Source organism: Tetrahymena thermophila (assembly GCF_000189635.1).
Source record: "Tetrahymena thermophila SB210 genomic scaffold scf_8254284, whole genome shotgun sequence".
Lineage (NCBI taxonomy): Eukaryota > Ciliophora > Oligohymenophorea > Hymenostomatida > Tetrahymenidae > Tetrahymena > Tetrahymena thermophila.
This window is the reverse complement of record NW_002476121.1, coordinates 1-256,773: the sequence shown is the minus strand read 5'-3', so window position 1 is coordinate 256,773 and position 256,773 is coordinate 1. Positions and strand designations below refer to the sequence as shown.

General features: G+C 22.9%; 73 protein-coding genes across 73 annotated transcripts; 41 read left to right on the top strand and 32 right to left on the bottom strand. All coding sequences in view use genetic code 6, as the record gives it.

Annotated features, from left to right (window-relative positions):
* Nucleotides 1–637: 637 nt before the first annotated feature.
* Nucleotides 638–4,044, bottom strand: TTHERM_00766530 (serine/threonine protein phosphatase 2A regulatory subunit A, putative; the record flags this gene model as incomplete). Its single annotated transcript, XM_001025413.3, has 13 exons — nucleotides 638–727; nucleotides 778–921; nucleotides 999–1,140; nucleotides 1,200–1,273; nucleotides 1,324–1,598; nucleotides 1,653–1,776; nucleotides 1,839–1,922; nucleotides 1,979–2,071; nucleotides 2,134–2,274; nucleotides 2,338–2,404; nucleotides 2,915–3,096; nucleotides 3,444–3,595; nucleotides 3,873–4,044. The coding sequence occupies 13 exons, from the start codon at nucleotides 4,042–4,044 to the stop codon at nucleotides 638–640; spliced, it is 1,740 nt and encodes a 579-aa protein (XP_001025413.2).
* An 889-nt stretch (nucleotides 4,045–4,933) lies between these two features.
* Nucleotides 4,934–6,010, top strand: TTHERM_00766520 (transmembrane protein; the record flags this gene model as incomplete). Its single annotated transcript, XM_001025412.3, has 6 exons — nucleotides 4,934–5,235; nucleotides 5,290–5,367; nucleotides 5,439–5,526; nucleotides 5,646–5,659; nucleotides 5,752–5,868; nucleotides 5,932–6,010. 6 exons carry the CDS (start codon nucleotides 4,934–4,936, stop codon nucleotides 6,008–6,010), a joined length of 678 nt encoding a protein of 225 aa, XP_001025412.2.
* A 167-nt stretch (nucleotides 6,011–6,177) lies between these two features.
* On the top strand, nucleotides 6,178–7,671 carry TTHERM_00766510 (hypothetical protein; the record flags this gene model as incomplete). The annotated part of the gene is made up of 3 exons (XM_001025411.2): nucleotides 6,178–6,983; nucleotides 7,076–7,171; nucleotides 7,233–7,671. Exons 1-3 carry the CDS (start codon nucleotides 6,298–6,300, stop codon nucleotides 7,669–7,671), a joined length of 1,221 nt encoding a protein of 406 aa, XP_001025411.2. The 5' UTR covers nucleotides 6,178–6,297.
* Nucleotides 7,672–8,446: 775 nt separating this feature from the next.
* TTHERM_00766500 (ribosome-recycling factor) lies at nucleotides 8,447–9,606 on the top strand (the record flags this gene model as incomplete). The annotated part of the gene is made up of 4 exons (XM_001025410.2): nucleotides 8,447–8,737; nucleotides 8,940–9,116; nucleotides 9,210–9,386; nucleotides 9,469–9,606. The coding sequence occupies 4 exons, from the start codon at nucleotides 8,447–8,449 to the stop codon at nucleotides 9,604–9,606; spliced, it is 783 nt and encodes a 260-aa protein (XP_001025410.2).
* An 846-nt stretch (nucleotides 9,607–10,452) lies between these two features.
* Nucleotides 10,453–12,516, top strand: TTHERM_00766490 (MORN motif protein; the record flags this gene model as incomplete). Its single annotated transcript, XM_001025409.3, has 6 exons — nucleotides 10,453–10,994; nucleotides 11,334–11,380; nucleotides 11,659–11,954; nucleotides 12,041–12,111; nucleotides 12,173–12,238; nucleotides 12,339–12,516. The coding sequence occupies 6 exons, from the start codon at nucleotides 10,453–10,455 to the stop codon at nucleotides 12,514–12,516; spliced, it is 1,200 nt and encodes a 399-aa protein (XP_001025409.1).
* Nucleotides 12,517–14,073: 1,557 nt separating this feature from the next.
* Nucleotides 14,074–16,301, top strand: TTHERM_00766470 (WASH complex WAHD domain protein; the record flags this gene model as incomplete). The annotated part of the gene is made up of 6 exons (XM_001025407.2): nucleotides 14,074–14,487; nucleotides 14,614–14,712; nucleotides 14,770–14,859; nucleotides 14,957–15,599; nucleotides 15,679–15,818; nucleotides 16,158–16,301. The coding sequence occupies 6 exons, from the start codon at nucleotides 14,074–14,076 to the stop codon at nucleotides 16,299–16,301; spliced, it is 1,530 nt and encodes a 509-aa protein (XP_001025407.2).
* Nucleotides 16,302–17,125: 824 nt separating this feature from the next.
* TTHERM_00766460 (tesmin TSO1-like CXC domain protein) lies at nucleotides 17,126–19,881 on the top strand (the record flags this gene model as incomplete). The annotated part of the gene is made up of 7 exons (XM_001025406.3): nucleotides 17,126–17,309; nucleotides 17,447–17,724; nucleotides 17,843–17,971; nucleotides 18,421–18,515; nucleotides 18,621–18,706; nucleotides 18,774–19,186; nucleotides 19,285–19,881. The coding sequence occupies exons 1-7, from the start codon at nucleotides 17,267–17,269 to the stop codon at nucleotides 19,879–19,881; spliced, it is 1,641 nt and encodes a 546-aa protein (XP_001025406.2). The 5' UTR covers nucleotides 17,126–17,266.
* Nucleotides 19,882–21,654: 1,773 nt separating this feature from the next.
* TTHERM_00766450 (SPRY domain protein) lies at nucleotides 21,655–23,332 on the top strand (the record flags this gene model as incomplete). The annotated part of the gene is made up of 4 exons (XM_001025405.3): nucleotides 21,655–21,815; nucleotides 22,008–22,527; nucleotides 22,829–23,213; nucleotides 23,313–23,332. The coding sequence occupies 4 exons, from the start codon at nucleotides 21,655–21,657 to the stop codon at nucleotides 23,330–23,332; spliced, it is 1,086 nt and encodes a 361-aa protein (XP_001025405.2).
* Nucleotides 23,333–24,274: 942 nt separating this feature from the next.
* Nucleotides 24,275–29,887, bottom strand: TTHERM_00766440 (PHD-finger protein; the record flags this gene model as incomplete). The annotated part of the gene is made up of 14 exons (XM_001025404.2): nucleotides 24,275–24,373; nucleotides 24,429–24,533; nucleotides 24,595–25,613; nucleotides 25,690–26,008; nucleotides 26,067–26,240; nucleotides 26,294–26,851; nucleotides 26,907–27,326; nucleotides 27,379–27,474; nucleotides 27,533–27,772; nucleotides 27,828–27,965; nucleotides 28,036–28,135; nucleotides 28,442–28,636; nucleotides 29,210–29,444; nucleotides 29,563–29,887. 14 exons carry the CDS (start codon nucleotides 29,885–29,887, stop codon nucleotides 24,275–24,277), a joined length of 4,023 nt encoding a protein of 1,340 aa, XP_001025404.2.
* Nucleotides 29,888–31,206: 1,319 nt separating this feature from the next.
* Nucleotides 31,207–32,629, top strand: TTHERM_00766430 (Ran GTPase-activating protein; the record flags this gene model as incomplete). The annotated part of the gene is made up of 3 exons (XM_001025403.3): nucleotides 31,207–31,419; nucleotides 31,657–32,355; nucleotides 32,468–32,629. The coding sequence occupies 3 exons, from the start codon at nucleotides 31,207–31,209 to the stop codon at nucleotides 32,627–32,629; spliced, it is 1,074 nt and encodes a 357-aa protein (XP_001025403.1).
* A 1,410-nt stretch (nucleotides 32,630–34,039) lies between these two features.
* On the top strand, nucleotides 34,040–34,417 carry TTHERM_000766429 (transmembrane protein, putative; the record flags this gene model as incomplete). Its single annotated transcript, XM_012800407.1, has 1 exon — nucleotides 34,040–34,417. The coding sequence occupies one exon, from the start codon at nucleotides 34,040–34,042 to the stop codon at nucleotides 34,415–34,417; it is 378 nt and encodes a 125-aa protein (XP_012655861.1).
* A 1,041-nt stretch (nucleotides 34,418–35,458) lies between these two features.
* Nucleotides 35,459–36,536, top strand: TTHERM_00766410 (inosine-uridine preferring nucleoside hydrolase; the record flags this gene model as incomplete). The annotated part of the gene is made up of 3 exons (XM_001025401.1): nucleotides 35,459–35,564; nucleotides 35,624–36,031; nucleotides 36,088–36,536. The coding sequence occupies 3 exons, from the start codon at nucleotides 35,459–35,461 to the stop codon at nucleotides 36,534–36,536; spliced, it is 963 nt and encodes a 320-aa protein (XP_001025401.1).
* A 591-nt stretch (nucleotides 36,537–37,127) lies between these two features.
* On the bottom strand, nucleotides 37,128–37,712 carry TTHERM_00766400 (PfpI family intracellular protease; the record flags this gene model as incomplete). Its single annotated transcript, XM_001025400.3, has 1 exon — nucleotides 37,128–37,712. The coding sequence occupies one exon, from the start codon at nucleotides 37,710–37,712 to the stop codon at nucleotides 37,128–37,130; it is 585 nt and encodes a 194-aa protein (XP_001025400.1).
* Nucleotides 37,713–38,222: 510 nt separating this feature from the next.
* On the bottom strand, nucleotides 38,223–40,748 carry TTHERM_000765400 (kinase domain protein; the record flags this gene model as incomplete). Its single annotated transcript, XM_012800406.1, has 1 exon — nucleotides 38,223–40,748. One exon carries the CDS (start codon nucleotides 40,746–40,748, stop codon nucleotides 38,223–38,225), a length of 2,526 nt encoding a protein of 841 aa, XP_012655860.1.
* A 772-nt stretch (nucleotides 40,749–41,520) lies between these two features.
* Nucleotides 41,521–44,645, bottom strand: TTHERM_00765390 (kinase domain protein; the record flags this gene model as incomplete). The annotated part of the gene is made up of 2 exons (XM_001025398.2): nucleotides 41,521–43,309; nucleotides 43,876–44,645. 2 exons carry the CDS (start codon nucleotides 44,643–44,645, stop codon nucleotides 41,521–41,523), a joined length of 2,559 nt encoding a protein of 852 aa, XP_001025398.2.
* Nucleotides 44,646–45,614: 969 nt separating this feature from the next.
* TTHERM_00765380 (hypothetical protein) lies at nucleotides 45,615–47,103 on the top strand (the record flags this gene model as incomplete). The annotated part of the gene is made up of 3 exons (XM_001025397.2): nucleotides 45,615–46,009; nucleotides 46,061–46,769; nucleotides 47,074–47,103. The coding sequence occupies 3 exons, from the start codon at nucleotides 45,615–45,617 to the stop codon at nucleotides 47,101–47,103; spliced, it is 1,134 nt and encodes a 377-aa protein (XP_001025397.2).
* Nucleotides 47,104–47,859: 756 nt separating this feature from the next.
* TTHERM_00765370 (hypothetical protein) lies at nucleotides 47,860–50,421 on the bottom strand (the record flags this gene model as incomplete). Its single annotated transcript, XM_001025396.2, has 1 exon — nucleotides 47,860–50,421. The coding sequence occupies one exon, from the start codon at nucleotides 50,419–50,421 to the stop codon at nucleotides 47,860–47,862; it is 2,562 nt and encodes an 853-aa protein (XP_001025396.2).
* Nucleotides 50,422–50,909: 488 nt separating this feature from the next.
* Nucleotides 50,910–53,867, bottom strand: TTHERM_00765360 (hypothetical protein; the record flags this gene model as incomplete). Its single annotated transcript, XM_001025395.1, has 2 exons — nucleotides 50,910–53,616; nucleotides 53,668–53,867. The coding sequence occupies 2 exons, from the start codon at nucleotides 53,865–53,867 to the stop codon at nucleotides 50,910–50,912; spliced, it is 2,907 nt and encodes a 968-aa protein (XP_001025395.1).
* A 645-nt stretch (nucleotides 53,868–54,512) lies between these two features.
* TTHERM_00765350 (hypothetical protein) lies at nucleotides 54,513–58,083 on the bottom strand (the record flags this gene model as incomplete). The annotated part of the gene is made up of 2 exons (XM_001025394.2): nucleotides 57,365–58,083; nucleotides 54,513–57,312 (listed from the first exon to the last, which is right to left on the bottom strand). The coding sequence occupies exons 1-2, from the start codon at nucleotides 57,994–57,996 to the stop codon at nucleotides 54,513–54,515; spliced, it is 3,432 nt and encodes a 1,143-aa protein (XP_001025394.2). The 5' UTR covers nucleotides 57,997–58,083.
* An 833-nt stretch (nucleotides 58,084–58,916) lies between these two features.
* On the bottom strand, nucleotides 58,917–59,915 carry TTHERM_000765349 (tetratricopeptide repeat protein; the record flags this gene model as incomplete). Its single annotated transcript, XM_012800405.1, has 1 exon — nucleotides 58,917–59,915. The coding sequence occupies one exon, from the start codon at nucleotides 59,913–59,915 to the stop codon at nucleotides 58,917–58,919; it is 999 nt and encodes a 332-aa protein (XP_012655859.1).
* An 807-nt stretch (nucleotides 59,916–60,722) lies between these two features.
* Nucleotides 60,723–61,925, bottom strand: TTHERM_00765330 (transmembrane protein, putative; the record flags this gene model as incomplete). Its single annotated transcript, XM_001025392.3, has 6 exons — nucleotides 60,723–60,787; nucleotides 61,040–61,199; nucleotides 61,317–61,411; nucleotides 61,537–61,574; nucleotides 61,804–61,825; nucleotides 61,913–61,925. The coding sequence occupies 6 exons, from the start codon at nucleotides 61,923–61,925 to the stop codon at nucleotides 60,723–60,725; spliced, it is 393 nt and encodes a 130-aa protein (XP_001025392.2).
* Nucleotides 61,926–62,531: 606 nt separating this feature from the next.
* Nucleotides 62,532–64,028, top strand: TTHERM_00765320 (hypothetical protein; the record flags this gene model as incomplete). The annotated part of the gene is made up of 9 exons (XM_001025391.2): nucleotides 62,532–62,620; nucleotides 62,679–62,728; nucleotides 62,805–62,935; nucleotides 62,997–63,052; nucleotides 63,121–63,187; nucleotides 63,250–63,397; nucleotides 63,464–63,629; nucleotides 63,673–63,822; nucleotides 63,878–64,028. The coding sequence occupies 9 exons, from the start codon at nucleotides 62,532–62,534 to the stop codon at nucleotides 64,026–64,028; spliced, it is 1,008 nt and encodes a 335-aa protein (XP_001025391.2).
* A 622-nt stretch (nucleotides 64,029–64,650) lies between these two features.
* Nucleotides 64,651–66,266, bottom strand: TTHERM_00765310 (hypothetical protein; the record flags this gene model as incomplete). Its single annotated transcript, XM_001025390.3, has 6 exons — nucleotides 66,082–66,266; nucleotides 65,755–65,965; nucleotides 65,564–65,668; nucleotides 65,420–65,505; nucleotides 65,154–65,346; nucleotides 64,651–65,091 (listed from the first exon to the last, which is right to left on the bottom strand). Exons 1-6 carry the CDS (start codon nucleotides 66,129–66,131, stop codon nucleotides 64,651–64,653), a joined length of 1,086 nt encoding a protein of 361 aa, XP_001025390.2. The 5' UTR covers nucleotides 66,132–66,266.
* A 1,069-nt stretch (nucleotides 66,267–67,335) lies between these two features.
* Nucleotides 67,336–68,969, bottom strand: TTHERM_00765300 (40S ribosomal protein S14; the record flags this gene model as incomplete). The annotated part of the gene is made up of 3 exons (XM_001025389.3): nucleotides 67,336–67,571; nucleotides 68,234–68,450; nucleotides 68,967–68,969. The coding sequence occupies 3 exons, from the start codon at nucleotides 68,967–68,969 to the stop codon at nucleotides 67,336–67,338; spliced, it is 456 nt and encodes a 151-aa protein (XP_001025389.2).
* Nucleotides 68,970–70,651: 1,682 nt separating this feature from the next.
* TTHERM_00765290 (hypothetical protein) lies at nucleotides 70,652–73,137 on the top strand (the record flags this gene model as incomplete). The annotated part of the gene is made up of 5 exons (XM_001025388.1): nucleotides 70,652–70,697; nucleotides 70,782–71,002; nucleotides 71,088–71,165; nucleotides 71,248–71,317; nucleotides 71,885–73,137. The coding sequence occupies 5 exons, from the start codon at nucleotides 70,652–70,654 to the stop codon at nucleotides 73,135–73,137; spliced, it is 1,668 nt and encodes a 555-aa protein (XP_001025388.1).
* Nucleotides 73,138–74,816: 1,679 nt separating this feature from the next.
* Nucleotides 74,817–76,937, top strand: TTHERM_00765280 (branched-chain-amino-acid aminotransferase; the record flags this gene model as incomplete). Its single annotated transcript, XM_001025387.3, has 10 exons — nucleotides 74,817–74,864; nucleotides 74,999–75,079; nucleotides 75,182–75,311; nucleotides 75,506–75,696; nucleotides 75,800–75,919; nucleotides 76,053–76,294; nucleotides 76,358–76,484; nucleotides 76,532–76,618; nucleotides 76,685–76,837; nucleotides 76,896–76,937. 10 exons carry the CDS (start codon nucleotides 74,817–74,819, stop codon nucleotides 76,935–76,937), a joined length of 1,221 nt encoding a protein of 406 aa, XP_001025387.1.
* A 576-nt stretch (nucleotides 76,938–77,513) lies between these two features.
* On the bottom strand, nucleotides 77,514–77,888 carry TTHERM_00765270 (transmembrane protein, putative; the record flags this gene model as incomplete). The annotated part of the gene is made up of 1 exon (XM_001025386.1): nucleotides 77,514–77,888. One exon carries the CDS (start codon nucleotides 77,886–77,888, stop codon nucleotides 77,514–77,516), a length of 375 nt encoding a protein of 124 aa, XP_001025386.1.
* Nucleotides 77,889–78,072: 184 nt separating this feature from the next.
* TTHERM_00765260 (transmembrane protein, putative) lies at nucleotides 78,073–79,790 on the top strand (the record flags this gene model as incomplete). Its single annotated transcript, XM_001025385.2, has 3 exons — nucleotides 78,073–78,280; nucleotides 78,766–78,991; nucleotides 79,373–79,790. 3 exons carry the CDS (start codon nucleotides 78,073–78,075, stop codon nucleotides 79,788–79,790), a joined length of 852 nt encoding a protein of 283 aa, XP_001025385.2.
* Nucleotides 79,791–80,588: 798 nt separating this feature from the next.
* TTHERM_00765250 (hypothetical protein) lies at nucleotides 80,589–82,402 on the bottom strand (the record flags this gene model as incomplete). The annotated part of the gene is made up of 2 exons (XM_001025384.3): nucleotides 80,778–82,402; nucleotides 80,589–80,613 (listed from the first exon to the last, which is right to left on the bottom strand). The coding sequence occupies exons 1-2, from the start codon at nucleotides 82,232–82,234 to the stop codon at nucleotides 80,589–80,591; spliced, it is 1,482 nt and encodes a 493-aa protein (XP_001025384.2). The 5' UTR covers nucleotides 82,235–82,402.
* A 527-nt stretch (nucleotides 82,403–82,929) lies between these two features.
* TTHERM_000765249 (transmembrane protein, putative) lies at nucleotides 82,930–92,409 on the bottom strand (the record flags this gene model as incomplete). Its single annotated transcript, XM_012800404.1, has 12 exons — nucleotides 82,930–83,051; nucleotides 83,101–83,226; nucleotides 83,282–83,821; nucleotides 83,874–84,261; nucleotides 84,319–84,503; nucleotides 84,561–85,115; nucleotides 85,166–85,297; nucleotides 85,363–87,046; nucleotides 87,118–88,462; nucleotides 88,518–89,578; nucleotides 89,677–89,913; nucleotides 89,965–92,409. 12 exons carry the CDS (start codon nucleotides 92,407–92,409, stop codon nucleotides 82,930–82,932), a joined length of 8,820 nt encoding a protein of 2,939 aa, XP_012655858.1.
* Nucleotides 92,410–94,268: 1,859 nt separating this feature from the next.
* Nucleotides 94,269–104,122, top strand: TTHERM_00765210 (transmembrane protein, putative; the record flags this gene model as incomplete). The annotated part of the gene is made up of 12 exons (XM_001025380.2): nucleotides 94,269–95,926; nucleotides 96,082–96,131; nucleotides 96,316–96,641; nucleotides 96,691–96,939; nucleotides 96,995–98,100; nucleotides 98,155–99,478; nucleotides 99,541–99,615; nucleotides 99,673–101,386; nucleotides 101,445–101,579; nucleotides 101,631–102,185; nucleotides 102,312–102,872; nucleotides 102,927–104,122. 12 exons carry the CDS (start codon nucleotides 94,269–94,271, stop codon nucleotides 104,120–104,122), a joined length of 8,949 nt encoding a protein of 2,982 aa, XP_001025380.2.
* A 560-nt stretch (nucleotides 104,123–104,682) lies between these two features.
* Nucleotides 104,683–110,438, bottom strand: TTHERM_00765200 (ATPase, histidine kinase-, DNA gyrase B). Its single transcript, XM_001025379.2, has 2 exons — nucleotides 105,581–110,438; nucleotides 104,683–105,407 (listed from the first exon to the last, which is right to left on the bottom strand). Exons 1-2 carry the CDS (start codon nucleotides 110,325–110,327, stop codon nucleotides 104,947–104,949), a joined length of 5,208 nt encoding a protein of 1,735 aa, XP_001025379.2. The 5' UTR covers nucleotides 110,328–110,438; the 3' UTR covers nucleotides 104,683–104,946.
* Nucleotides 110,439–112,687: 2,249 nt separating this feature from the next.
* On the top strand, nucleotides 112,688–114,571 carry TTHERM_00765180 (hypothetical protein; the record flags this gene model as incomplete). The annotated part of the gene is made up of 1 exon (XM_001025377.2): nucleotides 112,688–114,571. The coding sequence occupies one exon, from the start codon at nucleotides 112,688–112,690 to the stop codon at nucleotides 114,569–114,571; it is 1,884 nt and encodes a 627-aa protein (XP_001025377.2).
* A 1,802-nt stretch (nucleotides 114,572–116,373) lies between these two features.
* Nucleotides 116,374–118,260, top strand: TTHERM_00765170 (starch-binding domain protein; the record flags this gene model as incomplete). Its single annotated transcript, XM_001025376.1, has 1 exon — nucleotides 116,374–118,260. The coding sequence occupies one exon, from the start codon at nucleotides 116,374–116,376 to the stop codon at nucleotides 118,258–118,260; it is 1,887 nt and encodes a 628-aa protein (XP_001025376.1).
* A 620-nt stretch (nucleotides 118,261–118,880) lies between these two features.
* On the bottom strand, nucleotides 118,881–128,072 carry TTHERM_00765150 (transmembrane protein, putative; the record flags this gene model as incomplete). Its single annotated transcript, XM_001025375.2, has 16 exons — nucleotides 118,881–118,948; nucleotides 119,011–119,181; nucleotides 119,225–121,313; nucleotides 121,404–122,384; nucleotides 122,455–122,604; nucleotides 122,659–123,250; nucleotides 123,308–124,728; nucleotides 124,784–125,290; nucleotides 125,349–125,899; nucleotides 125,963–126,161; nucleotides 126,231–126,410; nucleotides 126,460–126,764; nucleotides 126,820–127,173; nucleotides 127,253–127,414; nucleotides 127,467–127,877; nucleotides 127,928–128,072. The coding sequence occupies 16 exons, from the start codon at nucleotides 128,070–128,072 to the stop codon at nucleotides 118,881–118,883; spliced, it is 8,286 nt and encodes a 2,761-aa protein (XP_001025375.2).
* An 846-nt stretch (nucleotides 128,073–128,918) lies between these two features.
* TTHERM_00765140 (hypothetical protein) lies at nucleotides 128,919–131,629 on the bottom strand (the record flags this gene model as incomplete). The annotated part of the gene is made up of 3 exons (XM_001025374.4): nucleotides 128,919–130,157; nucleotides 130,215–131,090; nucleotides 131,141–131,629. 3 exons carry the CDS (start codon nucleotides 131,627–131,629, stop codon nucleotides 128,919–128,921), a joined length of 2,604 nt encoding a protein of 867 aa, XP_001025374.4.
* Nucleotides 131,630–132,620: 991 nt separating this feature from the next.
* On the top strand, nucleotides 132,621–137,615 carry TTHERM_00765130 (alpha/beta hydrolase family protein; the record flags this gene model as incomplete). Its single annotated transcript, XM_001025373.2, has 3 exons — nucleotides 132,621–132,702; nucleotides 132,898–133,275; nucleotides 133,510–137,615. 3 exons carry the CDS (start codon nucleotides 132,621–132,623, stop codon nucleotides 137,613–137,615), a joined length of 4,566 nt encoding a protein of 1,521 aa, XP_001025373.2.
* A 465-nt stretch (nucleotides 137,616–138,080) lies between these two features.
* On the top strand, nucleotides 138,081–140,186 carry TTHERM_00765120 (hypothetical protein; the record flags this gene model as incomplete). Its single annotated transcript, XM_001025372.3, has 1 exon — nucleotides 138,081–140,186. One exon carries the CDS (start codon nucleotides 138,081–138,083, stop codon nucleotides 140,184–140,186), a length of 2,106 nt encoding a protein of 701 aa, XP_001025372.1.
* A 1,543-nt stretch (nucleotides 140,187–141,729) lies between these two features.
* Nucleotides 141,730–143,168, top strand: TTHERM_00765110 (fatty acid desaturase; the record flags this gene model as incomplete). Its single annotated transcript, XM_001025371.1, has 2 exons — nucleotides 141,730–142,278; nucleotides 142,635–143,168. 2 exons carry the CDS (start codon nucleotides 141,730–141,732, stop codon nucleotides 143,166–143,168), a joined length of 1,083 nt encoding a protein of 360 aa, XP_001025371.1.
* Nucleotides 143,169–143,421: 253 nt separating this feature from the next.
* Nucleotides 143,422–146,911, bottom strand: TTHERM_00765100 (hypothetical protein; the record flags this gene model as incomplete). The annotated part of the gene is made up of 4 exons (XM_001025370.2): nucleotides 146,638–146,911; nucleotides 146,099–146,541; nucleotides 145,810–146,037; nucleotides 143,422–145,755 (listed from the first exon to the last, which is right to left on the bottom strand). The coding sequence occupies exons 1-4, from the start codon at nucleotides 146,840–146,842 to the stop codon at nucleotides 143,422–143,424; spliced, it is 3,210 nt and encodes a 1,069-aa protein (XP_001025370.2). The 5' UTR covers nucleotides 146,843–146,911.
* A 1,051-nt stretch (nucleotides 146,912–147,962) lies between these two features.
* On the top strand, nucleotides 147,963–149,499 carry TTHERM_00765090 (hypothetical protein; the record flags this gene model as incomplete). Its single annotated transcript, XM_001025369.2, has 7 exons — nucleotides 147,963–148,015; nucleotides 148,082–148,200; nucleotides 148,278–148,351; nucleotides 148,413–148,525; nucleotides 148,623–148,709; nucleotides 148,772–148,882; nucleotides 148,941–149,499. 7 exons carry the CDS (start codon nucleotides 147,963–147,965, stop codon nucleotides 149,497–149,499), a joined length of 1,116 nt encoding a protein of 371 aa, XP_001025369.2.
* An 831-nt stretch (nucleotides 149,500–150,330) lies between these two features.
* Nucleotides 150,331–152,775, top strand: TTHERM_000764090 (cyclic nucleotide-binding domain protein; the record flags this gene model as incomplete). The annotated part of the gene is made up of 5 exons (XM_012800403.1): nucleotides 150,331–150,462; nucleotides 150,526–150,718; nucleotides 150,933–151,393; nucleotides 151,461–151,619; nucleotides 151,942–152,775. The coding sequence occupies 5 exons, from the start codon at nucleotides 150,331–150,333 to the stop codon at nucleotides 152,773–152,775; spliced, it is 1,779 nt and encodes a 592-aa protein (XP_012655857.1).
* Nucleotides 152,776–154,979: 2,204 nt separating this feature from the next.
* Nucleotides 154,980–158,596, bottom strand: TTHERM_00764080 (hypothetical protein; the record flags this gene model as incomplete). Its single annotated transcript, XM_001025367.2, has 2 exons — nucleotides 154,980–157,987; nucleotides 158,047–158,596. The coding sequence occupies 2 exons, from the start codon at nucleotides 158,594–158,596 to the stop codon at nucleotides 154,980–154,982; spliced, it is 3,558 nt and encodes a 1,185-aa protein (XP_001025367.2).
* Nucleotides 158,597–159,376: 780 nt separating this feature from the next.
* Nucleotides 159,377–162,738, bottom strand: TTHERM_000763080 (hypothetical protein; the record flags this gene model as incomplete). The annotated part of the gene is made up of 2 exons (XM_012800402.1): nucleotides 160,747–162,738; nucleotides 159,377–160,624 (listed from the first exon to the last, which is right to left on the bottom strand). Exons 1-2 carry the CDS (start codon nucleotides 162,571–162,573, stop codon nucleotides 159,377–159,379), a joined length of 3,075 nt encoding a protein of 1,024 aa, XP_012655856.1. The 5' UTR covers nucleotides 162,574–162,738.
* Nucleotides 162,739–163,006: 268 nt separating this feature from the next.
* On the bottom strand, nucleotides 163,007–163,935 carry TTHERM_00763070 (hypothetical protein; the record flags this gene model as incomplete). The annotated part of the gene is made up of 3 exons (XM_001025365.1): nucleotides 163,007–163,128; nucleotides 163,176–163,227; nucleotides 163,903–163,935. The coding sequence occupies 3 exons, from the start codon at nucleotides 163,933–163,935 to the stop codon at nucleotides 163,007–163,009; spliced, it is 207 nt and encodes a 68-aa protein (XP_001025365.1).
* Nucleotides 163,936–164,120: 185 nt separating this feature from the next.
* On the top strand, nucleotides 164,121–168,610 carry TTHERM_00763060 (hypothetical protein; the record flags this gene model as incomplete). The annotated part of the gene is made up of 9 exons (XM_001025364.2): nucleotides 164,121–165,968; nucleotides 166,033–166,240; nucleotides 166,305–166,475; nucleotides 166,529–166,629; nucleotides 166,688–166,977; nucleotides 167,032–167,155; nucleotides 167,205–167,294; nucleotides 167,348–167,536; nucleotides 167,591–168,610. The coding sequence occupies 9 exons, from the start codon at nucleotides 164,121–164,123 to the stop codon at nucleotides 168,608–168,610; spliced, it is 4,041 nt and encodes a 1,346-aa protein (XP_001025364.2).
* A 341-nt stretch (nucleotides 168,611–168,951) lies between these two features.
* TTHERM_000763059 (hypothetical protein) lies at nucleotides 168,952–169,755 on the bottom strand (the record flags this gene model as incomplete). Its single annotated transcript, XM_012800401.1, has 1 exon — nucleotides 168,952–169,755. The coding sequence occupies exon 1, from the start codon at nucleotides 169,735–169,737 to the stop codon at nucleotides 168,952–168,954; it is 786 nt and encodes a 261-aa protein (XP_012655855.1). The 5' UTR covers nucleotides 169,738–169,755.
* A 333-nt stretch (nucleotides 169,756–170,088) lies between these two features.
* TTHERM_00763050 (hypothetical protein) lies at nucleotides 170,089–170,298 on the bottom strand (the record flags this gene model as incomplete). Its single annotated transcript, XM_001025363.3, has 1 exon — nucleotides 170,089–170,298. The coding sequence occupies one exon, from the start codon at nucleotides 170,296–170,298 to the stop codon at nucleotides 170,089–170,091; it is 210 nt and encodes a 69-aa protein (XP_001025363.3).
* A 337-nt stretch (nucleotides 170,299–170,635) lies between these two features.
* TTHERM_00763040 (MutS domain V protein) lies at nucleotides 170,636–174,239 on the top strand. Its single transcript, XM_001025362.2, has 7 exons — nucleotides 170,636–171,432; nucleotides 171,530–172,120; nucleotides 172,176–172,299; nucleotides 172,363–172,622; nucleotides 172,678–173,016; nucleotides 173,166–173,379; nucleotides 173,428–174,239. Exons 1-7 carry the CDS (start codon nucleotides 170,662–170,664, stop codon nucleotides 174,108–174,110), a joined length of 2,982 nt encoding a protein of 993 aa, XP_001025362.2. The 5' UTR covers nucleotides 170,636–170,661; the 3' UTR covers nucleotides 174,111–174,239.
* Nucleotides 174,240–174,316: 77 nt separating this feature from the next.
* TTHERM_000763039 (MutS domain V family protein) lies at nucleotides 174,317–176,075 on the top strand (the record flags this gene model as incomplete). The annotated part of the gene is made up of 3 exons (XM_012800400.1): nucleotides 174,317–174,959; nucleotides 175,039–175,529; nucleotides 175,578–176,075. The coding sequence occupies 3 exons, from the start codon at nucleotides 174,317–174,319 to the stop codon at nucleotides 176,073–176,075; spliced, it is 1,632 nt and encodes a 543-aa protein (XP_012655854.1).
* A 327-nt stretch (nucleotides 176,076–176,402) lies between these two features.
* TTHERM_00763030 (RING zinc finger protein, putative) lies at nucleotides 176,403–177,803 on the bottom strand (the record flags this gene model as incomplete). Its single annotated transcript, XM_001025361.3, has 8 exons — nucleotides 176,403–176,470; nucleotides 176,527–176,678; nucleotides 176,735–176,826; nucleotides 176,890–176,994; nucleotides 177,050–177,400; nucleotides 177,481–177,559; nucleotides 177,610–177,713; nucleotides 177,777–177,803. The coding sequence occupies 8 exons, from the start codon at nucleotides 177,801–177,803 to the stop codon at nucleotides 176,403–176,405; spliced, it is 978 nt and encodes a 325-aa protein (XP_001025361.3).
* Nucleotides 177,804–178,264: 461 nt separating this feature from the next.
* On the bottom strand, nucleotides 178,265–179,327 carry TTHERM_00763020 (oxidoreductase NAD-binding domain protein). Its single transcript, XM_001025360.2, has 2 exons — nucleotides 179,238–179,327; nucleotides 178,265–179,173 (listed from the first exon to the last, which is right to left on the bottom strand). Exon 2 carries the CDS (start codon nucleotides 179,086–179,088, stop codon nucleotides 178,435–178,437), a length of 654 nt encoding a protein of 217 aa, XP_001025360.2. The 5' UTR covers nucleotides 179,089–179,173; nucleotides 179,238–179,327; the 3' UTR covers nucleotides 178,265–178,434.
* Nucleotides 179,328–179,949: 622 nt separating this feature from the next.
* TTHERM_00763010 (hypothetical protein) lies at nucleotides 179,950–181,864 on the top strand (the record flags this gene model as incomplete). Its single annotated transcript, XM_001025359.2, has 2 exons — nucleotides 179,950–181,323; nucleotides 181,736–181,864. The coding sequence occupies 2 exons, from the start codon at nucleotides 179,950–179,952 to the stop codon at nucleotides 181,862–181,864; spliced, it is 1,503 nt and encodes a 500-aa protein (XP_001025359.2).
* A 654-nt stretch (nucleotides 181,865–182,518) lies between these two features.
* Nucleotides 182,519–183,271, top strand: TTHERM_000763009 (hypothetical protein; the record flags this gene model as incomplete). The annotated part of the gene is made up of 1 exon (XM_012800399.1): nucleotides 182,519–183,271. One exon carries the CDS (start codon nucleotides 182,519–182,521, stop codon nucleotides 183,269–183,271), a length of 753 nt encoding a protein of 250 aa, XP_012655853.1.
* Nucleotides 183,272–187,119: 3,848 nt separating this feature from the next.
* Nucleotides 187,120–187,966, top strand: TTHERM_00763000 (transmembrane protein, putative; the record flags this gene model as incomplete). The annotated part of the gene is made up of 2 exons (XM_001025358.3): nucleotides 187,120–187,805; nucleotides 187,870–187,966. 2 exons carry the CDS (start codon nucleotides 187,120–187,122, stop codon nucleotides 187,964–187,966), a joined length of 783 nt encoding a protein of 260 aa, XP_001025358.3.
* Nucleotides 187,967–188,274: 308 nt separating this feature from the next.
* TTHERM_000762999 (hypothetical protein) lies at nucleotides 188,275–188,553 on the bottom strand (the record flags this gene model as incomplete). Its single annotated transcript, XM_012800398.1, has 2 exons — nucleotides 188,275–188,387; nucleotides 188,442–188,553. 2 exons carry the CDS (start codon nucleotides 188,551–188,553, stop codon nucleotides 188,275–188,277), a joined length of 225 nt encoding a protein of 74 aa, XP_012655852.1.
* A 1,840-nt stretch (nucleotides 188,554–190,393) lies between these two features.
* TTHERM_00762990 (PhoD-like phosphatase) lies at nucleotides 190,394–191,914 on the top strand (the record flags this gene model as incomplete). The annotated part of the gene is made up of 1 exon (XM_001025357.1): nucleotides 190,394–191,914. One exon carries the CDS (start codon nucleotides 190,394–190,396, stop codon nucleotides 191,912–191,914), a length of 1,521 nt encoding a protein of 506 aa, XP_001025357.1.
* Nucleotides 191,915–192,613: 699 nt separating this feature from the next.
* Nucleotides 192,614–193,254, top strand: TTHERM_000762989 (hypothetical protein; the record flags this gene model as incomplete). The annotated part of the gene is made up of 2 exons (XM_012800397.1): nucleotides 192,614–193,031; nucleotides 193,184–193,254. 2 exons carry the CDS (start codon nucleotides 192,614–192,616, stop codon nucleotides 193,252–193,254), a joined length of 489 nt encoding a protein of 162 aa, XP_012655851.1.
* A 2,164-nt stretch (nucleotides 193,255–195,418) lies between these two features.
* TTHERM_00762980 (transmembrane protein, putative) lies at nucleotides 195,419–196,826 on the top strand (the record flags this gene model as incomplete). The annotated part of the gene is made up of 6 exons (XM_001025356.2): nucleotides 195,419–195,537; nucleotides 195,683–195,704; nucleotides 195,773–195,878; nucleotides 196,119–196,505; nucleotides 196,566–196,725; nucleotides 196,805–196,826. 6 exons carry the CDS (start codon nucleotides 195,419–195,421, stop codon nucleotides 196,824–196,826), a joined length of 816 nt encoding a protein of 271 aa, XP_001025356.2.
* A 1,201-nt stretch (nucleotides 196,827–198,027) lies between these two features.
* On the bottom strand, nucleotides 198,028–198,192 carry TTHERM_00762970 (hypothetical protein; the record flags this gene model as incomplete). The annotated part of the gene is made up of 1 exon (XM_001025355.1): nucleotides 198,028–198,192. The coding sequence occupies one exon, from the start codon at nucleotides 198,190–198,192 to the stop codon at nucleotides 198,028–198,030; it is 165 nt and encodes a 54-aa protein (XP_001025355.1).
* A 458-nt stretch (nucleotides 198,193–198,650) lies between these two features.
* Nucleotides 198,651–200,338, top strand: TTHERM_00762960 (transmembrane protein, putative; the record flags this gene model as incomplete). Its single annotated transcript, XM_001025354.2, has 4 exons — nucleotides 198,651–198,676; nucleotides 198,790–200,114; nucleotides 200,203–200,208; nucleotides 200,265–200,338. The coding sequence occupies 4 exons, from the start codon at nucleotides 198,651–198,653 to the stop codon at nucleotides 200,336–200,338; spliced, it is 1,431 nt and encodes a 476-aa protein (XP_001025354.2).
* A 3,159-nt stretch (nucleotides 200,339–203,497) lies between these two features.
* Nucleotides 203,498–205,163, top strand: TTHERM_00762940 (MORN motif protein; the record flags this gene model as incomplete). Its single annotated transcript, XM_001025352.2, has 3 exons — nucleotides 203,498–204,516; nucleotides 204,596–204,735; nucleotides 205,084–205,163. The coding sequence occupies 3 exons, from the start codon at nucleotides 203,498–203,500 to the stop codon at nucleotides 205,161–205,163; spliced, it is 1,239 nt and encodes a 412-aa protein (XP_001025352.2).
* Nucleotides 205,164–205,837: 674 nt separating this feature from the next.
* TTHERM_00762930 (outer row dynein assembly-like protein) lies at nucleotides 205,838–208,303 on the top strand (the record flags this gene model as incomplete). The annotated part of the gene is made up of 12 exons (XM_001025351.3): nucleotides 205,838–205,953; nucleotides 206,137–206,228; nucleotides 206,645–206,756; nucleotides 206,849–206,971; nucleotides 207,065–207,104; nucleotides 207,158–207,268; nucleotides 207,322–207,462; nucleotides 207,515–207,630; nucleotides 207,679–207,745; nucleotides 207,813–207,924; nucleotides 207,982–208,167; nucleotides 208,239–208,303. The coding sequence occupies 12 exons, from the start codon at nucleotides 205,838–205,840 to the stop codon at nucleotides 208,301–208,303; spliced, it is 1,281 nt and encodes a 426-aa protein (XP_001025351.2).
* A 903-nt stretch (nucleotides 208,304–209,206) lies between these two features.
* TTHERM_00762920 (hypothetical protein) lies at nucleotides 209,207–211,925 on the top strand (the record flags this gene model as incomplete). Its single annotated transcript, XM_001025350.2, has 3 exons — nucleotides 209,207–209,530; nucleotides 209,675–209,987; nucleotides 210,058–211,925. The coding sequence occupies 3 exons, from the start codon at nucleotides 209,207–209,209 to the stop codon at nucleotides 211,923–211,925; spliced, it is 2,505 nt and encodes an 834-aa protein (XP_001025350.2).
* Nucleotides 211,926–213,531: 1,606 nt separating this feature from the next.
* On the top strand, nucleotides 213,532–217,542 carry TTHERM_00762910 (hypothetical protein; the record flags this gene model as incomplete). Its single annotated transcript, XM_001025349.2, has 1 exon — nucleotides 213,532–217,542. The coding sequence occupies one exon, from the start codon at nucleotides 213,532–213,534 to the stop codon at nucleotides 217,540–217,542; it is 4,011 nt and encodes a 1,336-aa protein (XP_001025349.2).
* Nucleotides 217,543–218,900: 1,358 nt separating this feature from the next.
* On the top strand, nucleotides 218,901–222,726 carry TTHERM_00762900 (AAA family ATPase; the record flags this gene model as incomplete). Its single annotated transcript, XM_001025348.3, has 3 exons — nucleotides 218,901–221,132; nucleotides 221,195–221,641; nucleotides 221,713–222,726. 3 exons carry the CDS (start codon nucleotides 218,901–218,903, stop codon nucleotides 222,724–222,726), a joined length of 3,693 nt encoding a protein of 1,230 aa, XP_001025348.2.
* A 919-nt stretch (nucleotides 222,727–223,645) lies between these two features.
* On the top strand, nucleotides 223,646–224,038 carry TTHERM_00762890 (40S ribosomal protein S17; the record flags this gene model as incomplete). The annotated part of the gene is made up of 1 exon (XM_001025347.3): nucleotides 223,646–224,038. The coding sequence occupies one exon, from the start codon at nucleotides 223,646–223,648 to the stop codon at nucleotides 224,036–224,038; it is 393 nt and encodes a 130-aa protein (XP_001025347.1).
* A 19-nt stretch (nucleotides 224,039–224,057) lies between these two features.
* On the top strand, nucleotides 224,058–224,759 carry TTHERM_000762881 (transmembrane protein, putative; the record flags this gene model as incomplete). Its single annotated transcript, XM_012800396.1, has 1 exon — nucleotides 224,058–224,759. One exon carries the CDS (start codon nucleotides 224,058–224,060, stop codon nucleotides 224,757–224,759), a length of 702 nt encoding a protein of 233 aa, XP_012655850.1.
* An 815-nt stretch (nucleotides 224,760–225,574) lies between these two features.
* Nucleotides 225,575–226,135, top strand: TTHERM_00762880 (hypothetical protein; the record flags this gene model as incomplete). The annotated part of the gene is made up of 1 exon (XM_001025346.1): nucleotides 225,575–226,135. The coding sequence occupies one exon, from the start codon at nucleotides 225,575–225,577 to the stop codon at nucleotides 226,133–226,135; it is 561 nt and encodes a 186-aa protein (XP_001025346.1).
* A 146-nt stretch (nucleotides 226,136–226,281) lies between these two features.
* TTHERM_00762870 (hypothetical protein) lies at nucleotides 226,282–228,996 on the bottom strand (the record flags this gene model as incomplete). The annotated part of the gene is made up of 1 exon (XM_001025345.2): nucleotides 226,282–228,996. One exon carries the CDS (start codon nucleotides 228,994–228,996, stop codon nucleotides 226,282–226,284), a length of 2,715 nt encoding a protein of 904 aa, XP_001025345.2.
* Nucleotides 228,997–229,669: 673 nt separating this feature from the next.
* Nucleotides 229,670–239,517, bottom strand: TTHERM_00762860 (inositol-triphosphate type 1 protein; the record flags this gene model as incomplete). Its single annotated transcript, XM_001025344.3, has 14 exons — nucleotides 229,670–229,953; nucleotides 230,013–231,260; nucleotides 231,467–232,200; nucleotides 232,253–233,316; nucleotides 233,376–233,960; nucleotides 234,011–235,681; nucleotides 235,731–235,811; nucleotides 235,906–236,058; nucleotides 236,113–236,175; nucleotides 236,369–236,881; nucleotides 236,940–237,341; nucleotides 237,400–238,248; nucleotides 238,306–238,375; nucleotides 238,454–239,517. The coding sequence occupies 14 exons, from the start codon at nucleotides 239,515–239,517 to the stop codon at nucleotides 229,670–229,672; spliced, it is 8,781 nt and encodes a 2,926-aa protein (XP_001025344.2).
* A 1,597-nt stretch (nucleotides 239,518–241,114) lies between these two features.
* Nucleotides 241,115–251,503, bottom strand: TTHERM_00762850 (inositol-triphosphate type 1 protein; the record flags this gene model as incomplete). The annotated part of the gene is made up of 20 exons (XM_001025343.2): nucleotides 241,115–241,443; nucleotides 241,611–242,007; nucleotides 242,058–242,216; nucleotides 242,278–242,566; nucleotides 242,629–242,975; nucleotides 243,031–243,419; nucleotides 243,473–244,013; nucleotides 244,072–244,512; nucleotides 244,564–244,947; nucleotides 245,002–245,146; nucleotides 245,209–245,252; nucleotides 245,343–245,924; nucleotides 245,990–246,649; nucleotides 246,705–247,331; nucleotides 247,392–247,949; nucleotides 248,002–248,223; nucleotides 248,274–248,606; nucleotides 248,667–248,876; nucleotides 248,931–249,482; nucleotides 249,620–251,503. 20 exons carry the CDS (start codon nucleotides 251,501–251,503, stop codon nucleotides 241,115–241,117), a joined length of 9,093 nt encoding a protein of 3,030 aa, XP_001025343.2.
* Nucleotides 251,504–252,521: 1,018 nt separating this feature from the next.
* TTHERM_000762849 (endo-1,4-beta-xylanase xylA, putative) lies at nucleotides 252,522–256,136 on the bottom strand (the record flags this gene model as incomplete). Its single annotated transcript, XM_012800395.1, has 1 exon — nucleotides 252,522–256,136. A coding segment is annotated over one exon (3,615 nt), but the record flags the coding sequence as incomplete, so codon positions are not given.
* Between the last annotated feature and the right edge of the window lie 637 nt (nucleotides 256,137–256,773).

Below are 256,773 nucleotides of genomic sequence, written 5' to 3'. Positions count from 1 at the left end.
CCCAACCCCAACCCCAACCCCAACCCCCAACCCCAACAAATTAAAATTTTAAATTAAAAAATGATACTTTAACTAAACAGAAAAAAATAAATTTTAAATTATTTGATTAATACTTAAAATATTAGATAAAAGATTATTTTAATTAGATAATTAAGTATTTATAATTCTTTCTTAATTAAATTAATATTTATTCCTATTGTAGAAGCAAAAGATGTTGAAAAAAGCTGATTAAAAATTGGATTAACCTTTTAAACTATTTATTTTAAAAATTAAATAAAATTTAAATATGATTGATTGCTTATTTTTTTTGTCTTTACTACTTAGTTAAATAATATTAAAAAGAATAATTAAAAAAGCAATTTGAATGTTTAGGCAGTTAATTATCAAAAGCATTTTAATTTGAAAGCTCTTTTTTTCATACATAATAAATTGTAGCACTTAATACATATACAGACATAGAAAATATAAAATTATTTAAAAAATTTCATTTACAATAATCTTCATAATTTACAGATCTAATAATTTATAACAACACTTTTCTTTTTCTTATTTTTAAATGAAAGAAAGAAAGAGAGAGAGGAAAGTATTAACCAAAAAAAAGTAATATATGCTTGTTTCAGAAACTTGCTTAAAGACATCACATAGAGTCTATTGCTTATTTTGCATAGAATTTAACATCTGAATCACTGTCTTCACATAAAGTATTTAAAACAGTTTTCAATTATTCCTAGTTGTATAAAAAATAATTAATTTTGATTCTTTTATTTAAAAATGTACTTTTTCTTTAACAAAAGGTAATATGGCTTTAAATGCTTTGGAGACGTTAAATCTAATATTTGCAACAGGATCTTTGCTCAAGGTTGTTAAAAGTGGAACAATAGTCTTACTTAAATATTCAGGGGAGAGAGTTTTAGCTATTTACTATTATTTAATTTTAGATGACGTTAATATATATAAAATCGAGCTATTTAATTTATATTAATTAAAGAATTAATTACTATTATCAAAAACAAAACAGTCTCACGATGAAGATAGTTTGGAGAATTAACTATATTTAAAATTTTAGACATAATATTCTTTTCAGCCCATGAAGATCCCAAATATTAAACTAAAACTTTGACACACTATACAGCTGCCTCTCTTTTTTATAAATTAAATTATAAGAATATGATCAAAAAATTGAATTAATCTTAATATACCTAACTCCAAAAACTTTATCTGATAACCATTCCATTAAAATCTTTAAAATTTTATCATTCAAAAATTCTTATCCCTTATTTAAAAATAATATTATTAAAACATTTTCAAAATAATATTTTTTACTATTTCTTTGGCGAAGAAGGAAATAATTTCAATTGAAGAAGACCTTATTCTCCAGTTTTTATCTTGAGCCAACTCTGTTAAAGCAGGAACAATTTATTAGGAAAGACTTTCAATACCTAACACGCTAGTAATTTGGTTTAAGGATTTGAAGAGACTGATTCTTACATCACTGTCAGTATCAGAAAGCAACTGAACAAATACTGGAAGAATTAATTCAGTAGTATTTTTCTTTCCAAGGAATTGGCTCAAACCCATGAAGCTTGAAGATAATGAAGCTATTCATAAATATTTTTATAAAATATATATTATTGAATACATTTAAGAATTACTTCTGACATAATTTTAAGGATCGCTAGAGAGCTTTTTTACTATTGGGATAAGGTCCCTAATTATTTCATCTTATTCCATATTAAAACCAGCGACATCTAACTTGGAAGCTGCAATTGCTCTAAGCTATTATTTAAATTTTAATTAACAATTAGATTTTACTGTCGCATGTTTTCATATAATTTTACTTCAGGTTCAGCATCATCCAAAAAACCTAGATATATTTTTGTGAAATTTTTTTTGAATTCAGACTTTCCGATAGCTTTGCTGACCTATAAAAATTGTTATATATTTAAAAAAAGAAAACACTTTCAAAAAGAAATTTTACATCAGCCAATTTTTCACAAAAATAATACTTAATTCTCCAAGAAACATCAGTTGAGAGAGCTTACAAAAATTGTAAAAGTTAACTATAGTATTTCTAATAATTTAAATATGAAAATATTTTTTATTTTTTTGCATTCAATAAAAAAGTGAGTGTACTTTGTCTGTATCTTTAATAATGAATGCAACAACTGCATCAACTATGTAAAGACGTACTAAGTCTTATTCATCCTTGATTAAGGTGTTTATTATCTAAATTACAACTTATTCATTTTTACCAGCACCAGATTTAACAAAATCCTAGTTTATTTTACAATAAAATAATTTTTTAGTTGAATATTGATATTTAAAAAATAATTTTACCTTTAAATTTATAGAAGCTTATTTTCTAACATATGGGACATCATCCTAAGCGAATTTTAAATAGTAACTATTTTATAATAAAGATTATATATTTATTTACTTACAAAAACTCTCTCACTATTTATATATGTTAAATTTCTTTTTATTATTTAAACAGTTTTGGCAGCAAAAAAAATAATTAATGTTAGTTAATAAACAGGAGAAGAAATTAATTTAAAAAAAAAAACGAAAAATAAATTAGTATTGAAAATTTTATTGCATTTTTATTTTAATTTTTGATAAATAAATAAATCAATTAATCAATCTAATCAAGCACTCGCTTTAATTTTCAATACCAATTATTATTTGATTGATTAATAGATAGTTTATTCGTTTAATGTAGACGAAACAATAATAAATTAAAATTAGTATTCATTGATTCATTAGTTCATTCATTAACTCAATTAAATAAATAAACCCTACTTTATGAAATGCTCTCTTACACTAAAATTCATTTTTTTAAATCTTAAATCTGCAAAATATTAAATTACTGCATAGTTTAACAAAATATTTTTAGAAATATGATCAATTAAATTACTTATTCATTTCTTATTAGAATTAAGGTGATGATTTTTCATAAAACGAAGGAATTATTGCACTCAATGGCCCTTTGGTTAGGTAATAGCCTGACTCGTTTAGTCTTTTTGATAAATTTATGAGCATTTCTTCGTTTTTCTTAACGTCTATTAGCTAAATTAACTTTTTCAAGGACTAGGCTGCCTATAAATAATATTTTAATTATATTTTAAAGTATTCATAACCCTTCTAAAATATTTTTGTGTTTCAAAAATTTTCATTAAATCAAATCAAGCTAGTTTAAAAATTCTTAAATAAATAAATTTAAAATAATTCTGCAATAGCTAGCGCTAACATGCAAGCTAATATCTCATCAGCTTCAGTTGGGTATAGCGATTAATAAAATTGATGACTTTTATAACTTTAAATTACATTATTAGTACTACTTAACTTTGTACATCATAAATTATTAATTGATTAATAAATGAATGCTGATTGCGCTAAACAAAATAAAGAGGAGTTAGTTAAATTTCAAGAAGCAAATTTAATACCTTATCACGAACACTCGATTCATCAGCTTTGCATAAAGCTTCCATAGGTGAAAATAAAATTACAGCATGTTAATTACCTCCAATAAAATCTAAAAAATTAGAAAGACTCTCAACAAGAGCTGCTAATATTTCATCTTCATCGTCCATTAATTCTAAAGTTTTATTGAAGCAATATAAAAAAGCGATAACTAAAAAATAAAGTTCTCAAGTAATTAGATCTTGTATGTAAAAAAATGCTTTTAAACTAAAAAAATTTAAAACTAAAATGTTTCAAGAATTTTTGATGAAAACTCAAAAAACATTAAACGATTGCACTTCCTTATGTGGATAAAATTCTTCAAATAAAGCTTTTAGTAAGTATGTTAAGAAATAGATAAATTTGTTTTAAAATCATGGGTTTTAGGGAAAGTTATATTTTCAATTTTCTACCATTCAAGAAAGGAATCAACTCTAGACGAGTGCGCTCTGGTCCTAATGCGTTTGCTATAACGTGAAGATTTTAAACTGAATTTAATCTTTTCCTTATGTCTTCGTTCTTCAAATCATCTATAAGCTGATTGAAGGCTAAACCTGTCTTGTTTTCCACTACTTTCTTTGACATTTATTTTAATTTATTTTAATTATCTTTCTTATTTTATCAGTTTAATTTGCTTGCTGCTGCTTCTTTATCTTGACTTAATCTATCTTGCAATTAAAAATTGACAGTGAATTGTATTTTATTTTTTATTTTTCAAAGAATTATTTAGATTTTTAATTATTATCATCATTCTCTCTATGCATTTTTTAATAACTATCAATTTACCATTTCATTCATAGTTAATGCCTATTCATCTTATTTTTTTAATTAGTTTAATGGATTATTAAATTAACTCACTCATTGGTTTAACTCATAAAACCCATTTTCAGAAATCAATCTTTCAAAACCATCTTTAATAATTTCAGTTTTTACAAATCGCTTAACAAAACTTATTTATTGTGTGTGCTTGAAAAAATGTAAAAATGAATTATACTTATTCATCCATCCATAATAAAACAGTTTTAAAATATATAAAGATGTATATTTAAAAATAAATTTATTTAATTACACTTTTACATCCAATAATAAATTCAAAAAAATTTTATTTGATTTTTAAAATTTTCTAAATAAAATAAGACTATTATTTAAATTCAGTATTTAAACAGCTTTAAATTTATAGCAATACGCTAAAATCGAATAAGATTTATAACAATATTTGAAATTTTAAAATCATTTTTTGTTAATTTGTTCTTTAAAAATACAAAATGTCATTTGAATATTTTAAGATGTGGTAAATTTAAATAAACTAATAAACAAAAGACTAATTTATTCTAAAATGTTGAAAGAAGTAAGTACTTTGGATAGAATTTCTCTAATAATACAATCTTAAAATTTTTTAAATTATTTATTATTTATTTTTATAGAATAGAATTTTTTTTTAAGTTATTGAAAATATAAAAGATTTTTTAAATAAATGTATGAAGTAAATTCAGATAAATTTTAAACAAATTTATATGATAATATCTAATAGAAATTTAGAATAAATACAAGTATGCAAAAAGTTATTGATTAAAAGCAATTCAATCCTGTTTATTAGGATGAAAACTCTAACAATCATCAAGAAGAGAGTGCAGTTTAAATAGAAAATTTAAATATTAGCATGAATGAGGATAAAATTAGTCCAGAAAACGATAGATTCCCATATTGTATTGTTTGGACTGCATTACCTTTTATAACATGGATCATTCCTATTATTGGACACACAGGAATAGCACTGTATTTTTATCTATAAAAGTTTTATTAAATTTATTACAATAATAAAACATTTAGATCTAATGGAGTGATTCATGATTTCGCAGGCCCTTACTATATATCAGTTGATAACTTTGCATTTGGAAAACCATTAAAGTAAGATTAAAAATGGCAAAAATTAGTGTCTAAAAAATTAACAATATTATAAAAAATAAAAAAAATAATAGGTATGTGAAGATAAAGCATGACAATATTACTAAAGAAAAATATGATAACGCGATTATTAAGGCAGATAACAAATTTTGCTAAATGATGGTAACATATTAAATAGAATTTGTTAATATTTAAAATACTCCAGCTTTAAAAATTATTCATACTTACATATAAACATGCAAATATATATTATATTTAATTAAATATTTTTTATAAATTAGCATAATCTCTTTTGGTATTGATTTTATTTGAAAATTCTAGCTTTAGCTTTATGAATTAATTATAAATTGCACCATGTTTTTCTTAAATTAATAATTGTTTAATTAGTAACAACTGCCATAGTCATGTTGCAGATGCATTGAATAATATGGGTTACTTAGGTAAAACTAATTGGAATATGGTCTCTGTTTGGTTTATTTGTCTTTGGTCTAGTTAATATGTTAGGTTTGTTCTTAATTTATATTTTTTTTTTCCTTATTTCTTTTTTAAATAATTATTTAAAAATAGTTGGTGGAAACTTATCCAAACTTACCTTCCTTTAACAATCATTCTCCTCGTTGCTTCCCTTTTAGGATTCTTCAGCTGAATTCAAACATTATTGTTATTATTAAATATAAATTGAATGTATTGTTTATACTACCATTTGTTTTGGTTATGGTTATTGTTTAATAATAAATGTGTAATAAATAATAAAGATAAGATTTACTTGAATTAATATCTACTTTCAATTAAAAAACTTAAATTTTATAATCAACTCTATTTATTTTTTAGAATATTGATTGCTTCATAAAAGCAAACTATCAAACAGTTAGTTTAAAATAAAATAATTACAAAGGTATTAATTAGAAAATAAGTAGTAGAATTGTGGTGTCAATGATTTAAAATAAAGAGATCCCCCAATAAAAATCATTGGAAATGGAAAGCTAATCTAGCCGATTAGGATTTTAGCAAGATAATTAAAAATAATAAAATCAAAATATTGAAATGCATGAACTTAAGCATAAATAAAAACTAATGAAAAAGCTTAAAAAAATGAACGATGAAGAAAAGTTGTAGTATTTTGAAGATGATAATAAGGAAGTATTTCAGCTTATTGATTAGATGCATTTAGCTAATTTAGACTAGATTGTATTTGAGTCAACAACTAACTTTAGAGAATTTATGAAGAATCTACAAAATCATAGTCTTAAACTTAAAGATAGGACTGAGTAAATAAGATAATATATAGAAGAGTTACACTTAGATTATGAAAAGGTTGAAGATGATCCTACCAGCAAACCTAAAATAGAAAAAGAGTATCAAACATCCCAGATAATAGAAGTAGCTGGAGAATTACCTAAGCTTATAAAAAAAGTTGTTAAAAATTCTGATATGAATCTATCTAAAATTAAATAGCTTCTATAAACATAAAATAAATTAGTTGACTCCTTATAAAACAGTATTAGAGAAATAGTCTCTAAAATTAATCCTTATGAGCTAGGTATTTTAAATGTTAAAGGTAAACAACCTTTAGAAGAGCTATTTGAGCTTCTTTTTGAAATACTATATAGTGAGCCAAAGTAAATGAATTTTTTAATTATTTTAACAAAGGCATTTGAAATTTATAAATATTTATTAAAAAGATGAAGTAAAAATATACTTTTAAAAAAAGAGAAAAGTTTTAATGGAAGGAATTCAAATACACAGCACTTCTAAGTGAAGATGGGTCAGCTGATTTTCTTTATCGCTTAGCCAATTTTGACATGAAGTATATTGAAACTTTTTTAAAATAAATAAATATATAATTAATTAATTATTTCCTTTAATAGATAGCTAAACCAAGCATAATTGGATAATATTAAAAAAAATAAAGATAGTAATGAATTAAGAAGTTATCTTGAAGACCCAAAAATAGGAGAGCTATTGATAGAAATAGCTGATTGGCTGGAGTTTATATATCATGGTCACTTTTTAGTTAATGAATTACATGAAATAGAGGAGCTTTATTTAGAAGCAAAATAAACTGTAGAGGAGCAAGAAAGAAAATAAAGAAACTAAATTGCAATTGAATAACTTAAGTAGCAAAGAATATAAGAAATATAAACTCAATAGCAATTTACTGATTTTATATCAAATATGGTTATTTAAATTTAATAAAATTATTAAAAAACTTAAGAAAAGCTTAGAATTCATTAAAAAAATTAATAAGATATAATTAATGCTATTTCTAATTAAAATTAATAAAAGTAAGCATCTAAACACATTTGAAAAACTATCAAATAATAATAAAATTTAATATTGAGATATTTATTAATGCATTACATCCTCAAAAAATATATTAGTATTTACTGTTTATATCAGATAAAATAAATTCTACTCAAAAATAAAAAAATTTAAAACTTCAATATTTGATTTGTTGATTTTAGATACTTACTTATTTTTCTACTCTTTTTTAATTAAAATTTCATATAGAAACTATGTATTTTAGTTTACTTATTTATCTATTATTTAAAATAATTTATGCTATTTCTTTAAAATTCTTGCTCTAAAACATTAAGAATGTAAATGAGTATTTTATATTAGATATTAATATTAAATTTTAACCATTATTTAATTCAACTAAAAAAATAAAAAATATGGAAAAATTTTTTTAATTAAATAAAAATTATAATTTATTTTATCAATTTAATAATTTAATGAAATTGCTAATTTTAAAAAATTAAATTTTGATTAATGAAGACTTTTATACATTTTATTTTTTGCAAAGAAAGTTGATTAATTCATAATAACTATTAAAAAATGGTATTTTATCTTAATTATTGATTAGCTTAATTCTTAAAAATAAAAAGATCTACTTATAGAATACTTCTATAATAAATTTATAATAAAATGTACTTACTATGAATAGAAAATTTTAATTATACTTTAAATAGACCTTATTTAAAATAAAAATTTATCTATTAAATATATCCTTTTCAAATCAGTCATTTAATAATTTAATAAATATTTAATAAAATAAAAATTCTTTTAAGCAAAGTTAGAAATGAACAAACTAGTAGAAGCAAGTAAAGGAATGCTAAAAAGTAGAGCTCTTGCATTCTTTAAAAATGGCTTGATAAATTAAAGAAGACAGAACTTTTTTGTTTTGTAGAAGATTAACAAACAATAAAACTTTTTAAGCATAGCTCAATTTGATTTTTCTACAAAAGTTGGCAAGAAAAAATAAGAAAAGATTGAAAAGCAAAAAGAAAAGGAAACTAGAGAAACTCCTTAAGGCACTATTGATTTAACTCCTGTTGAAGAAACCATGAAGGCATAATTAGATCATACTAAAGTATGAACAACTTCATATTTTTTTAAGAATTTGTTATTATAAAATAAAATTTTAATTTAATGCTATTAGCAGACATACTTATTATAAATATTTTAACTCAAAGAAAATTTGCCGTTTTTATTGTTAGATACATAAATAGCTTATTTATTAATCTATTATTATATATTTTTCAATTAAGTTTATTAAATATATTATAAATAAGGCTGAATTAGCTAAACTTAAAACTGGTAGACTGACTCCAGATATGTTCGAAAAGTTATCTGTTGTTGCTTATGGCGAAAAAACTCCTTTAACTGAGCTATGTTAAATAGTATCTAAGGCTGTTACTACAGTTTAATTAAATATCTATGATGATGCCTTAGTAGGTGCTATTCACAAAGTAAGTTAAATATTTCTTACTTTGAATAAATAATGAATGAATTAATATAGTTATAAATACTTGTTTATTAACTTTAAAATAATATTAATCAAGATTTTAGAAAATTCTGATTTGAATCTCTAATTGAAGAGAGAAGGCAAAATAATAACCTGCACAATGGTAGGAGGAAATACCAAGGAAATTAAAGATGCAACTATTAAAGCTGCTAAGAGTGTTGTTGATAAAGCTAAAAATTTACTCAGAAAACACCGTTAAACTGGTCAGGATATGGTAAGTTATTGAAAATATATTATTTAAATGGGATTTTGTATTAAAAATTAAAAATTTTTTAACTAAATAAATAAATAAATAGATCAAGGGATATAAGAAATTCGAAAGCGAGGATTTCATTAAAGAAGCTGAAAAAGAAGTTGATAATATTCACAATAAATTCGTTGCTGAATTAGATAATTTATTGAAAATCAAAGAAAAAGAAATTATTTCTTCTTGATTTGTACAAATTAACAAAAACATTTATTTAATTTATTAATAAGAAATCTTTAAAAAAATTAGATTAAAATTATTACACTAAATTTGTTTTAGATAGTATTTATTTTAATAAATTATTAAATAAATTCAATTTTATAATAATAAGATTGTATAAAATTAATTAGTTATTTCAAATTTTTATCAAATCAATGGATAAGAAGTAAAGTTTATTAATTATTTTAAACTTTTTTTTTAGAAAAAATAAATAAATAAATAAAATTTATCTGCTGCTTTGAATATGAATTGCATAATTATGTTGCAAATATGTTTACAGTTTGACTTCAAAAATAAATTTTTAATAGAAATATTTGTTTGGTTTTTTATGCTACTTAGAGAGAGCTAGCTTTCTGTCTATTTTCATATTTTAGAGTCTTAAAAAGTTGCGTTAAAAATAACAAAGAACCCTTGTCTGTTCGAAGCTAATTATGAAATAGGTATTTAAGCTACTAATTCTTTAAGTTTGTATAATTTTGTAATTTATTTGTCATTTTTTAATTCAAACAAAAAACTGAAAAATAAAAATAGAAATGTTAAGGCTAACAATTTATAATCGATAACAGGAATTATTTGAAAAATAGTAAGGGTTTATTTGTTAGTTAGTTTGTTTGTTTGTTTGTTTGCTTTCTCAGTGTTTATTTAATTTTAATCATCAAACAGAAAAAAATTGGATAAGAAAATAAAGAAAACTATATAAAAAAATTTAAGAAATTAAAAAGAAAAATAAGAAAATAACTTAGAAGTTAGCAATTAAAATCAAATAATAAACAACAGCAAACTTTTTTAAAGAAAATTATTTAAAAGCAAAATTATGGGAAATTGTTGCAGTGGAGGACCAGGTGGATAGAACGCTGAAGAAGTAGATTTAAACCGCAATTAGCCAGCTACCCCTGCTGAAAAGATATTTGAAGAAAACGAAGGTGGTGATGATACAACTGCCCTACCAGAAAACAAAAATAAAAATCATGTTGTCCATAATGCAAATTCTAGTTAAACTGAAATTAAATAAAAGCCTAGCTCTGATGCTCAATTAGATGCTAAATCTGAAAAGGAAAATTTTGATGATAACACCTAGCAATAATAAACATCGAATGCACATTAGTGGGATTTAAAAAATGTTACTGATAAGGAATAAGTTAAGCTGATTGAACTTCACTCTCCTAGCTAAGCAACTGCAAGACGTATATAAGAAGTTCCTTAATACGAAAACTCTTCAACAAAAAAAACTTACGAAAGATAAGGACCATTTATTTACGATAAAGATTAGGATGAAGATAAGAATTTGCCATTCCTAGGTCCATTTGAATTTGAAAATGCAGCTGTTTACATTGGGTAATGGAAGAATGGATAAAGGTAAATCAATAAATTAGTAAATAATAAATGAATGAAAGAAAGAAACTTTATTATTAAATTGACAAAGAATTTTTAGAGTTATGATATATTTTTTAACTAGAGAATAATTAGTGTTTGATATTTAAATTACTATTTACAAACAAAGTCAAAAAAATAATAAACCTCTAATTAACTAATAATAGATAGTTATATTGATTTGTTAAAAATAATAATTATGATATTAATACCAAATCTCAAGCTTGAAAATCAAATAGGAATTTTTATTTTTAATTTATAGGATCATTTCATTTTTTCTTTTGAAATAAAATTATTTTTATTAATTCTTATTTATTAAAATAGACACGGAAGAGGTAAGTAATATTGGAACGACGGTTCATTCTATGAAGGTAAAATTATTTATCTATCTTTCTTTCTTTATCATCGATTTTATCCATAAATCCTTTATCAACATCATAACTTGAAATTATTCCATTTCATCAAAAATTTTAAAAAATGTTCATAATTTTTTATTTAAATTAAAAAAAGCGTTAAAATAACTATGTTAAATTTAATATTAATTTTGTTATTTTTGATAAATATTTTTAAACTAAAATCATTTATTTTCCTACTCTATTTTTATTAAGTTTTCTTAAATGGTACATTAACTATATTTCTTAATTTAAAGGCTATTGGAGAGATAATATGGCTAATGGAAAAGGAAGACTTATTCATGCAGATGGTGACGTCTACGAAGGAGAATGGAAAGATGATAAAGCTCATGGAAAAGGTTTTTACAACCATACTGATGGTGCCCGTTATGATGGTTCATGGTATGAAGATAAACAACATGGATATGGTGTTGAAACATGGCCAGATGGAGCTAAATATGCTGGTGAATATGAAATGGGTAAGAAGCACGGAAAGGGTAAATTTAACTGGGCTGATGGTTCAACATATGAAGGCTAATTCTGGAACAATAATGTAATTTTTTAATTTAGATTGTATATTTAGTTTTTGAGTTGTTAATTTATTTATTTATTTATTATATTTGAAATAATAATTACTAGATTCATGGACATGGTACTTATGAATGGGCTGATGGAAGAAAATTCGTAGGCGAATGGAAAAATAATAAAATGTAATAAATTATACTTGACTTAGTTTAGTTTGGTTTGTTAAAAATATTTTACATAATAAAGGGATGGTAACGGAGAATTTTAATGGGCAGATGGAAGAAAATATACAGGCTAATACTTAGAAGATAAGTAATGAATATTTTTATATTTTATTCAATTATCTAATTTGATTTGATTTGACTTGACTTATATTTAGTATAAAAACTGATTGATATTTTTTAAATAACAGGAAACATGGCTATGGTGTTTTTGAATGGCCAGATGGTAGAAAATATTAAGGAAATTGGGAAAATGGTAAATAACATGGTAAAGGTATTTATATTGGATCTAATGGATAAGAAAGAGAAGGTGAATGGTAAGAAGGAAAAAGAGTTAAATGGATCAAAAAATAAGGAGATGAATAGTGAAATATTCAATTATATATTAATGAAGTAAGTTTGCTAAATTGCCCTAGTAGAGTTTAAATAAAGTTTAATTACTGCAATTATATCTCACTCAATTTGGCTTAAATCTATTAATTGATTAATTAATTTAGCATTTACTTTCTTAGTTAATTATAATAACTAATTATATAAATAAATAAATACATAAATTAAGATAATAACTAATTCAAAATATATAGTAAGTAATTAAAAGATAGTTTTACGGCTTGATTAAGAATAATTTTCTACAAACAGATAAATCAAATATAATCAATCAATCAATCATTCCCAATAATATATTAATTTTACATAAAATATACTTTCCTTTATAGTAAAAATATTGTATGTTCTATACTATCAAAATAAATCAACTTTTTTAAAAGCTTTTACTGTTAATTACTTTAATTATTTATTTATTTATTTATTTTTATTTTCAAATGATATATTTATTAAGTTATTTTATAATGTCTTTTTAAGTGATAAATAATAAAAAAATTACTAAAATTAGACTTGAAACATATTATTTACAAATTTAATATTTAAATTGAAAATTATAAAAAACATAAAATATTAATATATATTTTAAATTAGCTTAAAAACATATTTACAGTTTGATTAAGAGTAAGCTTAGATTAATTTTATATCAAGATATTTTATAAAAGATTAAATAAATATAATTAATAAAATTAAATTAAAATCTTTATAATATTTGAATTTATTTGAAGAAAAGTAAATCTATTTTTAATTATACTAATCAAAACTAAAAAAAATACTTAATCTACATCATCACCCTTATAATAATCATTAGCTAACCATTTAAATATTATAGATGAATAATTAAATCAAGATTTTGATCAGCTAAGGAAAGACTTTAACACTTTGAATAGAAAATCCAACAAGCAAACAAGCAAAGGATTAAATTAAAATATTTTTTTAGCTTTCAGAAAAATATGAAAGAGGTCATCTTCTAATAATACTTTTTTTAGCTTGTTAAATTATTTTGGTTTTTTTATATTTTATGATTTATTTTGTGCCTTTTATTAAAGTAATATTAAAATTTACTTTTTGCTATAAAATAATTTTATTCAAAATTCAAGCAAAATTTAATTATTCAAGTTAATTTAATTTAATTTAAATTATATTTTATTTATTTCGATTAATATTTTAAACTTATTATTTTGCTTTCTTCCTTTACAATTTATCTTTAGAAATACTAAGACATGTTCTTTTAGAAATGTAAAAGAAATATTACAAAATTAAATAGATTTATAATAACAATAAGATTATTTCATTGTTTGGATGAGCTTTTTTGATGTATGATCATCTTGAAAGTAAAATTTTGATGATTAGGGAGGTAATTATTTGCTTGCTTATTTGATAGATGATTTTGATAAATCTAAAATTTTAAGAAAAAAACAAGAATTCATTAATCAATTAATTAATTGAGACAATAAAACATTAATAGAAATAAATATCAAAAGATACATATTTTGCTTATTAGTAATTTAGAAAGTAAAATTACCTCAAGTTAATATTCTAAAAATGGTATCTGTTGGAAATAGTATTTAGCATAATAAAATAACAATGTCTAATACAGACATGAGTTAATACGAAGGTTTAGAAAAGACTCTTTCGAATCTTTCTATGTTAGACGAGACTCTTAGTTATGTTATTTAGAGATTTGATAATCAACAAAATTAGTATAAAAACAAGATCTAATAATATTTAGACAGAATTCATATCTGCCAAAAAAAGATTGCAGCTTTATAAGAATAGAAGAAAGCTATTACTTTTGTTAGTCCTTCGTCTTTTGTACAAAAGTACAAGTTTACTCATGAAAATAAAAAATCAATATTATAAGATTATAAACAAAAGCATAATATCTCTAAATTTGAGACCTAATTCGGATATTAGCTAAAAAATGATCCTGAATAAGTAGGACCTATCATTGACAATGTAATTGAATTTTATTTTTGATGACTGACTAAATATTTGAAATGAATATTTTATTTTTTAAAACCGAATTGATTTTCATTTTGTTTGTCTGTCTTAAGTATTTATGTAGCCAATTTTTTATAATAGAGTAGACCAGATGATCTTTATTAAATATTGAACATTTCATACGGAAAATTCAAGTCTAGAGAAAAAAATCCAGTAGAAAACAGAAAACTTCCTTTAAAGGTAGAATTAAATTAAAGTTAATAAAAAAAGATTCTTAATTTAATTTAACTTAAACAGGAAAAATTCTTCGGAGTAGGAACTTATCCTAAGAAAATTAAGTGCGCTGAAAGTTTGTTGGTTTTGAACACAAATATCAATCCTTATAGAGTATTAACTATATTTTAATACAAATTGAAAAATTGCCTTAAAATAATATGATTTCTGTTTAATTCTTATCAATAAACATTTGTATAAATATATATAGAAATACTAGCAAATAGATAACCTCATTATTGACGAAAGTAAGTAGTAGCAGCGTGTCAAGCCTGATGACACTAATCAAATTAATTTACAAGTAGCTCCTGTAGGTATCAGCAATTAACTAACTGCATATTAAAGATCAGAGCTTACTTATGTTCCTGAAACTAAAAAAGTTGATAATGCTGTTTCCATTCCTTTAGATTTCGGATTGGATGGAGTTGCAGAAGATTTTGATATTGATTATGGAGGTTAAGATTTGATTTAACCATCAGCTTGGTTGATATAAAACCCCACACTTCCTGATCCATATGCAAATGCTCAACCAAGCAGCTAATCTTAAAATTAAAATAACCAATAATAATCATAATAAAATAATTATCAACAGGCTCCTAATCAAAATAATTAATAAAATCAGTAATATTAACAATATCAAAATAATAATGTTCCTCCTGCTCCTCAAATGAATGTACCATAAGCTCCTTCAATGAATATTCCACAGGCTCCTTCAGTAAATATACCACCTGCTCCTACTATGAGTATCCCACAAGCACCATCTGTTGGTATTCCACCACCCCCACCTATGGGATAAATGCCTGCAGTACCTTAGCAGGAACCTTAATAGGCTACTACTTCATCAGGTGGTAGAGGTAATTTAAAAAATAAATATTTTTATTGCTTATACTTGAGTTTTCTATTTAAAAAAACTATTTTTAATTTATATTTAAGGTGCACTCCTGGATGAAATTAGAAATCCTAAAATTAGGCTAAGAAAGACCGTTACAGTTGTGAAAGGAGGATTAAACCCTGGTAAAGGTAAATCAGATGATCCAGGAAGCATCAAACTTACAAGCACAGGAGCTAACCCAGTAAATATTTAAATTCAATAAATATTTCAATCTAAAAAAACCTAAATAAATGCATACAACTTTATTTATTTAATTTTATTTTATTTTAACAATTAAAAATTAATTATTTTTATAGATGAGTTTTTCAAATTTTATAAAAAAGTTTTAAAAAATATTTAACTTTAATATTTCTTTTAATTATTTTAACAAAAACCTGAATATCAACTAATATATTCAATATGGTTTTCAGATTTTTTAAAGTAAGAATTTAATTTTACTGACCATAGGCTTTACTATTCAGTTAAAATCTTGAAAGCTAATATTAATATTTATTTATTATAATAAAATCAATTAAATTAGTTGGACATATTAAAGCAAAAAGTTTTAGAGAGACATAAAAGCTTAAATCCTCCAAATGCTAGAAGAAAGGGTAATAGAAATAGAGTTGGATAAAATTCAGATGAATCTGGAGAAGAAAATTCAGAAAATTCCGATCAAGAATGAAAAATTACAAATCTATTAAAAAAAGCATTTAAAATCATAATAAAGTTATTAATTCTTATCAGTAATAAATTTAAATTGAATTAAAATAATAAATTAATTTTTTCAAATTGAATATAATAATTTAAGTTTTAAAATAATTAATTCACTCACAGTAAAACTTCAGAGAAAAGCTGCTTTCTCATATTTTAAAATTAAAAAAATTAAAATTAACTTTTTGAAAACTTATTTTAGTTAATTCGACTATGCCTTTTTATTTACAAATAAGACAAATAAATAGAATTTTAATCTAAATTTATATTAAAAAGTTAGTTATCGTTTTATAATTCATCATTTTAAATTTATTAATTTTTAAATAAAAAATAAAATAAAAAAAGATATTTCATTTTTCAAAACTTAGATAAAATTGTACAAAATCTTATTTTTGAATTCTCTATGTCGTCTGTGTTGTCTTCTGACCTATTTTTTGTTTGCATTTTAAAAAATTATATTTAAAAAAAGTTAATAATTAGCGGAAAAAGAATAATAGATTTTAAGGAGGGGAGAAAAATTTAGAAAAATTAAAAATTTTATTCATGATAAAAAACATCACCAAAAATTATGCATCACATATTGTTATTGAGTTTGAAATTTACTTTTTAAAATTGAGATTGACTGCTAAGCAACAGAAAAAAACTTATTATTTGAGATAATTGATTAGTCATGAAAAGAAGCTAAAAGACATACAAAAAATTAGTTTATTCATACAATTTTACATTTTAATTAATTTTTACTAACCTGATTGATTCATTTAAAAATAATCATAATCAATCATACATATATACATTCATAAATACATAAATACATACTTAAACACTCACACATACACAGTTTTATCCTTTTTGATAATACACTCCTTTATAAAAAGTAATTTAAAAGGAAAAATAAAAGAAGAATAACTAACATATTGGCACTATTTTCAATAATATATGCAAAGTTCATAAGGTAGAAATTTTATAAGCAAAAATCCAAGTATAAAATTTAATTATTATTAGTTATACCATTTTGTAAATGAGCAACCTTTTTTGATTGAACAAAAGATATTTTTACTAACTTATCCTATTTGGTATGATCCATTTCTTATAAATTATACTTTTATAAATAAATAGTAGGAGAAGATTTTTTATAGCAATTGTAGTTAGATAATCTGCCATAGCAGTTGCTTGAAAAATAAAGGGTTTAAAATTAATAATAGTAGTATTAGCAGAATAGCGGTTCTTTAGTTAATAGCAATTTTAGCTCCCAATAATAAAAACCTGGTTATACATCGAAAAAGTGTAATTGTAAACAGTCTTAATGCATCAAATTGTATTGTGAATGTTATGCTGCTGGAGTTTATTGTAATGGATGCCATTGTGTTAGCTGCAAGAATAATGATTAATCAGAAGTAAAATAAATTCATTTTGCCATTTTTACAAATAGATGATAGTCTAACTTATAAAATTTTTTAAAATCAAAATAAATGAGAATATTTGATTAAAATTAATTTTGAATAATCTCAAAAGGGATGGCGTAATTAAGCAATATAAAATACTCTCGTAAAGAATCCTACAGCCTTTCTACCTAAAATTAGTTAAAAGCAAGAGACCGCATCAAAAGTTGTTGATCCTTTAAATTTAGGCAAACATAACAAAGTAAAAAGAATTCATAATTATTAAAATTCATTTCATTTATATAAGAAATACTAAACATTTTAAATAGAAGGAATAAAATCTTTTCAATAAAATAATAAAACATGCTTTTATAAGTTTTATTTTTATTTAAGTGAATCAAATATGATTAATTTAAGTTGATTTAGGTTTATTGCAGAAGTATTAAAAATAGATTTTTTAGTCAATAACACAATTTATGACATGCATATTGAAGATATTTTTTATCAAATCATTCAACTTTTTAAAATTTTAACAAATTTCCGCAAGATTACAAATCCTAAATTTTTTTGAATTCTTAATTTGTTTTCTTTAACAATTAAATTTAAATTTTATTTAACCTATATTCAAACAAACAAGACAAGGAGTCAATGATGTCTTCATTTATACTTTTCAACTTTATATTTTAATTTACTCTTTTCGAAAATATTTAGGGTTGTGCATGCAAACGTAGTGGCTGTATGAAAAAGTATTGTGAGTGTTTTTAAGCTGGAGTACCTTGCTCTGAAAATTGCAAATGCACTGACTGGTATGATTTATTTAAGAATAAACACTCTTTTAAATATTTTTTTTGTTAAATTTATTTATTTAAAAGATTTTTTAAACAGTTTCATTAATTATTTTAAAAATAAAGCTAAAATACAGGATTTGTTTCTCATGGAAATTTGCTAAGATAATTTAGAGATGATGATTCCTACAATTCTTAAAATTAGATTTTACGTAAAAAAATATTATTTTAAGATAAATGCAAAATAAAATTTTATGAATTTATTTTATTAAAATGTAGATAAATTTTTATTAGCCCATAATGAAGAACATCTAACCAGTATTTTAGGTGAGAATAATGGAGGAGGAGAATTAGGATTCTATAAAAAGGGAATACCAATAAAAACTGAATTTATTGAGGAATCTTGCATGAAATTACTATAAATATTACACTTACCAGATGAAGATATTTTTAGGCGTAGGGATTAATTAATATTGGAAAAATTCAATAAAAATCTTAATCATTCCAATTTAAAAGAAGAGTCTTAAATGGAAAACATCACTTCTTTGAAAAAAGAAGATAGAATTCTCAAAACTCCTCCATAAAAATCTAAGAGACCAGAAGGGACTATGGGAGAAGAAGAGGGATAAAAGAGTGGAGACCACTATAATAAAGATACAAGCTGCGATATTGATTTAGCATGTTAAGATGAAGTATTTATTTAATTTATTTTCAAAAAGATTTAAATATTGAGAATTATTTTTTTATTTTGTAATTACAAATTTAATTGAATTATTTTTATTTTTTAAAGAATATGGATGAAGAAGAAGATATAGTATAGAACAAATAAAATCATCTTCATAAAGAAGATGAGGGTGATAATAGTTTAGTTAAAGTTCAAAATGAGACATTGCTCAAGGATAGTGAACTTTCATCAATAAATAAGGATAATAATGAATCATAGACAGAGTCAACAGCTGTAACGTCGTCTATAAATAAATCAAAAAGCTTCTCTTAAAAATCCGATTCTAATAACATTTAAAATCTAAATTAAGACAGATAAAAAGAAGGAGATAAGATTAATAGTGAGGAGCAAGAAGGTTAAATGAAAATAGAAGAAGAAAAGAAAGAAATGATTGAAGAAGAAGAATAAAAATAGAAAGACAATCTTAATAACGACAAAAACTCAGAAAAGGAAAAATTGTAAATAGAATCAGAAGAATAATACGAACAAGAACTTTTGAAACAAAAAAATGGAATTTCCAATTAAGAAAGCAGTGGAAATGAAATGGAAATCGAATGCCATTCTTCAGCTTTAAAAAGAAAATAGGAGCTCTATGAGATCAGAAGGTCTTTTATTCTGGAAACTTTTATCGATTTACTTAGACATGTTGAATAAACTATTTGAAATGTAGTTTTTGTAGCAAATTTACAATAATAAAAATCAAATAAAACAAAAAAAAGAATTATCAAAGAAATTAAACAAACAAATAAACTAAGAGAAAGACAGACAAACATACAAAAAAACCAACCAACTAACAAACAAACTAAACTAACTAACTATTACTCTCATACACAAAATGATAATGATTTGTAAATATTACTAAAATAAAAACAAGTAATCCTTTAACTTAACAATTACCTTTTAATAAATAATTTGTTATAATAAATAGTTCGTACGAATTTAATAGAAATTCTAATAACAAAAAAAGAGAAAAATATTCTATTAAATTCTAAAAAGCAATCCCTAAAATATTCTAATAAAATGAACATTTTTTAATGTTTCATATTATGGGTAGTTTTTCTGTTTACGTAATTTATGAAAATCATTTTTATTGATTGATTCATGATTATGATTTAACTATACTCCCCATATTTAATGAATGAATGAATGAATGAATGAATGAATGACTTGATTGATACACATTATATTCAGTCAGATAAATAGATAACAAATCAAGGCTGCATGCCATTCAATTCAACTAGATAGGTAGATAGATAAATAGAAAAATGAAATATTACAAATATTATCAATAAAATAAATCAAATATGCTTTGGAGTAGGGAAGGAACTTTCTTTCATTTTATATTGAATAACTATAGTTAGATTAAATTAATTTATTTTTTATCTCAATTTGGGATTATATTGTAAAATATTAGCTTTAAGATAAATATCACTCACAATCTATAATCTTGTTCATTTGAATATGTATATACAATATTTTTTATTTTATCTGTTCATATGTAAATAAAATCCTATATAAAATAATTAAATATTAAATTCCTTTTTTTTTTTACTTTTCATTATAAATTAGAATATTTCAATAAAATATTGTTAACCAATATTCTTAGATCTATTTATTGACTAATATAAATAATTTGTATTATTTTTAATCAAGCTAAAATTCTTTTCAACATATTTAAAATTTATTTTTTTTTTGCTGAAAAGAATTTTTGGTAAGGGTAGATAAAAATAACATCTAGTTAATATCAGTTTGATTAGATCAATTTATTTTTGATATTATCTGCTTTGAAGATAATGGTGCTACAAACTAATAGTTAATTTAAATTAAAGTAGAAGAAGGTGAGATATTGGTATAGACACTTTTTAATTTAGCTATTTTAGAATTTTACAAATTTATGATATGATTGCTTTCAATTATTATCTTTTTTAGAAATTTGAAGAATCATTATTAAAATAGACGCTGCTAAAAAGAAATCATCAATTTCTGATAAAGAAACACTATTTTACATGCATTTATTGATAGACTATGACATAAATAACAATTGAATTTTTTGCGAATGTACTATAAATTATTTTAATTTGTGAGAATAATAAATAGCAATGGATAAAGTTCTCACAATCAATCATATAGAAAAGTCAAATTTCTAAAATATTTGCTGGCATATCTAGATAGTTCCTTCATTGTTTCTATATTATTTTCAAAATTGAAGGCTTATTAAAAAAAACTTTTAGTTTAAAATTAAAATAATATTTATTAATTAATTAGAAAGTTCAACAAAATTTACAAGAACGCCATTTAAAAAGCAATTAGAAGTTCAAAAATAATAGTTAATTAAATAACAAAAATTAATACTTTTGATATTAATAAAATTTCTTTACTCAAAAAAGTAATAAACAACATAATAAATATATAAAATACATATAAATAGCAGCTGTCATGTCTAACGAAATTGGTTACGATCGCGAAAGATTTGTATAAGTAGATGACTAATTTGAATGTTTGATTTGCTCTACAATTGTGCGTGATCCAAAAGAATGTAATGGATGTGGTCATCTTTATTGTAAAAAATGTATAGAAGACTGGCAATAAAAAAGCAAGTAAATTTCATCAATAATTTTTAAAAATTAAAAGAAAAACACAATTTGGTATTAAAAAATAAACCAAATTTTATCATTAATCAAATTTTTTCAATAGACAAAAGATTCAAAAGTCTCTCGGGGAAAAAATCATTTTAATTTTTTATTAAAACCCTTTATTTATTTTTTAAAAATATTTAAAAAAATTAATAGAGATTGTCCAAACAGATGTTCTATGGCCTAGCACTCAATTACACCTATTTCAAGAGCTTTATAAAGAATGTATAATAATTTAGAAATAAGATGTAAAAATTAAAAATGTAACAAAATTGTTAAACTCTGCGATTTAGAAAAGCATGAATAAGATTGCTGTAGTCCTAATTGTATAAATTTTGATAATTGCTAAAAAAAAGTAAATAATTCTTTTAGCCCTAAATAAATCTGCAGCTTGGAATGCGAATTGCATTAAGAAATTCTCAAAGCAGTAAAATAAACTGAAGTCTTATAGCTCATTTAAGACTACACAAAAAAAATATCATCTAATTCATCCTCTGTACAAGTTTTACCCTCATAAATAATCTAAGTTAATGCACCCATTCCTGGTTAAATAAATTCTATTATGTGGAGATGGGACCCACAGTGTGCAGGTACAGGAATAAGAATTACAAATAATGGTACAAACTGTTTCCTTACAGAATCTGCTTACATGTTCAGAACAGTCTTGTCTGATACAGTAAAAAAAAATTAATTTAAAAAATGATTCCTTTTATAATAATTAGTTAAAAATGAGTATATAAAAATTGAGATAAATACTTTTAAAGAAATTTTTTTATTCTAAAGAATTTTTAGATTGAAAAAGAATTAATAATTCTAAAGATTAATTTCTAAGAAAAGTTTAATTAATAACCTAAAGAATTAACAAATTAATTTATTTATTCTATCTAGATTATTAAAAAAGCTTAATGATTTGAAATTGCAAATTTTTTTGGAATTTACTTTCAAATAATTAATAATTATTTTTATATTATAAATAGCCAATGACTACAGGTACTTACTATTGGGAAATTCATGCTGATGATAAGACTGAAAATGAACTTAAAATAGGTGTTAGCAGCAAAAAAGATTTTAACTACAATAGTGCTTTTTGTGATTTCGACTATGGTTGGGCTTATTATGGACTAGGACAATTAAGACATGGATCTAATGCATCTGGTCCTTAATATGGAAAAAGATTTAAAAAGGAAGGTGTCCTTGGTATTTATTTGAATATGAATAAAGGTACTCTCAGCTTTGCTCTTAACGGAGAATTCTTTGGAGTTGCTTATACAAATGATGCCTTAAAAAAAGGTCCTATTTATGCTGCAGTATCTCTTCTCCATCAAGCAGGTTGCACTATAAAATCAGGAATTCAAACTCCAAGTAATTACTTAATTTATTAATTAATCTTTTTAATTTCAATAATATTTTTTTCAATGAAATATAAAATCTTAAACATTTTTTTTTTTATCAAATAATTAGAGTATTTCTTAAACTGTTGATTAGTCATTCAGTCAGTCTTTTTTTTAAAATTAACTTGTTATCAAAACAATTTTAGTTATAATATATTACTTGTCTCGTTTTAAATTTTATATCTTTATAAAGCGTAATTAATTCTCTTAATACTAACTTATAATATCTTCTTCATATACAAACGCTTAAACCAACTATTCTGTTTTATTTATAAATCCAAAAAATAAATTTATATTTTGTCATTTATTTTTTCTATTAATTAACTATAAATTCTCTAAGTGAGTTAAAACATTTATTCATATGAGATGATATTTAGTTATTTTTCAAATTTTGTAACATACTTTTAAATTTTTAATAAAACTTTTAATGGTTTTGTAATAATATGGTTAGCTTATTTGAAACTTTTTAAAAATATTTATACTTAAAATGTAAAGGTTTAAAGTAGCCTATAGATTATTTTTTTAATTTTAAAAAACTTAAAGCTGATAAAATTGAAATAACCATGTATTCTTTCTTCTTTTTAAATTTTTTTTTAAATGAATGAATCTATTATGAATATTATATTTTAACATAGTCATTTTGAGAATACTTAAAAAAACATTTTCTTTTGATTGTATTTTTAATATTTTTAAGTATGTATTAAGGCTAATTTAATCTATAAAAATATAATACAAATTTTTATTTAAAGGAAGATTTAAGATAAAGAACAGCAGCAAAAGAATAAATACTCTTTGAACTTGTTACAATAGATATAATTAACTTATAAACAAATTTTAAATGTATTTTTTAGTTTATTAATTTTATTTATTTTTAATATTTATTGAAAAACCTAATTTTATTAGTTTTTAATAAGGGTTATAAACAAATTATTTATTTATTGATTAATCTTATTTATGGTAGTAAAATATTTTAGCTTTAATTTCTATTTTTTTCAAAGCCAAAGAAGATCAAAATTAAATTTTTATTTCTTTTCAATTTTTTTAATTTCTTTTGACTGAGCTCCTTGTTTATCTTTATTTTAGGAGCTTTTATTAGCATTCAAGACAACTCCAATCTCCATCAGGAAGACTCTATTTATTAAAATAACAATTAATTTTAATAATTCATTGTATGGTATTTGTTTACCTTAAGCCCAATACATTTGAGGTGGAATACTGAAGGACATGTATCGCACATAAGCACTTCACCATGTTAGCCACATACTTTGCATTATTCATCCCAATCTTAATTCTTTATTTTTAATTTTAATAAATAAAATAGAAAATTATATACTTACTTTATTTTAGCTTACATTTTTCATTTGTTATTTTTTAGAATTTAATTTTGTTGAATTTTTATTTTTGTTAAAAGAAAATTCTTCTTCTTCTTCATTATCTGGCTCATCATTAGACTCTAAATGCTTTTGTTTTTTATCATTTTTCTCATCTTTTTATTTATAGAACTAAAACTCTTCCTCTTCATCGGAATCTTATATCTTTTATGCATTTTTGTTTAGTTTTGCTTTTCCTTTCTTTAAAATTTTTGGCTTCACTGCTTGTTCATCTTCCTCATCTTATTCTTAATTATCTTCCTCATTCTCATTTTTTTTGTTCTACTTCTTTAAATCTTTTGACTTTGTAAGTTTACGTTTAGCTTATTTTTTTGATGATTTTTTATTATCCTCTTATTCTTCATCATCTTCATCACCGTTTTCGTCTTTATCTTCTTCTGATTAGCGGCTTTCTTCTAATTATTCCTCTTCTTCAATTTTACTTGCATCATACTCCTCTTCTTCATCTTCCTATTATTCTTCATTTTCTTCCTCTTCATCATATTCATCAGTATCTTTGTTCTTACTAAATCTACTATTTTTTTTAACCTTAGTAGACTTTTGTCTATATTCTTCTTCTTAATCTTCATTATCTTAATCTTCTTTTTAACGGCTCTCTTCTTATTCTTCCTCTTCAAAATCTTCTAAATCATAATTAGGCTCAGATAAGTCTTTACGGTACTTTTATCTGTCACTTCTTCTTAAACTATTATCAGTATATTTATAGCTATCAAAATCATTATAATTTATATTTTTCTTTTTTTGATTTGCTGAAGCTGCTAAACCTGAGCTCTTTTTATCATCGGCTACATAAAACGATGGTAATTAGTTATTCTGCTCTTAAAGAAGTTTTTCTTGATATTATTCTTTCTTTCTTTGTAAAAATCTTTAAACTATTGAGCAAAACAAGTAACTTGAGAGATAAGCACTCATTATGTTAATCATTGGCATATTTTACCAATTTTTCTTGCATTTTTCACTATATATTCCCCAAATTCTCACTAAATATACAAAATAAATTAAAGTTTTATAAAATCATTTTTAATTAAGTATTTTGAATGAGAAAAAATTGATTACTTGGTAACTTTTTGCTTCTCATTTGTGGGTGACTTTCGAAGAATTCAAGTGTAAATAGAGCTTTATCAGATTGATTTTGATTTGAATTTTTACCATTTTTGTTTTTTTATAAACCTTAGAATGACTCATCGTCACTGTCAACAGATTAGTTGTCTTCTTCGTTATCTTCTTATTCCATTTTTTAAGACTCTTCTTCATTTTCTAATATTTTTGCATTTTCTTTTATAAACATATGATCTACTGCAGAGAAACCCTCATTTAACTACTCGAGTAAAGCAAATATCTCTTATGGATCTGAAACATTTTTTACTCTTTCTCTCTTAATTATAAAAATTATTTGCTATATTAAAACATTTATTTTTAATTAAAAGTTTTACAAAAGATTCTCTATTATTTTTGTTTGCCCATCTACACCTTCTTTTTTCTAAGTAATCTGTAAAATTCTTTTCGGTTTCTAAAATAATCATGCCTATATCTTTATAATTACTTTTAGCTCTTTAAAATACTGATAGATCTTTATCATTTTACTGAGATCCTTTGGCCTTCTTTTTCTATTATGAAAATTTTTTTAATATAAAAATAAATGCAAATTAATAAATTATACTGTAGAAGTCTAAGCTGTTTTTGAAATTATAGCTTGAGGATCATAGTTGGATAAGTATTAAATTATTTATTCTTTAGTTTCTTCTACTTCAGCTTCATCTTCCATATTTTTTTAAGCTTCCCCATTTTATTCAGCACTTTTTTATTCTGCATCCTCTGGTTTTTTAATTTCTTCGATTTCCATATCCTTCTTCTCTTCTTAAGGATTTTCTCCATTTTAAGTAATAGTTAAACCTTCTTTTGCATTAAATTGCAAGGTAGTTTGAATACCTCCTGTCTGTTAGCCTTCTACTTTTTGTGATGTTCCATTTGTGTTAGCCTAGTTAGCTTAATTATTAGGTTTCTTTTCAAAATCTTCAAATTTATATTAGAGATATCCATTTTTGACAAGATACATAAGATTATCATATAAATTCTTCTCTCTAATTCCTTTTTTATTTAAACTTTTTATTAAATTAGTTATATCTTCTTTAGTATTGTAGTAGCACCAAGTTCTGTCATCATCTATAATACTCTCTTTGTATCTTAAATAGATAGTTTTTCTATCATTATGGAAAAACTATTTTTAGAAATTTGTAAATATAAATTAACACTAAAAGTAGTGAATTAATTACCCAGAATTCAGATTTATTGTGGTCATAACCAAGTAATTGTGCTGTATTTATGTAATGAGGTAAATCGTAAGTAAGCTATTAGCATTTATTCTTCTTTTTTATTAAAGCCTATTCTAATTTGCTTGCTTAATTTTTAATTTTTTATAATTCCTTCTTTTCCTTTTCTAATTCTTTTGATTTTTTAAGAGATTCAGCTCTTGAAAGTGTCTCAAGGATTGCTGCTGATTATTCTTTTTAAACTTATTCTAAAGCTTTTACTTTAGCATCTAGAGCTTAAAACTCGAGCTCGTCTTTCTTGATTTCTACTTGCAAGTCATTTCTTTCTTTTGTCATTTCATGAACTTACTCTTATTTAAATCCTATAACACCATCATGAAAGCTGTCACTGTCATCAACACATGCTATGAGCAGAGCCATAAACTAACATAAAAAATTATCCTGTTTGTTTAAATTCTTATTTTAAAAAATATACTTTAATCCTATGCTTAGTGTCTAAATCATAAAAACTTGAAAAGTCTTTATTTTTCATAATTTCAAGTATTTCATTTATATTTTAATCATCCTTAAACTATTATAAAATATAATAAGTATAAAATAAATCTTTTTAAATTTAAAGATAAATATACATTGATTGAGTATTGTTAGAAGTATGATAAATGCCTAATAAATTCTGGCCATATGACTTGCATAACAGTATCAAGTTAATCTATTTCTTTTGCTACTCTTGTGATGATAAAAAAAGGTTGATCACTCAACTCTTTATGATTATCTATTTTGTGAGTATAATAAATGTCAAGTACAGGAAACCTAACTAAATTCCTGAAAATGTGATTAAGTAAGGCATGAGATTCTTCTCCCTTATGGTCCTTTAATCAAATTATTATATTTTAATTGCAAGAAACTATAAAAATAAAATTTTACCATAGCTATATATAACTATTCTTTAGTAAATTTCATATTTTCTAAATGCTCTGAAAATGAATTAAGGAAATTCCAAATCATTAAAATATCGTTCATGTACTCTTAAGGAATAATTTTTGATTATTATGGGCGAGGTCTCTATAAAATAATTTTTTAAAAACAAATGAAAATGTAATGTAATTCGCTTTAAATTCAAGTAAATAAATACCTTTGCTAAATTTTAATTATCTTAGAACTTTTCTCCATAAATAGTAAGAAGTGTATCTTCGATAGGGAATTTTATTTTTTTATTTTCAACTAATTAAGGGCTTTATTAAAAAGTTTTTTAAATTATTTTTATTAAATAAAGATGTGTTTTTGAAAGAATAATATATTCTATTAATTTAAAATCAACTTTGTTCTTTTATTTTTAAATAAAAATATTTTTTAGATTAAGAATTCTCTTTGGCATATTCTTATTTTATTTAATCTGAATATTTAATTGAATAAATGCTCTGCTTTACAAAATAAATTTTAAGCTTATTTATTAGAATTTTTGAAGAGAAAAATATTTTACTAAATTAATCAAATTTGAATTAAATATAATTTTAGAAAGTTTTTTGATAAATTTTTACTATTTTGCTTAAAATTCTTCAATGAACTTGAGTGTTTCTTCTTTCTTGCTATCCTTTGGCTTTTCTAACTTCTTTTTTGCCTCAGCTAATATAGATTCTAGTTTTAATTATCTCTCTTTTTCTTTCTCTTTCTCCTTTTGCTTTTTTTTCTTCTCTTTTTCTCTCTCTACTGCCCTCTTTTATTTTTGTTTATCCCTATATTTTTATTTAAATCTTTAAATATACGCAAAAAACAAAAAATTTTCATATTTATTAAAAACAATCTAATATCTTTTATCTTCCCCTTTCTTCCCTTCCATTAATCAATCTCATATTTATTATCTATCTAATTTAACCTTATAGCAAATCTGTCTCTTTGTTAAACTTATTTTAATTATTCTTTCTTTTTCCAGTCTGATCTTCATATACTACTAAACAAGTTTACAATTTTATTGCACGAGTTTAAAATTAATCCATGCATGCATGCTACATTTAAATCCAACATCTTTTATAATACTGAAGGTTACTCTTATAGTATAGTAGAATATTTGAGTAAATGAATAATTTATTTAATATTTGTTAAAAATAAAAGTCTCAACGTCTAAGACTGCTCTAGTTATTTATATAGCTTGGTTTAATTTTATTGGCATTTCAAAACCTCTCTAATAACCTTATCTCGACTTTATCTGGATAGCTAGCAAGAAGGAAAGCTAAGATAGCAGTAAAAAAATACTCGAATTGTTAAATAAATATGCATAGTATGTTAATTTGATGAATAAATAAATTTACTTGCACTGATCACAAATATACTTCTTATCTTTATCGAGGTCTTTTTTCATTCCTATGCATTCGTAGTGAAAGAGTCTTGCACAATCTTTGCATGGCTTAAAGCTAGAAGTAGAGCCACCCTTCTTACAAACTTTGCATCTATTTGTGTTCTTTTTCTTCTGCTTAGAATTAGACCCATTACCATTACCTGATTCCTTTCTCTAAGGAACAGCATTATTGTTTTTAGTAGGGTTACCTTTTAAGTTTATATTTATAAATATGTTATTTTCCTCCTCAAAAGGCTTGAACGTGTTAATAACTTTGGCAAGCTCTCAACATATCTGATTTAAATAATTTTAATATAAATTTTTTACTAACAGAAATAATTTGGACATCATCATCATCGCTTTCGGGTTTATTAGAAATATTTTAAGGAGCACTATTCTATAAATCTGCTGTTTAGTAACCTTCCTTACGCTTCAAAACAATATGATCGCTGCTGCTACTATCATCATTATTGTCTTTGATTTTCACAATTTATTAATTTTGAGTAGACTAGCCGTTTACATTATTTCCCTATTTATTAATTTGTTCAGTTACTTTTGGTCCTTCGCTTAAATCCTTTTTCATCATTTTCTTGAGAGAAGGTTCATGCGTGTCAACTTTTTTACTGTCTTTACTTGTTTATTCTGTTTACATATTCACACTTCTTTCTATTATTCTTATATCACTTTGTTTGAGTTTCAAAAATCAAAAGAATTTATTAAGATTTTTTAATTTATTTAATTAAATAGTATTTTTTGGCTTTAATTTATTTCTTAGCTGGGCTTGCTTAAATAGTTGATTTATTAAAATGTATAATTACAATTTTCATGGCTTTCTTTAACAAATTTAAGCGCGCCCTTGTTAAAAAAATTAATTTTTACATTTGAGTCTTTCAAACAAGATGTTTGTTAAACGTTTTAAAATGTTTTAAAAATATAATTTAAATCATTTTCTTTTATACTTAATTATGTTTACAATTGACCTTAAAATAATTATATTATGATAAGTTTTTGCGCTACTTCCACTTCCAATCAATACTTTAAAAATATTAAATTTTACGCGCAAATTTAATACACTTTTAACAAGATTGAAATTTAAGTAAATAAATTTAAACATCAATTAAAACAGACTAATATAAATTAATAACAAATTACTGTTTTTCAAAATAAATATTTTAATTTTAAAATTTTTCTCCAAAAAACCAAAAAATTATTTTCAAATAAAATTTTTTTTTTTAAATAACTAAAAATTATTTTGTTTTATCAAATTTAATTTTATTTTTAACATAAATTAATAAATTTGTTAACTTTAAATAAATCTTGCTTCTTTTTCGTTTAATTAATTAAGATAAAAAAACAATTTCTGAATCTGGGTTTCAATCATTAATCTTAATGTTTTAACTTATATCTAAAATAAATAACAATTTAATTGAACTATTAAAAAATTAAATTTTGAAAAAAATATTATTTAAAATGTAATAGAAATTATTTAAAAAATATTTTAAGAATGCAAGAGAGTTTTTTATAAATAAATTTATTGCAAAAATAACTTTTGCATAATCATTTTTTCTTTTATTACATAAATTAAATATCAATTTTTATTTAAAAATGCATGATAAGGAAGAAGCTAAAAAAGATAAATTAAAACTTGACAAATTTAATGATTTATTGAATTAATAAATTTAATTTATTATTGTAGACGATATCTATCATGTTAATTTATTTTCGATTTATCTCTTTATTTTTTAACATGCTGGTGCTACTAATTTCCTTTTAAATATCTTGATTTTTAAACTAAATTTAGAAAAACTGAATTAGTTAGCTCTTTAATTTATGTAAAACTTTAGTTGATTTTTGCTTGAAATTTTTCGCGTACTAAGTCACCAAGATTAATAAATTATTAATTTAAAAGAAAAAATCTAAAAATTAGTAAATAAATAAATAGCATCACCAATAATAAATTAAATTTAAGAAATGGAAGGCAATATTAGCAAGTACGTCGTTAGAGTTCGCCCTGATAAGGAAAAAAAGATTGAAGAATTAAGCAATCTTGATAAGGAAGAAGTTGAAACTTTAGAAAAGAATATTGAAAACAATATTGAACACATCGTTTTAACTGGTAATTCTTACTCTAAAAAGTTCTGTGAACAAATTGGTGAATTATTCAAGAAGTCAACAAAATTAACTGTAAATATAATATTATTTAAAGATATTTTATTATTCACTTATAAAATATTAAGAATTTCCACACAAAAATCTTCAAAATATATCTAAAATGATAAATATAAATTTTATTTTTAGGAATTTTTCTAATTTTGATGCTTAGTATCAAAAATTCCGCCAAACCATATACAAATTCATTTCACTTCATAAAAAATAAATAAATAGAATTATTAATAAATTTATTTTTAAAATTTAAATTAGAGAGTTGATGTTCACGACACTTTTGTTTCCAGACTTAAAACTGAATTACCTGAAGCTATTGGATTTTTAGGAAATGGTTTAATTGGTAAGAATATTATCGAGTTAGATATTTCTGATAATGCTGTCAATCCATTTGGTGCTATTGCTTTAAGTCCTTTCTTAGAATAAGCTACTAGCCTTAAGGTCTTTTTGATTAACAATGCTGGTTTAGGTATTGATGGTGTTAAGACTATATCTGCTGCTCTCGCCAAGGGTACTCCTAATCTAGAAAAGTTTGCTATTACTCGTAATAGAGCTGAAAATCCAGGAGCTATTGCTATTGCTGAAGCTTTACCTAAGCTTACTAAATTAAAAGAATTAATTGTATTTTAAGATGTTATTAAAAAAGACGGTATGTTAGCATTACTTAAGTCACTTGCAACAAACTGCCCAGACCTTGAATTATTAGATATTAGAGATAACTTCCTTAAAGAAGAAACTATCTAAGAAATGGCCAATCTCATTAAGGTTTGCAAGAAGCTCAGAGCCCTCAACATTTCTGATTGCAATATTGAAGAAGATGAAAATGATATTATTATTTAAGCTCTTGAAGAATCTGAAGTTAAGCTTGAAAAACTTGGATACAACTATGCTGAATTAAATTCTAACTAAGCTAAAAAATTAATTGATATTCTATTTTCAAGAAACAGTGAATTAAAGGTAAATTATATATATTATCACACATTCATTACATAAATACACACATTATAATTTTATATTTGAAAAACCTAAATTAATAAAAATAAATTAATTTTAATTTTAAAATAAATAGAGATTAGATATTAAGGGTAATGACTTTAACTCTGCAACTCAAAAATACTACAAGGAAAAGTTTGGTGATAAATCAGGTCTTAGCAACTTCGAAAGTGATGATGAAGAAGAAGAAGACCCTGCTGCACAATTAGTTAAGGATTTTGCCAACCTTCATATTTGAGGACCTTATTAATTTATCTTAATTAAAAACTAATAAATAAATTTTAAAACTTTTTTAACTTAATATCTTATATACACCCTTCCCTTTTAGTTACAATTATTTGTTTACATTTTTATGCTTTTTAATTAGCAAATAAACTAAATTTACACTATAATAAAAATAATTTTAAAATAATTCTTTATCATAATAATTTAAATTCTCTAAAATTTGTTGATTTTTTTTTTGATGAATAATTCCAAAAATCAAGATATTATTTATTTAAATAAAATAAACTGAAAAAGATGCATAATAGATTATGATTTTTGAACATCTTCATATTCAAGAATATCATTAATTTAAGTTATATTTACTCTGTATTAATTGATGTATTTTATAATTTTTTTCGTTTTCTTTTATTTACTTTACATTTTTACATCCATTTCAATTATCAAATAATCAAAATTAGCTTTTTTTATAAAATAATTTTATAAAATTCATAAAATAATACAAAAAATTAATTTAATCTTCAAATTGACTAAATTATTTTGTTATTTTAGATTACAGAATAACAAATTATAAAATTTAATTCTTATTTTACAATAAAGATAAACTGTAAAATAATATTTCAATCACTTAATCACTTGAAATATGAATAATATTTTTAATATATTTTATTTATTTATTATCTTTGCCCAAAGTACATTATTAAACAATAATAAGGAGTATTTAGAAAAATTAAATATTAAATAAATATTGTTTATATTATGTAAAAGAATTAAATATTCTATTAATTTTATTGGTGTTTACAGCTTTTAGAATATTTAGCTTAATTTAGATATTAAAAAACAGAATTTAATAATTAAAAAGTATTTTTTTAGATTAATTTAGTTAAAGAATTGATAAATAGTGATTGAAAAGTTGAAATGAAAGCAGATAATAGTATCATGTATAAAACAGATTTCAAGTAAAATAGGTTTGATAGTTTAAGTGCTTATCTCAACAAATAGAGCTTATACCAAATTATTACTTTAATTGGCTAAGGTTATTTTGGATAAATATTTAAAGCAATTAATAAAGAAAATTAAAATGAAGTAGCCTTAAAAATAATAGAAGATGATGGAAATAAATGGGGCAAGTAGATTATAGAAAATGAAAAGAGAGTCTTTAAGTTAATATAAAATGCAGAAAACATAGTGAAGTGTTTTAAAATATAGGAAATAGGGATTAACAAAATAAATTACATAATTTTTGAGTTAGAGTTATGTTAATATGATTTACTCTACTTAATAAATTAACAGAAAATACTTTAGTAACCTTTTTCAGAAGAATATAAATTAAACATTTTAAAATCTATTATTAATGCTTTATGTAGTTTATAAAGTATGAAAATTATCCATTGTGATCTCAAAGCTTCTAATATACTGATTAGCAATGACTAAATTAAATTAGCAGATTTTGGATTATCTATATTAAATAATAGTACTTATTCTGACTTTTATTGCGGATAACCCACATTATGCTCTCCTGAAAAGAGTAGCTATTTTTCTTTTGAAGCAGATTTGTTTTCTCTTGGAATAATAATATTAATGGTGGATAATCCAATCACGTTTAACTATGAATCTAATTAAAACTTAAATAAATATTGGCTTGATTTAAGAAAAGGAATTATTCCAGATGAATTAAATTTAGAAAGAAAATCATTTTATTTTAAAGTTTCCTAAAAATTAATATCAACATGTCCTCAAGAAAGAAGAATAGCATTTGAAGAGTTAAAATTTATAATAAGTTAAAACAAAGAGAAAATAATGACATTAGAATTTTATTAAAACTTTTAATGTTAATACAGTTAACTAAAATATATTTAACAAAGTGAAAAAAAGGATTATTTAATCTAACAAAATGAAACAAATTATTAGGAAAATTATACATTTATTTGTAGCTTAAAATGGACAATTTAAAAATAAAACATTTCAAATATTTTTATTGACATAAAAGAAAATGAAAATATAGTTTTATCAGATTTTTTAAATATAAAAAAATAGGTTTTGCAATAAAATTTAATTTCTTTAATCATTAATTTGCATTATCAAAATTTAGATGATGATTCTCTTTAAATAATTATTGATATCATAAATAGTTAACTCTTATTAAAAAAATTTGAGTTTTTTAATGAAGGGAATAGCAAATTTAGTTCAAATAAAATAAAAGATTTTTTTAATTCTATATAAAAGTTAGAAAGTTTAGAAAATCTAAGCATATATTTACCTCAAAATCTAAAAATTGATTAAAATAATTTTTTATTATTGTGCAACATAATACAAAGCTTAAAAATTTTGAAGTGCTTAAAGCTTGACTTCTTGTATAATTAAAATGGAGATACCTAGTTTTTAGTTAATTTAGGAAAATCTATTTCAACACTTAAATGCATCAATTAAATTTATTTGAGTTTTACCAATAATAATAATTTTAGGACAGACGCTTTAAAGTCTTTTTAAACTTTTCTTCTAAATATAAATGAATAAATAGAAAGATTTGTATTTAGCCACAATTAAACTTGGATTTACTCTATCAGTGATATATCTTGAGTATTTATTATTTTAAGAGAAATTAATATAATTGTTAAATTATGTTTATCTTTTTATGATATACAATCAAATATTTTTTATAAAATAAAATTATTATTGTTTTTAATTTTGAAAAAGTGTAAAAGTAGTATATTTATACTGATTTAATATTAATCTGTTTAATTGAAATATAATATCTATGATTTAAAGTAATTTGTTGAATTTTATTTTGATATTTAGGGATTGTTTTTGATATCTTTTTATTAAGTTTGTAAAAATAAGTAAAATGTAAGGATAAGATAAAAAATTAGTTTGGTTAGATTGCGATCCTGGAGCTGATGATGCTATGGCTATATTTTTGGCAGCATACAGTGATAAAATATAACTATTAGGTATTTAAAATATAATGCTAGCAACCATTTATACAAAATCATATAAAAATTCAAAATAGGTATTTCAACTGTACATGGAAACAGCTCAATAGAAAAAGTGACTAACAATGCATTGAAAGTTCTAAAAATGGGTGGAATTTAAGGAATTCCAGTTTATAGAGGATTAGAATAAGCTATAGTTAGAAGAGATAAAATTAATATTCAATTCCACGGAGAGAGCGGAATTGATGGATGTGTTTTGCCTGATACTGAATAGGAGGCAATTGAAGATGACGTATTTCATAAAATTTATCATACACTTAAGAATCAGTCATAGAAAGTGCATTTTGTAGCAACTGGTGCTTACTCTAATTTAGCTATACTGCTAACAATATATCCTGATATTAAAAATTATATTGAGTAAATATCTTTAATGGGAGGTTCTGTTTTCCTTGGTAACCAAACTCCTGCTGCAGAGTTTAATATTAGTATATTTTATTACTTTTCTATTTTTTAATGTTTACTTTTGAAATATAATATAAAGTGTCTGACCCAGAAGCTGCTTAAATTGTTTTTTAGTCAGGATTGAGAGTAACCTTGGTGCCAATTGATTTGACTCATAAAGTAGGAGTAACTTAAGAAATAATTCAGAAAATAGAGTTATATAAATCTGAGTTTGGCAAAAATGTTATTGGATTTCTGACCTACTATATGGGAAGATATAAATAAAGATATGGGTGGGACTATGCACCTTTGCATGATCCTGTATCTGTTTTTTATATTATAAATCCTGATGCCTTTTCTACAAAGTTTAGAAATGTAGAAATTGACACTGTAAGCCCACTTTGTTTAGGAAGAACTGTTGTAGATGAATACAGTGTAACTGGAAGATAACCAAATTGCTATGTAGCATGTGAAATAAACAAAGAACTTTTTTGGTAAGAAATGTTATCTGCTTTGGATTAAGCGAATAAAAATTCACCCATGAAATGATTTAAAAATTCAAACTTTTTTGGTCTTATAATCTTATATATCCTCTAAATCTTAAAAAAGATTGTTGTCATTTTCTTAGTATGTTTGCTTATAGATAAATAATAAAAAAAAATTTGTTTTTTTAAGTTATAATTTAATTTATAAATAACCTTTTTAAAATATTTCATAATTTATTGTTTCAAAAAAATTACTAAAAAAAATAAATTTAATTCAAAGAACAAATTGCAGTTATGTGAAAACTTGTTATCAGTCATCGTCAAACATTGTAGAGATTTAAATTTACTTTATTTACTTATCAAATAATATATTATTGCATAGATTTTTGATGCAATATTTTATTAATTTATCTGATATCTTTTGATTTCATCATTTTATCTTAAATAATATTAAAATTGACGAAATTAATTAATAATTAATTAAGTAAATAAGTAAGATAAGATAAGTAGAATAGATACAAAGAAAGTAAATGAAGCTAAGTATTTTTTAATAGATTATAGCTTACTCAAATAAAATATAAAACAACCATTTTATATGTATATGAATAAAAAGACTTTTGAGTATTTAAGTTTACAATTTTTGATATTATTAAACTCAACTATGAGTAATTTTTACACCAAGTAAAGCAGCAAAAGCCTTGATTGATTCTTGGTGTCCAGGCCAAGCAGGTGTAGAAACAATGTTGTGATCAGTAACAGCCTAATCTGCAGCAACATTTTAATATTTACCTCCTGCAAGTTCAACTTCAGTTTGGCAAGCATAGTATGCAGTTACATTGTGGCCAGTTAAAGAACCTTTAAGAGCTGTTAAAATTTAAATACCATGACATATAGATAAGATTGGTTTTTTGGTATCAACAAAATGCTAGGTGATTTGAAGAACTTTTTAATTTAATCTTAAATATTCAGGAGCTCTTCCACCAGGTAAAACTAATCCATGGTAATTTTCAGGTTTTACTTCATCAAAAGTGTAATTTAAGGCGAAATTATGTCCTGGCTTTTCAGTATAAGTTTAATCTCCTTCAAAGTCGTGGATTGCAGTTTTTACTTTATCTCCAGACTTTTTATCAGGGCAAACAACGTGGACCTAAAAACCTAATAAAAGAAGAGATTAGAATGGAACCATGATTTCGTAATCTTCTACAAAATCGCCAGCTAAAATCAAAATATTTTTTGTCATTCTAAGATTATTTTTATGAATTTTTTTTTTATTAATTATATTTTTTATTAAATTTTTACAGATTTTAGATATATCGAGTAGCATTTAAATAAATAACAAACTTTAATGATCATCAAATTTATTTAAGATTTTAAAGATAGCAAAACGAATATTTTTTCACAAGTTATTCAGGGAGGAGAGTTATTCTTAAATTTATATGTAAATGATATGGTTTAATTTATTAAAAATGAGTGATTATCTAAAATTTATTTTAATTTAATTAGTGAAATAAAAGAAACAAAATTAAAACACAGAAAAGTTTTGATTTTACATTTATACGATAAATATCTTACATTATTAATTTACTTAAAGTGAGAAGATAAATAGGTGAATTTATTTAAGTTACTTTCAAAATAGGAATGTAAATAAATATAAATAATATTCATAGTATAAAATCTAAATCTAACTAATTGGTTAATTTTGAAAATAAAATAAAACAGGAATTAATTAAATAAATTTGATTGAAATTATTCATCTATATTAATCAAAGCTATCTATATCTAGATCTTCATTTTGAAATGATTGCTCACTATCATATTCTATACTTTCTTAGTTTTCTAGGAAATAATTTATTTTTTCATAGGCTGTACGAACTTTATTAACTCTCATTACTTCTTATCTTTAGTTAGCAGAAGAACTGTTGAGACATTTTTAGTAGAAATCTTTCATATTTTGATGGACTACTTTGATTCTTTGATTTTCTAAAGTACCTTAAAACTTTCTCTTACTGGATTCATCTGCATATTTCATCCAGAATTCAATGTGGTATGCAAAGAGACGAGCATATTTTTTTAAAATAAATCCGAGAGCAATAAAATCAAAATTATTTAATTTATGGAGGTTATCTTAAATTTATATAACCCAATCCTAGAAATTCTTTTCAAATAAATATGAGTCAAGTAATTCAGGATGATTGTAAGAAACTTCATAAAGTATTTTTATTTTCAAGTGATCATTTATATTATTTAATTTCGAAAGAAACAACTTAAAGAGTTGTTGATTTATAATAAAAATAGAATTAAGCTTCTCTTTTGTATGTTTATTTTAGTTTTTATTAAAGTTTCTTATTCCAATAAAAAGACACAAAATATCCAATCCTTAAAGTTGCTAAAAATATTAAAATGTATTTCTCATTTTTTGCATTTTGATATTGTATCCTTATATTTTTTATTATTTAGAGTTTGTCAATTAAGTATTATTCTATTTTTCTTTCTTTAATTAGTTATTATTTTAACTTTTTAACTCTGAGCTTTGATCTTTTACAAGTTTACTGATTTATACATCTTGAACTTCTTGTGTTAAATACTCTTAATTCAAATAATTGTTCAAAAACTAAGCATCGTCTTGTTCTTCCTCTTTTTACTCTAAAGTAGTTTCTTTATCGGTTTTACTATTAGCTTCACTTTTAATTTTTTTTTATTATTACTTTTATACATTCCCTTGATTATCTAAATTCTTCGACTCTTCCTCTTCATCATCTGAGCTCTTAATAGGATCCTACTACTATCTTTAACTTACCTCTCTTTTCTATTACTCGATGGCAAGCTTAAGGAAGTAAGCCCTGTAAAGGTCTTCTATTTCTTTTTAGAATGAAGTACTAATAACTTTGAGAGAATAAATAATAGTCACAATTTCTTGTGCTTAATATTTTTCATAGTTTTTCATTACAATTTGAAATAAGTTTTAACAAATGTACAACACCTAATTTTTTCTATACTAAGGTCTAAATTTGGATGTTTTTTACAGACAATATAAAATGTAGGGAATACGGGCATGGTTAAAATAACCTGTTTGCAGCATTTTCTCAATTTTAGTCTCGTAATCAAATATTAAATTAGGCATTTCTCTTTTTATTTTACGTTCGAAAGCTACTTCAGAATTTTTGTTGTACTCTAACTTTATAATAGAATAAATAACACTTGTCATTTCGATTTCAGTTAGGTATTCAAAGTTACTAGTAAGAATAGCCTCAGAAAGGTCTAAGCAAACCTTTCCACGCCCTTAATTTACTCTAACTAAGCAAAAGAATAACTTGCAAAGAATTCCTATCTCCTCTCTGCTTACATTTCTTTTATTATTGTAGTTATTAGATTCTTTTATGTTGAGTAATTGGCGTATTATCAGTGATATGTTTCCTATATCAAGAGCCTTTGAATTATCTAATTAGCCTATTTTGAGCAAATTAAATCTACTTTCAGCCATATAATCTGAAATAGGTAAAAATATCATAGTAATGTCATACAAGGACTTATAATATATTCCTTCTTAAGAAGTTTTATTCAAAAACTACTGGATGAAAGGAATAACAATTTCTTAGTTTATCTATAAAATTTCTGCTGTCTTTACTATAAATTTGAATAATTAAGGGCTTTCTGAAACGATATCGATGCAGTTAGGTAGTGAAAAAAAATAAGACATAAAACTTTTAATGACATAGATTTCATCAATTAAAGGACCGTTCTCCTACTTGTTTAGAATTTTTTAAAATACTTCTGGCTACTCACAGAGGAAAGATAATAATATGTTATAGAAGAAAACTTCCAAGACCATAGCCTATTCATAGCTATTTAATTAATTCTCTTTGGCTCTATTTTAGTTATCTAGAATTATATATGCAATTTTAATAGCATTTTGAATTTTGAGGTGCGAGAAACTTTGTAAATCCTCTCTATTCTTAACCTTCTATCTAAATTGTGAATTATTTTTTTTTGACTAGAAATTATAGTCAACTTCAAAATTGAGCATATTATGTCCTCTATAGAGATTATTTAAATCTTCAATACTCTACTTAACTAATGGTGAAATTCCTTTACGATAATTATGCTATTTATTTTTCTGCTGTTCTTATAATAGCTTCATTTTATGTATTTCTTCTTCGAATGAGTAGAAATTGAAAGGACTACGAGTCCTAACAAAATAACTTGGCACCATCAGCATATTTCTTACATCTTTTTAAATAAAGTTGCAGTGTACTGCCCTAAATAATTGTCTTATCATTTATGCCTTAACCTTTTTTTCTTATTTAACAAATAGAAACTTCTATTTGATTTTTTAAAAATATTACTATAGCTATGCTTGTTGTGAATTTTAAAGTATTTTTTAAAGCCTTGACTTATTTAATAACAATAAATTTAATTTATTTGGTTTGAAAATGAATATCTTTCAATAACTTTTACCAATTTAATAAGAACTAATAAAATAAAACCTTAATCAATATTTTTAATAAAGTTTTTTATAATATAAACAAAAAAAAAAATCACTTATCAAATCAAATCTTATATATCTAAAAAAGAATTTTCTAAAAAATCTTTCCTAAAAAATTTTCAACAGCTATATTAATTATTTAAAATACATTTTATATTATAAAAGAAGTAAACAATTAAATCATATAAATTGAAACAAAGAAATCACCTAAAAAATATTTTTAATTTAAACTTCATCAAAATAATTAAATTATCGTACTTATAATCAAAAAAACGATTTTTAAGGCTCAGATAAATAGAATAAAACCTATTTCATTAAAATAATATATCTAACATTGTATATATTTAATCAATCAAATTTAAAATTAATATTTTAGTATATAAAAATTATATTTAAAGTTATAAAAATATATAGAATATAAAAGTTTTTAAAACAAGAGTATCTTTGTGATTAATTATATTGTTAACATTGATTAAATTTTAGATAATAAATAGATTATATGAAAATTAATTAATTAATTCCTTTATCTTTATTTGTTTCAATTAGCAAAATCTTTAATATTTTATCATACTTTATACATTTTATACCTTAAGGCCGCTGACTTTTTTTACATTTATTTTTATTATTAGGTACATATTTATAATTAGCAGTTTTAGAAACGAGTTGGCGAGGGATCTTATTGGTAAGTAGGAATTTATGGTACACTTTATCTAGCTCTATTTAATCTATACTATCCTTAATCTTATTTTATGGTATTTTCTAGAAAATTAATATGCTCAAGAACTTAATTTAATGGTAACCTGTTATCTGGATTATATTATGTCATTTATTTAATAAGCATTGAAATGTTATAATTATCAAAATATCCATATTGTTAAAGGTCTAAACTACCTTATCTTGTGGGATCATATAGACCAAATTTTTCAACAATATAAGAATCTACTTTTAGACCTGTAAGAAATTCTGATATAATAACACCAAGACTCCAAATGTCACTGTTTTTGCAAAATTGCATGTCATTATACTGCTCTGGGGCAGAATATCCTGTCTCGAAGCCTCTACTCTTGATCAACTATGAGGGTCCTATCATTTTATCACATACTACAAAATCAGTCAGGAAAGGGTTTTTTTATAAATCGAGAAGAATGTTTTAAGGCTTTATTTCACCGTGAGCAATATTTAAATTGTGAATGTCTGTTATAGTTAAAATTAATTTTTTAACTATAGACAATCTCTCTAAAAATGTCAGGTTATGCCTAAGCTGAATTGTTATTAAATTATATTTCTTTTGCTTTTAAATCAGCCAAAGTTCAGACTCATATTCGTTTTCTTTTACAGGGTTAATGTAATAGCCTTCAATTTAAATTACTAAAATATTTTTGTTTTAGACACATTAATAAAATTTATTTAAGGACTCCAGCATTTCCCAAACATCGGTATTTTTAGTTTTATAATACATTTTTGCAATACAACAATTTCTTTCTTTTGTTTCACACCCTCTTACTTCACTGCGTTATCCTCTGCCAATAGAATTTTGAATTTTAATAGACTTTTTGTCAAACCATTTTAAGCTTATTTACTTTTGAGCTTTCTGAACTAAATCATTGTATTTTAGATTTTCTTATTTTTTGATTTATGTTGATCTCATAAAGTAGCTAGCTGAATAATTATCTTATATCATAGGTTAAGTGGCTTAAGTTGGAAATTGCTACTGCACATATTCATTTTATATATATTGCTGGATAGTAGGATATTATGGAGAATACGGAATAGATTCATCTATGGCTATTTAGAGTTATTGATCAAAACCATTTTATTATAAGGATCTAGCTGACTAAGAAGTCTAATTATTTTATCTATTTAGCTATAATTTAGTTGGAGAAGTAAGATTAAAATTTTGATGCATTTTGTAATCCTAATGAAGAAACTTTGATTTTTGAGTATGGTTTTAATCTTTATTTTATTCAGCTGGTAATGTTTAATTTGTTTATTTAATTTAATTTTTATCAATCATTGTCTATGTTCGATAATTTTCTTAATAAGTGTCTTATAGAACTCTTTGTGGGATCGAGCCACTCTAATCAAAGAGTATATTCTAGTTTGAATCATCTTCATCTCTTTTAAATGTGTCATTAGAACTGCTGCTTGTAAAATCTTCTCTAAGACTGTTGTTTTCTGGTATTGTGGCTAAGTTATTCCTATCTTCAGGAAAAATGGAGCATCTAATATTTTGTTCATCTATATTATCTTGGTCCAATATTTAATTCATGATTTCTTCTAGAGCTATAAAATCTTTTCTTTCTTCTCTTGGTGCTAACATTAAACTGATAAATTCTTTTATGTTTCTTCCATATCTAATTAAATACAATAAAATATTAGAATCTTATTTTTCTATATAAAAAATAATTAATTTATGTTTAAAGAATTATTTAAAGTGATTAATTTAAATTAATTTCATTTATTTTTTTTTAAAAACTTAGTCTTTAAATAGAATAATCTTAAATCAGCAAATAGATTAAATTATTTGGTCTCCTAAGAAACACAAAAATATTTACAAAATATGTTATGGTCAAATGATATTTATAAAATCTACATTTAAAATTTTGTTTTTTGATTTAATCTACTTATTTATAAATCTTCTAGCTATTCATGTATGTGATCAGATAATTTTTGGTTTGAAGAGTTTATCTTAAAAGTTATATTTATCAAATTATGTTTTAGCAAAAAAGATTGAAAAGCTTTTTTGTTGTTTATAACTAACTCTTGTCAAATTGTAAAAAATAATTTTGAAAAAAACAAATCTTTAATTAGTCTTAAGTATCAATGAATACTTGATGCCTTGCTTAAGTAAAAATATTAAAATTGAATCACTTTATGTAAGTTAAAAATTAAAATGTATTATAAAGAATATTGGACTTACATCTCTCCCACTTTCTATATTGCAAAGTCTTTAGATTACTTGAAATTAAATACACCTTCGTAGATCTCTAGCTAAGCCAATTGTAAAAAAACAATGCCTAAACTAAATACATCCATTTTGTAGTAATTTGATTTCAGTTCTGGCATACCATTAGAAAGGCACTCCAATGATTTTTCATCAGGGAATTTCATTTGAAATAGTTCAGTTTAATCTATTTATCTTATCTCGGAGTCTTCTTATCCTATCAAATTTTTAGAATAATAAAAGTCTCCTAGCTAAAATGATGAATTCTAATTTAAAAAATAAATAGATTCTAGCTCAATTCTTCTATGAGCTATATTGTTGCGCTAAAGATCAGCAAAAGTTTTAATTAATGATTTCATTTGAGCTTTTAATTCTTAAGGAGTGAAGTATTGATTCTCTTTTGCAATCTTCTTAAATTCAATAACCTCTCTTAAGTTCTAGCTTACATACGATAAAAGTATAATAAACTTTTCTTATTTTTGCTTAGTTAAATCATCTATGCTTTATTATTTAACAACTCCCTTGACTTTTATTATATTTTGGTTAACGCCTTGAGCTTATTAGTTCATATAGATCTCATTATTTATTCTTTATTCTGAAATTTTATCTCTTACAGTATATATTTTCAGCAAATACCTATCTTGCCTCTTTTCTTTATGGTATGCAATATAATATTCTGCTTCTTCTCTTTTTAACTTCAAGTATGGAACTGGCTAAATGTTAAAACGATCAAGATTGAAGCTCATTTCTAAAACCTAGCTCTGAGAATATAACTTTGTCTAATTTTTTGAAAGTGTTAATAAATATTCTTAAGTTATTTTTGATTTATTTATTAATGAAATTTAATAAAATATAGATACTGTATAAATCAATCAAAATTATGATATTCTTTCTCTTTTTTTTTAAAAAAAATTCATGGATTCATCTCACAAAAAATTAATTCAACAAAATTTTTTCAATTGTTTAACATCATTGAATTTCATTCTGCCAAATAACATTTTCTTTTTGTAAAAATAAGTATAAGACTTTACATATCAATGATGTGTTTTATTTTTCCATGGCAATTCTATTTAATCCCAAAAATATTCCAATGTTTCTTTGTTACTTTTTTTATATCTAAAAAATTAAAACTTTTCATAGAAAAATGAATGTTAGAAAATAAAAGAAATTTTACAAAACATTCTTTTTTTAATCTTTTTTTATAAATTCTTACATCATATCTATTTTAAATGGTAACTTACATCAAATTCTAATACAATATACATGATATTATTAAAATATTTATTCAAGTTAATTTATTTAAAATATAATTATTACAGTTATTTCTATTCGATTATTTTATAGCTTTATCATTCATTTTTGTAGTATTTTATCTCTTTTTTTTAATATTTTTTGATGATTTACTTCAATCTTATAAACTATCTTTAAATTCCATTACATAATTGGCATAATTCCACCAATCACTTTATTTTAAATTGCATACTGATTTATTAGTTTTATTTATTAATAATTTTTCAAATAGGGTTGAGATACATATATCAATCACTTCTTTAAATTTGATTTTGATTTTAAAATATTTTGATATTTTTATTTGAAATGTTATGAAAAAACTTAATAAATGTAATTTAATTTCAAATTAAAATATATTTTTATATATCTCTATATATTTACCTAATTTTAATTTTAAAGAATATATCTTAGGAATTTTATATTAAATGAGTGCATAAAAAAATTGTTAGTATTACATTAGATTTTAGGTTATTCCTCAGCCTGTAAAAAAAGGATAAAAGCTTGAATTATATTTTGGATAGTTTAACAAGATACCAGACCATATAGTGCATGAATAAGATAACAGTAAAATAATTGTAGAAGGGTAGAAAAGAGTTTATATAAACAAAAAAAATGAATAAATTGTTCTAGATGAAGGGTTTTAACCATTAGAAATTCTTTAAAGTATTTAGAATGTTAGAAAAATAAAAATGGAATTCGATAAATACTGTGATACTTAATCAGCAGAATTTCTTAATTTGATTCAAAAAATAATAAATTAAATAATGCTTACTTAAGATTTTATGATTCATTTTATTTGGATTGAACATAATGATGACAGGTCAATGTTAAAAATTATAAATTTATTTAAACAGTTCAAATAAATGAAAAGATTAAAATTTAAAGTAAATATCGACTACCAAAATATAGCAAAAAGTATCGCTGAAGTTAGTAATTAGGTTTAGCATTTAAGCTTGGAATTTTTAGAATCAGTATTTAGAAAAGAAGATAAAGAAACAGAGTACTTATTTGCATAAACAATATCTTCTTTAACAAATTTACAAAGATTTTGTTTATATTGCGAAGGAGAAGTTAGTTTCAAAATTCTATTGAATATTTTATCATTACTGGCTTGGAATGAAAATAATACATAAAATAATGGAAATGCTGAAAATTAAATTTAAGAAAAATAAAAATGCATAATTTAGTTTAAGTTAAAGTAATTCTCATTCAATTTAAAATGTTTAGACTTTATACCTCTTGATACAGATTTAAATTAGTTCTTACCATAACTATTTAATTCTAATCCAGCAATTAAATTTAGAATAAAATTTCCTAGATATGTAGAATAGCATACAAAAGAAAATGCTTCTAAGATAAGCAATCTTGTTCAATATTTTTCAGATATATTTAAAAACTATACAAATATTATAGAATTTGCTTTTAGCACTGGTGGAAACTCTAACTATTCAGATTAAAATAGCTTAGATGCTTAATTGTCAGCAATAATTAATAAAAGTACAGTTTAATCAAGCTAAATTATAAATACATAAAGCTCTAACACTGCTAGAGAAATGAATTAAGACATACCAAAAATAAATGTAATGAATAACCTTAATTTTCTACTTAAATAAAAAACGTTGAAAAAATTAACTTTAAAATTAGATTAAGAAACTAATTTAGTTGATTTAGCAAGCATATTACAAAAGAATATAAACAACTTAATTTCATTAAATATTAGAATAAGAAATAATTGTTACACTAAGCAATAGTTAAATAAATTTACAGATGTCATAAATTAGTTAATTTATTTAAGATTTCTCTGTTTAGATATTTAATATGAAGAGTATATCTTTTTCAAGCTGAATCCTATTTAGCTAAATAGATTACTAATATATAAGTAAGGTAGTATGGTTTAAAGATGTTCTAAATTGACAATGTAATAAATTTTTTAAAATGATCCTATCAAACTCTTTAATTTTTACTTCAAATTTAAAAACATAATACACTGTATTGGAAGGGTTTCAGGCTTTGAATATTGTAAAGATTCTTTCAAGGTATATTAAGACGAAAACTATAATAACCATATTTCTAAAACAGAAGATGTTTGCTTACAAATATTCAAAAAGTCATGTTTTGAGAAAAAACGATTAGTCAGAATAATAATTCCTCTGTTATATAAAGTTTAATTATCTAAAGAATAAATTAGTGAAATTATAAAAAATTTTTACAAAATTTGAAAATATTTTTTAAATAATTACTGAAAATTTAAGGGATCATAGACTAGTTAAATAAAATTGCTTTTCTTTAACTTTCTTTAAAATTTTTTGTGATGTATTTTGGAAATAAAATAAAAATAATTTTTACATTTTTTTTTATCAATTATACAAAAATAGCAGTAAAAAATTTATTTTTTCATATTTTTAATTTAGGTAAAATATTAAATAAATTAAATTTTATATCATCGTGTTGATTATTTCTTTTTCAAATAGCTATTTAAATTATATTAATTTATTGTTTACAAATTGATAAATATAATCTTTGTTGATTATCATAATATAAAGCACTAATATTTGAATAAATATTAATATAAAATATATTTACATAAATACAATTTAACTAATTTAATAGAAAGTATTTTTTTACATATTTCTAAGCAAAATTAATTTATAAATTTTTTAATGTAAAAAGTCACAAAGTTGAATCGTTGTATATTTTTTCTAGGTGAATAGCAAGATTTTAAACATCACCCATAGAGTATTTCATTTCTAAAAGTACTCTTTTTATTGATTTTATCCAGAAATAGTAATGTTTCTAGGTGAAGTTGTAATGCTTTAACCCATACTATAAATCTTATAAGGAGAAAGCATCTAATTTGGAGCACACTTCTACAAGAATTTGATAAAAAAGATTCATGTCTAAGTATTTTTGATGTTCTGAAGCTGGAATTTTAAGATATTTTAAAAGAATGATATTCATAGTATGCATTTTATTAACGATTTCATCAGCTTTTGTGATTACACTATTAAAATTGGTGTATATCTAAAGATTTCTTTTTAATGTAATAAACTTGTGCTCTATAATCTTTTTTATTATTTATGGAATATCTTTGCTAAGTGAAACACTTGATTTGATTAAATGCTCCATCATTATTATATTATTATATGAGGAAGGCAATCCACTTTGATTTAAATATTCTATAAACTTTAAAGCATTTCCACTACCCAATAAATTATCTGTTAATTGAACAAAGAATTATTCAAGTGCGTCTTTTGTATTAAATTAAAATTAACTTACTAAAGCTTAAGGGATAAAATTTTTTAAGTGCTAAATAATTTCTGCTTATTCAGGTAAATTATACAAATCCCTAAAATTATCAAATCTAAACGACTCCAATCTCTAAAGTAAAATTAGTTTTGATTCCCAAGGAATATATTCTTCCTTCGATAGCTCTAAAAAAACAAAATGCTTAATTATAAAGAGGTCAACAAAGGTTACTCTTTAAAAATTAAGCGTTCCTCTATTCCTCAATAATTATTACCTGTATTTCAATAAAAGACTTGAAGTGATGTTTTGGTTATCTTAAAAAATAGCCTAAGCAAAGTTAAAAATATCTTCAAGCTACGAAGAAGTAAATTTAATAGAGTAGTGTTTTTACAAGTTATCTGCTATATTTGATAATATTACTTTAAGTCTTCTTATTCCTCCTATTTCCAAAAGTAAATTATGAACGATTAAATGCTTTTCACACATTTCTTTCCAAATTAAGCGAAATTTAGCTACCTCTTTATGAAATTCTACTTTTTCCAACTCTTCTGCAAAAAAATTTTCTAAGGGTTTAACTAATCCTTAGGAAATGCTGATCTTTTTAAAAATACGAGGATCAATTTTTCCAATATCTTTAACTATAGGCTACTACTGAGAAAAAGAACTTTTATTTACATTTTTACTGTTATCACCAAACACAAGCTTTTCTAAACAAAATCTAAAAAACTTAATGAAAAGTTTAGAAAGATCATTTAATTTTAAAGCAATAAGGTTCTCAAATATCATTTAAAGTTCATTATCCTATTCAACCATTGTGATAAATCTAGTTTGTGTATCTCCGAGTTTACTGACCAAATATGAGAATTTTTCAACACCATTCATTTATGAAAAATTTATTTAAGTTGACTATTAAGATGACTATTTATCTTTTCCTTTTAAACCTTTTATTTTCTTTTGGCTAGAATTAGATTGGTTATTTTATGAAACTTGAGATTGAGAAACACCATCTTCTTGGCCATCAACATATTTGCTGAATGGTGAATTTTATACTCTTTTGGCATACGAAACATCTCCCATAGGTGTAGGTGTAAGTGTTAATGAGTCTTAGAGAATTTATTATTAATAATCATTTGAATTTTAGCTTATACCTCCAGCACTATTTCTATGATTAATATTATTTATCGCTATCCTAGGGATATTTAATTACTTTGGAGGTGAGGTGGCTTACTATTTATCATATAGTTATTATTGATGATAATAGTTATCAAACTAAGAGATATCATTAATATTTTCCCCATAATTTAATGATGAAATATCACTCTATAAATGATTTTAACTTTCTACATTAAGCTTAGAATCAGATTACTATTACTTTGTAATAAATAAACTTTGGTTACTTTAAGAATTTGGAACTGTTTGCTAATGTTTACCTCTTTACCCATTTAAATACTATTATTGTTACATATTCAAGATGTTTGGTTAACTAAAATTTTTTGTCAGTACTGGATAATTTTCTTATGTTTACAAAGTTTACGCAATTTATCCAAGCCCGTTTCCTTATCTAATTGGTGGAAGCGAGATAGGAGAATTTTACTTCAAGTAATAATTGTTATTTATTGCATTTAATTTATTTGGAGAATTGCTTAAGCTACCTCTTAGTAGCAGCCTTGAATCTAAATTGCTTGAATTATCTGAATTAGAATCAAAATACCCATTTAGATTGACTTACTTAGCAGGTCCATGAATAGAAGATTTTAGTTAAGATAAATTCTCTGCATTCTATCTGAATTTATATAACTCTTATTTGAGCTTAATCTTGTCTAAAAAAGATTTCTTAGGGTATATTATGTTCTTTTAATTATACCAATCTTCTTTATACTTGCTTTCACCTAAATGCTATTTTGGATAGTACTGCTTTCGCTTATTTATTGTTTCTTTCCATAATCTGTCTTAATAATATTTTTGTACTTCTATTTAAGAAAACATTATTCCTTAAACCTTAGAAAAATTCAAGTTATTTATAATTTTGCTTAATTATAATTTATGAGTAATAATATTTAGTTATTTATTTGTCTGAATAAGTGATTGATTGATTAATTGATTAATTGATTGATAGATTGATAGATTGACTGATTTCTTTTGTATGAGTTAATGAAAATTAATAAATCAAAAATATAAAAAGTAACAAAAAGTTTCTTTTTTGATTTCTATTCATGATTCACAAATTTGATCTTCGAACATAAACTACTTTTTTTATCAGAAATCTAAACAAATTAATTAAATATGTTGTTTTGCAAAATTTTATTAAAGATATTATAAAAGCAATTTAACGCAATCAACTTAAACTAATGAAAAATGTGTTTGTAAATTATATTTTTAAATACAGAATAAATTTTATTTTATTAGATAAGAAATTTACAACAAAATTATAATTTTAAGAGCTCAAATAAAAATAAAACTTCAAAAAAGAGGTTTCAAAATAATTTAAAATCATTAAAGTATTTCATCATATAAGATGTTAATAAATTTATATCAGCCAAGTATTTTGATGAATCTGAGCTACCTGCTGTGATATAAGTTTAAATAAGCACTCTTTTTAATGCCTTTAACTAAAACTATATTAAATGAAGATCAACTTTTAAAATTTCTTGGGCATAGACAGAGTCTGCTAAGTGATAGGTACAAATATCTTCAAAAACTGAAGATAAAAGCAGAAAGAAATAATCTAAGTCTTCGTATTTTTTAGATGTTTGATCATCTATTTTATTAATTTTATTATTTTATTAAATCCATTTTTACATCTCAATTTATATGTTATCAATATTGTAAATCAGATAGCTCTATGAGCACTCAAACCCTAAATATCTCTTTATTTTTTAAAATTTTAAATCAAAATCTAACTTAGTTAGTAATGGTAATATTTTTTCTTTGATTAATATTCCCTTAATTAGACTTTCAATTATTGGTATTGTTTCATTATTTATATTTACTTAATTTATTTCAAGGAATCTCTTAAAAGACGTAGCATTTTCTCCCTCTAATATTAACCTTAATAAATCTATCAAAAAGCTCTTCTAACTATTTTAATTTTTTTAGTTATATCCTATTCTGCTCCAATGTTATTCATTCATATTTTGTTATATTTTTGTAGCTAATTCAATAAACGAAACAGATTCACCCAACCCATGCATATCTCCAAAATATTTATATCTTAACTTTTCAAATTCATCAATAATCAGCATCTTAACTCTCCAAGGGATGTCTCTTTCAAATAAAATTTCTCTAAAAATTTAGTATTTAACACTAAAAAAATACTAGCTTGTATACATAGATTTATTAGCTACTCCTCCAAAAGTATTAATATAATCTTTAAAAACTCTTATATTCTCATCTACTGCTACAGAATTCACAGTCAGTAGATTCAATGAAAAATCAATTATTGAGCTTAATTTTGTTTGAAGTTAAAGATTATACGTTTTGTCTAACTTTTTTATGATAGCTTCAACGATATATTCTATCCTCCTTTTACCTCCTAGTTCTTGAAAAAGATTTATTTATTTTTAGCTTAGCTGCATCTGCATATTTCTGAACTTTTAGCTAAATTCTTCAAAAAACTAAAAATTCAAATTATTTTCCAAAAAAAATTGTTGTAAGAAAATAAGAATTTATTCACTCAAACTTAACGATAATTTTATCTAGTTAAAAGACGTTATTTTTACAGATTAGTTATTTATACAATAAGTTACAAGCTTTCCTAATTTATCACAAAATTTTTCAATAGTCATACCTTAATTACAAATAATCATTAGTTCTTAGCAATCAGGGTTTTTTTCTATACATAGCTTGATAAATCTAGGTATAGCTTTTTCAGCTATTTTTTATATTTCCTGCCTCAATAGAATTTATTTCTAAACTTTCCTGTCATCTTAATTATATGCAGCAATTAGCTCCATCGAAGATATTTAGTTAGGTTATTTATTTTTATTTTCTTATTTTAGTAGAGGTGAACTATTATCTAATTCGTTTAACGATTATGGAGTTAAATCTTAATCAACTTATACCTTTTTTAGATTAGAGAAAAAATTTTACTAAATACAATTTGAAAATTGCCCATGTTCTTATGAATTTAATCTTTTCCTGATTTTAAAAATGGGTGAATTGTGGTCTGAATTATTATCATTCTTATTTAAAACTTAAGGACTAAAGTCATTTTAGCTTTTCTATTCTTCTTATTATAAATTTATTTTAAAAGTTTACTACATTGGAAAAATGTTTGAATCCAGCTTCCCTAAAAGATTAATATTTCCAAGTTTTGATTTTCTCTTTTAAGTATAATTATAATTAAATGGCGTTGTTTCATAATCTGATTTATCTAACTAGCTATTTTCGTTTTGTTTTTCCGGGCTCTCTACTTTTTTATTTGATCTAAGCTATGACATTGATTTCCTAATACTTCTATTGGTAGATAACTAGAGTTAAATATAAGATTACTGTTTTTATATCTCATTCTAGTTTAAGTTTTAAGTCAATCCTTATATAACACTAGAAATTCCAATCATCTTATTTTATGGTTAATTAAGTAAAATTGATGAATTTAAAGAATATTTAGCGGTATCTTTAGTATTAGAATTATTTACTCTATCAGTCACCTAATACAACTAAATCTTACTGTGTTTAATATTTTAAAAGTCTTATATAGAAGGGCTTAAGTGTCTTGAGGAATTCTAGCTTCTTTTGATATATCCTTAAAAATTTGATTCGATTAATGAGCTATTTTTATGCCTCTCTCTAATAAATTTGAAACCTAAATCTTATTAGTTATCACACCTTTAATTTTTTTTAGAGAGTGGAGATTTCTACTATTCTTCTGTATTCTAACTTTCAGATTTTAATTTGGGTAAATCTATATCTTACTTTACTAAACTTTTATCTATCTTAACAGGTGAATTATTACCTAAGTTATAAATGCTTCTACAATTACTGTTTTCTTGTTGATAATTTTTAGTATTCTCTGCTTTATATTTTTTATCAATCATTTCAGTTTTGTTATTGCTATGAAATTCTTCCATACTTCCTTTTTTTGAGTAGAACTACTAAGTATGTTCTTATTAAATAGAGCGCATTTACTAAAGAGGAGATTATTACCTTTTCAAACTTTGGATCATTTATTTTTAAGGCGAGCTGTTTTTAAAAGTAAAGTTAATTTTATATAAAATTTTAATAATATATTACTAATAACGTTCATCATTGTTTTAATGTAATGATTTTTAGTTTGAAAAGCTTTTGAATCTCTTTAATTTTTAAATGTCTTTCAAATCTAGTTGAGAGGAACTGCTAATCATTTAGTTTATGTAAGGCCTTTAGTCATATGTATCAATTTAACTATTATTCTATAAGTCTAAATATCTAGATTTTTGTTGAATGGTATTCATATTTATAAATTTTTAGATTTTATCTTTAATTTATAATAATTTATTATTTATTGTGATTTTTAATGATAGTATGTACAATCAGATTTAATTATATGACAAATTACTAAGTAATAGTATTAAATAAACAAGTAGCAATAATATTATTTTTTATTTTTTTAATTATTTATGTTTGCTTTATAATTTATAAAAATACAAATATATTAAGATGTTAAATCTAAAAAAATATTTTATAAAATAAATGAAAACTTTCAATAAAATTAATCCTATGTGTAAAAAAGCAATATTTGTGCAATGATTTTAATACCACAAATTTTTGGACTAAATCTTCAATTTATATCCACACATTTACATCATAAAATCGATTTCAATTTATTTACTGAGTTATCAATTTACTATATATTATATGGTTGTGCAAAATTAAAAGTATAAAAAAATTTTTTGGATTAGAATAATTTGATTTACCAAAAAAACAATCATGGACATCGGGGTAAAGAGCTAATGAATGAGATTCTATAGTATATATGAATATAAAGATAGAAAATTAAATAAAATTAAGTTTAGAAAATAGAATTCATCTTATGATAAGTATTAAATAGATTGTAAAAAATTAAAAATAAATATTAATAAGATTCTATTATTAAAATATCATATAAATACTTTATTTTAGATAATTTCAATAAGAATTTATTCTATACTACTAATAACTGCATTTTTAATGTTGTATTTTTATAATATTCTTTTTAAGTATTTAATCCAGAAATTTAAAGAATCCTCTTTTACGTTATGCTCTGAGAACGCAAAACCCATGTCATAATTTGAAAAGGCACCTTCAGTACATAAAACAGTATGTAGTAGATATTAGAAATATTTAAAATTAGATTTAATGGATTTTATTTATTCATCAGTATACTACTTATTTTAAGCGAATTGCTTATCACTGTAGACTTATAACTCGTTTACTATTTCAATTAAATTATCATAAACGTTATCAAAAATATCTGATAAATTTAGCGAGCGTTTTAATTTTTATAATTTATACTTGATATCTTTACGTTAACATAGAGGTATTATTTTCATTGCATTAATTATATAATTAATTTGATTTTCTAATAGGAAGAAAGTTTCAGTGTTCAAGTTAATGTTTTAGCTAACACATAAGCTTTTTAACTATTAGGTAGAACTATTTTCAACAAAGATGTGTTCACAAAATTAATTAAAAAATAACTAAAAATCTCTTTTTATATTTCCTTAAGAAGAATTATTAAGAATTAAATGTAAGTGATTCTCAGGTATTAAATTTAGAATGTTTTTTACGTGTTCCGAGTAGCTTAGTACTATGTCATTTCCAAAAAAGCATCTAAAAGTACCATATCTCAAGGTCTCAATCTACTCTAATATCTTCATAATAGAGTGACTTGAAACAAACTCTTCTTCAATAAGTGTATTAAAAATATTTATTTTTATATCAAAAAAACTAACTGGATTGAACTTCCACTACCCAGGTAATTCTTTATCTTTAGTTGAAGAGTGATTATTTTTTCTTGCTTTGATCCCAGTCAATTAGTATAATTTAGAAGAAGATAATTTTTCATTTTATTTGTTTTCTGTATTTTCTTTCAACTAGTTAGACATATTTTAATTTTATTGTATCTCAATTTTTATATTTTCTTATTGGGTAGATAAATCATTCTCATTTTCATGTTGAATTGATAATTAATTTACAAAATTAGGAAAAATTATATGCTTATTTATAATTTTATCAATGCCCATTTTATCTCCTTCAAGTAAACAATATGAAACAGATTTAATGTCTGAAAAGTAGCCTATAATTTGCTAGTTATTGTAAAATTTCTATATATTTTTAATGATTTTTTCTATTATATTATTTAAATTCTAAGTACCTTTAATCTCACTTATAAAATCTTTATAGCAAAAATATTTCCTGAAATTATAAGAAACCAATCTTTTTACATACTAAATCCTTTTTTTCAATATATCATTTTATTCAAGTAAAGAAGTTACTCTCTCAACAAAAGTTTAGCAAAACTTTTAAGGGTATTAAAAAGAAAGTTTAGGCCAATTTACACTGTGGTTAATTGATTAAATACTTAGCTGGTTAAAAGAAAACTAATTAGGGGTTTCAATTTCTTTAAAATTAACAAAAGAAGGATTAGAATGATCAATTTGGTGATAAAAAAAATCTTGTTGTAATTCTTCTAAGCAAAGAGAAACAAACTTCACGATAGTATCTGTTTACTGATTATGTGGAATTTCTGCTGCATTTTCAAAAGAATGCTTATGATAATCTTCAGAAAAAAGCTAATCTTTGATTATTTTCAGGCATTAGGTTTTTATAGATTCAAAATCTTTAAAGCTTATTGAAGTTAAAGTTATAGATTAAGACTATTATCCAGGAGATTTAATTTCATTAAAAAATTCATTATTACTGATTTTTAATTATAAATTATCAGCATTTCCTTAATTTTAATTGTAAGTTAAATTAGTGCTTTCTGATAAGTTTGCAATATTAACCAAACTTGGAGATTGCTTATTAGTACTACCTTAATTTACTTAAACTTATTTTTCATTATGTAAAGAATGATCAGAGCTATTTTAATCATTTTTAATGTTTTAATTATCGGACAAATAATTTTCATTTATATTATTACTATTTGATAACTATTAAAAGTGGTATTGAGCATTATTCTAACTTTTTTAATCTGCCTAAAATTAATCAAAAGTGAATTTATCTGAATCTATTTCTAATTTTTCAAGATTTGTCATTTTAGGAGTTCCATACTGCTATTAAAAACTCATTCTATAAAATTAAGAATTTTAGTTTTGCTTATTGAAATTTTATTTGCTATTTTAAGGTGTAGTTGGGTTAGATAATGATACTTTACTACTTTATAAATTTGACTTTCTTCTGTTACTTAAATATTCATCTCCCTATTAAAAGCTCTTTTCATATTTATTAAATATAGCATTGTAAGTATCTTATTTTTATTGACTTTAACTAAAAATAGATTAAAATTTTGAATTATTAGGAGAAGCTCGATTTTCATAATTATTAACACTTCCTTATATAAATTGCTTCTATTCTAGCTATTAATAAATATTATCTTTAATATGTAAACTATATTTGTTAGTGTTATTAGTAGGAGTTGAGTTTGCTGTTTCGCCTTAGTTACTAAAATAAGAAAGAAATGAAGATCTATGGTTTCGATAAGAGATGGATTTATTACTATTTTAAAAACTATTTGAATTATTTTAATTTTAAATATTATAGCCTTTCTAAGTTGCTGATGGTGAGTTAGAATTATTATTTACTAATGAAGGTAGTTAAATATTATTTTAATATCTAGGTTTTGAATCTAAGCTTGAATGCCTTACTTATGTTTATTTTGTTGTCTAATCTGGCTCTACTGCTTTAAAGAATGAATACCTGTTGATTTTTCATAAAATTAAAAAATAACAAATCCATTAAAATAACTTACTGATTAGATTTATTAGACGAAGGTGATACCAAGTTATCCAAGTTTTGCTATGCTGAGCTTTTAATTTCTACAACAGATTTTCTTTTTAAATAATTTTAAGTGCTTTGGTCTTTGCTATGAGTAAAATTATTTTTGAGTGATCTAGATAAATCAAAATCTAAGTTCGTACTTTTTTTAATAATCTAAGTAGTAAATGTGTTTTATAAATTACTCATTTACTACTCCACAATTTATGATATCTTTTTGCTCTAATTAAATTCTCCTGTTGAATAATTTTAACTTAGCTTATTTGGGTTTTAGCCAACTGAAGCTTATTTCTATCTAAAGTCTTTCATTTAATTTCCACTTAATTCATCCTATTAAATTTTAAAAAACTATTGGCCTATTATTTTTGAAGGCGAATCAAAATTTTGTTTTTATTTTCCTTTTAATTCATTGCTAATGTCTATAATATCTTCTTAAATTTAAAGTTTTAATCTATCAGGCTCCTTTTAATAAATGATTTTAGCAGGCATATTTTTATTTTTTTAGCTATAAGGCATATATTTGAATGTTTAAATTTTTGTGTCATGTTAAAAGCCAGGTTCCTCTTTTGAGTCACTTACATTCTAACGCATATCTTCTTATTTCATTTCTGATATTTAATTTTTTAAAGATTAATTGACACAAATATACTTCTTTTTTTTTAAATAAGCTTGAATTTAATAATAAATTTTTTTTAAGTTAAATCAATCAAAATAAAAAGTTGAAAAAATATTATACATACAGATAGTTGCATACTATCCATAAAAAATTAGACAAAATCAAATATATTTAATTTTATTATGTTAATGTTGATATAGAAAGTAAATTGAAATTTAATATTTACTGTTAATTTAAAATATTTTGATCTAAATAAATAACTCATACTTTCATTGCAGTATTTAATGACAAAGATAATATTATAATTGTATAAAAATAGGTGAAAAGATAAACTCAAAGATACAACTTCATTTGATTTATATAATATGTGGGATAAATTATTGATACACTGAATATTATTATTTATTTTTTAATCATATCAATCAATTTTTATAATCTCAAAAAATGAATTTTGATTAAAAATTCTATAATGAGGGAATATTGATTTAGGAACATAAATTATTTAACACACACTGAATAATATCATATTCTTTTTAATGATATCAATCCATTTTTAATTATTTAAAAAATATGTTTTCATATAAAATAAATTTAATAATGAATATATTTTAGGAACTTAAATTACTTAACTAAAAATGTTATAACTAACTACATTAAAATATTAATCATATACAATCATTTTACATTTTAAGTTTATTTTCTTTAATTATTATTAATTATACTGTTATTATAGTTGATAGATAGGTATTATTATTTTAAGAATTCTTTATTGATCAATAATTTAATTTTTTTTATGATAATTTCTTATTATTTTTATTACATTTTTGAATGTAACTCATTTAATATATTTACATTCTTTAGATCCATCTAAATTTTATACTTTTTAAGGATTGAGATACAAATTATTTTTTCACTCTAAATCCATCCAGTCTTCTTCTTCTCCTTCTTATTAGCCTTCCATATCATTTGCATCCTTAGCCTAGTTGAAATCTTATTTATCTAACTCATCCTTAAGTTCTTAAGTAGCAGTAAAAATTTCTTCGTCTTCTTATAAATCTTTTTTAGCTAAGAGAGACTCAGTATATTCAAGAGCTGTATAGTAATTCTAAGTCTTGTAATGGCAATATGCTAACATATAATATGCTTCGTAGTTACTATCGTTAGATAATACAAGTGTTTCTAAAATTGGAATAGGAAGAGAAAATTCACTGACTTCAACACATAATTTAGCAGCGTTTAGCTTAAAACTGTCATCATAACTATCATCGTCTTCTTTCATATTAGCTAAACCATCTATAACTATTTTTATTGATTTTTTTGCTTCTTCTTCATTTTCTTTATTGAGATAATAATTAGTTTATTAAAGGTGAGCATCAAGTGCAGTAGGATCTGCTTCCATAGCTTTTTAGATGCATTCAACAACTTTAGGCTCACTTTCTGCTAAATGAAGGAAATCAGTTTAAAAGACTTCAGCAAGCCCAGAAAATGCTTCACTCAAATCTCTTTTAACATCCTTGTTTTCATGATTTAGAGTTCCATTCATTACACCTTCTTGTATGAGCTTAATACCTTACTCATATAACTTAATACTTTCTTCGCCATCCATTAACTCAGCTAATTACAAATATTTCTTATAATCACCTCCATGAGCTCCAGTTTAATTAAATCTACGCTCAATAGCCTTTTTCAAAACTTCAATTGATTGCTCGAATTTGCCTTAAGTCTTCAAGCACTCAGCATACTAAGAAACAGCTTCTTCTTACTCAGGATCTTTTTAAATACATAGCTAATAGTAGTATTCTGCATCTGCATAATTAACTTTAACAAAATTTTCTTCAGCTAGCTCAAATAACTTTTATGGAGGGAAGCTCTCAACATCAAAAAACTATACACCTTTAGACTCTTCCATTTCTATTTTTAATCTGTCTGATTTATTTAAATTAGTAGCTATAAAATTATATCGATAATTGTATTTTCTTTATTAAAGAATAAGGAGTTATTGAAAATTTTCTGATAATGTTTAAATATATATTCTATTGAGTGACAAAATTTTAGATATAAATTAATTTTTTAATGATTGATCAAAATATCTTCTTCTTTTTGAATTACTTCTATTCCACTTATTGGTTTGAATTTTTGTGCTTATATTTTATTCTTTTTAGATTTTGATTAAATTTACCTTTTTGTTTCTACTTTTTGATATATGTTCCTTTTTACCATATTCTATTTTCAATATGTTATTTATAATATCCTATAATTCTTTATAATAATAACAATCAATCTCTACTTTTTTAAACTGATAATAAATACTAAAATAAATTTACATTTAACAATTTTATTAAAAAATTTATAAGATTCTCTTTTAAAGTTTTAATTTAAAAAAAAGAAATCATTTTTACTTATTTCATTTATTTAGTTCATATTATTTAATTCAATTAATCTACAATTAATTTAAATTTCATACTATTAAAGCTATAAAAAAAAATTAAAATTCAAAGTAAATAAAGAAGATTCGATTTATCAATTAGATAGATGAGTGATTTTAGAAAATCTTTTAAAAGATACACACATATAACTCGTACTTAAAATTAGAACTTAAAAATAAGTGTTTATCCTTTTTAATTTTCAACTTCTTATCAATCTTTTAGGCAACTCAAAGCATGTATTAACAAAATTATAGAATTGCATTTGAAAGATAGATAGGTAAATAATTAGATCAGTCAGAGAAATAGAAGTAATCGTAACAGTTGTTATCGTACATTCTCATGGTGATGCAACCAGCTAAAATAAAAAAAATTATTTAATATTTTAATTAAAAATAGTTTTTTATATATTTCAAAGATATTTATATTTGAGTTTCATTTAAATTATTTAATATTTCAGAATTAATCTTTAAAGATATCTGAAATTTTAACCTCAAATTATATTTTAAGTCATAATCATTTTTGACATTTAAAATAATTTATGAAAAATTTAATGACAATAATTTAAAACTAAATATAAAATGCCTTTTATATTAAATAAATCTCTTACATGTGTAGGAAATTAAGACAGGGAACCAGAAAGTTCTAATATTTCTTCTGTACCAGACTTGCTTGAAGAATCTTTCAAGAACGTAGGTTCTGAAACCACCGAGCATAAAGTGGAAGTTAATGAATTAGTTAGAAGGAGATCTAGAGTGTTAAATGAAACCCTAATTGTTTTATCAAAAATAATTTTACCATTAAGCTTAATTGCTAAATTTAATTTTGTAATTATTTTTTATTCGTATGCTACTTTGCAACAATATTTTATTTAAATAATTATTTACTCTTTCGTAAGACATCTTATCGTGATAATATCTGACGGAACTATTGACAGATCCATAGATTAAGTTACCTTGCTTATCAGCAATATGTCTGAGACCTAAATTCAATTTAAAAATAACTTTAATATCAGAAATTCAATCAAATCTATATTATTTATTTATGCATCCTTAAAAAGTTGGATACACAAAATATTTTTAATTAATATAATATTGAAATAATTACCTCCTCTGAAAACTCTCATTTCATCGGAATGGAAATCCCTATGATATTTTAGAAAAAAAACAACATTAACAAAAGAAAAATATTCAGTTTTTGTATTCTTTTTGTTTGAGAAAGTCTTTCTTATATTTGCCATTTATTAATTTTCTAAAAATATTTTGAAATTAATTCTGCAATAATTATGAATTAATCATCAAATTATCATTAAGAAATAAGCTATGGATAGTATGTTGCTTAAAATATTTGCACTAATTTTGAATTATTTTTTACTTGACGTGAGTAAGACCAGCACCTTTTCATATTTTTATAAAATAATTTTACTTATTTGAAACTTAATTTCAATTTTTAAAAACTAAATTTTAATGTAATAATTGTATACCAGTGACGTTCATTTCTAATCCTTTTTTGCGTATCTAAATTTTCTTTTTCTTAGCTCTTTTATTTTTATTTTTTTATTATTTTCTTCTTTTCCTTTATTTCAAGATTTCTTTAAAAATCTCTCTCTTTCTTTTTTTCTTTTTCTTCATTCTTTATTAAAACAAGAAATATATATGAATGAATCCCTTCAAAATGTAAAGATTTCTTTTCATTTATTTATAATTGAATTTTTAATTAATTGAGTTCAAAGAAATTAAATATTTTAAAGTATAGTTGACATTTATAACACTAAGCTTTTGCACTTAAATAAACAAATATAAATATGGGATGGGCTTTATATTTTTTGAGCACAGATATATTTTAGTTAAAATAAATGAAATATTTTAGATTTCTTAAAATTAATTTTTATAAAAATAATTATTATTTAAATATATTTTACACAGCTGTTTTCATATTAAATTATTTTAAATTGTTGAGTAATTCAAAAACATTTATTTGTTCATTTTGATAGTTTTATAAGATATTTATTGAATGATCAAAAATTAACAAAATTTTTAATTTTACTTTCTTAAGTATAATTTATAATTTGATTGATTAATATAGTTGTTTAATTTGACTAAATGAATTAAAGTAATATCAGCAATAATTAGAGAAGAATAACATTTAGTTCTCACTTACCATAAGTTAAAAACGATGCAAATCTAAGCGAGTATGTTAGAACGAATTAAAATAGTTTTTATTATCTCTATTTTCTATAACTTCAAAAGACCTGAGGAAAAATTTACAGAATTAGAAGAAAAGTTTATTTAAGTCATAAGTAATAATTGAATTCAACAACATTATATCTTTAATTTTATTTCGAGTTAAATGTCAAAAAAATACTATATAAATAGAGGAAAAATTCGCAAAGATGAAAAAAGAAAAAAAAGAACAAAAGGATTTAATGATATAGGGAAGATTTTAAATATTTTTAAAAAGTAAAGACTTTTTAAGGTTGATAGTTTCAATATATGACTACTGTACTGTAAAAAAAATTAATATCATAAAATGGAATTGAAATTAATTTAAGATTTTCTTATTGATAGGATTTGAATAAAATAGAAAAAAAACATAGTATTTTAGAGGAGGAAGCAAAAGATAGGTATTAATTTATTTTGACATGTATCACTCTAATTTAGATTTTCAACAAAATCTTCTAAAAAATTAAAGGATTAACGCTCCACCTTAACTGTTAGCTTCAGAAATATAAAGAATTACAGCAAAAGCAAAAGAATGTGTAAAAATATTGATTGTCTAAATTATTTTTACTTTAACTAATATTTTAAATTTATATTTAAGAGCATAGCATACAGTCTTGTCATACTTCATTGGGGAAATCTTAGGGATCGCAATAAAGATTAAAATTTTTTTGATAGTATGATATATATTCTAGAGAGAATTATGGAAGAGTTTTTTGATAGACATGATTATAAGAAAGTTAAAGAAGGTAATTAATGAGATTTATAATAAAATTGATAGCATTAATTTAAGTTTTTTTATATTTTTAAATTAGAAATTAATAGATTATTTAGGACGAATACTTTTAACATGCAAAAAAGAAGACATATTGTAGATGAATATATTAAAAAATTTCCTTAAATGAATGATGCAGGAGATCTAAAAAAAGAAAACCCTGAAAAAATAATATAAAAGGTTGAATAAAGATTTAATGTTCCAAAGTAAGAAAATTACATTTATTGAAAAGTCCAACCATTTTTAAAGTTTAAATATAAAGTTATAAATGAATGCTGAAAAGTCAGAAATCAAGCCAATGTTTATTAAAAATACTCCTTGTGGTTCATATAATGCTAGATCACCATTAGTAGCTCTACTGTATCCATCAACAAAAGAAAAAATGCATATATATGATAAGTAAAATTTTAATAATTTTAATATTAAAATCCAAAAACAACTCTTTATAATCCAGAGATAGAAAGAAGAGATAAAGTTCAATAGGAGGTAGTAGAATTTTAAATGAGAATGAGGTTTCTTTCATGATAAGACATGACAGATATAAATAATAAAATTTATAAAAAGCTTAAAGGGGAAACTCGTTGTTATCAATGTCATTTTTATGAAATATTATAATTTTTTGAGATTTTTTTCTGCGAAATAATTGATTGATAAACTATTTAATAATCTTAACCTAAATTATTTACTAAATGTCTTTATATTTTACATAACTTAATGTATATTTTTATTTATTTCAAAATCATTATGATTGATTCAAAAAAAAATATTATCAAAATATTAATCAATATCTAAAATTAATTTTTGTATTTTAAATTTTTACTTTTTTTTTCTTATAAAAAAAATAATTAAATAATTAATTTTTAATGTTAAAATTGTTTTATGATCATTCAATTTTAAAAATATCTCTTTCTTAGAGATAATCGTTTAAATTAATTGATAAATAACAATTATTTATTTTTACAAGATAAAAATACAAATTTTATTTTTAACTTACACACTATTATACTGTAATAAAAAATTAAAAAATAACATCAAAACAGTAAGCTTTTATAACTAAATTTAGCTAGACATACAATATTGTAGGCATAGCAGTAATATGCTTTTTTATTTTGAGTTTTTAATTTTTTCATAGCTTAAAGTATTTATGTGGTTTATTTTTAAAAAATTCTGTGCATAAATTAAGAACCCTAATATTGTTGGATTTCCTTCTTTATTTTGGAAAGTTATTCATGGTTCTTAATGTTTTATATAATCTTTATTATCATTTAACTCAATATCGGTTCTTGAATTGCGATATATTTTATCAGGAGATTTCATTTCTGATTAATTATGAATTTTTTATTATGATATTTCATGAGCTGATAATCCAGACTAAGTAGGCTGTGTTGCTGAAGGGAACATTTATTTAGGATCCCTTTTCCTCTTTTAACATGTTCCGAGTTTCGATTTTAACACATTATAAGAATATACAAATACTTTAAAATATCCATATTTTTCAGCTTCTTCCCATTCATCATTATATTTTAAAATTTTTTATTGAGAACTCTATTATTATATTTATTTTCTTTTTTCAGGTGTATCTTGATAACTTGAATCGTCAGAATCAATAGCAAAATTGTTTTAAGTTTTCTTTTTTTTTGATTTTACTGAACCTCTTTCTGTATCTATCTGTTAAAGTAATTATTTTTTAAAAAATAATTACTATAATATTGTTAAATTAATAGAATTACTTAAGAATTTGTGCAATTAATATCTATATAACAACTATCTTTTAATAGATCCTAAGCTATTGAATCTTATTACTTATTGCTATCATTATTTTACATTTAGGATTACTTATTTTATATTTAAGCTTCTAGTTAGTTTACATTTTACTTTTATATTTAAGTTTGGCACTCACTTTTGCATTCCAGCAAATATTTCCTAATATATATTAAAATAGTTTTAAAGACAGAGCTAAATCCAAACAAAAAGAAGACTTAATTCAATATTTTACATTGCTTCTTCATATTGTTTCGCCTTATAGTATATACTGCTTACTAAATAAAGAATTTCGACATTCTTAGGATGCTTTTATACAATCTAATAGATAAACAATTAAAATGATAGAAATATTTAAAAAAAATAATATTCTAATTACAATTTAAGTCAATTCAAGACATAGCTGTATGTTTTGTTTATAATTATTTTTTAATAAGAACTCTAAGCTTTGAATTATTATTATTTATTAAATGCTTTACTTTTCCTAAAATAAAAAAATAATTTATTGTAAATAATTAAGAAAAAAATAAAAAATTTGGATTTCTAATATATAAATAATATTAAATGTACCTCTTCATTAAATCTATAGAATTACTTTTAGATTTTTTTAAATAATATGTAAACTCTTTGATTAAGATCTTAATAACTTGTAGTATTTTTAATCCTATTAAGCTTCAACAATTCCTAGTTTGCCCACTCAAAAATATCCTCCCATTCTAAATCTTGAAAAGCAATATAAATTTAATCATGCTCTTAGTATTGGTTATCGCTTTAAAAATACCTAGTTTATTTAAACCAAATAATAATGGTAAATTTTTTAGATTATGTTAGATGGATTGTTGTTTTTGAGAAATTTCAGTAATGATATATGCCAAAATTAAATTAAACTATTTCTACTTATCTAAAAGCTCATTGATGCTATCAAGAAACTGCTCCTAACTATTCATAAATATTTGTTAGCTTTTAAGTATATCAACCTTTAATTATTCTATGCTACTGTATGAAATTTTTATTGATATTGCTGATACCTATCTATTTTTAAAGTTAAAAGTAACAATTTATTTTTTAGATACTGAGAGTGTATCAATAATTAAATATTATTATTTAGAAAATATAGATTATGTTTTATACAAATTATAAGTTTTTTAGTATACTAAAACATAATTAATTGAATATTTAATAATTGCTGACTAAAATAAAAAATCGTTATATAACAAAATATTAGCAAGCACAAACTAAACATATAAAATTTATAGTGATTCAACGAATAATATTTATTCTTATTTTAAAAGATAGAATATAATTCTATATTTTTATTTTAGAAAACTTTTTACTTTTTAAAATTATTTGATTATATTTTAAATGCATGTTAATTAAAGACTAAAGTTATTTCATATAGATAATGCTTGCGTTATCAAAATGTTTCAGATTATTTTTAATTTATTTGCTAAAATTTTTAGCCAAAAGTTTTATTTTGAAAAATTTAATCAAAATTATTTTAAATTTTACCTTAGTTTATTTGAAAATTAAATTATTTTTTAACTGAAAAATAATAGACATAAAATTGAAATTATGTAATATTTTAAAATAGTTTGGTTATTTGATAAAAATTATATAATATATCATGATTAATACTAAAAATAAATTATTTTATTATTTATTATATTCAGCTTCAACAAAAAACAACCATTTTATTTCAAATTATATTTATTTGTTAATATTATTAAAAGTTACATTTAAAGAATATCTAAAAATAAAAAAGATAAATTAACACTCAAGCGAAACACCAATTTAAATTTGTTCAGTTCTAAAATTAAAAATCTTAGTATATTTTTTTTAACTTTTGAACACTTTCTTTACTCTTAAATATTTTTATTTGAAATAATGAAAATATTAAATAGATTTTTTTGCTTGCTTGTTTGATTGTTTTTTTTGTGTGAATATGTATGCATTCATATTTGAATGTAGAAGCACATATATTTTAAATTGAAATGATGAGAAACGATTTTTATAAATTTAGAAGTGGATTTAAATAATATATAAGCAGAATAAAATACTTAAATATATTAAAATTATTACAAATAGCTATAAGTATTATTTCAGCAATATTTAAAAAAGATATTGATTTATATAATATGAAAATTAGGTTGATCACAATCTTCTACCTCTACGACCACCTTCTCTTCTGGTAGAATCGGTAGGGATGGGGGTAACATCTTCGATTCTGCCAATTTTCATACCAGAACGGGCCAAAGCTCTTAAAGCAGATTGGGCACCGGGACCAGGTTGCTTGGTTTCAACACCACCCTTAGCTCTTAACTTAATGTGTAAAGCGTTGATCTTTAATTCCTTGCATCTGTTAACGACATCGATAGCAGCTTGCATAGCTATTTTATAAATAAAATATTAATTAATTACAGATAAAACTTTGGTTACAATAAAATTATCATCTCATCCATTAAATATATTATCAAGCTGTTATAAAATTTGAAGCCATAATTTATAATAATTGAATTAGGCTTTAAAATAACTTACAAAAAAATAGTTGAGTAAGTAGAAGTTTTTATTTTGATCTATAATATTTTTGCATTTTTCTCATTTTATTGTATCAAGTATTGTTACAGCACCTTTCATGCTCTGAGTATTTATTATATTTTCCTTATTATTTATTGCTTTTAAATTTAATTTAAACAAACTACTTTATAGGCTCTATTATGAAGTAAAACTTATCTTCATTCTTGAATCTTGTAATTGAAATATTTACTTATAATACTAAATAATCTATTTATGTATATTTTCTCTAATTCATATTTATTTGCTAGAACAATATTTAACCTAAATCTAATTTAAAGCTAGGACTTTTATCATGTTACTGATAATTCCAATTTACAAAAGCATTTTGCTTATTAATAAAATTTGCTTGCAAAGTTATACCAATCTTTAGGATTTATATATTTATAACATATTTGCTTAATAATTGATATTATTATTTAATGGAGGATAGTCTATAGTTTGATTTATGTTTTTGCTATAAAAAGCGAATAATTACCAGCGTAAGGAGAGGATTCTTCTCTGTCAGCCTTGACCTTCATACCACCAGTAACTCTAACGAGGGTTTCTCTGCCGGAAAGATCGGTAACGTGGATGAAAGTATCGTTCCAGGTAGCCATGATGTGGCAAACACCGAAAACGTTTTCGTTAGCACCAACGTTGGGGGGACCATAGGAGATAACTTCCTTTTGAACGGGGGCAGTCTTCTTGGGAGCCTAAGATTTTAAATTAAAATATTTTAGTAAGCTTGAAAGTATAAAATTTTGCTTTAAAATATTATTATCTCATCTTTATTTTAGATCCTTATAAGCTAAATTAACATCATTCGTAGCAATCAAAGCTCAATATAAACTAAGATTTGCATAATAGATTCAACCAAATCAACAAGTTAAATTCATCCAAATTATTTATTTTATTTTTGTAATATTTCATTATTATTTATACTGGATATATCCTATTCTTTTGCTGTTTTGGTCACAATTCCCATTATCGTTCATCTTACTTTACTTTCGATGAAAATTTAGTTAGAGCTTCCTACAATTAAAATCATCATGATAAACTAACTAGGAAAAAAAAAATTGCGTAGCATGAAGATAATTATATGAAGTGGTTTTTTTTTGAAAAATGAAAAAATGATTCTTGATTTGCTTTGGATGAAGCCGTAATTGAGCTATAAGAACCTTCAATAAGATTAGATTATGTTAAGGTAAATGTTATAAGTTTAAAATTACCATTTTTCTTTATTCTTCTTTATATTGTTGTATATATGTAATTTATTAGTCTTTTTTACCTTTTTTTAATTATCTTTTAATATCTTTGACTCGCCTTTGATATTTAGTCCTCAGCAATTTTCACCCAACCCAAATAAATTAACCATTCTGTCTTTTAATGTTAATATGCTTTTTCTTTCGCATTTTTCCCCTAGTTCCATTTAATTTTAATTATGTATGCCTTTTTTTTCTATCATTTTTAACAAATTATTTCTTCTTCTCTCTTTCATTATTCATCATTTAATAGATTTACGCTTTCATTTATTTTGAATTAATAATAATTTATTGATTATCAGGAAAAAACTTAGAAAATAATTAGAATTTTATTTATTTATTTATTATCTAAAAATCATTGAATTATTTCTATTCGAATATTTCTAAATTTAATTATATTTTAAAAATTATAAAATTAATTTCCAAATTTAAAATTATATTTAAAAAATTAATATTATTTTTTACTTAAACATTTAATTTTTTGTTCTTTAATCATCTAAAACAGAATCATAAAAATAAATATATGTATTAAAGTTGAACTTAATTATTTTAAATCTGAAAAAGTAAATATTTTGTTATTTAAGATTTTAACACAAAAAATAAATTATTTCTTTATCTAATTGATTATTTCATTTACTCTTAAATTAATTAAAAGCTTATTTTCAAAAAACCATTTAAAAACCAATAAATTTATTTTTTTTAATTAAATCTTAATTTTTTCTTTTTTTTGACTTTGAAAAAATTAATTTCTTTATCAAGTAATAATTATTTTTTTTAATTAAAAAAAATAAATTTGTAATTCAATTATTTTTTATAAATTAAATATGATTTAAAATATAAATGGTTTATTACTCAAAACAGTAGTTTATTTTTAAATCATTATTAGAATTCAAATTGTTATTAGATTTAATTGTTTTATTAAAATGTTTGCAAAATATGAATTTACTTGGTTTGCTATGAATAAAATTTATTTTAAAAATTATTAAAGCTTTATAAGTTTTGCTTTTCATTAAATATGTAAATAAAAATTTTTGTAAAAAATCTATTAAAAACATTTTGTGGTTGGGTTTTAGGAAAGTGTAAATATTAGTTATACGATTTATCAATAGCAGTGAATGAAATCAAAATTATAAAAATTGAAAAAAGCGGATTATAATTAGTGAATTGGTAAAAATAATAGTTAATATGATTTATCTAATCTTCCTTTACTTTAATCCTAAGATTTATAGCCAAGAATAATTAAATGATCTAAATCATTAATAATCGTTCATTTTATTAGATTATTAAACTTTTTTATCAAACACTAACTAAATAAGAATATTTAATTTGTATCAATCACCAACTAAAGGTTTAGTTAGTTATAAGCAATTAATAAAAATAAATACCTATTTTTAATAATTTATAACAGAATAATATTAAAGGATAGATAGATAATTTTTTAGTAGATACAAGCCTAAACAAAATAGAATAATCTAAAATAGAATATTGCGCTTCATTCTAACATAATTTGATATATAGAAGGTTTTTACTTTTTAGCAAAATAATACAATATCTGTATTCACAGAAGAAAAGATTAATAAAAACCTATATTTCTTAAATTACATCTTGCATTTGATTGATAAAATTATAATACTAAGTATAACTCCAAAAACATGAAAAGCTAAGCAATTTATAGCTCACATAAATAATCTCCGATTAGTAAAATTCTAATTAATTGAAAAAAAAGCACTATATTTATTTGAATACCTATTAAACAATCCATAATTAATGTTTTTATAAAAGGAATGAGTTCTCAAAATTAGCATGAAAATGTAGGACCTAGAAATAATGTAGTAAATTAAGGAATAAATGGCAATAAAACATTCTATCAATAAAATCTGCTAAGAAATAGCAGTGCAACATAAAATATAATTGAAAATACTACTAATTACAGCTTTTCAAAATTAAATACAAGAAATATCAGTCCAAACCCAGCATCTGAAAATTAGGCTATGAGATCAAAAGTAAATTTATTTTTATTAGAGAATATATAAAAATAATAATAGAATTTCTAATGATAAAAGTTAAAGTTATAAATATAATTAAAAGTAAAGTTTTGGATCTGATATAAAACTCCAATAAATTTAGTTTAACTATGCCTCTCCTAGTTAAGATCAACTTAAAGAAGTACTTCATAATAATTAATTTATTTAATTCTCAACTAAATCTTGCTTGAATTTTAATATTATATTTTATATCTAATTTTCAGGCAAAAGAAAAAGAATCTAGGGCTAAATCAGCAGGAAGAAATAACATTCGTGCTCGTTATATTAGTCAAAGTAATATAAATATTTTTCTTTATTTTTATATCATAAAAACAATAATTTTACTAATTTAAGTGTGAATAACATTAAAAACAATTATGAAAAATAAAAAATTTTTAATTAAAGATACTTAAAAAATATTTCAATAATCAGCAACTTTAATAACATATTAGTACTATTCAAGCTCCTAGTATTAATAGGCAAAATGTTTACTTCTCAATTATTAAAAATTTAGAATATCTTTATAAAAAGAAATTACTGTAATAAGAATATAAAGAAATACAAAAAAAATAATTATATTGTAGATTTTCAAATTATTAAAAATTAAAGAGCTGTATAAGCAAAATATTATGATTCAATTTCAAGGCACATATCTTTATTAATTAAAAAAGAAACAAAATTCAAATAAACATTTTAAATTTAAAATATCTTAAAACTATCAAAACGATTTATCATTTTACATACATTTATTATTTATGTTCAGAATTTGTTTTATATGAACCATTTAAATACTTAAAATACTAAATATTATGTATGCATCAATAATATATAAAATTGACTTAAATTTTATTTCATGAATAGATTAGAGATAAAACGGTGTAGGAAATATAAATACAAATATAATGAATACATAAATGCTTATGAATTAGTTATAATCATCTACTAAAAATGTGAATGAGGATGAATCAAACAATATGAAAAAATCTCAGCAATACAGGATAAAATAAGGTGTAAATTCTTCGACTAAAAATATGATAGATATTTTGGGAAGGACTTAAATGCCTCAACAAGCAAGCACAAAAAATAATATTAATTTATCTGAAATAGATGAAGCAAACCATACTCAAAGTGGAATATTTCTAAAAAAATCTAGAAATAATAGTAATGGAGGAAGTAACTTACCATTTAGAGGGAAAATAAATGCTTCTTAAGGTAGTGGAGGAAGTGGAGCTATTTTAGAAAATATATAGAGATCATCTCAAAGCTAACACTACAACCTTAATGGAAGTCTACATGGTAATAATTAATCCCTATCAGGAATAGCTTCAGGGAATATATCAAATAATATAAGCTATGTAGCAAATATGAACCAATCTTCAAAAAATGCTGAAAATTAGAGTTTTGTAGATATGAATATTGATAATATAAATTTAAATAATTTAACTGAGTCTTAGATAAGATAGACTCGAATCAACAATTTAAAAAATTATATATAAAATAGTTACAGTAGTAACACTAATGATAGTAGTAATCACAATCCAAGTTAATAAAATAATAGCGGAGAAATAAAGAAAACATCTACTGGAACAAAAAGCCCAAATAATTAGGTAAATAATACAAACTAAGGTTAACGGTCTTCTTCCTAAAAAAATCCATAAATAAATAAAAACTAAACTAATTATGGAGGATATTTTTAAAATAGCTAATAACAAGAAAAAGTACAACCTTTAAAAGCCTTACACAATTTTACAGATTCTGATGTTTAGCTTTCCTCTTAAAAAAATACCTAAGAACTTTCATCTGGGAGAGCTTAAAACGATAAAGATATAACTTCCTCTACTACTTAAGGCTAAAAGAAAACCAATAGCATGACTAAATAAGATTCTAATTTAGATGAGTAATAATTAGGTATTAATGATTACCTGAAAAATATCAATAGTAGCTTAAACTATTTAAAAAATATTGGTCAAACATACTCAACTAACACTAGTTCGCTATTTACTCAAAATATTTCAGAAAAAGATGCAAATATAGAAGAAATGCACTTTTATGCAGTTGAGTTTTAATAAAATTGTAAAAAATGGCTTTCTCATATTGAAGACTAAAAAATTTGATCATTCAAATAATGACAACATTAATTTAACTTTTAAAAAATATATTCAATCTGAATCTTAAACTTTATCTAATCACTAAAGTACATAATTGGCAAATAATGACTTAGTTATTCGAGCAAATTATTAAATTTTAATTTCTGTAAAGTTGTAAAATCTGATGAAATATTACTATCAATATTTGGATTTAATTTTTTTTAGTAATAAAACTTGAATATTGTTGCAAAAATGCTTATGACTTAGTTATTTAAACAAATTATTAAATTTAAATCTCTGTAAAGTCATAAAGTCTGATGAAATATAATTATCAATATTTGGATTTAGACTTTTTAAATAATAAAACTACAATATTATTAAAAAAATGCTTATTAGGTACAATAACTCAGTAGTTAAATAACGTAATTAGCAAGTCTTTTCTCAAAAATAACTTTTTATAATGTTTATTTATAATGTAAATATATTAATTTGAAAAAAAAATGATAGAACAAATTTTCCATTATATTACTATTAAAATAATTCTATCATCATTTTTCTATTCTTTTTGTTGTTTTGGTATTTATATCTAGAAATTGGATGTTTAGTAAATTAAATATAAATTAAATTTAACAAATATTGAAAGACTGTTAGAATTTGTAAAAATATTAATTCATACTTATCATTTAAAGAGATTAATCTAAAATAACTCAGAAGACATACTTGATATTTACTTTATGTAAACTTTCATTTCATTTCTTAATTCAATAGAAATATATAAGTATCATAATTATATCTAGTCTAATTTTAAAAACCAAAACCCCCAAATAAAGTAAAAATTTATTTGCGAATTTTTAATTTAAGAGAAAAATGACGAACTATTACTTAAGGTTAACCTAAAATAATATACCAAATAAATATCTAATTAAATTAAGGTAAAATTTGAAAGGCTATTAAATTTAAATTGCTGTAAACCAAAATCATGGAAGAAAAATTTTTTATATGCGGTAATTAATAGATTTAACTCCTTGAAAAATGTTTTTCTATGTGGTTACTCATATGAATTGATAATGTAGATTAATTTAATGTTTAAAAATATTTTGAAAATATTATATTCAATATCATAGTGATATTAAAAGTAATAATACATGCTGTCTAATGTAGAAAGCAAATAGTTCTAGCCCAAATAAAATTTTAGTTCGAAAATCTAAAAGGTGGTCTCCAGAACAATTCAAGTTGCAAAAATATATTGCTATAAAATTTATATATTTTTTATGGTTAATAATTAATATCAATCAATAACTTTATTTTAAAGTTGTGTGTTCGCATTTAAGTAAATTCTCTACAAATTTCTTAAAACTAAAATTAGAGTTGTAAGATTAAAATAGTAATTATTTAGGATCTTAAGAATTTGTAAGAAAAATATGGATTTTTTTGAAAATTCATTCATCATAATCAAGTAAAAGAAAAAAATCTGCAAACTAATTTTTATCATTTTACGCTTTAGTTGATGCTAAATTTTAATTACATCTGGATCAAACATGCGAATTATTTTTACTTCTGATTTATTTTATTAATCAAATTTAATATACTCCAAATTCACATTAAATCTATAAGATACACCTAGCAAAGTCAAATTGAATTATTAATTAATAAAATAAAAAAAACAAAAAAAAAACATACATTATTAATTTAAGTAAAAAGTAGAAATGCATCTCTTAAAATCTTTCGTTCCCAAAAACTGCTCCTAGGCTATGGTAAATAACTTATTAGTTATTTTAGATAGATTGAAACTTGATAAATGCAAACTACCTTTATGAATTTGCAAATCAAAATCCCTTCTAAACTAAATTAAGCACCCTTTTAATTTATATTTAAAAAAAACAATTAGTCAATTAGCAACTTAGCAAAGAGAGCCTTCTCAACCTCTTACTATGCAAACATGGACTTATCATCTAAGCAAACTTTCTACGTAATTAATTATCTTGATTTTTATAAAAATTAGCTTTTTATTTTAATTTTTCATTTTTTTATTGCTTGACTTATAAAATTCTCATTTTTTAAATTAACATAGAGAAAAGATCTCACTATTGAATTAACCAAGAATCCTATTCCTATGCCTGAATTTGATGCTGAAAAGCTTAGATTCGGTGCTCATGGAACTGACCATATGCTTAGCGTAGATTTTGACTCAAAGAAAGGAGGTAAATATAATTTTAGGATGTTTTTTTGAAAAAATAATAGCTGATAGATTAATAGAATAATAGAAAAAATCTATTTTGAGAAATATAAAATCTAAATATCTAGTATGATACCACATATCATACCAGCAATTATAAATCTTAAATTAAATTAAAAAGCATAGTCCTTAATATAATTATTATTGTATATTGTATAGGTTGGGGTAAACCTTATATCCACCCTTTTAGAAACTTAGAAATGCATCCTTTCAACTCTGCAATTCACTACGCCATGTAATGCTTCGAAGGTGCTAAGGCTTTCAAAGGTACTGATGGTAAGATTCGTATGTTCAGAGTTAGAAATAACATGTATCGTTTGAAGAATTCTTGCAAGTCTCTTGCCCTACCTGTATTAATTTATTTATTAACTTATTTTTTATTTTTAATTTTGACTTACCAAATCTTTAATTCCTTATATTTATTTACTCAAATTTATATCAATATTTTAAAAGGATTTCGATGGTGAAGAACTTTACAAATGTATTGAAGAATACGTTAAGATTGATGAAAAGTGGATTCCTCCTATTAGAGGCTTCTCTTTATATATTCGTCCAACTGTTATTGCATGGGAAGTAAATATTTTTAGAATATTGAGCAAGCAGCCTAAAGAATTTAAACATTCATTATACAAATGTTTTTATTCTTATTGCTATTATTTTTCAAAATTCTGTGAAAGGAAATTTAAACTATTTTAAAATTTAAAAGGATAAATTAGGTGTTAGACCTGCTGATAAGGCTAAATTATTTGTTGTTTTCTCACCTGTTGGTCCTTATTATCCCTCTGGTTTCAAGCCTATTAAGCTTTTCACTGAAACCAAGAGAATCAGAGCTGCTCCAGGTGGTACTGGTAACATGAAAGTAGGTGGTAACTATGCTCCTACTATTCCTATTTCTTAAAATGCTGAATAAAAAGGATTTTAATAAGTACTTTGGTTATGGCAAGATAGGTAAATTAAATTTGAAAGCACATAATCAAGTATATTTTACTGAATATCTCTAATAAAATTTAGCATTCTTGAAGTTGGAACTTCAAACATTTTCTTCTTCTGGGTTAATGAATAAGGAGAAAAGGAACTTGTTACACCATATTTAGACGAAGGTACCATTTTACCTGGTGTCATGAGAGACTCTATTTTGGTAAATATTAAATTAAGTAAAATAATATAAAATTAATATTTTTTTAGTCTTTAACCAGAAAATGGAAGGAATTCAAGGTTACTGAAAGAAGAATTACTATTGATGAAGTAGTTAAGGCAGCTAAAGAAGGAAGAGTAATAATATCAATTATTTAATTTAGAAAAAAATATAAGCTTAATATTTAAAAAATTAAAATTTAGCTTATTGAAGCCTTTGGTGCAGGTACTGCAGTTATAGTTTGTCCAATTGAAGAATTTAATTATTAAGGCGTTACTTATAAAGTTCCAATAAATCCTAAGAAATAAGCTGGTGACCTTACTTATAAAATAAGCGAAACAATTTAAAATATTCAAGTAATTAGTTAAAATAAATTAGCAATATTTATTAATAAGCAATAAATTAAAAATATAGTACGGTGATACTCCTCATGAATGGGCTCCTATTGTTAACTGATTTTGATAAGTTAGAAATTTCTTAAATAAAATCTTGTTGATATATTTTTCTATAAAGTTAAAGTTAATTCATAATATTATTAATAAATATTGCATATTTTTGTTTAATTTCTCATTTTAATTTTCTTCTCATTCAAAATCATAATTTTATTTTCAAGAACCATTCAAAAATGTCTTTTTAGAAGTTATTTTTTAAATAAACATTCTCATGAAATAGATTGTATTATTAATTTTAAAATACAAGGATTGGATATTCATAGACTAATAAAATGATGCTTTTATTTTTTAACAAAATAATTTCACATTTTTATTAGAAATATTATTAAAATACATAAATAAAAATTTCAATTTAATATTATTTCATAATAAGTTAGTAATCAGAAAGAATTACTTCTAATATAAAAATATTAGATTCTGTAAAAATTTATTAATGAGATTCTGAACTAATATGTTAATTGTTTTTATTTACTATAACTTCAATCCTATCAATTTATTAATTTATAAATCTAATTTTTATTTTTTGATCCTTTAAGAAAATTTGAAAAAATTTAATTTTGAATTTCTTTGATATAATTAATCAATATTTTTATAATAATTTCCAAATTAAAAACAAATAAATTAAAAGAGACTCACAATTACTTGGGATAGATCCTATTTCTAAAGCTGAAAAGATAGATTCTTAAAGTATTTCGATTAAGTATTAGAAGTTGTGTTGCTAAGCGCTAAGAGGTGTGTCTACTGAATCTTGAATGCTAAATTGAGAGGTTAAAACGAACTTGGTCCTGATTCTTATTTGCTTTGAACGTTGATCTATGGATGTGAAGAAGATTCCTAAATGAAGAGAAAAAATGTTGAGCAAGGCAAAATATTTGACGAATCTTTGAGTATTACTCACTCTTAAAACACAATTAAATAGTATTTTGAGAGAGAAAGGAAAGGTTTCGCCATCCATTTCCCCTCTATAAAAGTTTTTAATAAGGAACCTTAACGGATCTTTAACGAAAAACAAAAATTCAAAATATTATTATTGTAAAAGAGTTGTATGAGAATATTTCTTTGACTAATCATTTATGAGCTAAGTAAAATGTTAATATCTGATTTTAATCTTCTTTGATCTATGAGAGAGACCTTGAAGAATGTAAAACCGTCTAAAAAACTAAAAGAAACTAAACTAATAAAAGAACCGATTATTTGAATTCTATCTAACAAACTTCTATTTGAAAGAGAGAAATAAGAAAATATCTAGATGCATAGAAAAGGATCAGGTTCCTTTTTTTGAATTAGTCCGTCTCTAAAATATACCTAAAAATCAGAGCACAGATAAATGGAACGAAGGATATTCAGGTATATAATTACAAAAAAAATTCTCAAAAATATTTATAATATAATAAGTTTTTCATCAAATAAGTCATTTATAAATAGATTTTTCCTCTCCTTTCCCAATCAAGTTTTTGAATGCTCATCTATTAAATAAATGCTTATTAGTATGTTATGTATTATATATTTTTTAGAATTCATTTGTATATAGTTTCTTTTTTTCTCCAACACGTCATAAGCTTGTTTTTAAATATTCTCCAAAGTTTTTAATCCAACATATAAAAATGTCAGAGTTTAGTGTACCCCTTCAAGTTTTTAAAAATTCCAAAAAGGGAGAATATTTAAAATTACAGCTTATAAATATAATTTTCAAAGAAATTTTTAAGATAATGAAATGATGATGATATTTTTAGATATACATAACAGCGATAATTTACAAAATTCAATATTATAATTTTTCTAATTGAGACTTATGAAAATATGAAATAAAATTTTAAAATTAAAATAAAAAGATAAAGGAAAAACAAAAACAAATCAAAAAGAAAAAAAAATAAGAAAAATCAAGAAAAATGAAGAGAAAGAAGAGAAAAAGAAAGATAAATAAGTAGGCAGAGGCACATATGAGAATAGAGATACAAATAGAAAAAACCCATAAAATTAATAAGATTAAGTAATGCTTAATGAACTAAAGCTTGACAAATTGCCTCACTTCAATTAGTTCCCTGAATCTGAATATCAGTAACGAATAATTACTTTTTTAATTATCTTTAATTAAATTAATTTTCTTAACTAGCAATAAGTTAATTAATTAATTAACAATTAAATTTACTACCATCTTAAAAATTTATGAATAACTAACATAAAACAATCATAAATTTAGATATTTAATAATATTCATAAAATTTTTTAAATAATAAAAAAATTCTATTATAAATATTAAATTATTTTTGAAATCAGCACTAAAATAGATCTTATAAATAGTTTTTTATTAAATAAAATTTTTATAATTTTATTAATCTTATTACTATTTTATTTCATATGAATTAATAAGAAATATCAGTTTGCTATTTTTTTTTTATTTCTAACTGAAAAAATATTAATTTTATTATTAAAAAAAAGATTCCTATCCCGGCCAATCGACTCCGCAAATAAAAATTTTACAATTATAAAGAAATTTAAAAAGATAGAATTGTAAGATTAACTTCAAGGAACTTAAAAACACCTTGCTATGTCAAAATGTCAATGCCGTTCCATCTGTGCATATAATTCTTATCTCTAGTTATATGTTTAAATTTTAGGTTTAAAATTATATCCAGGAATATACGTATCAAATTATACAATTTTTACAATTGTTCGTAAAATACGATGCTAAAATTGTAAGAATTTAGGCTGCAAAGCCTTGTTTTGTCAAAATGTTATTATTGCCGTTAAATATTTATTCCCGCTCTCTTCCCTTCTCTTTCCAACTCTTTCCAATTTTGCTCTTAGAAAAAGATTGAGATTATTTAAATTGATTTTCCGATTTCCAGCTTATTGATATAAAAACTAAAAGAAAAAAATAGATTAAAATATACATATAAATATAAAATAAAATAAAAATCTTAAAAATTATATTAACTAAATAAAATAAATTAACTAATATTAAAAAAATAAAAAATCCTCAATAAAAAACAATTTAAAAACACAATAAAAACTAACAAAATAAAAAGGAAAAGTACAAATAAATACAAAAAATAAATAATATACAATTTTAATGTAATGAGGTATACTATGCTTTTTTTTTTGATCCTCTTAAAAAAAATATTTAGAATTTTTAGTTATTATTAACCGTTTAGATAAAATATTATAAAATTTGTTTTTTGTTAATTAAAACTATTTAGCACACTGGTAATTTTACAAAAAAATTTGCCTAAAATTATTTCAAATAAATTAAAACTAAAGACATTTAAAAACTCTAAAATTGTAATAGAATTAAAAGATTATTTTTTATTTTTAAAAATAAAATATTAAATATTGAAATAAAACAAAATATTAATTAAAAAAATAATTTATTATTAAAATATAGATACAGAAATGGTATAATTACATATTATTTTTAAATACTAATAGTGTATTTTTTCATAATTTAATTTAATATTAGATTTTCGTGAATTTTTAAAAGAATCCTCATTTTTAAATTTGGATATTTATTTTTTAGTTTTTATTTACTAAAAAAAATAAGAAAATGAGTGGGATTTAGTATAATTTGATTTCTTGCAAGAATAATGAAGTATTTATAGAGAGTATTTATTAATTTTACTATCATACAATTTTTTTAAAGCTGTTAACTTAATCCTCAAAATCTTTGATTAATAGTGAATCTAATTTATAAATAAATAAAGAAAAAGGAATTAATTAATGTATTTTCAGTTTACATTATCAATTTAAAAGAATGAAAGAAAGAAAGAAAAAAACAATTAATTTGATTGGATTTTTAAAAAGAAAATAAAAATAAACCAAAATTCAAAATGCATATTTTATTTACGGAGATGTTTTAAATTACAAAGGAGTTGATTGCATTCCTGGTCCTCTAAAAACAGATATTTAAGGACTTTAAATATGCTGAGGAATAGGTTACTATGAAATTATTCTGTGCTAAGGAGTACTCATAGTCATGTTGATGTTTTTATAAATAAAATTATTTTATTAGTTAGGGATTGTTTGTATTATATTTTAATATCCATTCGAGTATGGAGTAGAGTTTATTTGAACCTGCTATAAATTTCTATTAATTTATTACTATGCAGGTGGAGTATATATTGGTGCATTATTAAACTAATTAAAAGTTTAAAATCTATTGTATTAGTGAATAGAATTATTTTGATTTTATTGGAAAGCTAAGTATTAAGTAAAGTTTTAAATTTGTTAAGGATTATTTACAATATTTTACTGTACTTAAATTTACTAAGTATTTTACTATTGGTTATTATATTCTTTATTTAAATTTTTTTCATTATTGGGAGTATTATTACTTAACTCTTAATCAAATTATATATTTTTATTTTTTGTACATATTGGTGATAGGATCTCATTAAAATTATTTTTTTTTTCATGTATTAATATTTTGCTTGGTGAGATGAAGGATTTAACTTTTTTTTACTCGTTTTAAGAAGATTATACATGTGTGGATTTAGACATTAAATGAGGAATGTACTGAGAGCTAGAAGTTAAGTCTCCTTAAGATGAAACAAGCTTAGAAGTAGGTGTTTCAGTAGATTCTTCTTCATTAAACGCTTATTATTATGTTAGAGGAGGTTAATTGAGTAGCTGTAAAAATATCATATTATTTTTTAAACTTGGTAATTAGTTGTTTAACTTAGAACTTACTGGCTCTATAATCTAAAGTTATTCATTCATACATTCACTTTCGACATTTCCCTATTAACTTATTGAAGAAATAGACTCATACAGAATTTATTGTTCTTGATTATTTAAAGCTATGAATTATTTATCTCCCTGTTTATATTTTTTTTAAGAATCATTAACTTGCAAAGTATTTGCTGATAAATTATTTGGAGACGCGCTAAAATCTATGTTACAGGGCTTTATTGTGTACAAAAGTTACCCTATAGAATAATCAGTCAAAGCTGGGTGAAATATCAAAGATGAATATTCATTTAACTGCAAGTAAGTTACTCCTACAAGAGAATCTCGTTTGAATAACTCGCTTTCTTATTCATTAAAATTACTTTCAGTAGAATAGTCATTTAAATATTCATGTATTTCTACTCTGATAGGATTATCAGAAAAATCATACTCGTGAAAGATAAAGCCTTCTTCATTATAAAAAGAGACAGTTGTATTATTCCTTATTTGAGTTGAAGTTATAAGATTTTGCTTTGACTATTTCTAAATGTATAAGTAAACTTTGTTTATATCTTATAGTACCTAGGGATCATTATTTAACTAAATATGGAAGTTGTTAATGTAATACTCTGACATTTGAATAGATTCAACTTAATAAAATTATAATTCCTTCTTTGAGTAATATTTTAAAATTTTTAATCTAACTATTTAGCTTATATTTATTAATATTGTATAAAATGATATCCTAAACGACTTCTTATTTTTTTTGGTTTATTAAAAATTAAATAAAAGATTGAATTATGGCAATTATTTACAAAACTATATTAATTAGTTTTTGATGCGATATTTAATTTATTGACCAACTTAATTAATTGGATTGCTTTAAAATTGTATGTATAATCAATCATTTTAATTTTATTTTTGAGTCAAAAATTTTGTTTTAAAAATTGTCCACAAATATATTATCACTAAAATCTATGTTTTTATGATAGTATTGTAAATAGCACTTTACATATTGTGCTATATTCAGTTAATTTTATACTTCATAATTTAAAAGACTAAAATATTATTAAATTTTTAAGCTTAATGAATCAAGAAAGCTAAAATAGTATTTCAGGTTTTTAATTTTACAAAAAGCTATTTTTGGGAAAAATTTGATCAAAATAAATTTAATAATTAACATTTGCATTTAATAATTATTTATTTAGATAAATATTATGGTTTTAATCAATTTAGTATTATTCAAAACAATTAAGAAAGGTTTAAAAAATTTTAAAATATAATTATATTACAAAAAAATACAAATAAATATTTATCAATAGTTAGTTATATCATTCCTCAGGTTTACCTTTGGGAGTTTTTTACTTGTATGGATTTCTCTTATTCTTTAATTCTGATTCTAAAGTTTCTGTAGGTCTAGATATTAGATTATGCATGCCACTTTCTATTGTATCTATACATAAACAATACTCATTTATTTTTTTATTTTAATAATAACTTACCTTAAGGTTATCTTAAAATGTAACTATCATTAGAAAAAATAGATTCTTTTCTAGAAGTACTATTTTGAATTTCAAAAACTGTTCCAAATTTGCTTTTAATATTGCTTGGCCTCGGTTATAAGGAGTCTAAATTTAAAAATTTAAGATTAATATGAAGTAAAATAGCTTCTAATTTATTTACTTATTTTTGTCTTACTGCTTATGTTTTTAACTAAGTTTATGGAAAATTTTTTCTAAGTTATTGAGCTTTACTTGTCTAAAATTACTAAAGCTTCATTAATTTAGTCTATTTTCTTTGATTGATACATTTAATAGATAAATAACTTTAGATAAGCTTATTTCCAAAGATATTAAACTCTTTGTTTAATCATTTGATTGTGCATTTATTAAGAGTTGTTTGTCTATTTGTTTTATTGACTTATCACTCCTAAGAATATTCTGTAACAGTTTGAAAGCTAAGGGATAAGTGATATCGTTATTATTAAATATATTAGATAGCCTATATTCACATAATAAGGAACATATAGAATAACTTAAAAGGCAAAGGTCTGTGTACTACTGCTATTATTGTCAAGTGCTAAATTTAATACTGAAATAAATATAAGTACTACTGTACTTTACTCCTCCACTCTTTAATATTTTTTCATCATAAAAGGTTTTATTTTAGATAATGCAATGTAGTAGACTATCAGGACACCCATTATAAGAAGACATCTTGTATCTTAAATTATTAATTAGTGAATAAAAAATGTTTATTAAAAAAAATTTTTTACTTGAAGATATAATTTCTAGATTTTAATAGAAAATTATAATCAACTGAACAGCAAATCTTATAAACTCCCAATAAAAGCCTACTTTACTATAATCTTGATAAATATAGCCATATCTCTATCTTACAGTAGCATAGTCTAAATTATTTTTATTGCTTGAGATCTTTTTTAAGATTATTCCAGGAACAATTATTATGTAAAATATCAAGCTAGGTATTAGTAGATAGTATAAAAATTTTATATGTGTTTCAGTATAACACTCATATGTATAATCTAATTATATATATTTTTAACCATCAAAATTCACACATGAAATTCCTTAAATTAAAGTATAAACTACACTTGGTTTCAAAAACCAGAAAACAAAGACTATTATGCTGATTATTTTAGACTTTAATATAAATATGTTAATTTTTTAATAAAAATACAGTTTTAAATTTAAATTTACTTTTGAAAATTAAAAGCCTCTTAAAAATGGATTAATAAATAAGTAGATAACTATCAATGATGCAATGTATATAAATGGCGATATCGAAATGGAGATCAGTTTGATGAAAAGTGGTTTCAAAGTATCTGTTTAAAGATTTGCTAAAAAGCAGGATGTTGAAAATACGTAAGAAGAAGAGGGAGAACCTATTTAATTTTAAAAATTCCATAAAAAATTAATTAGTAAAAAATAAATAAATATACCAAATAAATCAGGAACGATTGTAATTGATACAGGAAGTTGAAGAGTTTGAGTTGACATTATTTTTAACATTTATATAAAGTTCGTTAGTGATTTTATGCTCATATTTATTTAAATTTGCTTATAACATGAATTGCTTACACTTGCTAATTTCATTCTTCTCAAATAATAAGATTAAGATATTTTTTCACCTGAAGCCATCATTGTAAAAATATTTATCACACAATAAATTATAAGACCTAAGCAAATTAAAAAAGCTATTCCAAGTGATTTAGTTAGAGATTAACCTGAACACAGATCACACTTATTTTATCCTGTATACTGATATTGTCCTCCCCAAATTGTTCCTTCTTCATCACAAAATTGACACAAAGGCCCAGTATGTCCTATGCTACAATAATTTGTTGTTTAATTACCTTCGCAATTGTTTGATTAAGTACAAGGGTATATAATATCTGAAGAATTAGAGCTCTTCCAATAGCCTTTACTCAAAGTCATTTAATTTTCCTAGCAAAACTAAGCTTCTTATGGGCATCTAATACATTTTTGAGCTTAATCTGTAAAATAAATGAATAAATGAATTATTTACAAAATAATTTAATTTTACTTATTTCTGGCTTTTATATTGAATAAGTGCCAAAAGGGCATGGTGTACATTCATAAAAATCATTTGACTATTCAATTATTTCGCCAATTAAACAATCCCTAAATTCTACCTAAACTTGTGCATAATATGGGTCTAAAGTTATTTAGTTAAATAATAGTAATTAAATAAATGAAAATAAAAAAAAGGTAGGTTAATACTTGAAATCTATATATTGCTACTATATGTTACTATTCCACTGACATAAACTAGCATAGTTTAATTAGAAAGAGGGTTTGCTACTAATTAGATACCATTAATTTAAAAAGTTTTATTTTAGGTTATAAATTCTGAATATTTAGTGATATATGAACCTAACACTCTCATTTTTGAATCATCTTATGAAATTAAATTGATGTTGATTTTTTGTATTTCATTACATAAATCTTAGGTATACATTGTATTTAAACAGTTTTAGTAATCATAAGCTACTATATTACCTTCTTCATCTAGTAACTAAAATGATAAATTTAAAAAGCCACCACTTTATATATTTGCAAGAGCAAAATGACTATTTTGATTAGTATTTCTTTTAGAACTATAGGCTTTAGTAGTTAAAACTCTAGAACTTGTTGAATTAATAAAAATTACATTTACAGATTGTGGATAAGATCCCCAATTTTAACTATGAATATAAGCCTTATTTTGAATAAATTGTACTTGACTGTTTAAGAGTGAAGAGTAAAAGATTTGTGGTTTGTATATCAAGTATCGAATAGCTCCTCCTATAAAAGCTATGTTGCTTGTAAAAGTAGTTTATTACATTTAAATTTCTGAATCCATCAGGTATATTGCACCTCCACTGAATCCAGCATAGTTACTTGTAAAGTTCGATTAATTTATTTATATATTAGAATTTTAGCAGTTTGAAATGGAGATCGCCCCTCCATTATACCCGCTATTATTTTTAAAAGTTGAGGAGTTTATTAGAATCTAACTACTACTTTAGATTTACAAAACAGTTCCAGTGCAAGATTTACAGCTTGAATTTTAGAATGTAGTATTTTATACATTTAGTAAGCTTCCTTAATAACATATTAAACTATCCAAATCACTAAAATAATTTGAGAATTTAGAGTTCGTTATATAAAATGTGTCTTATGTATCAATATAAGTAAGCTGAGTACTTGAACCATAGTTTTGATTTTTTATAAATTATACATTATAAAGTTGATCTACTGACAATCCCTAAAAAGTACATTCGAGATTTTGTATCAACTAAAACATCACACTCCTTATTTAGCTTTTAATACTGTTAAAAGTAGTATTTAATAATTGTAGCTATTTAACTTTATCAAAAATAAATATTTAATTAGTAAGTGCACTTGAGTTGTTTGAATTATCGGTAAGTATAGTAACATTTTGTAAAGTGAGATTGTTAATTTATAAGCTAGTTATTTACTAAAAACTAATCAAAGTTGAATCGATATGCATTTAGACATTACTAATCATTAAATTTTAAATATTTAAGTTTGTAGTAGAGCTAAAGTTTAAAAAAGTTGTACTATTAGAAATTGTAATATTTTAGATTATGATGTTTTACAAAAGAGCATTTTCAACTTATGTTATTAAAATACTAGCCTGTGATGGTGTATTAGGCTATTCTTAAGATATTGTGACATTATAAAGCTTTATCTCATTTGTTTATGGATTGAGTGTTATTGTAGTTGATTATTTACTAATAGTAATAAAAGTATTTTTTATATTCATAGTATAAAGACTATTTTTAGAAAATGAATCATTATAAAGCATTAGTAGAGAATCTGTTTAATCACCTTAATAAACAACTAATGCTTTTAATTGCTTCATAATATCACTATAGTAGAGGAATTCTGCACCTTAAATCTAAAATATTTAAAAAATTAATATATTAAATTTATATGTCATTTTTAAATAAATAAAAGAAAATTTATTACAACTACGTTAGGTTAGCTTTAAATATTTCCTGTATCCTAAAAGTAGTTTTATAGTTAAAGAAGCTAATTTTCTACTTAGAAGCCTATTGAGGGATCATTAATAAATAAAGAGCATTATTATTAGTTTGTAACACTAACTTAGTTTTGATTTATATCCAAATTAAAATTGTAGTTCCAAATATCTCCTGATGCTAAAAGCAATAATTTAATACCATATTAAGTGCTTGATTTAGATATTTAAATGTTTAATATTTTTGGGTATGTTAAAGTGAGTTTTATAAGTAATTTCATTTTATATGTTGTTTGATTCTAATAAACAACAGATAGAAAATTGTTTTAGGGTAGAAAGACTATTTCTGGAAAATTTGGATCATTAATAAATTGTCTGATACTTTATATATATGCTTAATCCTATATAGAAATCAAAAGCGTGTGATTATCTCTTCTATAATAGTTAATAGACCATGGTAGCATTACTCTAGTAAAATTACCTTAAATGTCAAGTTATACAGATTGCGGATTTGGGAATGTTGGAATATAATAAATATAATTTATTTAAACATTACTTTGCTAATATTATACAATCATTTAATAAATATCTATTTTTCTGTCTGCCTTATAAATAACATAAAATTTTAAATAACCAAAATCCATCCAGAAATAATCAATTTTTTTTGTAAAATCTAAAGAAACCGTTTTAGTTGTGTTTAAACCAGGGTTTGTTGATTGATAAGGATAAAAATCTATTTTATAGATTGATCCTAGCACTATAAATTAAAAATCTAAATCATAGTTAAAAGTATAGTAACCCCATGAATCTGGAAATTAGTTTAATAATTTATTAGTATTATAGTTGTAAAGGAAGAAGCCATTAGCTTGTGTACTATATAAAAGCTCTTGCTTTTATGTTACAAACGAATATTTTTAAATCAAAGCATTATTTTGAATAGTATAATTTAATGATAAATTAATTATATCTAGCTTAAGTATTTAAAATTAAAATGTTTGAATATAAATATATCCTCCAAATATTCCTAGAATATCGCTTCCGTTCATTTTATAAGGATTTATTCCTTATATTTAACTTAGATCATCATTAAGTTTTACTAATTAATCATAATACAAAATAAAAACGGTTGCATTATAGTAGTATATCTGTCTATAGTTTTGAAGTTGAGTTATAATAGAGATTTAGTTTGATTATTAATTATACTTTCTCATAGTATTGCTACCATCAACGTAATATATGTTATTTTTCGAGTCTGTATAGTAATCTATCCATTTTAGGATGTAAAAGCTCTAAGTTTAAAATGTACTTGTTATCATATTTTGAATAGAGAATGGCCTATTAAAAATTAATAAAAAAATAAAAATTGGTGAATAATTGATAAAACGTTTACTCAAAATTGTAGAATTGACACAGAAAGAAAACATTCAACTCTTGTATAAATTTACTGTATTTATATTATACGATTGCATCATAGAAATAACCTACTTCTTGTTTTGTATAATAGTTAAAAAAAACTGATATAAAATTGTCTAATTTCCCAATAATCAGCAAATAGTCATCATCATCAATTATCACCGAGCTTATTTATCCTTTGTTTAGATCCGATACTCCATATATTGAATATAGTAATTATCCAGATATTGCTTAATAGACATATATTGAATCACTTTAATAAGAGGAATAAAGGAATAATTAGTCTAATTTTTCAGAGAAGCATGCATCAAGGCAAGGTTAAAAAGAGCAATCTATTTATTAGATCTGGTTAAACTTTGTTCTGCTCACAATAGAATGAGCATTTGAAAGAAACACAAAAACATAATTATTTGAGTACATAATGTTTTAAGGGTTATTTACATTCTAGGTAAATATTACTTATGCAATTATTTAAAATGTCTTAATGGTTCTAACTTACAAAGCGTTTGAATTTAATAAAATGAAAACGTTTCCGTAGGTCTCGTCAATCCAAAAATTTATAGCACCTGGATCTATTTATAAGAAGTTTACTGTTTTTTGAAGATAATTAAAGTAAAACATCATTCCATCAGATAATAGAGCATAAACCAGATTTTATTACTTGTATAGTAATAAATTTACAATTTATATTTATGAGTTAGTAGAAATGTGCTTTTTAATATCATTAAATTATATTATTTAGATAGTGTTGCTATATTGCCATAAAATTAAGTTTAAATCTCTTGGATCACTTGAAAAACTGATTAGAATATCATTATTAATATCTAAAAATGCATAGTTAACTGAGTAAAGATGCCCATTTAGAAACTAAACGTAAGTATTAGTTTACATGGAATATTTATATAGATTTGTAGACTATTCTTATGAATATGTGACTAGGAAATTGTTTTAAGTATCTTCAAGGGCTTGATAAGTATTTAGTTAGTGAGGATAATTAATGTAATTAACATTCTAGTTATAATAATCGATAACAATCATCTGTTAAATTTATTTATGAAAGATAAGTTAATAAATAACAAAAATCAAATAAAAATAATATTAAATGTTAAATCAATCTATTTAAGTCAATAAATTACCTAATTTTTCTAAAATATATATGACTTTCTTAAATATTGGTTATGAATAATTTAAGTAGTATTAGCCTATCCATATGCATATTACTAAATTGAGCAGGAATATTGAGTAAAGTATATGTCTCCGCTGGTGAATGAAACAAAGAGGGTATTATCATTTGAAATATAAATAGCATTAATTTCATTTTTAAATGGATAAACAAAACATGGCCTCAAATAAGTGTAATCCATACCTATAACCTTTTAGTTTTAAAAATTTAAATTATTAAAATTAATGTTTATAAATTTTACTTGGTTGTCAATAAATTAAGATTCAGAGTTTTAAAACATAACAAACCCTTGATTTGATGCTAAAATTTATTTTTATTCTAAAAGTTAATAATTTGATCTTGGTAGTGGGATTTGTTGTAGTAGAACAACATAATAATTATAGAAATCATATCCAAATTTCCAGAGAACCATTTAGCCATTTTAGTTAATTGTAATTAACTAATCAGTTTACCAAGAATAACAAAATGTATGAAGCCAATAGTTTGTATTTCCAACGCTATACAGATTAATTCTCCACAATGAGGGAAAGTAAAATGCCCATATTAAATCCTATTCTACATTTACAAAGACTCTTTAATTTTGTTAATGGAATTACAAATCTACTGCTATTCTTGGTAAGTTAATTAAATTAATTTATGAAAAATATTAATCTGTTTTTCTCAGTCTTAATATATATTAACCACTTTGTTATCTGGCTAATTCAATCAAGTACAGGTTATTATTATCGTACCCTAATTCGATTTTAATTAGATAATCTTAAATAAATTGATAATTACTGTTAATTATATTAGTTTCGCTTTATGAAAAATCATAAATTCTTATTTCATTAGTATTACAAAAGTAGAGATATTTCAAGCCAAACATCTTAAATTGTTAAATAATATCATTCTTATTTTACATAATATATGTTTATCTAACAGATGCTTAAATCCTGTTGTAATTCCAAGATATTATGACAGAATTGGAATATTAGCATATAAATATTCCAGTTTAAAACAATTATGCATTGACTATGCTTGTAGAACAGGTTTAATACTGCTAACACCAAGAAGGAAATACGAAGAATAGAGGTTTTATTTTAAATATATTATACATAAAAATATCCCAAACTGCAAATGACCCATCTTGACTAAAACTTAGATATACATTTAATGTTGAATCATACCAAACACCATTTACCCCTTTGCTATGTTGCTAGTAAGAGGGACTTACTTATTATTCTATTCCACTATATGGATCTAAGGTAGATTAAGCTTATGGGATAATGATCTTTAACTATTTTGCTACTAAAAGAAAACTAAACCCAGATTAGGTATTGTTTAATTTAAAAAGCTCTACATCATTAATATAATTAAAGCTACTTAGCTAAATTGAGTTTATTAACTATAATGAGTATTAGCTATTACTTTGGTTTATTGAATATATGCCATTAGCTTAAAGTACCAAATAAAAATAACCTTTAATTGCTTTAGTTATAATAGGATTAATTGAAACTGATAACAAATTCTAAGTTGTTATTTACTAACCAAATTAAAATTTTACTAGCATTAGTTGAGAAGAGCTTCTTATAATTATTATTGAGTACGAATTCATATTATTAGAACTAGATTAAATTAATTGATTGTAATCTAATATTTCAAGGATAGGAGATGAAAATCCTAATTAGAAGGAATTTACTTTATTATTCGCATTTATGTATACTTAATTTTTACTATCATATTAAGTAGAAAATGAAAATATTTATTAGTTTTGCTAAATTATAGAGAGACATAGACTTGATATTTCATAGTTTTGATTTGAAAGAATAGTTTGATAAGTTTAATTCTAAATATTCCATTATATAATCATTCCATCTGGGGCATATGATATGATATTTCCCTAACTATCTAGTATGAAACCTAGAATAGAATTGATGTGAACTCTCTAAAATGTAATTAGGCACTATTAGGAACTGCAATTATTGCTTAATTACTGTTGGTATTATAAGACCGCGAATTGCTAGTTTCTATAGTAGAACATAATTAAGTAATTATCATCTATGTAGTAAGTAGAAGAGTCCACAAAAAATCCATTCAAAAGAGTGTAAGAATTAATTTAGATTCCTGAATTTAATTCAAATGCAGTAATTGATGTTCTACTAAAAGAGTATATAATGTCTTGATTTTAAGAATTTGTTGAAATATGAAAAAAGATAATTGGTCCTCCATTTTAGCTTAAGTATCCTAAATGAGAAAGAACTGTACTTGTTATTAAATCATAAGAGAATAAGCTTAAAGTATTTGAGTTGTTTGTATTATCTTCAGAGCCGCTGACTATCACATAGTTTTTGTAAATTTATGCAATTTTATTATATTTATAGACCACACCATTTGGCGATTATAAGCTATGACAAGCCTACGTTTGAATACATACTCTGTGAGTTTCATCTTAAGCTTATCCATTGTTACAAATAGGAATACATAAGCTTAGATTAAAGTCGTAGTAAGTTCCAAAAAGGCATTTAGACTGGCAAATATTACTTGAAGGATTTAATATAAAATCAGCTTAACACTAAACGCAATTTAAATTTAAAGCATCGCATTATTAGCAATAGCTGATATTGCACCCACTTTAAGTAAAAATAAATTTTATGCATAATGAAATTGTGATTAAACAAGTTAGTTATTTACTTACCCTTTAAATCATATTTACTATTTGTTTTAGTATATTTTTTTATTTACTTTTAATCAAATTAGATAAGATGGTTTTTACTAATTAAATTTACAACGATATTACTCTGAAATTAAAAGTATACCAATTAACAAAATAGGAATGTGTTGCTTCATTTAAATAAATAAAAAAAGTAAAATGTATTGAATAATTTATTAGATTGAAGATTAAATTTACACAATATATAGTCTTATGAATGAAAGAAATAACTTGGAAGTATAAAAATTTATTTTGATTTAATATATGTAGACTGTAAGTAATTTAATATATATAGCAAGAAGAAAGATCAAAATTTAAACGTTTGAAAATAAAAGTTAATTAACAGCAGAATCAATTTTTTACCTGTTTTAAATAAAAAAAACTCTATGAAACCAGCTAGAAATAAAGGTAAAGAAATTTTATTTTTACATCAACTTTTTAAAATAAATTAATTTAAATACATAATTAGCCAAATACCTAATTTAAAATTGCATATTTTTTTTTAATTAAAAGATTTGTTCATATTATTTTTCTCCTCCCATCAAGGAAATAAATTTTATTGTTATTTTTTGAATTTGATCTATATTATACATTAAATTATATAAATCTGAATTTTTAGTTTACACAAATTATAAAGGCCAAAGCTTGAGAAATAGAAGGGAAAAAGTTTGTTTAATAGATATTTAAGAAAGAAATATAAAAGTGACTCAATGTCTATTGTTTAATTATTCAAATTTTTTTATCTGTATGATTGATAAATATACTATTTTCATAAGCATGAAAACAAAAGCAAATAAGTACTTTTATATTTGAATGTATAATTTAGAATTTGAATGTTCTAAAATCACAACTTTTATCAATAATTTTTTAATATTACGTTTGTAAAAATAATATTTACTATTTTTTATTTCCATTCAATTTAAATCTCTTCAATTTATTATAATATTGTATCATGATTAAAAAACTAATAAATTCCTTATCATTTAATTCTTTAATAATTATTTGAATTATTATTGGTTGAGATAAATAAATTAAGAAAGTGCTCATACAATATTAAAATCTAAATTAATAGATATTTGAATAGGTTTTTTTAAACGGAATTGAAAAAAGGATTTGATCTCCTCTAATTCTTATATATCAATCTCCTTCCAAAAATTTAAATTTTAGATTATTTCATTAATAAATTAGTAACTTGAAAATTAACTTTCGTAATTAAAATCCTATTCATAAAAATTAATATTTCTATAACAATTAGTTTTATCTAAGGTATCTAACTTTTATTTTGAAGTCTTTAAAAGCTATAAAGAAATAGTAAAAAAAGTTTTTTATTTAGGACACTTAATTTATCATTCATAATGCTTTCTTTATTCATACATTACTTTTATGAATTATTTGAAAATTTAATACAGGTATTCTTAGATTTATTTCAATTACAATCAATTTTATAATTAATAAGATTGTAAAGAAGAGTTCTTAATTAAATAATAGGTATATTTGCAATCAATTTTGTTATTTCTTCATCATCAATCCAGAGTTTATATTTTTAAAATTGCTTCAGTAAATTTTATTCTTTTAAATGACAAAAATTTATTTATTTATTTATTTTTAAAATTAGAATAAATTTTATGAGTAATATTTTTATTATTTTTATTGTTACTAAGTTCAAAATAATATTAAAATATATTTTTCTTTTAAAATTTAATTTTTAAAACTTAAAAGATGAGCTTGCTAATTATGTTTTAAAATTTTTGCAGTATAATATGCAAATAATTTAAATGTTATTGATTTAAATACTAACAGTTGGAGATAGAAAAGTTGATTAATTAATAAATAATTAAAAAATATTATAAAAACCTATGAAAAGATTAGAGTAAAACAAATATAAGCTAATATTTTTTGTATTATTGCTGTAGAATATCATAATTACCAGACAATAAAGTAGTGCATGTGGTCCTTATTGCTCTTAATGTAATTTTGATTCATGTACTTAATGTTAAGTTAACTTTTAACTTGACTTACAGTCAAATTCTTGCATTTCAAGTTGTTCTACTTTCAATCAATACTACTACATTGATTAAAATGAATGCTTACCTATGTGTCCTTACGGTTATTAAGAAAGCGTAGCTAGTTATACTTGCTCTAAAAATGTGAAGTGTCCTCAATTTAGCAATTTAGGAAATTAATTTAATTCAATAATAGATACTACTATTGTAAATAGCTCCACTCAAGTTATTTCATAGAAATCTTCAGATTAGAGCTAATTTTATTTTAGCTTGTTTAACTCAACTAGCTTTTTAATAATAGGAAATATTCTCTCCTTTAATTAGCAATTTTAGAAGACTTTCTTTGACTCAATCCTAAACCAATTAATTATTTCTTCTGTTTCTCAAATATCTTTTTGGGATATCAATAACTGGAAACAAGTGAATTCTATAGATTTGGCTTCACATTTAAGTAATTCTCAATACATTTCTTACTTAGATAATCAAATAGCAATCATATAAGATACAACTTATATTAATTTTGTGATTGTGGATTTAAGCAAAAAAAATACTGATTTATAATTTTCAGACTTGAATCTGTAAAGAAAAGTAGATATAGTTAGAGTATTTAATAATACAGTTACATATTAAATACCTGGCAAAAATGGTTTTTAAATTATCGATTTTCAGTTCAGTTCCAATTAATTACAGCAGTACTCTATATGTAGTTCATATTTACCATAAAGCATTCCTTTAGGAATACAATATAATAATTAGAATAGAATATTTTTTGCTTATTCCTAAGGTAATATAGGAACATGGGATTCTGTAAAAGGATGCAGATTAATTAAAATTGATCCGACTATTTAAGCTTTTCAGTTAGTATTTGCAAACATAGACTAAGCGAAACAGAATGTTAATTTGATAAGTTTAAACTAAAATTCAGTAGCTTTTATATCTATTAGTCTGACCTAAGATAATAGTTTATAGTCAATAATTTATTCTTTACAATCTAATCCTGTTTCTGTTTAAACCTTTTAGTAGACAATTTATGTTTTAGAGTAATCTGGCTTATAAAGCGCTTTAAATATTTAATAAAGTTAATTAGCTTTAAGTTGTAGCTAATTGATTCCTAAACATAACTTTCAAAAATTTATTAAGACGATGGTTCTTTCAAATATCTTTTATATTGTCTACAAAGATTCAATTGTTTCTTATAAGTTCAATAATGATAATGGATCTAATCAGTGCACCTTAAAATTCTAAAATTAACTGAGTTAATTTAAACCCTAGTAATCTTAAAGCGGTGTTTAAATAAATGGTGTTATAATTGATAATAATTACTTGGATTAAATTTTAACTTATGGCTAAGATGGATCAATACGAATTTATTAAAAACTGTTGATAAATCAGAGATATTAATTATAGCTATTTAAGGTTTATTATCATCCTAGCTGTAATATAAACGCTAACGGAGGAAATGCAGCTTATCAATGCTAATAAATATTAAATGCATCTTATAACTAAAATTAGTACATTTTCATCTATTTAAATAGTTAAAATGCTTATTATGTTAGTACATGGGTGAGAGGAATAAATAAACTCACTTATCTAGCTGATTACTCCCTTAAAAATATATATTAGAATATTAAAAATATTCAAATTATGAATAATATGTTTTTAATAGGGAATAAATAATAAATTTAGGTAATAAATTTCTAAAGTGGATAAGTTTAGGTAAATTTTTAATAGAACTATTATTTTGCATCGTTTGATAACATTTATTCTTAAAATTAATTGATAGTCATATTTTCTCAAAATGTTTAAGTAATTCCTTTCAATTCATAAAACCCAACATTTACATTAAATTTATACGATTTGTTTCAATAATCTCCAAATAGATATACTTATTTTACTAAAGCTATTTACTATCCTCAAACTCACAAACTAGCATTTACTTTTGCTATTGGAATAGTTATAATAACTTTTAATGGCAATTCTCCATCAAGTTTATATGTTGATGCTTCTTTAGTTAGTGATTTCTGTTACCATTATTAGGCACAATAAATCTTTTTATAGTAACTAGAATATAAAAAAGCTTTGGTATATAATGAAAATGATTCAGCATACGCTTTAGAATAAGTGCTTTTCGCAGGTAACATATAAGGATTAACTTGTGGTATGAGTAGCACCAACTATTTCTACTATTTTATTCTTGTGCCTCTAGTTCCAAGTTTGAAAAATACTGTAAAATTCTTTTATTAAATAATAGTTTTTAAAAATAATTATTTAATAGGTGTATGTATTTTAGATGCCTAATATGGAAGTGGTGTTTTAGCAATCTTATCAAGATTAAGTAACAGGAGTATATCTAAGTGAATCTGAGCTTATTTTATATATTAGCTTTTCAAATGGCAATATAGAGGCTGGAAAAATATTTTTAGACTACTTTATAAATACACCTTCTATTTAAAATTTAAATGCCTTATATTATTCATCCTCAAAATATTATATAGCATCTTCAGGAATCAATTCAAACTAAGCAGTAAATAATTTGCATTTTATACTAATTTAAAAAAAAATTTATATATTAAAAATAGTAATTATCTAAACTCAGTTCTCTAAACCTTCAAGTTTAAAAATAAGTTACTATTCAAAGCGTAAGTAATATTTAATTTAGTGCTTTTAGTGAAGTATCAGATATTATGGCTATCTCCTCATAGAAAAATATCTATATCTGGTTTGTAAATTCAGGAAATGCTCCATAGTAGCTTTAATAGCTTCATCAAGCAAATGTCTATTATTTATCTATAGATGGAACTAATTAAGTTCTAGTAAGTGCATCAGTTGACTTTTAGTTATTTGTTTGGAATTTAAAGACCTATTAAAAGATGATATAAATAGATTATCACAAAAATGATTCATAAGGTTCTTCAAATTTTAGTATAAATAACATTTTAATAGATGAAATAAATAAATTACTCTTTAGTTATAACTCAAATAGAATTTTATATATTCAAAATTACCTTAATTAAAATCTAATCAGAGTCAATTTAAACTAATATATGGTTATAGCTAGCTTTTTCGTATTAAATCAGTCCTAAAACGTTATTGTCATATCTTAAGACTCTGATTTTTCTATGAGTATATATAATTATCAGTAAGATTAATCTGGAAACATTTCATTTAATGAAAACAAAATTATTCCAATCAATCATTCATAGTTACCAATTTAGCTAAGAATTATAAATAACAAAATAATTTCTTTTGAAGCAAATAAATTAATTGTTACCGATTTGTTAAGGTTTGAAGTATTGTATGAAATTGATGTTGTAAATCCTTAGATTAATGATTTTATTGTCTCACTTAAATAAAATAATTTAATTATTTGGAGTGATTGTTCATCATTTTGCAGTCCAAAAGTTCAAATATATAACTTTTCTAATGGTGCTTATATAATGGATACTCCATATTATAATGATATTGAGTAAGGTTTAGTACTAAAAGTTATTTTAGATGAAGACACAAATACTCTAATAATAGTAAAATATCCAGCTTCTGTTATAGTTCAATTTTTTAATCTTCAAAGTTAATAAGCATCAGGTATTATCTATGCAACAAATATACCTCTAACTCTCCCAATTGAAAATGTTTACTTAATTAAAGAGACAAACTGTTTAGTACTTGTCGCAGGATAGCAACTCTAGTAATTACTATTTAATATGACTTTTAATTTTTAATTTTTTTTTTTTTTAAATAGTGCTTATGAAATAGAATAAAGGATTGGAGATTAAAAGCAATTTATTCCTCTTCTTCGTAATTAATAAATAGCTTAATATACAGATGCTAATTTTAACTCTAATTTTATGATCACTGATGCTTTTAGTGAGGTATGGAAGTACAATAATTAAACAAATTAACTATTTAGTATAACAAAAACATTAAAAAATACTTTTAATACTTAAGTAAAATTATTATCGTCTAATAATTAATATTTATATGCCATACTTTATGACTGTATCATTCAACTTGACTTTTGGTTAAATGAACTTAATACAGTATTTAATGAGATTGATTAATATATTATTACCAATAATTATATATTCACTTCAAATATGAATGGAGCCTTATCATAATATACATTGACAAATTTAACCTTAACTAGCCACACTATAAATCTAGATAGTAGAGTACAATTTATGATATAAATTTAAACTACATCTGAAATATTAGCTGTATCACAAACTAATATAATATACCGTATCAATATAAACACTGGAGTAAGTAGCTAATGGATAAACTCAAATGTCTAGATCTTAAATATTCTTTATGATAGTGCTAAATAAATTGTTATAATAGTAAGAAAAGATGGAAATGTTTCATTTTTCGATTCAGTGACATGGAATAACAGTTAATCTAAAAACATAAATATAAACAGTGGGTAAGTCTTGCCTTAAACTCTAAGTAATATTTTATAAACTATAATAGATAGTTAGCTCGGGCTAGTCCTAATAATCAATAGTATATCAAACTCTATTAATCAAATTTAAATTTTTAGTTATTAATTTAGCTCAGGCAATAATCCAACTTTAACAGGAGTCTCTAATATAGGAAGCTTCTCCAGCTGCTCTAAACTTCCATTTATGAATATAAAAATAACATAAGACAGTTATTTAATATTTTCAGGATATTAAATAAATTGGATATCCAGAACAAATAATAATTTTTAATAGACTAAGTTAATTAGAAACTCTGATTATTTCACTGACTTGTTAGATTTAATTTAAGTTAATAGCCCTGTTTTATAAAACAGCATGTTTACCATAGAGCCTAATGCTTTAAAGCTATTTTATTTTGTTAACAATACAAATTTAAATTTGATTTATTAACGTTATTGCTCTTTTCCTCAGCTCTTAAGCTATAATTTTAGCTAATCATAAATGATTTAATAAATTAGTATTCAGATTATAGGATCTTGTGGCGAAGAATTATTTAATGACCAAATTTATATAAGTGATCCTAAACTTGAATTAAGCACTATTTAATCTTGCTATTTTGATTCAAACACACAATATCAATATTAAGTAACATAATTTTTTCTACAATAACCAAAATTTTTACATCTATATATTATTATAAATAAAAGTTTAACAATGTATTAGATCAAATTTAATTTACTCTAAATTAACTAAATATGAATCCAAGTCTTTTAATTCTTGAGGTAAACATTTAAAATTAATGAAGATAATAAATATACTTAATTTTTTTTTATAAAAAGTAAATGTAACAAACAGATTTTGGGACAAACTCAATAGGAAATAATATGACTTATTTGCTAAGATTTAGAAATTAAAATAAATAAAATTAAATACTTAATATTTATGATAATTATTTTAGCAGCTATCCATATAGTGAATTATAAATCTATGGGTTTATAATAAATTTAAGCAACGTTCAAGGTAATATCTTATTTAGCTCTTAAATATAGGAGATAGTTATGCAAAATATAACTATTCAGTTTGGAAACAATATTACTAATTCGCCTAATGTTACATTTAACTTTGCTAATATGAATTCAGTTGTGTTACAGGATTGGGTGATATAAGGTCAATAAGTTCAAAGAAATAAACCTTTTTTACAGTTCTATAATATCAGCTAAGGACTTTTTATTGATAACTTTTTAGTGAAAGATCTTTAAATTAGTGGTTAAATTCCAACTTTAATGATCATTTAAAATGTCACTTAAGTCTAAATAAATAACTTGTAATTTTAAAATGTTAGTTTTTAATTGAATTCTAATTTACAACCATTTATTATAAGCATTTAAAACGTTATCAACTTTTAATTGAATAACAGTCAATTTGTATAGTTTTAATTGAATTAAGACTAAATTTTAATTTTTTAGTGTATGGGAATAAGAAGTATTTCATTTTCAAATATTTTTTTGTTGAGCTTAATAAAAACAAGTCTTGCTAATTTCTCTAACCACTTCTATGAAGGTGCCTAAGAGTTGTTAGTAAACGATAGTGAGGTTTTAATGTCTAATATCACAGCTTAAGATATTTCAAACTTATCCTAAAGCTTTATTTATATTAATAATACATATAACTCTACTTTGCTAAACAGTTCATTTACTAATATTCAAGGAAAATAATGTTAAGGGACAGTAGTTTAAATATATAAAGGAAATACGCATTTAATCTAAAAAGCATTATTTATGCAAAACTAAGGTAGAAACGGAGGTTCAGTTGCTATTTTTGATAGCCTTTAAGGATTTTTAGAGATAAATCAAAGTATTTTTACATAAAACTCAGCCAGTTATTCAGGAGGAGCTATTTACACTTCTAACAGTGTAGTTTTTATATTAGGAAGCTAAATTGTTAATAATAAAGCTATGATAGGTGGAGGATTGCGATATGAAGTCATAAAGCCTAATATTGATTTGCCAATAAGTTTAAGACTATTATAACATGGTAGCAACTAAATTAAATCAATAATTCAAGATAATACAGCAGAAGTATATGGAAAAAATATAGGATCTTATTTATATTCTTTGAATATTTTGGAGTAAAATTTAACTTCTTTAAATCTTTAGCAGTTTTAGACCAAGTATCAATCATGGGCTCAAAAACTTAGTAGCAGTGCTATGAATGTATATTTATAAAGTAATTTTAGAAGTGGAGATGTATTACCACTTTATGCACAAATTTTAGATGAAGAAGGTAATCCTGTTTTTATAGATTCATTAAAAGTAACAAATAATATCTATGATGCCTCTCTTATATAAGAAATAAAAAGTTTTTCAGTTAAAGCCGCTTCATTTTAAGATAACTAACTGAAAGTTTTTGGATAATATACTACAGATTTTACCACCTATAATATGACCATTAAAGCCTTTTAAATCAACACTAAAGTTGTATCTAATCCTTTATCTTAAAATATTCTACTAATATAATATAGTACTTCTTATGCTTCTAAAGAACTCATACCTGGTAATAAATCTTTTAATATTTATAAAAAACAAAATTATTTAACTATTTTTATATTTAGGAGAATAAATGTACTCAGTGATTATTATTAATTTTAGAGATTGCATATTAGGTGAAGTTTATTAATAATTAGACGAAGTTTTCAGTTGTTTTCCTTGTCCCAGCGGATAATATTCTTTACAAATCCCTAATAAATGTAAAATAAAAAAATATAATCAAAAAATAAAATTTTTTTTTTAAATTAAAGAATAATAAACATGTAACTAATGCCCAAATAGTGCATTGAATTGCTAATTGAATTAAATAAACCTTAGATAGGGTTTTTGGAGATCAGATAATTAATCTGATAATATTTTGGAGTGTTCAAGAAAATAAGAAAACTGTGTCCCAGATGATTTACACCAGTATTGCGTTTAAGGGAATTATGGACCTTTATGTGAACAATGTGATGTTTATGGAGAAATTTGGGAGGAGTCATATCAATCTGATGGAAATCTTAGTTGTAATAGCTGTAAAAAGCTTTTTAAGGGATTTTATTTCACCAGAGTTATTATTTAACTACTAGCAATATTTATTTTCTTAGGGATTTCAGTAGCCGCTTCTTTATATGACAGTAAAAGTATTGTGCTAGCATACTATTTAAGAAAGCTTAAAGTTATTTGTATTTCGAAATCATGTTATTTGAATTCTGCTTCTTACGGTTTAAAAAATTTAACAAGTTTCCTTTAGACTGTTGCAGTTATTTATGAAATAGTGTTTTAACAATTTCCATTAGGAACTAAGTCTGTCTCTCAAGTAGTTGGTAAATTTCAAATAATAAAAATATAAAATCATCATAATTTTTTCAGCATTTTAAGCTTACCATATTAATAAGAAAAAACAAAAAATTTATTCAAATTTTTTCAATTAATTTCTTTTATAAATATAGGAATGCCATTAACTGATCTATACTATTCACTTGATTGCTCTCTTTCAACTAAAAGTGCTTTCCCCATTATCTATATTAGAATTTTATGGAGTTTTGGAATTTGCTTGATTTATTTTTTTAGTATTTCTTTCTCACTTTTTATATACGGGTTAAGCAGAAAATAATCTAAAAGAATATTATTTTATCACGGAGCCATATACACATATTTCTTCCTATAAAGTAATTTCACATATACACTATTTAGTATGATGTCTTGTAGATATATAGGAGATAGCTACTATATTTTGGCAGATATATCTTATGAATGCTTTACACCAACTCACCTTAAGTTCATGAAAATTATTGGTATACCTGGTATTATAATTTGGAATATTATAATACCAGCATTCTTTTATCAAAAAATGAAGAAATGTATCTAATAGCCTGACTCAGCAGTAAGCAGAGAAACATATGGAATCTTATATAATCATTATAAACATAAATATTTCTACTGGGAACTTGTGAAGTTTTATAAAAAATTATTATTAAACGCAATTTTAGTTTTCTACATCCAGCCTATAGGTAAATTTTTTAATTCATATTTACAAATGTAAATTTATTTTTTAACTTTAAAAGTTAACAAATTTGTTTTCTCACTTTTGCTTCAAATTCTTTTCTTGATTTTACTTAGAAAAGTCAAGCCTCATTTCTTGAATTCTCATTATGTTATTGATCATCTATAAGAATTGATCCTATCTGCTAAATTGGTTATTTTTATATATATTTAAAATCAAACAGAGTTATCAAGCTAAGAGACACTTCTCTATTATGAAATAGGAATAAGTTCAACATTTTAAATTTTCTTTTTATTATAGATTCTTAAAGAAATACTGAAAAAAAGATATTTTTAAATTTATTATATGATAAAGAGGGCTCTTTTCTAAAAAATACCAACTTTAAAAAATATTTTTAAAGATACAAAATTTGAGAACAAAAATAATGTTAGGCATTTATTTTTATGGAAAAGACTTAGAATTATGGTAAAAGATGTTCTAAAATAAGAGAAATAAGAGGAATAACCATAAGATAATTCATTTGAAAGAAAACAAAAATAAAACAGACTATTTTAATCTTACAGATCTAAATTGTAGGAGATTGGTAGATAGATAAAAGAAAGTAATGCAAATTTACGTTAATCATCTAATGATGTAATTTTAAATAGTCCTACTCTTCAGTAAGAATAGTAAAGTAGTGAAGTTAATATGCTTTTAAAGTCAAGGATATCAATTAATAAGCAAAGAAAAAATAGAAGATCAATGTCAGTATCTTTGATAAATAGTAATGGATTTTCTTAGTTTGAGAATGATTAGGTAAAGCTACTTATGGTTAAATAGCCACCTGAAGCTAATATAAATTTAATTCAAGATAGATAAAGTGCGATAACAATCTAGGATAAAATAAATACACCAAGATTATTGAAGTAGAGTAGTAATCTTGACAGTGAGGGCAATGCCAATGCATAGTTTGCACTATAAAAATAATTTAAAGATAATAGACTTTAACATTTGGACTCGCATCGTCAATCTCTTATGAAATGTGAAAGCGAAGTTAATGAGTTAGAAGTATTTTTCCCATTATCTCCACCATTTAAAATTGCTAATACTAATTCAAATATTTTCAAAAACTGTATTGAATAATCTAATAATTATCCTCAACTAACACAATAATATGAAATATGTCATAGTGAAAATCAAAGCCCTGGAATACCATACACTTTAGAAGATATTGGTAAATCTGATAGAGGAATTGAGCATTTTAAAGATAATGAATGATAATAATTTTTAATGAAATAATATATCTTTCTTTAAACTCATAGATTGCGAATAATCACTTTTACTAATTTTATATATATTTTTTTTTTACATATTTATGTAGTTGAAATTTTTTTAATCTAAATAAAAATATTATGAATAAAAAGCATTTTAAAACAAAATATAAATAAGTAATTCATAATTTAAATTAACTTTTGCTTTTCTTGATTGATAATTATTATATACTCATACATATAAAAAAAACTTTTAATTCATATTTACTCGTTCCTCTTAAATTCATCAAAAATTAAAACTAAGAGTGGGATAAATTGTGCATCAATTATAACACTAACACTAACCATGATTACTCATCATTTTTTAAAATTATATTAATCGATATATTTCTAGAAATTAATTATGTTTTGTTAAATTTTTATTTATTATTAATGAATTCTTATTTACTAAAATAGCAAAACATTTTTTTATATTTTAATACAAATCATAAACTTATTGGATTTTATATTCATTTAATTGATTTTGATTTAAATTTTATATAAAAATTTATTACTTTATGAACTCTAATTAGTATATTGCATCAATACTTAAGGATAATGTTAAAAATTTACAATATTTTTAAAAATAATATAAAAAATTAAAATTTAATTAAAATATAAACTCCTATTCATTTGTAAAATTATATTAGTTTTTATTTTATATTTCTTGAAAATTATTTTTTATTTTTATTTCAAAATTGCTATTGATCATCAATAATTAAATATCTAGTTATATTTTTGAATAATAAATATTTTTATTTGAATTAATTTCAACTTTATCTTTATATTAGTTCATTAGTTAGGTAGTTATAGAATTCTTAGGGTTTGTAAAAATTTATCTTTTTAGATTGGCTTAGCAATCAAAGCATTTGCTCCTGCTAATATAACCTCTTGTTATTCTCTTTCATAAGCAGTCACTGTTATAATAATTGATTTTTTTAAAGAATTGGCTGTTTCAAACTCTCTTATGTGTTTGATACACTCTAAACCATCCATTATTGGCATTTCAATATCCATAAATATGTAATCGTAAAAGATTCCATTAATTGCATTTTCTTAATATTTTTATAATGCGTCTCTTCCATTATAGGCTTCTTCAATGTTAAGATTTTAAACATTTCTAAAGAATATCTTTAACGAAATGATATTGTAAATAGTATCATCTACTACAAGCACATGCTTACTTTCTAAAATCATCTCTAAAGTCTACTAAATGCTTTATTCAGTATGTAAGTGAGGAAGTATGTTGCTGTCTATTTTGTATAATTATAAAAATGTTTAAAAAAATTTTATTATCATTTTAAAGAGGATTTTCTCAAATAATAGTTTAATGATTTGAAAAATGTTTACCTCTTATCTTTAAGCAAAAAATAATAAATAAAAGATAAAAATATTTTTAAATTTTAATATAAACTTAAATAATTACTGCTTAGTTCTTAATCAGAAAGGTTGTTGTCTTAATCTTCTTATAACAAAACAGTATGAGATATATTCTTATTTTCGATAACGTGATCGAATGTAAAATTTTAAGTGGTAGATTCTTTTAGTTTGGATATTGTTTGAAAGTTATATTTAACAGTTAATATTTTATCTACATTTTCTGATAAAGGTTCACTGAATTCTCCATCCTAGCTATTTTAAAATTAGCTTTTATCATCTTAAACTATTTGCTATTTACTTCTTTCTTTTTACTAAATTGTAAAGCTAGATCCTAAACCTTAATTGATTTAAGCAAGTTTTTAATTAAAATCTGATTAACCAAAAGTTAGAAATGCTTTTCTTTGAATATTTGTAAACTTTGACTATTTGCTTTCTAGATCATCTACTTAGTTTTTGGGGATTTCTAAACCTATTTCATTTTCTTAAATTTCTTTATTAGCAAGACTCTATTCATTTAATACATCTACAAAATCTTCATCGGGAGCGTTATATGAAATACGTTCATTTAAGTAATTCATTTTACCTTATTTTATATTAGAGTTATGTAAGTTCTGTTAGTTTTCTTGATCACTAGAGCTACTACTATTTACTCTATCTTCTATGGAATCATTTCCAAAATTTCCTTCTTAATCATTCTAGTTATTTTCTATACCATCACTTTTTACACTTTTGCCAAATATCATAGTATAACGTTGATTAATATTAGAGTAGTTGCTATTGGATTCTTTCAAATTTATTCTACTCTTTTGTTAAGCTTCTTATTTAACTCCTAATGAAGCAATAGAAAATTAGTTTAAGCTCTGTACTCCTAGTTAATTCTTTTAAGACTTGGTATTTTTACTAGTAGTAGATAAATTCATATTTACTACAAGGCTATTTTGCTTCTGTATATTTAAACTCTTATGGTTTATATTGTTATTAATTTCTTAGTTAACGCTATTTCCTGTTGGAGAACTATTAGGATTATTATTTTGAATATTACTAACAGTAGTTTTGTATTCTTTCAATATCTCTTTTTATGTACTTTATGGTGAAATTATTTAAATATTCAGATTTTACTTTTAGTTTAGATTTGTAGAGTGAGTTTTATTATTCACTTTTACCTTATTAATATCATTAATTCCTTATATTTCTTCTGTGCTCATATCGAGTATATGTTCATCATTTGAGATTGTATTCAAAGTTTTTTAAATCATATTTTAATTTTCTAAAGTTGTTTTAGTGTGGAGATTGCTAAAATTATATGTTGGACTTTTTGATAATCCTGTGTTTGAAGATTTTCCATTTTTTAATAATTATTAAGAATTTAAAATTATTTAATTACTGCCAACACTCTCTGGTAACAAATTTAATTTTTTTGAGTCTTATTTAATAAGAGGTGATATCTTAGTTTATACTGACTCTTCTTTTATTTCCAAGTTATTTAGTTGAATTTTCTAAAAGCCTGTATTAGCACTTAGTGATTGTGTGTTAATTGATAAAGCAAAATTGCTTTGTTTTTGTTAAGGACTTGCAGATTAAAATTTACTCTTTGTGTTTCCTAAAACAGCTAATTGTTATTAGCTTCTATAAAATTACTGTATTGTAAATGAAAATTTAGTTCCAATATTTTCTTCAGATTATATTTCTAAATGTGTGTGTTGGCAACCTATTTATTTTATAAGTGAATAACACATAGTTAATCCGAGACCTGAGCTATTTTGTATGTTAAATATTTCTTTTTTAAAAAGCATCCTCTTTAATTTCTATAGCTTTTAATGAGACATCCCAATTCCAGAATCTACAACAGTAAATCTAATATGCTTTTCTTTTTTAAATAGTTTTTTCTTATCAGCAAGTTTATCTATCAGATTATTATTAGATTGTATAATCTCTTGGTTTTTACAGTTTTTGAAAAGTAAATTACTCTAGAGAGACCTAGTATCTAGTTGTTTATTCTTATTACTTGAGGGAGAGTTAGAATATCTCCCAGTTGAAATTTAGTTATTTTAAAACATGTGCATAGAACCTAAATTTATATTATTTTCATCTGAAGGCGTATCGATTATCAGTTCTATTTTTCCTTTAAATGTGAACTTAAGTGAATTGCTTATCAAGTTAACAAGAATTTGTAATAATCTTCTTTAGTCGTGAAGGAGTTTAGATTCACTTAAGTCTATCTTAGAAGTGATTTTGAATTCTATCTTTTTGCTTTACATTTAATCTTAAAATAAATTGTTTAATGTGTTAATTATATAGCTGAGCTTGAAGTAATCTATGTTTAAATTAAATTAATTTTCCCCTTTTATAATCTCACTATAATCAATCATATCATTTATCATGTATAATAATAATTGACAATTATTAATAGCCATTGAAACCTGTTTTTAAATTTCTTCACTCAAGTATTATTTATTTTTCAAAATCAAAGAATTTAATTCAATTTGGTCTCTATTTTATAAAGCAATCTAGTCACAGTTCAAATCTTATTTGTTTTCTAAGCAATTAACTTCATTTTTATTCTTAGCTAAATTTACTTTTTTGTTTTTCAATAATTAGTTATTTTTTTAGATCATTTCTTCCTTTTCTTTTTCTTCTTATAAAATAAATTTTATGCTCTCTAAAGGAGCCAAGATACAATTTAATGGAGTTTTTAAATTATGACTTATGGTATCAATCATAGTATCTTTATACTGCTCTATCTATAACAGTCTTTCTCTCATTAGCCTTTCATTTATGTTATTCATTATAACCATAATTGATTCTTCTCCTTCCCACTTGCACTCAACAAGTTTAATATCATAGTTTTTATCTTCTACTTATGGCTAAGTACTCTGCTGTTATTATTGAGGTATGCTTGGTATATCAGAAATATTATTATTACGTCTTTGATTTGAAGAAAAAGCAATATTACTACTTCTTTTAAAATAACAATTAAGATATTCCCAAACTTTGTTGATTTTGCTATTTGGAATATAATTATACATGTTTAGACTATCATTATTTAAATTATTTTAGTTGATTATTGTTTAATAAATATTTTAATAATTTTATATAGGGCATTGACCTTATTAGATATTAGATTAATTTAAAATTGCTGAATCATTATGAATATGAATACTTTCATTTCCATAGTTTATTCCTGTTTAATTTCCCAGTCTATTTATGCTATTCCATTAATTTACATGATGGGTAGTTAAATTTGGTTGATTTGGATTCCCTCCTCTTTCAGATATTGCTATCGCCCTGCTATTGTAATCTATTTCAGAACCATTTTGTAATCCGTTATTACTATAGTTGTGGTTTACTGCAGCTGGATTTTATTTAATTTGAAGAGTATTCTAGAATTCTCGACCAGTATTATTGACAAACTCTGACCTTTAAAATATTTATTAATTTTTTTGAGTTTCTAATTCTTCAGCAAAATTGGCTTGAATTTCATTTGTATTATCTGCTGGAGACTTTCTATTCGACATATTTCCTTTATTAATTATATTGTGTTGCAAATTATAGATATTCCTTTACGCTGACACATAACTTGGTTATCCATTATTGATAATGCTAGAATTTGGATTTAATTAATTTAATTTTATAGGATTATTACCATACAACTTAGAAAGTAGTGTATCTTATAATGTTTCAGTATTTAATTTTTTGCTATTTCTCTTTTAATCATTCTAAGAATATGCGTTATTGCAATTATTTTTATTAGTTATAGGTATCTAGATATTTGTAAGTTCTTTTAAAATGTCTTCAAAATTATTTCCATGAAAGTCTTGTAATACGAGTTTATTAGCAAAAGCTATTTTTAAAGGATTTGCTTATATAAATTACTACTCTTATTGAGACTAAAGTCCATTTATATCCCTATTTATCGAAGGTTAATTATAAACAGAGCCTTATGGTATTGTATCATCATATCTATTAATTAGTGGAGGATTTGTTTATAAGTGCTCAGTTATATTATTGTCTTCATTTTCTTATGTCTAAAGTTAAAAATTATTTTATTTTATTTTCATTTGATTTAATTCTTCTACATTCATATTCTTAATTTATATAGCCATTTTATCTGGCTGAGTAGATTTCCTCACAGGTGATCTTGAAGGGTCTGTTCCTTTATTAGCTATTATATTAATTGCCAAGTTTTATAATTCTTGCTATTTGTGAGTACTTATTGCTTTCATCCTCCCACTTTAAGAGCTTTCCTTCCTCTTTTAAAAATTAAATTAATTTTATATTTGCTAGTTTTCTTGCTTGTTAGAGTTAACAGCAGTTGAGATTCCATTTATATTCAAGCTTTCTTTATCAACTGATGATTTTTTAATATTGATTTTTATTTCTTTTTTAATATTTGTTTCATCCTAAATCTAATCTTAAATAATATTATTTGGGATTTGATTGCCTTGAGAGTCTTAGTTATTACTGTTAGAATTGTTAGATTTTTGCTGTTATTGTTGAGAATTTCTTTAAACTATAAATATTTACATAGGTAGTATATCATTAATTAGAGATTTTAAAGATTAAAAGTCTTCTATGACTCGATACATTTAAAAAGAATCTTCTTTTTTAGAGATTTCAAGTTAATAAAATAAAATAACTATGAAAATAAAATAACAAATTCCATTAATTATTGCCAATTAATTGATGCCTAGTATAAACCAGTTGATAGCTATTATAAACAAAAAATGAAAAACCCTAAAGAACCACTTAATTTCTATTTGAATATATACAATTTGGTAGAGGCTAAATAACATTGAATAAAAAGCTGCTTATCTGCTGTATTCAAACTAGTACGTATTTTTTAGAGCATTTTAAGATTTAGCCTTTATTATAATATATTCTTCATATTTAACATCTATTTGCAGTATTATTATATACATTAACATTGAAATAAGAACATGACTTATTCTAAATACAGTAGGAATCTAATGCTTAAGTTTATAGCCTGCTATCCATAATGTTATAAGTAGAAATAAACAAACAATGCATAGTATGAACACATACACATCACTTAATATAACAATTTCCCCAACAATAAAGGAAGCTAGTATTAAAATCTTAAACGTCATAGCGGTGTTAAATAAATTTTATGAGTATCTTTCAAAGAGCAGATGGTAGAATTCTCTTAAATCCCCTTACTTGAATTCAAGAGAAAATCGCTATAATTATTTTCTATACTTTTAATTTTGCTATTCCTAATCGGATATACATTCCTTCATACCTTGAATATCAAAAAATTTAATTTTTTTGTACCCTTTTCGCTTATGATATGAAGTTAAATCCTAATATTTTATTATCTTTCAATCGCAACTATTTTTGTTGGTTCTGAAATGGTATCAAAATTAAAGGTAAAATCACAGTTTAGAGCTACGTTTTTACTTCTGAATGGTTAATACCTATTTAAGCTTCTCTGTTTTAATAATCTTAAATTATTTATCTAAGACGGATGTCTTTTGTGGTAAATAGAGTAGCAATAATTGATATTTTTATAAGCCTATTTTAGAAAAATAGCTAATACTAACTTAACAATATTTAATAACAAGTATAGTTTATCTTTATATTATATAAATAGATATTGCACTAAAAGTATAAATTAAAATGAAGTAGTCAAAACCAAATTACAAATATTGTTGCAATTAAAATTATTATAGGATAATATTTAAAATAAATTGATTTTCAAAGGCGTCTAAAATTGGAAAATATTTCTATCCAATTATTTTTTTATTTGCTTTTCAACTTTTTTTTTCTTTTTTCTTTTTAATCTTGTTTCTTTTTTACTAACTCTCACAAAAACTATGCGCAAATGCAAAAACTTTTAGTCAATTAATCAATCAATCTATCTATCTAAACAAATGCAAATTATTTTTTAATTTAAGTTTTTCATTTAGGTTAATGTAAATCAAAAAGAAATTAATTAATTAATAATATTCATATCAATTTTTTAATAATCTCTTCCATTAATTCCCAGATTGATAACAAAAATAAGATAATTTTTTAATTTAAAGGTAAAAATATTAATTTATTAAAATCTATCAAACTCCTTTTGATTAAATTAATGTTAATAGTATTTTTCTTTAGGATATTTTTAATGAGCAATTTCCCTAAAATATCTAAATTCATGCTATTACTTAATAAATTATGAGGAAATATTATGAACAGTGGTAACTTTATAGGCTTATAGAAATCTAAATAATTACAAAATATATTAATCTCTTAATAAAATCTATCTATCATTTTTTTGCTATTTTTAGACAATATAAATTATCCAATCATATTTTTTATTACTTTTTAGTGTTTATCTACATTTTTGTATTTTATTTTAAATAATTAATTAAAAAACTAAAAATTTTATTTTTTTAAAAATAACTATTTTATTTTTTTAAGTAAGCAGATCTTTTGTAGTAGCTCATTAAAATATTTTTAAAAGAATTATTTACTTTTATTGCTACTTAAAATTTTATTTATTTTGTTCAAACAAAAAATTTATGAGAAGAAAGTTGACATTATTGTATCATTTTGTTTTATCTATTATAGTTCAAAGTTTTTCAGTGAACTTGTAAGTGATCTTATATTACAATAACTTGTTAAAACATTACCGAAGCAATTTACAAATATTTTATACTGATAAAATCGATAATTAATTACTTCTTAAATAATTTAAACAAATTTAAATAAAAAATTTATTATATTTTCTGTAAAGAATAGTCAAACAAATATATTAAAATTTTTTAAATTAATTTTTTTTAAAAGCAATTAAAAAAATGTAAAAGTCTTAAAATTGAAATCTAAGAATATTTGGTATTTTTAAAGTTGTACCTGATAGTATTTTTTATCATTTATTTAAAAAAATAATTTCTTTTTGTGTATTTTGTAATGAAATAACTTTTTGTAATTAGGAGAACAGATAAGACTACCATTTATAATGATTTTAGCATATCTTTGAATTTTACATAATAGAATATTGAAGTACGACCAAATAAGAATTTTTAATTAACATTAAATATAAAATTCAAATCATTTTCTTATAAATATCAATTAATAAACTTAAATCAAGTAGTTAATAAATTTATAAAAACAGAGAAGTTAGCTATCATACTAAAAATAAAGATATACTATGTATTACGATTATTAACAAAAACTAACTTATACGGAATAATAAAGAAGGAAAATAAAAGAGTACTTCGATAAGCATGAATTCTAAAATCTAAGGTAGTACAATAAAGTTTCAGATTACGATCTGCCAGTTTTTCCAAAAACAGTAATCCGCTAAATTCTTTCATCGATGAGAAATGAAGATGGATATTAATGCTATATGCTTATGGGGTTTATGAATAAATTTATATAAGAAAAAATAAATAAACTAAGCGAACTTAAATATTTAGATGAATAAAAATATGAAAAAGACAGATTTTGCGAGTTATCATATGGTACATATATTAATGCGATCAAATAAATGAAGTGGTTTCATGATAATGATTTTGATTTCAAAACAACCATGTATATTAGGGATTAAAAAGGTAATATAGTCCATAAAATGCCTAAAAAGTTATATTAATTTAAATCAAAATACTACCAAGGAGATCAAGAATTAAAAAATAATTCTTTTAGATACTACGAGAGTTTATTTTATGATGACGCATTAGGATATAAACATTTTCAAGAAATTAGAAATAATAGATTAGCATAAGAAAATTTGAAATTATAAGAAGGATTTGATAATGGAAAAAGTATATTAGAAGATGAATTTGAGAGAGAAGAAAGATTATATGAATTTGATTACCCTCATCACAATGAAACTGAATCTAATATCAAAGAAACACAAAAAGCTGAAATGATTTTTTAAGAAAAATTATTTCATGTTTACAGAATCTTATTTGGTAATCCAAGTTAATATACATTAAATCAAAGAAAAAAGCATTTTGTTTTGATGGTAACATATTTCCTTTATGACCCAAACGATAAGCTCCTGAATGAAAAGATGGTACCATATTATTGTATTTTCTCAGAACATTTAGAATATTAAACAATAATTGAACCTTTGGATAGCAGAAATTATTTAACCTACAGGGACCTAAATGAGTATCCTATATAGGCAACTTACAACAAGATGATATTTCAATTGGAAGAATTCCTGAAAAAAAATCCTGGCTTTGAAAATTCTTTTAATTTTTAATAAAACTACTCCATGCTTCTGTTTAAGACAAGGGCATATGATAAATGTATTGATTTTATAGTAAAGACAGGTATGCCAAAATTACCTAGTTCTATTTATTATAGTTTTAATAGTTAAAGTGAACATGATTGTTTAAGCTTTTCATTAAAAGAATTTTGGTATCCTTTATTTTAGAGAATAAATTGTGATCAATTAGAATATATGTCATATTAAGTTGCAAGAGCGGCCTTTGATAGAAATGAAGTACTTTAATTAAGATTTTATAATACATTGTACAATTTAGTCCACAATACTAATTAATCTGCAGAAATTGTTCATAAAGTTGGTAATGTAAGGTATACTCCAGACAGAGAAGAATTCATTTAGCATAATTGGAAAGCTATTGGAATCAATCCTAAATGCTCTTCAGCTCATAATAGTCTAGCTAAATTTTACATTGAAAAAAATAAACCTGAGTTATATTTATAGGTCATGGAATCTTTCTGCGAATTTAAGTCTAATGAATTACTATTATTAGAAGGTATTGAAAAATTTTTTAGTTAATTTTCTCTTTAACAACTATCTAAATGTGTGGCACTGTATAGGTAGTCTTCATATTTAACAATCCATAGAGGCATTAATAAACTTTTTGTTAATTTAAAATAAAAATTCAATCAGTAGTAACTCATAGGAGCATAGTAAAAACTTGATTTCTTTAAATGCAGATTTAAGTTAGAGACTACTTATTTGCAATATATATTATTATGTTTGGCATATAAGAAATAAATTTGCTAATTACTTATTTACAAGCAAGACTTTTAGCATTTTGATTTATCAATTGAATGAGAAAAAAGGTAATTAGTTAATGAATAAATTAATTATCTAGATTAATCAGTACTTTATTTTAAAATTGTAATCTAATTAATTGTCTAGATTAATTAGAACTTTATTTTATAATTATAATAAATTAAATTTATTGAAAAATATTTATAAAATGAATATTGATTGATATACTTATTGGTAATGTATCTTATGTAATTTAAACTATGTTTGTAACAAAAATGATGAATAGTGATTTTTTTTAATATTAATTAAATATTCAAATTAAAATTTTTTTTTGTTCAATCATTCAATTATTTTAGGCAAGTAATCCATTTTGAATAAACATATAGTTTGTTTAATAAATATTGTTTCAAGATTTTTTTTTTTTCCAGAATATATTATGATTACTTATTTGATATAAACAGTCATAAATTGAAGTATACCAATATGATGATACGTAATGCACATAAGCCTTCTTGAAGATTTTAATTTTTAAATCTAATAATATATAAAAATAGTGAATAATATTTCAATTTTCAAATAGAGTGTTATATAAAATAGCTGAAGATGTTTATAATATTTAATATAATTATTTTAATTAAATGAAAAAATTTATTTTTCTATATTATTCTTTATCAAAAAAGAATTTATTTTATTAAAAATTTTATGTTGGTTATAGATAAAAAATAGATTAGAACAAAGAAAAAAGTCTATTTCTTACTCATATTTATGAATTTTGCTAAATTCTGTAATAAGCATATTTATAAGCTTAATATAATTTTAATAGAAGTAATTCTTAGTGCTTGATTGATTGAAACGATGCTTTATTACTTTTATTAAGGAATATTTTAATTACTTTATTTGGATATGGCCTAGCATTCAAACTATACTAATAATATCTACCATTAATAATTTTACAAAATCATAACTTAAAAATTAAAGAATCTTACTTAAATTTAAATGAAAAATCACTTAAAATTGCCTATTTTTTTTATGATAATATTGGATATTTTTTCTATTTGATTAATTTTAGGAATAGATAGCTAGTTAAAAGATGAGATATCTTAAATAGTCTTTATAAAATTTAAATGCCTTCTATTTAACAATTATTATGCTTTTTCATATAAATAACTTACCTAAAACGAATATTTATTAAATTTGTTAACCCCTAATTTTGAATTATTTTTTCTTTTAGCATTATATATTTTTTACTGAAAATAGTAAATGAGGTTTGAAAAATATTAAACTAAAATTTAGTGTTGTTTTTGTTTTCATATTTTAAATAACTTACAACAAAAAAAATTATATAAATAAGTATAAACTTCAAAAGCAAGCAAAAAAAAATTTATAGAAATTGAAATTACATTATTTTACTTATAATTTTTTGGATTTATGGTGAAACTTTTATCTAAAAATATTGAAAAATCAATCTCCTATTTTTATATGGTCCATATAAAAAAATGATGAATAATACTTTTGATATTTTTTTAAAATTCATTTAAACAGTAAAAATTGTTCAAAAGAATCACCATAATTTAAATTGGAATAGTAAAATTAATAATTATGTAAAGGTATATAATAATTACTATATTAAATTACATTGAATATCACCGAATATTTATTATGAATAATTCCAAAAATTTTATAAGCTGAATTTGTCATAAACAATAATTTGAATAAAAATTAATCAAAATTAAATTTCTTATTATTATTAAAAATCGATTAAAAACAAATTAAATTTAAAGAAAAACTTTACTTTTTAGCAAACAGAAAAGCTAAAACAATATATTATCTTATTTTTTATATTAAGCAAAACCTTTTGCTGAATGAGTAACCAAAATATTAATAAAATTCATTTACATAATGATATTGCAGCTAACCATTAACAATAGCATCTTTATGGAGCTAGAGCTGATCCAATTTAAAGATTATCGTCTACTAATTAGCTCTGTATAGTCAACTGGTAGATTAGTTACTAAACTAACTATGGAGAAAGATTAGCGATTGTTGGTAACATTCATGAACTAGGAAATTGGAAAAAAGAAGAAGCTTTAAATTTACAATGGAATAACAACAATATTTGGAATGGATAGATTATAATAAATTTAAATGGATCTTCTAATGTTTAAAAAATCCTTGAGTATAAATACATATTGATAGATGAAAAAAATTAAAAAGTATAATGGGAAGAAGGCTAAAATAGATTTTATTACTATTCTTAGATATTAGCAGAGTCTTAAGAAAAAGAGAACATTCTATTTAGAAATTCCAAAATCTTTGATGATTAATTTAACTAATGCAATAATATTCTTAGATATTAGCATCCTCAATAAAGACTATAGTCTTAACTAAATACAGAATAAAGTAAAAAATGTACAAATTAAATATTTATTTATGATGTTTGGAATAAAAAATCTATCATTTTTAGGATAAAAGATATGATTTGTTAAAATTATGAAATTGATAATTAAAACATAGAAACAGGAAATAAAGAATAAAACTTAGAAAGTCATTAAAATTTAATATAAAATCCTCAATCTTTGGAAAATTAATATTAATATTCAAGAAATCTAATTCAAGAATGTTCCTCTTCACCATATTTTGACTCTTCTTCTGCTAAAATTTAAGAAGAATAAGGGGAAAAAAATTTAGAAAATTAAGAAATTAACAATTTAATACATAAGTAGAACAAAAACAAAAAGATTTACTATATAACAGGCAACCACAAGGAGCTTGGAAATTTAAGAAATCCTTAAAAAATGAATTATATTCCAGAAAATCAAAGCTGGGAGCTATAAATATTTGTTGATAGAAGCACTGAGTATATTCGCTATTTTTATATACAAAAAGAAGGAAATAATTAATTAGAATGGGAAAAAGGAAGCGGCCGCTTTATATATATGTAACCACTAAATGATGAATAAAATTTTAATGCCTCAGCTATAGGATCTTGTAAATAATCTTCAATTTAGTCTTCACATTCTTTGTCAGAAATTGATTTTGAAGATCTTAAAACTGAGCTTCTGATATAATCATAAAACAGAACAATAAATTCTAATTCTATCAATCACAAACTTATGATTGAGAGTATTTAAAATAATCAAGATAACAAACGAAATTTTTAATCTAAAAACAGTATAAATAAACGTCTTTAAGGGAAAATTCAAGTAAATACTCTCAATAAAGGAGTATTTTTATGCGAAAACAATGAAGTTTAATTAGATTTCTCTCTCTCATTTGATAGCATATTTGAATATCTTTATCTAGGACCATATATTTCTAATAATATAAGTGACATTAGGCAATTAAAAAAATTTGGAATTGATACTGTTCTAAGTCTTTAAACAGATGATGATATGCAAAGAAGATCTGTGGATATAAAATTATTGAAAGAATAATATAAAAAGAGTGGAATAGAATATTATAATATACCAATAAAAGATAAATCTTTTTAAGACTTTTATCATAAAGGTCTAAGCGCTGTAGAAAAACTAAATACTTTGCTTAAAAATTAAAAAAGAATTGTTTATTTACATTGTACTGGTGGTATTTCTAGAGCCCCTTAAACAGCTATATTATATTTAAGTCTTTATAAAAATTACTCTCTTAAAAATGCAATTAAATATGTTTGTTCTAAAAGAGAAGCTGCATTTCCTGACGAATAACTTATGCACTTAGTTTATAATAACGTTTTCGAAAATAGCTAAGGGTGAAAATCATACATACACTATATTTAATTTAATTTCAATTTAACCTTTTTGTAAATACATTATTATATTTTTCAAATAAATCGATTTATTTTAGAAAGAAGTAAAAAAATATAAATTCTTCTAAATAAAACAGTCCTTTTACAATACAATTCTGAAAATAATATCTACTTAACATAATAATTAAATGGATAAATTATAAAAAAAATTTTAATTTGATAATTATTTTAAAATATTCTTAGTACTTTATATTTTTATTTATATTATTTATTTGTTTATTATATTTTATTAGCAAATTTAGATTGCCATATAAAATATACATTTTTAAAAAATAAATTTTTATGTAGATAATTATAGATTAAAAAAGCGCTCGATGTAGGGATCGAACCTACGACCTTGCGGTTAACAGCCGCATGCTCTAACCAGCTGAGCTAATCGAGCGTTCATGATTATCCTATCTTCTCAAATTAAAAATTTAAAAAAAAAGAAATGAATTAAAATTGAAAAATTGACTGAATTTTATAAATTAATAATTACAAAAACAAATTTATAATATTATCAATTTAGTTTAATTAATTAATTAAAATAATGCAATTTTTTAATAAAATGTATGAATTAGTATAATGTCAAATTTCATTTTAAAGTATTTTGTTATCAGTATTTTTCTTCTCTCTTTGAAATATACTATTTTATCCTAATTTAATTAATATAAATTTATAAATACGAAAATATTTTCACTCAAAATAAAAAATTTACTTTTTGTAAATATGCTCTCATTAATTTAGTATGGGACTTAAGCTTTTTCATTTTCTAAATCATTGCAGGAGTTTGCTGATTTTAAAGTTTTTACTTCTCCACTATCTTTATGGATCAACTAAATAGGAAAGATGAACTATTCTTTGGTCTAATTCTTTTATGATCCTAAACCTTAAAAAAAAAATTTAATATTGATCAACTAAGATAAATATACTTAATTTTGGGGATGTAAAATTTGAGGTATCTGCACCTCCAAATTTAACTGTAAAATCTAAATTTTAAATTGTAGAACTATCTAAAAAAGATTCCTTCTGCTATTTGCCTACATATTAGTCATTATTTTTAACTTTAGGTGATTTAGTTAAGTATTTTGATTAAAAATTAATTTTTATTTCATCACTTTAAGTGTTTTAATCATTATCATCTCTTATTTATATATCTGTTAGATTTAATTATGATAATGAGCTATCATTTTTCTTAGTTTTTTCAGTTTGATGAATTACTGAATCTTACTAATAATTTGACATATCATTCTGTTAGATTTAAATATGATCATGCTCCAATTATGACTATTCTTCATTTATAGGGTCTTCCTAATGATTTTAAAAGACACTAGTTTACTTTCTTATAAAACTTAGAGGTTACAATACCTAAAAATTATTGTTGTTGTTTGTGATTTTCTAAAAAAATTAAAATTCTTAACTCTGGTCCTACCAATTTTATTAATCTTCATTATGTTATGTTCTAGAGCTTTAGCTACTTTTTGATTTTTTTAAATCAATTGCCACTTATTCTCGTAAAGTTTCTGTTTTATGATAATACTAACTCATATTTGAGTTAAATTTTCTAAGTTAAAGTGATTGAGGAAAATGCCTGCTGACTGTGATGTTATATCTTATATTAGGATTAGCCTTAATTGCTTCATCTAATCCAGCAATCACATTTAAATTGTATTTGCTAATGTTATTTGGGTTATCTTCTTAATTTTCTAAATCAGCATCATAAGGATTGTTTTAAGAGCTCTATTATTGTTAATTTGTAATAGACTTAGAAAAAAATCTTCTTTTACATCTTTTGAATATTTATTTTACTTAAAAGTAATACTTTTAAATAAGTACTTTATATTCATAAACTATTCTTTGTCCTATCCAATAAAAAAATAGCAAATTAAATATGGCCATTACTATCAAGCTGATAACAACCTGATATGGATCAGGATTGTTATTTATAAATAGCCCAATTAAAATAGTGAGTACAGCTATTTTGCAAGACAACTAATCTAAATAATTATTATCTAAAACATTAAAAGGCTTGACTTTATCAGAAATCTACTGATAAATAATGATTATAAATATTACAATAAATCCTTTTACAGTAATATCCTTATAGTAAAAATTTATCACCATGATTGTCAATATTTTTTTATACATTTTAGCAAATTCCCAATAGTATTTGGATTCTTTATATTCGCTATATAAATATCCCATTTGCAATAAAAAATTCTCTGATTTAAGCCTTGTTTTATTTCTTCTTAAAGACAGGAATAGAAATGCCGGCACGATAATTAAAAATAAGAAAAAGAGAGAAAGCCCTATAGTATATGAGTATTTCTTATAATCTTATGTATGGCAGAGATAAAGTAAATCTCCTAACAAATAGTCTTTATTACCTATTTATCTGCAAGCTATTACACTTACTGTTCTCTCAATCATGTCTGGTTAAAGATATAAAAAGAGAAATATTATTGATGAAGTGAGAATATATTTTTTAGGTTTTTGTTTCTTTAAAAACATATAAAAAAAGTAGAGAAGCATTGATAAAGCAAAGTATACAGCAGGAACAATACAAGCTATTATTAGTCTAAAATAAACATAAGGTATTCCTGTACTCCAATCTTTTACCCAGCAGTCTAAAGTATTCACAGCATGGTCAACAGGGCGACTTATAGTTTAAGGCAAATTTATTAAAGGTAGTGGAATGTTAATTTAAAAATTTTTTATTATAACTACCAGCTAGAAGTAGTTCATTAAAATTTTTAAGTAAACGCTTAAATTTTTATTTAACTCTTCTTCTTTGGTAGCCATTTAAGAAGAAGTATCTGTCCTTTTCTACATTTAAGATTTGTAGTATCTACTCTTAGCCTTTCTGTAAGTAATGTCTGAAGTGAGTACAACGTATTACTAAAACAAAAGTGCTAAGTTTGTAAAAATCACAATTATTATATTTGTTACTTGACCGTTGCAAGGAGAACAATTATATACACCAGTTCTGGTATAACTATTTCCGTTTATAACTCCGAATAACTAAATTTTAAAATAATTATATTTGAGTTATGAGTGATATGATACAACTCTATTAAAAAAATATATAAATTAAAAACAGAAAAAGATTACATCACACTCTTCACAAAGAGGACCAATATGTCCTTCTAAACATAGTTAATTACCTGCAGTACCTCCTATACAATTATTGTAATTATTGTCGCAGCTAACTACAATGCTTGAGTATTAATTTTCTCTCCAATAACCACTTTAAATAAGCATTTATGAGCCTCCTGGGCAAGTAGCACCATCAGGACAATTATAACACTTAGTAAAGTCAAATGTAAAAGTATTAGAACTACAAGCTTAACAAATTTAATATTTCCCTATTGTAGATAATTTAATTTAACCCATATTGCAATCAACTACATCCAAAAAAATTGTAAAATTTGCAGTTAAATTAGTAAATACAGTGTAATTCAAATTAACTATGTAGTGATTAACATTTAGTTAAGCAGGAGCATTTGGAATTGCTATATATTAAAGTTAGTCAAAAGTAAAAGTAAAATCTGTACAGTTTTAATCAACTTGGTCTTACCCCTAAATATAGTAATAGTCAGTTTTGTTTTTATGAAATATTGGATCTATTTCAATATTAAGTTAATTGTAATCACTGATAGTATAAAATAATTAATCAATGCAAAATTTTACAACTTCATATTTATTATCTAAAACCTTAAATGACAATTTAGGCAAAGTCATCCCGCTTGTAATATTACTTAGGTGAAGATATTGTTTATCATTATTATACTAATAGCTATATTATTTAAGGATATCACTTTCTACTAATTATATAAAAGTAGGATATTAAAATCCCTAACTACCATAGTATTTTACACTATTCTAATCAAAAGTACAATAGTTTTCGTATACTTTCATCCCTTAAATGAAATATCCACCTCCAATAATTGCATAATTTTAGTTAAAAGAAACTCTTGTCAAATTTAAAGATTGTGATTTATTTTAAGCGTTTGAATTGATGTAGAGTCCTCCTCCTTAGTAAGACATAGACTAAGTTATATTTATATCTTCAAATTAAATTAGAGTAGTTGACTTTTTTAAAATATTAAAAATATATTATTTTTTTTCAAATAACTATAAATATTAGAATTAATTAAATTACATTTTTCATTACATCATTGCTAAGAATAAGGGAAATAGCTGATGTTATAATTTATGATTATTAACTTTATTATTACATCCCAATCTGTAAGAAATTTGAGAATTTTATAGTGCAAAATTTTTGAGGATTTTAAATTGCTACAGCTCCACCCTAAATAAATAAATTTAAATTTGATAAATTATAAAAATTACAAAATAAAATTACTATTAGATTAGTGAAACTTGAATTAGTTATTAACACTGAGACAGTATTCAAATTAATGGCGTTTATAGGTATTGCTTAATTTAATGTGGAGTAAATATTTTAAAATTATAGCTAAAAAGCAATAAAAGTATTAATATAATTTTTTAAACTAGATGATGAAATTGATATTAAAGCTCCATTCCCAGAATCATATTAAAAGTAAGAGCTATTAGTTACCTAGAAGTATTTCAATTCTAGATCAGTATTAGTTGAAATTAAGCCCTTATTTGAGAAGTAAATATTTTAAATAACAGAATTAGATATAATTGCTTTATTTGAGTTATCTTAATCTAGCAACAAAGGTGAAGTTCTCTAAATTAAACTAGACATTTCTAGTCCTGTAATATTCAATAAAGAATTCTACAAATTGAATAGACATCCGTCTTAATATGAGTCATCTTAAAGAATTTCTTATGAAATTTGCTCTCTTCCATAATATACAATTTTTTCTGCTTATATTTAACAATCTTGCAAATAAAAAATGCTAACATCACTTATTCCAGTGATGTTAGTAAATTTTACATTTTTCAATACAACTTCCATAGAATTACCCCTATAAATTTTATACAATTAAAAATATTAATTCCCATTAAAATTTTTTTTAATTTACAAATTCGTTGGAGAGTCTTTTGTTAGAAAAATAGCTCTTGATGATTCAGTATTAGTTGATTTTATATTAGTGAAATTGCTATTGTAAATATTAAGCTATTCTTTAACACTAAGGCTTATGATGTGAATAATACTTGAATCGTTTGAAATACTGTTTTAAAAATCACAGTCAAATATCGATATAGATAAAACTACTTGTGTAAGAGATGTGACATATATAAATCCACCTAGAGATGCATTACTGTCACTAAAAGAACTGTTATTTATTTTTAGGTATTAGACATTCACTTTCATCATACCACCAAGGACTAAACTTTATTAGCTCTCTTTTTCTGATAAAGGTTTGTATTTTTATTTTTAAAACTTGCATTAGAAAATAGAGAGATTTTAAGCATTGATACTTAAATGTGATAGTATCGTAGTTGTCATAACGTTTAAAAATTTACTATTTTATATATTTACAGAAGAAGTAAAACTATCAATATATATCCCAGCAGTAGATAACGCTACTAAATCAGAAACGGCTCTTACAGTGTTATCTGAAAGAATCAAACCAGAAAGTAAAATATTACCTTCTTGTTAGTTAGAAATATACATAATGTTAGCACTCAATTAAATTTGTTGTATTTACTAGATTAAATTATTAGTAAAATTTGAATTGGTTAAACTCAAAACTATATCTTGATAATCCTAGTTATATAAGCTAAATAAATTGATTCCATTTGAGAATTAATTCTTAATGACTAATTAATCTATAGTTGTATTTTAAATTTAGAAAAATTTTAAACAAGCTCCGTTTTCTACAGTTTAATTTAAGATATCGTTTATGCACTCAAGCCTCTGAATCGTTACATTTTAAGTGTTAGCTGTTTTAATAAAATTAGTTCCTTATTAATTGTAGAAATAAGAATTTCTTATATTTAATCCAGAAAAGTTATTGATAAATATATATGTTTAAAAGTATGATTTAGATGTATCTAGCAAGTTAGTTTACAGATGGATGTTATTTTAAATCATAAGATCTTCTATTTTTATATAATTAGACTGATTTCCACTTGAATAAAGCTGCAAATCTAAAAAGAAAAACTTTAGATTTGAATAGTAAATGGTGTTTTCTAAAATTTTTATATTTTAAAACTGATTTTAAGAGTCAATTAGAGATTATATCGAATCATCATTGATAGGATAAGAATTGAAAAGCGAAACATCATTACAGAAGACATTTTTATAGATATTTACTTTAGTTACAGAAAAAGTCATTGATAGGAATATAGGTAGGCTGTAAATTGTATTAGTATTCTAGCATGTGTTATCTTAAATAAACAAATTATTTATTTTTAATTAAGAAGGGCTTTTATTATTTATGATGATCATACCGTCTAGCTACGAGCTTGTAATATTTAAAGTATCAAATACAATTTCCTTTTTTTATTTGTGTTGTTAATATAGGTAGCATAATTTAAATTAATAAATTTACATTTTATTGATTACCAGTAAAGCTGAATAACTCTTAATAACTGGCAGGGTTGAATAATGAAATGTTTTGAATGGTAATATCTTACAATAAAGCTTTGCTATTCTAAAATAAAATTGTACAAGGAATCAACTTAACACTTCCATCTTATAAGGTCATTACTGATTTAGCAAATGAATTTTTTAAATTTAATGATTGGATATTTGCAAATATTAAATTGCATTAAAAGTCCATGAACAACGATGAATCAGTAGGGGCTTAAATCCTTAGATCAAAATTTTTGATTTAAAAATACTGATAATTTTAAATAATCATATTATTAGCCAAGTTAATAATAGATAATTAATTCTACTATAAAGATTAAAAACTAATCTACACAATCGTATTTTTTTCAAAGCTAGCAAAATATTCCTGTCTTAAAGATAATTAATTTTATCCCTAAATATTTATTTCAACTTAAATACTATTTAAAGAAGAAATTTGAGAGAACATGTTAATGATTGTATTTATCTACATTATTAAAATAAAAAAATTTATAAAAAGATATATATGAAAAATACTAACATACTTCTAGGCTGCTAAAAAGAAACATATTTGAAGATAAGAAAGGATTATTAGAGGAACCAATTCCATAACTACTTAAATTTTATAATTAATCACTTACTTAAAAATTGTATTATTTAAAGCATGAATTGATGCAAGAATCTAAGGAATAGTTTACACAAGGTGTAAGATTCAATTTACTTAATCTATCATTCATAAAAATGTATAAAATATTTGATGGAATCAGCAGAATGTTCACAATTTTATTTGTATCATATAGCAATATAGGATAGTATTTATTTTATATATTATTTGTTGGGGATAAGACAACGTTTAAGTCTATTAAATTTAGCATAGAGTAATCTTATAAAGTAATTAGTATCCTATTATTATTGATATTGAGATATTAGAAAGACATTAATTGAGAATTAGGTTTATTAACTAAAATAGTTTGTGCAGAATTTTTATAAACTTAAATTAATGTTAATCCTTAACTGCAATCTACTAAAAGAGAATCTTCTTCTTAGATGTATTATGGAGAGAGAAGTGGTGAGTTTTAGCAATTTTGAATGTTATCTAATTATAAAGTTTAAATTTTTATTTACTAAAAATTAATAATGAATAATTATTTTAATTTACAGAAGTCATTTTATATCAAAGTTTTAGTGATGATGTTCCATCTTAAATATTAACCAGATGAAAGGAATCCTATTATTTCTTTTTATTTTTAAGAGTAAAATACGCTTTAGAAAAGTTAACTCTTGGAGTTTGCAGGATTGTTTAAGACATAATATTATACAGTATTCATATCACCAGTAGAAAATGAAACACATTCAATCTAAAAATTTTTTAATTAAATATTGTAAAAATATGATGATAAAAAATTAATTAATTATTGATTTATTACTCCATAATTTTATTTTGTAATATCATTTTAGTAGACATTCGGATATCTACTATATATAGCAAAGCAAACATTATAGCTCCCATTAATGTAAAAAGCAGATATTTATATATTAGGATCACTTTTTGTGAAGTCTAATACAGTTTAACTGTTATTACTAACTTCCCATTCCCCAATTATAACCTATAAAATAAGTGTTTAATTTATTCAATAATGACTTTATAATAAATACATTTTATGTAGGGTCAAATATTCTGAGCTTCTTTCCTTAGTTATTTTATGCTCTTAAGAGGTATTATGAGTTTGCTCCTTAAACCTTAATTAGATCACCTAAGCTAAAGTAATGATCAGTTAAAAGAAATTGAGATTGAATTTTAAAAGAGATATCATAGAGATTTAAATAATAAGCCATCTAATAAGCTAATGGTTAAGATGGATCATTATTTTGTTAAATTAATAAGTTTTTTTATTATAATGAAACGATCTTTTAATTTTGCCCTACCCAACTTGCTTGAGTTCTCATATCAAACTACTCAACTATATTTACAATTTTTACAATATTTTTTAATTTTTAAAAAATCAAAATAAATACCTTGAAAACTTTAAGGAATCTGCTACAATTAAGTTACTAAGTTATCTAAACTAAATAGCCTAATTTTATTATTTGCAAAATCATCATAAACAAAAAGAATATTTTGCTAATAAAATATGTCTATTTTTATAAGATAGTTTTAGTTTGCATTCACAAGTAAGTTGCTATTTGTGTAGCCTGTTATAAATAGATTTTAATCAAGTTATAACTAACTAGCCCATACTTATCCCAAATAATACGAGCTAGCTGAAGTTTCATTAAAATTTCTTTTTAAGGTATAAATTATGTATGATATCTATCCTTATTTGAAGTAAAATATTTGATCTATGATTATCCCTTACTGATTGCTTAAAGCTATATTAGAAAATTAACTTGAATATCTGAAATTTAATTTTTATAAAAATATGTAATAAGATTCACTAAAAATGTATACCTATTGTTCTAACGTAATGCTATTGCTAAGTTGCATAGTCCTGTAAATTCCATATATCCAGATTAGCTGATTAAGAAATTACACTAGCAAAACAATAAGAACCAGGTATAAAAAATGTGTCAGCTATGTACTAACCATTATTTTTTATTATACTCAAATCATCTAATTCGTAAATAAATAGTAAAAATTAACTTTTTATAAATGTTTAATTTACTTCCAACAAGCTAAACAAAGCTAGTCCCTGTTAAATCAGAAACAAAAACAATATTTTATACATTAAATTGAATAATTTGTTAACCATTAGGTAAACCTAGTAAAGCTATTTGCTAAGGCTATTCTGAAAAATAATGATATATATTTTAATAATTTTATTCAGTAAAACCCATCCTAAGAAAATTAACAATTTGAATTTTGTTATCATCTAACTAGTTGATTAATTTCATTTGATAAGAGTTTATCAAATAAATAATACCTTGATTTATTAATATCTAACTTCCTAAATTCGTTTATACTTTTTATTTTAATTACAGCTGAGGTATATCATAAAACAGAAGGAATTTAGTTGTACTTACTATTATTTAGCTATTCAAAGTATTATATTAAACTCCTTTAACATTATTCTAGTCTATTAGTAGAATATTTATCACTTTTAATCATATTTTAAAAGTAATTTACTTTTGATTGTGCCCATTAATTTGTTCTACTAAATCTCGTAGAAGAAAATCGTACTTTAAAATTCTTAATCTAAAGATAAAAATCCATTGAATGCCATCACTAATAAATTAGTATTTTCTATTATAAAAGAGTCTATAAGTTTCATGTTATTGTTTACTAGTGCTATTCGTTATATTTATAGTTTAATTTAATTTTAGATTATTAAAATAAAAAGGATAGTCTTTATTTAAAGAGTAATATTATCAAATAATTTAAATAAGGTAGTAATAAATGAGAGATTGAGGAATAATATACGCGATATGCTCTAAAATTAGCTGCATAAACCTTGTGTTTATTAAAAAGATTTGGATGCTAGATAAAAAAATATGAAAATCCAAGCAAATAACATGGATTATTAATTGAAAAGTGCAAATTAATTAGTATCTATTTTTTTTTGTTACTTAATTAAGTATTAATCTTATTATTGTAAACTTTTTTATGATCAAATTCAATTAATTAATTCCTAAACTAGATGTTTTTTTTTAATTCAATAAGTATTTTTAATTCCAAATAGTATTAGTAAGAGTTGTATAATGGAAAATGGTTGCCTTATATTAATCTTTGTTAAATATTAAAATTATTAAGCTGCTAATTAATAAATATACTTAATTTCTTTAATAACAAATAAAAAACCATGTTGTATTCATTTCAGGATTTTGAATTCAACATAAGTTAAATATATTAGTGTTTGATTATAATAAAAGCGATAGTTATTTATATCCCATATAAATTTTTTAAACAAATTTATGATAAAATCACTAAGTCCTTGAAACATAAAATGCAATTTGAATGATATTTTTACTTTGAAAAATAAGTTCATTATTTATTAATTGATACAAATTGGTATAAAATACAATAAAAATTTTTAAAATAATTTTTTTTTCATAAATTATCATAGTTAAATAAAATATTTGTTTTAATTAAAAAAATAATATCAAAAAATTTAGCTCTTTCATTTATTGTTTCCATTTTAGACTTTAGCAATAACTTTCCTCATAGTTTAATAGCTCATTCCCAATTATTTTGCTAAATTTGAAGCATCTTTGAGAGAAGATTTTTTGATTATTTCAAGCTCTTGCAAAGTTAACTCTTTGAATGTTTTTCCTATTTTCTTTTTCCTCTTTTCCTTATTCATTTTTTAAATTTTATTAGGTGATTTAACTTTCTAAGATATAAGCTCAGATTATTTTTCAGTAGACGTGTTTTAATTAGAAATATTATTATTTGATTGACTTTTTAACTCAAAAATATCAACCATTCTTAATTTGATTGGTGAGTCTTTTGGACTTGATGCATTTTCAGCTTAGTTAGAAATATCACTGATATCTTTTTCTTTAGATTTATTTTTGTCCAAAATAACTTTTTCATCATTTACTTGAGTATGAGATTTATTTAACTTTCCCGTTTGTATTAACTTTTCTAATATTTAACTTTCTTCTTCTTCTATTATCAAATCTTAATATCTGAATTCTTTATTTTCGTTAAGGTTACTTTGTAAATCCATGTATTCTTATTTGTTTTCATCTTTATTTTTAATCTAATTTTAATTACTTGTATTGTTTAACAGAACTTATGTTTCATTTATAAGTTAGCTCTCCTCTTTTATTTTAAATAATTCTTAAGAAATCTAAAAATTTTAATCATTAATATTTTAATTATCATCAACATGAGTTATTTTATTTTATTCTAATTATTATTTTACATATTCATCTTCATAATTTAGTTAATTGCTTACATTTTTTTAAACATTTTCAAAGTTATTATTTTCAAAATTTAATTAAATATTCTCAAACAAATTATTATCTATTAATTCCCTTGCTTTGACTTCATCTATTATTGTGGTATTATAATCATTTTATACATAGCTTAACTTTTCATTTTTCTGTTATTCTTATTCAGAGTTGTTCATTTAAATATTTTGATAATTCAATTATTCTAATTAAAATTATTCAATCTTGCAATTAAATTATTAGGGAAAAGGAGAATTTATGAATGAGTATGGTTAAAAGTTACTAAATTTATCTTAAAATTAAATTTGTAAGGGGCTTTAGAGTTAAAAATTATTTTCTTCTACCTTTAGCTATTTTATCTTACTACTATCAACCTTATGATTTAGTAAATTATTTTCATTTTATTCAAACTATTCTTATTCAATTTTATTAAACTCTTAAACTAATCTATTTTATTGTTGCTATATTTTAGTAAATAAAATTATTTTAAATAACAATGATTAAATTTTATTTTTTACTTCGCTTGATTTAATTTCGGTGTTATTATTATGATTCTAAAAATAGCTTTCCTCTATTTGCATCTTATCTTAATTGAGCTAACTTTGCTAACTAACTTCATTTGAATCAGTAGTTTCAACTTGTTCAGAGCAAATAGCTTGATTAAGCTACTCATTTTAATTGTGTATATCTTTAGAGCTTTCTTTCAAATTTTAATTTTAACTTTAAACTTAATAGTTTTCGTTTTTTATGCTCTATTAAGCATCTTATTAACTTTGATCCAGATTTACTTGATTCCTTCTTTTTCTAAACCCTCCTCTTTTTTTTTTTATCTTTTAATCACTAGCATTTTATTACTTTTAAGAATTATTATCTTACCCTTCTAATTTAATTTATTTATTGCCATTTAATTTTTCATCTTATTATTCATTTTCACCTTAGCTCTCATAATTTTAAGATTAAAGTTTTCGAGATTAAACTTTCTAATTACCTTTAATTTTATTTCTGCATTTTGTGATAGATTATTCATATTTATTTAAGATTTTAATTTATTCTTCACTCAAAGTATGATGGAAAATACATTTTTCTTATATATCTTCAAAATAACCTTACTTTAAATCTTCAAAATTCCAAGTTTCTTTAATTGATTTAAAAAACTCAAGACACTTCTACTAGTTTTTTGAAATAATTTTATCAACCTCTTCACAATTAAAATCTAAATTATTTTATTGAGAGTCTTTTATTTCTTCTTCTCCTTAATTAATAAACTTTTGTGGTCCTATTTCAATAATAAAACTATCTTTTTATAATTTAGTTAGGTCCTCATTAATATTCTTATTTTTAGTATTAGTTAAATCATTTAAATTTGAGTATAGCTACAAACTTGAGTCTTTGTCCTAAATAAAATTTGAATTAATTTTAAAAATAAATTTAATTAAGTAATTACTGTTAATAAATAATTTTAATTATTTGAGATTTAATTAATTTCCTTCAAATTAATCTATTCAATTTTTTTATTTGTTTAAGGTTAAGAAAGCATTTTTGTCATATTATGCCTTTTTATCCAATCTAACTCAAGCAATTTAAACATAGTACCAATATCTAGTATATCTGAAAATTGATAGCTTTATTCTTCATTTTGCAATGTTTTACTCATAGTTATTGCCTGCATAATCTTATCAAACTAATTTTGCATCATATAATTATAATTTCTATATTTATAAATTTAATTTATTAGTTCATCTGATACTTTATTAAATTTCTTTATCCTTGACTACCGTGAAAAGTAATATGTTATAATAAAATCTCCTTATTATTTATCTAAAAGTTCTCTAGCAAACTCTGAGTTGAGTAACTATAACAAATCATATACATTTTATATGATTTCTTTTTCACACAATAGCTACTGCTTTACATATTCAAATAAGTTGTCCATGCAAATTACTTCAAATTTACTCTTAAAAAATATATTATTATTTCAGTAATAAATAAATATATTTATTTATCTAAAAAAAATATATATATAAATACTTAACACCTACTTTTTTTAATGAGTACTTCTAATATATAGTAGATAACAATATATAGTGTGTCATCGTTTAAAAATTTTTTTAAATTTATACAAAATTTATGTAAAAGAGACACAATTTAATTTATTAAATTTTCAGTGATTAAATATATTTATCCTACTTTTAATTTGATTTACCATTTGATTTAAATACTTTGAAAATAAATTATTAGCAAAATATAAATTAAATAATATGCAAAAAAATAAAAGATAGTATATATATGATCATAATTTCTAAAAAAATAAATTAAAATTATTAGCAGTATACCAACTAATTCAAACAATAAGGGTAAGATACTCTATTACATTCCATTGCCAAATCATAATCATAAATAATATTTTATTGCTATGTTTAGAATTTTAGTATTAAAATTTTTAATTGTTAAAAAGTACCTTTTTATGAGATTTAAGAAAGATAATTAATTATCAAGATTGAATAAAAGTCAGTTGATATTTAATAATTAAATTAATAATCCATTTGAATTTTTTTTGCTTTATGTTAATAGGCATATTATAATAAATGTACTTCTAAGTAAATTTAGTGTGTTAGTTTTTTATAGCAAAAACTATATGATATTAGAATGAATTTTTAGTGATTAGTCATTATTTTCTTTGAGATTTCATTTTATTTAAAGCAGAATTTAATTAAAAATCAAATAATTAATAAATTATTTAACTAATTTTTCAATTTTTTTTTCTTTCAATTATTCTTTCATTTTTCTTGATATTTTATTATTGTAAAATTAGAAATAAATATTTATAGTTAAAAACAATTAATTTTCATTCATTTAATAAACTATTAACACATTTTTGATAAATAAAATCAAGGATAATATTAACTTTAATTATCAAAACCAAAATGGATATTTTTAAAAATTATGAAAGTCTCTGGAAGAGCATTATAAGACCTACCAGATAAACTTATAATACCTCTGATTTAGGTAATCAATTTAATAAAATAATTTTGAAGGAATTACCTAAGTTTTTTGTTTATTCAGTAAGTAGTTTAGTAGCATACAACTACTACTTTACTTTCAATATGATTGTTAATCATTATAAACTAATCCTAAATTAACACTCAATTAACTTCATTATATATTGCTATATTGAAATACTAATATTTATTTTATAAAAAGGTCCTTAAATTACGCTTACATAAGAGAGTAGAGAGAAAGTAAAAAGATAGGACTTTGAGTTGAAAAATAAATTAGGATTAACTCTTAAATGTAGTTATTATGAATTTATTTAGAGAAATACTCCTTAACCATGTGTAGTTTATCTACACTGTAATAGCGGTAGTCGTTTAGAAGGTTAATTATATGTAGATTACTTAATTAATAAAGGTATATCAGTATGCATTTTTGATTTCGCTGGAAGCGGGCAGTCTGAAGGCGAGTATATATCTCTTGGATATTATGAGTTAGGAGATGTAGAAATAGTCGTTAATTATTTAAAACAAAACTGGCAAATATCTAAAATAGGAATTTGGGGTCGTTCAATGGGCGCAGTTACAGGTATTAAAACCTTTTAATTTATAAACTTAAATTAACTAACAGCAGGACAATTATGTTATTGATTTAACCTTTAATACATAAAATTCAAATAGTAGCAAGTGTAATAATATTTGAATTAAGTTTTTCAAAAAACTGATTGAAATCAAAAAAATAACTAAATTTACTTTAATATATTTGTTAATTAACCACTCTATTTTCTCAGTTTTTTAAAAAAATTTATTAAAATGAATTTAGGACTGATGTATATATAAAATAACTCATCTATCATTTGTGGTTGTTTTGATTCTCCTTTTTCTAATTTCATGAAACTTGCATCTGAAATTGGAGCCATGAAAACTGGTCTTCCTAAATTTTTAATCAAAGGTGCACTAAGTCTTATTTAATCAACAATCTTAGAAAAAGCAAAATTTAATATTGAAGAATTAGATGTACTAAAAAATTTAGAAAAGGCTTCTATTCCCTGCTTGTTTGTTGCTAGTAAATAAGATAGTTTTGTAAAATCTCATCATACTGAAAAAATTCAAAAGAACTATAAAGGAGAGAACAAGCTTTTGTATTTTGACGGAGATCACCACGAGTAGCGTCCAGTCAAATTAGTAAAGCAATGTTGCGATTTTTTTGAATAAAACCTTATAAAAAACACAACAAGTGATATTCCAAATTAAATAAAACTATAAGAAACAACCGCAGCTCAATAGCTGAATCAATAATAATTTGATTAATCTTCTCCATTATAAGGAAAAACAAGTTCAACTTAATCTCACTAACAATTATAATAAAATAATACCTTTAATTAGCAGTAAGCTCTTTAGAGGTCAAGGATTAAAAGTGTGTAAGCTCCCAATTTAGTGAATCACCTTTAGTCTTCAGTTGAAAGAGGTAACAACTCCAATAATAACCTCGATTTCTACAATAGTGTCAAAGAATAAAAGAGCAACTAATATGTATAGCAAGTACCTTCAAGCTAGCCTCTTATATAAATACCTAGTAATAATAACATAGTTAACCAAACAATCCATCATGCTCATTCACGCTCCTCTACTCCAAATATATAGATAAATCTTGAAAGAAAATTTAATAATGTTATAAGTTCTGAATAAAAAACTTCAGGTCCTGCTGCTCCTATGATTCCATAAACGGCAATAAGTGCTTTTGAAAATAAATAAGTTGCAACTTTTGCCTATAAAAACTTCGACTAAAAAAATAGCAGCAGAATCAATTCTCTTCATTAAACTAATGTTAGTAGCAACTCCAATAACTCAAATGGCAACATATTTAATTTTAATTAGCCAACTTAAACAACAAACAATCCTTTAAATATTGTTTTACTTTAAGATAATAACAATACTCCTTCCTAGTAGTAATTCATAAGCAACTAGCTTTAAAGCAACTAAGCTGAATAAAGCACAAATAACAATTCTTAGCAAAACAGCACTTAACATTAATAACAAAGAAGTTTTACAGTTTTTGGCTAATAGCAACATATAAATATTTTAGGAAATATTACAAACAATTCTTTTTATGGAAGAGAAAGGTCTAACACTAGCTTCACGGGTGCTCTCGATTTCTACAAAGAAATCTCAAACGCTTCAAATAATTAAAATAGTGCAAGTAATTCAAATATCAAGAATATTCAAAATTAAGCTCCATAAACTCCATTAAATAATAATCAGAATATAAATTGTGATACTTCGATAGATTTTGGACAAAGTAAAATTGGAAGCACTCTTAACTCTGCTACACCTTCTTGCAATTCTTTAGCTAGATAACAAAATATTTAAAATAATATCTTTAGATAATCAAGCAGTCCTCATGGAGGTAATTTGCAATAATAACAATTCTAGTAATAATAAATGCAATAAGCTAACCTTTCAAATAATAAAAGCAGTAATTAATATAATCTATATAAATCATAAAGCTTAAATGTAAACGAAAACTTAGTCACAGGGGCAAGTAACTAAGGAGAGAATTCTATTATTGTAAAATCAATTCCTATAAATTACGGAGTTTCAACTACAAATGGAACAATCAGCAACCATATGAAAAAAGACTCCAAAACTTAATTTGAAATGCTTTCATAACCTCAATCTGTTGAATCAAGCATTCATCCTTCAGAAGTGTAAAATAGGTTTAGGGCAACTACAATGGATATAATTTAACCTTAGCGTAACGAATATCAACAATAAATGAATGATTAATGCTTGACTCCTTAATCAAATACATTTACAACAAACAATATTACTTATAAAATAAATCGCCCACGCATTTAAAATAACATTTCAAACTAAATGAATCTATAAAATTTAAATGAATAAACTTATTAAAAGCAAAATATAGTAAAATAAAATTCTTTAGTCCCAGAAGAATTAAACAGCAATAATAATAGTATACCTGCAAGCAGTGGTAATACTACTACTATATTAAATAATTAAGGTTCTGGTATTAATTCTAGTTTCAATTAAAACAGAAATAACTAAATAATTAATTAAATGAATAACAATAATAAAAGCAGTATAAATGCAAATAATCACAGTATTGTTAGTTTGAATGAATAATAAACTACTACACTCGTTAGTCCAAGATAAACAAATAATATAAGTATCGTTGGTAGTGTGATGAATTTAAGTAGCAATAATTTATTAGCTAATATTGCAAATAACAGTTAAAATACAATTAACAATAACAATAATAGCAGTACATAGAATAATACACAAAGCTTTAACCATTATGTTAGAATTGGTTAACAAATGAATAAAGAATGCAAAAATGAAAATTCTAAAATTTCTAATGCTGAGGGTGACAATGAATCAATTATAAGCTGCGACTCTATTATTATCAATAAGAATTTATTGATTAACAATAGTTCAAGCAAAAAACCAGGAACTATGAATCACACTCCTGTAGTTTGTGTTACCACTCCGCATCACATGACAAAATCAACTAACAACAACCAATAGCAGTTACAAAATTCAGGTAGAAAAGTTTAGCAAAGCTTTTAATAAAATAATTCTAAAAATCTTAGCCAAAGTTCTTAAAAGTACTGTAACACTCTCCCTAGTAAAAATATAGATTCTTAAATTAATTAAGGAAATAACAACAAGTATGATGATTTTAATTGTTTTACACCTAGAAATAAGAAAAATAGTAATACCAACAATGGAACAAATCAAAAAAATGGAAGTGAAAAAGTCAATAGTGCTAGTAATTAAAAATCAAAATCGAACAAGAATAATAACTAATAAAACAGTTAAAATCCAACAGTCAATTAATTCTAAATATTAGCAAATAATAACATGACATCTTCTAATCGCAATACCAATACATAAATTCAGTCTAGTAACTCCAAAACATTTTCTAAGTAAAACACAAACAACATTCTACAATCAAATTAGAATGTTGAAAATAAAAATAAATAACAATCAGCTCAAAAAAACACAAATTCTACAGTAACAAATTAAACAGGTTAAACTTAAAACCCTTAAAATTCAAATTTTTAGTAAACATTTAGCCAAAACGATTACATTAATAAAGTCTCTCACCAAAAAAATCAAAGCAAATTTGATTTCAAGAATAAAAGAAGCGCCAATAATGTTCCAATTTAAAGAGTAAAATTTACAAAGAATGAAAACGTTTCACCATTTTAATAAGAAAACTATAACTCTGGTGGAATGTTTAAGAATATTACAAATGTCAAAGTAAACCTCTTTGATATAGATTGTAAATCCCCAACTAATAATTAGTAAGGTAATTGCTTTAATTAGACATAAATGAATAAATAAGATTAAAATTCAAACCAATAATATTTAGATAATTTTGTAACAGCTCCAAACTAACTACAATTCTAATAAAATGAAGATAAAAATAATGGTAATAGCAATAATTTGAGTAAAGATAAGCAAATTTGTAATAATAGCAAGCTTAACGAAACAGTTGAAATAAATAACTTAAGCAAACAATATGAGAATAAATTAAACTAAACTTTAAATGTATAAGAAGACTCAAAAAAGAACAGGTCTTCAACAACCCCAACCTTTAAACCAGATTTTATAAGAAACTTGTAAAATACAAAAGTTGTTCATATCCTTTCAAAGAACGAAGAAGTCATACAATAAAATTATATTCAATCCAAAATTGGATTTTCCCCTTTTAATTAATATTAAACCCCTAATGCATTATAAAATTAGGCATCACTAGCTTAGCAGAATAATATGTAGAACTATAATTTATAAAACTAATATTCAAACATTTATAACAATGCTAATTAAAATTAGTTTAAAAATGGATTCAATCTTTAATCTAATCAAATAAACAATATTGTCTATATGAATTAGTTTAAATGAGCTTTTGAATATTAAAATATTTGTTATATTAGTTTAAATCTATCTAAAGCTAAAATGATATAATTTTTATATTACTTACAAAAATAATCAAATTCTTTAATCAGAAATTACTAACATTTTTTTATCCAATAATTTTTATGTGAAAGCATAATTCTATTAATATAATATGTCTATGTAGAATATTTATTCCTGTTATAACACTTTGTACAGATGAAAAACACTTTTTAAAATAAAAAAATGGAATTTTTTTTTCGAGAAATTAAATTTAAAATGGTGCTTAAATAACTTTAAATTTTATAGGCTAATAGTAAATAAAAAATAGTATAGTTTTATTAGTTTAAAATAAATATATAAATTAGAAAAACCTTTTGATAAATCTTTTAAAAATATTTGCGCCAAAAAGATATAACTATTAAGATATATTAACATTTAGCATTATTTGAGATATAAAAATATTTAAAAAAAATGGACATTGAAAACGAAGATAGGGAAGAAGCTATTCTTAGCAACAATGAAGATGATAATATAGAATAGAATGTGTAATAAAAGCGAGTGAGAGGAAGAAGAAAAAAGTAATAGTAGGGCTGGGAAGAAACTATTGAAGTAGTCATACCTGAATGTTTGACTAAAAAGGACTGTAACTAAGAAAAGAAAGAATAAAAACCAAAAAAGAAAAATAATTAGAATGCAGAAATGGAAATTGAAGAATATGGAAATCTGAAGGATAATTACAAAGATATATCAAAGCAAATTATTGATAAAAATTATAAATTTAAGCATCTTTTTGACATAATTGAATATTATAATATCACAATTGACAATTAAAAGGCTGAAATACAAAGAGAGAACTTTAAATATTTGATATAAAAAGTATTTAATATACTTAATAGTAAAATTTAGGATTTGCCTTTATTTTTAAACTATATCTAGCTCTTGATAGATAAATCGAATTTAGACTTACTATTAGAATTTAACGAATAATTAGAATGTGATATAAAAACAATGAGTGAAGATTAAGCATAAGAAATACACATTGTTAAATATTAAGGCGGCAATTAACTTTTTAAAATTTTAACACACTTTAAGTTTGAGGTAGAAAATATAATTTAAAAAATTAAATCGAAGAATAAATATGATTAGCCTCATTTAGTATTATGTGTATTTGATGGAGCTTATAATATTTGCAAATAAGATATGATCGATATTGGGAAGTTTTTCTTTGAAGAATATGAGCAATATTAAAATTTTATTCAATTAGTCATTTTATTTCCAGTAAGCTAACTTATTTCTATTCCAGATATTCAAATATACACTGTTGAGTTTTGCAAGCAAAAAGACTTATTTGTTAATTTTTTACTTTTTTTACTCAAATCAGAAGAATTTCCTCCTCTTCCTAAAAACTTACTAAGGGATATGTTAAATGAATTTGATTTGTACTCAATTACTTATAATGATTAAGTAAGGAGAGTTAAAATGGCTATTTCTAATTTTGTGTATGAGCATCAGGAAGATGAAGATTTAATAAAACTATTATAGTAAATGAAAGAATATGCCTTAAATTAGTTAGCTGGATAAAACAAACCATAAAGAAAATCTTAGAAGATTAGCTCCAATATATTAATTGATAAGTTAGACTTATGGACAAAAAAAAAGGAAATATAAATAATTATTGAATTTTTAGAGAGATTTTATGGTATGAATTTTTTTAATGGTGTATCAAATGAAGATAACTCTTTTTCGCAAAAACTCATTGATTAGAGTCATAGAATTATAGAAATTATTTTAAATGAAGATAAAAGGTATGTAATGACAGAAGCATAATAAAATGAATTTTTAAAAGATCCAAATATTTCATGCAAATCAATTTAATAGCTGTTAAAAAATTTCTGTGAAGATATAATAGGAAACTAAATATTCAAAATTCATGCACAAAACCTTTAAGATATTAATAAATAGGTAAATGATGATATATAAAAATTAAAAAGTTATAATCTTCATTCAAAAGATAGGTATGCAAAATCCTAATAAATTAGTAAAACTCAGTCAGAAAAAGACATTTCATAGCAAGCAAATCAAATGAAAAAGGAAAGAGTAGAAAATATAGTTAGGTAAATAACTTATGATTTGCATCAAACATTTAACATAATGGCAATTGCACGACTCTCTTTAGAAATTTCATAATTAAGCTCATAATGTAAGCCTGATATACTTGGCAGTTTGATGATACATAAAAAAATAATTGATCCTATGTATAATAACCATATCAGTTAAAATAAAAAGAAAAAATAGGAGATAGTTGAAAGTAATGCTGATGGATTGTATCTCATTCATATTTTAGAATAGTATGGAAAAAAATTCACAATTACAGAGTCATTTAAAGAATACAAATCTATCTTAAGAGAAAGAAAAATTGAATTAGATGAAGATGAGCAGCTAGCTTCTTACTATAACGCTATTTGTGAACTGAGATATCTAGGAATGATTGAAGAAAAGAGAAAATTAAAAAATGAGTTCATCAAGCATTTCTTCGCAAAATCTTCATATTTCCCGCTTAGCATGTAAAACAGTTGAATAAAATTAAAAAACTAGTCTTAAAGTAAACAGAGCCAATCTTTGAAATGTAAACAATAAGAATAATCTAAGTATCAAAAAATTAACAAAATTAATTTTTTTCAAAATTAAAAAAAAAAGTAACAGAGAATGACAAAGAATTTTTATTCACATGAAATAATATCATCTTTACAAATTTTCAATTTATAATATCACAAGGCCTATCAAAGCCTTTCCAAATACTCAATTATTCTATTAAAGTATTTCATGTTTTATATTCTTGCCTTTCTTTAAAAAAATTCAATAAAAATAAATTTAATGTACCAAATATGCTTTTTTACATAATTATCATTATTATTATTATAATATCCTATTTATATATATTCGTTTGTTTATTTCAGCGTTAGAAAAGATACTAATTTTTATTATACTTACTTACATCATAAAAACATCGTCACATTGTTTTAGAATAAAAATTGATCACATAATCAAATGTATATCCAAAATATTTCTGTCTTAATTAAATGTAATTTTGAATTGAAAAATTTAATTTTTTCTGTACCTAAAAATTGTGTATTTTATACTCTTTAGTTAGCGAATATCATATTTTGCTCTCAAAATTTTTTTTTAATTTAAAATTTAACAATTAAGAGTAAAAGCTAATAAATTTGTTATAGAATATATATATGATGATATGTTAATTTTTATTTAAAAGAGCATACTAAAATTAGTTGACAAAAACAAATCCATCACAACATTCTATATTTCAAAAAACCCGCTAAAATTTTATGAAAGTATTAGTAAGCAAATATTATTTTTGAATAATTTTTGGATCATTATTGACTTTTCTTTAAGCATATAGATTTGATTTAAGTAAACACTTGATTATAATCTATCACTTTCTGATTTCAAATCTTTAGTTTTTCCCTTAATTAAATTATATTTTTAGCTTATAATATTATTTTTATAAATAAAAAAAGTTCATTATTTTATTATACTAAGCAATTTTTAAAAATATTTTCATGTTTTTCCTGATTTATCTAAAAATAATCTATTTATAAATGAGGTTGTTCCCTTTTAATTTTAACATAATATTAAAATTAATATTTTGAAAGATAATTACACATTATATTACGTCAATCAATATAAATTTTAGAAATCTAGCTAAATAACAAAATTCCCTTATTTTTAGTTGCTGCGATACTAAAAATCATAATAAAATTTCAATAAAATATGACCTTGTCATAGAGCTTTTTGAAAAAAATTGTATTTTAGTTAAAAATATGTTTGTGTAATTTAGAGGAATCAGTGTACAGTTAGATATTACATTATAATTTTTATTCTGGCAGAAGTCATAAAATAGCTTGATTATTGTAGTAATGATTTGAGCTATATAAATTACGGATAAGAAAAATAATTCATAATATAAAAAAAAATTAATAATATTATTCAGTATAAAAAAATTGTTTTGTCAAAAATTAAATTAGCAAAGCAAAGAAAGAAAGAATACCCATTTAATTTTAATAATAAAGATATTTTTAAACCAATCACGCAGTTAACTAAAATGTCTAAGTAGGTTGAAGACAAAAAGTTCGAAGCAGATCCTATGACACCAATCATCTTTGAGTCTATTTAAAATAAATAAAGTAGTATCCCTAAGGATTACGATATTTATACACACACTGGATTTGAAAAGAGAAAAGATTATTTCCATATAATGCCTCATGAAGAACCTCACACTATCAGAAGAAATGCTATCTTAAAAAAATACCCAGATATTCTGAAATTATACGTAAAAGACCCTATAAGTGGTGTTTTAGCTGCAGCAATAGCTATTTTCTAAGTTACTCTTGCATATTATGTATAAAACTGCAGCTGGCCTGTTTTCTTGACTTGTATGTATGTTATTAGTGCTTCTCTTAATCACACTATGCATTGTCTTGTTCATGACTTAACCCACTATACAGCTTTCGAAAGTATTAACTTGAATCGTTTATTTGCCTGTATAGCAAACATACCCTCTACAGTCCCTTCTGCTATGAGTTTTGGTTATTATCATAGAGAGCATCACGTAGCTCTTGGACATCCTCAAAGAGACACAGATCTTCCAACTGTAAGCATCCAAATAATAGTTTTTAAAATATTTTTTTTGCTCTTTTTTAATAATAAAAATATAATATTTCGTTTTAAGTTGCTAATAATTTTTAAAGAATTATATCATTTTTCAAACTACTCCTACAAACAAAAATTGAGTTAATTTGTTCAAATTAATTAAAATTTTAGAAAGAACTATGTACTAAAGTTAAATTTAACCAAATTATCAACATACATGCAAACAAACTCAATATGAAATTAAAAATAGTGTTTGATTAAAATTTATTTTTAAGTAGCATTAATTAATTATATTTATAATCTCATATCACATAATTTAATTTAAATAATTAAAAATATTTATTATAATTAAAAAAGGAATGGGAAATTAGATTCTTCAACACTCCATTAAAAAAAATGTTATACATTTTCTTAATGCCTCTTTTCTACTGCATTAGACCTTTTGTTGTTGCTCCTAAGCCTCCTACTCCTCCTGAAATATTTAACTTATTATTCATATTGACTACTGACTATTTGATTTTCACTTATGTTGGTCCATACGCTTTCCTCTATTTATTCATTTCTGGTATTTTTAGTATGGGTTTCCATCCTTTGGCTATTCATGCCATTGCTGAACACTATGAATTCGTTAAGGGATAAGAAAATTACGATTACTTTGGATCTGGAAATATACTTAATCTTAACTTAGGATATCATCTTGAGCATCATGACTTCCCTCAAGTCCCATGGAGACTCCTCCCTAAAGTAAGAGCTATGGCCCCTGAATTTTATGAAGGACTCCCTCATCATACAAGTTACTGGAGAGTTGCATATGAATACATTTTTAACACCGATATTGGTCCTTTTTCAAGAATTGATACTTCTGAAATCAAGCTTAAGAAAGATTCTTGAAATTTTTGCATTTCAAAAATAAATTTTGAAAGATTTTTAAATATAAATAAAAGATTTTAAGAAAATTTCAAAATAAATTTGTGTGTTTATAAATAATTTAAAATAAATAAATAAGGTTGTACATTATTTATGAAATTCTGTGATTATCTTTGCTTATTTGAAAATTTAAAAGAATATTGAAATAAAAACTATTTTATTTTATGGGTTTAATACAAATTTTTTTTCAACAAATAATTTACACATTTAATTTCATTCAAATTAATTTATTTTTTTGTTGCTAAATTTGAGAAAAACTTGAAAAAGTTTTTAATTTAATTGATTAAAAGTTATTAGCTGATATTGAGAGTTATTGCTATTTTTTTTCTTAATTTGAAGGTGTGTTATTTAGAGATTGCATAAACTATCCAAATACTTTTTTATTAAGCTAATTAATTTATTACTCTCCTTGATATCTATTTAATGCACTCTGTGGTCTTAATTTTTTTTATAAAAAGATTTTAAATTCGTTTTCTAATGATTTTTAAACTCCATTTTCTTAATTTAATTTATTAGGTGAATTAATTGTCAGATGATTAAATTGTTGCTTTTTTGATTTTTATACCCTAGAGATTTGTTTTCTTTCAGATATACTAGCTTTCTATGGATAAAGTATTTAAATTATATTCTTATCTTATAGCTTATCTTTGTTCGTAGTTGTATTAGAACCAATAAAAAGACAAATTTGTTCATTATTTTGCTTTTATATTTCTAAATTTATTTTGTTAGATTAAACTCTTAAATTTTTAGCAGATTAAGCTCTTCTAGAAAAAATTTATTTATTTTATGAGGCTTCACTATTACTATTACTAGATAACTTATTAATATTGTTTTTAGGTGTTTCTTTCAAAGATCTTTACATTTTATTAAACTTGTTAATGCTTGAATTTTGATACTAGTTCAAGTTACTTGAACTGAACGTATTGCAGGTATTATACTCGTCTCCTTAAGTTTGATTTGTAAATTATCTATGGCTTTATGATCCACAAACTTCAGGTTGTCTGTGTGGTATAAAGCTATAAGTATCACAAGTACTAATTCTCACTTTTAAATCTATTTTTTTACAATCCTTATTTGTAGAAGAAAAATTCTATTTAAGTAAATTTTTTTCTGAGTTTATAAAGTGGTTACTCTTTTTTAATGATGTTTAGCTTTTTACAAAAGCAGATTAACATCTTTCAGTAAAGTTTTTTGTTTAAACATTAGAATAATTTAAACTATTAGGAGTATTAATATCATTTATTTTATTATTTGGAGTACTAACAAAATTATAATCTAAAAAATGAGTAGGTGAATCACTATACTCTGTCCTTTGGTGGTTTTGACCACTTAAACTTATAATTTGATTGTATTTAGATGTGAAATTTATAGAATTTTATTATACTATTTTTATAGGTGAGTTTGGTACATCGAAATGAGATTCAATACTATTATTTGCTATCATCTATTTTCCTAATCTAGTTGATGGTGTTGGATTATTTATGATTTCTGTAGGTGTTTAAGTTTAAAAAAGTGATTTTGATCTATTTTATTTATTTGATTCATTTCTTAAATGATAGTTTTCATTTTAAGCTATTCGTTTTTAAATGCTAGTCTCTCTGATAAAATGCTATTCTTAAAAGGCAGAAGGTGAGTTAGATTACTCGTTGTTTGTAAGAGAAGTTTAATTCACTATATTTTCTTAGCTACTTGGTAATTTATTTTAACTCATTCCTCTTAATGTTCCTTTTTATGAGTGATATAATGGGTTGACAGGGAGAGTTTTCTTTTTAGCTTGCCTCTTTTCTGGTGAACTAGGAATTAGATATCTACTTAGTTTTTATTCATCGTTTTCAGGAAGTTTTAAAGGGCTTTAAACATTTTCATTGGCATTAGATTACGAAATTTATAAATCCAGTTTTTCATTTACTACATTTAAATTATTTTCATTCCCATTTTATTTTTAAATATTTTCTTTAGCTAATACTTCTTTTTTTATTTTTTTGTTAGAATAAATAAAGTTTGCAAAAGTGTTAAGCTATTATCCAATATTATTTATTAGTGATTTTCTGTAGTCTAGCTCATATTTGCTTCTTAGCTGATCTCCTTTAGAAGCACCAAGTATAGTAGTAGTAGTAGTGTTTTCATCAGTTTATTATTATTTTACTATTTCTTCTTCTTATTACAGTTCTTTAAAACTTTCATTATTTTTGACCTATTTTAGTTGATCTTGAAACGGAATTTTTTTGCTATTTTTATCTTACTAACTAGCAAGTTTTGTTTATATTTTTGCAATCAAACTATTTTAATTTAAAATACTTTTCTTTTTTTTATCAATTAATTCGTTTTTATCTTAAGAATTATCTGGTGCTCTATTAGTATTTTAAATATTTTAACACGCAATAACTGCTTAGTACGCATTGCTTTTCCTTTCTTGTTCTTTTGTTATTTAATTATACTGATCTTCGGTGCATATAAAAACTACACCTTCACCATCAAGACATTCTATACCATCTACAGAATCTTCCTTTTTTCCTAAAACAGCTAATGACCCTGGCTTTTTTATACCTAACTATAATTATAATGATAATGCACTTAACTTAATTGGTTAAAAATTGATGATTACTTGGATTCTCTTGAAAACTTGAGTATTCCTTTTTTTAAATTTCATTTTAAGTTTTTAGAGTTCTTAAGTACCTGTGCTATTTTATGTTTAATTTGAATTAATTGTATTGTATTCATCTTCGCTATCCTATGTATGATTTTTCTCTAAATCATCTTCTTTTTTTTGATAGCGATTATAGAATTAATTTTCTTTTTGTTACACTTGTTCTTTATAGAAATCTTTGAAAATCTATTTATGATAGTAATATAAATATTAAATATTTTAATATTAATAATTTAGGAAGTATTACTGAAAACTCTCCTTAAACAATGAATATAATTAAACCATTGCCTTTTAATTATATGTTTCCTTTATTATAAACGCATTTTTTGCTGACAAACAAGATGTCTCTTACTTGTTGCTAAGTATAAAATTAATCAAATTAGATTAATGTTTCAAAAATAGAATCATAATCAGCCTTTACAATAGGGTATATCTACTTTATTAATGAAATACTATCAACAAACGAAGGAATACTTAGCAAAACTACTTAATCTGTACATTCATAATAAAAAGATGTAATTTTTTTAAAGCACACAGTTGTTAAATTAAGGCATTATCCTTGAGTTAGCATGCTAACATATTTTTTTTTAGGTTTATCATATTATTATTCATCTTAATTACTAGCTTAAGTAGGTATATAGATATTAAGTTATCCCTCTAGCATAATCCAAATATTATCTCTATTTTATTCTATAAAATTAACAAATAAAATAATATTCAAATTGCAAAAACTAATTTCTTAAAGAAGGATTTACGAGAATCATTAAAATTTCATTAATAATTTACCTATTTATTTCTTTTTTTAATAGATGCATGTCATAAACTTGCAGCAATAATTAAGTATAAAATTTTTTTGACTAGACTAATTAAGATATCTAAAAAATTCAAAAAAATATACTTCATTATATATTTAATTTATTAGCTATTCTGTTCTTTCATTTGGCTCTACTTTTAAATATTCTTATAATCTACTTGTATCGATAAGCTTCATTTTACTTTATATGAAAATTGTAAATTATTAATAATCTTTTTTAATTATATTAAATTAAATTTTGATCGGTAATCAATTTTTAAGCTAAAAATAACATAATTGCATTTGATTGTTATATTTTTAAGCATAAAGTAATCTGATTCTTATTAGATACTCAGATATTTCTCACATAAAGAAATTAGTATCTTATTAAATCAAGAAATTTTATTTTTTTAATATTAAAAATGAAAATCAATTCTAAAAACTACCAACTTCTGAAATAATTTATTTTAACATGAAACAAATATTATATTTATATATATATACATGAATTTAATATGAAATACTTCATATCTTCTTAATTACATTTTAATTTCTTGGTTTAAAAGACACATATAAAAATTTATATTATCTATTTTTAAGCAAAAAATAACACCACTACATTAGATTGTTATCTTTTTATGATTCAGTAAACTGATTCTAATCTGATACTTGCCACATAGAGAGTATTTTATTAAATGAAGAAAACTTGGTTTTGTAGAAATTAGAAAATTGAAAAATATTTATTCTTAAAAATACAAATTAATAAAATAATTTATTTTTAACATGAAATGAATATTTTTATAGAATTATGAATTTTAAAGCAAATATTTAACATTTTTTTATTCATTTTAATTGAATAAATGTTTTTTATAGAAATATAATTTTATATTTTTTTAATTCATTTTAATTCAATAAATGTTTTTATAGAAATATGAATTTTCGAGCAAATATTTTTTTTATTTTTAATTACATTTTAATTGATTGGATTTATGTTCTAATTAAAATTATAACTTTGAAAAATAGTATTTTAATTATAAACACCTATAAAAATTTTACTTTTTTTTTATATTTACAACTCTAACTTTATAATTATATTAAATTTATGGTTTTAAAAATAATTAGGAGACGAAAATTTATATGTACATAAAAAATAAAACTCGAAGATACCATAAATCAGGAAATTAATTATTAACAATAACTTTACTTACTTTAGTTTTTGATAAAAACCACAAATACTAACTTTTAAAAGATTTTCAATTTTTAGTTAATATATCATTCGTTAATAAGTCTAATTTAGCAACTAAATTAAAACTATAAAATGATAGCAAACAAAAACTAGATAAAGCCAATGCAAAGATATGAAATGAATAAGTATGACTCATTAGTGATTAATTAAATCTTTTATCATAATCATTTTTTGTATATAAATTTTAAAAGAAACTATCTTCAACATTTAGAGAGAATGAATAAAATTAAGTAGCGAAAAAACGAAACATTATCAAATGTATCTTACTCTGGGCACCCAAATGAAGTCCATAAAAGGAATAGAGAAATCGGTAAAGGCTAATTAACTTAACTTTAAATAGTGGAAATAAACTTCTTCTAATTTTAATAATTTTAAAATATTTATTAGAGAGATTAAATAACATCTAATTGCAGAATCAAAATATTCTATCTAGGCTGATAAAAATAACAGTAGGAGGAGCAGTAATTTTTAATTGATCATCTTTATTTATTTGACAAAATAATTTATTTTATTTAACAATAGTCTTTTGACCACCATAAAAATCGTTAATCTTAAAAAGCCTCTTCTTCAATAGAAAGAAAATCAAATGATATTAATAGGCTTGAGTTAGACTATAATAATTAGAATTAGAACTCGTAATTAATTAATTTTTAATATATTTTAGATTTAAATAAAATTATAATTATAAAATTTATAAAAAAATAATCATTATTTTTTAATTAAATAAATTAGTATCAATAGTTATCAAAAATATTTAATTTCTTCTCATCAAAATACCTAGCAATAATAGAATAGCTATAGCAAAAATGATATGCTTAAGTAATTTATAAATACATGTTAAATTCTTTAAGAGTATTAATAATATCTAAATATTTAATTAGAGTTTCAAGTTGTCCAAATACTCCTCGTTAAAACAAAAGACTTAATATAGAGACAGAGCACAATTCTAAAGAAATACATTTACCAGCTATAGCTTCTTCAGTTAGAAATCAGTAAATATATTTTATTTTATATTCATCTTCAATATAAATATATATAAATTTTTGAAAGTGGAAACTAGAGATATGGAAGTGTAAATCAGAAAAATAATCCTTATAAATTAGATGATTTAGTAAAATAAATAGATTAAAGGAGTAGAAGATATAATAACTAAAATGATGATAGCTCTAATTCATCAACAACATCTATAAAGAATTCTAATAGACAAAAAGTTAATAGTAGTTTAGATACATATGGTGATAGCTAAAGAAATAATAAATTAAAGTATCATATAAAGTTTAGTGAAAATTAACCTTAATAAACTTAATTTAAAGAAATTGACTAAATGTCATCATCTTTAGAAAATAAAAATGCAAAGGAACCTTCAGATCACAATTAGAAAAAAATTACATAGATTAAAAAAAAATAGCCATTAATAATTGAAGAAATCGATTGGAAAGATGTTTAAAACTAATAAAATACTTTAAATTATTAAAATTAAAGTTAATTTGTTAAAACAAAATCTATTGAACTTGATGAAGAAAAGGATACAATTTTTACAACAAATGCAAAAATCTTACTACCCTCTCAATAATCTCAAAAAAGTATTTATTAAAATAATAATTGTTGATACTAATAGAATAAAAAATTTTCAATTGCAAAATACTAACTAAATAAATAAATTAAAAAAACTACCTCTTTAAAATAAAAACTAATGTTAATAATATTTAAATAATGAATAAATTCTTATTTAGTTTTTTTAGTAATAAATAATACATATTCTCTAAAATTAATTAAATCTTAATTGATTTAAATAAGCAAAAACTAATAAATTAATTTGAAATTTTTTTTTTTTTTTAAATAATTAAGAAAATATTTTATTTTTAAAATACAAATTCAGCTTATTAATTATCTTTTAAATATAATCTTACTAATATTTTAATAATGAATAAATTCTTACTTATTTTTTTAAGTTAAGAATAATATATCTCTATCAATATTAATCATAATTTATTAAATAATAGCAAACTCAAAATTATATATTTAATTTGAAAAAGATAATAAATAAGTGCGTAAAACATACTTAAGTATGTATAAATATGATTCTTTTGATTTTGAGTAATAAACCTATTTTAAATTAAAGAACAAGTTTATATTTTTTTGATAGAAAAGAAGCCTTTTATAAAAATTTTACTGGTAAATTTAAATAAATACCAATTGAGCTAATTGAGCTGAGTGTATTTGTTTGAAAGTATTTATTAAATTATCTATTTTTATATATTTAGAAAATTTTGATTTTAAATAATCTTTCAAAAAAAAAAGATACCAAAAGTATTATGAAATATTAATTTAATAATTCTTAATTTCTTTTTTGTTGTTTAAGATACAGTAAAATAAAATCCACAAAAATTAATAATTAATTAAAAAAAAAAATTAAGTAGAAATTGTTAAAAAAAAATATATGAGCAGAGTAAATTGTTCACCATTTATCAAAAGAAGTAATACAAGACAGTATACATAAAAAATAAGAAGCTTAACTAGCAAAATTATTGATGAAAATGCAGAAATACAAGGTTAAATAATTGATATAGAAGTAATTGATTTGAGATTAATTTGAAATTTTATAAGTTTATTTTGGATAATTATAACATATTAGGAAGCATGGATAAGCTTAAGTAAAGACTAAAGCTATAAAACATAAGAAGACATTATGAAACAAATAGATTAATTTAGTAAACTTAAATACTTTAAAACTATAATTGAAGAAGGAGGATATGAGCTACTCAAGTAAGCTTTTGTAAATGCAAGAGCTGTGTAAACTTTTTCTGATGAAATACTGTTTAGATAAGGTATTTTTGCATTTTGTTTGCTCAAAAATTTTTAATATTACTCTTAATCAAACACTTTAATAATAAATATATCAGAATTAGTCTATATTTGTTTAATCAAAAAGAATTCTAATTGCTTATTAATAACCATGAAAAATTATTTTGATTTATTTTTTTGCTTTTATCCATTAAATTTTTAATACTTCATTAATTTTGTTACATTTTATGTTTTTAGGAAGTTAAGCAGATGAAATGTTAGTGTTACTCGAGGGAAAAGTTAATTTATATTATATTCCAAATATTGATCATCTATAGAGTGCAGAGCACGAAAGCTAAGAAAATCTTAAAAAAAAAAATATGCTAATCAAAACATTTAAAGCTGGTGAAGCAATTGGAAATCTTAATCTTTACTTCAATAAGCCTTTTAAAGGTATGGCAATATGTTAAGAATCATGTAAATTTGTTTCTATAAACAAATACATATATACAAAAACTTTAGTAAATGCTGATAGAATCTTCGTTGAATCTTAGCTAGATTTCCTAAGGTCTATAAATATATTAAGCCATTGGAATGACGATAAACTGGTCGAAATACTTTTATTATCATTCATAGAAAAAGTTAATCTCTACACAGTCATATTCAACTAAGGATAAATATCAACAGATTTTTACATTGTAAAGAGTGGTTAATATGGAGTAAATTTACATTTCTAAATAAAAAAATATTTATTTATTCAATTTCCCAAAAATTAATTAAATAAAGCTTTATTAGAAAAGAACTGACCACTTCTCTATTTCCTCGCACATACCACCAAATTTTAAAAAACCATAAAATAACGAATAAATTCAAAAAGAAAACTAAGATTAAAACCTTTTGTCAAGCTATTAAGATGAATTCTCTTAATAAAATCATCTGATTTATGTAATTTATTTTTTAAATTGTTAATATTTTAAAAATTAGATGATTTTTATTTAAATTTCCAGAAGTATTTTATAATTAGATAAATTTATATCTATGTTTATTTCATAACGCATATTGTAATCAATCTTGTTCAAATAAATTGATATGTTTAATAAGAAGGGAAGGTTAAATTTATTGTCTTAACTTAAAAAAAAGATTAAAAATTTAAGTTAAAAAAAACATTTTTAACAAATTCATTCTACTTAAAACTTGTGCGATACAACTGATTTATTTATTTATTTAATTTAATATTAATCTTTAATTTATTTAAAAATATAAAAAGCTTCATGAATATGGACCATTAGATCATTTTGGACAACAAGATATAATGGAAAATAAAAGGAGAGCTGGATTTGTTGTATGTAAAAGCAAAGATGGTGGAGAGCTCTTACGAATTAAAAGCTATATATTTATACAGTTTATTCTAGCTGACCCTATCACCTAAAAGTTATTAATATAAGGGAAAATATAAGACTAGTAAATATATAATCCATAGAAAAGGCTCCAAAATTTTATTAGCAATCAGTAAAATATAGATATAGATAAATATTGCAATTAAATCAAAGATTTGAAAAATCATATCCTCTCTGACAAATAATAAAAATACCATTTTCTTAATGTAAAAATAGCTTAAAATAAATCTTTTTTTGATAACCATAACCATAATACTACTTTTAGAGGAAAATCTATAAACAATGATCATATTTAAGATTCGCGTTCTACAGCTTTGACTGATTTAACAAAAAATGGTGAGTCTTAATCTATAACTATTCACTCAAGAAATTTCAGTTTACCTAAAATAAGTACTACCAACAAAAGTTATATATAATAGAACTCCTTAACTAATATACAATAAAAAAGAAAATTACAGTAAAATAGTTAATCTATCCATTCTCTAGGAAATTAATGCTAATCTTTAAATTATTTTTTTGAAATCTCTCCAATTTCTTCTCCTATAATTAATGTAAAACCCTCATTAAAAAGCTTCTAAGAATTGCATTCACCTCAAACTCCTTTTAAAAAGTAGAATGATAATTCTATGATACATTTAATAGAAAAAAGCTTTCACAAATAAAAAGGGGTTAGGCCTTATAGATTATCAGAAATTGAATTATGAAAATAATTTAATAGTTTATTATTCATTAACTATTGTATTACTAATATATTTAATTTCAAAGTTATTATAAAAAAAAAATATTAATTCAAGTAGCATCAATAATTTTATAATTATGTAACATTAGTTTGCAATAAAAAAAAATTAAGATTTTTGAAGAAATTTTTTCATCACATTAAATTAGTTTTGTCATTTTTGAAGAAATCTTCTATTTATTTATTAACAGAAAGCAAATAACAAAATAAAATATTTAAACTAAACAAATTAATTATGTTTAATTAATTTAAAAAATATGATATTAATCATGTTTATCTTAATTCCATATTTTGATATTTTGTTGCTTTGATTATATTATTATTAGTATTTTTATTTAAAAAGTATTAATTGTAATAAAGTGTTTTTATGGCTAAAAATAACAATTTGTTTCTAGCTTTAATTTACATAATTGCTATTATTTTTTAGTAATTCATTGCTAAAAAAAGGATTTTTATATTTTTAAAGCATTTTTAAGTAATAGAGTTGATTATTAATTTAATTATTATGTTTTTTATAAAATATTCTATAAGAATAATTTTTCAGAATTTGAATATTAATTCTAATTTAGAAAGACTAAGTATTTATTTTTAACAATTAAAGGATTTTCTGTTATTTTTGAGATCATTCATTTTTGTTACATTTAATTTTAAACTTCAATCAAACCGCATTACTATCCTAAGATTTTCTTCTAGATTTTTCTTTTTCAATATAGGTTTGTAATTGTGTTATATTTTTTTCTACTTTTTCTAAAATAGAGAATTCTGTATTTTTTATTTTCTTAGCTTTCTCAAAAGCTTATAGAGATTCATTATACATTTTACGATGAAAAAAGGACATAGCACACCAGAAGTAAAAGTGCTATAATATATATTCATATAATTTGAGTTTATTTTCTTATATTTTTTTAAAAAATTCATATAATTCTTCGTTTTCAAAATATTTTCCAATAAAGCAATTAATCACACTTAAGAAAGTGCAAATACTTATCTTTTATGGAATTGTTTATGGTGAATTTTCTTGTGTTTCTATTTATTTCATTTGTTATCTAATATAAGGCATGTGTTTGAGTAAGGTTGGATCTGAAAGCTTACTTGTTAATTTAAGCAAGTAGTGCACTTCGTACTAAACATACAAAAGGTTTGGTCTATTTAAGTATTTTTCAATAAGTTTTATCAAGTCTTCATTTTATTTTTTTTAGCTTGTCATCAAGTTATATTCAACTAAAGAAATTTAAAGATATGCTCGAGCAAAACACTATTATCCTACTTCTATGAAACAGCATGCTAAATGCAATATCATTTATATTTTTAAAGGTAATTGTACTTTAGCTTATTACTTTTACAACTGTTTAACCTTTTCTTCAATTGATTTAATATATTAAAAATCTTATTTTTTAGCTAATTTATAAATGGTCTTAAAAATTTAAATATCAAGACTTCTACAAATCAACTCTTCTAAGTGAGAGAGTGATAAAGACCATTTCATTTATATTATTTCAAGCCAGCAAAGTTCATACATAATTATATTTAAATTAATTTACTAAAGGTTTTTCTTCTTTATATTTTCTGTAATATGAAGAATACCTTTTAAAAGACACTTTTCAGCCTATTCAGCTTCTTCTAAATTCATTAAGATAAGGCTCTACACCCAAGATAAGCAAATGCTATCTTGCCATTTAGTGTCTCTTTAAGCTTATTAAATAATTTCTAATCCCTTGTGGTTGTCAGATTTGCGTTCAACGTAAATCAAACTGAGAAGGATAGCAGCATAATTAGATCTTAAACTCCTATCTTACAAGCACTTTTCTAGCCATTTGATTCCAATCTGAATTTAAAATATTTGAATATAAAATTTAGATAATAAATAAAAAGTTTAATATAATTTACGCTTGTGTCATTTGAATAGCCTAAGAGTTTTAAGAATGAGAGAATACCATCTGGAAGAAAGCTAAAGGCTGTGGCATAAAATCCTTTTCCAAAATAAAATTTATTTAAAATCTATAGTATTTTTTAGGAGTTATTAGCCATTTCTTAGCTGCCTTTCAAAAAGCTCTATTAACCAGGAGATAGCTATGAGTTAAGGGTGTTTATTTTGAGAGAATCAAGAAGTTTTGACTCTAATGTTTCGAATTTTGTGTAAATTTTATAAGATTCCCTCAAATGATATACACTTCATAGTTTTTTATTTTGTATATATTAAATAATGCCCTTAATAAGAAATAATTCAGCTTGATTAATATCACAGAGGCATAAATCGTAAAAGTTTTATTTTTACTTTTGCTCTAACTTGATTGATTTCAAAATTTAATCAACTTTTTCACACACAAAATTTAGATTTTCAACTTATCCACTGAATGATATGATAAGCAAATCTATTTCGAGCTCAGCTATATCTATGAGAAACTATTTTTTTGAAAATCTTTATTTTAAAATTTTAATCTATTCTTATGCTTCTCTGATAAAATTTTTCCATATCATTTAACATATTTCTTCTAAGCAAGCATAAATTGAGTTACAATTTAATATTACTTCGCTAATTCTGTTGTCTTAGAATTCGAAAACATCTGTTTAATTTAAATTTTATGATTTTTTTAAAGTTAACTCATTTTATTAGAAATTTTAAGCTGTTTTTTGAGATGAAGTATCTTTTGATTGCTTTAAATCTTTTTCCAATAATTCTATAATTTACTTTTTTTTATATGAATTACTTAAAGTAAATTCTTTTTAATCGTTTTCTTATTTTTTTATAATTTTAGTTGGTGAATTACGAGGTTAGGGAGATACAGACTGAGAATTCGATGATCCCTAAGAAAAAGATTATTCCAACTATTTAATAACATTTCCTGACGAATCTATTTAGATTGATTCTTTTTATATTATTTTAGAACTTTGAATAACTTCATCTTCTTCATAGCGATATTTATTCGAAATATCTTCTTTATTATTCATCTTCTCAGAGTATTCAATAGGATTGTCGATACACTCACTTTCATCTTCCCCTCCTTCTCCTTCATCATATATATTCCTTTGAGAAATATTCTTCACAGAAGCTCTTGCTTTGAATTTTATTTAATTTGTAGTACCATTGTTCTTTTAGGATATTGCACTTTTGCTCCTCCTAATATTCGAATTTTATTAATCTGAAAATAGATTAGGTTTATTTATTTAGGAAACATTTCTTCCAACTTCATCTTTAATTTCATCTAAAATTTTAAAATCTAAGTCTTCTATTTGTTTTAGTGAGTTTTCTTAGTTGCAAATTTCCTTCATTTCTTTATTTAATTTTTTTTATTCTTCATTTAATACTATTTTATATTCAGATGTCTAGTAGTTAGTAGTTTTGTTGCTTATACCTGATTGATATTTCGACTCTTTTATTTCATTACAGTTACTTGATCTAAAATTATCCTCCCTAGGTTTTTCACTTAGGTAGTAATCATCTTCTTCACCACTATTTTCATTTGCTACTGCTTCTTCTTCTAAAGCTAAATCTGTTTAAGTTCTTTGATGAGGATTGTTATTTGATAAAATATCCATATTTCTACAATATCTACTATTGAATTAGTCATTTGATCCTTCTTCAGAGTCTTCTGCAATATTTTCATCTTACTCGCTTTTATTAATAAATTTATTACCTCTTAAAATAGATGTATTAGGAGAATGTGGAGCAGACTTATTTTTTAACTTATCATTCAACTAAAGCTTAAATTCTATTGAATTGTGAGAATTATATTAATTTTGGTAAGGAAATTAGCAAACCTATTCTTGGTTGTAATTAACATCTTCATAAAATTAATCTTCATATATATAATGTAATAAGTTTATATCACTTTTAGATTAGTTATGAATAATTGGCTTATGACTTTCATATTAATTTGATGAGTTTTTTATTTACGTTGATTATTGCTGCTTTTTAGTTTAAACAATATTAGAATATATTTCTGATAAAATTTAGTTATTTTTATTTTTTTCATGCAGCTCTTCAGCTTCATCCAAGCAAGATGTAGATTTTTTAATTTATTCATACTATTCTTTGTAGTAATTAAGCATTTACTCACTTGTTTTGATTGACTCTTCTATTTTTTTACCTTATTCTTTTATTAAATTTAGTTGTTGTGCATAATCTTCATTTGGATTAAATTATCTTAAAAAATTAGATTCCTATTATTAGTAAATAGGACTTAACATTTGAGTAAAATTACTACTAGCTTCAACAAGCAAAATTTAATTTTAACTCAAATTCTGTTGGGTTGTGGTATTTTAATTTAGCAATAAAATTTAAGAGGATGGATTTGTTATATCTGCTTAAGGTTTTTTAATTTTATTTAATGTATTTTAGCTAGTTATTGCACTACCTATGCCATTAGTGTAATTTAAATTTATTTCACCATAATAATCTATGTATTCTTCATCATAATCATCGTCAAACTAAATAATTTATTTTGGAGAAGAAGGTAATTATACATCTCCTATTTCTCTTTACAAAAATTCGTCATCATAACCTTGCCCATACATATTATTGAAGTTTGGAGAATAATTAATTTGATATAAATGGCTCTTATTGCCAGTACTATTTCTTTCGTTAAGAGAGCTTGCTGTATGAGGTTACTTTTTCTTTGGAGATATTTACAATTCTAAATGAATAATCTTATCTTCTATCCCTAGATTTTATTAACTACTATAATTTAATCCATTATTCTTTTTTGTTGATTATTTTTAACTTTCTCCAAAATATGTGCTGCTATTATGATATTGAATTTATCCCCATTATTTGTTTTTAAAACCCTCCTCTTCTTCAAAAATCTACTCATTTTCAACTTCGTATTTTTTAGATAAAAAATCTCTTTTTATTGAGATTACATTAGGTTGTTAACTAATTTCTTTTCTTTCAATTTAAAAATTATCATATTGATTGTTACTTCTATCTTTTATTCCATTAATTAAATTTGTAAGTATATTTTAATTTATATTTTACTAAGCATATTGAGTATTATCATTTTTATTTTCCTCTCCTATGTAACACACTTGCTTGCTAGAGTTATACTAAACTCCATTAATATCTTCGATTTAAGGCTTTTCTATCTTTAAAACAACACTGCTATCAACATTTCTTAAAGCTAAATTAAGTTATGCATCCATAAACTCTATTTAATTTATTTTTTCCTCACTGATCATATTTTCTAATTAAATTTATAAAATATTTTGATTAATTGAAAATCTTATTATTTATCTGTTTTACCTAATCCTCCTTCAACTTGACTACATAGACTATTATTTATCAACTAACTATTTCCTCCTCTAAGATTCCTGTTAGAAAGAAGTGGAAGCTATTTTATTTAAAATTATCCATTCAGTAGCTTCAAATATTTAAAAAGTGTTATGTTTTCTGCTTGGTTTTAGCTTACTAGCCAAAATACTCCATGTGTTTTAGCACCTTACACTTTCAATCCAAATTGCTTCTCCTTAATTATTTTTCCATATTCTAACTCAACTTTAAGAGACGAGTCACGCAAATTGAGAATTCCTTTTGGCTTGCTTGTAATAGCTTTACTTTTGTAGTAGTACAGAAAATCTCTAACTATCTTATAATATCTAGTTGTAAGTAAACCAAATGTTTTGCCTCTTTTCACTAAAATTTTAAGTCCATCAGTCTTGAACATATCCTCTACTTTCTACTATAATTGATTTTCAAAATTAATCATAATATTTCTATTGCTTTTCATCGTTTCTTTGCTAGATTTTTTAATAGGAATATTAGCCAAAATAGTATTTTAATTGTGTTCTGACATATCTTTACAATAGTTTATCTTCCTTTTGCTTTTAAATTTAATGGAAGTTTTTCTATTGATAAATGTATATTATATTTGTATATTGCTTTATGTTTATAATTTTTTTACAAAAAGTTATTTTAGGAGAAATAATAAATTCAATTAATTAATTAATGAATGAATAATAAATCAATGAATAACTTTCTTTTGCTATCAATTTGAATCCTTTAAATGTTTTGTAAGCTATCACTTATTTATGAATTATTAATTATTTCATTTAAACATAATTTTTGGTAGTTAATATTATAAATTTTTACTTCATGCTTTTATTTAATCTATCATAAAGAAAAAAGTTTATAAATACATGTATAAATTTTAGTTTAAAATCTTTTTATTCTTTAGTTAAAATGTAATTTCAATAAAATAAATATCAATTTTTGTAAAATAATACCTTGTAAATAAATATTCTACCAATTATAAATATATGTAATATATGATTTATGCTAAATAGTATTTTTAATTTATTCATTATAATATTTTGTAAATATTCAACCATTAATAAATAAATATTCATTTTTTGATAAGTGGTATTTTGATTTTTAATTAACTTTTAAAGCAATCATAATAATATTTACTTGTAAATATTCAACAATATTGTAAATATCTGAAATATTTGATAATAAATAAAATTATATTTTAGAATTTTAATTAAATTCTAAAGGAAACATTAGAATAATAATTTGTAAATAATAAACTAATAATCAATTAATACCTAAAAATAAATTATAAAATTATATAAATTCAACTTTTTGCTATATTTTATTATAAGGATATATACTTATGGTTTATTTATTAGTTTTTTATACAGTTTTATTGAGGTGTATTTTATTTATTTTGTAATAAAAATTCTTAGTAAAATCTAAAGTCATTAATAGAAGGTATTTATTTGGGGTTAGTAAATTAGATATTGTGTTGGTTAGTACTTAAAGATTTTATTAGTTTAACTCCTGAATCTGTCTAAGGAGAGTTGTTATTATTCATATAATTTGGGCTGTTTCTCATGAAAAAAGAGGCTTATCTAGAACATGAGTTATTCTAAATAAAATTATTTGGGGTATTTATATTTGATGCAGTGTTGGAAGCTATAGTTGAGTTAGTAGAAGTAGAGCTAGTCAATCCTAATGCTTTTAAGATATTTTTATCAGACTCATCTACTTAATTTGAATTTAAAATATTCTTTTATTATTTGTTCAGTAATTAAATTTATATTTATGAAGTATTTGAATCATAATTTGATTAATATTTATCAGAGGAATCTTCTTTCTTGTTTTCCTCCATTTTAGTACATTTAATGCTATTTTCTTCATTATACAAATTAATGAATGGAGATATATTGCTTTTTTAAGATGACTACCCTAAAAGAGTAATACCTGAGCGATCTTAATTGTCTTCGCTTATTTTATGAGCTGATACTACATGGCCAGACTGTATTCTCAATCTTGCTTAATTTGATGCCTAATTCTTTTTTGTTGGTGAAATGTTAGATGTTATTTAACTTTAATTGCTCTATAAGTTTGGAATTAAACTTATATGTTGAGACTATTCTTCTTTCTATTTGAAAAAGTTATTTTGACTGGCACTTCTAAAACTACATTAATTTAACAACTTGATTTAGTTTTAGCAGTTTTCACGACCTCTCAATATATCTTAATCTTAATTTTTGAGTAATTAAATTTGAATATTACTTTAATACCTAAGATTTGTATTTTGATTGTTTATGTCATTTAATGGCTTAATAAAAGGTGATAATTATGAATTAATCTTTAATTAAAATTAATCAATCTTTTTAAATTATTGTTCTAGCTAGTTAGATGGAATTGAAGGAATATTTATAACATTTTGCTAATTATATTAATTAGAAGGCTTCCAGTTATTTTCTATCTGCATTTAAATACTATTTATGGTAAAAGAATTATCTATCATCATTAACTTCAACTTCTATGTTTTTTATTTGAGATTCTAGAGTCCTTCTTTTGAGAATTTTGGTTCCTAAAGTTAATAAAATGAAATTAAATTTTGGTTCATTAAGATTAATAATTCTTTTATTTAAAAAAAGGGATTTGCGTTATAATTAAGCTAATAGATTAAATAAAGGTGTAAAAATAAATTACAATAGAACTGCGAGAGAAGTTGGATGTCGAACTGGAGTATTTTTCAATTAGAGCTTCCTCTCTCTGTTTCTTTTAAGAGCCATTTAGATTGTTTTATGACATGTATGAATTGCTATTATTTTTTAATAGCTGGCTGGGCTAATCAGATTATTATTTAGAAATTTGGAGTAAAGAAAAATTTTATGGTTGTGTAGATGAAGATTACATTTCAGAAATACATTTCTATAAAGAAATTTCTTTTGTTTAAATGAAAGGTTGCTACATTGATTAAATTTTTTACTTGCTTTTATTTTGATAAAAGGCTTATTATTGATCATTTAAAATTAAATAAAAATGGTCATATTAGTGAGTATTGTGCCAAAGGATATTAATACTAGGAATGCAAATACCATTATCGCTTGAGTGTTCAAAAGACTGTACGACTTCTAATGAGGAGCTGGATTGTATTTATGATTAACAATTTATTGTTTATGTAACTTTTAGGATAGAAATTCTCTTTTAAAGAGAGAAAGACAAAAGCTTTAATTTCTATGAGTCAATTCCTACTAAGTTAGTATTAGGATTTTTTACAAACCAATTATTAAACACCTCATTACGAAAGCTATCGCATTCTTCCAGCTTGCACGTGTTAACAATCTTTTCTTTGAGACTCACTAATAAGCTTTAAGCTAGAATTTCATCGCTTTAAGCCCTTTACAAAAAATCATAAAAGGCGGTCTGTTAAGTTTTATCTTATCTTTGTATATTTTCTGACATTTCTGTAAATAATGCTTTCATAATTGATTTTTAATACTAAGACATTTTGTTTGACTTATTAATGTCCTAAGCTAAATTATATTAGCAAGTTTTTTTTTCGTCCTTGAAAAATTAAATGATTTACTACCATTATTCTTATGAGCTGTTTTAAATGAGGTCTTAGTAATGTTAGATACTAACCGCATAAAGAAATTAATTCATTATGTTCATCTTTTAATTGCAGCTATTATTACTCTTTAAGATATAAATATTCTTTGATTACTTAAATGCTTATTCCTACATCAAATTTTATGTTATTTCTTGAATGTTTTTAGTATTTTTTTGCTTTAAAAATTATTGTAGTTCTAAGAAATTATTTTATATTTCTTCATCTGCTCTTTGGGTTGATTTTTATTATATATTTTAAATACCATTAAATATATTTTGACATGATTATATATTACTATTTTTATTTAAATTTTAAACCTCAAGTGCTTAGTTAAAAGGAGATTTCTATCCTTATAATTAATACCCTTCCTTTATCTACTTTGATTTACTCTAGCTTAGTATAGCTGTATTATTTTTCTTATGAGTTCGAATAGGGTATCCTTACTTATAATTGTATTCTTAAGTAAGTTTTTCCTCTTCAACTAAACTATCGCCCAAGATCAAACTAGGTTTTGGAGGTATAGATAGTTACCTCCGTTGACTGTGGATTGAAGCCTTCTCAAATTTTTTTGAAGAATTGCCCTACTCTTAGACATCGTTACTCTTATTGAGACTAGAGCTTAAGAGTTAAGATATTTCTTCAATGTAATTAGCATTTATATCATGGCTTTATTTGTAATTATCTATTGCGATTACTAATTACTATACTAAATCTTAGTTATTTTAGAAGTTATCATTTTCTTCTAGTTTCAAATCTTAATTAATCACTTTAACAAATTTCTACCATAAGTCAAAATTTTTTTCATACGCATCTTTATCTCTTTGATGTTCTGTTTGAGTCAGCAAATGATCTCTAAAAAACTGTGTAAAAAGAGATGCTAGTAATTATTTATTATCTGGTTTGAGTTTTATATCGGATTTCATGGTAAAATGGCTGTGTAAAATATGCGTAATAAAAGCTGAATTAATGTATGTTTTAGCTTTATATTTAATTTAGTAATAATAAGTAGAAACTATGTTAGATTGCGAATTTTTACTTTTTTATTATGATATTAATTTAATAGTTTTTATTCTATGAATGAATAATAAATTTTATTAAATTCAAAAATAACACAAATTTAATTATATCAATTTAGCAATTTTAGATTTTAAATACTCATAAATAATTTTATAATGTATAAATCATAAATCATAGTTATCTGATTAAAAAATTTACCATAAAACAATATAGTCCATTATTATAAATTTAATTCTAACTGGCCAATTAAATTATTATGTAAATTTGAAATACATAATAGAGAATATTTAAAATATTCATCTCAGAGCAATACTTAATAAATTTACAAATTTTTGAAGCTCAATAATAATTGCTTGGTTAAAATTATAGTTCATTAAACTCAAATTGATTTGTTTAACGCATCTGATAGTAAACTAAATATGCATCGCCATATACCATGCTTAATCCGTTTTCATTTTATGCTAAAAATAGTAAAGAAAATTTTTTTAAAAAATAAATTTTTGTTTACTTTTTATTTATCTAGCAAATTTAGAATTACTTTTCATTTTTCCTTTCTCCTCCTTATTTGAATTATTTGAAGTAAAAATGTCAAACAAAAGATCATTTTTTTATTTAATTATAATTTTGAATAATATTAAAAAATAGTGAAAAATAATTTAGTTTTATGTTAATTGAATAAAAGTTATTTAAAATGTTTATCATAATTTGTTGTTTTTAATTATTAATTAAAGTAAATAAAATAATTAGCATAAAAATTTAATAATATTTTTTTTTATTTATCTTCATAAATATATCCTGAGTTATTTTTAATTTCAAAGTAGTTTTAAAAGCTAAAAAAAAATATTATTTTATAAAGATGAGAGTAAGATGTAATTAAATTAATATTTTTTTAAGGTTTTTTATAAAAAAATATATTTAATCATTTCTAAAAATGAAAAAAATAATTTCAAAAAAATTTATTGGAAATAAATTTAATCAGTTTTTTAAAAAATTATGTTAATAAGTTTTTTACAAATAAAATTAATTTAATTAATTGATGATAAATATTTAACACAAAATTTTGCTTTTTAATGAAATTATATTGTAAAGAAAAATGTATTATTTTACATAGAAAGATTATTTTAAATACCTTTCTCTGTAAGATTATTTTTTGATAAACAATTTAAAGCTTTTATTTAAAATTGAGTAGTTAGTAATTGAATTTTATTACAAAGGATAAGATAAAAATTAAATACTTGTTTGCCTACTAATATGCGAAATATTGTCATTTTTATATTAATTTATATATTTATAAAATTAAAAGATAAAAATACTGATTGATTCAAGTAGCATTTTAAAGATTTTTTGAGTATTTCTTAAAAGAATTACTATAAAAAAATTAATCAAAAAGTTTTTAGTGAATTTTAATAACTTTTACTCAATATACAAAAATCTTTAACTTAGTATAAATAAAATGTCATAAAAAGTTAATAAGGATTAAATAATTGAAAGTAAAGATAATAGTAATTAAATTATCAGTCATAGTTAAGAGTAGCAAGAAATCCCATAAAGTTTATAATAATTCTAATTAAATAGTGCAAGCGAACTCTCTATTCAGCAAAATCATGTTTTTTCATCTAAATAAAATATAAATAATGTTAATGATGAAATATAATTTCAAATTCAATCAAATATGTAGAATTAACAGTAAAAATGTTAAAATTAGATTGTTTAAAATGGGTTATAATATATGTAAGAAGGATCATAATATAGCCACTTATAATAATAATAATATAATGAATAGGTTTCTAACCAAAATTCTACATTAGCACCTATAAAATAGTAAAATAGTAATGGATTAAATACTATCCCATAATTAGTTATAGGTAATAGCTAAACAGTAGAGAGAAAAGGTATTTTAAAAAATGCTCAAGCAGTTTATTAAACAGATTCGAGTAACTCGTTATCATAGCCTGTATCTACTTCTTTGTATAGAAACTAAAAAAATATAATATAGATAGACAAATTATAGCACATGTAATAGATTAATTAATAGAATAAACTTAGATTGAAAGAGAACAGCTAGTCAGAAGGAAATATTTTGGAATAAAGCAGCTTAAAAGCAAAGGATTTAAACGATTTTTCTTTAAATCATAAATTATAAAACCATATTTTGTAATAACACTTAAGGGGAATACAACAAAACTTTTGTAATTAAGATGGATTTAAAAGCAATTAGTAATTATAAATGAAAATGAATCAATATATACAAGATAAACTAGCAAAGCTAAATGATTAAATTTAAAGTTAAGGATAATAAATAGATGTAATAAATTTTTAATGTAATGATATAAATATTCAGAATTTTCAAAGCATGAATTCCTCAAATTTACCAAATTACAATTAAGACGATGAATATGAAGATGTTGAAGAAGATATAGAGGAAGATGAGGATGATGAAATGTTAGAAGGATTTGATTGTGAAGATGAAGAAGAGGATGACGATGAAGAGGAAGATGATGATGAGGAGGAAGATATAGAAGAAGATATTGACAATTAAGAAAAAAATAATTATTTGAAAAACCAAGTCAATAATAAAAAATTTTAATTTAGTTATTAGATGGATATTGATGGTTTACGAAAAAAAAGAATAGAAATGAATAAAGACCAAAAAAATAGTACTGTTATAGTTAACATCAAAGCTTTAAAAAAAAATGATGATAATAGTGATGGTTTTTCAATATTAAATTCAAAAATTTTAAATAATTAAAAGTAAATAATGACATCAACTAATGATTTTATGCCCAAAGAAAATGCTGTGATTAATGCTTTCAATTAAAATATTTCTTCGATAGCAAAAGATGGATCTCTCATTTCATAAATTTTAAAAGAAAAGCAAATTAAAAAAAATAGTTAACAAGATATTAGAATTCAATAACATCAAATATAAATTCAGCAATAAATTGAGTCTATAAGTAATTTGTATGCTGATGCTTTGGAGTTTTAGAAATCAAAATAAATAAACATGTAAAAAGTATAATATATAAATCAATAAAATTTAAACTATGGAGTAAAAAACTCTGTAAATAGCAAAATTAATCATTTACCTCATGTAATCAAAGACTCAGAAAATAATAACTTAAATAAAAATTCAGTTTAATAGAATATTTTAATTGATGAAAGTAGGGTCAATCATTAAAATGCCTAGATTTCAGATCAAAAAATTTAAAAAGCACAAGCAGAAAATAATAATAATAATTATAAAAATAAAAATAATTGTTCGAAAATATAGTTTTCTCCTGATGTCAAAAATATATTCGATGTAATTATTATTTATATATATTATTGGAGAATTTTTTTAATTTACTTATTTTTTTTACAATTAGCAATTAGAGGTTCTTAATTATAGTGAAAAGAAAAGAGCTACTATGGTTAAAGAATAAGAGTTTAATGCTGAAATGCAAAATATGATAGATTGCGTAGGTTGTAAAGAAAGCTTACATTAATTTTTAAATGATTTAATTTAATAAGCAAATATAAATTAAGTTACAATTAGCTTTGATGGGATATTTGTCAATAAAAATAGAGAAATCGGTAAATATTTATTTATTTAATTTGTATTATTTATTAAATTCATTTAAATTTAATAAATTTATAGGAATCTTAGAAAACTTTCTTGAAAATAATTTCAACATTGCCTCATTTCTCTAATTCCACTAAAATAAATAAAGCATGCTTGAAAATTTGAATAGAAATTTTAATTTATTTAAAAAATCAATTTGCTAAAGAAATTATAGATGTAATTTACACTCAAAAAAACCAATCCCTTGTAAAATTATTTAGAAAAAAAAGCAATTTTAACTTAAATTAATATATTTAAAGGTCTTATGAAAGATAATTTTGAACAACTATTTGATCCTGACTTTTCTTCAAAAGACGAAGCAATTGAAATAGAGGAATCACTTTTTCTATCAAATTTAGATGTATAACTTAAAAAATTACAAGATAAATAACTTAAAACTAATGAAAATATTTTTAAAGAAATATTTAAAAAAGAGAAAATTCTGTGGAACTTGCAAAGAAAATATTTTGGGTGAGTATTAGAAATTAAAAAAAAATATTGAAATAGATTAAGAGGAAGATTAGTATTTATATGATGAATTTTAAAATAAAATAAATGATTAAGTCTACAGCTAGTGTGATAATTGTGATTCATAATGTCATCAAGAATTATAAATATAAGAAAATTGTATGGAAGAGTAAAATTAAACAGAATATCATGAAAAATTGGATTAATATAATCAAAAGAGCGAAAGTCCTTCTGATTAAAAGTATTTTTTTATGATTAATTCTATCTGTTATTTATTAATCTATCTAAATATTAGCAAAGAAGTTTTTTATTAAAATTGTGCTAACCCTTAAGATAATACTTATGAGCATAGCTAAATTGAAGCTGATGATTAAGAATTCGAAGATGAAATGGAAGATGATGAAGAAGATGAAGATGAAGTAAAATAATAGTTAATTTTTAATTTTTCAATTATTTTATTAATAATAGGATGATGGAGATCTAGATGATGAATAATATGACTTACTTAATTATATAAAATATTGTCATAAGACTAGAAAAATTTCAATACCAATGCAAGTAAATAATATTGATTAAACTAGCCAATCGTAAAAATAAAATTTTTTGTATAGGTTGATTTTATTTAAGAAATAATGAGCAAAGCTTAAGTCGATACTTCTCTTGTTAAGCATGCTAATACAACAGAAGCTGCTCAAGATGAATTACTAATTTGTTTAGGTTAGACTCTTAAAGACAGGTTGTAAAATGTTTGGAAAAACAAAAAATCAGAAGAAATTGTTAGATAACTGTTTTTAAATATAGTAAAATTTATTTTTCAAAATATAAGTTTTAAATTTTTTTAATAAACAAACAAGTGTTATAAAATATTTATGACATAGCTTTAAGGATAAATACAAATAGCTATGGAAAGAAATGGTTGCAAAAACTCTCTTGAAGAATACTTAGAAGAGGACGAAAAAACCAAAGAAGCTAAAAAGTTAAAGAATTAAAAGAAAAAATAAAAGCAAAAACTTAAAAAACAAGAAAAAAAATAAGAGGAGTTAAAAAAACAAATCGAGGAAGAACTAAAAAAAAAACAGGAAGAAGAGTTAAAGTAAAAGTAAAAGCAAGAAGCCAAATTGTTAAAAAAAAAACAGGATGAGCTATAGCAATAGCTTAAACAGATAGAAGAAGAATAAAAAAAGCTCAAATAATAAGAATAGAAGAAGAAGAAGAAAAATAAAAGAGGTAATGAAATTTAATAAAATATTTAAGCAAAGGAAGAAGATTAAGATATAATAAATCAAGAAGATGAGTAATATGCTCAAGCAGGACCTATTGAGGTCAATAAAAATAGAATATCATAAGTGTAGACTATGAAGGGCTAAGCTGCAGCAAATGATTAATTAGAATCAAAAGAAAAAAAATAATAATAATAATAATCAAATTAAACAAAAATTAATTTTGAAAATTAAAATAAAAGAACATAAAAAGATATTATAAACAATACTTAGTAATAAGCAGAAGCAGAAGCTTGCTTTAATCAGAATTAAAAAATAATCTAAGCAGGTGTAGGATAATAAAATACATAAATAAAACACAATAAAATTTAAAATAAAAACAATTTAAATGATTAATAGAGTAAATCTAGCTAAATAGATTAAGAATCAAATCATCAAAACGATAATAACTCAAAGATCTTTTGGGAAAGAGAAAGAAAATTTTTGAAGTCTCTTGGATGGAAAGAAGAACAAGAGTTAGTAATAGAAATTCCTTAAATAGAAATAAACAACTATAGTAAAAATAAAAACATATACGATAAAGAAAGAGCAAATTATAGAAAAATACTTCATGAAAAATTCCTTACATTAATAAAAAAATACAAGAATAATTGACAAAAATATCTTAATTAAACAAATATCCATCAATCAATCCATACATTCTTATTTATAAATAAATAATTAATTAATTAATAAAAATTTTAATAAAACATAAAAATAAATAAAATATGGTTAAAGTAAATTTAACTTCTTACAAAAACATTTGTAAAATGGTAATTAATATAAAATATGTAAATAAATACTTTATATTTTAACATTTATTATTTAATTTATTTATATCATTATTAAAATTCTTTAAAAAAATATAATTGCTTATTAGTTACTTATTAATTAATTACTTAATTTTAGCCACATTTTCTGTTAAAAATTCTAAGAAAAAATTAATTCTATAAAATTCATTAAGTGTGGAGATGCATTATTGCATCGTTTATTTTTTATTCTATTTCTTTTCCAAATTCAAAGATTTCATTACTATCATAGCAATAACTATAAGAATCATTTTACCAAAATACTTACAATAATTTTAATTCTTACTTGTTAAAATACAAAGAAGTTTCTCTTAAATCTATTGGTGAAACTGGAGGATATTTACAACAAGGAATACATTAGTGCAAGCATATAAGTTTTAAAACAGTTTAAAAAAATGGAGATTAGACTTCTTTCTCTATAAATAATATTAATTTTGGTAAAATATTCATATTATGAGTTTAAACAAGTTTTTCTTCAATGGTTACTATATTATAAGCTTACTCAAATAGATAATTCCATTAATTTAGTTATGATTTCGAAAATTTTAACAATTATAAATGATTCAGGTATATTAAAGTTTTATGGCAAGATCTAAATGGATGAGCTGGATCTCTCCCATCAGGCGATACAGTTAAGGGCGGAGCTAATTTGGCGCAATCATGAAAAAATGCAGTCCACAATAAAATTTCTTAGTTATATTAATTTGATTTCATAAAATTTGTATCATTCATTAAACAAAAAAACACCTTTAAAATGTGTGTAAGTATATCTTAAAATTTTGAGTTGTTTTCATATATTTAAAAGTTAAAATCCTAATTTGAAATGCGTTAATTCAAAATATTTAATAGAGATTTCCAATCTTTAACATCTTTTTATACTATATCAATTACATCAGCAAAATGATCTTTAAATAAAGGATACAAACCATTCATTTTTACTATATATTTTCTTTTTATAGGTCTAGGATAATCCTTTTTTAATATTAATTCAAATTTATCGAGTAATTATTTCATAATAATTTACAAGATAGAAATTCAAGAAATATAAGTACTATTTGGATTTATTTATCTTAATATAATTTTTTAAATTAACTCTGGCTAGAAATATTAAATGAATATTTTTCAAATCATTAAAAATAAGATTATTTATTTTATTTACAAGTTATATAAATTTTGATATAGATTTTACATTTAAATTAATTGTTAATAAAAATATATTATTAATATATATTGATTATCAAGTAAACATTTTTAGTTCATGTTAAGTATATAGAGTTTTTAGGTTCAATCAGTAGGCTAAAAGCTTGATTTTTTTTACAACATCTTACTCGATTACCTTTCCATAATTTTTTATATTGGTTGATCAACATGTTTTTAAAGGCTACTTATGGTGTTTTCCTTTTATTAGATTTCAGGCTGTTGTTAATTTTATTCAAATGAGTGACTTCTTTAAAATAATATTTTAGCAATGTTATTTGATACTAGAGAACTCATTTATCTTTTTGTTTATTTTTTTTTTTTATTTGATTGATTATTTATTTTTTTTTAAATTATTATTATTATTTTATGCTATATTTGATATGCATATAAACAAAAATTATTACTAGGCAAATAAATAAAGCTAGTCTATTTTTCAAAAGTTTCTAAATAACTAGTTATCTGTTTTCTATTTTTATTTTAGCTATTACATAATTACTGCATGAATTTTAATTTAAAATCCACACTATTTTTTAGTAAATAAAAAGAAAGAATAATTTCACTAAAAATTAGTAAGTATTTTTAACTTCTAATTACTAACTTTGTAGATATGAGAAAGAAATAATATTTATTTGAAAAATATCAAACTTTTTGTACAATATGTGTTAAATAAGTATATTTTAAGAATAGAATAGTTTAGGTGTTAGTTATTATGATCCTAAATAAAACAGAATATTCTGTTACTAGATAAATATACTAAATGAGGAAGAACATATATAAAACCTTTTTTTATAGTTTGATAATATATATGCTCTAATAATACCATTAAATTTTAATGAAAACTTAGTTTAAAGTGTAATAGAAAAATATTTTTTAACACAAAACAGACATTTGAATATTCAAAGAGTCTTAAATTGTGAATATAATTTTGAAAGTTGCATAAATAAAATCTTGTAATTAAATTTTGATAAAGATTTAAATTAATCGCTTTAAAATAGCCAAGAAATGACAATCAGTAAAAACTAACAATCAATATCATTACAATGTGATGAGAACTTCAAAAATCGAAACAATAAAAAATATCTAACTCTTTGCTAATAAATAGACATAGAGTAAAAAAACTTAATAAAATCATTAGGTGGGTTATTATGCTTCCTGTTCAATAATTAGATTATTAATTTGAATTATTCGTTTTTTGACATAGTATTTCTTAAAAACATAAATAATTAAATACATTACAATCAATACACTCTAAGTTATTTGAATATATTTAAAGAAGACATTCATCCATCAATGATTAAAGGTAAAGGTTAAGCTAAAGAAGGTTTTTCTTTGTTTTTACTATTCTCAAAATTTGTATACACTAAATTAGGACTGATTAAATTAAAGCACCTATTTTTAACTCCTTCATTTGATTTGAAAACTCTATAAGTAATTTTTATTTTTACATTTTAAATATCATAATACTATTTCGGAATTAGACTTAAATTTATGATAATTTATTACTTATATTTTAATTAAAATCAAGTTAAGAAATCAGTCAATAGATTTTTTTTATTCTTAATCTGGAGAAAGCATTAAGAAAATTAAACTCAACCTCTAAAAGTGTTCAAATATTAAAAAAGTTCTAAGTAAATTGAAATAAGTACAAATGAATTTTAATGATTGGTATAGCTTTAAAATTACGCTGCAAAGCACATTAAACATAATGTAATTATTTTTAATATAAAATGAAATACTTAAAAACCGAAAACTTTTAGTATTTCAGAATCTATCAGATTATTTATTTTAAGAACTACAAAAATTGAATTCTTTTTTAGAAAAATATCTATTGTTCTCACCAAAAGATGGTGAAATTATGATAAGAGAAGGTATAGTATAAGAATTAGATGATCTTTTAAAAATATATGATAATTTAGATGAAATTTTAAGTTATTATAATAGTTAAGAAATAATTAAACTGACTAATAATAATTCGAATTTCAACTCTTAGATGATGATTTAATATTTTCCATAACTAGGATTTTTCATAACTATACAAAACTCTAATTAATTCAATAATCAAGTATAGGTCGATGATAAGGTTAACTTCTCTTAAAATAAAAGCTATCAGGATCAGGTATAGATATTTTTTTAAAAGTTTATTATATTAAAATTTATAAAATTAAAAAAAGTAAAACAATTATTCATTAGAATAAGATTGCTGTGAAAATTCAAAAGAACAAAAACAGAATGCTTTGAAAAGTGATAAAAGTTTTTATCAGGATGGGAAATAATTAGATGACGATGAAGTTGAGGGTATATTGAAATATAATTAAATATTAATATATCAATCATATTATAATTAATTAAAAATAATAGAAAAATAAAATTAAAGCTAGTAAAATTTAAAAAGAACCAGGAGCAGTAATAGTCTTTCTTCTAAAAATTAAGGAATAGAAAATTCCTAGAATTTATAATAATAATACTGTTTAACTAATGACTACTCTTACTGTTTCACACTATAAGATGCTCTTTTATTTAAAAACGATTTATGTAACTAACTAGATTTAAAATATGGAGATATTCAAAGCAGAATAATTGATATATAAAGAGATATAGTAAGAGAAATAGAACAATAAGTAAATTTTTTTTCTTTTATTTTGATTGATTAAATAAACTTAATTAAAATAAAAGATTTTGTTATACAGTGAAGAAATAAATGCAGCTTAAGAATTTATAAGCGATCTAGATCTTTTTTTTTGTTTGTATCAAGCTGCTGAAGTATATAATTTAAGAAAACCTAAACTTACAAATGATTCTTCATTAGTTTTTTAAGAAATGAGGAATATATTAACAGAAATAACAATAGGTGAAAAATAATTTATTTCTAACAGTTTTTGTGTTCACAATTTTGCTCAATATATGAAGAACTAAAAAATATAAACTAATAATTTTTTAGATTCCTAGTTTAGTAATAGATTTACATTTATAACAGGTCCTAATTATGCAGGCAAAAGTGTTTTCTTAAAAAGTGTAACTTATAATAAATATCACTTTACTTTTAATTGAAATTTATTCTTTAATTTTTACAATTAAGTTATTCATAAATTTTAAGTTCCAAATAAATAAGTTATATAATTGCAATAAATGTTTACATATTTATAAAATTTACTATCCAATAGATCGGAATGATTACCTATCTTGCTCATATTGGTAGCTTTATTCCTTGCAGATTTGCCAGAATAGGAATGATAGATAATATTTTTGTAAATACTTGCTAACATGATTCAGTTCTAAAATTCAATGGAGAGTCAGCATAGCAACTTTAATTCATAAACTACATTTTAAACTAAGCTACTAATAGAACTTTAATACTCATAGATGAATTCGGAAAAAGTAATTTAATCAATAAACTGTATTTAAAACTTATTCTATTTTGTATAGATTTCAGGCTTAACGATAGTTTAAATTTAAATTACTCCCTAGTTAAGTGCTTGACAGAAGATACATTCTAAGGTTTAAATGAAAAAATAACTTAAAAATAACATCCTTCTTTGTAATAAGAAGATAATGATTAAAACATTTTTTATTAATATTAAACTGATAATTCTTAAGTGGAAAATATTGATGAAATAAAATAGTAAAATTTGAGAGGTTTGAATGAGTTTCAGTTTATACATTAAGACATTTAAAATGTTAATTTAATGGAACAATACAATAAAATTCCTATCACTCTGATGGCAAGCCACTTAAGTTAGCTTGTTAATTTGTGTGGACTGAGAGAAAACTATATAATTAGATTTGCATAAATGGAAGTATTAATATAATAAGGAAAAAATGTTTGCAAACTTAATGAATTAAAGGAGAATATTAATGCTATGCAGAAGATTGTTCATGTATATAAACTAAATAAAGGTTTATCCTTAAAAAGTTGCTCCTCATTAGTTGCTAAGAATATTTTCAGAGATAATGAATATCTTATTCATAGAATTAATGAAATAAATTAATTTATTTTAGAAGGAAAATTTTAAGTCTCGCCATAATAAAATGTTGAATAAATTCATCTTGAAAAGGTTTAAAAAGTTATAAATATTTTAAATTCTTTGAAAGAGTAATAAATTTAATGAATTTATAAATTATTTTTTTGTTGAATATCCTTTTTTGTAATTGTTTTATTATTTCATTTTTTAACACTATTATAAATATTATTTAATTAATTAAATAATATTAAATTTGTAGCTATAAATTTACCAATAAAAATTTTTGAATATTAAAAAAATATTTATAAAAATTAATAAATTTAAATCTTTGTTAATTTATCTTATATCTATATATGAGAAGTTTGTTTTCTGGAATATTCACTAACTTTTTAGCGTAGCATCATCAGCAATTAAGGGCTAGGAGTGTAGGTAAAGCTGTAAAATCATTTACAGGCAAGGCTAAATCAACAGCTCAAGAAGAAATAGCTGAAGTTTAAGATTTCAAGGAAGAACTCTTAGAAGATTAGAAGAAATTTATTATTTAAAAAGAAGTAGAGTAAGAAAGATTAAAATAATAATATGAATAGCAATTTAAAACAGTAGAATAATAAATTGAAAACTAAAATTTAGATGTTACTAGACATGAGCTTATATAAAAGACTAAATAAAGACACGATTAAAAAGCAAAATAAGATGCATCTAAAGAAAAATAATCAAATTTTGATGATCTTTCAAATGTGAGATATTATGATGAAGCTCAATTGACAAGAAGAATCAGATAAAGTAAAAATGGAGAAAGTCTTTTTAAATTATATAATGCGCATAAATTTACATATACAACAAAAAATTTAGTTCACACTCTTACTAAATACACTCAGCTGGTGCAATAAAATAAAAGTAATAGATTGCCTAAATTAGATCGTAGATTTATGAGTTTGTTAATGAGCTTACAATCTAATACAAATATGCTATAAAATTTAGAAAAATCAATGATATGTAATATATTAAATTAAAATTTTATCTCATATTTAAACTATTATAATACTTATTATTAAATATATAATAATTATATTAGTATGGAGCTTATGCAAGCTGAATATGTAAGAGGAAATAGTAGAAAAACTTATAAAAGAATCTGTAGATAATATTAAATAGCTTACATTCAAATAAATTTCAATACTAATATGGGTTATGGCTAAATTTTCATATAAATAAACAAATCAATTAAATAGTGTGTGTCTAGAAGTAGGTTTAAGATTAGATGATCCATCGGTTAAAATTTGCACATAAAATGAAATAAAAAAGCCTACTTCCTAGAAAAAAGAAGAAGAGTTAGATTTTGAAGATTTAGAATAAGCTCTAGAATTACCTGAAGAAAAAGAAAATATTATTGAACCATAATCTCTTTCAATGTTTTTATGGAGTCTTGGTAAATTAGGAGTTTATGATGAAGATCTTATGAAATCAGCTCTTAATGTTATAAGCAATTAAATAGATTAATTTTCTCCGTTGATGATCACTTAAATTTTATATTCCTTTTCAAATATAAAATATAAAAATAAAGAAGTAATTTTTGTTTTAAAAATGGTATTTTTAATTTTTTTATAATTAAAGGTATTTGAAGGATTTTGTGAAATGCTTTAAAAGAAAGCAGATTAACTCAAAGAAGAAAATGTTTTGACTTTAAAAACTCTAATTGTTTGTTTATGCAGACTTAAAGTAGGTGAATAAGAGTTTATTTTAGACTTAGCCAAAATGATAATTAACAAAACTAATTTCAAAAAGAATCCAATGTCTCCAAGATTTATGTCTGAAATTTTATACTCATTATCTAAAAGATATATATACGATGAAAAAATTTATAATTAGATGGCATCAAACACTATATAAGTTGCAAGCTCAATGAATATTAAAGATTGCAGTGAGAGCTTATATGCTTTTGCAAAGTATTTAAATAAAAATAAATCCTTATAATAAGCTATTTAAATAATATGTACAAGAATATCTTAATTAGAAGGTAAATTGAATAAATAATACAAATAATAGATTTAAGAGTCTCTCAAAATTGGAAGTATCCAGAATAAAGAAATAAATAAAATATTGAAATAATGATTTTATAGAAAAATAAAAATATAGAACAATAAATTTAGTCAAAAAGATTAATGTATGTATATATATTTTATTTAAATTAAATTATCATAAAAATAATTTAATAGTCAAACACATTAAAATAAAACTAATTTAATATTCAAACAGATTATAATAAAATAATTTTTTATTTTATTTTTATTTTTTAGCTAATTTTTGCATTTCTAAATAAAAAACAAAATAAATAAAATATATTTTTTACATATTAATAAATATTGCTTAAGTAAATCAAACATTTTTAATTCATTTAGAAAATATTTTCTTAAAATATCTTCAATAAAATCATTACTATCACTTTTGAGGCTTCTATTAGCCTTGACTTTATTATTACTTGGAAATTCTTAAAAATGACTCTATTTCTATATTTTAAGTAAAAACTATAAATAAATTAATACTTAAATTATTTATTTATTACCTTTTCTACAAACCGGACATAGTCTATTACTCTTTTTTTATTGAAATGTTTTAGCACATTCAACGCATATACACATGTGTTTACAAGGCATGATGACAGTATCTATCAAATCTGTCATACATATAATACACTCTTTATTACAGTCATCCATACTATTTTGGGTAATAAAAATTTCTTAAAGTAAAGTTTTTGTAAAACTATGAATTACTTTGCTTATTTTTACTCTGCAGCTTCTCCATGCACTAAATCTGTATTTTCTACTCCATAAATTTCTGAAATTTCGTATGACTCATTATTTAACTTTTAAGAATAAAATTTTTTTGCACTTAGAAAATTTAATTTGAACACAATAAAATAACTTACTTCTAGGACTTACTTCTTTAAGAAAGGTAAGAATTCATTTTATTTTTATTAAATAGTAAAGTAATAAAATAAATTTTTTTATTCTAAGTAAGCATCGTCTCTTTTCTTAATAAAAAAAGCATATTTTTATATGAATTTATAAAATATAATTTTAATTTACCATTTGTACTATAATTGGCCAAAATTTATCTTTGTTTTCAAAATATTTGCTATTTAAAGTCTCCAATTATAAAGGAAATGAGCAAGTAAACTATTAATTTCTTTGGCATGCATTAAAACTTAGCTCGAATTTAGCTTTTTCATCACTATAAGATTCATGAAGCTAAGAAAAAAATCTCAAAGACTACTAAACTAAAAAATAGGCAGATATAGTAACAGGTTTCAAAGCATCAAATTCAAATTAAAACACCCAACCATTATCTTATTTTACAAATTTAGCGCTATTTTTTTTAAAGATTATATCATTCTAAATAACTTAAACGCCTCCTGCACCACTAAATCCTTATCTAAACTAAAAAATTAAAATTTATTTTAAATATTAAATTTAATAAAAAATAAACTGATATTAGATCTATAATAATTATAAATTACTGCTGGTGGCCCATACTAAGGTAATTGAGACATTTGAGGTGGAGGAGGTTGAGGGAATTATTACTGTTGAGGGGGATTTCTTTTTTTTAAATGAAAATGAATTTTATAAAGTTATGAATTCAAACATACTAGTTTTAATATTATTATTATTATCTATTATTCTATTAAGGTGCAGGCTATTATTGCTAGCGATTTTACTATCTCTAATTTTATCTATGTCTACTTGAAGAACTCTTTTTTTGTTAAATATGTTGTGTTAATTTTAATAAATATGATAAATGAAAAGGTGATTATACAGAAGAGTTAGATGATCCGTTTCCCATATTAATATAACTTTTAATGCTTCCTAAGATATAAAAGAGATAAGCTTTTAATTATTTGATAATTGAAGATGATGACTCTCCTTTTACTGTCTTTAATCCCTAAATAAATATTTTAAGCTTAAAGCTTTAGCTTTTTTTTTAATGAAAACTTTATTAAAATTTTTATATATAAATTATTCAGGTAAATCTTCTATCTATATGTTATAAAGCAAATTACAGTATTAAAAGACTATAACTCTATTATGAATAAATAAATGTCTTTGTGTACTTTTCATCAAAAATAATTAATTTATAAATATAAATCTTAATAATTATTCATCTATTTCATACATCATAAATATGTAAAAGGTTGAATATGTAATAGAGTAAATATTTGTGAAAATATTTGTAAAGAAACAGTAAATTAATTATTAGCTATAAATAGAATAGAATATTATATTGAAAGAGTTTGAATAAAATGTTTCGTAAGTTATATTTATTTTAAATTAATATCGGAATGATTAAGAAATTAAAATTAGAAACAATCTACAAAAATGTATGGATTGATGCATAGTTAAACTAATTAGCTTATTTAAAATATATTTTTAATCATTTTATTTACTATCATATTATATTCAATACAAATACTAATTCAAAATCTAAAATAGTGATAAGGATCAAATCCTAATTCTTTTGCTATTTTTAAACAGGCTTTATTCATTTCTGTGTTACCACAAATCATTATATAATTTTCTGGATTATTTGAGTCTTTTGCATATTTTTAAATCATCTCCTTGTTGATAACTCCAACTTCTCCATTCCATTAATCATTTTTCTTAATTGAATCTACTGCATAGACTATCTACAAGTTTTTATTTTATTATGCAAAGCCATCTAACTCTTTTTTCAAGATTATATCATCTATAGATTTATTTCCATATAATAAAGTTACTTTTGTAGAAGTATTGCCTTCTTTTATCATTTCTTATATCATTGAGTAAATTGGGGCAATACCTGTTCCACCAGCGATAAACAGCATATGACTAGGTTTAATTATTTATGTACTATCTTTATCCACTTCTTGTTTAAATCTTTAAATATTAAATTTTCCTTGTCCTTCATAAAAGATAGAAATTAATGGACCTGTTACTAAAATATTCTCTCCTAATTATAGATTTTCTAATCTTGGAGTTAGTTCTCCTCCTTAAGGAAACTTAGAATTTTCATTAGGGCGATATATCTTAATTAGAGTATCGAAGTAGTTTAAATTACCAAAAGGTTCAATAGGAGTATATTTTTTCTTCATATTTTCATCTTAACCTTACAGTCCTTTAATAACGAAATGAGACCCTGGTTTGTATTATGATTTATCAATATTATCTGTCTGAAATCTAAATAAATAACAATCATGGTTTATTTATGTTTTTTAAATCAATTTTATTTAATGAGAACTACCAAATTTTAATTTAGCAATTTACATTAATGTTTTTGATTTTCCAAAAAGCTATTTCATTTTCTTGTATTTGTAGTACACTTAAGATTATTATATATTTTAAATATTATCAAATTTAATGTTTAGCGTTTAAAGAGAAACTACTGGAATTTTTAAAGGTTTTTTAATTTGCAAAAATTATTTAGATATTTCGTATAGATTACACTTCCTTTTATCAGAAACAGGTCATTTTTTTTATCTTTCTCCTTTTTTAAAAGTAAGCCTAAGATATCTTTAATTTATTTTTGATCTGCTAAAAATATTTGATAACAAAATTTAGTAAGTTAACAAAATTTATTAGAATTTATTAATGAAATAGAAGTCAAATTTTTGATGAAATTATATTTACATTTTTTAATTATAGTTAATTTTTACTTTAAATTTACAAAGTGAAAATTAATCTGATATTTAAATAAATTGATTTTTTAATTTTATGAAAACAGATGAAAGTATCCTTTTATATTGCAAAGTAAAAGAAATCATTTAAAGGTATAATTAATATAAGTTAAATTTTTAACTTAATCTTAATTACAGATCTCAAAGTTAAGATAAATAACTTATTAAACTATTTTTAAGGTTTCTTAAATTAATAAGTTAAAAATAAAATGAAAAATATTTGTTTTTTGATTGTATAAATAAAAATTAATTTTAATATTTAAACATTATTTTTAATAAATGAAATGTATTCATACTTTTTTTAATATTTAAATTTATTAAGTACAGAAACTTTAAAAAATTAAAATATAATTTATCACAATAAAAAACAAAAAAGTTAATGATGTTTGGTAAAATAGTGTATTTTAAATAAGTTAAAAAATAAAAATAGAGCTAAATTTTATGTAAATTTAAGCTTTACAATAATCCATATTAAATTAGAAAATTTTATTTGTTTTTTTTTTCAAATAAAAAATTGGCAAGCATATATATTAAAAATTATTATTTCTTTTATACTTATTTGAACTAGCATAAAATAACTGTAAAAAATTTAATATACTTTAAAGCTCTCTAAGAAGTAAAGACATGTTTGAAATAAGAATTCATAAATAATAACTCATCTTATTATTGTTATTATTGACTCAGTAAGCTATTAGCTAAGATATTGTCTCTAATATTACTTGTGGATAAGGTTGTCTATAATGCCAAACAATTTAGAATGGTTCTAATATTTGCTAAGAATGTGATCAAGGATTTACCTTAAACAAAGATGATAATACTTGTATCTATAATTTATGTCCTTAAAACCTTTTTGTTGTTGACTGGATTAAGCACAATTAATGTGTTTTAATTTGCGATAACATACATATAGGTAATTCCAAAACAAATACTTGTGAACCAATTCAGCAATGTTCAATTTATAATCAAAATTAAAACTAACTAGTAACTGACGATACAATCTAATAAGCATTTTTCATAACATAGGATACCATAATTGTTATGTATTAATACTAGTACACTTTGCTAGATAGCCAAACAGGATTGATTTATAAATCTGATTTTATCGACAGAAACTCTTTGAATTACTACGTCTTTTAAGGTACCATTTTCGTCATTAAAAATACAAATAAGATAGCTTAATTAGATTTAATACTTAAGTAGGAGTATTTAATATATTAAGAAATTGATATTTCAATTAATTAAGAAATGAGATTAATTGACGTCAGCTAATTTATTATTTGTTATCTCAAAGTAGATTCAACCAAATATCAATATCTTATTTATCCTCTATATGATATAAGTCAAGCAACAAATATTAAAGGAAATCAGCTCATAATAAATTAAAACGAAAAGAAATTAATTTATTCAAATAATTCTATTTTAATATTTGAAGGATCTAGCTAATTAACACTTATAAATTTATAAGCTGTAATAACAAATGAAAATGATTACTTTTTAACAGAAAATTAGCTTACTTGTGTAGTAAATAACTCTTAATCCAGCACATAAATTAGCTCCTTATTAAAATAAGGAAGTTATGACGAATATATTTTCAGTATAAACCAAAATAATACAATATTCTATGCTAATTTTAATGATAAAATCTGCCAAACAGTAAATATTAATAATTTACAATCATTTTAACAAATAAAATACTCTTAATTGTCAGAATATCAATTTTTAGTGTGCGCTATGAACTAAACAAGTTTATAGATATTTAGTACCACTTAGCAAAATTTTTAAAGTATTTTTGCTTTTAATTCTAATTCAAGTGAAATATTTTTGACTTTAGAAATCATCTAATATAATACATTCACAAAACAGATTTTGATAATCACTAGCAAAAATAGCTTATTATATTTTAACTATAATTCTGAAAATAAAATCAGTTTTTTAAAAGAAGAATACTTTATTATCAATTAAGCAAAATCAATAATACCAATTTAATAATATTCAAACAATAACCAACAAATATTTTCAAAATAATTTGTTATTTATTCTAAACAAGAATTATAAATATTTTTAGAAGATCAACAAAACATCCTAAATATATCTTAATCACAAAGTATTAGAATCAGTGAATTCTAAATTACTTAATAAATAGCATCAGGTCCAGTAGCCTCGTCAGTTATAATAGAATAGCTCTAATTGCTGATTACTTGCATCTCTACAGGTTTTATATAAATATACTAAACTACTAGTGGTTACAGACCAGATTTATTATATACATTTACTTTCTAAGGAGACTCATGCATCAGTGTTTAAGATTTAAATACGAATTTCATTATAGCTTAGTTTTAACTAAAAATTGTTATCATAAATGTTTTAATTTTTTAAATTTAAAAAGTTATTTAAATTAATCCATTAATCACTTCCTCAGTTAATGTTTCAGTAAATGGAATATATTCAGCTCTTAACTTTAATAATTGTATATATTTGATAGAAAATAATTAATTTAATATCTTTTTTTAAAACTGTGATGTTGAATTAGCACAAAATAACAATCAGATAATTCTTTTTCCCTAATATTTGTTAATAGTTTAAAGAAATTAAACTATTATGTAAATACAGTTATAATAATAAGATTAAACATATAAAATAATAAATCAATACAATTTCGATAATTAAATTTACTTTTTTGACTTTTTAGCTAAACCTACTTAAGAAAAGGAGTTTATTTTTGATTTAGATGAAATTTTAATTATAGAATTACCTGAAACATTCTATACCTTTAACGAAAAAATAATTCCTGATTTTTCTATCTAATTAACGGGATATGGACCATTCTCGACAGTGAAAAGAGTAATTAATGATTCCTCAGCTTACTTTATGCTTAAAAATGAAGTTAACTAAAAAAATTAAAATACAAATACTGTAATAGGAGTTAAGAAATAAAATAATCCTTCAATAATCTAAGTAAATGTTGGGACTGAATATTCTATACTCCTTGATGAACCAATTATGCTAACTACAACAGAGGGTTTGTAATATTATTAGGTTAGATAATATTTGGACCTAGCTTTTGAATCAGTTTAAAAAGAATTTTAAGTTTTTGTAAAAAGTTTTAAGAATTATATTTCTGGACATACAATAATTAGAAACGATAATATCTGCTAATACATAAAAACTAAAAAAAATATCAATAGAAGTTAAATTTAAGTTGAATATGCAGGTCAAGTGTCTGGTCAATTATAATATTTTTTTTCTGATACATAAAGATACTAATAACTAAATATACAGCAATATCTATATAATCAATCAGATATCATAATTACAATAATATAATCCGCTTTCTTAAACAAATATTTGGTTTTAACATCATTTTAAATAGTTGTTTTTAACATCTTTTCTGATATCTCTTTAGGAAGTATTCCTCTAAATCAAAATATTACATCTTAAAGTATTTTTTTTGTTGAATAGTTAAATTCTATTTTATATTACAACATAAACTAAGTCAATCTAATTGTTTACAGCTTTAACACTTTAAAATAATAATTATCCTATTAGATTGAAACATATGTTTAAGGTGTACAATATTTAGAAGCCAAAAATTAATTTTTGATTTTTGGAGGAGGTATCTAATTGTTAGATGACAATTTAAAATTATTACAAATTATTTTATCTCAGCAATATTAGATAAATATTTGCAAAATATAAACAACGAATTTATATTGCATAGCAAATAAATAAGAATTTTTAATCATCAATCTTGAAAATTTTAGTCTTACATAATAAGAGAAAATTTAAGGTTTTTCATCATCAAATAATTATTAAATCTTATTCGATTAAGATAATAATTATGTTTTTTTAGTAGATGGCTTAATACAAGTCTACAACCTGAATGGAAAATTTTTACAGACTATTTAATTTTAAAGCGACTAGATTTAAAAGATAGTGATTGAAGGCGATTACATCATAATTTCACAATACTCTTGTAATTTTAATTTTTTAAAATCTTTATTAACATTTACTTATTTTATTTTAAAAAAAGTGTTTTAAATTTTAAAGAGAAAAGATCTAAGTTTTTATGCTAAAGTAGATTCTTTTGTTGGATTTACCATTGTTGATTTCATCTATATACCTTTTTTGAATAAAATATCTTACTTTTGTGATAATTCATTATTTGCATAGATAGTTTTGCTTGATATGCAATCATTGCAAATAGTTAGTAGAATATAGGAATATTTTAGTTAAGATGGTTAAGGATTAGTAATTAATTAAACATATGATAGTGCGGGTACAATTCTATCTTATTTTGATAATTTAGGAAACTTTATAAAATTATGGTTATATGATGCGTATGTGCCTTTAGGAAATGTCAAAATTACTTAAATTGTTGATTTGTAATAAACCATAGTAAATTATTCATTCGATTTTATTTATGGTAACATCTTTGTCTATTGTGCTTAATAGATTTATAAAATTAACTATAATTAAATGGGAGATAAATTCATTTAAATTTCAAAAACAGATGCTCTAATGTTTACTTAAATTTAAAGCGATTAAGAGTAATAATATTTAGTGGTTGGTAATCAAAATTATATTTACAGGTATTAAAATAAGACTTTAGTCTATGAATAAGTCTTAGAAGATATACCAACTATCATAAAATATCTATAAAATTACAAAATTCTAGTAATAGTTTTTTAGGAATATTTTAATATATATAATAATTATTAATATGGATAATAATAGACCTATAGTATATTTTAAAAATCAAAAATCTATTATTTAAGTAAATTCATAGATGAAGACACTTACATTACATTAGATAAAAAATTAATCCATTATGATTTTATCAATAATATTTAAATTAAATAAATAGACCTACCTCCAAGTCTACTTGTAACATCTACATATACAAACGATTATTTTTAATTAGTAGTTCTTGGTTTTTTGGATGGAAGTATACTTATCTACGACAAAAAAACTCAAACCATCAAATAAATAAATGATTTAGTTTTAGATATTAATGATGTATTTAATAACTCTATCAATTTCATTATAGAAAAATCATCAAATACGTTACTTATCTGCACTATAAATTCCTAATTATTAGAGTTAAGTTTAGAAAAATCCACCGTTAATAAGCAATATAGATTACAAAATTTAATTAATGAATTACAGGGTTAAAAGCTCACTCTTAATAACTTAATATTTGATCCTTTGAATAATAGAATCATTTTTTAATTTTATACATATAAGTATGGCTATGTTTGGAATATGTAAACTAATTAGTTAGACGGCTATGTTTGCTCTGCCAACGATCAAATGAATGAAATAGTTTTAACTGATTCTTATATTATATCATATTCTTAAGTTATAATAAATTTCTATTAAAGAAATGGTCAAATAAAATTCATAACTTCAATACGCTATGAAATTCAATCTTTTTAAATCACTTAAATATTATAACTAAATATAAATTTAGTAATTATTTGCACATTTAATTACTTTGAGGTTCATTATATTTCTTCACTTTAAAATCAACTATTGGTCTAAAAAAGTATTAATAACCCTAAAATTATATATAGTAGATTCAATCCTTAAACATATTAGGTTATAATAATAGGTCTAAGTTTAGATGGGCTGTTTGAAGAGAATATAAATACTCTAAATAATTCAAATCAAATATAAATTAGTTGTAATTACTAACTAAGTAATGTAACTGCTCTTTAGTTGTACAAATAAATATAAGCAATTTAACCTAGTTATCTGGAAAATCAATCATTGCTAATGATGAACTTAATTACTAATTATAATCAAATGAATTATTATTTTATAGATATTGAGAGTAGCTATCTTTAATACTTAAATGATATCTTAAACGAGAAAGATCCTAGTCTAAAATAAATTGTTATATTTTCGCCATAAAATTTAATATTTTCATAGTTTAAAATTAGCAAAAATACTTTTTATTAGCTTTCTTCACCTTAAATTTATTTAAAAGATGTGATCTTAAATTTTGAGATTGGGCTATAAGAAATCAGTTTCAACCCAATAATTTAGAATATATACTTTTAAAATTTGACATTGTAAAATATAGATGATTTCTCTGGGATAAGTTTTAACTTTATAAACATAAACTAGATATTCATTTTTAACCTAACAATAGTAAATAATACTAATAGTAAATCAAACCTTACTTATAGTAGCTTAGATTCTTATTTATTTTAATTTACTAATGTTAATTAGATCAATATTTATAATTTAAACATATTAGAAAATACATTTCCAATAGAAAAAACCAAAAATTTATTCCTTTTTTAAAATGTAAGCAATGTGTTCATTTAAAACTGCTAAATAGTGAACAACTCGTAAATTGAAAATATGTTTACTTTTTAATATGTTTAAAATATTACTTTTAAATAGGCTAATATAATAAACAATGTTATAAGCAATAATAACTTATAAAATCAATATTATTTACTTTAAATGCAAGCATGCTTAAATGTAAATATAAACTAAATTTCATTCCTACTAAACTAAAATTTTTAAATACTTTTCACAACTAACTCTTATGCGCTTAATTCACAAGTGATATAGCTTTCTAATGATACTCTAAGTATCAATGATACTAATATGACGAATAACACTAATAATAACTAACCACTTGTTAATATACAATCCTCGTAAGTAATAGTTTTAAATATTAATTTTACTGAAAATCTAGGAAATATACTTTTTGAAAACTTAAAATAAATTGAAATTTATTAGTGCTATTTTAGCTAAAATGTAGGATAAAATGGCGGTGCTATATCAGTCTATGGGTTACTTTATTTAATGTTGATAAAAAATTCTACCTTTTAATATAATCAGGCTCTAGGTAGCGGAGGTGCTATATATATTCAAGATAGTATAACAAAAAATATATCTTTTGACAAAAATACCTAAGTGTATAAAAACAAAGCTTTGATAGGAGGAGGTGCAAGAATAGTAATAACTCTACCAATCTCTGTCCTACCTTTCAATTATCCGTTTTATTCAAATATTTTTGATAATTAAGCTGAAATTTATGGTGATAACACATGTTCATTTTTAAATAATATTTTTATTTAAAACTCTTAAAGCCTTAATACCAATAGTTCAAGTTATGGTTCTTTTTATTATTTAGAAGTTTATTAATTTAATTTTGATAGAGAGTATAATTAAATTTATGAAGATTAATATTATAACAGTAAACTTAAAATAAGCTCTTTTAAAAGTGGTGGGTCTATTACACTTAATTTTTACCTTGTTGATGAATAAAATAGATATTTAACATTTTCAAAAAATAAATTATTGAAAAATGAATATCCATCAGATATTATAGAAGAGCTAAAATATTTTAACATATTAATTCTCTCATAGAATAATAATTTATAACTAGCAGGATAAACAATATTAAATTATAACGTATACAACGATTAAATGAGATGCTTCCAAATAACTTAATTAATAATATCTTCAAGCCCATAAGTTGTTAAATATATATAGATATAGTCTAATTTAAATAAATATAATTAAAACAATATAAATACTCTAGTTGAAATTGAATTTCGTCCATGCTAAATAGGAGAAGTGATTCTGTAATAATCCTCATCAATATAAATTTGCCAATTTTGTTCTGATGGTACATATTCTTTGATGGATCCGAGTCAAGAAATTTGCAAGAAATGTCCAGATTCTGCAAAAAAGTGTATTGGCAATTAGATAGATTTATATAATGGATATTGGAGAAATAATAATTAGACTGATGAAATTGTGCAATGCGATTCAATTATAGGGTCTTGTATAGCAGAAAATTATCAAAATGGTAATAAAATTTGTAAATAAGGATATTTAGGTCCTTTGTGTGAAGAATGCGATATGGATTATGCACAAGATAGTAATAATCAATCAGTTAGATATGTTACTTCAATATATTCAAAGCAGTGCAATTAATGCAGTATTTCCTATCTTCAGTATATCTTTTTACTATTATAAATTTGTGCAGTTTTAGCATATTTGATATATAATTCGTTAAAGTTTATTGATAACTCTTTAGTAATTTAGACCTAGCAATATTTAAGAAATATGAAGATTCTACCAATATCAAAGCCTCCTTCTTCTTCATAGTTAACTTCATATATAAAAATTATAATTAATTATCTATAATACACATCTCTTATTATTTCATAGCCTTCACTTCTTCCCATTGAAATAAATTCAGTACCTTAAATTTTAGGATCTTCAAGCAAGATAATTACTATCAGCTTAATGTGTTTAGTTCCTTTGAATGTTTTTAATAAATATGGAAAAGCAATATTGGTTATCTTTATGAACCAAATAATTCCTATTTTTTTCATTACATTAAGTATTTTTTTACTTATAACATATAAAAAAAATACAATTTAAGCAAATAAATTTATAATATATCACATCCATAGTGCTATTTAAGTCACATATACATTTTTCCTATTAGATTTTTTATCATATTTTACTTAGACACTAACATGTAGGCAGATAGGTTCTTATAGATATCTCACAGTGGATTTACTTACTAACTGTGATGATGAAAAATATATTTCATTTATAAAGCCATATTCATCTATATTTATAGTTTTCTGGATTCTTACACCGCTATATCCCCTTTATCAGTTAAGAAAAAGAAGATTTAAACTTTCTTATTGCTAAACAAGGCTTAGATATGGGTATTACTATTTAGAATTAAAGGATAAATTTTATTTCTGGGAATTTGTTAGGATATATACTAAAATTTTTACTATTATGTTTTATATACTTTTTAAATAGAAGAATACCTTGCTTGGAAGGATTATTGCTGTCACAATTCTTTCCATTTATAATTATGCAGTATAATATCATAATCCTTTTATTAAGTCTAAGCTTAGAACTTTTGAAATATTTACTAATAAGATTATTATAATTAAGATTGTACTCTCTTCAGTAAATGATAACTACAAAAGTATTTTTTTGGAGCTATGTCTATATATTTTTGATATAATTTTTATTTTTGTTTTTACCTTCTACCATCTTAGACCAGTATTAAGAGAAAATTAATTCTGTTAGAAATTCTAATTTAAATTTTTTTAGATTGTAAGAAAATGCCTATTCAAAGAAACACTTGAGTAATAAAAATTGAGTAACTAAAGCATTAAAATTCTTCTTTAATGGAAGAAAATCAGTAAAAAGATTAAAAAAATAAAATATCTTTCGTCATTAAATTAAGTCAAACAATATAAAGAACAAAAATAAAATAAAATTCAGGTTTAAATGAGTAATCTCAGCTCATAATATTCATTCTACCATAGTAAATAAAATATGTTATCTAAAATTAAAAAGTCTTCACATTATTAAAATTTTAAAAATAGTAGAGATGATTCTATTTTATAATGAACAAAAAAATTAATACCTTTGCTTTTTATATCAATTTCTTTTTGTATTCTTAAATACTCTTTTTTATCTTCTTGCTTTTTTTTAAACTAATTTAATAATCTCAAAAAATATTTAATAAAAATTTTATCTCTTTAAAATAATTATTCTTTTATTAAAAATATATTAATATTAAAATTAAACTTTAATATTTATACAAATATTTGTAAAAAAAATCATTTATTTTATTATTTAAAGTTATAGTTATAAATTTTTATCTTTATTGTTTTAAAACTTAAAATATTAATTTTAAAAGAAAGTTTAAGTTTAATATTTAAAAGAAACTTCTGTTTGGGGAGAGCATTTCATAGAGTGGTATTAAAACTAACATGAAATCTATATAAAATTAAAATTACAATATAAATTATTTATCTTCCTTCTAATACCATTTATAAAGTTCTGCTCCCTCAAACCAAGTTTCTATAAGTTTTTTCCCTAATTTTATGTCCAACTTAATAAAATAAATATATTTAAAAAAATATTAAATAAAAGATGGATTTGAATAATTTACTTTTGATTGATCAAATGGTGAGATAATATAGTATTTTATTTAACAGTCATATTCTTTATTGAATTCTTACATTATATTATACTCTTTATTCAATATAAAACTTAAGCTATTATTCTAGTTAAGATTTATATTAAATCCTTAGAGAATTTATATTTAAAACATTTAAAGTATTTTTTTTTTACTTGAGATATTAGCTGAATATAAAAATAATCTATTATTTAGAGTAATTACGTTTTGAATTCAAGCTTTTATTCTTAACCTAAAATAAATTCCGTTATGAATAAATCTTTCTATATTTAATATTATTCAAAACGAAGGAGTTTATATTTTTTGTTAAAAATAATAAATTAAAATTAAATTATTTTGGTAGGTATTAAGAAATTTGGTAAACATTTTTAATAATATTTTATCACAAAATTATTTTGATTGATATAAAAATATAAAAAAATAATAATATTTGTAAGTTTATAAATTTTATACTAATTCAACCAAAAGATTACATAAATTCTAACTTGTTTTCAAAAGATGATATGTAAGACTAACGCATTAAAATGTAATTAATAATAATATACATTACTTATCTGAATAAATAAATTAATACTGCTTAACGTAAATTTTGCTAAGCTTTTTCTCTAACGTAAATAAAATATTGTAAAACATATCTATCATAATTTTTGGGTATAAAAACGAGAATCTGAAAAATGTAATTAAATATTAGTAATTTTAATAATAACTTTAAATAATTTTAAGCAAAAAATAAAAATGAAGATTTTAATTGGTCCTATTATAGGTAAAGTAACTGATACTACTGCTAGAATTTTGCTAGAATATGATTAAGCTGGTGAAGTTACTGTGAAATTAACAACTGTTAATGGTGAAGTTAAGAAATAAATGAAAAAACAATTTGAAGCTAGAAAATCTTCTGTTTTTCATTTTAATAACTTGGATCCTAATACAAAGTATATTGTTAATATCTCTCCTTATACGAACGAATATACTAGCAGTTTTAAAACCCTTGATTTTTCCTCTAAAAATTTAAAGATATGCTGGATTAGTTGTAATGATGGTAGAAAAAATTAAGCTTATAAAGACCTTAATCTATGGATAAATCTTTCATAGGAAGTTTTGGATGGAAAATATGATTTAATATGCCACATTGGAGATTAAGTTTATTTGGATTCTGATGAATGGTTAGGTAATACTAACAATACTTATCATAAACTTAAAGAAGAAATCTTTTAAAAAGTACCATAGAATTAATGGGCTGATTATTATGAATAAATTAAAGAAGCAATAAAAGACGAATACAGATTTGTATGGAATTATCCTCCAACTGCAAAAGTTTTGGCTAATGTATCTAATATTATGCTCTACGATGATCATGATATAAGAGATAATTGGGGATTTCTTCCTGAAGATTATGATCCAAATTCTGCTGATTATTATTATGGAAGGGTATGTTAACAAGTATACTATGAATATTAAAGATAACTTAGAGATGAAACACTTGATCTATCTAACACATAAAGTATAAAAGAAGAATACTTTACTTTGAAAATGGGTAAAATAGGATTCTTTTTTTCAGATCTTAGAGGAGATAGAGCATGGCATAGAACTTAATAATTTGATACTACTAAAGTTTTTCAAGAAAAATAATGGCAAAAATTAGATGATGCTTTGAATTAAGAGTTTAAAGATGTAGAAAATTTTGTTTTTGTTTCTTAAAGTACTGTTGTGTTTTTAAATCATACAATAAATCACTTAATTGCTTAAAAGATCAAAGATAGTGAAGAATAATGGGTTGAAAATTTAGATGAATAATATAAGCTTTTAAAAAAGTTGTACGATTGGAAATTCTAAAACACTAATCTTAATCGAGAAGTTACTATTATTTGTGGAGATATTCATTTTGGAGGACATACTGATATATACTTTTAAAATAAACCTGCATTTAAGTAATTTACTTCTAGTTCAATAACTAATGGAGTCAAAGATAAATTTAAAAGAGTTTTATCATACCTTGGTGCAGCTGTTTCTGAAGATCTAAAAGGAGGTTTTCATTTTTGTAATCATGATTGGACAGGAAAAAATAACTATGGTTGGATTTTAATTACCAACAAAACCAAAAAGAATAATTAATAGCAAAATTACGTATCTTGTTAATAAGTAATAGCAAGAGACTAAGATGAAAATTAGAAAGGCACTGTTATAAGTAATTAAATAGATAATCTCACTTTTTTTTCAAGCAAAAGCGAAACAAATTCATGTTGTTAAATATTCTGAATTAAAAATAGCATAAAATAACATAATTAGCCCAATATATTTTCAAAAATAGCTTTTAGCGCAATATATAAACTTTTTATGAAATTCAATTTTATAATATTATTATTACATTAAATACCTAATTTCTTTGTTTTAATTACTTTTTGATAATGCTTGCTTAGATGTAATTTAGGAATAAAATATTATTATTATTTTTTTTTTTAAATGAATTATTTTAAATTATTTAAAATAGTATTTATCTAAATAATTTATAAGCATTCATTTTATGTACAAAATAGATTTTGTTATTGTAACTAAAAGAAAATTAATGATCATATACTTGAATTTCAATACTAAAATTATTACCATAAAACTTGCCTATGTATAAAATAAATAAATACAATATATTTAGCTTACATCTTTATCCTTTTGATTTAATCATTATAAAGAGAAATATTTACCTTCAAATCAAAAGAGGTAACATCACTTTTAAATAGAAAAACTATCCCACTTAAAGTCTTATTTCATTAACTTAATTATTTATTCAAACCTTGTAAAAATTTGATTTTTTGTGAATTAACATATACAAAAATAAATGTTCTTTATGATATACAGATAAATTTTAAATTTGAGATCTAATATAAAATACATGCAAAGTAATGTTTTAATAAATAACTAATATTAATTCTTAATTATTTTAACGTAAATAATCATTTAAAAATGAATTATCTTTCATTCGCATTAGCATTAGCAATTTTAATCTTAAATATTTTACCGAGCCATTAGCAATGTTTACAAACTGGATGTACTTAGTGTGACTAATCAAATAATTGCCTTAGTTGTAGTAACAATTATGTTTTTGATTAGTAATCAAAGAGTTGTATATACTCATAATGTGATTCAGGTCTATATTTTTAACCATTCTAAGCAGATTTAAATAACCAGAATACCTGTGTTGCAGTTTGTTAAGACAATTATATAGCTAACCCTGCAACGAATACATGCGATTAGAGTGTAATGTGTTCAAGTTCTATCCAAATATCTAATAATATATAACCATAAACAAATATTTAACAATCTTTTAAGATAAATGATAATGTTATCGCAGTTATTTATAATGGTTATGTAACACTACTAAGTAATGATTATGGATATGCTTATAAAACAATGACTTTTAATAATAATATTGCAATTTTTCAAGTAATTTAAGGATAAGTATTTATCGCAACTACTGATAATACAATATATTTATGGGATCTACTATTGGATTCCTATTAATTACTCTATTAGGTAGAATTAAATTTGAAGATAAAATAAATTATTTTATTAAATAACACAATAGTGAGCTTAGTAACAAGTGATTTAAAATAAAATTAAACAATTTTGAATCAAATTTATAATTTATAAAATAATTCTTTAAGTATTTTAAACAATATCAGTTTTAAGTTAAAAACTGATGTATTGATTTACAATGATATTTTGATTGATAATAAAAATAACTAGCCTTTAATCATTTAATAAATTTATATTTCATAAAACTAATTAATGCATTCATAGTAAATAAATTGTTCTTAACTACTAATTAGTAATCTGAATATTTTTTATGATTTTGGAAATAACAATAATTATGTTATATAATCAAATAATTAAAATACGTATTTTGAGTTTGTATCTATAAATACAAATTCATGCTAAAAGATTCTTACTAATAGTTAAATACAAAATATTAGGCATATTCAAATCTCTAAATAGCTCTAGTAATTTGTTTTACTTGTTTAATAAATTGGTAGCATATTAGTATTTGACTAATATCTTACTTAAATTTAAATCATAAATATTAATTCTACAACAAGCGACTTTTAAGTTATCTCTTTAGATTAATTAAATTAATATTTGATTCTGCTCGACAATTACTAATATCTAAAAATATATCAATTTAGCAATCAAAACTTATAAATTTAGAAATAATTTGAGCTTTTAATAAATTCCGCTTCACCTAAAATTTATCCAATACAATTTTTTAACTAAAATTCTAGTTATAATACTTATGGGGTTTTAGTTTAATCATAAAGCAATTTATAAATAATTACTTAAGATAATCAAAATATCCAAACTTAAGTTATTGCAAACTATAATCGACCATTCCCATAGTAATTAGGAACTCCTGTAAAACTATTAGTAATTGATTATTACCAGCTAATTGTAGTTTGCTATTAGCAAGGATTAATCGGAATTTTTGATATTTCAAGCGGGTTTAAAGCAGAAATTTTTAATATATTACAATTTTAAAATTAATAATGTAAAAATATTGAAAATGTTTAGTAAACACAAATATTAGGCTTGTTTGACAAACAAATATTACTAATAGACATATTTACAGGTAAAACTCTAAAATAATTTAATTTAAATCCAATTTAAACAAAATTTATTGGGATTTCAGTGAATGGATTATATTCAAGCTTATATTATAATAACTTGATAGAAATTTATGAAAATTAAAATTTTAGTCTAGTATTTAAGACGAGTGATCCTTCTCTGATCAGCAACTCTAATAGTATAGTAAAATTAAATTTTGATTTGAGCATAGTAATTGTGTAAGATTTTTCTGTTAATATTTTCTAAATTTATATTAACAATCAAACTTTTTCTCAAATAAACTCTTACAAATCAGCATCATAAATATTATTTGCAACTATAATCATAAGTTAAATAGGATAAATTTAATAGAATACTTATTAAGTAGATGAAATAGCAATAATTGATTAAACTTCTAAACTATCTATAATTAATATCAATTTCTAAAATGTAGACTAAATTTAATTAAATAGTATTACCTAAGTCCTTGATTTTAAAAGAGTATCTAATGATAATAACTAATATTTTTTAATGTTACCTTATCAATAAAATAATTAGCAATTATACTCACTTACCGCAATAAACAGAGGGAATTAGCTACAAATAAATAGCTATACAATAGGAATCATTTAATCGTTTAGCATATTAGAAGCAATAAAAGTTTAGTTCTATGATGGAACAAATTACTATCTGGTTAGTAATTATTTGTATTTAAATATCATTAATGTTTTAGTATAAATGATATTTCAAATAAATAATAATTTTGATCAATTATAAAGTTTTTATTATGGATAATCTTATTTATTTGGCCCATCAACAACTAATTCATTTTAGAAATAACCTCTAGATTCAAGAAATTTGCTCTACAACTCTAATTATCAAGGATAGATAGCTTCATTTGATCTAGTTCATATGAGATATGTAAGAATAGATTTAGATCAATACCTAACCTAAGATGAAAATATTTTATTTGTTTTTCAATCTAGCTATATCAATAAATATTTTGTTTAAACGTCTTATAGCTTAATGATTTTTGATATTTTTGAAGATATTTTAGAGGAAAAAATATAATTTAAAGCTTCATCTAATTTAATAAAAGCAAAAAATATAGATAGTCTCAACTCTTTAGTAATATCCTAACCAAGTGAGATATTTTTAAGATACTTCGATATGATAAATGGAAATAAGGATTATAAGTATACCGACATGAATTTGATAAATGATTGGATATACAGTGAATCTGATTCTTGTATTTACATATATGGTAGTGGTTTAAAATGCTTAGATATGTAATTAAATTTAAAATAAATTTTAGTTAATTAAAATATATATGAGTTTAAAAAATGCTTAAATACATCAACTTAGTTAATATGCCTACTTAACACTCCAACCCTTTTATATGTAAATAAATTAACTGGATCTATAAACTATTAGATTTAGATATAAGGTTTTAGTAGTAATTAAATTTTGATGGAAATAGATCAAGAGAAGAATTATGTATTTTTAGCAGAATAATATGTATAGGTTTTTACATTTTCAGGTGCTTTGTTTCAAACAATAACTTTTTAAACATAATGGATTATTTCTTTATCAGTTGAAGATATCTATGTAATAGCCTATTCAAATGCAAGTAATAAATTTAGTTTATTTTTATTAAATTAGAAATATTAAACACATTATTTGATTTAAATGTCATCAAATATTACCCCTAACCTTAAATTTTAATTTTTTGAGTTATTTAAAATTAAAATAATTTTATATATTAATAATAATAAAACTTCTTAATTAGCTTATTAGCAATAATTCAAGTTATTTTATATTTAATAGCTCAAATTAAATATCTATTTTAAATTCTATTTTAATATAAAAGTGCTTTTATGTTACGATCGATAGACATTAAATCTAATATCTCATTATGCATCACCTTCAGCTTTGAATATTGTTAAAGCTGTTTACATTCAATAATTTCAGCAAGTTGCTTTTATTTGCGATAGCTCATTTACTGGATAAATATTTATTTATGGAATCAAAGATTTGTCTGTATAAAAAATTTCAAGTTTATTCGGTTAAAATGGTGTAGGAACAGTAATTGATTTTACATTTTATATAGGAAACACTAGAATAACTTATTTGGATGAGTATGGAAATATAAATCAGAATAATTTTTTTGGGTCTTATTAGTCATAAGGATTTACTAGAATAACTGAAATAACTGATAGATAAGAAACCCCTATAGGAATGAGTATCGATTATATAGGTAGGTTTATGTTTATTTATTCATAAAATTCAGTGTATAAATAATCTTATACTTTGATAGAGGACAAAGAAGAAGTATCATCTTAATCTCAAATGAATCTTTATACAGTTGTTCAAATTTAAAATGATGATTAATAATCTCAGTTTTTAGTATTAAATGATAATAACATGATTTTAAGATACTAAGACTATTCTTTAGTTGTAGAATTAATTATTGATGAGTAAGTACTTTCAATATAATATGTATAAACAACTTAAACATTAGTTATAGCTTTGAAAAACTATTTGTCAATAATTTAGAACTATTAATATGGCAAGGTGAGTTATAAATAATTTAAACTTTTATAAACACAGAGTTACTTATTTAAGGAGTTTATTGATGATGATATTTTTATAACCTATGATTATAAAATGGTTCATTATGATTATACGAGTATGAAAGAGATCAAAGTAGTTTAATTTACTGAATTTAATTATGTTACAAATTACTACATTAATTCTAATTTTAAATTAGCTATTTTAGGATTTTATAATGGAGATATTCTAATTTATAACAAACAAAATTAGATAGCAAATACACTTTCTTAAATTAGATAGTTATCATCAAATACTTATAAGAAGTAAATAAAATTTTTTGTGAATATTAGTCCAATCGAAATTATGATTTCATCTATCTAGGGTGACATTCTCTAATTAAATTTACAAACTTCTAGCATTTTTAAAGTTTTCAATATCTAATAATTATTAGTTGGATAAAAATTACCAAATATTAATTTAAATTTTTTTGGTTTTGATGATTTATAAAATAGATTAATATTTAACTTCTATGGATCCTCAAAGGGATATGTATTCAGTTTAAATTTAAACAAGTAAACTGGATATATTACTTCGGGGTATTTTTAGAATAATTACTTAATATTGAGTTCTAATTTTATTATTTGTAGAAATGCTGGTGTTATTAACATATACCAAAGAAGCGGCCCTTTAAAGTTATTATCTTCTATTTATTCTATTATATTTTCATAAACCATTTAAGATATTAAAGTAATAAATGAGCAATTTTTAGCTGTATTGTCAATAGAAGTCATTCAAATATATCTAATATAAAAAGGAGTTTAAACATCTCAAACTATCTTCATTTAATATTTAGCGAATCCATAGATTATTGAATATAGTAAAAACTTAGATTCAAATGGAATGTTTAGAGTTTTAGTACTTACTAGTAATGGTATAATTGAAATAAATATTAGTGCAAATACTTATTTATAAAGTAAAAACTAATCCTGTTCATATTCAGTAAATTCTTCAAATCCAAGAGAGCTTGAATTAAAGACTATGATGGTAAAACCTATAATGATTCAATAGTAAGGAATTTCAAATATTGACTTATTCCCATCTACACAATATAAAATAAATATCTTTTTATAAACTTAAAGCATTTTATTGCCACTTGTAAATTAATTATTTCAAAATCTATAAACACAATATAATAGTAGTTTGATCCTTTCTTCTGATTAAGCTACTCAAAATTAATTGCTATTAACTCCATCAACTTTTTCTTCAATAAAGTAAAATTAGTGGTAGTTAATTAATTTTTCTTTATCATTATCATAAGAATGTTAATAGTCATAAGATTGCAGATAAATAAATTTTGATTCTTCTACAAATGAAGTTATGTGGTAAGACATTTCAATATCTTCAATCTAAGATCTAAGAAAGGTTAGGATTATTTTTTAAAATCTAACTTAAGTAACAATATCTAACTTAACAATCGAACTTAATTCTGATTAAAATTAAAATATCAGTAATAGATTTTTATTAGATACTTATTCTAACATTATTGATACGAATTAAGATTGTTTATTATGCTTCTATAATGTTTAAAGAATAAATTTGTATTAAATAACAATAATCGGAAACTCTTAATCTTTAAATTAAAATTATTCTATGATTTTAGTAAATTAGGTAAATAAACTTTAACTATAAAATCTAATTATTAAAAATAATAAAAATGTTCAAAACTTCTTTAAATTTACTTTGGTAAATTAAATTTTAATAAACACAGCTAAAATAGAATAAAATAATTCTATCTTTCAGCTTAATAGTGTATTCAATATGCTTTCTTGTGCATATACTGATATTAGAAATGTTTAATTTTAGAAAAACATAGAGGTATGCTTACTAAATTCAACAAATATATATTAGGAGACAAATTAAACAATAATTAATAAAAATGATTAAATAATTTTAACGAATGTTAGTATAAACGGAAATATAATTATTAGCTTTCCTTTAGTTTAATTACAAAATTCTTATATTACTCTGAATTCTTTAAATGTTTCTTAAAACGGTAATAATATAAAATTGTTAAGTGCATTAAGCTTAAAAATTAACGAATGCGATTTCATTTAAAATTAAAGCTAAAATGGAGGAGCAATATTTATTTATGGTTTATTAGAAAAATTTACTCTACAAAAAACAAGAATTTTATAAAATCAAGCATTTAGTAGTGGTGGTGGTATATACTTTGAAGATAATTTTTCTTAAGAATGGTCAATAGATTATGAAAGCTAAATTAGTGGAAATAAAGCTCTTATTGGAGGTGGTATTAGAATAGTAAATAAATTATCAAAAACTGAATATCCCAATGGCTATCCTTTTATTTCAGTAATTTAGAAAAATACTGCAAGTATTTATGGTAATAATGCTTGTACTTTCCTGAAGAATATATTAGTAGAAGATAATAATGAAAGTAACTTAAATCCAAATGAAGAAATAACAAATAAAATAACATAATATTCATTTAATTTTTCTAAATATTACAACTAGATATAATATGGTTAGATTTAGCTGAGTAAATTTAACAGTGGAGGAAATTTATAATTGAAAATATATTTGCTTGATGAAGATAATAGAAAACTAACATTCGAAAAAGAGATGATCAGTTAATCTATTTATCCAAGTGACATATTAGATGAATTAAAGTATATAAGTATTTTTACTGATTTAGGATAAAATAAGTAACTCTAGCTCACAGGAGAAATTATACTTAATTATAATATGTATGATGCATCCTAATCATGCTTTTTAATAAATTAATTAACAGTCTCTGGATAATCTTTATCTTAAAGATAGTTTTTAATTAAATTCCAACTAAATTAATACCAATAATAAGTAATTTAAATATTGGTAGATGTGTAATTCAGAGACTGCCTATTAGGTGAAATTTCCTTATCTCCCACTACTGGAATTTAAATTTGCTATTTCTGCTCAGAAGGAAGTTATTCGCTAGCTAATCCAAGATTGGATATATAAAACACTAACTTACAATGTCAAAAATGTCCTGCAACTGCAGATAGATGTATAGGTAATTAAATTTACCTTAAAAATGGGTATTGGAGAATTGATTAAACAACTGATGAAATCTTAACATGTGACTCTAGCATTAACTCTTGTCAAGCTTAAAACCCTTAAAGCAGTATCTAAGGATGCATAGAAGGATATATAGGCCCATTGTGTGAAGAATGTGATATTAAATAGTAAGTTTGGAAAAGTAACAGTACTAGTGCTTTTAGCAAATATGTATCTTCATTTTACAGTAAAAAATGCAGTAAATGTAGTGATATACCTTATCAGTACATATTTTTTACTATTTAGATTATAGCCATGCTATTTTATTTCATTTATAATTCCTATAGTTTCATGTAATTAATTATTTTATTTTATTTTAAATATTTTATTAATTATTTTTAATTTATAGCTTAAACTTTGAGAATACTCAATAATGTTATTATTTAAGGAAAATGCATTTTTTACCTATCTCAAAACATTTGAAGGCTTCTTAATCTACTTCGTTTATCAAAATAATTTTAACATACCTACAATTTTCTAATTTACTAATATCCTAGCCAAATTTCCTTCCAATTTAACTTAACATTTTACCTGATTTACTTGGCTCACCTAATTAAATAGCTGTCTTAAGTACAAGCTGCTTGATCCCTATCAAAGTTTTTTAATAACATGGAAAAGGATTGGTATATAGCATCTTGAATGTGTGTACACCATTTACTCTAATGATTTTATCACTGATTTTAATAATATAGATAGTATTTAAATCTAGAGTAGCTAAATATTATATCTATTACACTCTTATATATACAATTTATACTTTTTTTATGGTAGATATTGTCTAATTTTTTATATTGAATGTCACTTGCAGAAAAATAGGATCTTAAAGATACCACTCAGTTGATTTACTCTTAAAATGTGATGATTATGAGCTTAGAAAAATAATTTATCCTTTATCTGCCACCATTTTAGCCTTATGGTGTATGATTCCATTGATTGCCATATTATTTTTATATAAATCTAGAAATAAGCTTCAATTTTGTAGATAGAGATATATTTTTGGATACTTTTATTAAGAATTTTAATAATCAAAATACTATTGGGAGTTTGTAAGAATTTATTTAAAAATAATTACAATTATTTAATTTACTTTGTTAAGATAAGAATATTTGATGTCAACTAGAGTTATAACAGTTGCTTTGTTTGGAGCTTATATAAAATATATTGCCATTCATAAACCATTTTAATATAACTTTTTTTCTAAAGCAGAAATTATAACCTTTTAAATTTTAATTTGGAAGCTGATATTGATAACTCTATCTGAATAAATAGACTTGGTCAGCTTTTATTTAGAGCTAGTAACTTATATCGTTGATTATGCTGTAATATTGTACATAATAGTTATGGCTTTAAAATTATTTTTCGAAGATAAAAATTCTTTATTTTACAAATTTACAAAATTATTTGCATTAAAATGTCTTCCCAAATCATTTGAAAATGCGTTTAAAATATAAAGAACTAGCTTTAAAACATACCTAAGATGGAAAAAAGTATATAAAAATCTAAATAAAATTATGCTTATGAAATCAAATTAGTTCATAAGCCAAAAAATAAACTAAATTTATAAAGTAAATAGCTCAATAAAGCCAGATTCAATATATTAGCTATCTTAACAATTTACTAGAAGATAATAATTTCCATTAATATCAAATAAAGAATCAGATATTTTAAGTTCCACTTATTTTTAGTAAAAAGGACTGAGTTCATGCTTAGCTTTAAATAATAAAAAATCATTACGTAATTATTAATAAACAATTCAATCATCAAAATATAAATCATAATCTCAAAATTACAAAAAGTAATATAAAAATGAAAATAATATTTGAAAAAATTATTCTAACTTTTAGAAATGTATCATTTTCTGTATTTCTTTGTCTATATAATTGTATTGATGCATCATTTTTATTTTGATAAATTTATTTTATTTCAATTTATCTCTTATTATTGTTATTGATATTGTTAAAAAGCTGGATAACTCTTTGTATTTTATACTATTTACTTTATTCTTAATTTATATTAATTTTTAAAATATTTCATTATGAAACCTTAGGTAGAAAGATGTTTATATACCTATACAAGTTAAAATATAACTTTTTTTAATTTTATTATTTTTTAAAGTTAAAAAAAATTACAAAATTATATTAATAATAATATATTTTCAATTTTAATAAAAATTTTTACTTTTATAATTATTAATTTAAACTTACAATATAGTGAATTTAGATTTTTGGGTAATCACTATCTTTAAAGTTGATAAACAAATTTATTTGTCGGAGTCTTTTTTACTTTAAATTCATCATTTTTCAAAATTTACTATATTTAATTTTATATTATTTATTTAAATTGAATAATTTTTAGGGAAAATGTTAAATACTAGACATAAAAATTTATTGATAGATCTATAACCAAATAAAATAAAATAATAAGGTTTGCTTAAGATGGAGCCTCATCACATACTTCTAAAAATCTGTTGAATTTTTTAATAAATAAACTATATTGATTTAAATCCTACGTCGGAGCCCAGAATTAAACCCAATAGAAATGATTTGGAATGAAATTAAATGATAATAGGAAATTATATAATATTTATGATTAAATGTATATTTTATTTAAAATTTTTATTTTTAAATAATTTTAATGATTTATTAAAACATAATAAATAATTAAAAAACTTATAAAATCTTTTTTTTGAAAGAAATAGCTGAAAACTAAATTAATTTATGAAAATCAAATTAAATACATTTTATACAAAAAAATTTTAATTGTTTTCATATTTATGTTAAAGTAAAAAATTAATTGGCTTGTAAAAAAAATATAAAATATTAAATAAGATACTTTAAAAAAATGGACAAATTCATGATACAAAAAAAATATTAATTTTGGCAAATTTAAAAGGTTTAAAAATTGTTTAATAAATTAAACAGAAAAATTTATTAAACAGAATTAAGGTATTTTGTTTCATTTTCTTTGTAAGAACGTTAAATTAGCTAAAAAATTTAAATAAATAATATAAATTGTATTAGAAGACTTCTTTTTTAGTTTTTCCAAATATTAAATAAATAGTTAAAAAAATTTGGTGAAATTAGTGTTTTGTGAATTTTAAATGCAAAGTTTACATTTTTATTTTTTTACTTGGAGAATCATATTAATTTTACAAACATTAAGTTTTATTTATTTCGACGTTAATTGAAAACCCAATTTTATTTATAAACTTATTTTTATTATTTTAGTTTGTCTTCAATTTTTTATTGTTAAAAATCAAATGATTGGGCAATTTAACCTTAAAGTTTTTTAATTATAATAAATAAATGTTTGATACATTTTTTATTCAAAACTAATAGTCCTTAATGCAATTCTAGCATTAATTTGTTATTTAAAATCAAAACAACTAAAACAATAATCAATCACTAATAATTTAGCCAAAAAAAAGTCAATTAAACTTAGATTAAACCATTTACTATTAAAGACTTAAAAAAAATAATTTATTAAAATAATTATAAAAGTCTTTTATTAATCTAAGCAATAAGTAAAGAAAGATACTCTTCATAAGCTTTATAAATATTAGCGTTATAAGTTATATAATAAATGGGCAATTGTAATTGTAATTGTGATTAGAATAATAGATAGCAGTAAGAGTTAGATATTGTTTAAATGCAAGGAGGACAAAACTTAACAAAAAAAAAATCAGCATTAAAAACTAAAACTAAGACAGTAGAAAATGAAGAAGAAACAAAAGCTGAAATGTAGGCAACTAATTCACATAAAAATATAAAAGAAAGTCCTGCTACAGAGGATGAATAGGATTTAAAAGAAAAGTCAAAGACTAGCGAAAAAAGTTTTAATAAAGATGATGGACAAGGCAGAAGTAGCAATAATGGGAGTAAATAAAATTTAAAAGAGAAAAAAACTACTGAGTAAGAAGGAAATATGGAGTCTTAAAAGAATATTTAATAAATGGAAAGCAATAAATCTCTTAATGAAATTAATGGAGCATATAAAGATTAATAAAGTGAAAATCATAAGAAATTGTCTTCAATGAAAAAGCTATTACTTGAAGACAATTAGCCTGAAGATATGTAGTTACTTTAAGAAACTTTAAATACAGATAAGCGAGTAAAGCTAGATAGAATAAAAATGAAATAAGGAGCTTGGTATGAAGGTGAATGGAGAAATGGCTTGCGTGATGGATAAGGAAAGCATTAATGGCCAGATGGGAGTTACTATGAAGGAGAGTGGAAAGAAGATAAAGCAAACGGTAATGGAAAGCTTGTGCATATAGATGGCGATATTTATGAAGGTGAATGGTAAAATGATATGGCAAATGGCTAAGGAACATACTACCATAAAGAAGGAGCTAAATATGTAGGAAGCTGGAAAAATGATTTATAAAATGGATATGGAGTAGAAACTTGGCCAGATGGTGCTCGCTATGAGGGTAATTATTTAAAAGGTAAAATAAATGGATAAGGAACTCTATATTTTGCAGATGGTAGCAAGTATGTTGGAGAATTTAAAGAAAATGAAATATCAGGATATGGAGAGTATTATTGGAAAGACGGAAAAATATATAAAGGTTAATGGAAAAATAATAAAATGAATGGACAGTAATATATTACAGATTTTTTATATAAAAATAAGATAATTGATGAATTTTATTTAATCTACTTAACTAATAATTAAAAGAGGAGAAACAGTTTGGCCAGATAATAGAAGATATAAAGGTTAATATTTAGATGATAAAAAGCATGGATATGGATTATTTGAGTGGGGAAATAATAAAAAGTATGAGGGGCAATGGCTTCACGGAAAATAACATGGAAAAGGTAAATAAAATATTTTTTTTTAATTTTTGCAATAATGAATAAAAATTGTTTTTCTTAAATAAAATTAAAAAATCATGCTGAAAAGTTATTGAGTAAATTTTTAAAAAAAGAAGATAATTTTGAAATTTTTTATCATTTAAGCTGGAAATATTCATTAAAAAAACTAAAATAAATTTTACAGCAAAAAAAACCAAAAATATTGAATAATTTTAAAATATTATTTTTAATAAGTGTTTTCAAATATTAGTAAATTGCAAATAATTTAGATCATTCAAAATAATTTAAAATAAACAGATAATTAATAAATTCTTACTTCTATATGGTCATTTATATTGTTTCTTTAATTAGGTACAATTACAATCGATGGAGATTCAAAAGAAGGAATTTGGGATCATGGGAAAAGAGCTGTTTGGATAACAAATGAATGAAAAAAAAGATAACTAAAAGGATTATAAAATAATTTTCTATAAAAAGTAAATAAACTAAATATGCTAAGCGAATTCCTACTATAAAATTTATAAAAATTAACAAATTAAATAATGCAAGCTAATAAATAATAAATAAAAAAGATAAGGGACTCATTATATCAATATAAAAATTTCATCTGAATTATAACCAAATTACATATAATATTCTATTTATTTTTGTATATATGAATTGTTTATTATCATGTCTATAAGTTGAAGTGGAACTTCTTAAATTAAGATTAAAATTCATAATTTGTCTTCATTTTTAAGTTTAAAATGTTTTTGTATTTATTATAAAAGCATTTAATTGAATTTTTTACTAACTTGCATCAAAGGAGAATTTGAAAGTTTTTGCAAGAAAAAAAGCCAAAAAGGAAAAGGAAGAAAAAATATAGTGTTTTATTAGATAAAAATCTTTTCAAAATAAATGATTCATTAATTAATTAATTCTTAGATAGAATGGTAATTAAAATAAAAAAATTAAAAAATTAAAAAATTGAAAAATTTATTATCAATTAAAAAATTTACAAATCAAAATAAGAAGAAAAAAGGAAAAGAAAATCAATTATTTTATTTAATTTTCAGATTAAGCAAAAAAATCAAATAACACATTCAAAATAATCAACACTTAAAAAATGAAACTAAAAAGATTCTTACTTAGGTACTATCCTCCAGGAATTATTTTGGAGTATGTTAGATCAAATGGAGAAATGGAGTAAAAGTCTATTGATCTCTTAAACCTCTCCAATGAGTATCTCATTAGTTTTTTTTAATAAAATTTACATTATTTTCAAGTTCAAACTTGCCAATTAAGTCATAAAAACCAGTTCGATTTGCAATTGATTATTAATCTCCTTCTCATTTTTTTTTATTCAATTAAATTATAGTTTTTTCTTTTAAAAATCGCTTATTGAATTTATCTTGTAAAATATAGCATTGATGTAGATTAGTTAGTAAATGAAATAGTTATGGAAGAACCTATGATCACTCCAAATAGAAAGCCTTAAATTAAATAGTTAATTAGCAGTAAGAAATTATTCATTTTCTAAAAAATTAATTTGACTTAAATGCAATACAGAAGTTATAGCTTAGTAAAATTTGATGGAAAAAAAGTGGAAAATAAAATAAATGAGCATTCCATATTTATAAAAAAGAAGAACAAAAAGCAAGTTAAAAAAAGATATTCATACAGTTTTTATACAAAGTGTATTATTAATATAACAATTACAGCAAGATGATTTGAGGAAAGCCATAAAACTGATTCAAAATAAAATAAAATAATTTAAAAAATATTAATTTTTTAGGATAAGCATTTCAATAAGATATTATAAGCATAAAAATAGAATAAATTTAAATTTTACAAAGATGAAAACAAATTTGATTGCTAATTTGAAAATTAAAAAAACTTTTATCAATTATTTAAATTTTATAAAAAAAAAAAGAGTTGATTGATAAAATTGAATCAAAGAAGAACTAACATTTTTCGTTGTATAAAACTTTAAAGGCTCACGTACTTCCTCTTACAAACTGTGCTTTCAATAAAAATGGTGATAGGTAAAGATATTTAGATAAAACTTATTTTATTGATAATCAAAAATTAAAAATGATTTTTTGTAAAATCTTATATATTTTCTTTCTTAAATAAGATTTATAACTGGTTCATATGACAGAACATGCAAAATTTGGGACACTGAAACTGGAGAAGAAAAATTTACACTTGAAGGACACAAAAATGTTGTTTACTGTATTGCTTTTAATAATCCCTTTGGGTATGCAAATTTTAAAAATTAATTATAGATTAAATAATGCAAATTTAAAGATTATTAAAACAAAATATTGATTATTTTTAATATTTAATAAAGTGATAAGGTAGTAACAGGTTCATTTGATAAAACTGCAAAAGTATATTTAATTCTTAATATTACTAGCTCTTTATAATAATGTTTATTTAAAAGATTTGGGACGCAAATACAGGTTAATGCTTAAATACTTTATATGGTCATTAATATGAAATCGTTTGTTTATCTTTTGATCCCCAAGCTACAGTAGTTGCTACTGGTTCTATGGTATTTATATCAGTAAAAAAAGCAAATTATTTATTTTTTTAAATTTAATTTAGGATCAAACTGCAAAATTATGGGATGTAGAAACAGGAAAAGAATTTGCTACATTAAAAGGACATACAGGAGAAATTGTCTCCCTTAATTTTAATGCTGATGGTGATAAACTTTTAACCGGTTCTTTCGATAGAACTGCTATGGTAAATATTTAAATCGATATAGATTGTTTAATTAAATATTAATAAAATAAAGATTTGGGATGTTAGATCAGGAGAATGTATTCATGTTTTAGATGAGCATGTTGGTGAAATTTCAAGCACTTAATTTGAGTTTACTGGAGAACTTTGTGCCACTGGTTCTATAGATAAGTAAAAAAAAAAATTTATTACTATTATTTTAATATTTTTCTTTTTTAGAACTTGCAAAATCTGGGATATCAATACTGGTAAATGTATAGAAACACTTATGGGTCACGTTGATGAAGTAATTAATTAATATTTAATATTATTTTTTAAACACCTTTTGAATTTTTTTAATTAATTCTAAAAAGGTATTAGATATTGCTTTTAATTCAACTGGTACAAGATTAGTTACTGCAAGTGCTGATAGTACTGCTAGAGTTTATAATGTTCATAATGGAGCATGTATGAGTCTATTAACAGGTAAAAAATAATTTTAATTTTTAATATTAATAATAAAATTTATAAAATTAAACTTAGGACATGAAGGTGAAATTTCCAAGGTTTCATTTAATCCTTAAGGAACTAAAATTATTACTGCAGGTTTAGATTGCACTGCTAGAATTTGGGGTACTGAAACAGGAGAATGCTTATAAGTTTTAGAAGGACATACTGATGAAATATTTTCATGTTCATTCAACTATGAAGGAGATATAATTATTACAGGTAAAATAATGAAATAAAGTTTGATTGTTGAATATAAAAATATAATAATTTAATTATTAAATTATAAATAGGCTCTAAAGATAATACATGCAAGATTTGGAAAGATGAGTTATTACATAAACCTCCTACAAATTGAGAGTATCTCTGAAATAAAATATATAATTAAAAAGTTAAACATCTTAATAAAATTATAATAATAGCGATATCTAAACAAAGACCTAAATAGGAAATTAATTAGCAATTTATTTTAAATAAACAACTTAAAAAAATTAGAAAAGAAATAGTTGTTATTGATAAATATGCAAAATTTATTAAGACAAAATGCAATAAAATAAAAATATATTAAAAATGTAGCGATTTGTTTTTAAGGACAGATTTGCTATTTATTATTGCTTCTTAATTATACACTATAATTATTTCTCTAGAATTTTCAATTAAATAAAGCTAGATGTCTGAAGAATAATAATATGTTTAGAAAAATCATACTTATTTAGAAGAATTTTAATAATTAATTTATCTGTTATACACTTTATTGCATTCTTTTCTCAAAACTATAATTAATTTATATAAATAATTTCTTAAAAAATTTGATTCATTTTTAAATTAAATATTTATTTATCTAGCTCAGATCAGCTCATTTATATTTATCTTCATGCATTCTTTACCAATTAATTAATTTTCAAAAAAAATTTATCTGAAGATTGCTAATGGTTAAAATAAATATAAAAAAAATTCCTTTTAAAAATTTAAAAAAACAAAATTTATGTAAGTTTCCAAATATCATTTTATTGATAGGAAATTGTTTTTAGAATAATTTCAAAAATCTAAATTTAAAAAATTAAATTAACTCTGAGAAATAGGCGCTTAATGAATATTAATTTGTTTTTTGATTAAGTAGAAATTGATTAATGTTCCTATTTATTACAATCTAATATATATTTATAGGATTAAAAATTATATAGTTAAGATACCAAATTTTTTACAATTTATTTATTTAGAAGTTTATAATAGCATAAACCATAAAATTTGACAAACAAAAATGGAAGATGAAGAATTTATAAATCCAAATTTTATTGTTACATAAAAAATTAATTAAATTGGTAAAGTTTTAAATGAATTAAAGGAAAAATAGTCAGACTTATTGATCAATAATTTAACTAATTCGCAAAATGCTTCTGACTATGTCAAATTAGAACTTATAAAGCAGCAAGCTGATTAAGATGTCAGAAACTTTTCTCAATAAATATAAATTATACAAGAAGAAAATAAAGATAGAGTTTTGTTTATTAGAAAGCCTATTTCATCCTTTAATTATTAGCCAGAAAATGAGAAAAAATATAAGCAACCAACAATTCAATGTTAGGTAAGTATATTTTTTTATTTTTAAACTTTTAGATGCAAGTTTTTCTAAAGAATTAGAATAGTTTTAGATTTATATTTGAGCAAAAGATAATAGATTTATCAAAAATAATATAAAATTTTTAGAATTTTAATTTATTTTTTAAAGGTGTAAAAATTAGAAAATACTTATAAAGATTTGTACTTTGGTTCTGATCTAATTTCCGAATGCCTTAAAGAAGAGCAAGAATCACTACCTCTTACTAAACGTAGATCAAATGGAAGTGTCTTAATTCAAAAGGATGCTAATTCTTATGAATATGTATACACAAATTATTAAACTAATTGCTTATAAGGAGTTTAGTTTAATTTGAATAGAAACTTGCTTAGTAATCACTACAGTATTGATATTACAAATTAAATAGAGTATAATCCTTTAAAGAAATCTTCAGCAATTCTAGGTTTAAATAAGATTTTAATAGGTATTTTGCATATTTTATAATTTAATGAAGTTATTGCCAATTAATTTTTGCAATTTTTAAAACTAAAAAGATGAAAATGAATATTTACAAGTAAGATCAATCTATAATTTACACTTTCTTAAAATGAATGATAAAAAGAAATTAAGTTTTAAAGGAGTAGAGTCCAATTTCTTTTAGGACTTTGATGGAAATAGTAAAGAATTGCTTGACTCAGCTTAAAGCACATTTTTCGAAGAAGAACTTTATGTGTTAGCAGAAGGAAATTCCTTATTTAAAACAACTGATTTAGGAAAAACTAATTAACATTTTCATTTGAAAAATTTGAAATCTAATATTGAATCAATCGACACATCCTATCATCCAAGCATTTTATATTTATAAATGACTGATTGTATTGGATAGTTTGATTTTCGCTAAAATAACCCTCGAATTATTCATTAAGTTCCTACTAAAAAAGTACCTTTACACAGAATTTATGCTTTAAAAAACTTAGAAGAAAATTATTTCATGGTTAGCACAACATAACATTTTAAAATATATGACATTAGATGCACAAATTATCCAGTATTTTCAGTAATGCATGGATCAGATGAATGCCCTCCAACAATTATAAATATATATCCTAATAAGAATGATAATTTAGAAGATAATAGTGAAGAGGATGATGCCGTTGAAACTCTGCTAATGTAAGATGGTTCAATGAGACTCTCAAAATAAAGAGGAACTGAAAAGATTATTGTTAGTTACTCTCCATATAAAAAAAGTGATATTACTTACATGAGATGGAATAAAGGAAGTACATTACTGGAAAGTCTTTATGAAAAGAAAAGCTAGGCATATGACTAATAAAATCTTTACACTCCTAAAAATTCTCAAAAAAGAGATTTATAAAAAAATAATTATTTCAAAGACGAAAAATCATAATATTCTGATGATAATAATAAATACATGTTTAGCTAAAGTAAAGGTAGCGATTTTAACTTCTAATACTTAAGCTAAAAAGAAAGAAAAGGGTATGACAACTCTTACTCAAATAATGATGAAAGTTTAGGAAGTTATAAAGAAAGCAGTGGTATTAATATAAAAGATAATAACAATGACAGCATCAGTGAAGAGGGAAATAAGAATCTCTAAAAGCATCACATTTTAGGAAGAGAAAATAAAGGAGAAAGATTATGCTTTAGCTAAGAAGTTAAGAATCTCTTTTAGCCAAAAAGTATTTTGGCTAGCTCTTAAATATCAGATACATTAAAGATTAGAGGAGTGAGTATTGCATTTTTTGATGACCAAGAAAAATTTATTTGTATATAAAACGACTCAAAAGGAGGTGTTTAAACATAAATTTTTTCTAAAAGGAGCGATGATAGCCCACTAACAAGTACCTTTGTCCCAATAAAAGCTAAGAGTTCATAGACAAGCTCTTTAGTTGATATTAGCAAAAGTGACCCACAACTTAATTCAATTTCTGATTTATAAGTCATGAAATTATTTGAATTACCTGATATTTCTGATAATTATTCTACTAAAGGCGATCTTATTACAGAGCCAGTAAGATTAAGCAAATAAAAAAAAAAGTAAGTTAATATGTATCCATATTTTAACTTCCTTTAGGATTAAGTTAAAACAATTAAAGAATAAAATGTTGAAGAAATAAATAGGTTTATTAATATTCAAAAAGAAAAAAAGTAAAAGTTTTAATAATAACAATCTGCAAAATCTGGTATTGAAACTTTGGTAAACTCTTAGCTTAGTGCTATAAATGTGGCAGAAACTGTATCAAATGATCAAATAAAAGAAACAATAATGGAATAAAATAATCTTTTAAGTGTGTATCACGACAAATATTCTTACCCTGAATTTCGTAAAAACATGAAATATAACACCAAAAATGTTATTACTAATAAAATAATTGAAGTATTGGGAGATTATTGGGATTGAATGAAAATAAATTACCATTTTGAAAGATAAAATGCAATGAAAATTAAACAAACAAAAAACAAACACTTACTAATATCCTTTAATAAACTAAAAAAATAATTAAAATATTTTTTAATTCAAGAATTATTTGAAAAGTAAATTTGAATTTTTCTTTATTTTACCATTGATTATAAAATTTATTACTTTTAAAATAATTAACTGAATTTGTTTAAAACACTGTTTTTATATTTTATTCTGTTAAGTGAAATTTATCAATAATAATGTTTGAGTAAAGTAATTAAATTTTGAATTATTTTAGAATGTTTATGAAATTAATATGATCTACTGGATTAATCTATTTGAAAAAAATTCAAAAAAATAAAAAAACAAAATTATAAATTTACTAATTTCATTTAAATAAATAGATATTAAATTATGAAATGTTATGAACGTCTCTTTTGATTTTGCATTAACTTTTTATTTAAAAATGCCAAATTTAGATTCGTTTTTTACTTGTTAGGTTTTGAATTATAGAAGTATGAAGTACTAATTTTAACAGTATACCTTTTAAATATTTTTCTTACAATTTTTCTCACTGGTAATATTTTCTAGCTTTTTGATTTAGCTAATTCACCAACTAAGTAAACAATGTAAAATTTAAAAGGGTTAAATGAATAAAAAAATAATTTTTGATTATTATTCTAATGAATTCTACAATAATTGTTATTAACTGTGTCATATTAAGTGATTTATTTTTTAGATTTTTGTTGAAAGCTTTTGATAAATATCTTTATTTTAGAACTAAATTAAAGCTTTAACGAACACTTATTTTCATAAATCTAAATTTATAAAAATATAATAGTTTATTTGTGGCTAAATGCTTAAATAAATTTAATTACTATAAACACTTCTACAATTTTAAAATATTTTATAAAAATTTCTGTAAATTTTGAAATAAATCTAAAAATTATTAGTTTTAACTACTTTATTTTTAAGGTAAAAAATCCGTCGATTTTATTATGAAAATTTATGAAATTCAATCAAAAATTCTTTAATAAACAAATAAAATTAAAAAATTATCAGTAAATGCATAGCAATTTCAGAGTGCTGAATTGTTTATATCTATCAATTTGTTATGAAAATTTAGGAGAATTACCCTATTAATTTAATTAGATTTAAATATTGATATAGTTTCTTGAATACTGAAGATAACTTAAATATTTTTTAATCTTATTTACTTTATTTAATGGGAAAATAATTAATAATAAAAAATACTCTTTACTTGCTAGCAAATACAATTATTATTTACTGCTTGTTAAGAAAAAATATAATTAAACATCAAACAACTAGAAACATACAAACGTTCCTTATTTGTTTAAATTTTTAATTGAGAGAAAGGATAACAAATTTTTGCATTACAACTCAAAAAACTAAATTTTCAAAAAAAATTATATAATTAAAAAAGTTCAACAGCAAATAAAAAATTAGCTAAGATTTAAGTGAGAGAAAGAGCAAGATATTAATAAAGTCAACTATTTTACAAAGAAAATAAATAATTAAATATAAAAAAATAGATTGGAAAGCTAATTACATTTAATATTTAAAAATTTGTTTTTAACATTCAAAAATGTATCAACCGTTTGCTTAAGGAAGTAATAGGGCATTTTAAAAAACTAGTGGATAAACACAAATTCCATAACAATAATAGCCTATGAATTATCAAAGAGTTTATCCTTCATCTAATTAGTAATAATTTTAAAATGTTCCACCTATCCCAGTGAATTAATAAGTAAAGCCTTCCACTGTTGTGTTACCTTAGTAGTAAGTAAAAAGCTCTACATAACAATAAGCAGCTCCATTATCTGCTTAAAATATGAACAGATAATCTTAATAGGCTTACTTCCCCCAATAGCAATAGCAAAATCTCCCCAGTTAACGATTTTCTCAGTACTCATAATAATAAAAACCACAATAATTTAAAATAGTTAATGGATCTTAATACAGTTCAACTTCAGCTACTAGTCTACAATCCTAACCAAGCTCTTAAATAACTTAAAAAACGCAACCATAGTACTATTAGCCTTAAACGCCTTAACAATTTAGCTCTGTTCCTTCCTAACAAACTTCTAAGACCTCCACCATGTATTAAGGAGTACAAACATACGATCGTAAGCCAATTCCTTAATAAATTTAATTTTAAAATTAGCAAGTCTCTTCAGTTCCAATGACTTATTAGTAGTATGTTGCTTAAAGTAGTGTTTAATAATAGCAATAACTACAACAATAATAATAATAATAATAATAATAAGTTTAAGTTTTAACATTAAATTAAAAGTAAAACAAATTACTAACATCCATACAATAACTTTAGCATTAAATTTAAAGCTTAACTTAGAATTATCAATAAAGGATTTAACAAAGGAAGATGGCAACTGAAGAGCTTAACATTTAAAAAACTAGCTTCAGGTTATAAGTAGAAAATATTTATAACTAATGCAGAAAATTGTCTTCAGAATACCCAACAATCCTTTGTATTGTAACTCGTCTCTCTTCAGGAGATATAGGAATCCGCCGCGCAAATGGTACTAATTAAACTGAAAGAGAAATTAATCATTTAATATCTCTTATTGAAGATATATACTTATAATTTACTCCTTAAAAGCTCGTTTAATAAAGCTTTTTGCCAGTTACTAATTAAAACGATTAACTTGTTAAGGTTAATTAAGGTAGTAATACTAGAGATTCAATAATATCTACAACTACAAACATAAATGTTAAAAAGTCTACTGAAAATTTAAAGACCATAATTGAAGAGAGCAGAGAAAAGCCTGTCTAAGAAAAAGAAAATAGCCATTATTATTCTCCTATTGTTCATGCTTATGCTAGAGGAAGAGATGTGTAAGAAAACTTAAATTAGAGACAAAGAGAAGAGGACTAAGATATTCATTAATATGGTTCTACTTAAAAAGAAAGAATGAATACCTCACCAGATTTAATACAAGTAACTGATCGCGGATACTAAGCTGAGCGCTAATCTTACAGAACAGTAACTTATACTCCATCATAAATTGTATCAAATAGCAAAAACCCATTTACACCTTCATAAACACTCTAAAAATAATTTACATTTAGTGAAGGTGTGCTCAATAGCTAAGCAAAATAGAATGGATCTTACTATACATAAAGAAAAGATTAATAAATTGTTCCTAATTAAATTTAATTTATGAATTAAGAGATAGATAGTGAAAAAGTCAAAAGAGCAAATGCCTAATCTGTTGTTGGAAATACTTTAAAAACATAAGGTCCTACTTCCTAAACACCTCTTTATGCAGATACTTCGAGTCAACAAAGGGTTTCAACTATCCCATAATAGAACTATGTCTATGACTAGTTTAAGTAAGCTCAAGATTTCACTAAGCTCCTCAAAGACACCAACTAATTCAAATTAGAAACTACTAACAAAGACTTGTAAAAGTTAATGGAGGAAGAAAAATATGAATAGGTTTCTGAATATGCCTACTAAACTTTAACTGTTATTGATAGATAAATTATTAATATGAAAGCAACGGTAGAATCTGCATTAGAGTAAACTGAACTAGTCATGACTAAGAATCTTCTATTAGACATAATTGAAAACCTTCGTCAGACTGTTAAGAGTAAAGAAATTGATATCTCCCACCGTGTCATAAACAAAATTTAAAAGAATACAGCTCGTTTATTGAAAGACAAAACAGCATCATACAGTCTGTATCTTTATCTTTAAAAAATAATAAATTACTTGAAAGAAAGAGAGAGTATTTTAAACACATCAATTTAGGCTAATGAAATGAGTTTGCTAAACTAAACTGACCACAGTTTTTGGATGAATACAAAAATAGACAATAATGATCCAAAGCAAATAATGCCTATTATCGAAAATGCCAAAAAAAGTAATAGTGCTGAAACAACTTCATTAAACTTTTAATTCTTTTTAAGAGATAATATGTTACTCGACTTGCCAACTTATGTACCCATGAAAGAGTAAAAGCGTTTAGAGGAAGAAGTGAGATAATCCATTTAGTAAGGAGTAACCAGTTCAACTGTTTAAGCTCCTAACCGCTTTTCCTTTTAACCTAATTAAAATAGTTAATTTAATTAAAATGTCGTATCCAGTGGATTAAAACCCTCATAATTCTAAAGTTAATTAGCTGAATCCTAATTGACAACTTAGTCTATAAATGCTAAATAATTTGGAGTAATCTAACCTCCTGAATACGTTCCTTATAGTTAATCTAAATCATTAGAAAGACCTAAAAGTGCCTAATCTTTGAATGTTTTAGGTTATCGTTCTCCTGTAAGTAACTTGAATCCTACTACTGACTCACTCTATTCAAATAACACTGTTTCTAATATTGGTGTTTCTCCTAATATTCTTTAGACAAACGAGACTAGAGGTAATAAATTTTTGTAAGATTTTGACACTCTTAAAAGATCCGCTTCAATTCCTGCAAGAATGTTTGTATAAGAAGAAAATGTGAAAAAGAGTACTCCAAACAAAGACAAAGTTGATGGAGTACTACTTAACGAGCAATTTGCACATTAAAGAAAATTAATTAAGACTCAATTTACTACTTCCCCAAATAAAACTGTTCCTGTTATAAAACAATCTGAATAAGCTACTGAAAATCATAGCATCTAAAATACTCCTTCTATGGCAGAAAGAAAAATTATATAAATTTAAAAGATTGCTTCTTTCAGTGGTGCTCAAGAGTCAAATAAAAACTCTGACGTCAAGGTAGTCAATCCAAGCAACAACAACAACAATTACTCCATAAGCCATTTAATGACCCCTCCTGGTACTCAAGTTAACAAAATTTTCAATGATGCCTCTTTTGCAGTTCAATCTAGTAATAATACTAGCAATTTGGATAACATCTTAAACAAGTATAAAGTTGTTGATGTAGAAAGAGAAATCCAATAAGGTTAAGTAGTTTAATAAATTAATTAAGTTTAGTCTATTTCACTATCAAATAACAAAGATATTTCAAATAATGAAGCAATTGTTTATTCTCAAATTGAAGTTGCAAGCAAAAAAGAAGATGAAAAAGTTAAAAGATCTCAATTATCTTCTAATGTAGCAGTAAATCCTTCTTCTGTCATTGATAATAACAGAGAAAATAATCCTAACCTTTCAGTAGGAGTAAAAAGACAAGTAAACCTATAATATGAATCTATACTTGAGAAATATATTCCAAATAATAATTAAAAATCACTTGTTTCTAAGTATAGCTTGCCATAGAATACTAGGCCTGCTTTAGAATAAGTTAATCTTTAATCTACTAATTAAAATTATTCAACTTAAAACATATTTAAGAGTCCATCACAGATTAATCATAATGATCCTCTATAATCTGTTTCAGATAAATACAGTATCATAATCAACTAATAATAGGAATCCCTTTAAAGAACTTCTCTCAACTTCAATACTTAGCAGCAACAAAAGAAATTTTATGATTTAGCTCTTAAAGTAAAATCAGAATTCCCAAAAACTCATAAAGCTAATACAGTTCTTGTCAATCAAATGTGGGACTTGGCTCAAGATATCCCTGAGAATTAATGGAGAGATTTCATTCTTCAGTAATGCAATTCTGCTAAATGAAACAGGTATTAGAAATAACATAATTAGTCTTCATATATTTTTATGACTAATTAGGAACTAAGTATGTGATAGAATCTATCTTTACAATTTTATATTATTTAGACAAATATTAATTTGAGTTATATAATGCTAATATATTATTTTAGCTATCATAATATTAAATACATTTATTCGTTATATTAAAATAAATATTCACATATTATTCATATTTGTTGAATTAAATAAAAATTAAACATTTAATTTTTTAACATTTATTTTAACATATTATTTTATTTGAAATGGCTTAACAATCAAAAATTATGAATTTCTGAATAAAATAGATACTGTAAAATATTATGCATGCTTATTTACAATTTGCTATTATAAAAATGATAAATTTATAAAATTTTATTTTATTTTTGTAAATAATATATTTATAAAATGTAATTTTATTTTTGATAATAATAAATTTAAAAAATCATATTAATTCATATTTTTACAAAATATATTAGTTAATACTTCTATCCAAATAGTATTTTTATTAATTTGATTTATTAATAAAATGAAAGGTAAGAAAATAAATTAATTGATAACAAATTTATTTTACAGAGTTTCAAGCAAAATTTAATTTATTAAAAAAAAGAAGAAAAAATTTTAAAATTTGATTGAATTGATTTGTAAAAGTTAATAAAAATAATAAATCATAGCAAATATTAATTTATTAATTATTTTTTAAGAAAACTATAAAAAATCTAGATAATATTGACATATTTAATAGATTAATTATTTAATAATTTTTCTTTAAATTATTTCAAAATTATAATTTATTATTGAATTATCCAATTTAATATTCAATTTTTTTTCATTTAATTTTATTATTTAAATATAAATTTTAAACATTCTATCCTTATTTCTGCTACAATAAATCATAATATATACGAATTTTAATAGTATTTTAAAAAATATAAATTATCTATCCAATAATTTGCTTTAATTTTGTTTTTATCTTTAAATTTTTTGAATGGCTATTTTTTAGTTTAAAAAATAAATTTACATAATGCTTTATTTTTTAAATTAAAGAAGTAATATTATAGGGGAAATTAAGATTTTAAAATAAGTATTTATGTTATTAAAATCATATATTTAAATTCAAAATTTGATTTTCAAGATAAGAATAAATAATTTATAAATATTTCTTGTCAATACTAAGAGGCGCGAAAGTTTTAATAGCGGAATTATTAATTTTTTTAATTTTTATTATTATATTAATTGCGCTCAATTTAAAACTAATTAAATTACATATAAGTTTAATAATATTTGATTATCAATCACTATAAATATTTTTTTAATCAAAAATTATAGTACTATTTTTTTTAAAAATGAGCGGATCTAAAAAATAATAAAAAACTCTTTTCGAAGTATTTAAAGGTAAAGAAAACAATAAAAGTGTGTCTCCTAAACATGTAGATCCTAAAAAATAAAAACTTTTAGCTAAAATAATAAATAAACCGAATTAAAAAATGTAAGAGGAAGAAAAGAACACTATGAGTAAGAAAAAGAATTAAAAAGATGAAATTTTAGATTAAAAAAGAGGTAGAAAACCAAGTAATCCTATAGAAAGTAGAGAACAATCTAATAGCCCGACTCCAATCAAAAACTAAAAAAAGAATAATAAAGCTGCTGATCATGAGGTAGAAAAGAATAAAGAATTCACAGATATATAAAATACCTAACATGTTAAAAAACAATAATTAAAAACCAAAACAAATGAAAATTATGCAAACAAATCAACTAATAATAATAGAGATATAGAAACAGAAGAAGAATTAACTTCTCCTAAAGATGAAATAAAAGCGAAAGGTATTAAAAAATAAAATAGATTAATGAAAATTTCAGAAAAGGTTAAAGCTAATCCAAAGAAACAAAACAAAAAAATACCAATATTGATTTCAGATTAGGAAGATTCAGATGATGAAAGTGAGTAAGGAGAAGTAGAATATGTAGATGATTAAGTTGATAATTTATAATAAAATAAACGAGTTGATTAAATGTTTAAAAATAATTAAAAAAAAATTGAATTCTAATCTAAAGGAAAGAAGGAAGAGCCTGAATAAAAATAAGGAAATAGTTTGCTAGCTTTTTTATAACCATAAGATTTATAATAAGATTTAGAAAATATGAAAATTAATGAGTAGGATAAGTAGGATAAATAAGACGATGAAATAAATGAAGATGAGGAAGAAATAAGGAGATTAGATTAACTTATCAAATTAAAGCAAGAGTCTATTTTGATTTCAGATTCTCCAATTAAAACTAATAATCAAGTAAGATAAAAGGATGAAAATTAAATGGAAATTGAAGAAGCTGTATAATAAGAACAAGAATAAGAGAATAGCATTCAAGAAATATCTGAAGAAGCTTTTGTTCCAAAAAATTTGAAAAATAAAACATTTTACTTTTTAGGATAATTTAAAGAATTTGATATAAAAATAATTAAACTTGCAATTGAAGATAATGAGGGTAAAGTCATTAATAAGGAAAAATAAGGAAAAGATCATTATAATGTTATAGGTAACAAAAATGTTAGTTTTAATGATATGAAAAATATTAAAGAAAAATAATTTCCTTACTAAAATTATGATGATTTTGTCTCATTGGTAGAAAAAACATTGGGTATGAAAATTGAAAATATCATAACCAAATATAAATAAATTTAAGAGAATGGGGAGCCAAAACAAAAAAAAGATACCCCTATATAAAATATAAACTAATAGTAAAAGCAATAAATCTAAACAGCATAAACAGCAGCTTTTTCTTAAAAAGTTAACTAATAAAATTAAAAAACTGACGAAAAGGCAAATAAAAAAATTTAAAATGAGAGCTAATCAAGTTTATCTGGTTTGGCTTCTTTCTTACCTCCTTCTGCATTTATATAATAAGATCCTGAAATCGTTGAAGATTTAAATGAAAATGAATATCATGTTAATGACAAAATGATAAAATCTGAAGCTTACAAAGACTAAAATAGTAAAGATTCTAATTAAGCTGATTCTGAAAAGCAAAATATGTCGAATTCAGTACCATTTTTTACAAAAAAGGACCTTAAAAAACCTTAAACTAAAGCTATTTGTAAAATAGATGAAGAACCTTAAATTATAAATGAAATAAATAAATAAGAAAGCATGGAAGTTGAAGTCGAATATGTAAAGAAAATCAAAAATACTTAAAAACCCTTCATGGATCATCATCAAGCATAACTCAATAAAAAAAAATAAAATCAAGAAAACAGTATTCATTCCCTTTGGACTCATAAGTATGCTCCATAAGAATTAAATGATTGTGTAGGTAACGAAGCTTAAATTAAAAAATTAGAAAACTGGCTAGTTAATTGGGAAAATGTTGTGGTTCATAAGTAAAAAGTTCAAGGAAATTGGAAGGAAAATCCAGGTTCTCGTGCTTGCTTAATTTCAGGGCCACCAGGTATAGGTAAAACATCTACAGTAAGATTGCTAGCCTAAAAATACAACATGAATATAATTGAATGGAATGCTTCAGATGTTAGAAATAAGAATGCTATTGAAACTATCATCAACCCTCTTAAAGATAATACAGTAATGAATTATTTTGTTCATATATTAAAATTTTAATTTAATTAACTATCAATTAAATGTAGGTTTTAAACTTTAAACATGAAGTATCTTCTTAAAGATCTATCATTTTAATGGATGAAGTCGATGGTATGTCTTCAGGCGATATAGGTGGTAATTAAGCTTTGATGAAAATTATAAAAGAGACCAAAAATCCTATTTTCTGTGTTTGTAATGATAGATACAGCCAAAAGTTGCGTTCTTTAGCAAGTATTTGCTTTGATGTGAGATTCTATAAGCCAAACAAAGGACAAATTGCTAAAAGATTGCTCGAAGTTTGCAGAAAAGAAGGTTTAAAATCTGAGCTTAACCATTTAGAATTTTTAGCTGAAAGTGTGAATAATGATATCAGACAAGCTTTAAACTTGCTTTAGATGTAGTCTAAAAAATCAAAAGATATAAGTTTTAAGAGTCTAGTATAAGGACTAAGTAGTTTCAAAAAAGATGATCAAGTATCAATGAGTGCTTTTGAAGTAAAATATTCAAATTTAGAATAAAATATTAGAAATGTATTAAAATAACATATTTTAAAATATAAAAAAAGGCTGCAAAAATTTTGATGACAAAGGTTGAATTTGATAGAAAGAAATAAATATCTTAAAAAGTCGATTTATTCTTTTTAGATTATGAATTGGTGCCAATGCTAATTCATGAAAATTACTTATCTACCTTTTAATCTAAAGAGTATAATAGAACTAGTGTGCAAGAACTCGAAAGAATAGCTGATGCAACCTGTGCTATGGCTGAGAGTGATTTACTATAAGACTCTATTAGATCTGGTGGAAATTGGTCTTTGCTACAAAATGTTGGTTTTTTGACATCAGTGTATGTTCCACAATAGGTTTGTAGTAAATGCAATACTTATCCTCAAATGACTTAGCATTTAGGAAAATTCTCTTCACAGCGTAAAACATCTAGATTAATAAGATAACTTCGTATGCAACTAGCATAAAACATAAGTGGTAATCGCTAAGCAGTCTAATTTGATTACATTAATCCTTTAATGGAACTTATTTTATACTAGTTAGAAAATAATGGAAAGCAGGGAGTTGATAATGTGATTAGCATAATGGAGGAATACAATATAACTCCTGATTTGCTTAAAGAGCATTTTATTACAGTCCCATATAAGTCAGACTTCGAATAAAGATTAAAGGATATTCCTACAACAATTAAAACTAATTTAACTAAAACATACAACAAAAGATTCAAAGATGATGTAAAGCCTGATAAGAAAACTAAAAAAAGTGAAGATGAAGAGCATCATGTAAAATACGATGATGTGTTAGGTGAAATAGATGAAGTTGAGATTGATGAAGAAGAATAAGAAGACCAGCAATAATAATAATAAAAAGAAGATGAAGAAACAAAAAATAACATTAAAGAAAGTAAATAGAGCAAAGAGACTCAAAAAAAATCTGACATAAATAAATAATAATTAGAGGAGGAAAAGAAAGCTCAAACAATTAAAAGTACAAAAACTTCAACAAAAGAAGTTAAAAGTTAACCTGAATAAAAAAATAATTTAAAATCATTCTTTTTAAAAAATAAAAAATGACTAATTTATATTTATTTATATTTACAAACGAATTTGCTTTAAATTAAAATTTTAATATGAATAAATTCAATAATTTTTTTTCAAAAAAATAAAAGCCAATAATTGTTATTTTAATCATTTTAAAAATAAAACAAACAATAAAAATATTTATTTTTTTAAACACCACTCACAATAAAAAAGGAAACATTTTTTTTTTAAGATAATTTTAAATTATGGATTTTAGAGCTTATTTTATTTTAAAAATAATTTTAAATATAAATTTTTTAAAATTTAAAAGTATTTAAAATATACCAATTGGTTAAAAATAAAATAATCATTTTATTTTATATAAATTTTATTGTTAAACTTAATTTTTAACTATGAACTTTATTTTTATTATTTTGACTTTAAAACTAATTATTTCTTTTAATTTTACCATTTTGTAAAAACTTATAAAAATATGAGGAAATATTTAAAGTAGAATTTAAATTTCAAAATTAATATCTGTTGATTTTAGTTCAAAGAAAAACTTTGGTTTAAATATTTTAAATCCATTTTAATTTGTCATAATTGAAATTAATGAAAGTGGCAAATGAGATTCTCTAAAAATGACTGAAAATGTTTAGAAGAGTATTGATTTTAAATTAATTAGAATAACAATATGAATAATTAGTAAAAAAACACTAATAAAATATTGCTTTTCTAGGGCTAGATAGTATTAAATAATGGTAATGGGATTATATGAGAAAGGGTGAAATTATACAAAATAAAAAAGGATATACAAAGGTATACAGATTTTGAATGTTTTAAGGGGAGAAAAAAGAGGAAATTAAACACATAAGAAAAAAAGCATAGAGTCAAAAAAAGGCATATAAATTAAGAAAAATAAAATAATCTAAGTAAAGAAAAAACATTAAAAAAAAAATTATCAAAGTAAAAAATGGGTAGAGTTAGAACTAAAACTGTTAAGAGAGCCGCCAAGAGCTTGATTGAACATTACTACAGCAAGTTAACCAACGATTTCCACTTCAATAAGAAGATCCTTTCCGAAGTCGCTCAAGTCCCCTCCAAGAGACTTAGAAACAAGATCGCTGGTTTCGCTACTCACTTGATGAAGAGAATCCAAAAGGGTCCCGTCAGAGGTATTTCTCTCAAGGTCTAAGAAGAAGAAAGAGAAAGAAGACTTGACTACGTCCCCGAAAAGTCTATTATTGATATTGAAAAGGTTACCATTGATAACGAAACCAAGGAAATGCTCAAAAAGCTTGGTTACTAAAACATCCCTGGTCTTGTTAGCGCTTCCGCTCCTGCCAACAAGAAGAGAGGATAATGAAAGATACTTTATATAGTATATGACAATATATAGCACAACATACTATTTAAAAAATAAAAGCCTTATAACCTATTTTGAAATTAGTAGTATATATAGCGTGTTCATTAACTATTACAGTATTACTAATTTATTTAAAATTATATTTCTTTCTATTTTATTCCTTATTCTATTAATCTTGCTTACTAGCCATAACATCATCTCAAAATATAAAACCATTTAGTTTAATTTAGCTCTCTTAATATTAATAAATTAAAAAATTTAATGCAAATCAGAGAGAAAAATAGGTTAAAAACTATAAATTGTCTTAAGCTATGCATTTCAAATAAAAGTTTTAGTGCGATTCGTTCTTTATTAGACCGTTATTTGCTAATAAAAAAAGGTATTTAGGCTTATATACTTGACTTTGAATTGTTTCCAACTTCTAATAATATCCGTATACTAAACATATAAATTTTAGCATATAGGAAGATACAGATTTATTAAAAGCAAAAATAACTAAAAGTAAATTTATGGGCCAATACCTAACTAAAATAAATATTTTGAAAGCAAAATGAAAGACATTTATAGGATTTATAAAGTAGAAATAGAATCTTATGATTAGATAATAATTGCAGATTTTGCATACAATTCACTAAAACAATTTATTCTTTAAAAGTATCATTAATAATTAAGAGAGAGTCAACAAAAGCAGAAATAATTTTATTTGTTATTTTAGATCTGAAAGATATTTATAACAAACATTTACAATAAAAATTACTTTCTTATACAAACATAAATTTTGAATGATAAAATATTTTAAATATTCATTTGTTGAAAAACTTTAATTACTATTTATTTATTTTTTTAAATGATTGAATCAATAAAGATTATTTGCCAAAATTAAACATAGCGAATTTAAACGCCAATAAGATAAGTAGAATCAATCAAATTTAAGAAATCTTCCAATAAATAATTAATATTTAGTAGAAAAGCTAACTCATCCATTTAAATTTTCTTTTTTATATAATAGCGAAAGTAAATCTGAAAAGCAATTTATTTTAACAAATATTTTTCATACATTATCTCATTACCTTTATATATTAATTAAATATCTTTATCATATTCCATTTTATTTTTAATATTTTCTTTTTATTTATGAAATACTAAACGGAGATGTTTTAAAATGATATAGGCATTATAATTTCAGATTTTCACATATTTATAAATTATTAATTTTTAAGTTGATTATTTGAAAATTAAAAACAGTCAACAAATTCTTAATCTTTGCTATTATTTATTAAAAAACTTTCATCTATTAAAAATATTGATATAAATACTAAAATGTTGTTGTGCAGGACAAAACTGTTTATTCAACGCAAAAAAGAAGATTCACAATAAAATAAATTTGCTTCTTCATAATCATAGTTAGCATAAAACAGATTTTCGAATCTCTAACAGAAAAATGATTTTTTTCATCAGCAATTGTTCTAAAAAAAAAATTACTCAAAGTTAAATAAATTTAATAGCATACCTTCTGATTCAGAACTACTATAAAAGATGAATACAAACTAGTATGAAAAAATGATTCATAAGGATAATTATTTTGTAACTACAAACAGACATTCTTACAAAGAATTAGATTTGAGTGCTACCAAACAAATTATTCATAATGATAAGCAGAAGTTAATTAGGATTCAATAAAATAGTGATTCAGATATATTTAAATCAATATATTAAGTTGATTTTTATAAGTAAAAGAAACAGAAGCTCAAACCTCAAGTTTTAAAGAAAAAAAGTGAGAAGGTTAGCTTCTAAGACTTAAAAGAAATAGAGATTTAAAATGAAATAAAATTAAAATAGTCTAAGTCCTAAAAAAGAATAAACCCATGCTAGTAAATTCAAAAGAGTGTATACTAATTATCTTATAAATAAAGATCTCTAAGCTCTTCTTCAATATCAAGCGATTCAGAGTATGAAGCAGTTAAAAATAAAAAGCCAAGCTCTAATTTAACTAACACTTAATAGATTAAAAGACCAAGTCAATTAAGAAAAAGCATCCTTATAAACTAAACTAATAAAAATATAATTGAAAAAACATTATTTAAAAATCGTTATTGAGACAGGATAGACATTTTGTTAAAGGAATTTATAAATTTATGCTACAAACAAGTATTTTCTTTTAAAATAAAACATTTTTTTCCTTCTACAAACACATAAATTAAATTTATTTTTATTTTAAAATTATTTTTTAAATAAAATTTATATCAAATTTTTGAAGCTTCTGTAGTTAAGTTAGTATACAAGTAATCATGCTGAGTATTATTTTATTGACCTTATTACTTGTTGAGATTACTATTCTTCTTCTCAAAGAATAATTAAAGCTCATACAAATTAGAAAATTGTTGTGAGTCTAAATTAAAATATTACTTAATTTATTCAATAATTTTTTAATAACTATCATTTTCAAATACTATTTTTTCTAATTTGATCATAAAATCTTGCTATTTTTCTGCATTTAAATACTTAATAGCCTTTTTTAAATCTGAAGTGTTTTTCATATATTCTTTAAGAACTTCTTTTAGCCATTTCCATATTTGCTTTAAAGTGGGTTTTTTCTCAAAATAGCCATCAGGAGCAAATGAAATCATCATTTCAGTTAAGCAATCTGTTAACTTAATTGTATCTTTGTCTCCTAAATTCTTTAATTTAATTATTATATCGTGTTCTTTTTATATATCAAACTCTTGTTATATTTATTAAACTATTTATTTGTAATTTATTCCTAAATTAAATTCATTTTATAAATCTTAATCAATCAATTTATTCTTTTTTTATTTTTCCATTAAATTTTTTTCTTTTTCAGATTAAGCAAGTTGTTACTAAAGTTTTAAAATTTTTTCTTCACAGTGTTTTTTATATTAATTTAAATTATTTACAACGGAGTCTAATTTTTATTAGAGAGTTAATCTTATTTCATCTTTTTCTTGTTTAATTAAATTCAATTGATTTGTTGTGTCTTTCAGCTTTAGTTCATAAATTTCCTCTGCTTTCACTAATTACTCTCTTAAAATTTAATTCTCATCTTACAGTCTTTAAATTTTAGCTTATAATTTGGACTCCTAGTTACTTTCAATCTTGAGCTATTTAATAACATTTTATGCATGCTCATAGTTTGAGTAAAGATCATTTTAAAAATCTTGCATCTTCTTTAGAATAATTTCTTTATTTCTTATTTCCTCTTCCAATTTAGCGTTTCTTTCTTTTTCCTATTCTAAAAAATGTGATATCTCTTCAACTTTAGAATAGTTTACAGACATATCTTTTAGGCCATCTAAGATCAAAGATTTACTATTATTTAAAATCGGATTAGATAAAGTTGGATATTCACCTTTTTCAGAAGTTATAAAGTTTTATTTTTCAGATTAATTAGGAAGCAAATCTTATGAACTAGGTATGTTATTTTATCCATAGTTTTTTCTTTGGAAAGCTCCATTAAAAAAGGAAGATTAGTCTTTAGCATTAATGCTTATGTCTTTATTTCCATCTAAAAACATGCTTTAGTCCCTGCTAAAGCATGAAATATCTATATTTATTGGTTTTATTATTGAAATATCTCTTTGATTTATAGAATGATTAATACTTAAATCAGCATAATTTGCATATTATATATTTTGATTATTATTTGTTTCGCAATTTACATTTGTTGTACTATAATTATTTGTTACTTGTAATGATTAATTTATACCATTTTAAAATTATTAACTGCTATGAACTTCGTTCTCATTTTTATGAGCTTTACTTTATTGCTTAGAGTAATTTGATTTTTCTTTTGTTTACTCCTAAGGAAAGTCTTTTTGCAAAAGTTGATTTTAAAAGCATGACTTTATTAATTGCTCTTTTATAATCCTTTTATCAATAGAATCATCCTCTAATTCTTAACTTAAAATCAAGTTCTTGTTTTCAATTTATTTTTAAAAATAAGCTTGGACAGGAATATTATCGTTTTATTACTTATTTACCTTGCTATCATAGTTTTTAGAACTTTGATAATCTTATTAATTAATATTTGAGGCAGATCTTCCATTGAAAACTAAGTTATCTTTTTATTATTTATTTAAGTTTAGATAACTCTAAACATTAAGCTACCCTCCTCCATTCTATATTTAATTCCCTTAATTGCTAGCAAATTTTTTATAAGTGTTATTTATAACACTGCTTTACCCTATTTTTAAATTATTATTATCACTGAGCAAATTCTAACTTTATTAAAAATGTCCTTTGCTAAATTGGTTTTAAGATCCTGAATGATTGGCACTTTGATGCAACTAAGCATTAAGCTATAATCCTATCATATTGTTGTTTTAATTTGATCCCATTTTTTTAAAAGTTGATTGATCTAAAGATTTACTACCTCCATGATGAGCAATTTAGTTTAAGCTCTTTTGCTAGCTTGCTTTTGTATTTAGAGTGTTTGTATTATCTCCGCTCTTAGTATTTTAATGATTGACGTTTTCATTTATTTCACTAAAGTTATTTTTGCTATGTTCTATATTTTGCTGCTACTTTAGTAATAGGTGATGGTTAAAGTTTTAATGTAGAGTACTTTCATTTTTTGAACTAACCTACTGCATTGCATCTTAAGAGCTATTTCTCTAAATAACCTAGTAACTGCTTTAAATTATATTTCCATTTGAATTATTTCTAGCATTCAATTAGATGTCAAAAGCTTATCCTCCTGATCTCTACTATAGTTGATTCTACACATTTTTAAATGGATTAAATCTACTATTATTGCTACTTGAAGAAATTAAACAGGAAGAGTCATTATTGCTAGTGTTATTTCTAACACTAAATATTGTATTTTAGGCAAGTGAATGTCTATTAGACTAAGAGTCTCCCATTGTTTGTAAAATCTATTGTGCATTTGTATTGCTATGACTCTTTTAATGCATATATTTTAATGAAGATTAAGATATCATAGTATTTCTACTGTTTATTTGTTTTTTTACAAAGTTAAGCAAAAAGAAAAAATATAATTAATGACAAACTATTAATCAAATCAATCATTAGTATAAGAATCTTAATTCTTATATTTTTAATCTAAAAATTTTGAAATTCAAACCTATGCTCATATTTTATTTGAAAGATTATGTAGTAGATCATATGGATAGCTAATTAATTAAATATTCAAATACTAATGATTTATTTTTTGAATAGCATAATATTTTTCATTTTTAAAAACTCATTATAATTAATTTATCTGTTAAAAATTGAAAAAAAAATTAAACATTTGCCATTTAAAATATATTTAAAAGAATTGATTTTAGTTTACCAACATTTAAATTTAAGTGTATTATTTACTAAATTATCAATATTAGCATAAAAATCAAAAGTAATTTTTTTGAATATTAAGGAAAAATCCATAATATTAAAATTGATTATAATGATACTTGTTTTGAAATACATAATATGAATGTAAACGCATTCAATGATCACGAAATTTAATGAATATTTAATACAAAATTTATTGATTGATTGATTAATTAACTAATGGATGCTCTTTTAATATTTGCCTTTGAAAAAATTTAGCAGCAACTATCAAAAATTAAAAAATCTAATTAACTCATATAATTATTAGATTATATGAATAATTCAAATTTCATTTTTATCTTAATCATCATCATTCATAGCTTTTTATAATTTTAAAGACTGACCAACGGGGAACCAGCTTATATCTTGTTTTCGATACTTTTCATAAACATAGCTCTCTGTTCCATCAAAATCACTTATGTTCTTAAAACGCAAGTGAATAAGATAAAAGAAATAGTTCCATGTATTGTGTTACTTGGTTAAATGCTTTTAAAAGTTGATTCTATTATTTTCAAATTGACTTCTCTCAATATTACAAATAAAACATTTGTTCTTTTTATCTTACACTATTATTTTATTTATATGAATTCAATATAAGAATGATATATTTCAAATAAAATATTACTTTTTTCGTTTCTTTCTTCTCTCAATTCGCCGAAAGTATCAATAATGATACCAAAGAGAATGTTAAGCATGATAATAATGACAATAATTTTGAAAGAAATGTCAAAGAAGAATCTTGAAATATACTCTGATGTTGGGTCATCTTGTGAAGGATTGTAGAGATAATCAGCTATACCACCACCAGCACGTATTCCTTAATTCAAAAACATAGTAAAGCAAGTTATTGCATTATTACAAATATTGTAATGCTCATCTGTTCCAGGACCGTAATATAAAAATGTCTCTTTTAAAGTAGGTGAAAAATATCCTATCATAGAATAAATATAGATCAGTGTAATTTCCAAAACAACTGTCATTACAACTTGTATTATATTTTAAGTGACAGCTTTAATGACATTTTATAAGACGAGAGAACGCTCAATGATATCAAGCAGAAGTAAACTATAAAATAAGTCATTCCACAATATACCACCTAATGAAAAAAAGAAGTATATTAGCAAATAAACAAAGTGAGAATTCAACGAGGCTTATTTGATCATGAAAAACACTTTTTTTAATGAGGTTTTTATTTTATTCCATGATAATTTTATGTAATCGATGAACTTTTTTTTACCAACTGATCTTTATTTTTATTTAATTTCATCTAAAAGTTCTTCATATCGACTCATTATAAGTTTTAATTCCAGAGGCATCTCGAAGATAATCCAAAATATAATAACGAGTATACTTATAGCTAGATTTAAGTATTAAAATATAGACGCTATTGTTTTACCCCTGGTTTCTGTAGAAAAGACATCGATGAGTAAAAATATATTTATGAGGAAGGCAAGTGACAAATTAAAGTTCCTTGCCCATGAAAGGTATGTTAAATTGAAGTAAATTCCTAAAGCATTTAATTTCAAGAAATGTTACATTTCATCCAAGAATATAGGTTCTTCAGCGAGTAAACCAGTTATTTTTTCTGTTGAACCGTCTCTTTAAACTTTGTCCTAAAATCTGTCTTTTGATATAGTACTAAGATACTATGTTATAGGAGGATTACGGAAATAAACTTTTTAAATTTAGTTTTTCTGATTTATGATCTCTATCGAGCAAGTATTGTCTTCCATAAAAATAAGCGCTTTTCTAACATCTTCATGATTTGGGTTAGTAAGCTTATTCAACTAAAAATCCAATACTTCCTCGTATTTTTTGCTAAATGTGGGATCTAAGAATTTCAAATTCTTCACAAGCAGATACCTTTCAAAAGCTAATTAAATATATTGCAATAATTAATTAATTATTTTGGTAACAGAAATAATAAAATAAAGTATTGAATAATATTATTTTTTAGATATTTATCTTTTTTTGTAAATATTATTAATAAGTTGTTAAATGTACAAAATACATCAAGATTTAATTATGTGAATGAATAAAAAAAGATTGATTCATTTAAAAGAAATTTGGAATGTTTACCTTCGCTGATAACATTATCTGCTTTTTCATATAATTCAGTATTCTCTATGGTAGATGATTTTCTCTCTTTTTTTACTTAAACAGAATTTAGCATTGCATTTGTAGCAGACCTTTCCATAAAAGATGAAGTTACACTTGCAGATAGTACAGAAGAAGTTTCATATTTTTAAATTAGCTCATCGGCAGATAAAGGAGAGACATGAGTTTCTTAACTTATGTATTAAGATTAATCAAATTCTCCTTAGAATTTAAAATTTTTATTTTTCATACACTCAAGTAAGCCTTAATGAACATTACTAATTTTTTTAATGTATTCTTGATAAAGTTTATAGTTTTGAGTAATAGTGTCAATCATCAGACTAATGTCAACATACATAGATACTTTTTTAGTTATATATGGATTGAAATTTCCTTCAAAAAGTGATCTTAAAATCAAAATGGTTTTTTAGTTGAACTCTGAACGATATTTTTAGTATTCTCCTTTCTTTTTTGTTCTTTAGCTTATATCGTATTACATATCTTCTAAATTTTCAAGCAAGTTAGTATGACATAAGGCTAATTAATTTTCTTCACAAGGACCTTATATCCACTCAATTAGAGTATCTAAAATTTTAATTCCTAACTATAGGTCGTCATCTTACATTACTTTTCTATATTTTTCAAACATTTAAGATAGTTGATTTATCATATTCACACTATTAGATTTCTTTTCGCCATTTGGATTTATTTATTCTCTTATTATTTTAAAGTTTTTTTATTAAAAAAAAAATTTTTTTATTTTATTACCTTAAGAAATCTTGCATAGGTCTGTAGTGATTTTCAGTAGAAAGTCTCAAGAGCTCAAGAGATCTCATACAAATTTCAAACTTTAATACTAAAATACGCTTAAAGTGCTATTAGTGTTATCCTTTATCTTCGAACAAGCCTTGATTGCTTTTTGATGAGTGAAAATTTTGCTATAAAAATGAATTAACTTCTAATAAAAATCTGTTATCTTTGTCATTAAGCAAATATTAGTAAAAAGAATCTTATATATCTCTATTAGACTCTTCCATGAAATCAATCAAACCTCTAATATACTCAAGTTTCATCAATGGATCTTATTCAATAATAATAATATCACATAGGAAATTTAAGAAACCCATAGATATCAAATCGTGCTAGATACTTTCGTTGACTTTGGAATCTTACTTGTAGTTAGAAATTTTACGCAATATTTTCATAGAGTTCATTCGAATATTTGTTTCTATAGTATCACAACTAAGCACAGCAATAAACGATTAAATTAGTGTTCTAAATTTCTATTAATCTTATATTTTTATTTCAATAAGTGTAGATATCAAATTTTCGAGCTCTAACTCATGTTCATTTTCAATAAATGATTTCTAGAAAAATGGAACAGGTCTATTTTGTCTTGCCATAGCAAAAGCAGCCTCATAATTGTAATTAGTAAGAATATTTTATTATTTCATTTAGATATTTCTATACTTTTCTGTTATGGTTAAATTCGATAGGACTTATAATGTTCCTTTAATCATATCAGTCTTTTTTTATTTCTTTTCTATTGTTGTGCCTGAGACTTTTTTACTATACATTTTTCTAGTTTGACTTTTATTACGAATTGGTAGACTATCGTCTGAGTTTTTTCTTTACTGGTTAATTGGGAAATTCCAAATCAAACCGCCTGATTTTTGATCATCAGACCTATTTTAAGCATTACTATTCTCTTTAGAATCTATGTCGTAATTTACCATCAATCCTCCATCACAATCTTCAAATTCTCCATCTTACATTTTTTTTGCAATTTATTCTTCATTATCCCAATATTTTTCTAGCCTCTTGCATATGCTCTATTTAAAATAAAAATAAAAATTTTAATTTAAAGCTTTAATATTTTTAATGATTTTACCTCAAATTAAGAAGCTAATTAAAACTATTAATCGGAAGGAATATCTGATAGCTTATTAAAATAAGATTGCAAGCACGGAATTATAGAATTAAGTATATAATATTCATATCCATAGAGATAATTCATAGTTATAAGATATCTTATTGAACCATAGGGATTTCTGTTTTCAAAAAGGTTTAAAGAATCGCCCTTACATCTCCATTTAATATTGTGCCTATTCCTGTTAGTTTATCTAGTAAACTTTTAATAATCAACCAGATCTTGGTATAAATTTTCAATCAACAAAACTTAAATTTCTCTAAATTCATTAGGTTCTATATTCTTACTATTTAAATAAACTTCAACTAAGAAGTCTAAGGCTTCTTTTTTAAGGGAAGGGATCCAAGAGCAATAGCTTAAAATGGTTCTTATATCTTATAAAGAAAAGAACATTCTAACAAAAGTATTGACAGCTAATCCTGAACCTTTCGCAAGCTCCCTAAAAGTAGTAAGCATTTACTAAATTAGAATAGCCTCTTATGGAACTTTTATAACATAATCTTCTTCTCTAAGTATCTAATTATTACTTAAATTGTCCAGCTTATTCTTTTTTTAAAATTTAAGATTAGAAAAATAAAATAATTTAAAAATTTTACCATAGGATTTTCATGATCAATGCAAATATGTTGTATTGCTTTAGTTATGATAGATTAAATTTACTATTTACTTGAAATAGATTCATCTGAGAAAATTTTAAAAAGCAAAGTCTAATTTTGTTAAATATTCTTTCCATTTATTGTAAAGAAATATTTTAAAAACTAAATAAAGTATATGCAATAGGTTTTATCATTCTTATTTGCTGTATCAAAAAAGTTAACAAATAAAGATTTTAAAACAAACTTTCCTTGCTTAGAAAAATGACTATTTAAACTCAAGAGGATAGAGTAGTTGTCTTTGTATATTTATGAAATAAAAATAAAGGTTAATTCAAGCATGCCTTCTACATGTTTTAATCCAAAAATAGTCTTTATAACTTCTGGATAATCTTGATGCTACAATATCAAATCTTAATTCTCTTCGTTCTGGAGAGTAAAATAAATTAAGCCCATTAAGCTACTCTTAATGATATTACTTTTTTATTTACTATTTTCTTGTTCTTTATCAAAATGTTTATCACCAAACAAAGTAATTATTTAAATTAATAGTTTATGAAAATTCATATTTTTTAAAAGCCTTTAGTTATTATACAAAGAAGCTATTTCTATGTAGTGCTAGTCCAATATGCTATACATAACGTTACTATCTCCTCTAAATAAATATTTTTCATTAATTTGGAGATCTCTTTTATTATCTCTCGATTCTTAAATGCTAATGTTAGGAGATTTTGAAATACCCTTAATTGTAGGATTATTTGATTAAAATGGTTAAATTTTTGGACTATTTTAATTACTTTTGTTCTATTTACTGTTTGCATTATTTAAAGCGGGATTTGATTCATAATCTATGCGATTGTTACTTGCTACACTTGAAGGGAGTACTACATAATCTTTGCTTGTAGGATTAACATCTAAATTTATTTAGTTTAATTCTATTCCGTTTAGTTAATTATTGTCTTTTATTGTTTTTTAAGTTCCAATCAGTCTTCCAGATTTTGGTTATTAGAATGTAAATAAACCATGAACTCTCTAGTGAGTATCAATTGAAGGCTTTACTTGATTAGCTTGAACATCACCATCCTCTAAATCTAAACTTGCAAGCTCAACTAGATCATCTGGAGGATTCTCATCAAAAAGAAAACTTATTAAATCAGTAAAAGCTTCAGACATTTTAGAAATATTAGAAGAACTGTTGTACACTTCTTATGATTTTTAAAATTAAATATCAATCATACAAAAATGAATGATGTAATATAGTTCATTTAAGGTTTAATATATTCTTTCATTATTGAAATCAATAGTGATACAGTTATTTAAGCATTCATAATATCTCTTTTTTTATGAAAATTGCTTGTAAATTGTATCTACAATTTTACCTTTTAACTCAATATTATCAAGCAGTAACATTTCGCATAATACAAATATATTTTTGATATTTCTTTGACTTTACTCTAAATCAAAAAAGTCAACTATCTTGTCCTTTTTTTCTTAAAGAAATTATTAGTTTTTAGTTCCATCTTTATTATTATTTAAAGCAACTTTTTCTTCATCCTCACCAAAGTATTTATTAAATTTATTATCTTAAAAAAGTCTTTATACTAACTCTTCCAAGCTGAGATCTTCTATGAAATGAAGAATATTTATAGCTATAGACATCCAACTTACCATTTCCTAAAAAATTATTTTTTTTTAATTTAATAATATTAATGTAAAAAAATACTATTGGTATATGAATGTTTTTTGTCACAAGTAGTCCCCCAACTTTTTTATTTTTAAGAGCGCCTTTGTAATTAACTTTAATCTAAAAAATATAATTTATCAATTTAAAAAATAACAAAAAATTAATTAGTTTTATTAAGAATGAATTTATTTTATAAAAAAAGAAATTTATTTACTTTTCTGAATATGTAAGCCTATTAAAATATTTCATAAATAGTTTTTTCTAATTAAATAATTTCAGTGTTTGTATAGAATCCTCTTTGTATTATAAAATGGCATAATGATAGAATTGAAGAAGCCAACTCGTTTACTTCGTATTTAAAATCCTTCTAAAAATAAATTATTTTTTTAAGAAAAACAATAAATTTGTTAAAAATCCTTACACTCTCATTTTGCTCTTTGAAATATAATGTTGTGAAGCTCTATAAAAATTTATCTATTATTAACTTTAAAATAAATGAAATTAAAAATGCTACAAAATAAATGAACTTAAAAATGCTACAAAATAAATGAACTTAAAAATGCTACAAAATAAATGAACTTAAAAATGCAAAAATACTAAGAAGAAAAAAATATTCTTATTAAAAAAGAAAAATAAATCAAATAAAAATATAATAAATACTAAAAAATAATTTTTACTTTGAGATTAATATGAGATTTATCTTGAAAGATAGATTTGTTTTCATTCATATTTTAATCATAAATGCTGTTATTTTCATCATCTTCTCCTTGCTAATAAAAATATTTTAAATTAATTCTATCTCTAAATTTCATAAACATTCCTTCAAGCAACGTTCCTTAGAATCCAATACTACTTTTGATTTTTATTAAAGAAGGAAGATCTTCTACAAGTGTATACTTGAAGTCATTTACTAAGTAGCTTTCTTTAAATAAATTCAAAAATATAGCACGGAAGGCAGAAGCGATTTCATCATTGCCAATAACATTCATGCAAACTTTAAAATCATAATATTTTTTTATATAATCAATAATCAAAGAAGGTCCCCCTTTACAAAGCTCAGAAGTCAAATTAACGACTTGCATACTATAAAGATAGAGATCTTTAGAAATGAACTAAAAATCTTTGTCTATGATATGCTTAACAAGCTAATTATTGTTACTATTATTTTCATTTTCAAGTTCTAAATATACCTATTTTTACAATAATAATTATTTTAACTAAATTCAATTGTTATTAATATCAACATACATTTCCTTGTTCATCTAATTTAAATGCTCTGAATATGTTTTTTCTTGTTTTTTCATTTTCAAATAAAAATTATATGATTTCTTCATGCTCTTGCTTTTTTCTGTATGGATTATATTAGCAAAAGCTCAATAGAAGATTAAGAGCATTTAAGTTGATATCTTCATAAGATATTTCGTTTGCTATTTATCTCAAATCATCCTAAAAAGACACATTGATATTAGTTTCCTTGAATAATTAATTAACTAGTTTATCGAATTTGAACTCCATAATTACTTCACTATCTAAAATAATTTTCTTAAACAGACTGTACCAAGAGATTATATACATCGAATTAACAAAATTCTTATAGCTTATTTTTATCAGAAAATCTATAGCAGTTTAAACAAATTAATATATTTCAACCTATTTATATTACAAAAAGAAACATCTTTATGTTTAATTTCAAATTTAATAAATTTACATTGTTTTAAATGTTATCCATACAAAGGTATTCGAATCTGTATGTATGTAGAATTATTTTTATTAACATATCGATGATTCCAATATCTCTAAAAATGTTCTACTTTCTGGCTATAGGAATGGAGTTGATTTAATCAAGTTTTGGCTTTTCTTTAAGATTATCTAGTTTTATATCACATAACCAAAGACCTAATATTGTTATGTTTTCTTTAGCCTACAAAATTACTTCTTTTTAAAATATATTCTTAGGTGTGTCTTCACATAATTGTATAATAGGATCCAGATGACAATTTAATGTGTTGAAATCAGATATGATTTATTCATTAACTAATTCAAAATAAAAAAAATCTCCTTCTTGATCATCTGAATAAAGAGGATAGTATTTTCTTTTGAGAGTATCCATCTAAATAAACCAGGATTAGAAATAATCTTCACTGCATATTTCTCCTGGTAAGCTTTGATATGTATTATGCTATCTACTTTTTTGTTTATTTTTTTAAACATTTTTCTACTCTTGATCTTACTAGGTTATTACCAATTCTTAAGATGGTACATCATATTCGCTTATTTTAGCATAATTTTAATCTGAATTTTTTATTTAAAATGTAGTTGTTGTCAATAAGTAGGGTTCATCTCTTCCAGCATTTTATAAGACAAACTCTGTTGTTTCTTTGAATTAATCAATATATTCTTGCATTTCTTCTTTACCAGTGCCACTTCCTACAGAAGATTCTTTTGTTTATAATCTTATATCACCATTTTCTCCAAAGCCTTAAGAATCTGTTTTCTTCTCTTTATTTTTCTTTTTTCTCCTATTTTCAACAAGATTTTTTCTTCCTTCCATTAATTGCTATTTAAAATTGCATACATTTAAATCAAATATGTTTAAAATTAAGTAAATAAATACATCATCCATTGAATTTGATAATTCCATTTTCTTTTAGCTGAGCATAAGATACTTACCAGTAAGGAGGTGTCTTATTTAAAAAAAAAAATGTTTAAAACAAAGAGAAAAAGTGGTTTATTTGATAAGTTAAGCATATAATTTTAAATACCTTAAACGTATTGTTGTTTCGCCATAATCAAGATTATCAAATTCTATTGGTACTCCAAGATCGCTTTCTTTTTCTGGTATTATTTAAAAAATATCACATAGAGATTCTTTATCATATAAATTAGTATCATCTTTAACTACGGCAAATACTTTAGGAGCATAACCACAAACATTCGATTCTGTATGAATAACTGTTGTTTTTTTGCTTGATCTTAATATGTGCTTTAACCTTACATAATCTCCCTACAAAATATGAGATTATTAAGTTTAATTCTTTTTTTGTACTTTATTGTTTATGCTAGCTTAATTTATATTACTATTTGCTGTTTATAATAAAGACGCGTTTTGAATAGGAGCTTTTTTAATAAACACAGCTTAAAATGTATCAATCCTATCCTTCTATACCTTTCTATGTCCTGCCCCATAATTGGTAAAATATACCATTTATTCAAGAGTAGGAGTATAGATCAACTCAGTTTGCTTTTTATATGCTTAGACACTAGTCTCTTCTGCTTACATTTATTTTTTAGATATTTCACCATTGAGAGTAAGCATTGGAACTTTACAAATTTATGGGAGTTTTTATTTTTCCAAATTAGTTGCTGATCCTACAACAATTTGAGTATCCTTTGAGCTCTATATAGAAAATACAGTATGATATTTAGTGTTCTCAAAATAAAATAACTCATCATATGCTATTTTTTCACCATCTTTTTTAAAGTTGAGATAGGGATTAATACGTATAATAAAATGAGTAGAACTGGATGGGGTTTGAGTTAATTTAATATGGAATAAATTCTAGTCTTCATCACTTTTCTCACGAGTTGCTTTAATAAAACTATTGCTATAGACGTGGTATAACATTATTTCTTATCCTATAGTCACATATTAGCCTTTGAATTGGCTAACACGCTTATTGTTAATTTCTATTTCTGCCTCCATACGTCTCCTAAGAGTGTCATATTTATTAATTTCCTTTCCTGACATATTTTCTAAATTTATTCTTTCTTAGTTAAAATCTGGATCTAAATATTGGAGAGCTAAATTCTTTTGATTATTACTCATTTAATTCAATTAAAATTTATCATAAGCTTTTGAAGCCTCATAGTAGTGATTCGGGTAAATTGCGAATATTAATTCACTAAAATTTGGATAATCAATAATACTATAGTCATCTATCTCTACCTGTATATGCTACTCCAGGTAATAAATATTTTCTTCTATAATGCTTCTACTGCTTAAATACTAATAAGGTACTTCACTACTTTTCAGTATGATGTAATCTCCATATCTAAGATATTTTTCTCGCTGATAATTATAATAGATTTATTCTTTTCCTATCTCTATTTATTTTTTTAAATTAGCCTTGTGACTATTCTACATATATTAAGAAATCTTAAGTATTTAAGAATGTCCCTTTTATTATTGTTGATAGTTTATAGTATATTCTTGCTATTGTTCTTCCTAAAAAGAAATACTTTTTGATTTTAATTTGATAATATTTTTATCGATAACACTAATTGATAAAAAAAACAAATAATTTTTGCTATAAGCCTATAAATTATGAGAATAACTTTTAGTTGTAGATAAGAATAAATAGTAAATTTTAGTGCTATAAATTTATAACTATAATTAAAGTTTTACTATATCTACAAATATACTAAAAATCTATCTTTCATATTTTGCTTATTTATTAATGAAATCTTTTTGTAGATTTCTATATGAAATAAAAATGAACTCAAGGATAAAAATTATCAAAAGAAATTTAATTTTCAACCCATCTTTACACTTTTGTTTTCTATCCTACTTCATTTTATATTGATGAATGATGCGCAATAGATTTAATAAAAAATAATATTGGTTAAAATCTCTGATTCAATTAAATAGAATTTAATTGATTATAAATTTTGCCAAATCTATAATTTGTATTTACTTTTACCCAAAATAAAAAAAAATTTTGGAATGTTTTAGTTCAAATTTTTTTGAAAATTTATTTCATTAAAAATTAAACTGAATTATTTTATTTTTTAGTAAAAACATTCTTAATATGGCAGTAGTAATGCCAGATAATCCAAATATTTAATTTTAATTTTGTTATATTATTTAAAAGTAAGCTAATATTTTAAATATTTTATTCTAGCAATTGAATTATTATATCTATCAAAGAAATATGAGTGATAAACAAATATTTAAGTATAATTACCATACAATTACAAGATAGATATCAATCTATTTTACCTAAAATTTGATTGTATTCGAGCTCTTTAATTTACAGTTTTGATAAAAATCCTATCAATTATTAGATTACAAATGACAATTAATTTACTATACTCTCGATCATTTTAATCTGATAATCTTAAATTGACATTTTCTATTAGCATTCATTTTTTGATGAATAGTAATTTTAATAATTTAAAAGAATATATTTAAAGAAAATTAGTTATAAATAAAATTATAATTCAAAAATTATAAATATTGCATCACATATTATAAATTAATATAATAATTAAGTAACATTGTTAAATATATCTAAATATATTTACAATTATTGAAAATTTAATTGCTTATATATGTATGTATAGTTGGTAGCTTAATTTATTTTATAATTTTAAACTATATAATTAATATAAATATTTTATTTCTCATTTAGAGAATTTCAATATCATTTAAATAAGTTATCTTATTATTTATTAGACTTAAGTAAACTTATTTAATCAATACCTTATTAATTCTTTTTTTGCCTTTCCGCTTAAAGTGTGAGAGATTTACCTATTGGGAACCATGACATATCTTATTTTTAAATTTTTTCGCTTACATAATACTCTATTCCATCATATTCATTAGAATCTTTATAATCAAGCATTATTATGTAGGCTAAATAATTCCAGCAATTATGTTCTTTTTAAGAATGCTTTTTAAAATTAATTCTCTCATTTTCAAATGAGCTTCTTTGAATGTTACATATGAAACAGTTATTTTTTTAATCATTATCTATTCGTTTTAACAAAAATATATTATAAAAAGCAATTTTTTACAGCATTTTTTTATTTGTTAAAAATATAAACTAGTAAATTGGATTGAATATTATATCTATATTCATTTAATTTAACTTGAAAATTAAAAATATCAAATAGATTAAAAAATAAAGTTAATATTACCTTTAAAATTTTTCATATCTCTTAATTCAGCAAATGTATCTATGATAATACCAAAGACAACGTTTAAAATCATGATAATAATAACAACAAAGAAAGAAACTTCAAAGAAAAATAAATCTGTATAGGAAGGATTATCATCTTTAAGTGAGACAAATGAGTCACCAATACCTCCACCATTACGCAGGCCGAAATTTAAAAAGAATAAAAAGCAGTCTATCTAATCTGTGCAAACTTCCATTTTATCATTATTTCCTGCAAATTTAAATTCATTCTTCAAACTTGGAGTATAGAATCCTATCATAGTATATATGTAAACAATGATAATACCTAAAATAGCTGTCATGATCAATGAAAGAGCATTTAAAGTAATTGACTTAATAACATTTCTTAGCACAACCTAATTAACAATAAAATTTAGCTATATTTAAAAGTTTAAAGTAATTATACAGAACGATCAATTATATCGAGCAAAAGAAGACAGAAAAAGACAGGGTTTGAAGTTATACCTAAAATACTAAAAATAATAGCTATCAACAGATATATAAAGTGACTTTCAAGAACCAAGTGATTTGCTATATATATAAATCTCCTAAACGCCCTATTTAGCTTTTAATATAAGATTTATTTATTACCTTAATTATTCTTTAAATAAAAATGAAAAAAGTACCTTAGTAATTTTTCTCTATGCATCTGATTGTTGACGAATATCATTTTAGTTGTTTGCCTTATATTTAAAAGTTTTTTCTTCATATTCATTGAAATTTGAGATTGATTTTTTAAGCTCAAGAGGAAATTAAAATATGAGCCAAATGACATATATTAAACAACTCATTATTAGCTACATGATTTGAATAAAAGTTTTAAAGTTTTTAGCATCTTAATTAACCTCAAGTGTAATTTCCTCGGTTTAATCATCTGAAATATCTTTTTTCTAATCCCACTCATATAAAATAAATCTAAATTTTAAAAAAATAAATAGTTAAAAGCTTAAATAATTAATATAATTTATTTATTTTACAGGTTAATAATTAAGATGACAAAAAGATTAAGATTCCTGAAATAAGAGAGATAGGTCAAATTGAAAAATAGATTTTTAGAATTTAAGTATAGGAAATGTTTCATTTCTTCATGGAAATCATTTAAATTATCCAGCAGTGATGATACTTTTTCCTGAGCACTACCTCTTTCACAATTATCCATGAAATATTCTTAGGATGTAGTAGAAAAGTATTTCATAAGTTTAGGGATACGGAAAATAATTTTTTAAATATTTCCTTTTGAATTAACAATTTCAATAGAACAAGTATTTAATTTATAAAAATTTAGAGTCTAACGAATCTCTTTATATTTGTCTTCTTAAATTTCCTTTTATATTTTTTAATAAAATAAAACTTATTAAAAAAATATTTAAAAAATTTACTATATTCTATAGATAATAATTGTATCTCTTGTTGAAAGAAGGGTCAAGGAAGCATAAATTTTTTAATAAAATGTAGGCATCAAATCCTTCATTAATAAGTTCATCTCCTCTCATATAAGTAATGACATCAGATGAATATTGTTATTGCTTGATAGTTTATTTCTTTTTATGAGGTATATTACTGGCATTATATTAATTGCTTAAATTGTAACCATTCATATCATTTTTTTTAGTTAATTTCTATGTAAGAAGTTTATCATTTTTTTAAACAGAAGAATCATCTCCTTCTTCATCCTCTTCTGCTTTGTCTTATTTTAAAAGAAGTTATTGCTTCTTGGTCTCATCTTTCATTATACTTAAGAATTAGATAAGGCCTTAATGCTTACTTGCTATATTTTGAGTAATTATTGATTTAAATTTTGTAGTTTTAAATTAAATTTACATATTTTTGAAGTAATCATCAAATATTACTTATAAGTAAAATTCATTTTTTAAATTAGCATTTGGGGATCTACATAATTGCTAATTTTTGATATAATTATTGGATCTTCATTCGCATCGAATAATCCTCTGAGTAGCAAGAATATCTTTCTGGAGAATCTTGTGAATATTCTAGTGTTTTTAATAGATCCTATAAATTTCTTACTTTTAATATTTAAATCAGCTATTAAATCTTCGAGATTCTCAAGTAATTTGGTATGACAAAGGATATTTTGATTTTCAATGCAGGGACCTTGAATTAGCTCAATTAATGTATTAAGAATTTAGAGACCAAACTAAAGATTACTTTCATTCAAAACTTTGCAATATTTTTCAAAAATATCTGCAAGTAATGTTACAACATTTATTGAGTTAGTTTTAATTTCATTATGACTGTCAATCTAAACTCTCAAGAAGTCCTGCATTTTAGAAAAGTGGTTCTCACAAGACAATCTAATCAGTTCCATAGTTTAAATGCAATTTTCTTAAATACTATCCATTATCTAATATTAAAAGTTTAATATAACAAAAATTAATTGAAAATTTTAAGGTATTTATTACCTGGCTAAAATTTTTCTATTCTTCACCCTAGCTGTTTTGTGATCCAATATTATTTTTCATGTAATTTTTGAATTAACTAAAATTGCTCTTTAAAAAGTTTTAAAGAGTCCTTATAAATTTGTTAGAAGAATCGTCTTACAAATATTTGTAAAACGACATTTGTATTTCTAAATTTGCTTTTTCCATAAAGTTATTTAAACCTAGAATATACTCTAATTTCATCTTAGAATCATCCTCTTCTACAATAACATCACACAAAAAATTTAAAAAACCCATAGCATTCAAATCCCTCTGTATACTATCACTAATTTTTTAATCTTTTTTATAATTTGAAATCTTTCTTAACATTTTCATCGCATTAAGCCTTATGCCCATAGCTTCTTCTTTTTTACCTGTGTATTTTGTAAGAACATCTATCAGACTTTAAAGAATCTTTCTGAACTATTATAAAATGTAAAATAAAATATGTTCGTTTATTTATTAAATAAGTACTTCTTCTGGTTTTTCTTTCTTCATTTATATGTAGATTGATACTAAGTTATCGATTTCAAGGTCATGATATCTTGATATGATTTTAGGATTAAAAATTTGTTGCTTCTTTTGATTTTTCATTTTATTTTATTAGGATTTGTTTGTAGATTTATTAGCCTTTTGACTAAACACTTAGCCTTTCTCTTAAATTAAATAAGAGAGTTCATCTTATAGCTCTTTAATATTTTTTAGTTTTTTAGTTATGATATCTTATTTATCAGCAAAGTTAAAGTCGAGTTGCATTGATTTTGGATCTTTTTCTTTTTCCTTGTTGGAAGATCCGAATAAGCCTCCAATAAATGTTCTCTTCTTTCCTGAGTTTTTGCGAGTTTTTTCTCTTGAACCCTATTTAGAAAAATTACCTTTTGATAAATATATTTTTTTAATAAACAATTTTACTCTTGGTCTAGAAGGAGTAGTGAACTATTTAGCATTTATTCCTATCTACTTTTTTAGTTCATTGAATTCTTCTTTATTAGCTTAAGTCCAATATACATCTGTATTATCCCAATATTCATGAATTCTCTTTAAACCTTCTAACAAACTAATTAATTAATTTAATTTGTTTATATTCATTTTAACTTAAAAAAGAATTTAATAAAATACATATCAACTAACTTCGCGTCATTATCAGAGGGAGTAGAAGAAATCTATTAAAATTTTTAAATTATATAAATTTTAATACTAAAAAAAATATTTAACAAAAATTAAATTATCAATATCTATTATGATTAAATTACCTTGTCTACAAACCCTTTGATTGTAGGAATGATACCTTGAATAATGTAAACTTCGAATGATTCTAATAATGTAACTTAGACTAATTAATGGGTAGAATATCCATATTTCTCTTCGAAGATACTCCTAAATCTTGAATATAACTAAAGCTTTCCATATAGTTCTTTCTTTTATGTCATTTCTAAATAATTAAAAAGTTCATGAGCTAGTAAGTTGACAATTTCACTAACTTCTATGTATTCTTATGCTTCCATTTATTTAGAATTTATATATGTTTCCATAAGAAATTTCAAATACTCTAACTTGAGAGGATATAAATACTATGTCTTGGATAAATATTCTTTTATTTACTTGATTGAAAATATTCCTCTTACAAAAGTATAAATCTAAGATGATGACTTTTTTACCATTTCTTTCAAAGTACGAAGAAAAGTTATTAAAATACAGGCATTTTCTTCACATTTTATTCTAATTTTTTTTTCTTATTTTTCCTAATTTTTACTATCCTCTTTCTCTTTTAGTTCATTATTTTCATCATCACTCTCATCTTTGTTTTATATTTCTTCTTGAATATCATCTTCAAACTATTTTTTAAAATTAAATATGTGCTAATTTACTCACTAATTTATAGTAGTGTTAAAAATTTTACGTTTCTAGTGGGAAGATGACTTACAGAATCGCAAATTGTCTTAATAACATAAGAAAATGCTGGTATTTTTTCAGATATCTCTTAAATAATAAGTAGTATATTTTGAGTAATGTTCTTTCCATTAATTGAAAAGAAGTATTTGAGGATATCAAAAAAATAAATTGAATATGTCTTATCGTCTGGAATTTTATCTTTAATCGATTTCATCACTTCCAATAATATTGATTTCATAGTTGATTTAGATGAAGTGAAATTCATTAGTTCTGCATAATTATTTTTATATATTTAATAGAGTAAAACAAAGAATAACTGTTAAATAGCACTATCATTTTATATAATTCTATAAGCAATACTCTTAACACTTTCTTCCTGCTCTTAACTTATTCCACTCAATCTGCTATCACTAAGAAGTAAATCTTAGTTTGATTGGTTTTTAATAATAAAATGTATCAAAATAGCCACACAGTGTTGGCTAATTTACAGCTTTACATGTTCTTTACCTTTCATCATGGGAACTTGACTGTAAAAAAAATCTATCAAGTCTAGTAATTTTTTATGGTAATTCATATTTGCCATTAAAGTTTAATATTTTTAAATTTAATTTAAATCCACATAATAATTCCCCCAAACATGATAATATTAAGGCTATTATTCAGTTTGCTATTATAAAAATTAATTAATATTTAAATCAATTTACAATAATAGAATAATTTACGATTTCTTATTTTTATTCCTTGAAGCCAGATTTTGTCATTCCTTTTAATTTACTTCCTGAATTTTTTATTAATTTAGCCTAGTCCTATGAAATAATTGGATCAACTTCATTATTTGACTCAATGTTGGCTTTCTCTTTATCGAATATATTACATTTAGAATTTTTATTATGTTACTAACTGTCGATTTAGTGTTAAGAAATAAAAAGCTCATCACACAATTCATCAAAAACTTTTTACAATTATTCTAAATAAAAATTCTTTTTTTCATCTTCATTACTTAAAACGTATTTAAGATTAATAACATAGTGGTGAATTTAGTCATGAATTTGCTAAAATTTTTAGTAAAGTCCAAAGTTTTTCCCATCAATAGGCTAAATGATGTTCACACTAGTATAAAAATTTAAATTTCTTGAGTAAATTGTATAAATATTTTAAACAGCGAGGGCTTTAATTTGAATATCATTAAAGAGGAGAAGTTTTGTTAGGTTTTTAGCCAAGTTTTCACACTTTTCTATTTCAATTTAGCTTCTTGCAAACTCTTAAAGTGCTTCCAATGCCTCTGTTGAATGTAATTAATTATTTGCTGAATCAAAGTAGCCACTAGTTTATGGACTTTAATAAAGTAGCTTTTTCAATAAATTTTAATAAAATGTTTATTTGAAAGTTAAGATTTTTTTGAAATTTACTTCAAGTAGCTCATTCTGCTTTCTATATTCTATTTGCTAAAGGCTTTGTAATGCACTTATTATCCATTCAGTCTATTCTGCTGATTAAATAGTATATCCTTTTCTTACAAACAGACCACCAATTTTTTCTCTATCATCTTTTTTGGCTTTTTTAAACTCATTTTCATATACATTAATGAGAGTTTCCAAAAGATTCTGTATATCTGTCTTTATTTCTTCTAGTTCTTTCAAATCATAAATTTATCTTTCAACTAAAAATAGTTGCATTTGCAGAATAATTTTTCCTAGCTTATATAATTCAAATAATTCTTTATCTTGAATAGGAGATTTAATCAATTTGTTCATCAATCTTATTTCTTCCTAGATAAAATTCTTTAAGTTAAAATCTACGTCAGATAAAGAAAAATATCTGCTCTAAACTATTTGTGAAATCTTTCTTTAGTCTTTTATTTCTAAATTTTTCTGTCTAAATTTTATATAATCAGGGAATTTGGAAGCAATGCTGTCTCTAAAGTCAAATCGCATATAACTTTCTTTAATCAATGTCAAAATGGTTGACTTAATTTGAATAAATATATTTTTTAAAGTAATTAAAAGCAAATAAAATTACTCTATAGGAGCAAGATAGTGATTAATTCTGTATAATTTGTGTAATAGCATTAAAAGGATAGAAGTATTCAACTTAATCTATAACTAATGAGACATTAGCTTTACATAACTCTACCATTAAATTCACTACAGCAATAGAATAATCCCATACCTCTCTTTCATTTGCTTCAAGTAAAGGATCTATAACATATTCAAATCCTTGTGTATCTATTTCTATGCAAACCTGGGTTTAAAAAATAAATTAAATAATTTTCTTTCTAAATTATTAATTACATTTTTGTTTGGCTTTAAAACTAATCTTCTAAAGATATTTTCTTTAGTATTAAAAATAGTCTTGACCATCTCCTCTTCTTGGTCTTTTTAACGATATTCGTTATACTAGCAAAAAGATAAAATCAAGTTGAGTGCGTTTATATTAAAATCCTCATATTAAATTTTAGAAGAAATGCTTTCAAAATCTGCTTGATATGATACATTTAAATCAGTGATTTTGAATAAATCATTAATAAAAAGATCAAATCTTATGTCTAAAATAACATTTTCATCAAGAATAATTTCTCTAAAAAGGAAATACCATTGTAAAGCATAAATTGAATTAGCATAATTCTATATATATTTATTACATAAAACATTATAATTTCATTTTCTTGAGCAAAATAAATTTACCTTATAGCAAATATTTTGCAATAACTTTAGAATAGTTTAAACAAAAGGAAAGATGTGAGGATTCTATTCCATATTGCTGTTATTTAAAAGTTTTTCTTGGTGTATTAAGTGTATTATGTTTATCAGTAGTTCAATTAACCCATTTTCTCTAAAAATATTCTACTTTTGATGGACTGGAGGTTAACTCAAGTCTTAGAGGGATGGCTTTTACTAATTTTTTTAATTTATAAATCAAATAACTTTTATTTATATAATTAGACATACTCTATCTGATGGATGAATGTTGCAAAGCCACATCAGTAAATTAAGAAGATTGTTTTCAGCCTTTTCTATGAATTTTTGGCTGTAAAGACACTTTTATGGATTTTCTAATATATTCATGAACTAGTCCAGATGGCAATTCAATATCATCAAATCAGAAATTTCATTAGGCTTACACAACGTGAAATAAAAAAAGTCTCCATTTTAGGATGATATCTCAAGAGGATAGTATTTACGCTCCAGGGGATTTAAGTTGTTAAACATTAATTTAATGTAATCATCATCTTCAATCATATTACCCTAAACTATTTCAGTAGCTTCATTGTCATTTAAATTTACTTTAATAAAACTTTTTAGCTTTTCATCTTTAATACAGAAAGAATTGTGCTCCAATAAATACTTTTCTTCCCTACTTCCACTCTCTATGAGTAGGTCAGCATTTTCAGAATACCAATCCTATAAATCATCTTACATAGCCACTGCTTCCTATGTAGTGAAAGTAAAATCTTTCTTATTTACATTCAATCCCTCTACTAATTACTTCACTCTTATGCTCTGATAATTAAAAATAAAAGTTTAACCACAACAAATTTTTAAAAATATTTGCTTTAAAATCATTTATTTATAAATTAATTACATTGAATTAAATATTAACTTAAATGTATTAAATCAAATATAAATATAATTATTACTGAACGTCGAATTGAAGGTGAGTTATTTCCATTACCAGAATTTCCTAAAAGTTTATTTAACCATCTAGGTGAGTTTTTTGAGCGATTGAAGCTTTAATTTTTCGTCAAGGGAACTTAGGGTTGGTTTTTAAACAACGAATTATATTTTTCTAATGTTTCAGAAAGAGTTACATTATTATCTAATCTATTAAATTTAAGATATCTTGATGTGTTAACATGTCTCAGTCTAAAACTCGCACTTCCATAATATTGTTTGTCAAATTCAACAGGCTAACCGAAGAATGATTCATCAATAGGAACAATTTAAAAAATTCCTGAAGAAGGATACTACTCGTGGTAAATATGAGGTTTATCGTTGATAAGTAGTAAATTTGGGCAAAAGCCACAAAGGTTTGACTCAGAAATCAACTGAGTTGTAGATTTATCATTACGTTTGATGTGTTTTATCCTGACATAATCTCCATAGTATATTCTTTCCATATTATTATTTTTATTGTATTAATTTTATCTTGAAACACTTTATGAGCTGAGGTCATTTTACTACTGCAAAAATTAATCTTAAACCATAATTTTTTCTTCTGGAGACATATTTTATAAATTGACATTATCTAAAACACCTTTGGTTATCTAATTTATGTTCCCTCCTCCTTCTTATTCACGCATAATTTAAGCTTATTTAAATAGAAGTTAAAGAAATTGCTTTTTATTGTGGAATTCACGATTAGCTCCATTTGCATTATCTTTTGTGTTATTTTCTTTTGAGAGACTATTGGGATTAAAAGTCTGCTATGATTATTCTTTCATAGGAACTATAATAGCAATATCTTTAGTCAAATAATTAGATGGTAGAGTGATATATTTGCTACTTTTTAAGAAGATGATTCCAAAAAGATGAATGTTATTCTTTTTATGAGCAGCATAATAGTGCTTATATATTTTAGATTTTTCAATAGTGAAAGGAATACGCAAATTTTTAGTGAGATGAGCATATTAATTTTAAAACAAACTCTTTTTTTTGTTATTTCCATTATCTTGTAAACCAACTCCTTCAGATGTATTCTCAACTTCACATAAGCCTTAGTTTTATATAATAGAATTGTGCTTAGGATTATAAAAATAAACGCATTCATCATATTAAATTTTTTCTCCTTCTTTTTTGAAGTTAAGATAAGGATTTATCCTAATTTCAAAATGTGTGGAAGAGCTAATTTGGCGAGAAAGTCTTAAAGAAAACATATCTTTATGTGATTCTACAGTAGGACCTATTGCAAAAGTAAAAAGTTGAGTAGATAAAGTGCTCGCTGAGCGTGAGTGCTTCACATCATTACTTGGAGGAGTATATGGATTAATTTATTGTGACTAAATTTTTTAGCTTAACTCTGGCCTTTTATTGATTACAGTGCTTTATTAAGTAACAAGTTAGTCATTTTGACCATGGTTTATACTCAAATCAAAGAAATTCTTTTCACGGGTTGCTTTAACGAAACTTCTTGAATAAATATGAAATAGCTAAACCTCTGAACCTATTGTTATTGGTTATCCATGTAAACTCTAAATTTTTTTTTCATTTAAATCTTTTTCTGCTTCCATACGACGCTTTAAAATTTCTCCCTTTTAAATTGACATAACATCATCAAAGTCTGTACCTTTTCTCATCTTGAACTTTTCAAACTATTTAGAAGCCTCATAATATTATTTTGGATAGATAGCAAAGACTAGCTCACTAGTATTTGGATAACTACTAATATCCTCCCTAAGAATAGGTGACTAGCTCTCAATAAAAAATACTTCTCCCTCTTAAGATGACCTTGCTGTCATAAATTTGACAGGATCCTCTGCAGAATAAAGCATAACATAATCTCCATATTTAAGGTATCTCTCCATTGTAAATATATGTATTTTTCAATTTATCTTTAATTTAGTGTGGCTTTTACCTAAATATGCTGCGCTTTTAATAAAATACTTAGAAACTAAAAGCTATTTAACAATTATATGTGCCTTACACTAACTACTACTACTATTACTGCTTTAACTTAATTGAAAAAAAGTAAAAGAAAATTAAAAATTAATTGAATTTATGAGATTATCAAAATCGATTGTTTATTAATTTATTTGCTAAAAAATTAAAAATTAATAGAAGATAATTATTAGATAAACCACTATATTTGTATTAATAACTTTTACTAATATGCATTTATAAATATGAATAAATCAAAGATATTTTTAACTATTTGTATCAAAAACTAAGTAGGATCAATTAGATAGAACATATTAATCACTCATAATAATAAAATTAAGAATCTTTTATCTTAATTTAATAACTACTTTTATTTCTTTAACTGGTTATAATATTTTATTAGTGCCTGTCATCCAAAAAAAAGCTATCAAATTTTTAAAATCCGAATATTTATTTGTATTATAATGTGTGACATGATTTACTTAATGCGTAATTCATTTATGCAAAATAGTGTTTTTTTCCTCTCTAATTTTAGATTACTTATATTAATTTAATTTGTAAAACTATCATTCGAGTGTTACTAAATTTACAATAAACACTTTCAATATTAATTGATAATATTCCTACCAAATACTTTAAAATATTTATATAGATAATATAAATTAGATACTAATTCTTACAGTGTAACTCAAAATCTATTTCTAAATAAACATAAAATTTATTAATCTTAATATTTATTTAAGTTAGAGTTTAAACTATTGGTTTCATTTTTTCAAATCAATATTATGAGCAAATATCTAAAAAAGATAAAAATTATTATTATTATTTTTAAAGATAATGAATGACAAATTGGCATTAATTAATTTAATATATATTAAAATACAAATTTATATTTTTTAATTATTTATAAATCAACAAATTAATTTTTAATTAATATATATATATTCAGATTCTAACTACATTAGGCTAATTATTCATAATTGCTTCTAATTAAAATTTTTGCTATATCTCATATTTATTTAAATTGCAATTAATATTTGGTTTTGTAATTTCTTGTTAAGCACAATTTTATTTATTTGTTTTATACTAAAGCTCTGAAATTCCTTCTTTCTAATCATTTTCACATTAATTTTTATTTTTTCTTTTTGTTGATTCAATTGAATTTTATTGGCAGGAATTTTCTTTAAAAGTATTAAGTTATGAATAACCTTCTAGATTAGAATATTCACTTAAATTTAAAAGTTATCCAATTATTTTATTCTTATCTTATTTCTTTTTTACCTATTTCAAAAAATCACTCTTTTGAAGGTAAGGATTATTATTATTATTTTTATATTACTATCTCTCCTGAGACCTTTCTGAGCTAGAAGCTTTCAAATTATTTAAAGAATCAATTTATCTTTCAATTTTCTCTTTAGGTAGTAAAGAAATCTTTCTTAATTAAGAAACTTTATCGTTAGAAACACCTTATGGCATTTTGTTATCCTTTAATAATGTTTAGTTGTATTAAGTTTAAATATAGCTCAAAACAGGGTTCCCTTTTTAAATTTCTGTTAAAATTTATCTTTGATTCTAATAGATTCTTTGTCTCGAATTATTCACTTTTCTAAAAGGTGTGCTTGGACTTGATCTTATATTATTTTACAATTTTTAAAATATAGCAGAGTTATCTGTTAAAAGATAACTTTTTTCTTAATTTTACTTTATATATTCATCTTGATTATTCACTGCTTTATTTAAAAACTCAGAGGATAAAATTTAATTTTTTTTGTAATCATTTTTTTTATCTTTTTCAATTGAATTTTCTCTTCTTTAAAAGCTTCTATTAATATCAATCTTATATTTATCATCATAAGTGTTTTAGATATTAATCTAACTGTAATTTGCATATTTTTATTGTTCATCCAACTTGGCTTGGATAGTATTAATATTTTACTCATCCTGTTTATAATCGTTAATTGTATTATTTTGATTATCTTAAATTAATCCAAATATTTAGTTATTTGAAAACCAAATGGTGTTTTATATTTACTATAATTAACTTTACTTTTCTTCATCTTAGTTTGCAATTTAAAGATTAAAAGTATTATTAAGTAAATGTGATTCTTTTTTTGCAAGTAAGTTTGGTATATTCAATTAAATATTGCTATCCAATTCTTTGATTTCTTATTATTATTTATTTATATCCTTAAATTCCCTCATAAACCCATTTTTATATGGTGATTTTGCCTAGTTACCTTCTTTAAGAAAATTTTAATCTAATTATTTTAATTCTAATTCATTTAATGGTAGATTGTTTTAGCACTATGCTTGTTGGTTGATACTATTTTTTTATTCAATTTCTAAATTTATTTGTTTTTTTAATGCATCTTGCCTATTATTTATGGGGGAATACTATGATAAAACTGATTAAGCATTGCCAGTAATGTTTTTTGGGGTTTCATAATATGAACAAATTAAATCTTTTAAAGTGTTTTTGTCTCTTTTTTGATTTTTAGATTTTGAGATTTCTTCCTTATTTTCTAGATTACTGTTTGATTTACTTTGTAAAGGAGTTAATTGTACTATATTAGAGCCTTTTACCTCATGTTTATTCTATCTAGAAGTTTAATTATTTATTTCCCTTTACTTTTGAGATGGAGTTTAGCAAAAATATTCATTTAAATTTGTATATATTTATGGATTCAGAGGTTGATTTTAAAATGATAATTAATTAGATTATTATTATGGCATCACTCCTAAAGAACTTTATTCTGTCCCTCTTGTTTAAGAACTGCCTTGCACTCTATTTGAAGAGGGAATTCTCATATTAGGAAGTTGAGTGCAGTTAGGATTAATTTATAATCTATATCGAGCTTAGCTTTAGTCTAAATAAGAATTAGAATTTGTACTATTACTAAATGAGTTCTATTTTGACCTCGAAGTGGGACTTGTGTGTAAGTTTTCTATTTTAAGTAATTACATATTTTACTATTTTAAAACTGAAGAGTTAATTTAGGGTTGATTTTAATTTACAATTAACACACTTGAAACTTGTTAAATATTTAAATTTTATTTGCTATTTTATTTCTGATTCTTTAAAAAGTTTAAAATTTAAGATTTTTCTTCAATATTCTAATTTTTTTCCCAATTTAAAGAATAATGATCTATTATATTTTGTTCAGTTTTATATTTTGGTTATTATTGATTTCCATCATTATTTCCAAAATATTTACTATCCATGTACACTTAATAGTTATGCTTTGGTGAGATAGAAATCAATTGGTCAGTTAGAATTTTTCTTTAATTAATAATCTAATGGTTGTTATTTTTTTAACCAGAAAAATTTACTTTGTTTAAATTTATATCTGAAAGTTTATTTGGTAATTCTTTAATTAATGACTAACTTCTCTCACATCTAGTATTTCCAGAAAGTGTATTTACTCTAATTTTAACACCTCCTGCCATATAAGTAAATTCTTCTTCATCACTTAGTTACTAGTCATTTTCAGTTTTACTATCGTATTTTTTAAAGTTTTAATTTTAAACTTTGTTGAAAGCATTATAACTGGTATTTGTGGTATTGCTATCATAATTAATATATCTTTTAGTAACAGAATTATATCGCTTAGCTTCCCCTTCTGCTAAATACTAATTTTCTTTTTTATCTTTTAACGGAACCCTCTTTTGAAATATCTACGAATTTTTACTATTAGACTCTTCTTTTTTTTGTACTCTCCAATTATTTTCAGTTCGAGTAACTGAATTCGATGAATTTATAATCTAGTTTCTACTGGTTATTTTAAATTTTACTTCATTTTTACCTATTTTATTCAAAGGCGATACTGATTGAAATAACCCTTATTGCTGTATTTAAAATTATTTTTTTATCCCGCTAACATCGTTAACTTCTTCTTAGTCAATTTCAATTAAAATTCTATTTTTGTGAAAACTTTATTATTTTGAAATTATTTTTTGCACTTTTTTTGGTATGTTAGTATTCCTAAATTGCATTATTGTCTGTTTAATTTAACTATTCTTTGTAATTTAACTTTTTAAGATGTTAATATAATTTTATTCAAACCATTCTTTATTATTGTTAGAACTCTTTTTGATTTTATTTTGAATAGGATATTGCAGATCAATATCTGTCATTACTTACTGATAAAATTTATATTCTCTCATAATATCTTAAAAAAAATTTGAGTATAAATCTTTCAAAATTAGCATCTGCAAATTGTTTGTTTGCTATTACAGGTAAGGATATTGCTAACCTTGAATTTACTAATTTAGATACTTTTATAATTTCACATTTTAAGCTTCTCTAAAATTTTTTTTCTATTCAGATATTAACCCCTATGTTTATTGAATTATATGGCTGTTATTGCGATATTTTTTTAAAGATGAATTGTAGTATTAGCACAAAGGTCCTTAAATTGTATTTAAAGAATTTTATATATTATTTTATTATGGTAAAATTGTCTAAACTCCTTGCATTACATTACTGCAGTAAGCGCTATAAATCCCTTGCAAACTCATATTATTCATAGATTTACTTGCTAATTAACTAACTTTTAGTTAGTGTGTTTTATATTACTAATTTATTAAACTGATTATATTATTACCCTTTAATGTATCAAATATTTGTATTAATTTTAATAGACTAAATGTTGTTAATCAAAAAAATTTAATTCAAAGATAACCATCAATTTGTTATAAAATCAAATTATTATATCCACAATTAAACATTCTCATTCTCATTCAAATTTACAAATTTATCTTATTCTTAACAAAATTTTTAAATAAAAAAATTGGGGTTGGGGTTGGGGTTGGGGTTGGGGTTGGGGTTGGGGTTGGGGTTGGGGTTGGGGTTGGGGTTGGGGTTGGGGTTGGGGTTGGGGTTGGGGTTGGGGTTGGGGTTGGGGTTGGGGTTGGGGTTGGGGTTGGGGTTGGGGTTGGGGTTGGGGTTGGGGTTGGGGTTGGGGTTGGGGTTGGGGTTGGGGTTGGGGTTGGGGTTGGGGTTGGGGGTTGGGGTTGGGGTTGGGGTTGGGGTTGGGGTTGGGGTTGGGGTTGGGGTTGGGGTTGGGGTTGGGGTTGGGGTTGGGGTTGGGGTTGGGGTTGGGGTTGGGGTTGGGGTTGGGGTTGGGGTTGGGGTTGGGGTTGGGGTTGGGGTTGGGGTTGGGGTTGGGGTTGGGGTTGGGGTTGGGGTTGGGGTGGG